At 38.5% G+C, this 281,545-nt stretch overlaps 6 protein-coding genes and 1 long non-coding RNA gene across 13 annotated transcripts; 1 reads left to right on the top strand and 6 right to left on the bottom strand.

The window, feature by feature from the left end:
• Window positions 1-12,451: 12,451 nt before the first annotated feature.
• LOC137008994 (plakophilin-1) lies at window positions 12,452-56,506 on the bottom strand. Of its 3 annotated transcripts, XM_067370836.1 has the most exons (14): window positions 56,260-56,506; window positions 53,209-53,324; window positions 37,869-38,098; window positions 36,034-36,178; window positions 34,853-35,060; window positions 34,491-34,659; window positions 30,955-31,072; window positions 29,674-29,832; window positions 25,538-25,705; window positions 23,093-23,246; window positions 20,199-20,385; window positions 18,698-18,782; window positions 12,845-12,936; window positions 12,452-12,764 (listed from the first exon to the last, which is right to left on the bottom strand). In XM_067370836.1, the coding sequence occupies exons 1-13, from the start codon at window positions 56,435-56,437 to the stop codon at window positions 12,856-12,858; spliced, it is 1,998 nt and encodes a 665-aa protein (XP_067226937.1). In that variant the 5' UTR covers window positions 56,438-56,506; the 3' UTR covers window positions 12,452-12,764; window positions 12,845-12,855. The 3 variants fall into 3 exon arrangements, with proteins under 3 accessions (XP_067226937.1, XP_067226938.1, XP_067226939.1); XM_067370837.1 differs by lacking the exons at window positions 20,199-20,385; window positions 23,093-23,246; XM_067370838.1 differs by lacking the exons at window positions 12,452-12,764; window positions 12,845-12,936; window positions 18,698-18,782; window positions 20,199-20,385 and adding an exon at window positions 20,392-20,668.
• Window positions 56,507-71,112: 14,606 nt separating this feature from the next.
• Window positions 71,113-87,381, bottom strand: smpd2a (sphingomyelin phosphodiesterase 2a). 2 transcript variants are annotated; one of them, XM_067371638.1, is made up of 11 exons: window positions 87,195-87,381; window positions 86,840-86,919; window positions 83,952-84,048; window positions 83,473-83,549; window positions 80,986-81,079; window positions 78,765-78,854; window positions 78,552-78,634; window positions 78,335-78,467; window positions 78,143-78,247; window positions 76,155-76,308; window positions 71,113-72,130 (listed from the first exon to the last, which is right to left on the bottom strand). In XM_067371638.1, the coding sequence occupies exons 1-11, from the start codon at window positions 87,198-87,200 to the stop codon at window positions 71,733-71,735; spliced, it is 1,317 nt and encodes a 438-aa protein (XP_067227739.1). In that variant the 5' UTR covers window positions 87,201-87,381; the 3' UTR covers window positions 71,113-71,732. The 2 variants fall into 2 exon arrangements, with proteins under 2 accessions (XP_067227739.1, XP_067227740.1); XM_067371639.1 differs by having other exon boundaries at window positions 86,840-86,962; window positions 87,195-87,380.
• A 4,633-nt stretch (window positions 87,382-92,014) lies between these two features.
• Window positions 92,015-154,251, bottom strand: tead3a (TEA domain family member 3 a). Of its 4 annotated transcripts, none has more exons than XM_067371807.1 (13): window positions 154,003-154,251; window positions 137,618-137,868; window positions 122,129-122,193; window positions 120,720-120,782; window positions 117,412-117,423; window positions 108,771-108,899; window positions 108,634-108,677; window positions 108,486-108,550; window positions 108,277-108,413; window positions 106,215-106,388; window positions 105,758-105,901; window positions 105,481-105,633; window positions 92,015-95,594 (listed from the first exon to the last, which is right to left on the bottom strand). In XM_067371807.1, exons 2-13 carry the CDS (start codon window positions 137,754-137,756, stop codon window positions 95,481-95,483), a joined length of 1,239 nt encoding a protein of 412 aa, XP_067227908.1. In that variant the 5' UTR covers window positions 137,757-137,868; window positions 154,003-154,251; the 3' UTR covers window positions 92,015-95,480. The 4 variants fall into 4 exon arrangements, with proteins under 4 accessions (XP_067227908.1, XP_067227911.1, XP_067227910.1 ...); XM_067371810.1 differs by lacking the exon at window positions 154,003-154,251 and adding an exon at window positions 120,897-120,959 and having other exon boundaries at window positions 137,618-137,865; XM_067371809.1 differs by lacking the exons at window positions 117,412-117,423; window positions 120,720-120,782 and adding an exon at window positions 120,897-120,959.
• Window positions 154,252-156,782: 2,531 nt separating this feature from the next.
• Window positions 156,783-175,176, bottom strand: tulp1a (TUB like protein 1a). Its single transcript, XM_067370695.1, is given in 11 exon segments — window positions 156,783-157,716; window positions 157,937-158,108; window positions 160,141-160,239; window positions 160,331-160,439; window positions 160,532-160,644; window positions 167,226-167,396; window positions 167,487-167,569; window positions 167,766-167,927; window positions 171,496-171,618; window positions 173,860-173,964; window positions 174,505-175,176. Coding segments are annotated over 11 exon segments (1,413 nt in total). The 5' UTR covers window positions 174,647-175,176; the 3' UTR covers window positions 156,783-157,582.
• Window positions 175,177-209,393: 34,217 nt separating this feature from the next.
• LOC137008912 (uncharacterized) lies at window positions 209,394-230,473 on the top strand. Its single transcript, XR_010892826.1, has 3 exons — window positions 209,394-209,723; window positions 213,358-213,454; window positions 219,812-230,473. It is a non-coding gene; the product is annotated as an uncharacterized lncRNA (long non-coding RNA).
• Window positions 230,474-235,199: 4,726 nt separating this feature from the next.
• Window positions 235,200-240,516, bottom strand: LOC137008744 (adenosine receptor A1-like). The gene is made up of 4 exons (XM_067370464.1): window positions 240,194-240,516; window positions 237,136-237,733; window positions 235,421-235,558; window positions 235,200-235,343 (listed from the first exon to the last, which is right to left on the bottom strand). Exons 1-4 carry the CDS (start codon window positions 240,514-240,516, stop codon window positions 235,200-235,202), a joined length of 1,203 nt encoding a protein of 400 aa, XP_067226565.1.
• A 6,070-nt stretch (window positions 240,517-246,586) lies between these two features.
• On the bottom strand, window positions 246,587-251,134 carry LOC137009775 (transcription factor Spi-B-like). The gene is made up of 6 exons (XM_067372276.1): window positions 251,039-251,134; window positions 250,804-250,821; window positions 249,514-249,664; window positions 248,763-248,890; window positions 248,522-248,666; window positions 246,587-247,270 (listed from the first exon to the last, which is right to left on the bottom strand). The coding sequence occupies exons 2-6, from the start codon at window positions 250,819-250,821 to the stop codon at window positions 246,954-246,956; spliced, it is 759 nt and encodes a 252-aa protein (XP_067228377.1). The 5' UTR covers window positions 251,039-251,134; the 3' UTR covers window positions 246,587-246,953.
• Window positions 251,135-281,545: the final 30,411 nt, after the last annotated feature.

The following is a 281,545-nucleotide window of genomic DNA, read 5'->3' as shown; positions in this document are numbered from 1 at the left end:
ATCATCTCCTAACAAGGCCACATATTAAAAGGATAGTTCACCCAAAAATAAAACCTTTACTCTTTTCCATTGTAGAAAATGTTGCTGCCAATGTCCCAATACGTCAACTGACATCTTGGAACCTGAGTCTGTGAGCTTTAAGTGGAGCTGTGAACACTTGTACTTACATCAGTGTGATAAAAATAACCTAAAATGACAGAAACCATCTTAGAAAAAAAAAAATGTATTTGAAGTGTAATTTGATTGTTTTGTTTGGCTCATGTCCCATTAGATTACATGGAGAGGGTTGGGTTTATTTACTATACTGCATCCAGCCACCTGAGGGCAATTGAAACGTTTTGGCTTCACTTTTCAGGACTTCTGTGGCACACTTGTGTTGAACACAAAAGCAGATATTCTGAAGAATGCTGCTAACAGGCAGATGATTGCACCAATTGACTAACATAATATTTTTTCCTACTATGGAAGTCAATGGCTACCGTCAACTGTTTGGTTACCCTATTCTTCAAAATATCTTCTTTTGTGTTCAACAGAAGAAAGAAACTCATACAGGTTTGGAACAACTTGAAGGTGAGTAGATGATGACAAAAGTTAAATTTTTGGGTGAACTGGTCTGTGTAGATTAGATGACAAGCAAATAATCAGTTCTTGTAATCAACGCGTTTGATGCAGGAGAAATGGGCAGGAATAAAGATCTGAGCGACTTTGACAAGGGCCTAATTGTTATGGCAAGGTGACTGGGTCAGAGTATCTCTAGGGGCTTTCACACCAGAGGAACATTTTCATAGTTCCTAGAACTATTGGCTGAAGTACCCGGATTTTGCCGTGTTCGCACTGCAGGAACTAGGAACGATTTTAGTTCTAGGAACTCCTTTAGGGTAAGGTCTAAACCAGCAGAGTAGGGTCTAATCCAGCACTATAGGAACTATCAGTGATGTGAGTGTACATTGATTGGTCAAACGCATGTCAAACTATCAGTAACCGGCATTTTTAAAAAGTCGTGTAAACATATTTACTCAACAAAAATGAAAAACTGTGAAAACGGCATTTACCTGTTGTCTGCAGGATTGTGTTCTTTCCTCCGCCTCGATACTTTAAGTTTTTGCTCTTTGAGTTGCGTAGATTATGCATTTACCTTCCATCTCCGTTACCACAAAACTCACGACTCACAACAAATACAGCTCCGATCACGGCATCCTCCATCCACCGTTTTTTAACATTTGTAAATGCCGCGCTTAAAGACGCCGCTTCACAGTTCCTATTCCCAGTGCGAATGCAACCAGGAGCATGGCCCGGGGGTGAAATTAGTTCTTGGAGAACTATCCTAGTGGCTAGTTCCTAGAACTAAGTTCCTAGAACTATTCTGTGCAAAAGCCCTTTCTGAAACAGCAAGGCTTGTAGGTTGATCCCAGGCAGCAGTGGTGAGAATTTACTAACAGTGTCCGATGAGGAACAAACACATGCCGGCGACAGGGTGTTGAGCGCCCATGACTCATCAATGCAATGAAGGCTATCCAGTCTGGTCTGAGCCAACAGAAGGTCTGTTGCGGCACAAATCACACAACATTTTAACAATGGTTATGGGAGAAATGTGTCACATCGCACTCAGCTGTGTATGTAACTGCGTAGCCCAGACCAAACAGAGTGCCTATGATGACTGCAGTCCACCGTCGAAAGAGCCTACAATGGGCACACGAGCGTCTGAACTGGACCTTGGAGCACTGGAAGAAGGTTGCCTGGTCCGATGAGTCCTGAAACCTTGGGTCCGGCCATTCATGACGTAAATTTGACACATGCCACCTACCTAAACATTGTTGCAGATCAGGTACACCCATTCATGACGCCCACTTTCAGAAGGATAATGCACCTGCTACACTGCACACATTGTTCAGGAATGGTTTGAGGAACATGATGAAGAGTTGAAGGTGTAGAGGGTGTAAAGGTAAATGTATTTGCCCCAAACCATACCATATGGTACGGACGTCATGGTTCGGTTCACGCAGCTACACAATGAATAGTCAGTCACAGGCGATCTACACTCCAATTTAGAAGGGGGTTCGCGCCATAGTGCAATGCTATTTGCTACCAGTAAAAAGCGCAGACGAAGAACAGACGATCAATTGATATGTTTACATGTAGTCTCTCAACCAGTGTTTCAACTGTGGAAAGATATCAATAAAACAGCTTGAGAATAATACATTGTCATCTACTGTCCACAGCATGTTGAACTCAACTGAAATGAACTCTATATATACTATATAAACTCTATATCTATATAAACTCTAACTATATTAGCCTATATATTTATTATAATTACTTAACCTGTTGTTAATTTTTTGATTATTGACACCATGTGCAGAATTATTAAGGGGGGACGCTACAGGCAAAAACACGTTTTTTTCAGGCACCTGTCAATTTTGAGATTTTGCACTTTTTGGCTTTTCATAAAGTGTTTTTTTCAGATTGGTGGAAAGAAAACATCCAATATACACTTTTATGTGTATATTTTATAGCACTTAATCTATTTGCATCTACAGATTTCAATTCCAGTAAATCTCTTTAAAGGCCATTTTCTCAAAATGAGTTTTTTTCTCATTCTCTGAGTCAGAAATCTCCACTTCAGCAGAACTTACATACACCAAACTTTACAGTTTTATTCCTATCTATATTCTGAAGATTTTTACAGAGGGTTTTGTTGATATATAATTTGTACAACAAATTGATTTTATACAACATTTTATTCCTAAAAAAAATGGTGAAAATAATATTTTTTTCCGGCTGTTGATAGTATTTTCTGATTAGTGATAAAAAGAGATTTTTCAAAATTCCCTCTGTAAAAACCTTTGAATTTATTATGTCCCAAAAATTAAATGAGAACTGTGAACCTGACATCCAATATTCAGATTTTTGTTCTAGAAATTTATGCAAATTAGTGCATATTTAAATAGATAACGCCTCATTTGCATATTTAAACATTACATTTTTAGAAAACTTGTAATACAAAATTTTTTGCAATTTTTAATGTAATCAATCACCTGTGGTAGTATGGTGATATCTATTAGTTAATTATTTTATCCTATTCACCTGGGGTGTCTCGCAAAATCAAGTTGATTTTCTGATCATATTATTTTCCCAGGCACATTTTACCAATTCCAAACCACATCAACCATAATAACTACTATTAATTTTGTATTTAATCATTTATAAGTGATATATGATTGTTCATTAAGGCTGGAAATGAAAAACACCTTATATTCAGGTGTGCAGAATTATTAGGCAGGTTTTCTTTTACAGGCAAAATGAGCCAAAAAAAAAGAGATTTAACCCTCTGGAGTCTGAGGCTGATTTGGGGCTTGAAGTTTTGACATGCCCTGACATTTGTGCTTTTTTCAGTTGTTCATAAACATATCAATGACAAAAGTGTCATTACACTGTATTCAGCACAAACTAGGCTACCATAATATGTGAGGAACATGTATGTACATGTTTGTATTTTTGAAGGAATAATGTTTATGCATGGTTATTGAAAAAACAAACAAAAAAAAATAAGCCACTGAAATAAGGATATATATTAAAATATATATTAAATCTGTGTTTACAAGACTTCTGGGTATTGGAGGATGTAGGCTAGAGTTTTTGCTTCAAAATTATGTAAAAATTATAATGCCTACTTGTTCATATAACACAATATATTGATTTAGTTTTTGTAAGACACTTTTTGTCAAGAAACACAGTATGCGTGGAGGCGTGAATCATCGTGAATAATGGATCATTTACACCTGAGAAGACAAAAGAATTGCATAAAGAACCTCTAATGGTGCTGCATAATAATGAGGCCTTTCAGTCAGGTAGGCTGTGAAAAAAACCCCTGTAATCATGTCTCAGCTAAATTTAAAATAATGGTATTCTATTATATTCTTTAAAATATAATGTACTTCTGTGATGCAAAGAGTCTGACTATAGTTTTTTAGTTTAAAAGCATGCACATTTGGAGAAATATTGATGTATTCTCATATGTTTGTAAATTTTCTATACAGATTTTATTTTATACAGAGTTTATTCTATATTCATTGTTATCACTATGAGCGCTGGTGTTTTCAATTCATACTTGCAGCCGGAGGGCGCTTTGTACACCTTTAGTCCACAAATTATTTTAAAGAAGAAGAGAACATTTCAGGAATGGTGTTTTCAATTCACACTTGCAGCCGGAGGGCACTCTTTGAGCACGTTTAGTCCACAAATTATTCTAAAGAAGAAGAGGACATATCAGGAACTAACGGCATGTCTTCCAGAGGTCATTAACCATGGCTTTTACATACAGATACACACTTTTCAAGACAATAAATATTTTAGCTCTTTTTTAAAATGAGGTAAAAATTATGTTGCCTGCTTGTTCATATAAAACAATAGAGAGATTTAAATTTTCTAAAACATCTTTGGTCAAGAAACACAGTATGCGTGGAGGCGTGAATAATCATGAATAATGGATGATTCTCACCTGAGAAGACAAAAGAATTGCATATAGAGCTCTAATGAGCTGCATAAATAATGAGCTCTTTCAGTCAGGTAGGCTGTGAAAAAACCCTCTGTTGATCATGTCTCAAATCCCATCATGGTGTAAATCAAAATAGCAATACTGTGAAATATTATTACAATTTAAAATAATGGTATTCTATTATATTCTTTAAAATATAATGTCTGAACAATTATGTTACCTCTATGGCATTTCATATAGGCTTTTAGCTTAAAAGCATGCACAATTGGAGAAATACTGATGTATTCTCATATGTTTGTCAATTTTTCTATACAGAGGAGTACATTTATTCAGGATTTATTGTCATCACTTTGAGTGCTGTGTTTTGAATTCATACTCGCAGCCGGAGGGCGCTCTGTGCACCTTTAGTCCACAAATGCCTGCTAAAGAATAGGGAATCCAGGAAATGACTGAACTAACAGAGGCCAGAGATCGCTAACTATGGCTATTCAAAACACTTTTCAAGACAATAAATACACGATTGAGACGATGAATGCATGTATTGACTCAGAATTTGCCTTTGAATAGCGCTGACTCCGTGGGCATGGCCGCATTAGCGGGTAATGAGCTGAATCACGGATTTCTGACATGGTTCTCTTTTCATACAGATTACATAAACACAGAATGTTTGTTTTCAATTTGACTTAAAACCTAAAACCTGACATTTCAACGTTTTTTTTAGACATAAGTCTACTTTTTTTGTCATTAGTATTCACTAAGTTACAGTTCATTTTCTGAAAACTATCAGATTGGACTTCGTTCAGAGGGAGAGGAGAGATCACACATCATGTTAGTTTTCTTTATTTTACAAAAAGCACAACATTTTGTTGTTACTTTGAGTGTACACAAATAAAAGAAGATATTCCACAGATTAAAATGGTGTATAGCTCTTAATTGTATGTGCAACATTGACAGAGTATTTTGAGTCTGTTTCACACTGGTTAGAAAAAAAAAAACACGGTGATCACGCCGGCGTGACCGCCGACCCGAGAGTGTTAAGTCTGTTTTGCTGCAATGTGAAAAATAAACTGCAAAACGCGCCGATGCGTTTTCAGACCTCAGGGAGTGAACTCAAACTGCTCATGAGAAGAAAGCAATACTAATGCAATACTAGAAATTGCAAAGTTAAAGCATGACCACTGGACAGAATGCTCATTGGGTCAGCAGGGTTTGAAAAAAAACAGGTGTAGAAGAAAATACATGTTAACTGCTAAAGAATTAAGAGTTACGGTGAAGAATTAAGTGTGAAACCATCAGGAACCCTTAAGTCTCCAGCGCCACCATTTTCCAGAACTGCAACTTACCTGGAGTCTCCAGAAGTGTGAGGTATCAGGATCTCAGAGACTTCGGTTAGGTGAAGAATCCTGAAATATGACCTCTACTTAATAAGAATCACAAGCTGAAGTGTTTTATAGACAGACAGATAGAGATTGACTCTTGAAGGACCAGCACCACATCCTCTTGTACCACTGTTTGAAGAATTCATCTACCAGAATCTGGCAGTAAGTTTTGGAAGATAATTTTTACTCCATCTCCTATCCTGAAATGTCCGTCTTCCAGATATGGAATAAAACTAATCTTCCAAAAATTATTGCCACTGGAGTGGGGGTCATATTTTAGGATTCTTCACCTAACCTAAGTCTCTAAGATCCTGACACCCTGCACTTCTGGAGACTCCAGGTATGTTGCATTTCTGGAAAATGGTGGCGCTGGAGACTAAAGGGTTCCAGATGGTTTCAAACTTAATTCTTCACCTTAATTCTTAATTCTTTAACATGTTTCTTTTCTTCTCCAGCTGTTTTTGTCTGTCCCTTCTGACCCAATGAGCATTTCACTGTCCAGTGGTCATGCCCTTAATTTCTACTATTGCATTAGCTCATCAGGCCATATCGACTGAAGCGACGACACTGAGCCGCAGCCTCGTGGCACGGCAAGTAACGCAGTACTCGTTCCGTATCTCAGGGAACCGAGGTTACGTTAGTAACCGAGTACATTCCCTTTCGATACTTCACTCGTACTGTGTACGGGGGAACGAATTCAACAGAGCCGTGCTACGGCTGGGGAACGACAGAACTTGACCGGACGCCGCAAGGGGGACCAAAGACAAGTGAAGGCCGAAGCCGCCCTTACCCTGTTACTCTATGAAAGGAGAAAAACTCCTCGGTTGTGCAAAAAGCGGAACACCTTAGGGCTGCGAATTTACACTGAAAGGACCCGAGCTTGTAAGGTCGGAACGTCCAACTGGTAGAATCTGACAAAAGTGGACGGCGAAGACCAGCCGGCCGCCTCACAGATGTCTTTGATCGAGACTCCACTGGACCAGGCCCACGAAGAAGCCATGCCTCTAGTGGAATGGGCTCTAACTCCGATGGGGCAAGTTGCGCCCACAGAGTAGTAAGAGAGAGCTATAGCATCAACAATCCATCGTAAAAGACGCTGTTTTGAGACCAGAGAACCTTTGGTGCGGCCACCAAAACAGACGAATAGCTGATCAGACTGCCGGAAAGGCTGTGATCGCTCGATGTAGACGTGTAAAGCCATGATGGGGCATAATGATTCCAGCTCTAGCCCGTCCGATGAACAAGGAGGCACAGAGAGTGAAATAACTTGTGCTCTGAACGGCGTTGAGAGCACCTTAGGGACATAGCCAGCCCTTGGATTCAGAACGACCATAGAGTCGTTTGGCCCGAATTCAAGGCATGCAGGGCTCACCGAGAGAGGCTGCAAATACCCAACACGCTTAACCGACGCTAATGCAAGTAGCAAGGCGGTTTTGAGCGTTAAGGGCCTGAGGCCCACTAGACGCAGTGGCTCAAAAGGAGGACCTTTAAGAGCTCTGAGGACCAAGGAAAGGTCCCAGGGGGAACGGTGAGGGGTCGAGGAGGATGCAATCACCTGGAGCCCCTCAAAATCTTTATAACCAAATCGTTCTGCCTTATTGATTGTCCAGTGATGGGCGAGTGAAACGCTGCAATGGCCGCTACGTAAACCTTAAGCGTGGAGGGGGCTCGCCCCAATTCCAAACGCTCCTGAAGGAAAGTTAGTATAGAAGATACATTGCATTCTTCGGGGTCTATGTTGCGTGTGGAACATCAGCCAACAAAGACGACCACTTCTGGGCGTAGAGGCGTCTCGTGGATGGGGCTCTCGCCTGGGAAATGGTATCTAGCACGTTCCTAGGGAGGTCAGACGGCTCCCGTCGAGGATCCACAGATGTAGAGCCCAAAGCTCCTGCTGCGGGTGCCAGATTGTTCTGTTCGCCTGAGAGAGGAGGACCCGAACTTTCAACCAATACTGCAGAGGCTGCATGCAAAGCAGGCCAAGCTAGAGAACTGGGGAGGCAGAAGTCATGAGCCCTAGCAACCTCTGGAACAGCTTCAGAGGGAGATAGGCCTTGTTCTTGACAAGTTGCTGAATGGCCAGAGCCCGCTCTGGCGATACTACTGCCGTCATACGGACAGAGTCGAAAATGGCACCCAGGAACAAGATACGTTGAGTGGGAAGCAGTGAGCTCTTGGCTGGGTTGACCCTGAGACCCAGGCACTGTAGGTGGCTGAGAAGCACAGATCTGTGGTGCTCTAGTTCTGTACGCGAGCTGGCCAGGATGAGCCAGTCGTCGAGGTAGTTCAAAACGTGTATTCCCATCTGTTTCAGAGGGGAAAGAGCCGTGTTCATGCACTTCATAAAGGTGCGAGGAGCTAGGGAGAGCCCGAAGGGGAGGACCGTATATTGATAAGCCACACCCTCGAACGCAAATCTCAAGAATCGCCTGGGATGGGGGGCTATCTGGATGTGAAAGTAAGCGTCCTTCAGATCCAGTGAGCAGAACCAGTCCTTGTGGCAAATTTGCGCGAGGATCTGCTTCAGAGTCAGGACGTTGGCGTCCGACTCGCCAACCCACACTTCAGGTTCAGAGGCCGCCATTGACATCGAGTTGAAGAGTGGCTCTTCGTCCGATCCGCCGAAGGAGACGAGGTCGCTCGCTTCTGCTGAGGGACGCTGGTCCGGGTGGGAGAATGAGACGGGGGAATGCTCTCTGTTGGGTGAGGGCGAGGCACGAGGGCGCTGGGCCGACGTGGGCTCGCCCACCTCCATGTGCTGAACCACTCTGCCCCGCGGTCTCTTCCTCGCAGGCGGAGTCGTTCTCCCTGAAGAAGGCGGCCCGCGAGCGCAGAGACACCAAACTCATGCACTCGCAGTGCGGGCATGAGCCGCCGGCAAGTGCGTCTTCCACGTGGGACTTGCCCAGGCATCCAACGCACTCGCCGTGCCCGTCTCCTAAGTGCAGAGGGGCTCTGCACTTACCACAGGAGTGGTGAGGCATTTAAAAATGCCGGGCGCCATGAAAACAGCGATTGGGAGGCTCTTAATGGTGAAGGCCAGGCTCGAAGCGGTGAAAACCGCTGGAAAGTGCTCAGAAAAGCGGCTGTGTAACCGCGGGGAGACGCGCTGGATAGCGGACAGTCACAGGAAGTGGGAGGCAGCGGCTCGTCGACAGCGCGAAGTCGGTGAGGGCGCGGGCACTGGCTGGATCCGGCGAGTCAGCTGGGTCCGCTGCGGGGCCTCTTCAACGGCGGCATAGCGTCTTCTTAGGCGGCGAGCTGCTTTCTTTAAATTTGGCATGAAAAAAGTTATCACAGTCGCTGTGTAAATGATATTTCAAAAATGATTTGGAGTAGAAAATTAACTTTATAATTAAATTTAGAAGTTAATGCAAAACCTGCCTTAGGTGCAATTTACAGGGTTTTTATTTTATTTTTTTAGTGTTGATTATTATATCTAAAAATAAATATCAACTGAATTTAATAATTTGGGCTCTATTAAACTAATAAAGGAGGTGGTCATGGCAAAAATTCAGCAAAAACATTTCATTTCAATATTCAAAAAAACAAATTCAAACAAACACACACTGAAATGCTCACTTTCATGTCTAACAAATGAATTAATAATAAATATTAGACGTGTTAAGTATGACTCATCTGTGTAATAAGACAATACTAAAGCTTTTCTTGAGCTTTCAAAAATACATAATTGCTTTTGCTTATACTGTAAATGATGACAATTACTAAACTACAAATGTCATGATTTCAGTACATTTATGTGTAATATACACAGTTAAAAAAAAAATACTTATAAAGGTAACATACCATAAAACATTTCTTTTTGGATTGTACTTTTATTTCAGAAATAGAGTTTGCACAAGATAAAAATGCACATTTTTGCTCATGCAGGTGCCAAATGTAATTTTATACAGCCATATTTAATATTTAAATACAAAAATATTTTTTTGTTTGTCAATTTTCTGTCTACATTTATTATATTCCAACATAATACAATTATTTAGACATTTTCCCATAAGCAGAGAAGCACTTTAAACACAATCCAGCCAAACTGAATTCAAATAAAAATAATATTCACAAAATACAAAATCACACACATTAACCAAATAGCAAACAGAAAAGGCTGTCCCCTTTGCTATTTGGTTAATGTGTGTGATATATGTATCTGTCCATAAAAAGGGATGGAAATTAAAATATATCTGGAAAACAATTAATTTTGCATTTACTGCTCTCAGCAGCCAGTTGACAAATAATATTATTTCAGATTTCAAAATAGAGCAATAAATCATTATGATGCAAAAAAAAAAAAAAAGTTGATTTCCCATTCAAATTAAATCCATCTAGCATCACCTCTCCTAAAATGAATCAAGGATCAAGGTTGAATCACTCTTGAATTTCGTTTCCTTTTTGCAAATCGAATCAATGCTGATATTGAAATATTTTCTTACTTTTGTACAGATGTTGTTTAAATTTCAGTATTTAAAGTATTTTGTTAACCATTTTACAACATTAATATTACACCGTGTATTGTCTGTCCACACCAGACGCGACAAAATGACAGCCACAAGAGCGTGTAGGCGGAGTCTCTCTGCAAGAGCACTGCACTCGCAACGAAATGGATAGGCTACATAATCAAATTAATCAATATTACACCATTTTAACATTATTAAAAATACATACTGAGTGACTGAAACAATCTTAGTCATAGAATATGCTTCACAATGACTTGACAGTTCTTGTTTCTTTTAATTTATTTTCAAGATCTGAGGTGAACTATCTGTTGTCGCGCAGTATGGCTATAAAGATCACACAAAATGATATTCAAACTCACATTAGATGCTTTTAACATTAAATAAAGCACATAATCAGTACCTGAGATTATCACTGTCAGACTTTATATGTTGTTCCAGCCGCGACAATGAAGAAATAGAAAGCGCTACTAAAGTAGAATCATTGTGTATCGCCATCACGGCTTGTTAGGACAAAAACTCGGATTCAAAAACGCCTTGTATCGTGTCGCGGCATCGCGTTTGGTTAGGACACAGTGCAAAACACAGTTTCAACCACATTTCAATGCTAAAGGTTGGTCGCGTTCTGGTCGGGAAGTGTTTATTTTATTTATTTATTTATTTATTTATTTTATATTATTTATTTTAAACGTGCTCATTCCTAACCCTACCTCTGAACAATTTATGGGATGTCAAGAAGATGGAAACAGTGAATCAACAACTATTCAAGCTTTAACCATTGTGTACTGTATTATGTTGTAAAATATTGCTTAATTTACCAATATGCCCAGAATTTCTGAGTCCAAATATATATTAAGTGGCCTTAACTACTATGTTCTTACATTTAAATTAATAATTTGATACAATGCACTTATTGTGTACATACATGTTTTTACATAGTACTTATATTTTAAAAACACCTGCATGTAATTACATCTGTAATTAATTTCTGTAATTACATTTATAATTACACTGTTGACTCATCCCTTACACCTAACCCCCACCCTTAAACCTACCCATACCACCAAAGCTTTCCCTAACCTTACCCGTATCCCACTTCAATAGCAGCAAAAGTGTTTTGCAATTCAATATGAACCCAATAAGTACATTGTACTTATTTTTTGATGTAAGTACATAGTAGTTAAGGCCACTTAATATAACGTGGGACTAATTTTTGTATATAGCACCGGAGGAGAAGGAAAGCAGCATGAGAAAAAGAGTAGAATTATTACTCTGCAGGACCAGTAGTGCAAGTTTGACAAGCCGAAGTGTAAGAACTGTTTCCCATGATAAACGTGCATATCTGTGTTTTAGGCACTAAACAGGCCTCTACTAGCAGAACATAAAGCAACATTTAGAAGAAACATAATCCAATAATCACAGAGAGACATGGAATGGGAGATCAATTATACAATATGGGAATGTCAAGCTCAAAAATGATAGAAAAGCATTATACAAATATAAAAACAGTCCATATGACTTGTGAGCTAAATTGCAGATCAGTCCAATTTATAAACAAATCAATCTCGGCAGTTTTGTGAACGGCTTCATTGAAAAGATCGGAAAAGGATTTTCAGTGAATAACTCAATTACTCACCACTTTCTTTTTTCTGGGGTTTTGATTCCCATCGTCTTCCATTTTATGGACAAAAATACAATGGAAATCAACGGGAATCAAAACTGTTTGGTTTCTAACATTCTTCAAAATATCTTCTTTTGTTTTCCACAGAGGAAAGTAAGCCATATATGTTTGGAACATTATATGGTTGAGCAAATTATGACAGAATCTAGGGCTGGGCGATATATCGCATGCGATTGTCACGCGCATTTCGTCAGTAAAGCCGGTTCCCTGATTACCGCTAAATCGCCATCACCTGCTTTCAAATGGAGCGGCATTTAATAGACAGAGCTGTAGATCACTGACAAGCTACGCAATATCGCGTTCATTATCAAAGGTGATTCATCTGCGATATGAACGTGATATTGCGTAGCTTATCAGTGATCTACGGCTCTGTCTATTAAATGCCGCTCCATTTGAAAGCAGGTGATGGCAATTTAGCGGTAATCAGGGAACCGGCTTTACTGACGAAATGCGCGTGACAATCGCATGCGATATATCGCCCAGCGCGCTCCTGAAATACAGCACACAAGTCATACAGACACTTTTATGATCATTTTATTGGTCTGTTTGTTATATTGGCACTTGACAGCCATCTAGTTCCATGGAAGAATATAATTTGGGTTAAAGCAACTTTTTGTCAAAAAATCTTTAGGAATTGTTTCCCTTTAAATCTGTACCTAAAATGTAATATATGTACGCAGGAGAGTATTCCCAAATCCAGCTACTCTTTTTGTGTCTTCCAGGAGACCTCGCCTGCATAACTGAAATAGAAATCATATTAAAGAAAGAGTATGAAAGGTGTCAGATTCACTAAAATAAAATGAAATAAAATGAAACTCACCTGCACATCTCTCACTGTCCTTTTGTCCTTGTTACTGCCTGGTATGCTGTAGCAGTGACGGCATTTATAAACATGTCCTTGTTCATCCCTTGCTGCAAAAGAATCCAAGGTCAAAACTATAAATGGAGCACCATTGTCCTTTCAAAATGACACACAAGATCATCACAATTAGCAGTGTGATAGCTCTCAGGACCAAATACATGTCGTGGTTCTCCTGTGAATCACTGCTTCATAATGCACGTGTTCACACATGCCTGTCTGAGCTCCTGAGGTTCATGGCAGGTCAAGTCAGCCGCGGTGGAACTGAACGCATCACTACGGCTTGTCAGTAGGTTAAAAAAAGATTCAAAATTGCATCAACGACATGACATTTTTAACTAATTAATCAATCAATCAAACTTCTCAATATTTGCTGAGAAAATCCCTCCAATGAAGATTGTTCAAAACACCATCTCAAAAGAGTGCAACACTTTTTCAGCAGCACTGTTTCCGTAAGTATTTTCTCCATTCATTTCTCCCATAGGGATTCCAAAATAGTCTTCATTAAAGCGTTATAAGCCATGAAGCGAGCCAATCAGCTACGAGGTGAATCACAACACTACAAAATTTGATTTAAAGCAAAAAATGATTTGAAATTGGACAAAAATACAAAGATACCAGACTGTGTACTTAAAGGGTTAGTTCACCCAAAAATGAAAATTCTGTCATTAATTACTCACCCTCATGTCGTTCCACACCCGTAAGACTTTCGTTAATCTTCAGAACACAAAGTAAGATATTTTAGTTGAAATCCGATGGCTCTGTGAGGCCTCCATAGGGAGCAAAGACATTTCCTATCTCAAGATACATAAAGGTACTAAATCAGTTCATATCGGTTCATATGAGTACAGTGGTTCAATATTAATATTATAAAGCGACGAGAATATTTTGGTGCGCCAAAAAACAAAATAACGACTTATATAGTGATGACCGATTTCAAAACACTGCTTCAGGAAGCATCAGAGCACAAATTAATCAGTGTATCGAATCATGATTCAGATTGCGTGTCAAACTGTCAAAGGCTGAAATCACGTGACTTTGGCGCTCTGAACAGCAGATTCGATACACTGATTCATTACGCTCTGAAGCTTCCTGAAACAGTGTTTTGAAAACGGTTATTTCGTTTTTTTTGCCACATCAAAAATATTCTTGTCACTTTATAATATTAATATTGAACCACTGTACTCACATGAACCGATTTAAATATGTTTTTAGTACATTAATAGATCTTGAGAGAGGAAATGTCATTGCTCCCTATGCAGGTCTCACGGAGCCATCGGATTTCAACTAAAATATCTTAATTTGTGTTCCGAAGATTAACGAAGGTCTGACGGGTGTGGAACGGCATGAGGGTGAGTAATAAATGACAGAATTTTCATTTTAGGGTGAACTAACCTTTTAAACACTTAAATTTTGATTTCAGGAGGACTTCAACGGCTTTAGTGATGGAAAGAACTACAATCCCATGATGCACTGCAAACAGCATAATTGAATTAAAAACTAGGGCCGCCCCCTAATAGTCAACTAAATGTTAGTCAACTAGAAGAAGCTTGTGCTGTGTTCCAGGCAGGTTTTTGAGCCCGTAAGTCATGACTTCAAACCATGACTCACAACTTTGTAGCGTTCCAGACAAGTCACGACAAACAAGACGTTCCAGACAAGTGTAAACAAACAAGCATGGCGGACCGTACGGGGCTTATGCTCATTTACAAAACAAAAGTTGCGTACTCCTTGCTTATTTGAGGGAAATGGAGGAGGAAAAACAGCGCATAAGGCAAGAGAAGCCGTTATACCTTTTATTTTACGTTATTTTACGTGCACTTGCATAAACACCGCATCCGTAGGGGCTGCCATTGTTGTTTTGTGGGATATGTGACGCCAGAGCACGTAACTGGGAGTACATCGATCTAGTATGAATTCACGGGTGGGAAGTCATGGGTTTGACTGCCGTTCCAGTGCACTTTCACGGGTAGAAGGTTGGAAATACACGGGTTACGGGTTGCCTGGAATGTGGCATTAGTGGACCAAGATTTTATGAGTCAGTTAGTCGCAGAAAAAAAAAAAAACTCCACAGGAAGTGACAAAATCACAGTCTGTGAGGAACAGATCATTAACGGCAGGTCCTTGTAGAAATTACAATATGTCGGGAGGGAAATCCAAACTTTCGCCCCTCATCCATCTACCTCAAATATGGCTTATCATTTGAAACATGTAAGTAGTAGCAACTTTCCTTTTACTAACGTTAACCTAGATAAATGTGCGCTATATATCCAAGTGCGGAGTGTGAAACTGATGTATTAGCACGCTTTACTGCACGGCATGGAGGCGATCATTTTTTGTCATACAGATACATCATACCAAACTGTACTTTTATTTGTGTACACTCACAATAACAACAACATGTTGTGCTTTTGTAAAATAATGAAAGTAAACAGGATGTGCTTTCGGCCATCTCCGTCTCCCTGAACAGCAGCGCGTCACATAAATGAACTGAAACTCAGCATATTTGCAACTCACAGACAAAAGTATATCTATAGAAAGCTTGAAACGTATACTTTTAAATGAACCAATTCGAATCGAAATCAAATACTCTTAGATTATGTAATCCATATGAAAGGTGCATTTCTCTCTATAGGCGCATTACTGCGGAGATGGTGAGACAGTGTCATCAACTTCAGCAGACACTGAAATCAAAATCAAAACATTATTTTATAATAGTAAACTGATACAAACTTACTATTTTTTTCAGACACATTAATAATCATTACGTTTGCCAGTGCTTTGTGGCAAGCTTTATTCGTGTGCTTGAGTGCGAGGCATATATTCTGTCCCTCAGTATATTTAAATAATTAAATTAATATAAATGTGTGATTAGTCGTCAAACGGTTTAAATGAGCGTCAACTAGTCGACTAGAAAAATCTTTAGTCAGGGGGCAGCCCAATTAAAACCATGGATAAATATAAAACTACTCATTTAAAAATGCTGATTATATAAAAACAATATATTTGAAGTGTACCGCAAAATATGCTCATATACAGTACAGTCCAAAAGTTTGGAACCACTAAGATTTTTAATGTTTTTAAAAGAAGTTTCATCTGCTCACCAAGGCTACATTTATTTAATTAAAAATACAGTAAAAACAGTAATATTGTGAAATATTATTACAATTTAAAATAACTGTTTTCTTTTTCAATATATTTCACAAAGTAATTTATTCCTGTGATGCAAAGCTGAATTTTCAGCATCATTACTCCAGTCTTCAGGTCACATGATCCTTCAGAAATCATTCTAATATGATGATTAGTTCCTCAAGAAATATTTAATTGTACAAAATATGTGTGTACAATATTTTTTTTCAGGATTATTTGATGAATAGAAAGTTCAAAAGAACAGTGTTTATCTGAAATCTAATCTTTTGTAACATTATAAATGTCTTTTCTGCCACTTTTGATTGATTTAATGCATCCTTGCTGAATAAAAGTATTCATTTCTTTCATTTCTTTTCAAAAAAATTAAAATAAAAATTCTTACTGACCCCAAACTTTTGAACGGTAGTGTATAATGCTACAGAAGCTTTGTATTTCAGATAAATGCCGTTCTTTTGAACTTTCTATTCATCAAGGAATCCTGAAAAAAAAAGTACACAACTGTTTTCAACATCGAAAATAATGATAAATGTTTCTTGAGCAGTAAATCAGCATATTAGAATGATTTCTGAAGGATCATGTGACACTGAAGACTGGAGTAACGATGCTGAAAATTCAGCTTTGCATCACAGGAATAAATTACTTTTTGAAATATATTCAAATAGTACACAGTTATTTTAAATTGTAATAATATGTAGGGAGACTAACTTCATTCGCAGTGATTCATGGTAGTGGGAGGAGCTAAAGAGCTCTTTATGCACGTTTTGCTTGTTTCAGTCCTCATTTTCTGTATAGCATGCACCATTTTACACCATGCTTTTCATGCAGCTGTTAAACATGATTATTTTAAGAAGTTGAACTAATGACGAGTAATGACTAATTATTGACTAATAATCTCTAGCAATCTTCATTTTGTGTCCGTCATTTGGCCTATTTTGAAAAATGCATCAAGTGTATCCTTTGTGTCCTTCAATCATGCAAAAGAAATAACAGAAAATGAACTGAGCCTGTCCAATTTCACTATGTAATGTAAGACTAATATACACACACATATTATAATATATATATATATATATATATATATATATATATATATATATTAGAAAATATGATTTTAGAGATGAAGGAATTATGTTATGTTTTCTTTCATTTTTTTCTTCTGTAGTAAATTAAGCAATTAATGTACATGCATAACTGTCCATAATGTAAACCACTGGAAGAGCACAAATGGTTGTAATTTCATATACTGCATTAATAGAAATCAGTTAATATAAATTGTTTTAATATAAAGTATTTTTCCACAATTAATTCTAATAGTATTTTCATGCTATGGCCACGGGGGCGGAAACTTGCAAGCGATTAATGCTGAGGAGGACGCTAGCCTACAAGATACAGAAACGCTGGTCTTTTTGTATTGTAAACAAAATTATATATTTTTGTGTGTAAATGAGTGGGAGTCAGAGGGGTGACATTGGTAGGAGTGCATTGTGTAATGGTGTTTGCCTCGCCCATGCCCTTCAAAACCAACAGGCAGAGAATTAACTCGTCTCCCTGGATTCCTCTCTTGTCTCTTCCAGGGTTGGGTGGAGTGCAAGTCAGGGCCTGGAAGACTGTGTACGTGTGTGTGTGTGTGTGTGTGTGTGTATGTGGGTGTGTGTGTGTGAGAGAGAGAGTCTTATTTGATGTGTAAACCAGCATGCAGACAGAAAAATGGAGCATAGCCTGGGGATTTTTTTTTGAAGAAAATAAAATAAAGTGCCACATGTGTGTACACACCCTTCCACACCCACCTTTATATGAATCAAGATATTGCTTCTACTTTCTTTGCCTGCACATCTTGTATCCTCTCAGAATGAGGAAATAGTTATGAAAATATGCCATTACTCTTCCTCTGAAATGAACATTAACCAACACAGGTCTCTGTGTTCGTGTCTACAATGAAGTTCCACAGAAGTTCCAAATATTTGTGAAATGCATCATGTAATGATTAGATGTTTGCTTTCCAATTGTTTTACTTAATTGTACAGGTGAATCTCATAAAATCTGTCAAGAAGACGTTTGAGTCATATTTCACTCCAGAATCAGAAGACGTGAGAAATTACATTTTGCATAAATACAATAATAATTAATAACAATAATAATAATTCCTAGACCTATAATTCCTAATTCTTTAGAGGCCAATGGAAAAGAAAGACGAATGAATGCAACAAGTGAAGGGTGACTAAATGTTTTCAGGTTTCTGCTTCATTGGTGTCAATTAATTTTTAGTGCCCACCTGCATCCACTCAAAATAAAATGTCTACTGTAAATATTCTAATAATTCTGTGCGATTACTACAAATATAAAATACAATTTCTACATAGTAAATATTTAAAATATTCATTAATATTAATGTCATAATACTGTACCATTTATATAAATTTCTTTATATACCTACGATTCATTTGTTTGTTTTTAATGACAGTGACGAGAATAACATTTTACACTGAGAATATAATAATTAAATAAATTAGTATATATGCAATATTTATAATACATACATATATATATATAAAAGAATAATTATGTAATTATAATATTTACAATTATAATAAGAAATAAATGTGTGTCATATTGCATATTTATTGCTTTACCTCTTCTGAGTAGTTTGAGGTGGGACAGTCTTACCTTTTTCAGCCCATTCTGTATGTCTTTTTGTCCCCACATACTCCAGAGAAGAACTGCAGCAGCTTTTCTGGCTGTTTCGAATGACCTGCAAGCAAGAGAGAAACTTAGAAGTGTATTCGCTAATACACATCAAATTCTTATAGAGTACCTAGGGATGTCCAGATCCGATCACGTGATCGGAAATCGGGCCCGATCACGTGGTTTCAAACTAGATCGGAATCGGACGTTACCTCCCAATCAGGACTCGGATATGTATTAGGGGTGCAACGGTTCTCTTTAAAAAAAAATAATAATAATAATTGAACCGTACGGTTCTCCACTTACGGTTCGGTACTTGGACAACAGACAGAGTTCAGATAATGTATGTTTCAGTCGATGGATGCGCAAAACGTTACAACAACGATAATCAGATAGCGTGGACAAAACAGTCACTCTTTGTAAACAGTTAACTGCGTGTGCCATCTGCTCTAATGTCCGTTCATTTACGCCGTCATCATCCGGGAATTTGATATTTGAAATCCCCAATGAAATCTAACAACAACTGACTCATAAATTTAGTTTCTAAACGCTCGAATCATGACAAAAAAAAACTATTTTTCAAGCTAATGCACATGCACAGACCTGACTGTTTCTATAGAAACCGGTGATTCTAACGGCCGCTGAAGTGACGCGATGACTTTACCAGTCGGCGATTGGCTCTTGGCTTTAGAAGGCGGGACTTATTCCGCCATATTGCGCGTTACACTTTCTCCCATTCAAAACAATACGAGTGACGCGTCTTGTGTTGTTCTATAGTCTTTGGCAAATACTGAGTTCTCTTTCAAGTCTTGCTTTTCAGTGGACAAATTCATACAAAAATTATGTCAACATGCCCGTCTTAGCGAGTATCCTAGCAAACATAGTCGGTTATGTCTTAAGTGAACGTATATTAGTCGAGAAAGACCGCGCATGGTTAACAGTATATGTACTGGATCATGCATGTCTTAAAGGGGGGAAAAAACTATTCCTGCTGCCTGTTTTTAATGTTAAATCAAACAACAAATAAAGAAATCACTCACTGCTCTTGACTGAATAGTTTTTGTAACTTCAATAATAATTAATCATTATTTATTTTATACAGTAAAGATGATATGCAGTGATATTTTATATTTTATATTACTATTCGGTTACTGTTAGATACCTGAAAAACCTGAAAAGCACGGTTCCTGGATCCTGGATCAGTTTTTTTCGCTCTTCTTTATTCTTTTTTATGTATTATAGAAGTATCGGATCAGGACTCGGTATCGGTAGATACTCAAAATCAAATGACTCGGACTCAAGGGCAAAAAAACGTGATCGGGAGATCCCTAGTACCTGTCATCCATGGGTGAATATCACACAACTTATCATTGTTATAGAGTCATTGGTCATTTCTTTCCTTCTAAATCTCCAACCTTGCTGCTAATGTTTGCCAATGCCATCATTTCACCATCTACATGTATTTTCCTTTGGGAATACTTACATATTTGTACTCAGCATGCTCAGAGAGTCAATGAGTTTTGAGTTCAACACCTTCTTGCCACTCTCAGGATCTGACAGCATGAGTGTGTGCATCACGCGGCACGCTGTAGCGATGGAGCTGTCCGATTTAACCATATTCGGGGTCACAGCCGAGAGCACAGAGCTGACTGTGGGAAGAACTTCCTTGGCTGTGGTTGACAAGAACATCATGAACGTTAGCAATGTAATGCTATTCAAGTGCAGAACAGTGATATTGCAGTCTGTACGTAAGTTTGGTGCTCTGGCTTTTTTCCATTGGAGGAGGAAAACATATATTAAGTAACTGGGCTTGATATGAATTGCCTATATATTACCCAAGAGCATGTCAGGGGAGCCGTGGAGTAGGGCTGAGCAGTATGACAATGTCAATAGGATGAGATTTTTCTATATAGTTTACCTGTAAGTAAATATATCCATGCAGTGCAGGACTGCCTAAATATGATAGAGCAGAAAAGAAACATGGATGAATGAGAAGAAAAAGCGGGGCGTGCTTGATGATGAGTTATTAAAAGCACAATAAACCATGACAAAGAACTAAATTCGGTACTGACAGGCGGCTTTCTGTGGCGCACATCGCGCACGAGTGTTGAATTCAGTTCACTTTCACAACTTATTGTGCTTGAACGGTCAAATACACACATTTATGTGTCAAAATGCCCATCTTGGTGAGTATTCATGAATTCAATTGTCATTATATTGGATCCATGCATAAGGTCTTACAGTGACAGCAACTTTATATAATGTTAATCAAACAACAAAAGAAAAAGAAAATAATTTACTAATCTTGACTGAATATCTTCCATAGCTTTATTAAGAATTTGTGTATATGTACTGTAATTCATACAGCACAGTTCATACATGCAGTTTAATTGGGGCCAATGTGTATTTGACTTTGAAAAACCCTGGTCTAAAAAGATTGAAGTCTGTCAAGTAAAACAAGAGCTTATTGGTGCAGACCAGTCAGTCTGCTATTTTATTTCAACCGTTACTTCTGGTCGGAGGCTTCCGAAAATATTTAGTTTGTACAGTTAAGCTTCAAATACATGTAATGGTGCAACAAAAAAATATTTAGTAGTGTTTAAGTTATAACTGAGTGCCCCATAACGTCAAAACTAGGCTAAGTTGTAACTTGCATGCAGTTGCCCGAGGAGACTAACTTTATCAAGCACACTCTCATTGACTTTCTTCATCCTTTAGTGTTAGGAATTCAGTGACACGGCTAATTGAAAAGAACTATCTAAACAAACTGATTAGCTACAAAAGTATTAATACACACTGAACTTTTCCACATGTTACAACCACAAACAAAAATGTATTTTATTGGGATTTTATGAGATAGACCAACAGAAAGTGGCACATAATTGTGAAGTGGAATGAAAATGATAAATGGTGTCCATTTTTTTTTTTTTTTTTTTTACAAATAAATATCTGAAAACTGTACCCTCAACTAAAATCCAGTGGAACCAATTGCCTTCAGAAGTCACCTAATTAGTAAATATGGTCCACCTGTGTGTAATTTAATCTCAGGATAAATACAGTTGTTCTGTGAAGCCCTCAGTCAGAAGTTTGTTAGCGAACATTAGTGAACAAACAGCATCATGAAGACCAAAGAACACACCAGACAGGTCAGGGATAAAGTTGTGGAGAAGTTTAGAGCAGGGTTAGGTTATAAATCAATATCCCAAGCCTTGAACATCTCACGGAGCACTGTACAATCCATCATCCGGAAATGGAAAGAGTATGGCACAACTGCAAACCTACCAAGACATGGCCATCCACCTAAACTGACAGGCCGTGCAAGGAGAGCATTAATCAGAAGCAGCCAAGAGGCCCATGGTAACTCTGGAGGAACTGCAGAGATCCATAGCTCAGGTGGGAGAATCTGTCCACAGGACAACTATTATTCATGCATTCCACAAATCTGGCCTTTATGGAAGAGTGGCAAGAAGAAAGCCATTGTTGAAAGAAAGCCATAAGAAGTCCTGTTTGCAGTTTGCAACAAGCCATGTGGGGGACACAGCAAGCATGTGGAAGAAGGTGGTCTGGTCAAATGCAAAACGCTATGTGTGGCGAAACCTAACACTGCACATCACCCTCAACGCACCATCCCCACTGTGAAACATGGTGGTGGCAGCATCATGTTGCAGGGATTCTTTTCTTCAGCAGGGACAGAGAAGCTAGTCAGAGTTGATGGGAAGATGGATGGAGCCAAATACAGGGCAATCTTAGATGAAAACCTGTTAGAGTCTGCAAAAGACTTGAGACTGGGGCAGAGGTTCACCTTCCAGCAAGTCAACGACCCTAAGCATACAGCCAGAGCTACAATAAAATGGTTTAGATCAAAGCATATTGATGCATTGGAATGGTCCAGTCAAAGTCCAGACCTAAATCCAATTGAGAATCTGTGGCGAGACTTGAAATTTGCTGTTCACAGACGCTCTCCATCCAATCTGACTGAGCTTGAGCTATTTTGCAAAGAAGAATGGGCAAAAATTTCACTCTCTAGATGTGCAAAGCTGGTAGAGACATACCCCAAATGACTTGCAGCTGTAATTGCAGCGAAAGGTGGTTCTACAAAGTATTGACTCAGGGGGGCTGAATCCAAATGCACGCCACACCACGCCTCTATTACATAAAATCCCAATAAAATACATTTTTGTTTGTGGTTTTAACGTGTCAAAATGTGGAAAAGTCTTAAACGTGTTGTCTAGGTGTGTCGCTGCTGTCAATACAGTCTTTTCTTGTGGTCTGTTGCTCAACCGCTGCACACAAACTGCAGCACAGAAATTATGTCAATGATACTCTGTAATAGTTCATCTTTAGTAGTGGCGCTTAAGTGTTCAAAAAGATTCTTACCCATAGTACTCCGTAGAGATGACACCCGGGACATGTTGCCCACTAAGGACATGGCTGTCTTCTGTAGGCCAGGATTTGCAGAATACAGAAGGGGGGAAATGACAGACAGGCCTTGCAGCTTCTGTATGATGCTTTGGGTCATCACAGTGGACACCTGCGCGGAGGTCCAATCAAAATAAAAGTTGAACAACTTTTCCTCAAGCAGAGCATTTGCAGGGGTTTTAAAATCTAACTTAAAGTGATTTCTGAGAAACACTGCTGAAAGTGGATCGGAAAGAGCAGCACAACACACTTGTAGCCAATCAGCAGTAAGGGGTGTGTCCACTCATGATGGAGGAGGAGAGAGAGCCAATCAGCAGTAGGGGTGTGCCCACTCATGATGGGGGAGGAGAGAGAGACAGTGAGCCAATCAGCAGATGGGGGAGTGTCCACTCATGATGGAGGAGGAGTGAGAGTGAGCCAATCAGCAGTATAGGGCGTATCGAAAACGGAAGCAGAGGTTGCATTGTTTCTTCTCCAGATGTGACTAACATTGGTTTTGAGTGTGTGCTGCTGGCGACTAACAAACTTTTGCTTTTTTGTTTTTCCTCATTGTTCATTCATCATCTTTGCTTTATTTTGCGTGAAGCTTTAAGGCTTGTTCGACTTGATGCAGTGCCATACAGACCGATCGGCGGCTGACTTGAAGCAGAGCATGCCAGTAAGAAATTTTGTCCGACTTGAGACAAGTGCATGGCAACAAAGTTGAGGATTTGAGATCAGCTGCCTGAACCAGCCAGCGCAGTTTCTCAAGAGGAGCTGCACAAGCTCTAATGACAACGATCACGTGTTTTTTGTGTTTATTTTCACGCCTTCACTTCCCCTAATGCTCAAAAATCTGTTTTTATAACAGTTAAAGCTCTTTTCATGTAGTCGTGATGTTATATTGTGTCATGTTTATCAAAATAAAACTGATAAAAAAAAACGTAGACCCCAATACATGTCCAACTGTCCAACTTCACGTCTCCGTTTTCAGCTCCTCCCCGCCTGCACGTGGCTACTCTCACTAATCGGTTACATCCACCCCCAGCCAATATCAAACATACCTTTATTTTAGTTTACTTCTGCTATGATAAAGAGACATCCACTCTTTCATTGCGTGTTCATATAGATTTTGGAGGCGGAGCAATGAAGGGAGGGGCGTGTTTGTTTGGGTTGATTTAAAATATCAACAGTGATCAACAATGATTCTTAGGAATCACTTACTGCACCTTTAAGGCTTTTTAAGACCCTTTTATGACCTGCACAAATAAAATGAATACAATAAGGGTAATGTTTATTGTAAAATAATAAACCTCTGGTGCTCTTTGTTCATTTTTGACTGAAAAAATGTTATTTTAAATTTGTACTTTTTTTTTTTTTGAAGAATTGTTTACTTAGTCAGAAGGGTACGGAACTTGTTAAAGTTTTTGGCACTTGTGAACACACACACACACAAACAAAATCATGGGCGTGATTTGGAAAGGTTAAATGGTCCTGAAGAATATAGTCACACTTGTGCTTCTCGCGGTAAAAAATGAATGCATTGGAATTGAATGGGAGATGAATTTCAAAGCACAAATTTGGCACTGCGCCCAAATAAAATCTTACTGAAAGCTAATTTTTTGAGATATCAAGCTCAAATTTGGAACACAAATTGTTTTTCTTAAAGTTTTAGAGTAAAATGTGTTTTGGAAAATATATAATTTCATATAGAAAATTTGAAAATAGTATTTTTGTACATTTTTTCATATCAATAAATGTAAAAAACAAATTAAGTTCACTTAAAAAAAAAAAAAATCACTTCAGCAATAATATACTAAGTGTCTTCTTTAAAGAGACCAAGCTTAAGTCAAAACTAGGCTTTATGACAGTTTAAGTCGGAAATTTAATTTTCAGGACTATACTCAAAAAGTGAATAAATCAATTATAACTACTGCAAAATCCCCTAAAAATACAAAATATTTAATAAAAACATTATCAAACTAAAATATAGTACATTCATTTCATTAAAATAATGACACAAAAAAATTAAGAGCACTAAAGGGTTAAACAGTAAAATAACTGTAAAAACTATGATTTAAACAACTTTACAGCTTATGAGGTTGACAAAAACAAAAAGTTTCTTAAAATGATAAACCTCACATTTCAGTCTTTAAACCATTTAACAAGAAAATGGATGAAATAAACACTAGTTTGCAGGTATGATATAAACACCATAAAGTAAACATTGTCATAATTCATCAACAGTAAATTATAAGCAAACGTGCTTGGCAAACGTGCAGTACTGATTGTTTGTGAACTGCGCTGCCACTTTACCTGTAGAACCTGCAACAGTGCTGCGTTTTTACTTTGAAATGTGCAGTGCTCATATTTATATCATTAAAACCTTTTGAAATGTAATAATCATTAATTATAAGCACATACAGGGCTCTTTGAAGCAGTGAGGTTCTGCAGAGCTCCACAGCATGCCTCCAGAGTGGCCTCTTTATGACTGGAGCCCAGCAGAGACAGGTACAGCTGCAGGGACTTTCGGTGGAACAAACATTTCACTCCTTCAGGCTGACCCTCCTCCATGGCTGGGAACCTGAACTCCTGATCACAAAAAGTAGTGTGGATGTATTGTATTTTAAACACTTAACAACTTAACTATCTCAACTACTGTGTGATTAGCAATGAAATAAAACTTTTTTTAATGAATGACATGATTTTCTATGTTGGTTCAGGGTATAGTATTGTTTGGTGCAGGTCTACCAGCATATCAATGGCCCTGTTTCCACCTGGTATTAAGATGCATTTTGGTTGATTGGATCACAAGTGTACAAGGCTAAATACAGGTGTAAATGGGGTCTAAACCGCTTTGAGCTTGTCCACTTTCGAGCACTTCCAGAGGTAGTTGAAAACACATTTGACCGGATTGCTTTCGTAGTGTAAACGCTCATGTGACGAATATGTTCAAACAGCAACAAAAGACACCTACTGACCTAATTCGTAAACATTATAGGAAGTGCCCTAGCAAGATGGGATTTAAACATTGTCAGCTGAAGTCTCAAGTTTGTTTTGAAGATGGAAAATGTACCAAGCACAATGTTCTCTCACCATTCCTGATTTCTAACACACACTCACAGCATTCGGCTGATCTTGTGGCTGTCAGAGCAGAAACGAAAACTGATGCTCTCCGTATGTTTTTCTGTCGTCTCCGGTCGCGTTCATATGTAAATTATTTGAGCTTAGTTCGTCCATTAGATCAGAAAATCTGTAAAAATCCTATACATTTACCTGCCCATAGACACTCCCCTCGAAGAAATCAGGACAGAAGTGGTTGAAAGTGGACAAAAGAGACGGATTGAAACACCAGGTGTAAACAGGAATGTGTCTCCCTCATCTACTTGTGATCCAACTGACCAAAATACTTCTTAATACCAGATGTAAACAGGGCAATGACCAGAAGGTATTGCTAGTTGGAGGACTAGTTCCCAGTCAGTCAGTCATGTTCGATGTTAATTTACGTTAATGACGTATTGAGATCCCAACACATCAGTCAGTCAGTTGACCTAACGTCTCTGTTCCCTTCTTCAGGGAACAAGGGTTACATTAGTAACTGAGACATTCACCCAAAACTTAAAATTCTCTGTCATCATTTAAGGCCTGTTCACACCAAGAACAATAAGTGTAAAGATAAATATGACGATAACTATTTTAGCAGGACTGCATTTAACTCCACTTTTAGACATACACTCTTAAACTTCCCTTAGCACTTCATCTCGGGGGGATCCCCACCACCATTTTGAAGTGCATTCAACTTCGTCAAGTGGGCGCTGGAAGTCTATTGGATTCCAGGGGTCTCAGGGCAGCTGTCCTGAAGAGTTTGAAGGCAAGGAAGGCAAGCCTGCAACCTTTAGCCAAAAAAGCATAACGGCTAATGTTAATGCTCCAGAGGCGGTACGCAGGGAAGGATTTTTGAATCAGGAGGCACTGATGTCACTGCCATTACACAATAGGCTGAGAGGTGCCGCATGTGATTAAGGGTGCTTTCACACTTGGTTCGATTGCCTGGACCGAACCAGAGTTCGATTGCTCCCCCCTAACCCTGCCCCCACTGGACTGGGTTCACATTATATTTGGGTCCGTAGCGCGGTTCGTTTGCGTCATAAAACCAGCAGCTGTTTACTCAATTGCTTAGGCGGTGCAGGAAAAGTCAGAAAAATGCATAACGTTGCTCTCCTCACATATATTTTTGTTTTTGAACCGTTGGTTTTGTTCATAGCGACACTTGCTTCTATCTGCCGCGAATGTAGAACGCTGAAGGTGAGCAGAAATGAAAAAGGCTACACTACAGCTCTCTGCTTGCAGCACGTCAGTCACACTCAGCGGGAAAGTGAGTGAAACACACACAAACACACATTTTTATCAAATAATATGGCATTAATAGCGGTTCACTTATGCAATTTGGTACGTTTGCATTCATATCAGAAGCGAATCGTACCGGAGTTTACTTGAACCGCACCCCAGACCACCCTTTTTAAGCAGACTCGGGTACGATTCGCAGGTGCACACCCGAGTTCAGAAGACAGTGTTCACATCATCCAAATGTACCGAAGTCTGACGTCAATCAAACCTGGGTGCGCACCAAAAGTTCTAATGTGAAAGCACCCTAAGTTAGCCGTTATGCTTTCTCCAATAGTAAGAGATATAGACCCTCTCATCTCCCTATAATATACAATCTCTGGTTTAGCTCCATCCACAATTAAACACACCTGACCAGCTAATCAAGGTCTAATTAGGCATACTAGAAACTTCCAGGCAGGTGTGTTGAGACAAGTTGGAGCTAAACTATGCAGGACAGTGGCCCTCCAGGACAGAGTTTGGAGACCCCTGGTCTACACAATATGTACGATTCCAAGTGATCAAGGGCTTAGAGCAGGAATGGGCAAACTTGGTCCTGGAAGGCCACTGTCCTGCAGAGTTTAGCTCCAACCCCGATTAAACTCACCTGCCTGTAGCCTTCTAGCAAACCTGAACAAAGTCAATAGATGAAAACCATTAGCCAAAACGGCGTAATGGATAATGCTAATGCTGCGGCTTCCAGTACACAGGAAAGGATTTTTTTTTTTTTTTTTAGAATGAATGTCAATGGAGAAGAGGCTTCACTACACTGAATAAACCGCTTTTGTAAGGAAAAAAGCTTATTTAATGAATTGACTGGCTGTCTGTTAATCTTCAACATGCAGGCAGAGTAGGGAATGTCACGACAGATAGGGCTCATTTACAGCATTAACATAGTATTTAATAGTAATATAGTGTGATATTGCATACTGTCTAAAGAAAGTAGAAAATACAGATGTTTTCTTTCTTTTGATTTCAGGTTTTACCAGTTATGATAAGACTTGAATGGTAATGACTATTAAAAACGTGATGCTGATATTATGCATATTAATGAATAAAGAGAGAATGAATAATTTATTGTGTTATATTGTATGTTGTATTCTTCCTATCGCTGTCAGGTTAGTCATGTGTTGTAATGATTTATGATTTTGCTGTGTAAAACAATACTTATAATTAATGAATTAAATATGTATTCAAATACTAACAAGTTTTTAGTGTACTCTTAAATGTGGTTTAATTTGCCCTGCAGTGATCTTTTCAGCTAATAGAGGTATTTGCGCTTTTTTTTTTTTTTTTTTTTTTTTTTCGCTCAGTAAAGCATATTACACAAACAAAGCAGTCCTACTGTACGTTTACTACTGATATAACACCAAATATAGAACATTTATTCACAAGACCAACGCACTAATCCACAAGAAACTGATTAATGTTAACTGTAACTGACTGTCATAAAACTTTGAACGGCGGGAACAGACGTCACTGCCATTACACGATAGGCTGAGAGGCGCTGCATGTGATTAAAGTTAGCTGTTACCCTTTCTCCAATGGTAAGAGATAGGGACCCACTCATCTCCCTATAATAAGACAATCTCTGACCTGAAGACATTGATTAGCTGATTCAGGTGTGTTTGATTAGGGTTGGAGCTAAACTCTGCAGGACAGTGGCCCTCCAGGACTAAGTTTGCCCACCCATGGTTTAGAGTGTTCACATTTCAAGGGTGTTATATTGTTGGATACACTTGTGAAAGTGTATCCAACAATATTGTTTCTCTGTACCGTTATAGTTATAATTGTGCTGTGGACTATTATTTTACATTTAGAATGGTTTTTAGAACCATATCTTCGTTCTTGGTGTAGGCGGTCCTTTACTCGCACTCAAAAACATACAATGAGCTTTGTGTGAATAAATGTATTTAAGAATCAGACTGACTCAATAAACCACTTATCCCCTCATTTTCAGTGAACAACATCATAAATTTCGAACATAAGCTTGAAAGGTCCAGGAGCCTAATATTTCTCCTTTTGTTTTACACAGAAAGCCATTTGCATTTGGAATGTACAGTAATAATGAGAGTTTTCATTTTTGGGTGAACTAATCCTTTAAGTTAAGTCAGCATCCCATGACCAGCATTTGAAACTTACTGCATGTTAGTTGTTTTATCAGGAACGGCTTGTACCTTTTGAGCCTTGGAGCTCCTGGGGCTGAAGAGGCTGTTTTTGTTCATGTTCTCATGTGAGCTCCCATCAGGGATAGAGAACTCTGTGAAGTGTTCAGGAGCCTCTTTCTCCAGCTGGTAGCTCAAGTTATGGAGTATGCAGACACAGTTTTCCACTGTCTGCTCCCGCATCACGTAAACAAAGAGAACCAGGACACAAAAGTCACTTTCAGCTTGTTGCGCTACATTTTTTGGCAATATTAAAAAGTTAAAATTCTATGAATATCCTTGACCCTATAAAGCCTGTTGAATTATATTTTATATGCGGAAAAAGGCCTATACATTTTCAACATGATTAACTGCTGAAAAACCTGTTGTGCTTTATTTATTACATTCCTTCTGTCATCTGATAGATAATTTTCTTAGCAAGTAAAATTATAATTTTGTATAAAAATGTCACCCTTCAGATCATGGCTCACATGTATTTTTGCTGTGAAAACTTTACTGATTTTTATTAAATAAACATAAGAATAACTTTTAAATTGTTAGTAATATTTCAAGACAATTACTGGACTGAAACAACTTAGGTTTACTTGATTATCCATACATTTTTTGTTAAAAAATCATGTTAAAATGTATTAGATATGTATCAAATATGATCCACTGTTTATTTGTAAATCAGTGATTTACATTTCAAGCTATCAGAATTTGATCTTATCTTTTTGGCCATAAAAATATCAGAAACTGCACCAAATTGCATAATTTTGCTCAGTTTGGGTCTGAATAAAACAGACCCAAGGTTTTTTTGTCCTTGAATATGTGCTTAATATTCTCCTTTATAATATGATATGAATAATAAAATCCTAAAAGGTATCAAATATTATATGAAGCAAAAAAAAAATAAAAAATTAAATTGTGCCTAAAGTTTCAATAAGCTTATTTAAACATTTTCTGACTATTATTTTATATGTCAGGCTTTACAGGGTTATTAAAAGTAAAACCTATTTAATAAAACAAATTACCTTGGAGCTCTATTAAAATTCAATTTTAATTCAATTAAAATTGGCCAAAAGTTTGTGGACAGCCCCTTTTAATAAACTGTTTTGGTTAAAGCCATTACTTCCCTCTTAATGCTACAGCATACAATATCATTTTGCATGTACATTTATTCATTTTAGATGTTAAATGAATTTTAGAGAACCTTGTGCTTCCAACTTTGGGGCATCGTTTTTGGTGTCCACATATTTTTCCATGTAGTGTAAGAGCTTGCAGATCATGCAGCAAAAATGAAAGGATGATAACCTTATCATCTGGCTCTCCTCTTTCCACCTGAGTCTGAACATAAGTCATGAGAGAGTCGATAAGTTGCGTGCAGTTCCTCATAGATGTCCTCTCATTATCGCTGGCACAGCTGAGGTTTCTGTGAGAGCACAAACAAAACTTATCATTAAAACAGACATTACTTTTGCTAATTATCCTTAGAAAACAACACACTTGAACACAGTGATTATGTGTGTGTGCCAGTCTGTGGTGTCACAGTTCTCGGTTCAACCCAAGTAAGTAAACATCTTGTGATATGCCTCTGATAAGGAACAAGAGACGTAATTATTTATACAATGTTGGAATGCCAACATGCATGACACAAATTGACAGCTCAGAGAAATCTGCTGTTGATGAGCACAGATGAATTATAAGACATCACAGAGACTAAAGCAACTGCAGGTGGTTTAGTGTTTCTAAGCCACTGCCCATGTGAGGAATTATTGGGCCCTATTTTAATGATCTAGACGCAAAGTGTAAAGCATACGGCGCAGGTGCACTCAGGGCGTGTCCAAATCCACTTTTGCTATTTTAACGACGGAAAAACGGTCCGTGCGCCGGGGCGCATTTTTGAAATGGATTGTCCCTATTCTCTTAATGAGTAATGGGCGTAACGTTCAATAAACCAGTCAGAGTGTCATCTCCCATTCCCTTTAAGAGCGAGATGCGCTCGCGCCATGGCGGATTGCTATTTACATGGCGGAGTTTTTTTTGGCGGAAAAGCTGAACGCTTTTCAAGCAAAGAAACCGATCTGCTTGTGCACGAAGTTAAAGCGGACTTGCAAATGCAGGCTTTCAAATAGCTCAGCGCGATGAGTCAGTTAATATATATATGTATGTATTGGCACGACTGTTCAATTAATTAACCAATTTCGGCAAGGCAAGGGGCAAAATATCAGTATGCCAGTCCTATTTATACCCATAAGTGCTGGGTGGGTGTTACTCGGTTTGTAAATCTCACTGGCCAATTTCCACTGGCTCATTTTGTACCACTTGGAGGTGACTGGGCTCCCAGGCGAGATCCCATTACGTCAGTATCGACGTAATGTCTCCATTCCCTCCTTCAGGGAATGGGGGTTACAATAGTAACCTAGACGTTTGTGTTGTCGACAGGTTTTCTGCACTGCGGAAGCAAATCTTCTTTACATGCATTTCCAAAGGACTCATGCCCGAATAAGTAAGGTAAAACCAATGCCATCAGTACTGTTTGTATCACTGTCAATCAATTGCTGAGGAAGATCCGGAGCTGAAATTCAGAGATGGTAATAGGCATTTTGTTTCCGACACACGCTGTAAGCGGTAGACCAATCACAACAGACTGAGACATCATCTGACCAATCAGAACAGAGTAGACCAATTACAACAGACTGGGCCATCTGACCAATCAGAACAAAGTAGATCAATCACAACAGACTGGACCATCTGACCCATCACAGCAGAGTAGACCAATCACGACAGACTGGACAATCTGACCAATCAGAGCAGAGTAGACCAATCACAACAGACTGGGCCATCTGACCAATAAGAGCAGCGCACAAACCTGATTGCAAAAAGGTTGGGACACTGTACAAATTGTGAATAAAAACAGAATGCAATGATGTGGAAGTTTCAAATTTTAATATTTTATTCAGAATACAACACAGCTGACAAATCAAATGTTTGAACTGAGAAAATGTATAATTTTAAGGGAAAAATAAGTTGATAAACTTTTTTTTATGGCATCAACACATCTCAAAAAAGTTGGGACAAGGCCATGTGTGTGCCACTGTGTGGCATCCCCTCTTCTTTTTATAACAATCTGCAAACGTCTGGGGACTGAGGAGACAAGTTGCTCAAGTTTAGGAATAGGAATGTTGTCCCATTCTTGTCTAATACAAGCTTCTAGTTGCTCAACTGTCTTAGGTCTTCTTTGTCGCATCTTCCTCTTTATGATGCGCCAAATGTTTTCTATGGGTGAAAGATCTGAACTGCAGGCTGGCCATTTCAGTACCCAGAGCCACCTTCTACACGGCCATGATGTTGTAATTGATGCAGTATGTGGTCTGGCATTGTCATGTTGGAAAATGCAAGGTCTTCCCTGAAAGAAACGACATCTGGATGGGAGCATATGTCATTCTAGAACTTGGATATACCTTTCAGCATTGATGGTGCCTTTCCAGATGTGTAAGCTGCCCATGCCACGTGCACTCATGCAACCCATATCAACAGAGATGCAGGCTTCTGAACTGAGCGCTGACAACAACTTGGGTTGTCCTTGTCCTCTTTAGTCCAGATGACATGGCATCCCAGTTTTCCAAAAAGAACTTCAAATTTTGATTTGTTTGACCACAGAACAGTTTTCCACTTAGCCACAGTCCATTTTAAATGAGCCTTGGCCCAGAGAAAATGTCTGCACTTTTGGATCATGTTTAGATATGGCTTCTTTTTTGACCTATAGAGTTTTAGCCGGCAACGGTGAATGGCACGGTGGATTGTGTTCACCGACAATGTTTTCTGGTATCCCTGAGCCCATGTTGTGATTTCTATTACAGTAGCATTCCTGTATGTGATGCAGTGCCGTCTAAGGGCCCAAAGATCACGGGCATCCAGTATGGTTTTCCGGCCTTGACCCTTACGCACAGAGATTGTTCCAGATTCTCTGAATCTTTGGATGATATTATGCACTGTAGATGATGATAACTTCAACCTCTTTGCAATTTTTCTCAGAGAAACTCCTTTCTGATATTGCTCCACTATTTTTCACCGCAGCATTGGGGAATTGGTGATCCTCTGCTCATCTTGACTTCTGAGAGACACTGTAACTCTGAGAGGCTGTTTTTATACCCAATCATGTTGCCAATTGACCTAATAAGTTGCAAATTGGTCCTACAGCTGTTCCTTATATGTACATTTAACTTTTCCGGCCTCTTATTGCTACCTGTCCCAACTTTTCTGGAATGTGTAGCTCTCATGAAATCCAAAATGAGCCAATATTTGGCATGACATTTCAAAATGTCTCACTTTCAACATTTGATATGTTATCTATATTCTATGGTGAATAAAATATAAGTTTATGAGATTTGTAAATTATTGCATTCTTTTTTTATTCACAAATTGTACAGTGTCCCAACTTTTTTGGAATTGGGTTTGTAGACCAATCACAACAAACTGGGCCATCTGACCAATCAAAGCAGAGTAGAACAATCATAACAGATTAGGTCATCTGACCAATCAGAGCAGAGCAGGTTTGCAGAAAGGAGGGGTTTAGAGAGACTGAAACCTTTATCGAACCGTTTTAGACACTGTGAGAAAAGAGATTACGCTGGAATGTATATTATGAGAACATTTTTTGAGCTTGTATGCATATTATAAACCTATTGTAGGAGACGTTTAAAACAAAATTAGTAACCTTTAAAATAGCACAATAAGGGCAGTTTAAAACACTTAAAATATTACGCTTTCATCATCCATTCAGATATCACATGCTTTTCGACTCAACAGTCAAGTTCCTCTAGAGGACTCAAAAGGCAAACTCTCACCTTAAACAGCCAGTGGTGTTGTGGAAGACCTCGGCATCAATGTGTTTGTTGATGTTGCTGTCAGTCCAAAAGTTGAATGGCACCACAATGGTTTCTGTAAGCAGGGGCAGGGCATTCCTGATCAGCTCTGGCTTCAGTGCATCAGCCGAGGACAGATTCCACAACAGACCTGAACAGATACCTCACATTGTATTTTCATTCTAAATAGCTTTTTATAAACACTTTAATATCAAAAAACAAAACCAACTCACATAACTTTATTTAAATTTGACAATAAAGGACACCGTTCACATACAATATGATGAGGTCATACAACAAAAAATGACACATGACACGAGTCGAATGAGAGTGGCACGTCTTACCAGTAAGCTGTTTCTGGGTTTCTGTCACATTGGTGTTTCTGAGTAAGGTCAGAATGGCTTCTAGTCCTTCACAACTTTCCACCTCAAGCTTGATTTCATTTTCTTTAAAAACCATGTTGCGCAGTGCAGCAGCGGCTGTCTGTTGCAGCTGTATATTTTCACTTTTCAGCAACTGTACAAGAGCAGGAACCCCTCCCAACCGCCAAACCTTTTAGTGATACCAAACAACACTTGTTATTTAAATTATCTAAAGTCAATTTTTATAATTTATCAGTGCATTATTTAAATATCATTATATAAAGTCATAAGTATATTTAAAACAGAAAGACAGACTGATAGACAGACAGATGTACATTGATCAGCCACAACATTAAAACCGCCTGCCTAATATCGTGTAGCTCTTTACTGAACAATTTTTGCAGTGTAGCAGGGTGCATTATCCTGCAGGCAAGAGGCCATTGACATAAGGGAACACCATTTCCATGAAGGGGTGCACCTGGTCTAAACTTCACATGTTTCAGGTAAAGTAGGTTTATTTGGTAGCATGTATTTAACAAATACTACAGAATTGGAATAATCAAGTGTATAACTAAAACACAGCATAGTTTTCACTGTATGAATCAAATATGAACTGATCCTTATTAAAAGATACATGTGATTGTATTTGTGTACTCCAGCATGCAAATATATCTTTATCTCTCTGATATACAAACAGGCCTTTATCAAGCTGTGCTTTTTTTTTTTTTTTTTGTATTTTGAAGAGCTATTTGGTGGGGGTTTGGGTGCTGGCGTGTCACAGGTCTGCTCTGAAAACTTAGCATAGTGCAAGTTTGCTTTACGGTTTACAAGTGATTCAGTCAAGTGGTTTTCTTCCCACAAGACTTGCCATTTGGGAGATGCTCTGACCGAGTCATCTAGCCATCATTATTTGGCCCTTCTCAAAGTTTTTGCTTACACAAATTTCCTGCTTCCAACACATGAATTTCAAACACTGACTGTTCACTTGCTGCCTACAATGTTGTGGGGGATGGATGGCTCGCTCGCTTGCTCACTGACTCGATGGATATACAGATAGACAAACGGACAAACAAACAAACAGACAGATATATAGATCGATCAACCAGATAGATTAACCAATAATTTAATTCTGACTAAAATGAGACATGAGACGGTTTCCTGACCTCTTGTTTGGCTGTGTCTTCTATGAAGGTTTGATGCTGTATGAATGAAGCTCCACACAGCTGATAGCTCATATCCGAGTGAGTCAGAAACTCCACTGCTTCCTTCAGAGTGATGTCAGGCATTGCTCCCATAGCACCATTTGCACTGAACCATGTTTTTGAAATATGCAAGAGACACAATTGAAGTTAAAATGTTTTGACAAAATTATGACACTTTTTTTTTCTTTTTGACAAATACATTTTTTCTCTCTTTCTCTAGAAGAAAAAGAGACTGTGGAAAAACTGTAAAATTTGAATATGTACATTTGCTAAAAGTTATTTTTAGGCACACACTTGCATACAGAGGATGCGAGATAAGATCCTCACTTTACAGAGCCTGCAGTTTGCAGGTAGGTTGTTGAAAACTTGACCATACAAATATCTCACAGGATTATTACAATATCTGAAAAATGAATGTTTAGAATTTAAAACGGACATTTCATACTGGCACATTAAACAAAACACAAAAAAACATTGGTAACATTTTTCTTAAAGCTTTTATGTATAATGCATTATAAAATAAATTTTAATGCATAAATTGTGTCTTGTAATGCACCTTATAATGGATTGTATGGTCTCATGAATAATTGTAACCACAGTTATAATACATTATAATACAACTTTAGAAAATACCCTACCAGTCAAAAGTTTGGAAACATTACAAATTTATTTTGATGATATTATTTTTTTGATGAAGTCTCTTATGCTCATTATCTTCAGCTCAAATATTATTACAATTTAAAATGATGGTTTTCTATTTTAATATACTTTAAAATATTTATTTTTTGTGATCAAAGCTGAATTTTCATCATTACTGCAGTCTTCAGTGTCACATGATCATTCAGCAATCATTCTAATATGCTGATTTGATACTCAGTTATCATCATGTTGAAAACAGTTGCTTAATATTTTTTTGGAACCTGTGATACTTTTTTTCAGGATTCATTGATGAATAAAAGGTTAAAAAGAACAGCATTTATTCAAAATATAAATATTTTCTAACAACAGAAATCTTTACTATTAGTTTTTATCAATTTAACACATCTGTGCTGAATAAAAGTATTCATTTCTTTAAAAAAAAAAAAATAAAAATACTGACCCTAAACTTTTGAACGGTAGTGTATATTGTTACAAAAGATTTGTATTTAAATAAATGCATTTTTAAACTTTTTATTCATCAAAGAATCACAGATTATAAAATAATATTATTGATAATAAATCAGTATATTAGAATGATTTCTGAAGGATCATGTGATACTGAAGACTGGAGTAATGATGCTGAAAATTCAGCTTTGCATCACAGAAATAAATTATATTTCAAAGTATATTAAAATAGAATACCATCATTTTAAAATGTAATAATATTTTACAATATTATTATTATTTTTTTTCTGTATTTATTATGAAATAAATGCAGCCTTAATGAGCATAAGAGACTTTGCTCAAAAACATTAAAAATGTTTAATGTTTTCAAACTTTTGACTGGTAGTGTATAATGTATTAAAACACAACAAATAACCAGATATAACAGATATAATCTAAATAATCTGTGAATGTTATAATGCATTTTTAACTTTTGTTACAATGATTTATTATAAGATATAATGAATTATAACGTCCATTATGAATATGTTTATAATGCATTATACATAAAGGCTTTAAGTAAAGTGTTCCTAATCATCTTTTTATCTATCAAGCATCTAATGTGATTTTCACAGTACTTTTAGAACATAGCACAAATAAACTCAATTGGGACGCAAATGTTTTCTGCCGAAAGACATTTCCTGCACACTCACGCTGAAGTTTCTGATTTGCTCCTGGTGAATTTCTTCACTGACTGTGATTGGCTAGACAAAGTCTTGAACTGTGATTGGCTGGCGCTGATCAGCGTGCTATTCTCCAGCTTGCTGGCACTGGCCTTCATCCCATTGGATTGAGACTGCACTTTCCAGTTCATCTGAGAGTCCGACTGGCTGTTCTGGGTCTGTCTTCTCACAGTGTTGCGCACAGACAAGCTGCGACCAGTCTAGGCAAATACAAAAAAAATAAATTAAAAAAAAGAATAAAGTGCTAATGGATTAAGAAAAATGAGGAATAAAAAAAAAAAAAAAAGTAATATTCAATATCAATATTTATATTAACTCAGAAAATGATTATGACCTGTCACTAAGTTTCTACAACCAAATATTTTAAATTGTTAAACTTATTTTTTTGGTTTGTTTTTTGGTCACACTTTATATTAGGTCTCTTTAACTACTATGTACTTACATCAGAAAAAAAAATATGTACAATGTATTTATTGTGTTGATGTATTGCATAGCACTTGTGCTGCTATTGAGGTGGATACGAATATGTTTAGGGACAGGTTTGGTGGTATGGGTACGTTTATGGGTGGGTTAAGGTGTAAGGGGAGGGATAACAGTGCAATTGTGTATGTAATGTAATTACTGAAATGAATTACAGCTGTAATTACATGCTGTTAATTTTTAAATACAAGTACAATGTAATGGCATGTATGTACACTATTAAAGACACTTAATATAAAGTTGGTCATTTTAGGGTGTTTTCACACCTATGGATCGCTTGTTTTGTTCCGAAACAGGGACTACATTTGTTACAATGTTGCATTTTCTTCTTGGTTCGGTTCGCTTTCACATGGCAACATTTCAAAGCGTACCAAAATGCATTCAGGCAAGTCACATACGGGTACAACTGTCCTCTTATTGGTCAGAGTTTTCGCTGCGTCATCCATCAAAATAATGATTGACAAGCTAGCTCCATGAGCTTATTGTGGCTTTATTTGTAACTGTCGAGACACACACAAACACTTTATAAATGTAGCCGTCTCTCCCGCAGTTAATTCGCTGCGGCAAATTCAAACCCGCGCTCTTTCTCTCTCTCCATCTCTGGATTTCCCAGCGCTGTCTGGTAGGCGACCTGTTGTCCGTGTGTTTGTCGAGAGAGACCATTTGAATTTTTTATAATGAAGCAGAGCGGGAATTGAGACTTCGTCGGGACAGCATTCTCGCACGGAGAAGTGTAATTACACACCAGAGGCGATCGTTGGCTTTCAGATATTGTAAATAATGTGCTCACTCACAGAATCAGACATTACTGATTTTTATATCATATTTTCCGTTATGAAAATGATATAATTTGGTTCGTTGGTCCGTTAACTGGGTCGATTGCTTTCACATCTCAAGCGAACCGCTCCAGAGTTCGTTTGAAAGCGTACCGAGACCACCTCTTCAAGCAGGTCTCGGTACGCTTGTTTGGTCCGCTTTTGGTGCGCACCCGAGTGCGATTGCTGCTTTCCCACCTGCCCAAACGAACCGCACCAAAGGGGCAAACGAACTCTGGTACGATTCAACCGAACTAAATGAGGCAGGTGTGAAAGCACCCTTAAGCAATCAGATTAATTATTCAGTATAAAAATACAAATTGAATTTTTTTTTGGGGGGGGGGGGGGGGGGGGTTTTGAGGGGTTGGGGGTGGAGTAATGCTCCTTGTAAAATGTGCATTGCTTTCACGAGTCACCTGATAACATGTATGTACTGTAACGTGTTATGGTCAATCCAGTCTTATTAGAAAAACGTACCTGTGGGAATGTTTTCGCGAGTCGCAAAATACATACCAATACGTACATATCACTTCAGTTTCGATGTGAAATGTCCACTAAGTGGTGCTAGAAGCGTGTTCATTTCTTATTTATTTTTTGCCGGAACAGATAAACGTGAATATGGTACGTTTTTATGACGATGGTTTTTATACAAATCACTGCAGTTCTGATTTGAAATTTGCACTCCATTGCGTTTTAAAATAAAGTACCACCAGCACTACACCTAAAACTACCCGACAGTTTTAACAAAAGCAAATGTGACATAAAAAGCGACCATAATCATATTAGAGTTTAGATCTCTTTTTAAGCTCTTTTACCGTGACTCGCCTTTCACGGGATTCGTACCCAGTTCTTAAGTACAACTCCGTATCAGCTGAGCTACCGAGCAAGCTTGTTATGTCAGAAAAGCGAAACATATGGAGCTGGTTAAGCGAAGCAAATTCCAAAATATATTCGTTTACAAATCATGCACTTTGGTAAAAAGCGTTTTGAAGTCATAACATAATATTGTGCGAGGAGATGTGAAAACAAGTCTTTATCAATCCATAATCTAACCCTGTAATCAGAACTGTGTATGAAAAGTGTTCATTTCTGTTGGAAACTGCAGTGATATGTACACATTGGTATGTATTTTGGCAACTCACGAAAACGTTCCCACGTGTACGTCTTTCCTATGAGCCCGGGTTGGTCATGGTTATGCTGTGCTTTCAAAACAGTGTGACAGTTGCGTTAAGCCACGGTCACACTAGACTTTGAGCATGCAAAATTTATACGGATATTGACACTGCAACGGTACCTTTCCCACATCATTCAAGCAGGCTCGGATAACCCTACGGCTTATCCCTTCTTCCATTCATTGCTAAGACACTTGAGCGAGTTCAACCAAGTCTCTACCTTTCCCACACAGAACAACCTCCAGGACAACAACCAATCTGCATCAAAAGAGGCCACTCAACCGAGACTGACCTGCTTTCAGTTATTAAGCCCTGAGACTGGCATGAGCATCTGCCAAATTATTTGTCGTTATCTTGCTGTCTGTTGCCTTTGACACAGTTAACCACCAGATCCTCCTGTCAGCCCCCATGATGAAGGGCATCTCATGAATCACACTTCAGTGGTTCAAGTCTTACCCCTCACGTAGGTCCTTCAGGGTGTCTTGGAGGGGTGAGGTAGCAACTTCTAGCTACTGGAGTGCCTCAGGGCCCAGTGCTTGGACCCGTTTTGTTCTCCATCTACAGGTCACCACTAGGATCTGTCATTCAGAAACATGGCTTTTACTATCACTGCTATGCTGATGACACACATCTCTACCTCTCATTCCAACCAGATGATCCAACAGTAGCTGCTTGCATTTTGGCCTGCCTGACAGACAGACATTTATGACTGGATGAAGGACCACCACCTTCAATTCAACCTTGCAAAGACAAAACTGCTTGTGGTCTCAGCCAGCCCAACACTTCATCACAACTTCTCCATTCAGCTAGGTTCGTCAACCATTACTCCTTCCACGACAGCCAGGAACCTTAGAGTTGTGAATCATGATCAGTTAAACTTCACAGACCACATTGCTAGAACTGTCCGGTCCTACAGATTTGCCTTACACAACATTAGGAAGAAGGCTCTATTTATCAGAGCAGGCTACACAACTCCTTGTTCAAGCATTTGTTCTATCCAGACCTGACTATTGTAAAGCCCTCTTGGCAGGCCTTCCATCATTACTGTCAAACCTCTGCAACTGATCCAGAATGCGGCAGCAAGAGTGATCTTTAACCAGCTGAAGTTATGGTTAGGGTTGAGTATACAGTTATACATGCATTAGAAGGGCTTATGTTTCACATGCCATCAATAAGTTATATTTTATGTTTCAGTGTCTATCCAAATGTGAATGTGTACCCTTTACTTTTGTGTACCGAAATTGAATGAAATTATTCCAATTTATGTGACATTGACAAGGTATTACTGTGTCCAAACTCTTCCCTGGAGTTACACAACTGGCTCTGTTTGATTTAGGTAATATAAAATCAATAATTTACTGGTCATAATATAACCATGCACACAATGTACTGTATCATATCAATGGCATATTGTATTTCTTTGGAAACTGGCAATTAACATCCCTCAGCTACAGAGAAACTTTGTTGTAAATCAACTTTAACCCTAAAATTTATGATCTGTGGATTTGTAATATCAACATTCTGGGAACAGCACATAAAACAAATCATCGAATATACTCTAGATGTAGATGAAACATAAAGGGCACAATAATTGCTCTTCAGTTACTAGCTTGCATGAACATTATTGTTCCATATATACATTTATACTTTTAAAGATCTAAACATTTAATTACATTGTTCCGGTTATTCTGCAAAGCAATTTAACTGAATAATTTGTCTTCATGACACTGACAAAAGCACAAAAAAAGTGCAATTTAGCTTAATGTAGACTTTGTCACTCAATGTTTTCATAAAACAATGACCTAAAAACACTTAACAGCCAACAACACTGGGTATCATATATATATATCTTTTTAAATAAAGACAAGGTAACACTAACTTTACATACAGCACACAGCAAAATTACTTGAATATGGCATAGTGGGCAACTGAATATAGCACAGCATAGTTTGAAATCAAGGGTTTAAAATTTGTCAATCATGCATCTCCAGTGAAGCTGAACTCTCAGCATTCAGTTCACACGTACTGACTGTCACGCACAGAGTAACACGTTCATGCAGGCTACAGATGTGCACTTCAGAATATCTGACAGCTGGATTCAACTAATTCTGCAAGGTTTGTGAAATTACATGTTTAAGATTTGTTTAAATGATATAAACGCATATTTGCTGAATGCTGATGGAAAATGCGAAAGTATTATAGTGTTTGCTAGTTTTGGAGGCGGAGCAATGAAGAGGGAGGTGGGTTTGTTTGGGTTGATTTCACAAAACAAAACAAATTAAAAGCTGCATATAAACTGCCTCTTAATTTGGAAAATATGACACCATTCCTACCGCTCTTATCTGGGAAGAAACAAAAGTGGGTGTGATCAAAGTTAAACTATAAAATGCTATGCAAGTCATAAATAGCCCTGCTGCAGATTTTATCTTATATCTTGCAATAATGAACATACACTATCATCTCTTATTAGAAGTTGCCGTTCAGTGCAGAACAATGGAGTGTAATAAAACACAGTAACCACCTTCCTGTCCAAGGGCAATGTCTACAGAACAAATGCCGAGCACAAAGCGACAGAGCACATCATTACACCGTAATGTTTCAGCATAAACAATATACTGGAAATGAACGGAGGTGCTAAAAGTGTGAATATCACAAATATAATTGAATCATGCTTGTGCCTTATTATAGCCTAAAATTAAAAGAAAACGTATACAAAATTATATTTGCATGAATAAAATATGAAACATTTTATTAGTAAAGTTCATTAATGGATCTTGAGAGAGAAAATGTCATCGCTGGCTATGGAGGCTGAGCCATCTAATTTCAACCAAAATATCTTAATTTGTGTTCTGAAGATTAATGAAGGTCTTACAGGTGCGGAACGGCATAAGGGTGAACAATAAATTACATTATTTTCATTTTTGGGTGAAATAACCCTTTAACCTTTTAGTGACGTCTTTATTATTTAATGTATGTTTATATTAAACTGTCATGAAAATGACAACCACTGTGTCGAAATGATTATATTTCAACAACGAATTGGAGTAAAAACATTTAGAATTTAACATGTTTACATGTTTGCATACAATTTGTTATTTAAATGTTGATTATTTTATCTAAAAAGCAATTGAATTTAGGCTAATAGTTTGGGCTCAGTTGTTAATCTTTAATATTATAGTACCATAATGTTCAAGTAAGGGCTCCCTACATAGTTTATACCATATATACAGTACAGTCCAAAAGTTTGGAACCACTAAGATTTTTAATGTTAAAAGAAGTTTCGTCTGCTCACCAAGGCTACATTTATTTAATTAAAAATACAGTAAAAACAGTAATATTGTGAAATATTATTACAATTTAAAATAACTGTGTACTATTTAAATATATTTGAAAAAGTAATTTATTCCTGTGATGCAAAGCTGAATTTTCAGCATCGTTACTCCAGTCTTCAGTGTTACATGATCCTTCAGAAATCATTCTAATATGCTGATTTGCTGCTCAATAAACATTTGTGATTATTTTCAATGTTGAAAACAGTTGTGTACCTTTTTTTTCAGGATTCCTTGATGAATAGAAAGTTCAAAAGAACAGCATTTATCTGAAATACAAAGCTTCTGTAGCATTATACACTGCCGTTCAAAAGTTTGGGGTCAGTAAGAATTTTTATTTTTATTTTTTTGAAAAGAAATTAAAGAAATTAATACTTTTATTCAGCAAGGATGCATTAAATCAATCAAAAGTGGCAGTAAAGACATTTATAATGTTACAAAAGATTAGATTTCAGATAAACACTGTTCGTTTGCACTGGTGTCAAAAGTAATCACATTCAATACTCAAGTAGAAGTATAGATACTAGGGTTTAAACATACTTCTGTAGAAGTTGAAGTATCAACTCAATCTTTTTACTCAAGTAAAAGTGTAAAAGTACTGGTTTCAAAACTACTTAAAGTATAAAAGTAAAAGTAATGTAAGGAAAAAAATGGCATTAAGGACAAAAGCTTAGGCCGCACCACAGGGGTCTATTGTGCACTCCACCTCCTCAAAATGTCATCAATAACCTTTATTGGAATGTAAATGTACATCCAAACTTAAATGCAGGAATCTGTGAGGGCAGCAGACAAGAAAAATGCGGGTACCCAGAGCAGGCTTAGTAACAATCAGGGCTTGACAGTAACACCCGCCAACCTGCCAAATGCGGGTAGTTTTCAGCTGTTTCAGTTCACACCGCACTCGTCTGTTGGAGTTTGTTGGATAGGTGTGATAACCCTGTTGGCGTTGATCAGAGTCTGTTTTTACCAGACTGAACATGTTTAATCGGCGTTTGTTTGGTTGTCTGAGCATCCAACAAACAGCAACAAACTCTCGGTGCTTTCCAAACGGGATATATCACCCTCTGAAGAGCACTTCGGAGTGAAAACAATCATGGCCGCCATATTGAAGGGTTGTTCCAAACCGAAGTGTTCAAACCACTTTAAAGGGCCCTTCGGAATGAAGGATTTCAAAGGGTACAACTGATGGACACTTCAGGCCCCCATAATCCTTTGCACAGGAAAGTTGTTTGACATTACAGAATAGGTACAGGAGGTTAGGAGTTCGATTTACCTATAAATGTATATATAGTATTTTTCTATACTACTGTAATATTTATACGAGTTAGATTTAGTACATTATTATGGTCAAAATGACATTGTACTTCAACCAAAATATTTTACAGCTCCCTTTATCAGTCCATTCAAATGTTTCAAATACATAGACACAATATACACTATGGTGCGATAAACCAAAAATAAATATATAAACTAACGTTATTAACGTAGTAATTTGACCCCTACACCCTTCGAAGCTCTCACTTCTGAGGGTAAACACTTTTAAGGGATTAGGGCATAGGGATGAGCCCTTCCGAATGGGACGCAGGGCCAGACGTAATCTAACCTAGACAAGAACCATTGCCATGACGATGAGGCAAGTCCCCGGCAAAGACAGCTGTTTGATCGCGCCCGCGCCTCGTGCAACAAAGCACTGGAAACGTGACATCGCAGCTTGTCCGTTATAAAAAATAAAATACAGTTTAAAAGAAAAAAAAACAACAACAACAACATATAAAAAGGTACAATAGTCCGTAGTGCAATCCGTACCATTCAGCAAGAGCACTGCTCCACTTCACCGAAAGTGAGAGGCATAGGCGTAATTGGCAGGTGGGACGGGTGAGTCATGTCCCCACCACCATCACTGACGAACATCTTTGGTTTTAATGAGAGAAAAAAAGAATCATACATGGTTGGATTCGAACCCAGAATCTCTTGCATGCTAAACAAAAATATTGCCTCCAGTCCATCAGTACAACTATTTCCAACAGCGGATCCACGTATTTATTAACTAATATACGTTCGAGACAATGTATTATATCAGATGTAAGGAAGAAATGATCATATTAATTTTAATATCATATTATTATTATTGTAATAAATCTACTTAAGTAAGGTAACAAAGTTTCCCTTTCAGTCGGTCACTTTCGACGTACGTCAGTAGTGACCGACGAATTGGGATATCGCTAGAGAGCCCCTATCAGCTTCGAGAGAACTAAAACAAGCCAATGGAATTGGCGTGCGATATTTGCATAATGCGCACCTCCCCTAACAGGTGGATATAAAAAGGGGGGCAGATGCAATCGCACTCTGTCTTTCGCTTCGGAGCCTACCTGGTGTCCTGCGGCTGTTTGAACTTCAAGCCTCTGAAGAAGTTTCGGCGCTTGTGTTGGTGTGACGACGCCTGCAGCGAGGTCGCGAGTTGGAGTGAGCCGGGTGGAAACATCTACTGTTTTCCCAGCGTTCCGCTGTAATTCCACTGGTTGGTCTGCGATTTGGTCTGGTTCCTCCTGTGTTTTTCTAAACACGTCGTGACGCTCCCTGTGTGTCTCGACACAAAAGAGCTGAAGTTTCCCCTTCTAAAAGAGCTTCACAGACAGACACTGCGTCTTTTTCAAGATGTCATTGAAAATGTGCGTTTCTGGAGGCGGTCGTTTCCTATCCTCTCTGACGGCCACGATCACTTTCTCTCATGTCTGCTTAGCGTGCTGAGACTGTGTTTGTGGGTGGTCATATTTTCTTATGGAAATATGTCCACGTCGGCGCGTTGTTTGCTCGCCTTTCTCGTAAGGGCTTGAGCGCTCAGCGCGCCGTGTGCCGTCGAATTGCCGGCTGACAGCGCGCGTTGCCACGGCAACCCTGCGCGCTGTCTGGCGCTCTAGATGCACGGTCGAGACTCGGCTGCCTTTAATGAGGTGGAGTCCCCTCACTTATTCCCCGATCTAGTTATTTTTTTGAATCAGAAAAGTGCTACTTTGGTTAATAAGCCTGGGTGACCAGAGGATCACAGTGGGGCAATACCCGCCGAGTCATTCTCCGTGGGCCCCCCACTCCTCTAGTGCATCGCAAACATGTTGTGACTATGTTCGTGGGTGGATCATGTTTAGATACATGGCCACGTCGGTGCCCAGGGTGCCGTGTGTCGTCCAGTTGGGCGGCCACGTTCACTGTCCAACATGGCTGGTAGCTTCTGCATGTGTTGCTGGTCCTCCTTAAAATAAATATGGAGGACCTAACATCTTAGTCAGGGCTCCAGCAGAGGATCAGATGTCGACTGCTACATTGGAGAGAGTATTGTTGGGCTCTGAACATGAAGATGAGGCTGAGCGTCCCACGGTTGTGGCGTGCTCATGCCGAATCGGATTCAGACTTGGCAACCATGCTTTCCCGGGCCCCTGGGGGTGTCGTGCGACGCATACTCGCCTTGCCCCGCCCCCTGGCTTAGCCCGGATGTGCATGAAAAAACTTGGTAGTTTGTGGCCTTTTTTGGCGTTAATATGGAACGCCAAGAGGGTCATAATCTGCACTACAAGTTTTTTCTCTCTCTCTACCCCCTAGGGTGGGGTGGCAGTGCTACGGGCACACCACCTCTGCCCTGCATGAGTCTTGGCCCCTGGCAAGTCTGCAGTAGGTCAAAGCACTCATTGCATGTGGGTAGTTCTGAGTCGGGGTTGAGCTACGCAGGATGCAAATCAAAGCGCAGGCCCCTGGCCAGACAATGTCCACCATGGTGGTCCAGAAACACCCCTGGCGAGTCTTGCTGGGATGTGCCGTCGTCAAAGTGTGCTTTCTCGATGCGCTCATCTCACAAACTGGCCTTGAACCCAGCCCGCTCAACCCGCAGTCACCTGACTAGCGGGAGACGGTCCTGGAGATATGGCGACCTGGAGCTGACGTAAACGGTTCTTTCTCCCCGGAGGAGGGCCGGGTGGAGAATTGGTCTGTTCCGCCGCTGGCTCTCCGGAGTCCAGCGGTACCCACTAAGAACTGTTTTCCGATCCTCTACGTCCCAAGAGTGTGGCTGGCGATGTGCAGCGCCCCGCGTTGCTACTCCCAGCCCCCTCTCACCTCGCCAGCAGGTGTCAGTGTGTTGGTGCAGGCCACGCCCCGTGTGCCGTCTCCCATACGCACTGCTACCTCGCAGAGTCTGATCACACTCTGGGCCGCTACCACGCCGCCCGAGTCGGGTCCCCGTACTCTGGTTCGCTGCCCCACCCCCGGTACGTCTGTGGTGCGTTTGGTTCTGCTGGCTCGGTGTCTGGAGGCCTGGTTAGTGCCCCCAGCCCGTTCCGCTGGCTCATGCGTACTATAAGACTCGGCTATGCGATTCATTTCGCCCGGTGTCCTCCGGCGTCCAGGGGTGTCCACTTCACTTAGGTGTCGTTGGACATTGCACCTGTTCTCCGAGTGGAGATTGCTGTCCTCCTGGCGAGGGATACAATCGAGCCGGTCCCTCCAGCCGATTTGAAGTCAGGTTCAGCCCTACTTCATTGTACCCTAAAGGGCGGTGGGCTATGGCCAATCCTGGATCTGCGCGTCTTGAACCGGTACCTTCAGGCTGCCGTTTAAGGTGCTCATGCAGAAGCGCATTTTCGAGTGCGTCCGTCCCGGGGTTTGGTTTGCAGCATTCGACCTGAAGGATGCATACTTTCATGTCTCGATTCTGCGCTCGGGTCGAGCATGTCAGTACAAACTCCTACCCTTCGGGCTGGCCCTGTCGCTCCACGCCTTACACGGTTGCGGAGGTGGCCATTGTTCCCCTCAAGGAACAGGGCGTTCGCATTCTCGACTGCCTCGACGACTGGTTGTTCCTGGCCAGCTCGCGAAGCAGTTGTGCGTACACAGGGAGATGGTTTAGCTCACCTCAGCCTGTTGGGTCTTTGGGTCAGCTGGGACAAGAGCAAACCCGCCCCCGGGCAGAGGATCTCTTTTCTCAGTCTCGAGCTAGACTCGGTCGCCTGGATTGTGCGCCTCTCTGAGGAGCGCGTCCAGTCGGTGTTGAACTGCCTGAGTTCGCTCAAGCGCAGGATGGCGGCCCCACTGAAAGACTTCAGAGGCTCCTGGGGCATGTGGCATCTGCAGCCGCGTTTCGCCGCTCAGGTTGCTCCATATGAGGCCGCTTCAACACCGGCTCCGCGACTGGGTCCCGAGATGGCCATGGCAACGCAGCACGCTCAGTGTCCTCGTGACACGGAGCTGCCGCCCTACCCTCATCCGGTGGTCGGACCCTTTGTTCCTGCGGGCGGGAGTACCCCTTGGACGCTGTGGTCCACACAGATGCCTCTAACACCGGATGGGGGGCCATGTACAACGGGCATGCGGTTCGGGTCTTGGACGGGGCCTCGACTGCATTGGCATATCAATTGCCTCGAGTTGCTAGCAGTATGTCTTGCACTGGGCCGCTTCAAGGAGCTGCTGTCAGACAAGCACGTACTGGTCCGCTCGGACAAGCACGGCGGCCGTTGCGTACATCAACCATCAGGCTGGTCTACGCTCCCGTCGCATATCGCAACTCGCCTGCTATCTCTTGCTATGGAGTCAGAAGCATCTGAGGTCGCTTCAGGCCACTCATGTCCCAGGTGTGCTTAACCGTGCAGCCTACGAGCTCTTACGGCAGCCTCCACTTGCGGGCAGGTGGCGGCTCCATCCCCAGGCGGTCCAGCTGATCTGGCACTACTTCGGCGAGGCCCAGGTAGTCCTGTTGCCTCCCCAGGAACTGCCCTCGGCCAGTGGTTTTCCCTGACCGGCGAGTCGCTCGGCACGGATACCCTGGCACTCAGCTGGCCCCGGGGCCTACGCAATATGCGTTTTCCCCCAGTGAGCCTTCTCGCACAGCTCCTGTGCTAGGTCAGGGAGGATGAGGAGCAGGTCTTGTTAGTGGCTCCATATTGGTCACTCGGACCCGGGTTTCGGACCTAATGCTCCTCACGACAGCCCCTCCTTGGCCGATTCCTCTGAGGAAGGACCTCCTGACTCAGAGATGGGGCTTCCTATGGCACCCGCGTCCCGACCTGTGGAACCTCCACGTGTGGTCCCTGGACGGGATGCGGAGGTTCTGGGTGATCTCCCGCAGGCGGTCGTAGACACCATCACTTCCGCTAGAGCTCCTTCACGAGGAGCCTCTATGCGTTGAAGTCGAACCTATTCGTTGAATGGTGCTCCTCTCGCAAGACGAGAGGACCCCCGATCATGCTCGGTCAGATCTGTGCTTTCCTTCCTGCAAGAGGGCTTGGAGCGAAGGCTGTCTCCCTCCACCCTCAAGGTGTATGTTGCCGCTTCGCTGCACATCTCCATGCAGTTGATGGCAAGCCCTGGGGAAACACGGTCTGATCATCAGGTTCCTGAGGGGGGCGAGGGGACTGATTCCTCCTTGCCCACCCTCCTTACCCTCTAGGGATCTCACCTTAGTTCTTAGCTAACTTCGGCGTCATCCCTTGAGCCTTTGCAATTAATCGAGTTAAAAGTACTGTCTCTTAGACCGTCCTCCTGGTTGTATTGGCCTCATGTTAAGAGGGTAGGGGACCTGCACGCATTTTCGGTCGACGAATCGTGCCTGGAATTTGGGCCTGGGGATTCTCACGTCTTCCTGAGACCCCGGCCTGGATATGTGCCCAAGGTTCCTACCACTCCCTTCAGAGATCAGGTAGTGAACCTGCAAGCGCTGCCTTCGGAGGAGGCAGACCCAGCCCTAGCTTCGCTCTTTCCAGTTCGCGCCCTGCGTGTTTACGTGGATAGAACTTGAAGCTTAGGACCTCAGATCAGCTCTTTGTCTGTTACGGAGACCAGCAGAAGGGAAAGGCTGTCTCCAAGCAGAGGATGGCCCACTGGTTAGTGGATGCCATCGCCCTGGCTTATGTTCCCAGGGCGTGCCTTGCCCGTTCGGGTTGAGAGCCCACTCCACCTGAGTGGCCTCTTCCTGGGCGCTGGCTCATGGCGCCTCGCTGACAGATTGTAGAGCTGTGGGCTGGGCGACACCCAACACGTTTGCTAGGGTTTTTAGCTTACGTGTAAGCTGGTTCTTCCCGTGTACTCGCTTCCACCAGCCGGTAGACGCGTTGAACCTGTGCTCGTGTCGGCTTGCAATGCCACTCCCGCCCCTGGGCAGGATATGTGCATCTGTTGACTCCAGTCGTGTTCCCCGTTCGGTGAACCCTGTCGAGTTCCTCCACCTCCACCTTCGGCTCGGGCATTGCGGAGTGTCTGATGCCAGACCAACATCCATCTTCGATGTTGTCTGTTGGTTGGGTTCCATATGTTGCAATCCCTCTACGTGAGTGATTCCATATGTGTATTGTCCACGGTTACTCCCTACGGTGAGCCCGTGTCTTTCCCTTAGCAGAGCTTCTGCTTTCTCCTGTCAGATGAGTCTCCCCCTACTCAGGTGGAGCCATCCCAGGGACTCATATGCGTCTGCCCTGCGGGCCAGTCCATATGTTTTCCATGTAAATTCCTTCCCCTCTGGGTAGGTAGTGGTTCCGCAGCGTTCCTTACGGGTTCGCTTCCCCAGTGTAGTCTAGTTTACTTAGTGGGTATATCGGAACAGCAGTAGACTTCCCGGCGTAAGCTCGCCCCCTTCTCCGTCCCCTTGGTGCGACGGGCGGCTAGAGCCTGCGCTGGGCACTGGAAGGGGTTTCGTAACTGTGGCGTTTTAGTTGGGATCCCAATTCGTCGGTCACTACTGACGTACGTCGAAAGTGACCGACTGAAAGGGAACGTCTCGGTTACGTATGTAACCCTCGTTCCCTGAAGGAGGGAACGGAGACGTACGTCCCGTCGCCACAGTTTCTGTACCCTCGCTGCAGTGCGGACACCGGTTGTCTCCTCAGCGAAAAACAGAGTGCGATTGCATCTGCCCCCCTTTTTATATCCACCTGTTAGGGGAGGTGCGCATTATGCAAATATCGCACGCCAATTCCATTGGCTTGTTTTAGTTCTCTCGAAGCTGATAGGGGCTCTCTAGCGATATCCCAATTCGTCGGTCACTACTGACGTACGTCTCCGTTCCCTCCTTCAGGGAACGAGGGTTACATACGTAACCGAGACGATTTGTACTTCGTTACATGACACCTCTGTTCTTTTGATCTTTCTATTCATCAAATAATCCTGAAAAAAAAAATATTGTACACAAATATGTTGTACAATTTTACACATTAAATGTTTCTTGAGCAGCAGATCAGCATATTAGAATGATTTCTGAAGGATCATGTGACACTGAGGACTGGAATAACGATGCTGAAAATTCAGCTTTGCATCACAGGAATAAATTACTTTGTCAAATATATTCAAATAGAAAACAGTTATTTTAAATTGTAATAATATTTCACAATATTACTGTTTTTACTGTATTTTTAATTAAATAAATGTAGCCTTGGTGAGCAGACGAAACTTCTTTTAAAAACATTAAAAATCTTAGTGGTTCCAAACTTTTGGACTGTACTGTATATTATAGCTATAATATTATATATATTATAGCTATAATATTATATATATATATATATATATATTATAGCTATAATATTATATATATATATATATATATATAAAAATGTTAAAATTACATTAGGGTAAATTAGTGTGTGTGTGTGGTCCTGGTAAACTCTGTAGTGGTGATGTCTCCACACAAATAGTAGTCCTAATAGCAGTAATGTTTGATCTTGTGGTTTCATTTAATGACTGATAAAAATGTCTCTGTATTCTTTAAACTGAAGTTGCGGCTCTCTTAACCCTGTCACACAAGTGCTTGTCAATGCGACGTCAGTTGTTGTTACAGTCTCTGGTATTTTTATTGTTGTTCCATCTCTTTCATTTCATTTTCTGCTGTGAATCAACGGCCCAGACCGTTCCACAAACAAATTCAATGCACATACGACTTGCGTGTCACAAGGTTACAAAAATCAGACAGTGCATGTACAGTATGCGCATACTACTCTGGTGAGGAAATCTGCATCACTGTACGCTGACCCTCTCGTATGCGTAAAAACTGAAGTACACTTTGGCCTATAGTGTAAATGCAACCTGGACATGTATACAGTACTTGATTCAGTGACATCAACGACTACAAAAAGCTTGAAAGTGTAATGCAAACAAAGCTCTGATAAATTGTTTATTTTTATTAATTTAAATAACTTTAAAGCTAATAATCTACAACACTGTTTAATTAATTCACACTCTATGCATCAAAAACTGTCAACACCACTGCTTTATTAAATATGAAAAAGTCTGTAAAGAAAGGATTTTATTTAATAATAATATACCAGTAGGTCAGTTTGATAATAAGTGCACTTCTTTGCTGAATAAATCTAAGGCTACATGGAGGAGCAGAGTTGTCAGTTGTCAGGTGTGAAAATATGCACAACCTCTCTAACCTATCGGACCTGTCAATGAAACTCTAAATAGATCATAATAAATCACATTGCTGTCCAACAGTACAGTATCTATAGTAAATCATGCTGCTGAGCACACAGTGTTAAGTCTTTACCACTCTGCTCTGGGTTCCCATCATGCTGGAGCCGCTGAATTTAAAGAGCGTGTCGTTCAGCTTTGTAGGTGAGAACTGGAATTTCGGCTCACTGAACTCGGTCGCTGACGCCGGAGCTAAAGAACAAATTATAACACATAAACTTATAGAAATTATAGAACAAAAACATTTATTTGAACATAAAATGTATTTTTTAAAAGTAAAGTGTCACATACTATAATTTGAGAGCTTCATTTTCAAAATTTCTCTAAATATATACATAACCCTTTATTATAACTTTCATTAATAGCATTAGCAAACACTACTTTTTCAAACTATTTTAAACTAACTTTCTAATTCTTTTATAAATATACATTCAGTTTTATGACTACAGATTAACTGAGTAGTATATGTAAATTTGAAAAATTATTTAGTAACAGCAAAGGACTATTAAATATTTATGAAAACATGAAAAGAAGTGGTGAACACATACAGCACTTAAAATGCACACTTTCTCTTAAATATTATTGGTAACACTTTACAATAAGGTTGCGTTAGTTAACATTAGTTAATAAAAATGCAACAGGTCCATTAGGTAAATAATATTAACAGATACAACTTTTAATTTGAATTATGCATTAGTTGAAATTAAGATAGACTATGATTAATAAATGCTTTAGAAGTATATTTCATTGTTAGTTCATTAATGTAGTTAACTAATGAAACCTTATTGTGAAGTATTACCATATTAATACCATTTTATCCAAAAATCTTAAGGTTAATTTTATGGTATGCGTCAGCAAACCGCATTCAAATAGGTTGAAATGTCATTAAACTTCATTTATATTAATGTTTGAGTGCACAAGAAATGACTTGTTAGTGAAAGAAAATACAATATTATCAAAAATACAAAAAACATAGTGTGTAACAGTGTTGAACAAAACACATTACTCTCTTATTAAAATAGCAAAAATCTTTGAGATATTAAAAAGCAATTGAATGCAAATCAGCAAATTTCTAAGCTAGACTGTGCGTCACTTCTAAACACTGGCTGGATCCCAATATTATGTCTGTGCCTCAAAGCCTATGGTGAGCAGACTATTTATTTAGACAGCATTCTGGGCATTATACAGCCAGAAAATGATGTGAAGCTACAGTATGTCTGGTTAATGGTTGCTTTCAGTCTTTTCTGCAATTAACTGGTGTCTGTATACTGTGACCTCACAGAATAATTATAGCTGTCTGAGTTACAGTCCTCTCTTGTATATTTACATATTAACTGCAACAGTACAATGTCCACAGAGTATAGTATACTGGTGCTTAGGTTCCCAGCATGCACTGTGGCAAGAATAAATTATGTGGTTGCAGTTTTAATATGTGAACCCTTGTTAAAAAGTGTTTAATTGTAAATAAAAAGTTTTACTTTAAAGCATATTTTAGTACAAGAACCTGATTATAATTTTAAGCTAGTGTCTATTTGATATTATTTTAAATGTACTAAACGGCAACTTTATCATTACAAATGTGTGATTACAATTATATTTAAATACAGAACATGCAACAGTTACACTTTATTTTAAGGTGTCAGTATTAGTGTAATTATACATTTAAGTACTGAGTAAAAATTATTAACTGTATGTACTTACTTTAGGTTTAGGGTTATTTATAGGGTTATAATTTCTAGTTATTAAATACACGTAACGTGTAACAATGACACTGTAAAATAAAGTGTTGCCTACACTTTAACCATATTTCGATAGAATTCTAAAATTACATTTAATGGTGAACTTAAGTCCTTAAGTGGTCAAAAAAGCACTTCAACTAAGTGCATTTAATATAAATCTGAACTATAATACATTTTCATGTAATTGTAAATGACATGCAATTAAATGTCCAAAAACATTACATCATATTCCTTCTTAAGTATATTCTTTTAACAGACATCTTTTATGTAATAAGCACTCTTTAAGTATGCTAAAGCGTACTAGTTTTTCTCAAGGGAGGTTTCGTTCTGTTACTTTTTGCTGTGACATGTACTTACATTACTATTATTTTGTTTTAGATCACTATTATTGATTTTATTTCTATTAATAATTATGTTTGTTGCATGCCGCTATCGCTGAATTTTATATATTTGTTGTTGCGTGCCGATACCCGGTTTACAATTTAGAGGCTACTAAAAGTTCAACAGAGGTAACTAGTGTTGCATGCCCAAAGGTAATATACACAATTAAACATGTTTAATAAATTGTGAGACGAGTCCTAATTGTTTATTGAAAAATATATATATTTTTTTTTCTACTCTATGATGTACAATATTGCCACATATACAGTAGACTGAATGTTATGCTTATACTTGCTTCCAGTCAAATAGTACATTAATTAATCATGATTTTAAAACAAATAATCCCTACTATCCCACAATACATGATATGGTGATATTTTTACAGTAATTTGTTATGACACAAATTGTTATGACCTGGACGTGATTTCACAGTAAATTTTCCTAATTGTTAGAACTTAAAATTTAATGTTACAGCGCAAAATACTGTATTTTGAGGCATGCAGTATTTTGGGCAAAATGTGCCTATGGGCATCAGGCTCAAAAATGTGGTCTAGGTTCTAGGTTTCCATCTCAAGGTTTTGAGACACACCCCTGTCAGGGACTCTCCTGTTTGTGATATTAATTACAAATGAATGCAGCTTTGCCTCAAAGACCTGCTTCAACTTGCTTATGAAAAAAAAAAATCTCAACTCATATATATATATATATATATATATATATATATATATATATATATATATATATATATATATATATATATATATATATATATATATATATATATATATTTATATATATATTTTTTTTTTTTTTTTTTTTTTTTTAATTTTTTATTTTTTACTTTTTTCCAAAAGTTGAGGTTAGCTTACTAATTAATGTTAGTTTAAGGTTAGGTTGCCATTAAGATTAGTTTAATTATATATATATATATATATATATATATATATATATATATATATATATATATATATTCTATATAATACATGTGTAAATAAGCCCACACTTACTTGTTGGCGACGGAATGGAGTCACTCTTGACCATCTTCGACTTGCCTCTCTTAATGCTTTTCACCTGCTCCAGCACGCGCTGCTGTCCCGTCCGCTGTTTTCCGTCAGACGGCAGGACCAGCGAGGTGTCCTCCTTCGAGACGGTGCCCAGAGCCGAGCGAATCGGTTCGGCAGTCATCGCTGCTCTCAGTGGTTCTGCTCGCACCAAACCCTTCGACAACAGACCTGTACGGCTGCGTAGACCGACTGATAGTTTGTGTAGTGAAGTGTGGAACAACCACGTCTAGGTCACGCCCACTAGAGGTGTCGCGCCGCGGGCCAATCAAAGGTCTGCATTCACTTCATAAACCTGTCAATTACCTGGCGTTTCCTAGTAACCCTGTTAACAGCACAACTGTAGTTCGCACACACGCATCACACATTTGTCTAGGTTCATAAAAGGTGGATTGAAAAACTAAATGAGATGGGAGGAAGCTATAGAAAGACTTGTGTCATATTCTGTAGAATGTGACATGCGGTTAATGTTCACAAGCTCCAGATCTTTTGTGACTGAGTACTGTCTACCATCACACCTCAGTGACAGATCTCGCAGGAGCCCAAACATTCACTCAGCAGAGCATCACAACTGTACATCACCCTCCATGACTCACACTGTTGTGATCACACACAGAAAGCTTTAAAAGCCCTTCTTTTACAGCCACACCCGGATACTGTTTTCTCAAACTGTTTTGTTAAGTAACAAAAAGGATTAAGATTTTAAATAAAACTTATGGCAGTGGTTTCCCAAAGTACTTAAATATTATAAAGACCTGAAGCCACTTTTTTTCTTTTTCTTTTTTTTTTACCCGTGCTAATTGCTTTTGAAGTCTGACTTAGCAGTATGGCATCTTTACAGAAAAAGCGGCATAAAATCACAAACATGTGCATTTACACAGACTGTTTAATGCTCTGAAGCAGCATAAATGCATTTACACATTTACAACATCGCGGGAAACAATGCTTTGAACATAACTATTTTAAAACTACAGTTTTAACAAAATGGATTTAAAAATATTGAAATAATAAACAATGAAATAAAACTCGAAATAAAACAAATACGAAATTTTAAATTGTTTCCTCTGCGTGCTATTAGCTATCTCACGCCTTGATGTTTGTCATAATTCTGTGGTACTGATAGCTATTTTCTATTTCATAATAAAAATTGTTACAGTTTGAACAAATGCTACAAAGAAATTATTCATTATTACACCGGGTAAATCACCACAGGATTAAAAGAGCCAGAAACAACAAATGATGCTAGCGGTTGCGTGTCAGGCAGGACAGCAGATGTCACCAGACCGTCATGTGTGGGTGAAATAGATGATTATTGGAATATAATATAACAAACCAAGTGATGCCGTTTGTGGCAGCGTGTTGATCTGACAGTGGCTGCGTCCGAAAACCTATGACTTGTTAAGGCAGGAATACACCAAGTCGACGGTTGGCCGTCGGGCAGTTTTTGTTTGTCAGCCGACTAAGTTTTCTCAGTGTTCTGCACCGTCGGCTGAAGTTGGTCCGCGTTGGCTTTTTTTCGGCCGATTCGAAATGTTGAATCGGCACTGGAGCTCGTCAGTCCGTCGGGCCATTTGATCAGTCTGATTGGCTGTTCAGCTACTGCCACCTACTGGTTCGGAAAGGCACTTTTTCTCACGCAGGCACAGAACTGACGTGCTACTTGACCGTCGGCTGTCTTGGTTTGGTACGTGTGTCAGGGCAACTTTGGACACAGACGCTGCCGACGTGAGCCAACCCCGCAGGCACCTCAGGAAACGGATTTCAGACAGACTTATAAGGCAGCATAAAGGGAGGAACACACCAAGCCAACGGTCGGCCGGCGGGCAGTTTTTTCCTTCGTCGGCCGACTAAGTTTTCTCAGTGAGTTCTGCACCTTCGGCTGAAGTTGGTCCTCGTCGGCAAGAGATTGTATATAATGGGGAGATAAGAGGGTCTTAAAGGAACACTCCACTTTTTTTTGAAAATAGGTTAATTTTCCAACTCCCTTAGAGTTAAACAGTTGAGTTTTACCGTTTTCGAATCCATTCAGCCGATCTCCGGGTCTGGCAGTACCACTTTTAGCATAGCTTAGCATAGTTCATTGAATCTGATTAAACCGTTAGCATCGCACTTAAAAATGACCAAAGAGTTTTGATATTTTTCCTATTTAAAACTTGACTCTTCTGTAGTTAAATCGTGTACTAAGACCGACGGAAAATAAAAAGTTGTGATTTTCTAGGCTGATATGGCTAGGAACTATACTCTCATTCAGGTGTAATAATCAAGGAACTTTGCTGCCGTTCCATGGCTGCAGAAGTGCAATGATATTACGCAGCGTCTCTCACAAACGTCTCCATGGTTGCAAGGCACGTTCCCTATGCAAGCAGTAAAAGTGGTACCGCCAGAACCGGAGATCGGCTGAATGGATTCGAAAATGGTAAAACTCAACTGTTTAACTCTAGGGGAGTTGGACAATGAGCCTATTTTCAAAAAAAGTGGAGTGTTCCTTTAAGAGTATCTCTTACCATTGGAGAAAGCGTAACGGCTAACTTAATCACGTGCGGCACCCCTCAGCCTATCGTGTAATGGCAGTGACGTCAGTAACAACATTTCCTAGTCTGCTTTCTCTAAAAAATACATTTTTATCAAACTAAAAACTAGCCTACATAGTTCCCAAAGAAAGTATTGTTTAGTGTAAAACATGCTGAAGATTGGCAAACAGGCTGTTGATTAATTAAATGATTAGCTATTTCACCACAAAAGCTGTTTAATCAGCATATGAAGCCTCTCGTCCATTGACTTCCATTCAAAAAACAGCCTCTGGTCTCATTCCCTGCGTATCGCAGGGGGCGGAGTGTTAGCTTTAGCTGTTATGCTTTTTTGGCTAAATGTTGCAGGCATAGACAGTAAAAGAAATGGACACAGCGACCCCATTGGAACTCAATTGAGTCAAGTGAAGCCCATTTTTAGCGATTTTTAGCACTTCCGTTTCTGACGCGCAGACTCACACTAAGCTTGATGACGTCCGCAACCTGTCTGACAGATGTAAATCTTCTAGTAGCTGTGTGTGCAAACTGCCATCGTTAATCTTGCAGAGACGGCGAGCTTGAGCGGGGAGTTCTTTGGCGTGAGTGAGCAGGAGTAAGTATTCTCATTAATTATTTTGTATAGTATTTTAAAATGTAACGCCAGTACGCCATATTAAGATAATCTCCCCGATTGTCTGCGACCTTCTCCTCCTGTCTGTACGGTAATTTCTCTACTATGCGACAGAGAGTCTTTTTCAGCTTTGTGAGTTCCCTGCATTTAGGCTCAAGTCTCTTCAGGGCTGGCATCAAACTGCTGAAACTGCATGTCAGGATCTTCTGATACAGCAGGGGCAGGACAGTTGGAGGTGTCTATTGCCTCAACGATTTTCCGCTCAAAAGAAGACACGGATGCTGCTTCAATTCTTCTCCGACGTTGTTGTGGCTGGGCAAAGTATTTTGCGCTCTGCCTCTTTCCGCTCTCCTCCTCTCCAGTCATGTCCTCTACCACATGGTCCATCCTACTATCTTCTGCACTGATCTCTAAACTGTTTCTTATTTCTGTCATGTCCTTCTCTACCTGCATTTCTTGTCTTTCCTCTGTTATTACTTCTGCGCTGAATTCCTCATTTCTTCTCCCTTCTCCTTTTTCCTCCTCTATGTTCCCAGATGTGGGCCGAGAAGAAACAAATGGAAGAAGGAAAGACATGATGTGATAGTAACGCCAAGGGCGTTTTTGGGTGGCAGCTGCTCCACTTTTTCTTTTCTTCTCCTCTCTCCTTTCCCTGACATAAACGTCACGGAGATCCCTCCACTTCTTCCTGCACTCATCCACTGTTAAGTTTAAAAACAATTGTATAACTTCATAAAATCATATTAACTATACTTTGATATGTCATTTCAGTGTTGGGTAAGTTACTAAACAGTGTAATTAGATTACTGTACTAATTACTCTCACTAAAAAGTATTGCATTACTAATTACTTTTTAAATCCCACATCAACCTCCACCAGTTGAACAATACAAAAATAGACAAGAATCTGCTCTTTCATTCTTTCAAACAAATAATATACAATTGCATACATTTTTACTATTGTTGTATATATAATTGTTATGTAGTCTATACAGTATTAAAATAAGTGACATAAAAATGACTATAAATTACAGAAACATTAAGATTATTCCTTTACTTTACTTACCAGGGAAAAGTATTTAAATTACAGTAGTTAATCACTTAGTGATGAATTAGACCCAACACTGGTCATTTTATAGCTAGTTCATATTACATTAGTGTATGAGCATAAACTTTACATTTGAAATGAAACAAAATTGTATACATTGTGATAGCATTGTTCATTGTTAGTTTATGTTAACCACTGTCTCAATAAATTTGTAAAATGTGGAATAATAAATACATGTGAATACTAGGCTACAGTAGATTGGGCTAGATGCTAATTAAGGCATGACAAGGATTTGCATACATTCAGCACATTTGGCAAACAAAACACACCTGACAACCCGACAACCTCACTAACTTTCTTCCAAGCCTCATTTTTCCTATTAAAGTCTCTGTATGATTCTAGAAAAGTATCATACAGAATGGGTGTAACGGAGCGGGACTCAGAGTAAGATCCAAATACAGCTTTATTAAAAGGTGAGCGTGGTCGTACAGGCATTGGTCAGATAACAGCAAACCGGTACAGCAAGGAACAGGCAGGATCATAGTCAGGAACAAGCAGAGGGTCAGGGCTGGCAGATATCAATCACAGGTCAGTATACAAAGCAAAGGTCAGGACAGGTGGCACAGGATCGTAGACGGGAAACAGACAGGCAGACAAGATATAAACGCTTGGAATTGTACACAGATGCAACAAGACTTCGCGGTGAGGTGGTGTGTGTATGAGTCTTTTATAGTCCAAGTAATGTGTGGGAGCTGGGTGTGGTGATTAGTGTGGAGTGATTGTGAAGTGAGTGCAGGTGATAAGCAATGGAGGATAATGGGAAATGTAGTCCGGGATGTGACAGGAACAGACGTGATCATGACAATGGGGTTTTCTGAGACCGCGAGGATAAGCTTCTCTCCCATGTTGCCTTGTACGATCATGATGAAATTGTGCGACTGCCACTAGGGGGCAAAGTCCAACAGTCGTGTCCGAATGTCGTGTGCAGTGGAAAGATGGCTTAAAACCGCCTTTCCACTGCACATGACAAACGACAGCCGTTGGACCAGAAGTCATTCATTTCCAATGGAGAGTAATACGGGGGCTGCGTGGAGTTCCGATCATATGCAAATGCGGAAATTTAGAATCCAATTTGAGCTTCGGATGCGTTGAAATATTTGAACTTCTGTGGCTAGACCGTATGCGACCGGCCGACCGGATATGATGTATTCTAATCAAAACTGTCAGGTTTGGTGGTGGTGAAAGGAGCGAGGACTCGATGCAGGGAAAGGGCTTTTATTAATAATAAAAAAATAAAACAAAACACAACAAAAACTACCCCGTGGGGGAAAACCGACTTGACAAAAAACAGGACTTGACTAGACTTGGCTTGACTTGGCTTAAGGAAAACACGAGGGAATAAACGACAACGAACCAGCACAGGACTGCAAACAAAAGGAGAATAAATAGGAGAGCAAACAAGGCAGGTAATGAGGGAGGACAAGGTGGGGCAAATCAACCAATAATGATGTAACAAGGTGGGCGGGGTCAAGACAATAGACATGAGAGCACATGGCACAAAGAAACACATGACAAGCCATGTGCTCACATCAAACAAAACAAAGACACAAGCACATGGCCAATGAAGACAAATCACAAGCCATGTGCTTACACAAGACAAGCCATGTGCTTACACAAGACGAGACATGAACACGTGACTATGAAAACTCATAAGCCACGTGTTCACACAAAACAAGACAACATGGAAGCACGCAGCCCGTGAAACACAGACTGCGTGCTAACACAACACAAGACAAAAACACAACATGAAAGCATGCGGCAGGTGGAAATAACCGCGTGCTACACAAAACATGAGACAAGAGCGCACGGCAAGTGAAAGTACACACAACCCGTGCGCTCACAATAAAGACAGGACTGGGAGCGCGAGTGTCCGAATCCCGACACGAAACCGAAACCAAACTAGACACGAGTGCCGGGATCCGAACGCCACGCTCCAAACATGAAACAAGGCACGCAGACGAGAGAGCGCACAGCCCCGAGAACACTCGAGACTGTACGCTCACACAAAAACACGACAAGAACGGGAGTGTCAGAGCTCTGTCACAAAACCAAGAAATAAACTAGACCGAAGTGACAGAACCCTGACACTACCCCCCCTCTAAAGGGACGCCACCTGGCGTCCCCTACGAGGGACACAAGACAAACATGACAACATACACGACACAAGACGAAAACACACCAACAAGACAGATCATCAAAACACAAAGACAAAGAGGGGAGGGAGGGAGGGAGGGGAGCCAAGTCAGCGGGCAAAAAAAAAAAAAAAAAACAGAATGTCTTTAAGGAAACCAGGGAGGGATGGGAGGGTTGAGCCAGGGAGGCTCAGGCAGGTCTGGGGTCCCAGCTGAGGGCCAGGGAGGAGCTGGAGGGACAGACCAGGGCGGGACCGGCGGGACAGACCAGGGCGGCTTCAGCTGGTCTGGGGTGCTGGCTGAGGACCAGGGCGGTACTGGAGGGACCATCCAGGCAGGCTCCAGCAGGGCAGACAGCTTAGCAGGCGCTGGCAGGGCAGACAGCCTGGGTGGCGCCGGCAGGGCAAGGCGCTCGGGTGGCGCTGGCAGGGTAGACAGCTTGGCTGGCGCCGGCAGGGCAGACAGCTGGGGTGGCGCCGGCAGGGCAGACAGCTGGGGGGGCGCCGGCAGGGCAAGGCGCTGGGGAGGCGCCGGCAGGGTATGCGCAGGCGCCGTCAGGGCAAGGCGCTCGGGTGGCGCAGGCAGGGCAAGGCGCTGGGGAGGCGCCGGCAGGGCAAGGCGCTCGGGTGGTGCCGGCAGGGCAAGGCGCTTGGGCGGCACAAGAATGGCCTCTGGGGTTGGAGCGGGCTCACGGGCTGGAGCGGGCTCAGGAGCGGACTCACGGGCTGGAGCGGGCTCTGGAGCGGACTCACGGGCTGGAGCGGGCTCTGGAGTGGGCTCACGGGCTGGAGCGAGCTCTGGAGCGGACTCACGGGCTGGAGCGGGCTCACGGGCTGGAGCGGGCTCTGGGAAGGCCTCCGGGCCTACAGCGGGCTCTGGAAAGGCCTCCGGGCCTGAAGCGGGCTCTGGAAAGGCCTCCGGGCCTGAAGCGGGCTCTGGGAAGGCCTCCGGGCCTGAAGCGGGCTCTGGGAAGGCCTCCGGGCCTGAAGCGGGCTCTGGGAAGGCCTCCGGGCCTACAGCGGGCACTGGGAAGGCCTCCGGGCCTTGAGGGTTGGAGGAAGGCTTCTTCCTCTTCCTCCGTTTATGTGGGCGAGGAGGTGGCACTGTGCCTACCTCCTCTGTGGGCGCTGCAGCTTCCTTGGTCAGCTCTGGGGGTGCTGCAGCGGTCACAGCAACCACTGGAAGGGCTGCAGTGGGTTCAGCCACCTCTGGGCAGGTGGCAGATGAGGCTGACCTGTTCTTCCTCCTCCTCCCTCTCCCCGAAGAGGTCATCGGAGGACTGGGGACTTGGCAGCTTGTGAGGGGAATGGGAGGTGGACCAAGAGGGGGAAGGCCACCCTCCTCTCCGCGGTTGTAAACAAACCCCACAAACTGCCAGAAAGACAAAAGCCCCAGCATTCCCATCTCCCAGGCGCTGACGGGCTCATTAAGGCTGCTGTTAAAAATGTCCTTGAGCACTGCGTCGCTGATGTTGAGCCCCTCCGCTGTGAGCACGAACAGGTGAGAAAACTCCTTAACGCTGGCTCCCCCTTGCCGGAGAGATTGGAGCTTGCTGCGCTGATCCACCATCAGCTGAGCGGAGGGGCTGGGAGATGGAAAAAGGAAGATGCCCATCCTTCTGCTGAGTCCTCAATTGGCTGGTTCGTTCTGTCAGGTTTGGTGGTGGTGAAAGGAGCGAGGACTCAATGATGCAGGGAAAGGGCTTTTATTAATAATAAAAAATAAAACAAAACACAACAAAAACTACCCCGTGGGGGAAAACCGACTTGACAAAAAACAGGACTTGACTTGGCTTGACTTGGCTTGACTTGGCTTGACTTGGCTTGGCTTGGCTTGGCTTGGCTTGGCTTAAGGAAAACACGAGGGAATAAACGACAACGAACCAGCACAGGACTGCAAACACAAGGAGAATAAATAGGAGAGCAAACAAGGCAGGTAATGAGGGAGGACAGGTGGGGCAAATCAACCAATAATGATGTAACAAGGTGGGCGGGGTCAAGACAATAGACATGAGAGCACATGGCACATGGCACAAAGAAACACATGACAAGCCATGACAAGCCATGTGCTCACATCAAACAAAACTTGATGCCTTACTACCTTGAAATGTGTCCTCAGAAGGCAGCATTTTCGGACGCAGCGACTGACTATGGCTCAGGTGTAAATGAACGCGAAATATAGCCGCCCTAAACTACGCCAATGTCATGACAACCAAAGCATTCCAGTCAGCTCAGGCGGCGCAAGATACAAGAAGCAGAAGATGATGGCATACGCAAGTGCATAGTGCACAAGTACATAGTGCATAGTGTATAGTGCGTCATTTGGGACGCAACTATAGAGAGAGAATAGTGTTTTAACTAGAATCAGTTTAGAGTTTCACTGGAACCAAATGAAAGCTAAAAAATGAAACTGCTTGCTAAACACAGCAAACAAACGTCAATTAAAAGCCCACAGAGTACTTATGCTCAGAAACTAAATTGTTATTGTTCACTCGTCAGTTCCTTAAACCAGATATATTCACTTCATTAAATTTGTTATAGCCTATATATGTATACACACAGTGCATCTGCAAAGCATTCACAGCGTTTCACCTTTTCCACATTTTATGTTACAGCCTTATTCCAAAAGGGATTAAATTCATTATTATCCTAAAAATTCTACAAACAATACCCCATAATGACAACGTGAAAGAAGTTTGTTTGGAATTTTTGCAAATTTATTAAAAATAAAAAAAAATCACATGTACATAAGTATTCACAGCCTTTGCCATGACACTCAAAATTGAGCTCAGGCGCATCCTGATTCCACTGATCATCCTTGAGATGTTTCTACAAGTTGATTGGAGTCCACCTGTCAAGTCAGTTGATTGAACATGATTTGGAAAGGCACACACCTGTCTATATAAGGTCCCACAGTCAAAGGTGCAATATGTAATATTTTCTGTCTGCTAGAGGTCGCTAGAGGCCTATTCAAAACAAAGGCGTAGGTTGATGATGGCAAGTTTGAGCGCGGAATCTTGGGACATGTGGTCTTCACTTCACAGCTGGTGCAAAAGAATACGGATAGGACTCGGGAAGAAATCATGTTCATGGATACGTTTATTAATGTTATTGTAGTATGAAGCAGTGCAGGAGTGTTGTAGGAGCTGAACGAGGCCGCTGGAGTGATTGCGCAACACACGCCTCACGAGCAGCGGAATTTTTATTATGCCGCAGTCGCCGACACCACTTCCACTTTTCCGGTCATGAGTATGAGGTAACGACGCTCTGTTTATTATTATGATCTTTGACTTCCGGGGCGCAACGCTGCTCGTGCGACTCGTGACACAGGCTCCTGTTGTTTGTTTGTTTTGTTTGATTAGTTTGAGTTTGTTTGTGTGTTTTGTTCCGTTTCGTTAATTTATAAGCTGTATGTGAGATGGATAATTTTTTGGCAGTTCTGGGCCTTGTGGTGTTTATTTCTCAACCGATAATGGCCTTATGGACAATGCCGACTGGAGTAAGCATATCGCCACCTGTGAAAAATCTGGTGTATCCGCGTGGACTTCTGCTGGATCTGCGATTGCATGCTGTTGCACCATCAACGGATTCACAACTTTTCAAAAGTGTCCCAAAGTGTCTTCTGGTTGACTACAGTTGGAGAAAGACTGGCATGAAGCGACGGAAAAGGGGCTCGAGAGGAGGAATAGTTAAAAGACTGCGAAGAAGAGGTAGTAGATTGCCCTTGCCGGCCATGATCTTATCAAATGTTAGATCCTTGAGGAATAAAATCGACGAGCTCTCTGCATTGATCAAGTATGATGAGGATTATCGACGCACAAGCCTGTTTTGTTTTACGGAGACATGGCTGTCCCAGGAAACAATGGATTTTAATTTAGATGGATTTACTTTTATTCGGTTTGACCGCGACACTATAAAAACTCAGAAAACGATTGGTGGGGGTCTTTGTATGGCAGTGAACAACAGGTGGGCAACGAACTTTACGATGAGAGAAACCGATTGTTCAAAACATTATGAAATGATGGTGGTTTCCTTTCGCCCTCATTATCTCCCCCGCGAATTTACACAAATAACAGTGATATTGGTGTACGTCCCAGGTCCTGATTTTACGTTGGCTGCCGAAAGTATTGCTGACACTTTCAATAATATTGTAAGCAGAGTTGGAGATCAGCCGGTGTTTCTGCTTGGTGATTTTAATCGTTGTGACGTCACTACACTTCTGCCGAACTTGGAGCAGTATGTCACGTCTGTTACCAGGTTGGATAAAACATTGGACTTGTGCTTTGGAAATATACAAGGCGCCTACATCTCCAAGGCACGTCCACCTCTCGGTCGATCTGACCACAATACCGTTCTGCTCTTACCTCGTTATAGACAAAAATTAAAATCTGAAAAAGTGCAAACTAGGACTATTCAGGTATGGGATTTTGAATCTACTGAAACACTAAAGGGTTGTTTTGAAGCTACAAATTGGGATGTATTTTTTAAGGACTGTGAAAGTGATGTAGATATGCTTAATGCTTCAATATCTGGGTATGTTGATTTTTGTGTAGACACTGTAATTCCGGTGAAATGTGTGAGATGTTACCCTAACAATAAGCCCTGGGTTACAAAAGATCTTAAACATTGTTTAAATCTTAAAAAAATAGCTTTCTTAAATGGTGATGAATTTGGCTTTAAACTCTTACAGAAAGAATTAAAACAAAAAATTAAGGTAGCTAAACAGGAATATAAACGCAAGGTTGAGGAAAAGTTTACAATGGGTAATGCACAGATGGCCTGGCATGGCTTAAATATCATGATGGGGAGAAATCAGAAGAAACACAATATCCAGTGCCCTGATCCTGTCTGTTTTGCTAATGAATTAAACCAATTTTATGCTCGTTTTAATAATAGTTTTTTAGATGAGCACTGGACTCCTACAGAGCATCCTGATTTACCACACATGACAATTGAGGAACAAAATGTGGAGAAGGTTTTAATGCAGGTTAAACCAAAAAAGACATCGGGGCCAGATGGAATAAAGGGCAAGGTATTGAGAGAATGTGCAGTTCAGCTAAAGGGGGTGTTGACACAACTCTTTCAGCTGTCTCTTGATTTGAGCATTGTTCCGCAGGCCTGGAAGGAAAGCACCATCATCCCTTTACCAAAAAAGGCACATGCTAAGCAGCTTGTGGACTACAGGCCAGTGGCTTTAACATCTGTGCTCTGTAAATGTATGGAGAGAGTTGTTTGTCAGCAACTCTCACAAATAGTGTCTGGTAAACTTGATCCGTTGCAATTTGCTTATCGAACTGGACGTGGAGTTGAGGATGCCACTCTTACTCTGTTGGACAGGGCAGTAAAGCATCTGGACTCGGCAAATTCATGGGTCAGGATTTTATTTATGGACTTTTCTTCAGCTTTTAGCACAGTGAACATAAACACACTTTTAAGGCGTCTGGAGGAATTACAAGTGCATCAAACCTTGATTTTATGGATTAACAGTTTCTTACAGGATCGCCCCCAACATGTGCTGGTGAATGGTAGAAAGTCTGGAAATGTGGTTTTGAAAACTGGTCTCCCACAGGGATGTGTTTTATCCCCAATTCTTTTCTCAATTTACACAAATGAGATAACCTGTTATGATGAAAATTTGATGCTCTTAAAATATGCAGATGACATGGCACTAGTGGGATGTGTGAAGCATACCCAATCACTGGACAGTTATTTTAACTTTGTTAATGCCTTTGCATTGTGGACTGAGCAGAGTTCCTTGCAGCTTAATATAAATAAAACTAAGGAAATGTGTTGTGGGGTTAGCAATGCATGTACACTTTTTAAACCTTTGATAATTAATGGTGAGGTAGTTGAACAGGTGGGATCTTTTAAATATCTGGGTACAGAGATTGACTCCCAGTTTATGTTTGGGAAACATTCAGATGGTGTCTTTAAGAAGGCTTACCAACGTCTAGGCTTACTGAGGAAACTGAGAAGTTTAAATATTGAAAAAGACATTTTGATAGTTGTGTATAAATCTCTTATTGAGTCTGTGCTCACTTTTAACATGGTGTCCTGGTTTAATTCTCTCTCTGTTAAATGTAAGAACAAACTTTTAAGGATTATAAATATGGCTGGTAAAATTATTGGAGCAAAGCAAGTATCTTTGTCTGACCTTTATACTGTTGCAGTAAAAAGTCATTTCAAAAAAAGTTCATTTCCAGTACTTCCATCAGGTAGACGGTACAAAGTACCCCTGATTAAAAAGGCTAAGTATAAGAAGACCTTTGTACTGACAGCCATCGATATTTTAAATAGGATTGTAAGATGAGTTGTTGTTGTTGTTGTGAAGTTTTTTTTTTTTTTTTTTTTAATTATTGATTGTTTGTTCTGTTGTTGTGTTAATGTTTTTTGTTGTCGAGCCTTGTCTGAAGACAATTTTCTACCCCTGTGGGGCTAGACAATAAAGCTTTTGAATTGAATTGAATTGAATTGAATTGAATTATATACATTTGAGTGTTTTGAAAATTATGTTATGATGTTCGCTCTGCGACTGCTGCGAGACACTTGTTGCACACTGCAGTAGAAATGTTTAGATTTTAGTATTAAATGCTGGATGGCTGGATGTTGATAAATGGCATGCAATTAATTTTAAAATCAAGAAAATTTGATTTAAACAATAAGACTAAACGTGTTGAGCTATATAACAATTCGTTTTCTGTCTACAAATATATCAAAACAGTCGTTCCCTTGTCTATTAAAACATGTAAATATTAAAGCGTCTTTGGCGTTTACATGGTTTCTACAAAATAAAACCGGAAACCGAGGGTAACGGTTGACAGGCGACTCCTCACACGTCCCGGAGCCTTGGTTAAAATTGCACTGTTCTCACGATTTAATAAATTTGCAAAGATTTCAAACAAAAAGTTCTTTCATTTTGTCATTATGGGGTATTTGTTTGTTGAATTTAGAGGAAAATAATTAATTTAATCCCTTTTGGAATAAGGCTGTAACAACAAAATGTGGAAAAAGGGAAACGCTGTGAATACTGTGGCAAGGGGGGCGTGGTTCAGCGGAATCTGCAACGGGAGAGAGAAGGAGGAGACGCGCGGTGACTGAGTGGATTAAGCGCAAATAACAAACAACTGGCTCCTGTTTCTCCTGCCGTTAAATACTCTCTCCTCCACGCCAATTACTGAAACAAGAGCCAGGTTGTTTGTTTGCAGATTCCGCTGAACCACGCCCCCCTTGCCACAAATACTTTCTGGATGCACTATATAGGCCTATAATTAAATATGTAATGTTATATAATTTAATAATTAAATATGAATGTCATTATATAAATATGTTAACCTAAATATGTTATTTGTCAACTAGCCTACTAATTATTACCCAACAAGTAAGAAACTCATTACCTGTTTACTACCTTCAAATTTAGTGAAAGCAGAAGTTGTTGCTGCGGTTTGTGTTTTAACTGGAACCAGTTGAGAGTTTCACTGTAGCCAAATGAAAGCTAAAAATGAAACTGCTTGAAAAATTGTCAGCAGCAAAGACATTGTTTAACAAAGTGAGATTAAATACACAAAATATATTTGTGAAATTAAACATTTAATTATTGCAGGTTTGCGTAATATTATGAGTTTGCATTTTTTTATTAATTTTGAGGAATAATGAATCTGTTTTTGTGCAAGCAAGATGAGTAAATGCTCACATTTAGTCTAGCCCTGCGTTTCATTCGGAAGGGCTCATCCCTATGCCCTAATCAAACAGTTTACCCTCCGGAGTGAGAGCGTCAAAGGAATGAAGGGTGTAGGGCTAAAAAAAAAACTAAAAAAGGTAAAGGTAAATTCGAACTCCGAGCCTCCTGTACCCATTCTGTGATGCCAAACAACTTCCCTGTGCAAAGGATCATGGGGGCCCAAAGTGTCCATCAGTTGTACCCTTCGAAATCTTTCATTCTAAAGGGCCCTTTGAAGTGGCCAGTTTGGAGCACTTCGGTTTGGAACGACCCTTCAATATGGCGGCCATGATTGTTTTCACTCCGAAGTGCCCTTTGGAGGGCGATATATCCTGTTTGGAACGCACCGTAGATCTACAATAACATCATGTTTACCCACAATGCCTCTGCGCTTACTCATGATTTCTCTCAACATGGGGACAGGAGAGCTGTCAGTCAATAAATGTGAAAACACAGTAACTTGCGTTACTTATTTGAAAAAGTAACTCAATATTTTGTAAATTTTCAAGTAATGCATTACTTTACTAGTTACTTTAAAAAGTAACTATGATGTAACTATTATGTGACTCTTATTATGTAACTGGCGTTATCCCCAACACTGCACATAATCAGACTACTAGTTACTTTTTTATTGATTACATTATTACATGTTATTCTCATTTTTTTCTTATTCCGTTGTGGATAAGTCAAATAAACCACTGCTAATATGACTTTTGCAGGTAAAATGTTACATCTACAGCAAATATTCCATCAATAGAGAATCTGGATCTTAAACTTTTTTGGAAATTCATGTGCTGACATCTCTATTGGCCCTTTCACCAGCATTTGTGCTCTTGCATACAAGAGCAAGAGCACTATCTTGTGGAAAGAAAGGGAATTATTTGCAAAACCCTCCAGTAAATATGAAAATACTTTAGAACAGTGATTTATTTATTCATGATTAAGATGAATTGACATTCAAACAGTGTTTATAATACCTAAAATGTGGTGCTACTAATACTTCAACAACAAATCGTTAAAAAAATCGTCTCTTTTGAGTTAAATTAAAATATCAGTAAGCAGTGTCTTGACAAGCATAGACAAGCACAGAACTGAATAACTCATGAACACAAACAGGGCTTTCCATTCAAGCCTTCAAGATTTTGAGTTGTCAAAATGCGAAAGAGCAGCAGCTCCGTAACGATTAATGCCTCCATTCACTGAGGTGAGGTAGGTATAGCCTCAGAGCACTGATCTCGGGTCAGCTCTTCAAGTTATATCCTAACAGCTATTATGTAACATTGAGGTACAGTAACCTGATCCATGACCAGCACTTAGGGGTCAACCTTATTCCTCCCGTTTAAAGGGTCTCGAGGGCTGGAGCTCTGGAGAGCCGTCTGAGGATGAAGATCCAGACACTCTACATCCTGTCAGTTTAGTCTGGAGCTCGTCTGAGGTCAGCAGCATCTGGTCTTCAGTCTCTTTCAGGACTTTGATGTGTGTGGTGAAAAGCAGGTAGAGTAGAGCTCCCGAGAGGAGTGCGCCCATGCACACAGCTCCCAGAAACCCTGCGGTGCTGAAGAAGGAGTGGCATAGGCAGGGCAGGAGCACCAGCAGCAGGAGCAGCAGAGTGCCGCACATCAGATGCACTGCTTTGTCCCGCAGGGCCTCTGTTTGACACAAGCCTTCCTTCACCACCGCACGCGCCTCTGTGGTCACGTCCATCCGCTCTGATACGGGAGGTGCTGGAGGATACAGAATAAAAACATTCAATGTAGAATTTGATTTTATTGAAATTACAATAATTTAATTTCACTCTCTGGTGTTTATTTCTATATGACTGCCGATTAAAGTTTGGGGCTGGTAAGATTTTTTTCAATTTAGTCTGTAGATGGCTGATTTCGAAACACTGCTTTGAATCTTTTGTTTCGAATCAGTGTTTCGGATCACGTGTCAAACCGCCAAACTGCTGAAATCACGTGACTTTGGTGCTCAGAACCACTGATTTGAAACAAACGATTTGAAGCAGTGTTTTGAAATTGGCCATCACTAAATATTGTTGAAAAGTCTTTTTTTTTGCCTTTTTTTTTTTGGCGCACAAAAAGTATTCTTGTCACTTTGTAATATTAAGGTAGAACCACTGTTCTCACATGAACTGTTTTAAATATGTCTTTAGTAGCTTTCTGGGCACTGAAAGTGTAAGTTAACTTCTCAAACTCAAACTCCATTGTTTCCTCTTTATATAAATCTCATTTGTTTAAAAGACCTCAGAAGAATAGGCGAATCTCAACATAACACTGACTGTTATGTAACAGTCGGGCTCATTAATATGTACGCCCCCAATATTTGCATATGCCAGCCCATGTTCAAGGCATTAGATAAGGGCAGCCAGTATTAACTTCTGGATCTTGCTGGTAATAGAGACCACACTGAGCCATTGGATTTCATCAAAAATATATAAATTTGTGTTCTGAAGATGAATGAAGGCCTTACGGGTGTAGAACGACATGAGGATGAGTAATAAATTACATTATTTTCATTTTTGGGTGAACTAACCCTTTAAGATTTTTTGGAGGACTCTCTGAAGCCTTGTTTCTTATTGGACAAAGGAAAGTTGTGTAAATTATCAAAGGAAAGCTACATTATTGTAAATTGTCTTACAATTGTATATATGACTTCCATCACATGGTATCTGACCCAAGGCTATGCAGAAGAATCACACAAATGTATGAAATTCATATTGTAGCTACTGTAATGATGAATATCCTAACATATAATGTCCAACACCATCATTAAAACATGAAGAAGGAAAATAATTTTACCAAAATGCCATTGCTGATTTCAGTCGGGTCTCATAAGAAACCGTAATCATTGGTGAGATGGTAATATCATAAGAAATGTACAAACTAAACTACTGTCCATAAGTTCGGAGACATTAAAGGTGCCCTAGAATTAAAAATTGAATTTACCTTGGCACTTAAATAACACGAGTTCAGTACATGGAAATGACATACAGTGAGTCTCAAACTCTATTGTTTCCTCCTTCTTATATAAATCTCATTTGTTTAAAAGACCTCCGAAGAACAGGCGAATCTCAACATAACACAGACTGTTATGTAACAGTCAGGATCATTAATATGTACGCCCCCAATATTTGCATATGCCAGCTCATGTTCAAGGCATTAGACAACGGCAGTCAGTATTAACGTCTGAATCTGTGCACAGCTGAATCATCAGACTAGGTAAGCAAGCAAGAACAATAGTGAAAAATTGCAGATGGAGCAATAATAACTGACATGATCCATGATATCATGATTTTTTTAGTGATATTTGTAAACTGTCTTTCTAAATGTTTTGTTAGCATGTTGCTAATGTAGGCTACTGTTTAATGTTACCATCGTTTCTTACTGTATTCACGGAGACAAGAGCCTTCGTTATTTTCATTATTAAACACTTGCAGTCTGTATAATTCATAAACACAACTTCATTCTTTATAAATCTCTCCAACAGTGTAGCATTAGCCATTAGCCAAGGAGCATAGCCTCAAACTCATTCAGAATCAAATGTAAACATCCAAATAAATACAATACTCACATAATCCGACGCATGCATGCAGCATGCATGACAAACACTTTGTAAAGATCCATTTTGAGGGTTATATTAGCTGTGTGAGCTTTGTTTATGCAATGATAGAGTCGAGAGCTCGGGAGGGGGCGGAGAGCGCGAGCAATTAAAGGGGAATCGCACAGGGAAATCGCCTGAATCGGCGCATTTCTAATTATGCCCCAAAATAGGCATTTAAAAATTTGTTTTTTTAAAAATCTATGGGGTATTTTGAGCTGAAACTTTACAGACACATTCAGGGGACACCTTAGACTTATATTACATCTTGTAAAAAATGTTCGATGGCACCTTTAAATGTTTTTTGTTTGTTTTTTTTAAAGAAATTAATACTTCATTCTGCAAGGATGGATTAAAATGATCAAAAGTGACAGTAAAGACATTTATAATGTTACAAAAGATTTCTATTTTAAACAAATGCTGCTCCTTTGAACACTGTTTCCTGCATTGGTTCCCTATTAAACAATGCATACAAAAATCTTGCTAATTACTTACAAAGCACTAAATGGTTTAGCTCCCCAGTACCTGAGCGAGCTATTAATGCATTATAGTCCTTCATGTCTATTGCGATCTCAGAATTCAGGCCAGTTGATGATACCTAGAATATCAAAATCAACCGCAGGCGGTAGATCCTTCTCCTATTCGGCAACTAAACTTTGGAACAGCCTTCCTAGCATTGTTCGGGAAGCAGACACACTCTTGTCAGTTTAAATCACATCTCTTTAACCTGGCATACACATAACACATTATCAATTTCTATTATTCAATTCAATTAAATGAGTGTTAGGCTGCAAAAATTAGATCAGCCGGAACCAGGAACACTTCCTATAAAACCAGATGTACTTGTTACATCAGAATAAGAATGACATCTACGCTAATATAAGTCTCTGTTTATCCCGAGGTTTACCGTAGTCAGCCCTGATCCGGGCTGTAGCAAGATCAGATGGTGGACCTGCGCCTAGACACGACCAAAACAAAGCCCTGAATGTCAGCGGAGACCTTGTCTACTAGAACAATCCCCTGTGAAGGCCTCACAGACATGACAGCCATCAGCATCAGCAGAGACCAGAAGAACCACACAAGTCCTCCGCACAGACCCTATGGCCAGTTTCAGCTCCATACCGGTATGATCATAATGACACCGTGTTCATTCTTTCGTTGGCCAGAGGAGAACTGGCCACCCTTACTGAGCCTGTCATCTCCCAAGTTTTTTTTTTTCTCTCCATTCTGTCACCTGATGGAGTTTTGGGTTCTTGCCACTGTCACTTCTGGCTTGTTTAGTTGGGGACACTTGATATTCAGCAGTATTATTGATCTGACTGTACTGACGCTGTTGTATGAGAACTGAGCTAAGCTGGACGATGACATCATTTTTTGCAGAACTGCTTTATAGACGAAATGAACGAATTAAATAATTGATGATCTTTACAACGGAACTGCATCACTGAACTAACTTGAACTGAATAACAGCCGAAAATGCATAATTTTCCTGTTATCACTGTAAAGCTGTTTTGAAACAATATGTATTGTATAAAGTGCTATATAAATAAAGGTGACTTGACTTGATTTTCCATAAAAATAAATATCAGCACAACTCTTTTCATCATTGATAATAATAAAAAAATGTTTCTTGAGCATCAAATCATCATCATACTAGATTGATTTCTGAAGGATCATGTGACACCAAAGACTGGAGTAATGATGCTGAAAATTCAGCTTTGATCACAGGAATAAATTACATATTCAAATAAAAAACAGCTATTTTAATTGTAATAATCTTTCACAATATTACTGTTTTTACTGTTTTTAATCAAGTAAATGCAGCCTTGGTGAGCATAAAAACGTCTTTCCCAAAAAAAAAAAAAAAATCGTACAGACTCCAAAACCTTGAACTCTAACGTAAAAATAATCACAAAGATCAACCCCTAAACACAACTATGATTATAATCAGAGAGAGAGAGAGAAAAAAAAAAAAAAACAATTATAAAAGTTGCATGTTTTCCAACAGTTTAAGCTGTACAATATCATACCTTCTCGGACCAACAATAGAACTGTCATGAGAGTCTGTTGGCGGTATGCACTACAGCTGATCTGATACTGATCTGAAATGATCCCTTGTGCGGTTCCAAGCAGTATGTAAGTACTCACCGTTCCTCCATCCATGCTGTCTGCTGTCTTCTGACCGGAGCAGGGCCAGTTCAGCAGTCAGGGCCTCATGGTCAGAGTATGGGAAGGGTTTATCAGCCACTGAACCCTTGGTAGTGGACAGGGACTCACATTTCATGTTCACTTTCTGGGATCCCTTCACAAGAAGAAGAAACACAAACACTAATGTTAAATATGTTATATGTAAGAGCAGCAAGGATACTTTACCATCACGGTTCAGTGCATACAGTCAGCCACAGGCGATCTACACTCCAATCCACGCACTGTAATGCAATGCTGTTTGCTAACCGCCACAACAGAAAAAAAGAACAGAAGAAGAAGAGACGATCTATGCATAGATATGTTTACGTGTAATCTCTCAATCAGTGTTTTAACCACGAAAAGACATCAATAAATCAGCTTGAGAATAATATCTCACTTAGCATTGGAATGTTCCACTGCAGACCGGGAACACCCCACAAGAGCTGCAGTTTTGGAGATGCTCTGACACAGTCGTCTAGCCATCACAATTGGGTCCTTGTCAAACTCACTCAAACCCTTACGCTTGCTCATTTTTCCTGCTTCTAATACATCAACTTTGAGGACAACATGTTTACTTGCTGCCTAATATATCCCACCCACTAACAGGTGCCGTGATGAAGAGATTATCAGTGTTATTCACTTCACCTGTCAGTGCTCATAATGTTATGCCTGATCGGTGTATATGTATATATATATATATAAATACATACAGTGCACAGCATAAATGAGTACAACCCCTCTGAAACTTCTGAAAGTCATCAATTACTCAACTCAGAGATATAATGTTCCAGCAAGTCTGCTTGATCAATTACCAAAGAAGCATGTCAAAATTATTCAGAAAAAGATTTTCTAATCAAGGTGATAAAATGTTGTGTAGCAAAAATGAGTACACCCTCCTAAAAGTTACTAAATAAATGAAATCAAAATTTTCCGGTGTAAGTTTAAGGCAATGTTTGATCAACATGTAAAGTATGTTGAACCAAAACATTTAAAGAGAAGTAATTTCTTGACAATTAAAAGTGTCATATAGCCCACTGAATCATTCTCAGACTTCTTAGCACAAAAGAGGACAGTGGTACAAGAGGATTACCATATCATTGTTTTAAGTGTGAAAATATAGCAAAAGTAACACAGAAAATACCAAGCGAGTGTCTCAGAGCCAGCAAAAGCTATGAAAAGAGTGACTGTTTATCTCACAGAGTAAGATGCAGCCTGCAGAAATGACATGCATGGTTGTTGTTCTCACTGGAACTACCTACTGTAGCCAAAGCACAAAAGTCAGTTAGCCATTTCCAAAGCCCATATTTACAAAATATAGATTCTGGGAATCAATACTCTGGTCTCATGAGACCAAATCAATCATTTTGGATCTAACAGCATCCAAAATGTTATGGTGTTGTTAGAGGAGGAGTACAGTGAGAAGTGCCTGGTTCCCACAGTAAAGTTCAGTGGTGTGGGGGATTATGGATGGCATACTAAGTACTAGAATATTATACATTTGTTGAATTAAATCTTGGGTGTACTCATTTCTGCAATCCTTCATTTAAACAAAATTGGCTAATTTACTTATTTTATGGCTAGTAATGACATATATTTCTCAGTTTTTATTATGTATATGTGTAATACATTTTAGTTAATTTTAGTGTACTCATTTATGCTGTGCACTATATATATATATATATATATATATATATATATATATATATATATATATATATATATTATGAGTGGTACATGTATTTGTCCCGAATGGTCATGGTTCGGTGCATAAAGTCATACGATGAATACAGTCAGTCACAAAAATATTCTGGGGCCATGAAAGTTTCATGAAAATGACCAAAAATACTGGCAGTTGTTGGCAACTTAAAAAAAAAAAAAAAAACAGGCGGGGGAAAAAAGTTAATTTATCATAAATAATATTATATGATTATTTTTTTAGATTAACTTACCTTGATGAGTATGTAGTCAATCCTGATGCCCTTCTCAAAAGGAATAAGGTCTTGCTTCTTGGTGAAGTGATTGTCTGCTATCAGCGTGTGTCCATCTTCACAGCCCTACCGAGATCAACAGAAAGTGATGCTTCTAATAAAAACAGGACACACAAACAAACTGAATATGCATGTAAAAGGAAGTGAGCTCACATCAAACATGTCTGTTTCAGTAAAGCAGTCTCTGAGCCCAGTGTGGGATCTAAGGAGACGGTTTCCAAGGTCCTGAGGATGCATGTTCAGATCCCCTCCCAGAATCACCAAGTCTGCTCCACAGGACGTGTGGCTAAAGAGGCCATACGGTATGAGTTTCCTAAGGTATGTGACCTCTTTTCTCTAGAACACTCTTACAAAACGCACTTTCTCTTACCGCACAAACTGCAGCAGTTCCCAGGACTGCACTATTCTGTGGGGTAGGTATTCATCTTGAGCCCTGGAGTACTCTGCATGCAACTGAGAGCAAAACAGTATCATTACTAAAGGTGCATCGTCTCCAGTTACTCACAAATAAACCCAGCTGAGCATGAAGAACACACTTCAAAACCTATTAAAGCTAGATCAGACTTCAGAGACAGTGACTTACATGAGTGACATAGACGTGTGCCTTTAACCCAAAAACGTCAACAATGACCAATCCAACTGCTTTGCCTCCAAACCAGTCACCATGGCGCAGCTGAGATGAACACACACACACACACACACACACACACACACACACACACACACACACACACACACACACACACACACACATACACACACACACACACACATCATGTAATTCCATCAGTTTAAACAAACAAAACACATATCAGGTTACTTTACCAAATCTAGTCACATTATGTCCCTTGTGAAAAAGAAGTACACTTTGGCATACTTTTAAAAAGAGTGCTTATTACAGAAATAATATACTTTAAAAGAATTTACATGTAAACTGAATGTAATGTTTTTGGACACCCAGACACTAAACTTAAGAGCGCTTTTTGACCCACTTAAGTACATCTTTATATGTAATTTCATAATTACTTTTATTGAAATATGGTTAAAGTGTACTGATGAATGTAAGAATTTATGGTAAATTAAAATATACTTTAATGTAATTTATATTGAAATTTGTTTGTCATGTATTTAATTATATATATTTGTAATTAAACATTTGTAATGGAGTTACAATGAGTACATTTAAAGTATATTAACTTTAAATGTAATATCAGATAACATAACAGTTAAATTATAATCAAGTACTTTACATGTGCTTTAGAATGTTAGTCAACACATCAAAATAAGTGTACTTCTTTAAAGCATGACAAAAGATTACTAAAACAATGATTTTAAATGTACTTTAATAATTTGACATTATTACAAAGTTAAATTCTTAAAAGTTTACATAAGTGTATTAAGAAACAATCATGAAAGTGTACTTGCCTATTATTTTATTAGTATATTATCTGCAAGTATAGTTTTTTAAAATATACTGGTTACACTTTATTTTAAGGTGTCATTGTTACAGTCTGTGTAGTTAAACATTTAAGTACTGAGTAATAATTAACTACATGTACTTACTATAGGATTATGGTTAAGATTAGGGTTAGTTGCATGTAATTATGCACAATATATAGTTATTACTACAGTAACTACATGTAACACATGTAACACATGTAACAAGGACACTGTAAAATAAAGTGTTACCAAGTATACTTTTAAGATTTGAAATACACTACAAGTGCACATTCAGTACAAATAAGTACACTTCTTTTTCACAAGGGGAATCAGTAACACTTTATTTTGATGGTCCCTACTACAAGTAACTCTGCAACATGTACATGCAACTACAACTTATTCTAACCTTAACCCTACCAGTCTACTTATACTCTATGTTACTTATAGTCATAAGAATGTCTAAAAGGGACCATCAAAATAAAGTGAAACTGAGATATCATTTTACGTCTACTATAATAAGCTTCAGACACATGTATGTTATAAATAAATTCTAAATTCTGATGTTTGGCCAAGGCTTTTCTTAGGGCGCTTTCACACTTGCTTCGACTGCCTGGTTCAAAACTGAATTTGTTTGAATTTTTGAGCAGACTTTTGCTGGCGAGTTACAGTCTGGATAAGCTGACACTAGTTGCCGAAAGTGAGAGCCAGTCTGGATATTTGATTTTGATTTCTTAGAACACATACGCTGCATCCGAATTTGCCTTCTTCCATACTATATAGTAGGCAAAAAACAGTATGTGAGCTGAGTAGTATTTCCGAATTCATAGTATTCATAAAAGAAGGTGAAAAGTACCCAGATGACATACTACTTCCAGCAAGATTCTGAAGTGTGCATCTGATGGACACTTTACTATCCCATGAGGCCACAGGAGAGGATTTATGGAAGTGAAGTGATAATGATGCTGGTAGATCACATGACAATGACAAAATGGTGGATGTAGTATGTCTAAATTTCATTCATACTACACATTCATACTAAGTTTCAAACAAAATATAGTATCTAGATGTACAAAGGCCACACACACACACAGTGATAAGCAAGCAGTAACGTTCAGTCAGCAGCTCACTATCATAAAATTAACCTTGACAGGGTGATCAGAACCCCAACGTGGAGACGTATTACGCAACATTAACCAACTAAATAAATAAATAAATGGACATTAATTATTAATTTTGAGATAATAATGAAACTAACACAGCTACAGTGAAGAAATCACTACCTGGGACAAAAAGTCAATAATAGTTTGGCATTATTATACAAAAAAATCTGATGCAGATTGACCAATCAGATTGAAATAACTTACCATATATGGGTAGCCATTGAGAGAATACTGGTAGAGCAGAGCATCCTGGATCCTGTGTTTGGAGAACACAGCCAGACCACTGCCGATGACTCCACTGTAAAAACAACACTTTATCAGATACTAGAACATCCAGCTACAAAATAACATTGTCCTTTAAGTATCTCTCGTCTACACACATTCAGCTGAATATAGACCAGCAATCAGGCAGCTGCACTCATTTTTTGAGTATTAGTAGGGAGACTAATCAAGTGTCTATGATATTACAGTCATTACTGCTCTCATTCTGTTTTGAGTCTATGAGAGTCTAGTTAAGTCTAGTTTTGTAGCGTTAACTGTAGATACAATAGTACTGCTTCCTAGATAAGTTAGATGATAACAAATTCTGCCAATTCAGCTGTATTAATTGCATGCCTTGAGATCAATGCTTTTTTCTTGTCTCATAATGATAGGGATAAGAGTCGACTGAAGATACTCAGTACATGATGGAATATTCAATCAGATATCTGAAAATAAGACTTTTTTAAAGGTGCAGTAAGTGATTTCTGAGAAACACTGTTGATATCTGAAATCAACCCAAACAAACACACCTCTCCCTTCATTGCTCCACCCCCAAAATGTACAAACAAGCAATGCAAGAGTGGATGTCTCTTTATCATGGCAGAAGCGAAGCAAAATAAACCTTGGCGAAAAATGAAGTGAAGATGGTGAACGAATGACAAAGAAGAACAAAAAATGAAGAAGAGTTTATACAAGCAAGAGTTGGTTGTTAGTCGCAAGAAGCACACACTCAAAACCAATGTTACGTCTGGAGTAGAAACAACTTAACCTCTGCTTCCGTTTTCAGGCATTCCTGCTTCAATCTCTCCAGCAATGGAAAGCTTTTCTAATATTAACACGGGTCCTAAAGCTCTTGCCTGATCATAAATGCTATTCCTCTGAGCTTTTCTCTTTTGTAATGTCTCTCAGCCATCTCTCCTTCTATAGTCTTTCTTCAAATCTCCTTCTTGCTCACTCTCTCTCCTCCCTCATCATGAGTGAACACGCCCCCTAATGCTGATTGGCTCACTCTCTCTCTCTCCTCCCTCATCATGAGTGAACACGCCCCCTAATGCTGATTGGCTCACTCTCTCTCTCTCCTCCCCCATCATGAGTGAACACGCCCCCTACTGCTGATTGGCTTACTCTCTCTCTCCTCACCATCATGAGTGAACACACCCTCTACTGCTGATTGGCTCACTCTCTCTCTATCTCTCCTCCCTCATCATGAGTGAACACGCCCCCTATTGCTGATTGTCTCTCTCTCTCCTCCCCCATCATGAGAGGACACGCCCTCTACTGCTGATTGGCTCACTCTCTCTCTCTCTCCTCCCTCTTCCTGAGTGAATACACCCCCTATTGCTGATTGGCTCACTCCCTCTCTCTCCTCCCTCATCATGAGTGAACACGCCCCCTATTGCTGATTGGCTCACTCTCTCTCCTCCCCATCATGAGTGAACACGACCCCTATTGCTAATTGGCTCACTGTCTGTCTCCTCCCCCATCATGAGTGGACACGCCCCTACTGCCGATTGGCTCACTCTCAGTCTCCTCCCCCGTCATGAGTGGACACACCCATACTGTTGATTGGCTCTTTCCTCCCCCATCATGAGTGGACACGCCTCCTCTGCTGATTGGCTCTCTCCTCTCCCGTCCTGAGTGCACCCCCCCCCCTCCCAACACACACACACACACACACACTGCTCTCTCTCTCTCCTCCCCCATCATGAGTGGATACGCCCCCTATTGCTGATTGGCTCTCTCCTCTCCCATCCTGAGTGGACATGCCCCCCTACTGCTGATTGGCTACAAGTGTGTTGTGCTGCTCGGTCCGATCCACTTTCACCAGCATTTCTCAGAAATCACTTACTAAATCTTTCAATGAACAGTTCATCCAAAAATAATAATTTATTCACTTATTCATGTTGTTCTAAAACTGTCTGGCACCATCTTTTTTCCATGAAACACAAAAGGAGAACTTTTGAAGAATGTCCAACCTGCTGTTTTCCAAACAATGAAAGCAGACAGTGAGAAGAGACACAAAATGTCTTCGGTTCTCGTATCTTGTAATGTGACACACCAATTTGTTAGTTCATTATTAGCGAATTATAACTTAAATGTTTGCCTGTTCCTGACAGAATGCTATCATGGGCTTGTGTTTTTTTCCACAGAAGAAAGAAATACAATCATACAGGCTTGGAACAACATGAGGGTGAGTAAATGATGACAGAATTTTCATTTTTGGGTGAACTGTCCCTTTAAGTGGGGATTTTATTTCCCGCCTTTTGACAAGGATTTTTTTTTCTTCTCTGCATTACTCTGGAATGTGTGAGAGCGTCGAGCCGTTTGATCACCGATCAGAAGGTTTCAAAGTCTCTTTCAAGATCCCAATTACTTTGAAGTACAAAGCAACATTCAAAGTCCCTCCATGTCACGGTGAGGTGAACTGACCTCTTGAAATAGTGAGTATGAGGATGAGAGGAGGACAGCTTTCCCTTCAGGAAAAGGAAATCTTTTTCACTCCATACCTAGAACAATGTCAAAGATACCTAGATCAGTAAAAATGAAGTTTATGTATATGTCTAGGTGGCATTTAATAAGACATTTAATAAAAGTTTTCCATATGTGTGTATTGGACAGGAGACTGGAGTAATAATGCTGAAAATTCAGCTTTGATCACAGGAATAAATTACATTTTAAAATACAATCAAGTAGAAAACTGTTATTTTAAATTGAAATAATATTTTACAATATTACAGTTGTATTTTTGATCAAATTAATGCAGCCTTGGTGAGCACAAGGTTGGTTAGGACACAATGTTATTCGTCCATCAGGGAAATTAAGGCAAAATGAAGTGCTAAAGCCACAAGGGCACTGGGCTGAATCAATCCCTGATGATAAGCGTGTTAAAAGTGCACAGTGCAACCCACTTCTTGTAACAGGGCGATGTCGTGCTGCTCTTTGTCCAGTAACTCCCCAATCATCTCATACCGCTGTGCACAATGTTGACTGAGGAATCGGATTCCCCTGAAAAACACCAAACCACAGTCACTACAGTCTTGTGATCTACCTCGAACCCACATATAAAACCCCAAAAATATGAACTCACATGCAGTCATTTTCCTACACATATAAACACAGCTAACCACATCATTCCATCACATGCACGCTTTAATAAACTGATGTGTCATCTAAATCAGAGGAAGTATTGAAAACCACATTTTCTGTCTCAGCTGTACAGTCACAATCTGCATTAATGCGTCTTTGCTGAATTTCCGGCTGTTGTTCCGGAACATGGTGCTGACAGTGCTGGCATCAGCAGAGCAGGAGGCCCACACTGCACGTCATGTGACCGCTGTCCGCTCATGTGCTTTAACCTTCACACTAACACCTACCAGGAGATGGCTGGTATATATATATATATATATATATGGTCCATTATACAGAATTGGTGCAAAATGCTGTCCCACAACCAAAAACACATTTAAAAAGCATTTAAGTTTTCAAATTTTAGATGTTTACGAAGATCCTTCTATTATCTATTGAATCCCAAAATTATATTTAAGTAAACTTCAGTAAGCTTAATATAAGTAAAATCATCATTTATTGGGTATTAATTAATCAGATATTAATTGGGAAGTGGCGGTCCCGAACCCTAACCCCTATATTTCAATTTGTGAAAATGATATTGAAATATTTTTTGCAATTTTTTCCACTGATTTTTTTTTTTAAAGTGAAGTTAAAAATATATATTTATTGTATATGTCATTTTTAAATCCTGAAACTTTATGTAAAAAAATCTGTCCAGCATTTTCATGTCACTACTGAAACAGTATATGTTTTAGTCCATTGGCTGAGACTGATTTTAACCACACTTCTACATTTTTGATCAGGAAATATTCCTGTCTCTCCCACTCTTAGCCTCTCTTTCATAGTAGATAGGTAGCATCATTTTGAGTTAAATGTGTTAAAAATTCTGAAAATCTGTGTGTAACTTTAAGGAACATCACTAACAAACACTTTTTTTCTTCAATTAAGCAAACTTTTTTGAGTATTATTCCATAAAATTTAGTTTTTATGTGTGTACAACTGTTCAGAACTGTGCAAGCTAACCATGTGCTGATTAGCATCTTTGTGCTAGGCTCAAAAGTATCTAAAACTGTCACTGCCGAAATGGTCACAATTAAAACATGGTGAAGTTTTGATTGTGACATCATTGTTTTTGAGTGTTATTCAATAAAATGTAGTTTTGTCCTGTGTACAACTGTTCAGAACTGTGCTAGCTAACCCTGTGCTGATTAGCATCTTTGTGCTAGGCTCAAAATAATCGAAAATTGTCACTACCGAAACAGTCATGACCGAATCATGTCACTGTTGTTTTGGTAGTGATCAAAGGGAACACAAAATCATTTATTTGGGGGAAATAAACTAAATTTTAATACAGTTATGCAAATCATTAATATTTTAATGTGTTTTTAATATGTGAGTTAAAATTCTGTAATGTTTTATGGTTGCTACCAACCAACACATTACTGTCACTACTGAAAATGTGCAGTCACGGCCGAAACATGGGGTGTTTTGTCAAAAATAAAGTGTATTGAATTATCAACTAAGATGTTATGATTGTGTTTGGTTCCGTGTATATTCAAACTAATGATACTTAACTTTGAAATCAGTGTGATAAACTTTATGCCTTTTAAAAAGACAGATTGGATTCAAAATACAACAAATCTCATAAATTACACTTGAAATATCGTTAAAATTGTAATTGTTATTGATTTACTTGTGAAAACTTTTTTTTTTTTTTTTTTTTTAAATAGCAAAAAATATATTTACAAGGTAGACATAAACAAAATCTTAATAGGTCAATGTAACCATTCTTATTAAATTATTTATTATTGTGTTTCGGTAGTGACACATTTGGGGAGAGGAAAAATATAACTAAACTTTCTGAAAATACAATATGAGAATTAACTGTACAATTACTAAAAATGTGTATCTTGCATATTATACAATTTGCATACATACAAAATTTGAATTTGAAAATTTCAAGACATTTCCAACCAATTCTGTAGAATGGCCCATATTATTCTGAGCTAACATAAATTAACAATGGACAAGTTGTATTTTATTAACCAATGTTAACAAAGATTAAAATACTGTCACAAATATTGTTCATTCTTTGTTCATGTTAGTTAAGGCATTAACTTATGTTAACTAATGGAACATTTAAAAAAAAAAAAGTACATTCAGTATATAAAAAAAAATCCATTACTTTTTAATTTCTGTGACATTTCAAGGCCTGGAAAAACTCTTGAATAAGAAAAAAAATAAATAAATAAATAAATAAAAATAGATTATATTATTTTGCCAAAGCTCAGAAACAACTGTGAATGGATGAAGGACCTAAAACAATCTGATTAAATAAATGTACATCACACTTAAACATGTGCAACAAACTCTTTCAAAAACTCCATTCAAATTCAATACAGAGCACTACAATTTACTTTCCTAGTTAAACAGACTTAGCCTACATCACCAACGACATATTCATGCAGATTGATAAAAGAAAAATTACCAAACAAAATGTTTTATTTCGTTAAAGCTCAAATATGAACGAATAATATTCAATTATCTACACTTGTCGACGTGTGCAACAACTCATAAAATATTCATAAACAAATACATGCATAATTAAATAACTAAATAAATACACCGAGCTACTTTTTTGACCCAGTTAAACAAGTGAATATTGTTCCGCAGCGCTCATAATATAAACGCGCGCGTCGTTTTGACGCGGAAGCATCATTTGACTCACCAGCAGTTGAGAGAGAAGACGCGCAGTTTGGCGGGCCGCTCTGTTGCCATGGTGCCGCGCAGCTCAGGCTTCATCGGATCCTGCAAGCGCGAGTCATTTGAGTGCGCTTTAAAGCCTAAAGTACTGCACACACACACACACACACACACACACACACACACACGTATCTGTGGGCGGAGCTTAAACTAATCCACAAAGCAGCCAAACTCAGTGACATTTGAAACCCTACGGTTTATTCAAGTATTTACAATTATATTTTATTTTGATCTATTTTATCTAACGGGTTATACCTACAATAGCTTCACCAATAGGGTTTAAGCATACTTTATAGGCTACTTTTTAGTCGTGTAATTACCTGCATGGGTCTGACACACAAATCGATGTTCCGCGTGCACTAAAGTCGCCGCGCGCTCGATAGCTCCCTTTCTGAGCGCGTGACAGTATTCTCTCATTGACTGGTCGATAATCATCATCGTCCCGTCAAATGACCTCCACTGTATCCAGTGTTTCACCTAACATTACACAGCACAAAGCAGCCCATGCGCATGGCATACTGTAAACACCCGCATGCATTGTGGGTAATGTAGTCATATCATGAAACGCAACTGGGTAGCCACAAGAGATGGCTTCAACCATCGAACATTAAATGTAAATGATTTTCATCATTTTGACAGACAATAAATATTGTACCTGCTTCTGAAACATTCCAGTCAATACTGCAAATAGGGATTAGAAGTGAAAAGGTAGAAAATTAGGCTACATTTAAGACTACACCATGTGAAAACAAACCTGGAAAGAGATGAGGATTTGGGGAGAAAAAAAAAAAAAAATCTTGTTATACCATGTCACATTAAAAATAACATGCTTTACATTATTATTCTGAAGTCTGTGAACATGAAGGAAATTTTAAAGCTCATTCAGTCAAACTGACGGATAAGGATTATTTGTAGCGCAACTTTATGATTTCAAATGATTTGTTTCAGTGTTTTTGAGACTTCTTTGAAACCGGAAGTGCCTCCCATAATCTGAACACTGTAGGCTTGTCAGAAACAAGGTGGATAGTGAGTTTATGGGCCCTATTTTAACGATCTAAGTGCATGGTCTGAAGTGCAGGTACATTTCCGAATCCACTTTTGCTAGTTTAATGAATGAAAAAATGGTCAGTGCACCAGGCACATGGTGCAAAAGGGTTGTACCTAGTCTCTTAAAGGAACACTCCACTTTTTTTTTGAAAATAGGCTCATTTTCCAACTCCCCTAGAGTTAAACAGTTGAGTTTTACCGTTTTCGAATCCATTCAGCCGATCTCCGGTTCTGTCGGTACCACTTTTAGCATAGCTTAGCATAGTTCATTGAATCTGATTAGACTGTTAGCATCGCGCTTAAAAATGACCAAAGAGTTTTGATATTTTTCCTATTTAAAACTTGACTCTTCTGTAGTTAAATCGTGTACTAAGACCGACAGAAAAAGAAAAGTTGTGATTTTCTAGGCTGATATGGCTAGGAACTATACTCTCATTCAGGCGTAATAATCAAGGAACTTTGCTGCCGTTCCATGGCTGCAGCAGTGCAATGATATTACGCAGCGCCCGTGAGCCCCTGCTTGCACAGGGAACGTGCCTTGCAACCATGGAGACGTATGTGAGAGACGCTGCGTAATATCATTGCACTGCTGCAGCCATAATACGGCAGCAAAGTTCCTTGATTATTACGCCTGAATGAGAGTATAGTTCCTAGCCATATCAGCCTAGAAAATCGCAACTTTTCATTTTCTGTCGGCCTTAGTACACGATTTAACTACAGAAGAGTCAAGTTTTAAATAGGAAAAATATCAAAACTCTTTGGTCATTTTTAAGCTCGATGCTAACGGTCTAATCAGATTCAATGAACTATGCTAAGCTATGCTAAAAGTGGTACCGCCAGAACCGGAGATCGGCTGAATGGATTCGAAAATGGTAAAACTCAACTGTTTAACTCTAGGGGAGTTGGAAAATGAGCCTATTTTCAAAAAAAAGTGGAGTGTTCCTTTAAAGGTGCCCTAGAACTTTTTTTTAAAAGATGTAATATAAGTCTTAGGTGTCCCCTGAATGTGTCTGTGAAGTTTCAGCTCAAAATACCCCATAGATTTTTTTAAATTAATTTTTTTAACTGCCTATTTTGGGGCATAATTAGAAATGAGCCGAGTCAGGGTGTGTGGCCCTTTAAATCTGGTGCTCCATGCCCCAAGAGCTCGCGCTTGCCTTAAACAACATAAAAAAAAGTTCACACAGCTAATATAACCCTCAAAATGGATCTTTACAAAGTGTTCGTCATGCAGCATGTCTAATCGTGTAAGTATTTTGATGTTTACATATGACTCTGAATGAGTTTGATGCTATGCTCCGTGGCTAACGGCTAATGCTACACTGTTGGAGAGATTTATAAAGAATGAAGTTGTGTTTATGAATTATACAGACTGCAAGTGTTTAAAAATGAAAATAGCGACGGCTCTTGTCTCCGTGAATACAGTAAGAAACGATGGTAACATTAACCACATTTAACTGTAAATTAGCAACATGTTAACAAAACATTTAGAAAGACAATTTACAAATATCACTAAAAATATCATGTTATCATGAATCATGTCAGTTATTATTGCTCCATCTGCCATTTTTTGCTATTGTCCTTGCTTGCTGACCTAGTCTGTATAGCTCTGCACAGATCCAGACGTTCTGCCCTTGTCTAATGGCTTTCATAATGTTCGGAACATGGGCTGGCATATGCAAATATTGGGGGTGTTGAAATTCGCCTGTTCTTCTGAGGTCTTTTAAACAAATAAGATTTATATAAGAAGGAGGAAACATTGGAGTTTGAGACTCACTGTATGTCATTTCCATGTACTGAACTATTAAATGTTATTTAATGAACTGTTATTTAACTATGCCGAGGTAAATTGAATTTTTGAATCTAGGGCACCTTTAATGAGTCATGGGTGTGTTTTGGGCGTGACGTGCAATAAACCAGTCAGAGTGTCATCTCCCATTCCCTTTAAAAGCCAGTTGCGCTCGCGCCATGGCGGATTCGCTATTTACATGACAGAATTTGCAAGCGGAAAGACTGAACGCTTCTCCAGAGAGGAATCCTTTTATTTGTAATATTTAAAAAAATATCTGAGTGCTGCTGCGCATCCCTGTGTGTGTAATATTACTAATGCACCCTTTAAATAACAAAAAAGAAAAAAAATATTGCGTCATTGACTTTAGACCAGGTTTTTGTTGGTCAATGGCACAGTTGTTTTCAGTTGCCTCAAAATAGCAATACGCCAACAATGCGCCTGAACACACCTACCAGGTGAACAGATGGGCACAAGTGCATTTGCTATTTAAACAACGTGGCGCTGGACATGAAAATGATAACTGTGTCGGGCTGAAACTAGCAAAAAACGCCTGCGTCGTGCCTGGCGCCGCATTGCGTCGAGTGTATGATAGGGCCACTATGGGTCATTCTGTGTCAACTTCCCTGGCTCAAATTCTTTAATTCAAAATTTAAATATTTTTTTTTTTTTTTTTTTTTTTTTGTTGAAAGACCAATAGACCAATAAATAATGATGAAAGCCAAAATGTTAAATGTAATGGATGTATATTTACTAAGTAATCCACTATAGGATTACTTTTTGTTGAGTATCATATTTATACATCTGCCTTTTATGGCATATATATGCAATTCATTGCAACTCAATGATAATTGAGAGATGGACGAATAAATGTTCCCCAAAGGCCTGCTGTGTCATATCTGACATTTACATTAAAGGGATAGTTCCCCCAAAAATTAAAAATTATATGTTTATCTGCTTACCCCCAGTGCATCCAAGATGTAGGTGACTTTTTTTTTTTAGTCGAACGCAAATTATGATTTTTAACTGCAACTGCTGCCGTCTGTCAGTCAAATAATAGCAGTAGATGCGAACTTCAACTATAACAGTAAATAAAACTTCCATAGACAAATCAAAATTAAAACCTGCGGCTCATGACGACACATTGATGTCCTAAGACACGAAACGATCGGTTTGTGCGAGAAACCGAACATTATTTATATCATTTTTACCTCTAATACACCACTATGTCCAACTTCGTTCAGCTTCCTGTTAGTGAGGTCAAAAAACGCGTTCTGAAGACGGAAGTGATCTATCGCCCATATACTTCAATGAGCGCGAGACATCACTTCCGTTGTCAGAGCGTGATCAGATCTCGCTAACCGGAAGTTGAACGAAGTTGGACATAGTGGTGTATTAGAGGTAAAAAATTATATAAATACTGTTCGGTTTCTCGCACAAACCGATCGTTTCGTGTCTTAGGACATCAATGTGCCGTCACGAGCCGCAGGGTTTCATTTGGATTTTTCTATGGAAGTTTTTTCGACTCTTATTGTTCAAGTTCCCAATCACTGCTATTATTTGACTGACAGACGGCAGCGGTTGCAGTTAAAAATCATAATTTGCGTTCGACTGAAGAAAAAAAGTCCTCTACATCTTGGATGCACTGGGGGTAAGCAGATAAACATCAAATTTTCATTTTTGGGTGAACTATCCCTTTAACATGAACAAAAGTAAAAACAACTTTTCATTTTTAACATTAAAAAATGGTGTATACATAATCAAGTAAACACAAGTTGCTTCAGTACAGTTAATGTTTATCTTGCATTTACTTTATAAAAATCATTAAAGATTTCTGAGCAAAAAAAAAAAAAAAAAAAACATTACACAAGGCGTGAAGTAGATTGTTTTCTACAGGTTTTTCCAGCAAAGTTTGATCATATTGTCCACATTAAATATCATACAGTAGGCTAATATATTCATAAATAGGCATTATACTTATTGTTCAACAGAACTTTAAAAAGAATGTTTAGTTTAAGTTATGAGAGAATAAATGTTTTAAAAAATCTGGCTATAATGTTGTAATGCGCATTGCCAAACAAGCATTCTTTTTTTGAGAATGAATTTATACCCCCAAACTGGTAACTTATCCTGGGAGATACAAACATTTACAGACGTAAATATGTTACAAGCTAATGCTTACCAACTTTTTAAACATATAAGTCCCCTCCAAATATAGTAAATATGTGAAATATATCAACTTTTATCTGAAGGTGAGTAGATTTCCCATATTTTTTATTTGAATAAAACCCGGTAATTTAGATGTTAGAGTTTTTTTTTTTCTCCCAATGTTCTTTAATATCATTAATACATGCAGTTAAATGTGACCTCATTAAGAGTAGTGTAATTATAAAACAGTATTTATTATCCTAATGATATCATTACATTATAGTGTAAAATGTGCTTTTTTGGGTGGATTTACTGTAACAACAACAATAGCAACTTGGAGATTTTAACTTCCAGGGCTCCAATGTCACTTTAATGGGCAAATACATGAAACACTGTTACAACCCTTATTTGATATTAACCAGAACATGATATTGGAACAAAGAAAAGTGAAGACGGAAAAAAAAAAAAAAAAAATAGACATAAAAACCTTTCCTGTTGCATTCTTAAAATATACATAAAACAATTTGTAGAATTTAAAAATTAATTTCTATTTCTCTCTCTCTCTTTCTCTCTCTCTCACACACACACACACACACACACACATATATGCAGCGAAGTACACAAAAACACACACTCTCACACAAAAGTATGATTTTTCTTTTAAAATGTCGTTTTAAAAAGTCCTGAAGCACACAGTAAGGCAAGACTGGGTTTTGTGGCAGATGCTGTTCACATTTGATTCTTTGGTTAAGATATTACAGATTAGTCTTCAATGTACAACTAAATAAACAGTCCTCTTTATGCAACATGTGCTCTTCATAATGCATTGAACAAATGTATATAAATGTACCAAAATATGATGCCATAAATAATCAGATGATTGTCACTGATTACGTCTGACACAGTGTCAAGGCGCTCGTCTTTAAAATCGTGTGTACTAACCACTGAAGGCGATTGTGGGTTAAAATAATAAACCATCATCACCAAGATGGATGCCATGTGTGGATCATAAACAATAAAAAGAGTAATGAATCCACATACTGTATATACTAACATTCCAAACCTAGAGTGTTTCTACATTAATGAAAGAACCTGAGAACACATGGATCGGAATAGCCCGGATCTTATTGCACATTTTGATATGGAATTAAAGGTTAATTTCACTTTGTGCTGTTCATCCTCTTTTGACCAATGACATGCCTTTTCACACTCAAAAACCCCAAAACTGAAATATTACAATTTTACATTAAAATACAATGTTTTCGTTAGGAAAATACTCAAGCACCCAGTTAAGTGTAATTGCTTTGGCGATGATGTGATTAGCATAAAGTTCTTAGATTAGAAACGATGAGAAATTAAAAACACGTGTTACATGCTGAGATTTGTGTTGTCTCGCTGTAACCCCATTATAAAATAGCGAATTTGCCCTCTTTTGTTTTGGACTATGTAACCTGAACTTTCCTGCTTACTCGCCAGTATGGCGAAAGTAGACACAAAAGTGATAAGGCACTCAAAATGAGGGCAATCGAGTAAAACCATGCATTATGTACTGTCTTTCACAATAATCATTATGGCTAAATGGTTTTATATGGAAGTTTGTTTCAACCAGGGGAGAAAAAAAGAGTAACTGCAACTTATCTCACAATTCAGACATTTTCCTTGCAATTGTGAGTTATATCTAAAAATTCTGATTTTTTTTTTTCTCACAATTGTGAGTTTATATCTCACGATTTAGACTTTCCACTTTTTTTTATTGCAATTGTGAGTTTGTATTATGCTATTCAGACTTTTTCCTTGCAATTGTGTTATATCTCACAATTGTGATTTTTTTTTTCTCACAAAAGTGAGTCTATAATGCTGACTTTTTAATTGTGAATTATCACAATTCTATTTTTTCGTACAATTGCAAGTTTATATGCTGCAATTCAGATTTTTTCTCACAAATGTGTTTATATATCGCAATTCAGACTTTTCCACTTTTTTCTCGCAATTGCGAGTTTATATTGCACAGTTCTGATTTTTTCTCGCAATTGCAAATTTATATTGCGCAATTCTGACTTTTTCCTCACAATTGCAAGTTTTTATTGCGCAATTCTCACTTTTTTCTCACAATTGTTATATCTCAAAATTCTGACTTTTTTCTTGCAATTGCGACTTGCAATTTCACAATTTAGACTTTTCTTCTCGCAATTGCAAGTTTTATCACAATTCTGACCTCTTTTCTCACAATTTGCAATTATATCACAATTCTAATTTTTTTTCTCAATCAAGTTTTGATCACAATTCTGACTTTTCTTCTAATTGTGAGTTTTTATCACAATTCAATTTTTTTTTCTCACGATTGTGAGTTTATATGCCAGTATTTAGACTTTTTTCTTACAAATGTGAGTTTATATCTCACAATTCAGATTTTTCCACTTTTTTCTCACAATTGCGAGATTTTATCACAATTCTGACTTTTTTCACGCAATTGGGAGTTTATATTACGTAATTCAGACTTTTCCTCTTAAATCTCACAATTCTAATTTTTTCTCTGGGAATTGCGAGATTTTATCAAAATTCTAATTTTTTTCTCACGATCGTGAGTTTATATGCCAGTATTTAGACTTTTTTTTTTTACAAATGTGAGTTTATATTTCACAATTCAGATTTTTCCACTTTTTTTTCTCGCAATTGTGAGATTTTATCACAATTCTGACTTTTTTTTCTCGCAATTGGGAGTTTATATTACGCAATTCAGACTTTTCCTCTTAAATCTCAGAATTCACATTTTTTCATTTTTTTTTATCACAAATCTGACTTTTTTTCCTCAGAATTGTGAGATATTAATTGGGAGAAAAAAAAGTAAATGTTGCAATTATCTTTTTTTATTTTTATTTTTTTTATTCCGTGGCAGAAACAAGCTTCCATTTATTAAACCAAAACTTTGCAGTAAAAATACTCCAAATGCATTTTGCATATCCATGTAACACCAGGAGGTAGAAATAACTCACACATTTGCACTTTCCAAAACAGAAAATCAAGCCAAATCGAGAGCTAAACTTGCAAAAGTGTGTGACATTCATGTAACCTGCTCTTTCCATCACAACAAACATTCAGTGTCTTTTCCTATACAAAACTGTTTTTATTTACAAGACTTTCACATCCTTCTGTGCACAATCTGAACCCCGATCAAAGGTCAGAGGTAGCAGGCTTCTGTGTCTGAACCAAAGATTGTGACAAAAGGACAGTCAGAACAAACATATGCTATCACAAAGTTCCTGATTAGAGAAAGACTTGTATCAACCAGCATTCCTTTCCTATTCAATACGATCGCTTTTAAAAAGACCTTTGTGCCTTCAGAGTCTAGTACCATAAACATGACAAGGGTCATAATCACAATTAACCCACCACAGATTTTCAAGACCTCTCCTCTCACAAAACAGTAAGCAAGAAATAGAATTATCCCTGAAAGTACATTTCCTTTCCTTTTAAGGAACACGACTAAATATACAACACAACCTAGTGCAGAAGATCCCGGTTTGTGTTTTGTCCATGATTATTTCAGGTTTGTCTAATTTCCTCTTTTTGTTCGTACACATTCGATGACCAGCGTCTGGAGGTGTTTGGGCACAGCGGTCATTCAGTCCTTGACGAGTCTGTAAACGTGATACTGTGCTCCATGGTCACTTGTAGACACCTCAAACACAAATGCAATGCAAAGCAAAGTCTCTTGTGTGTCTCTGTTTGTGACAACCTGGGGAGGAGAAAAACATTTTAGGGCAAAGTGTAATAGAAAATTATACAGTCAGACTAACTCTAATGAAAGCATGACATACGCTTGGAAATACATTTTATTTTGACTACATTACAACCATAATGATGACTTTCATGACTTTCAGAAATGTATCTCTGATTATGTTCGTCTGAAAGAAGACAGTCATATACACCAAGGATGGCTTGAAGGTGAGTAAATCATGGGATAATTTTCATTTTTGGGTGACCTATCCCTTTAAGGGTTACACAAATGTCTTAAGGTTATGTATGTAACTCCAGTTCCCTGAGGAGGGAATGACACACTGCGTCAGTTGCTAACACTTTGGAGACGTGTACCGTGGAACCCGGTGTCTGAAAGCACATGTGAAATCTATTGGCCAACAGAAGACCGACGTTGTCAAATGGAGCCCCTAAGCGTATAAAAGAGTGCCTGCATTACAAGACATCAGATTTGAATTGTCTGAAGGAAAATGCACAGACATACCAGAAGCATGGCAACATGATGTAGCATTTTGTTCCCTTCTCAGGGGAGCAGGGGTTACATACAGGTACAGAACCCTAAAGCCGAGTTCAGACTGCACGATTTTAGGCCCGATTTTGGCTCGCCGACAGGTTTTGAGAAATCGCCGACAAATGCCCGAAATCACAGGCAAATCGGTGCTCGTTCACGCGAGTGACAATCACGCAGTGTGAATGAGCAAAGACGCGATCTGAGAGAATCGCCGACGAGTCGCCGACACCCGTGAGATATTTGGCATGCTAAATATCTGGACCTGTCGGCGATTCAAAATCCTGCTGTGTGAAAAGTGTTCTGACTGAAAACTACATCGGCGATGACTGACAGCCAATGAGAGAGCAAGATACAGAGCAGCGGGGAGTTCGGGGAGGAGTTATAGACCACAATATCAGCAAGCATGGCTTCATTCACATAAACATTACAATTCTATCAAACAGAAACAAAGCACAAACATTTGCTTGACCATCCGCAACAGCAGCACATTGAAAAGTTATGTATTTAGCTCCAACTGTCATTGCAGAACACACAATCCTTGTACTTTGCGTCTCCCCAAACATTTCCTCCATATTCTTCTTTTCTTTGTATTGTTTTCACTGCAAATCAGCGCACAGGCAATTCGTATTTCAAGCTTCATGCGGGCTACTATTTTTAATAATAATCCCACCGTGTGTCTCAATCAGCTCCCTAGTTCAGTAGTCAGGGCACTGATCAGGGTATCAGCCACATTCACTTTCATTATGTACTGATTCACTAGGGAGCTGATTGAGACGCAGGGCCAGTCTCACGTGAGAACTCTGGTCTTGCGCGCGTTATTTCCTTATCAGGTCTCGCGTGTGTTTGGTTGTGAAACGTAGTTTGTGTGCCAGACAGAGTTGTCGGCGATTCTTCCTATTGTAAAGTCATGCAGTGTGAAACCTTCTGTCGCCGATCCATCGTGCAGTATGAACGCAGCAGCGACTGAATGCTGGCCAAGATAGTCATGCAGTGTGAAAAGAACAGTGACCCGACTACTTTGAAAATCGTGCAGTCTGAACTCGGCTTAAGACTGTGTTCACACTGTCAGTCCAAATCTTATTATGTGTATCCTACTGGAATCTGATCTAAATTATTGACTGTCCACACTGTGAATCACAACCGTTCAGATCTGATTTGTGTGTCTCCTGTTGCTCTTTCATTTTCTGGAATATCTGCATTGGTTTCTATGGCAATGATGTGGCATTGTACCCATATCCCAAAAACAACAACAACAACAGCAGCAACATGGAGGGGTTTGCAATACAGATGTTGTCTTCATTACAACATAACAATATGTAGCCACCACGCTGGACTACTACATCTTCTGAGGCAGCAGCAAAATCATAGGAGGCTGGACTGAGCAGCTTTATTCCATGCTGTCATCTCCACTGGCCTCAAAACATGTCTCCATTATATTGTAATTATCTGCTCGAGTGGCGCTTAAAACAACCATCTTGTTTTTGCAGCAACTTTCAGCATGTTTCCTATAACGTCTGATATGTTTACATTTTACGTGGCATGAGAAAGTGACAGAAACCTCGAGAAATCCGATTAGAGATGTCAGACTGAAATGGATTCACATTTCATGTGAATTTTTGCTGTTCACACTTGCTAAATATGATAGGATTCCAATCAGATTTGGACTGACAGTCTGAACCAGGCTTAAGATGTTCCCTTTCAAGGGTATTCGACACTGTGTGAGTTGCTGATGCTATGGGGATGTTAATACCCACTACACCATGCTGACAAATGCCTTCCTGTGAAGGTCAGCAAGCACAATCTTCTCAGGCTAAAGCACTGAAGGACTCGATGGGCCTTGACCTAGAGTAACCTAAATGTGTCAGCAACCAAATAGGACACATCCTGTGACACCACAGTATTGCTCCCTAGAAGGCTCAGTGTTATAGGCGCAAGGAAAAACCTGAATCTTCCATGCTCAACCATTTCTGAGACAGGGACTGTTGCATTAGACCAATCTGAGCCACAGCTACTGGACAGCCCATAGCCACCATGAGCAGAGCTAACAGGGGGACTATAGACATGGCCTCAGCTAAGTTCATAACACTACATCAAACAGCCAAACCAGACAATAGATGGAATATGGAGTTGCTCACAGCAACTCTACATATAATCCTACTAGACCTAAACACAAGTCTAAGGGAGCAGGGTACTGAAGGGAGCATGCGAAGGAAGAGTTCCTCAGTTTTCAAAACTGATGAGCTGGAGAGGCAACAGAGAATGGGTCGCTAACTGCTATAAAAACCATTCCACAAAGCCTAGCTCCGACCTTTGAGTAGCCTGGGGATGGGGATCACAATCCTGCTTCAATACCTACCCAATATGATTATTTGGGGATGACAAATGAGAGAGTGGAAGTCTCAGCTGTCAAGCTCTACTCATCTAAAAGGCAACCTAACCAAATGGAGCATATAATTGAGTATCCCTAGAAGAAACCTCAGGTAAGAGCAGTGCTCTCTCAACTGTCACCCTCAATTATTTCAATAAGGAGAAATAGTACTTTCGGGAGATCTGGCGAAAGAGCATTGAGAATGCAGCACCTACGGCAGCTCTACACCTTCATGCTTTCCATCGCTGATCATCAAAGAAGTGTATACCTGCGTCAGCTGGAGGGAGCCACAGAGAAAGTGGGATGCCCAAGCCGATAACAACCATTTCTTTATCTGAAGTTCCCTATTACCGAAAGACTTTCACCACCGAACCCCTAGGGAAACACTCTACCTGTTAGCCATATCTGACGAATTCCCGTCAAACTACTGTACTACCTCCAGTGTAAACTGGAGGGGGCTACTGAGAGAGTGGGGTACCGTAGCACTTCTCTCAACTACTCTCTTCCAAGTGGTCCTCAACAGCTGATGGTTGCTCATTCCTACAGTTCTAGCAAGGAGGAGGAAACCTCTGGCCAAAGTGCTGTGTCATTTCATTACTCCTTGTGAACAGTTAGGAAACGCACCTCGTTCTGCCTAACAACCCCAGGTAGATGGCCCTGATAAAAGTGAATGGGTCGCATCATCTCATCGTGACCAACAGCTTTAGCAGCCCTCAGCAGACCTTATGTCAGAGGAGCATGCTGAACAACAGTATTACTCTGGACTAGAGGTCTTCTCAGGTCCTAAAATCTGTACCCGACCCGAATTGACTGGAGTCACTTCTTCTCTTAAATATTTTTTTAAAAAGAAAAACCCAACCCGAGAAAGACCAGATAAAAATAGACCCAAGACCGACCCGACGGCATTAAAAATCCCGGTGTCCTGCTGACTGATTTGGCCGCTGCTCCATTATAAATTTCCAAGATGGCCGCACGTATGGGTTTTGTGTTAGTTTGTTAGTCTTTTAAATCGTTTTTGAAGTTGTTTGGAAGATTACTAAAATCGTTTTATGTCATTTGATTTTATTTATATAAACAAATTGGAGACTGGAAACATCCCATGTTTGAAAAATGTGGACTTTTATACCGATATGCCTACTTTGCTCCATGATATGGAAAATGCAATTGGTTGGCGGCGGGCCTTTCGTTGTTGAACGGGAGAGACGCGCACCTGCACCTGTTTCTGCACCTGTGCCATGTCTATGGGTTTCGCGTAATGAAGCCACTATGGAGCGGACTGGGGAGCCGTTTATGGTTGGTGTGGATGAAATGTCGTCTGTTGATCACGAGGGTCACACACCTGGGATGTGTTTGTGGGTATCAAGTGCTGAGACTGCTGGAGAACGAACCAGAGTTTTGGCTGAGTCGCTGAGAGGCCTTGAATTTTCCTCTTTATGGCCCGTTTGGATTGGTGATTCACCACAAAGACTGTTTTGCCTTTTGGTCAGAGGAAATGGAAAACTGACCCATTATGCTACATCTATTTGCGGCGGCAACAGTCCGAGGGTGGTGGCGAAGAGAAAGTGGTTTGTGCTTTTGCTACTGCTTTCAGGTAACATTCATCCCAACCCAGGCCCAGAGTTGGCTCAGCTTCAAACACCAGAGGAGCTAAAATCAAGTAATGGTATACGATTTTTCCATCTCAATGTGAGAAGTTTGGTAAATAAGTTGGACGCAGTTCGAATCTGGGCAGATTCGACCGATGCTGATATCATAATTCTCACGGAGACTTGGCTGAAAAAATCAATTACAGATGATATGGTGCATATTAATGGTTATAATATTTTTAGAGCTGATCGTAGTAAAAAAGGAGGAGGGGTTGCAATTTATATTAAAGTAAATATGAATTGTATTTGTACCGAGTCAGTTAGTATTGTAAAATGTTTTGAACTTTTAGCTATTAAAGTTTCTTTACTTAATGGATCTGACATGATGGTGGTCGGTTGTTACCGCCCGCCTTCAGCTTCAAGTGAGGCAATTTCATTGCTCACAGATATGTTGCACAGTTGGTCTAACTCTGATTTAGTTTTAATGGGAGATTTAAACTGGGACTGGCTGTCTCAGTCATCGGACTCATTTAAGGACATATGTAACTCCTTGTGTTTGGAACAATTGATAAGTTCTCCAACTCGTGTAAATGGAAAGAGTATGAGCAAATCATCCTTGATTGACATTATTTTAACCAATATACCTCATGTTTTCTCTGCGATAGGAGTTTTTTGTAATGACCTTAGCGATCATTGTGCAATATCTTGTGTGAGAAATTTTAAGTTGCCTAAGAGTTCGCCCAGATTTATATTTAAACGACAGTTCAAACATTTTAATGAACAAGCTTTTTTGCATGATGTGTATAATAGTGACTTGCAGTTAGTTTCGTCTATACCTGATGTGGTTGATGCTTGGGATTATTTTAAATCTACCTTTCTTAAAATTTGTGATAAACACGCTCCTTTACGTAGATATCGGGTGAGTGGAAAAAATAATCCTTGGTTCAGTGAATCTGTTTCTAATCTTATTAAACAAAGAAATTTAGCCTGGTCTAAAGCAAAAAAAACAAATAGTGATGAGGACTGGTCCAATTATAGATTTCTACGGAATAAGTGCACAAAATTGATAAAAAGTTCTAAAAGTCAATATTATCTTAATCTAATTAATAATAACATGAATGATCCTTCTAAATTTTGGAAATTAACAAAATCTCTTGTAGGGACAAATAAATCTACTGATTTTCCAAAAGTTTTAAAAGTGGACCAGAGATTAATTACAGACAAGGCTGATATTGTTAATATTTTTAATAATCATTTTGTTTCAGCTAGTTTGATAACTGGTACCAATAATTCGTTGATCACTGATGAACAGGAAATTGATGAGACGACAAATCATAATAAATCAGATTTATTTTCTTTTACCCCTATATTGTCCACCGAAGTCTATAAGTTACTTTCAAATTTAGACTGTAAGAAATCAGGTGGATTTGATAAAATTGAACCAGTTTTTTTAAAGATGTCTGCAGATATTATTGCTGAACCTATTGCATCCATTTTTAATTTGAGTCTATCCACAAATGTAATTCCAACATCTTGGAAATCAGCTATGGTTATGCCATTATTAAAAGGAGGAGATCCCTCTGATTTGAATAATTATCGCCCTATTTCTAAATTACCGGTTTTAGCAAAAGTTTTTGAATCTATAGTAAATGATCAAATGAAAGAATACCTTGCTAGTCGAAATATTTTAAACGCTTTTCAGTCAGGATTTCGAGCGGGCCATAGTACGATAACAGCTACTACACTTGTTACAAATGATTTAATCACCGCTCTCGATGAGAGACAGCATTGTTTGTCGAATTGACAAAAGCGTTTGATTTAGTGGATCATGGCTTACTGTTGCAGAGGCTTAAAAGTATAGGCCTCTGTAACTCGGCCTTGAGTTGGTGTCAAAATTATTTATTTGGTCGAACGCAATGTGTTGCTATAGATAATTATGTTTCATCCGTGTTAACAGTTGAGAAGGGTGTCCCGCAAGGTTCTTTACTGGCACCACTTCTTTTTTCTATTTTTATAAATGAATTAGGGCAGGGAATAAAATCCGCAAAGTTACACTTTTATGCTGACGATACAATAATTTATTCAGCTGCAGCCTCTCTTTCACAAGCTATTGAAATGTTACAGGATTCTTTTAATACTCTTCAGCATAATTTATTGAAATTAAAATTAATTTTAAATGTGAATAAAACTAAGTACATTGTTTTTTCACGTAGTCGTTCCATGATCACCGCTCCGACTATTCTTACTGCTGATGACGTGCAGATAGAGAGAGTAACAACCTACAAATATCTGGGAATATGGATAGACGAGAAGTTGGCATTTGATGTTCATATTGATTACTTAGTAAAAAGATTACAACCAAGATTGGGCTTTCTCTTTCGGCAAAAAAAAAATGTTTCTCCTTTGGAGCTAGAAAGAAAATTATTCACAGTACTTTTTTACCCATTTTAGATTATGGCGATATTATTTATATGCATGCTTCTATATATTTATTAAAAAGATTAGATTGCATTTATCATGCTGCGTTGCGTTTTATAACAAATGCTTGTTCACGTACACATCATTGTTTGTTATATAACCGTGTAGGTTGGACCTCTTTACATCAAAGAAGGAAATCACATATATTAGTATTTACAGTAAAGGCATTGTTGGGTATGCTGCCAAATTACATTACTAGGCTTTTATGCCTGTATAAAAAGAACTATAGCACTAGATCATCGATTGGCATTAAATTAGAAGTACCTAGGATACACTCAGAACATGGAAAATCAGCTTTCTCCTACTTTGCTCCGTGGCTGTGGAATGAATTTCAAATTAATGCTCAACTAGAAAGAATTCCTTCTTTGAATGTGTTTAAGAATATATTGCGATGTAAATTGAATGAAGTGTGTGGCTGTTTTAATTAATTTGGTGATATAGGATTAATGTTATTGTTTTTACCTTATCTGTTTGGAATTTGTTATGTGTTTTGTAATTATGTGAAAATTTTAATACGGCCATCTTGGCCAGGACTCCCTGGAAGAAGAGATTTCTTTTTATCTCAATGGGACCTTCCTGGAAAAATAAAGGTTAAATAAAATAAAATAAAATTAGGCTACTTTAATTTTTTAATTTACTTATTTATTATTACTTTATAATATCGCCTGCCTGATGATACAGGCTATTTCTGAATTCAGTTTTCAATTGTGACTAGTGGATTTGGATTTGCCAGTGTTGTCTGCAATGCTATTTATCTCATCTCTAGAAAAGGGCTTCTGCACACAAAAAAGAAAAGCCCTGCATGAACACGCAGCGTAATAAAGAGAGTGGCTTTTTCTGATGGATCTCATAGCTATAAGATGGATTTCTATGTGCGAGGTTACAAACATTTGTTCATTTTCTATGTGCGTTTCTCAAAAATGCACTTGACATGAACGCGCAAGTAAGTGCTGAAGTGCTGAAATGTCAATCACTCATCAATGTAACCTCATTATGCCCTATAACTTTTGGTGTAATGTTATTTACCTGACCATTAGATGATTAAAGTGAAATTGGGCAAAAATGTAACTGAGCAACTGAGTCTAAATGCGGGAGCAACAGTTTATAATCCATTGCACGTATGAGTGCGGATTCAGAAAGAACTTAGAAAAAGTGAGATAACGTTGTCACAGAATTGTTTTAAATAATACAATTTTGCTAAATGTCCGACATAGTTTAAAAAAATGAGGGTCTTCTTTGATCCATTTGGAAAAAGCTCATTTATTTTAAATTACCCTAGACCCGAGGCCACTAATACTGTACCCAACCCATGTCTGGGACCTTGGGTTTTCGGATCCAAGTGGACCTGTGAAGACCGCTATTCTGGACCAGATAAGAATGATGATCACCTTATCTCATCATGACTTCAAACTCTCACTTATCATTAGTCCATTCTCTGGACCTAAGCCCCAGAGGAGCATGCTGACAACAGCGTTGCTCTGAACCAGATAAGATAGCAGATTGCATTATCTCATCATGACTTCACACTCTTACTCTGTGCCTAAGCCCATACAAAAGCATTAAGCAGAGTCCTCCTAGAGAAGTGAGCAGACACAATCTGTGTCTGCCCTAAACTCCATACCCAGAAACCTAGAGAAGGTGAGGGTGATCCACCTCTTTAACTGCTCCATTGGAAAACTCCTGCAGGTCCATAAAGGCAGACCCCAACATCAGAGTAAGCTGGCAGGGGAGAAAACCTAGAGCAAGAGAGAAATACGTTTCCTCCCTCTCCGGCAAATATTACTCCTACAACCCTCACAAACCCCCAGAGAGGGATATATCTCCTGAAAGCTGCTGACTGAGACTTCTCCTCCATAACTTCTCTATGACCGCATCACCGGCAGTCCGGAGAGGCCAGAATGTGAGATCAGAACATCAAGAAGAAAGGTTTTCTTTTTTTCCTCGTTACGACTCCAGATGTTGTCTAAATCGTGTATTAAACCTCTAATCCAACTAAAAAAACAAAACAAAGGTAATGAAATAAAATATCTTCAGCGCTTCACATGCCCTACCTATCTACACTAACTTCCCGAACACAAAACATAAAGGGGGTTGGCCCTCACTCCTAACCTTGTGAATCTAATACAAAAAGAAAACTCTACGTGCTGCACAATGTATATCGCATGACGTCTTACCTGTCCACTGAACGGCCGAGCACTGGCCATTGTAATGCAGAGGAGGCAGATTCCTTTTTTAACATAACGCCTCAACTCTACCCACCTGCGATCCCACAATCAAAGCCACCGTGCAACTTCAGCAGACACAGGGCCTGGACCGGGAGGTGCAGACACTTGACTCTCATCCCTCAGGAAAAGAGTCAGAGATCCCTCACCACATCCATCATCCCTCAAGAGAGAGAATCAAGCAAGAACAGAGCTTTATACTGCAAATGCATTGCTGAGACCATCCAACCCCCTCGAAAGCCAAATGTGCTCAGACACTCAATTTTTGTTGCTTATTTTTGTCTTACCCTGATTCATTATGGTAAGCCTGTTATAAGTGTTTATATTTTAGACAGAGTGGGATGGGAGTAGCATAGGTTAGTTGTCACAATGAGCGAGAAAGGTTGACATGGAGCAGCTAAATCTCCAACCTCCAGGGAATCACCTGTTTTAAACAAACGCCAGACAGAGGAGAGTCTGCTGGCAAAAAGAGAACGTGACAGAGATCGTAATAAAACAAGAATCAACATTGGCTTGGGGTAAAGCCATAGTGAATGTTTTATGAGCAGCAGGATAATCATATTCATCCGCACAGTCGCACAGGGCCGAAGCACAACTAAAACAGTGTTCGTCTGCAAAATGCAAGCAGTTTTGTTTTTAACCACTAGAGGGAGAAATCTGTACCTTTAAATTCTTTTTAAAATGTTTTCACATTTGCTTACCTGCAGTATAGTGAAGTTCTCCAGGACACTGTTCATCATATATTTCTCTGGCAGGTGCTTGAGTTTATGGATGAAGTTGATCATGTATTCACACATGGGTGAGCGATGGATCCGATAAACGTACCTCCCGCCCTCCACACGAGCATACTCTGTCTAGGGGCCAAAAAGTCAAACTATAGATGCTGATTTTTCTTTGAAACCACTATTGTTAGTACTGACCATCTATAGTATATGACAAAACCACGGCTGCCTAATTATGAATAAATGGTGAACTCACCTCAACTTTCTCTACCACCTGCTTCCCAAAAGAACAGACTTTAGTGGACACAGTTATGGTCATGTTTTCAGCGCTGCTGTACTGACTGCTGACCCCATAGAATGAGCCTGCGCCATCCTGAACATTACTACTGTTCAGATCAGCCTGAAACAGATTACATAAAAATCAGTTATCTTATTATCTCAGCTATATAAAGAGATGAATGTGTGACATAGACCAGCTGCATGTCATTTACAAGTGATCCTGAAGATATTGACTAGCAATAGTAGTTTAGGTTTGTTTGATTGTTTTTGGAACTAAATTCTGCAGGACAATAGATCTGTTGGGACTGATATAAACTTAATGATACATGGGTTAATATTTAAAATGATAAGGTACAAACGCATAACATACTGTACACTTTTCAGTATTTTCAATATTGGCAATTTTGAAAGTACGGATTAACAGAAAATCTCACCCAGAACTTGACTAGAAAGAAGGCGTTCTGAGGGCCTTTCTCATACAGCTCCTTTAGCCCTCCCTTCTTCTCTGGAAACTTGTCATAGATCTGACGGATGTCAACGGCCTCCAGGAGAGGGTCTGTGTATGAGGGGTTTGTCTGGGCAATGTGGACAAACAGGTGTTTGCTGTACTGTGGATTAACAGGTGAAGAAGAAACATTTAATGTGCTTTGAAACAAACGTATGGAACATCTCCATTACTGAAACATATTATGTATGTTTTAGTCTTGTAAGGGCTGGTTCACACAGAATGCGTTTTTGCTGTTAGACGCAGGGCAGTGGAATGGAAAAAAGCACAAGGTCTAAGGCATTTTTTAAGAATTGAACTTCTTTTAACTGAAGCGGTGCATTTTTTAGAACTTCATGTCATGCATGAGATGCTGCAAAAGATTTGAGTGTGATTGTTAAAGACGTCCGTCTAGCGCGTTTTCATTGAAAAACAATGGAAAAGCAGTGCACTGGGATGAAAAATCACGTTTAGTGTGAACGGCCCCTAACGGTGTTATTGAAAATTATTGAAATGAAATAAAATATGAATATAAGATGAAAAACTTAACGCTTATGTTGTGTTCGGGTCATTTTGACCCAGAGAGGATTTTCCCGTACCCGAAAATGCTAGTTAATGTTATTGCAAACCCTAACCCTAACCTAACCCTAACTCACCCAGTGTCTATCAACTAATTTTTAACACTTGTGATATTCCCAGACAAATATGACTGGCCTACAAAAATTGCTTATAAATCTCTCATTATGCTACATCATCACCAAATATTGGATTCAATCTTTTTGTCAATTTATTTTCTTTTGATTTGGACAGGTTTTATATTTCTTTTTAGAACTGATCAATCATAGGCCTTATTTATCTGAGCTTACATGCTTCCGTTTTTGAGTGAAAAAAATCATTATTTGTGGATAATTTTGTACATATTTATAAAATATGAAAGAAACTGCACTGTTTATCACACTAGTGCGCTTTAATGTGAAGGAAATTTGTTTTGAAATGCTTTTATTTTGTACAAAATGGCACAAAGTCACACTTGTGGTGTTCTCAAAAATTACCAGCCTACAAAAATAATAGCTCATAAATCTCTTGTTATGCTATTTTATCACCAAATATTGCATTAAATCTTTTTGCCAACTTGTTTTCTTTAAATTAGGACAGATTTTGTATTTATATTTTAAACTGATTGATCATAAAAATAAAAAAAAATAAAAATGACAAAAGCACATAAAAATATACTAAAACAAACTAAAATTAAACTTAAAAAATTAAAAATATAATAATAAATACTATTATAGTACACTGTAAAAAAATATTGTAATTTACAGTAAGTTCCCTGACTATATACGGAGAAAAACTGCAACAGATTTTAACCTTAAATTTTGTGTAATTCTACAATAAAATACTGTTAAATAAAGCAATATGCCCCAAGAAGCCATGGTTTACAGTGAATTTATAACAGCTAAGGGGCGGTGTTATTCGCGACGCAGAGCAGAGTGTCTAAAACCCCCTTAGCTGTTATAAGTTCACTGTAAACCATGGCTTCACGGGGCTTGTTGCTTTTATAAAACAGTTATTCTATATATACAAATATTAAAGCAAATATATGTATATATCAATGCAACTTTCATGAAGTAAAAAATAGTTCCTGACCGTGAACAGCAACAGAATGCGTCATCTCATGGAGATCAACTAAGACTAAAACAGACTAAGAAAAGTCAGATGGTGGCAAAGACTGTTTGTGAGTCAATCAGACTTTTATTTTGAAAGGACTGATACTGTTGTGAACACTAGCGCTGTCAGTGTCAGGACACAGAAAATCCCTTAACTTTTTCTTATATCATTTACAATGAGAAGTTTCCCAGAGATTCCTTATGCGACACTTCACATTTGATGGTTTTTCATTTTAATAATTATGTTCCCTTTGGAAGTTTCGCTGTGTCGTGGTATTGGCGCTATATGGGAACGGCATCAGCATGACCGGTGTCTCTAATATTCTCTGTAAAATGCTCACTCACAGTGTCAGGGTCTCTCTGGACCTCCATGAAGGCAGAGTACTCCAGCATGCGGAGTTTACCGGAGGCGATGGTCCGGTCCTGCCACACAGGCATGGCAGTGGTGGTCGGGGGGAGGGGGGTTGGCAACTGCTCGTAACCTATTGAGAAACATGCTGGTTTAGGCCACAGGGTCAGTCTGAGTTCAGATACAATCCCAGCACTGCTCTTACTCGATATGGGCGGAGGCAGTGGAGGCTGAAGGCTGGAGTACGGACTCGGTGCAAAGGGCTTGATGCTAGAAAAACACAGAGAAAGATCAGAAAGCTCTCACAACAACACTGTGATTAGATCAGATGTCAGTCTCATAGAAATACTCACTCCTGAGATGGTCCAGGCTGTCCTGGGATGGGGCCAGGCCAAAACTACACAACAAAACAAAACAGAGAACAATGGAAGTTTGTGGGTTAAGTTAGAGAATCGAGGGTGACTGACTGGTGCTTGGATTCTGAACTAACCCTGGCTGGAGGGGGGTAGGGGTGCTGAGGAAGAGGAGGCAACTGACTCTTCATCACACTGGCAGAAACGATCTGAGCGGAGGACAGAGCGGCCATGTTCTGCAGGGCTTTGTCTTTGGAAGCCTGATCCTGAGAAAGATGCAACAAGGGCTCATTAGGAGCAGTTTACTGGGAAGAGGATTGAAAGAAACTTCATAATACCACTTCTAAGATGCATTTTATAATTGGAATTTCTTTAATAGTTATAAATTATTCTCAGACACAAATATTACTAAAATTATTACTCTGTATATTATACTATATTATATTATATTCTAACATATGACATATCTAGTAAATAATTTCTAACTAATCTGCATTTTATAACATAGTATTATAGTTAACACTCTGAGTTCCCATTCAGTCGGTCACGTTCGACGTACGTCGGACAGACCGACGAATAGGAATCTCGCTAGAGAGGCCAATCTACTTCGAGTGTAACTAAACGAGCCAATGCACATTGGCATGCAATCATATGCATCAGCTGCTCGCCTCGCAGCGCGGGTATATAATGAGCAGCAGGTGCGTTGCATCTTCAGCTTTTCGCTTCGGAGCCGAACGGTGTTTGTTCCTGTTCTCTGCAAGCGAGTGTCTGCTAGAAGACGAGTCAAGCTTTTGGTTGAACTTCTCTTTTTTTCCGAGTGCGGGCGAACAGCACAGCAGCGGGGTCGACGTCCTCTCTTTTTCTGTTTCGTTTGCCGTTTTTGAGCAAATAGCTGTTTGACAGCGTCAGAAGGCTGTTCTCACGGCCGGTACGGTGCGCTTTTGAGCGCTGAAAAGCCGTTTTTACGGCTGGTAAGAGTGAGCGCCTTCAAAGAGAGAGAAAGCACATGACAGGCTGCACACAATCCCTGTCTGTGTTGCGGTGGCCGTTCCCCTGCGTGCTTCAGCACTTCTAAAAGAGTAAAGTCCCTGAAAGAGCTTACACAAGTAGATTTGCGTCTTTTTAAAGACGACATCCTACTTGTGTTTCTGGATGCGATCGTTCCTGTCCTCACTGACGGCCACGATCACCGTTTCGCATGTCTGGGCGCGTGCTGAAATGATGTTCGTGGGTGTTCATGTTTTCATATGAGAACATGATCACGTCGACACGCCGGTCGTGACTCTTCTTTCTCCGGGAAGCTTGAGTCCCCTCTGTTGTTGGCCAGCTGCCGCTTGTGTGTAAAAGCACAGCCGCGGCTCTGCCCGACACTCTGGGAGACCGCGGAGATCAGCGAGAGCAAACCTCTCGCTCCTCTGCGTGTCGTGTGCCGTCGAGCTGCCGGGCTGCAGCGCGGGTTGTCACGGCAACCCAGCGCTCGCTCGGCGCTCTAGATGCGTGGTTCCCTTGCGTAATCTCCATTGTAGCGCCCTCTCTGGTGCACCAGAAGAGGTCTACTTTGCTGATATGGCTTGGGTGACATGAGGTTGAGGGGTTCCTTCGGGGAACCAACCCCCTAGAGCCCCTCCCTCTCTAGCGCATTGCAAGCTGTGCAGTTTCTGGATTGGATTGCTGGTCCTTTTCATAGGGGAACCTAGCATTTCATTCAGAGCTCCAGCTGAGGGACAGACGTCGATTGCAGCATCGGAGAGAGTGCTGTTATGCTCTGGAAATGAGGGTGACGCTGCCCACTGTAATGGTGTGTGCTTATGCTGACTCAGATTCAGAGTTTACAGCCATGCTTTCCTGGGTCTTCCAGATGTGCATGGAAAACTTGGCAGTATGGGGGTATATTGGTGCCATAAATATGGAATGCCAAAGGTGCCAATCTGCATAAGTTTTTCCTCTCTCACTACCCTCTTGGATGGGGTGGCTGTACACAGACCACACCCACCCTGCATGTGAGGCCAAGGCACTCTTTTTGCATGAGGGTAGTTCTGTGCTGGGGTTGAGCTGCGCTTGTTGACTAACCGTGATCAAAGTCACGGCGCAGGCCCTCAGCCAGACGATGTCCACCTCCGTGGTCCAGAAGTGCCCCCTGGCTTACCTTGTGAGGTGTGAGAGGTTGTCAAGCTAAATGCTTTCTCAATGCTCCCATCTTACGAGGTGGCCTTTCGGTGACACTGTCGAGGACTGAGCCCAGCGGTTCTCCTCAGTTAGTAGCGGATAGGGGAGCTTCCCATGACAAACCATTGAGTTCCTCTTGGGCCGCCCCTCAGTCTGCTCGTCGCCAAGGGTGTCGTCCCCTGCAAGAAACTCCGGCCCAGCAGGCTCTGCTGTATCCATTGCGGGGAGATGACGCCTCCCGTCTCTGCAGCTGTTTAACTGGTTGGTGAGAATCACCCCTGAGACGGGCGACCCAGAGATGGGTGGGGCTGCTCTTCCACCCCTGGAGGAGGGCCAGGTGGTAAATCCTTTATTGGGTTTGTTTCTGTTCCGCCACTGACCCAAGAGGCAGCGGTACCCAAATTTTAAAGAGCAGTTCCTCCATTTCCAGGTCTGAAGAGGGTTTGGAGAGCAGTGGGAGGAGAAAAACCTCACCACTCTCATCCCCCTCTTCTGTCGCCAGCGGACAGCAGCGAGCAGCGGGCAGCCAAAGCCTCGACTGCTCCCTCTGTCCATCCGTGGAGCCAGGTAAGTGTTGCCTAGCACACTGTGACGCCGCTTCGGGCCGCCTCACAAAGAGAGCCCCCGAGCCGCGTCCCTGTGTTCCACCTCGCTGCCCTGCTGCGGGTACACCGGTGGTCCCTTTGGTCCTGCTTGTACGGTCTGTGCGAGCCGGGTTAGCGCTCCCCAGTCCGTCTCGCTGGCTCCTTCGGACCATCAGGGTCGGCTTTGCGATTCAGTTCGCCCGGCTCCCCCCAAGTTCAGGGACGTCCTCTTCACTACAGTGAAAGATGCCGATGCCCCTGTCCTGCGTGCGGAGATCGCAGTCCTACTGGCGAAGGACGCGATAGAGCCGGTCCCTCCAGCCGATTTGAGGTCGGGGTTCTATAGCCCCTACTTCATTGTACCCAGGAAAAGCGGCGGGTTACGACCGATCTTGGACCTGCGAGTTTTGAATCGGAGCCTCCACAAGCTACCATTCAAAATGCTCACGCAGAAACGCATTTTCGAGTGCATCCGTCCCCGAGATTGGTTTGCAGCGATTGACCTGAAGGACGCGTACTTCCATGTTTCAATTCTTCCACGACACAGGCCATTCCTGAGATTCGCGTTCGAAGGTCGAGCATATCAGTACAGAGTCCTACCCTTCGGGCTGGCCCTGTCTCCCCGCGTCTTCACGAAAGTCGTGGAGGGAGCCCTTGTTCCCATGAGAGAACGGGGTGTTCGCATTCTCAACTATCTCGACGACTGGCTCATTCTAGCACAGTCCCGGGATCAGTTGTGCAAACACAGGGATTTGGTGCTCAGACACCTCAGCCAGTTGGGGCTTCAGGTCAACTGGGAAAAGAGCAAACTCGCCCCGGTGCAGAGGATCTCTTTTCTCGGTATGGAGTTGGATTCGGTCGAGCAGATAGCACGCCTCACAGAGGAACGTGCTCGGTCAGTGTTGAACTGCCTGAATACATTCAATGGCAGGACAGCGGTCCCACTGAAGTTCTTTCAGAGGCTCCTGGGGCATATGGCGGCTGCTGCGGCTGTAACACCGCTCGGTCTGCTTCATATGAGACCGCTTCAGCACTGGCTTCACGGCCGAGTCCCGAGATGGGCGTGGCAGCGCGGCACATTCCGGGTGCCAATCACTCAGGAGTGCCGCCGAACCTTCAGTCCGTGGTCGGACCCCTTGTTTCTTCGGGCAGGAGTGCCCCTAGAACAGGTGTCCCGGCATGCTGTGGTGTTCACAGATGCTTCTGCCACCGGCTGGGGTGCCACGTAATACGGGCATGCAGTCTCAGGGGTTTGGACGGGACCCCATCTGCATTGGCACATCAATTGCCTCGAGTTGCTGGCAGTACGCCTTGCTCTGAGCCGCCTCAAAGGCCTGCTTCAGGGCAAGCATGTACTGGTCCGTATGGACAACACTGCGACCGTTGCGTACATCAACCGTCAAGGTGGTCTACGCTCCCGTCGCATGTCACAACTCGCCCGCCATCTCCTCCTGTGGAGTCGGAAGCATCTGAGGTCGCTTCGCGCTATTCATGTCTCCGGTGTGCTCAACCGTGTGGCCGACGAGCTATCACGAGCTGCGCTGCCAGGAGAGTGGCGACTCCACCCCCAGGTGGTTCAGCTGATCTGGAGAGAATTCGGAAAGGCTCAGGTAGACCTGTTTGCCTCACCAGAAACCTCCCACTGCCAGTTGTTTTACTCTCTGACCGAGGGGACACTCGGGACAGATGCACTGGCTCACAGCTGGCCCCGGGGCCTGCGCAAATATGCGTTTCCCCCAGTGAGCCTACTTGCACAGACCCTGTGCAAAGTCAGGGAGGACGAGGAGCAGGTCTTGTTAGTTGCGCCTTACTGGCCCAACCGGACCTGGTTCCCAGAACTCTCACTCCTCGCGACAGCCCCTCCCTGGCCCATCCCTCTGAGGAAAGACCTTCTTTCTCAGAGACGGGGCACTCTTTGGCACCCGCGTCCAGACCTCTGGAAACTCCATGTCTGGTCCCTTGGACGGGATGCGGAGGTTCTAGGTGACTTACCCCCTGAGGTACTTAACACCATCACTTCGGCACGTGCACTGTCTACGAGACGTGCTTACGCCTCCAAAGTGGAACCTGTTCGTCGAGTGGTGCTCTTCTCGCCGGGAAGACCCCCGAAGATGCTCGATCAGAGTCGTGCTTTCCTTCTTGCAGTAGGGTTGGAGCGTAGGCTGTCCCCCCTCCACCCTCAAAAGTCCATACTGCTGCTATATCCGCTTACCACGACCACTTAGATGGCAAATCTGTTGGTCAGCACGACCTGGTCATCAGGTTCCTTAGGGGGCGAGACGGTTAAATCCTTCTCGTCCCCTCTCCATACCCTCTTGGGACCTCACTCTGGTGCTGAGAGCACTTCAGATTGCTCCCTTTGAGCCTTTGCTGTCAGCAGACTTAAAGATTCTGTCTATGAAGACTTTGCTGCTGGTGGCATTGGCCTCCATCAAGAGGGTAGGGGACCTGCAGTCTTTTTCGGTCGACGAATCGTGCCTGGAGTTCGGGCCGGGTGATAGCCACGTGGTACTAAGACCCCGGCCTGGCTATGTGCCCAAGGTTCCTACCACTCCCTTCAGGGACCAGGTGGTGAGCCTGCAAGCGCTGCCCTCGGAGGAGGCAGACCCAGCCCTGGCTTTACTCTGTCCAGTCCGCGCTTTGCGACTGTACATAGACAGAACCTAAAGCCTCAGGACCTCAGACCAGCTCTTGTCTGTTATGGAGGCCAGCAGAAGGGAAAGGCTGTCTCCAAGCAGAGGATGGCCCACTGGATAGTGGATGCCATCGCCCTGGCTTACCAAGCTCAGGGTGTGCCCTGCCCGCTCAGGTTACATGCTCACTCCACGAGAGGTGTCGCATCCTCCTGGGCGCTGGCTCGTGGCGCCTCGCTGACAGACATTTGTAGAGCTGCGGGCTGGGCGACACCTAACACGTTCGCTAGATACTATAGCCTTCGTGTCGAGCCGGTCTCCTCCCATGTTCTCGCCACAGGTCAGAGGCACGGAGAGGCCCCGGCTTAGTGTCGGCTTGCTGCGCTACATGCGCTTCTTTTCTCCAGAGAGTCCCTACAAGGCAGACCCTGTCGAGTCCTCCGATATCCCTTCGGCAGCCGACGTGGCGGAGCGTCTGGCGCCAGGCCTATACTCCGTTGTATCCTTGAGAACCGGGTTTAGGCTGGGTTCCATATGTGTGACCCTACGGGGATCCCATATGGTTGGTTCCACGGTTGCTCCTAAACGAAGCCCGTGTCTTTCCCTCTGGGAGAACCTACCCTTCATCGGGTTGGAGTCACCCCAGCTCTTCCATATGTAGCACAGCCCTACAGGGTTAGTCCATATGTACTTCTCCACATAACTCCTTCGGGGAAGGATGTGGCTTCCGCAGCGTTCCTTTCCCAGCGAAGGGTACGCTTTCCCAGCGTTATCCAATAGTCTCACTGAATGGGTTTTGGGGAACAGCAGTGATCGACTCTCTCTGTGTTAGCCCTGTCCCACCATCCTCAGGCAAGGGGGTTCAGGTGGCTTGCAACAGAGCGCTGGAAGGGGGCAGCTCCTGTGGCGCTTTGGTAGGGATTCCTATTCGTCGGTCTGTCCGACGTACGCCGAACGTGACCGACTGAATGGGAACGTCTCGGTTACAAAGGTAACCCTCGTTCCCTGAAGGAGGGAACGGAGACGTACGTCCCGTCGCCACAGTCGCTGTACCCCGCTGATGCTGCCGCCTATCCGGTTCGGCTCCTCAGCGAAAACCTGAAGATGCAACGCACCTGCTGCTCATTATATACCCGCGCTGCGAGGCGAGCAGCTGATGCATATGATTGCATGCCAATGTGCATTGGCTCGTTTAGTTACACTCGAAGTAGATTGGCCTCTCTAGCGAGATTCCTATTCGTCGGTCTGTCCGACGTACGTCTCCGTTCCCTCCTTCAGGGAACGAGGGTTACCTTTGTAACCGAGACGGTCTGACGGTATCGCCGGCGATACCACCGTGGTTTTTTCTTATCAGTGTAATAGAGACTCAAAATACTCCGTCAATGTTGCACATACAATTAAGAGTTATACACCATTTTAATCTGTGGAATATCTTCTTTCATTTGTGTACACTCAGAGTAAACTAAGATTCTTAATGAAAGTTCAAGAAAGGTATTTGAAGACATTTTCAAGTTGCAAAATGTATAATAATAATAATAATAATAATAATAATAATGTGTTTTAGTAATACTAAATATTAATAATAGCTTACTTTAGTATATGGCAATATGCAATTTTAAGAAAAACAGACTTCAAGGATATGTAAACTACCACTCAAAAGTTTGGGGCCAGTTAGGTTTTTATTTTTTTTTAAGAAATTAATACTTTTATTCAGCAAGGATGCATTAAATTGATCAAAAGTGAAAGTACAGACTTTTATAATGTTGCAAGATTTCTATTTCAAATAAATGTTGTTCTTTTGGACTTTATATTATCAAATAATCCCGAAAATTGGATCATGTTTCCACAAAAATATTAAGCAGCACAACTGTTTTCAACACTGATGATAATAATAATAATAATAATAATAATAATAATAATAATAATGATAATAAATATCTCAAGCAGCAAATCATCATTAGAATGATTTCTGAAGGATCATGTGACACTGAAGACTGGAGTAATGATGCTGAAAATGCAGCTTTGATCACAGGAATAAATTACATTTTAAAATATATTACAATAGAAAACAGTTATTTCACATTTTTTTTGGACCAAATAATGCAGCCTTGGTGAGCAAAAGAGACTTTTTCAAAAATAAAAATGCAAAAAATCTTCCCAAACCTTAAACCTTTGAATTGTAATTTTAGTACAAGATATACAGTACATACTAAATGGTTTAGACAAACATGCAAAAATCATGCTTCTAAGGGCACGTGTGATGCATGATATTGCGCTTGCATTTGAATCCAGCCACCAAAACAAAATGCATTATTACATACACAGAGCATTTGAACAGCTTAAACATTCAGTCAAGAAAAAGAAGATAAAGGAATAGACAGAATGAAGGAGACAGAAATCTGTCCCAACCAGATAAAGTGTTTTTACATCATCAAAGATGCAATGTAAACCATAAAACAGCATTTTCTTTTTTCCCCCCATTTTCTTTTAAATATCTTTAAAGGGTTAATTTACTCAAAAATGAAAATTCTGTCATTAATTACTCACCCTCGTTCCACTCCCATAAGACCTTTGTTCATCTACCGAAATAGATATTTTTGATAAAATTCGATGGCTTAGTGAGGCCTCCAATTGCCAGCAACATAATTCACTTTCAATGCCAAGAAAGCTACTAAAGACATATTTAAAACAGTTCATGTGACTACACTGGTTCAACCTTAATGTTATGAAGCGACAAGAATACTTTTTGTGTTGTTTTCAAAACACTGCTTCATTAAACTTCGAAGCTTTAAGAATCTTTTGTTTCGAATCAATGGTTCGGGGTGCGCATCAAACTGCCAAAATCACGTGATTTCATTAAACGAGGCTTTGTTATGTCATAATTGTTTCGAAATTTCAATGGTTCACCACTTGGGGGTGTGACTTTGCCAGTTTGATACACGCTCTGAACCACTGATTCGAAACAAAAGATTCGTAAAAGCTTCGAAGCTTCATGAAGATGAACAAAGGTCTTACGGGTGTGGAACGACTTGAGTCGTGTGAGTAATTAATGACAGAATTTTCATTTTTGGGTGAACTAACCCTTTAAGAGTTAAGTCCATGTCTGAGTTTTATACACATTTTTACATAGAAGAGACTAACAAAAAATACCATCGATATAATAAAACCTCACAAGTAATGACACAAGTTTTCAGCAATTAAAAAACAAATATTTAAGCCAAAAATGAAATGGAAAACAGCAATAGTGGTTGCTAAATTCATCCAAACTGTGAGACGGACGACACTGGCAGCCAAAGCACTGAACTGCACAAACTGAAGCTCAAATCAGTGAAAGCTGAGCATCTGCAGGTGATAAAGCTCTGCAGGCAAAGCAGACTACAAAACATTTCACTTACCAAGTTCATGGCCTAAAATTGAAAGGAAGAGAAACTGTTAAAAATCACTGCTGAGACAAATAGATCAGATGACACACTGATCAAATGACTCAGGTATGCCGAGAGGCCTGTGCTTTCTCTTCTGACACTGTATGTTCAGATACCGCAGAATAGTGCTCTTCAACTACTCCATTCATTGCCCTTTTCACCCACTGTTGGAACAAAGTGACTTCCTTAAAGAATAATCACAGTTCTCCATTTCACATCTTTAAGGAGGTCATGTGTTTACATCCTATCTTACCAGACTCAGGCTGAAAAAAAGCTGAATTATTTACCATGCAAAAAAATCTGAATATGCTTGTATATATACACATTTATACAACAGTTCTTTCTGGTTCTCGAATCTGATGGCTGAGAGCCATGAGATATTCATCCAGTATCAGCACTGGAACCGTTTCACAGTTTGTATCACTCCACTTGCAGCGACTGTAATGGCGGTCGAGCAAATCTACCATATTTTTTATAAATACTACAGTTGTTATGTCACGAAATTTAGTTTTAACAGCTTTTTAGGTGAGAATGTAGTTATTTAGACCTCAAATATGTGACTCATATATAAACATAGCGCCGATTTTAAAATTAGTTTTGACGTTTTCACAAATGTGAGCTCCAGGCCGTCAGCAGCCATTCAGTGCTTGTGTACCCGCAGAGAACAGCTTCATCTCAGTCAGTCCTTCGAGTATTTGCCGCTGGCTCTTATGTAGATAGTGATTAAAGGGAAAAGTAAGTTTCATAACTTAGTAACTTTATTTAGGCTATATTTAATTTAAATTATTTTACTAGAGCGCTGCTTTTGTATGTTTGACTTAATTGTTTGCTTGTATTTTTTTATTTATTTGATTGTGTTTATTGTTTACTTGTTTTTAGGTGCACTGTGTAAATTTTAGTGGTATCTAGCAGTGAGGTTGTGAATTGCAACCAATGGTTCAGTCCACTGCTTACCCCTCCCTTTCGAGGCACATAGAGAAGCTATGGTGGCCAACACAGGACAAAGATGTAGCAGAGAGTAGCCAGTCAAGCAATGAGGTTTCTTCTTCTAACAAAGAACGTTCTCTGCTTCTAATAAACCAGACAACTACTACTACTTCTTGTTCTTCTTCTTCTTTGTGTGCATTCAACTGCAAGCTGCCTCTAAAAACACCAATGAAGAAAAAGAACAACAACATACTGACGAAAATGTTGGCGCAAAATGTCGACTTAACAGGTGAGACAACCCGTGGTGTATGAGATAGAAATGACTCATTCTAAGGTAATAAAAACATAATGGTTCATAGTTATGTGTGAACTATAAAAACATAGTTATGTATATTAAATTGCATTTCTGTCAATAGATCCTCAAAAATAGTACACACTAGACCTTTAAATATTGTTGTTCAATAAATATTTTATATAAATAATATGCTATATTTGGTACTGAGAAAGGGTCTGTCAATAGTATCAGTGAAAGTTACATTATTACACCATTAAATGGTGGAAAGACTGTCTTTATGAGTGAGTCAGAACAAGGAAGTTGTTTTAGCACTGTGGGAAATCCCCTTAATTTTTAAAAGGACAAAGATATGGCTTTCCTCAGCAGACATTCAAACAGTTTTTTATAATGGATATACCATTATGGACATCGACCTGCTTTCAGATTCAGGTAATAAATTTGTTTAGTCGATCAATCTCTCAAATAATACCATAATAATCTACAAAATACAATAAGCTTCAATGAAGCGACTCAACGTTCCTTCGTTACTAGTTCTAAAGTGACGTTTTATAATTAGTAACTGAGGCTTGGGCTCAACTGTTAAACTGTCAACTTGAGATTTGAATCTGTGGTGGAAGGAAGTAGTTCCTCACAAAAGAGGGTTTTTAGAGACACTCCGTTGTTATTTCTTATTTATTTACACACTCTGCCATTGAACTGTTGTATAAATGCAATATCACACTCGTAGCCATGCGGCTGATATACATATGGCTGTATATCAGCACGCTGAGATTACCTACAGCACTCGAATCACAGCTGTGCTGATATACAGCCATTTCGCATGGCTACGAGTGTGATATTGCTCACATATTAAATAAAGATGTTTATAGAACAATGTTAAATTAAACAACTACTGTACATTATGAAAAGTGTCAACAAAAAGGATTTCTGCTGAAAAAATGTTTTGGACATTATAGAATGATAGATAAATGAAAGAAAGAATGAATAAATTAATAATAAATTATTTCTGCTGGAAATTACATTGGACAATCAATCAATCAATCAATCAATCAATCAATCAATCAATCAATCAATCAATCAATCAATCAATCAATCAATCAATCAATAAAGGTGTTGGTGGGGCGAAACAAAACAGAACTAAATAAGACAACAACCAGCCTAAGGTGGTTTACTGGTCTATGCTGATTAGTTTTTTTGGTTGACTTGGTTGATTTTTAGTCTGTTTTTTTTTATGCAAATTGACTTACAAATGAGAATATACAAGCAGAAGCGATTAATCAAAACAAAAAAGGTAGTGCTATCTAAACTGGGATAGTATTTGCTTCAATAAATGTAAGTCCTGAAACTAAGTATACATTTAAATCACAGAAGAAACGTAGAGATGAGTAGAGGTTTGGGTTATGGAGGTCAAGATAAGTTAGAGTGGGAGTAAAAAATAAAAAAAATAAATTCTTGGTTCAATCAGGCATTGCCTGCATAGCAGCACATCCTGATTTTGGCAAGTCAGACACAATCCTGGGTAAACATATTTTGTTGATCCTGGAACAACATTCCTGTTTGAAAATGTAGTCCTAACCCCATTCCTCCCCCTAAACCTACCCATAAATTATCCCTATCAGAGGGAAATGATGTAACACTGATGTAGAAGCACCTAACCCTGATTGTAAGCCTACACATAAACTGTAAACTTGTCCCTCAAATCTGATTGGTTGATTGGAATGCTGTTCCAGGATCAAGAAAGATGCTGATCCAGTTGCACTTGGTGAAATCAGGTTCTGATACATAGCAACACAACTAGAAAGTGATGCAATATTCAGTCAGCCACCAGAGGGCGCCATTACTTTGCAAGCATGCTGCTCAATTCCATCACAATGTATTGTGGCATCAATAAATGCCTGTGCACAGCAAAGACTACCTGAATGCTAAACATCACAAGTCATTATAACATTCAGGACGTGTTACAGACAGGAAGGGTTGGTGACTTAAGGAAAAGCCAAGGCATTCTGAACACAGTTAACAGCACAGGTCAGAGCAGAGCAGACTGCAGTGAGGCGCATACCTTCAGCTTAGACTGAATCTCGCGAGATTTTCTCCGCGCAAGAACCTGCAGATGGCTAGACACCTGCAGGAAGGAAGTCAGAGGAGGGAGAAAGGAAGGTAGAGAAAAAAGAAAAGAGAAGAGGGACATTGAACAGAGTGAGTAAAAACAAGCCACCAGGTGGCGCCACAGCCATACCTTAATGCCTGCTTGATATTCCCGCATTTTCTTCCTGGCTAACACCTGTATGTGACTAGACACCTGAGGCAAAACAGGGCCACAGACATTTGATATCATCCAGCAAACATATATCTTAACAACAAAACAACTAACTTTAGACTATACCAATGAAACTTAAGACTGTACATTTTTTATAACAGTAATGTATTGATCACAACCCTCTTTGAAATAAAGGCTCAGTGGGGTTTTATATAGAACCCTAGGGTTCTTGACTCAACACTTTATGCCAAAAAAGGTTCTATTTAAGGAGAAATGTCTTGTTAAACATGGAAATATTTTCCAATCTTTTTTTTTTTTTTACTACAGTGATAGTACAGTTTAATTAAAAACTAAAACTAAATTTGCAATGGTCATTAATCGGCTGTTGGTAAACTAGCCATCAAAGAATTTTGGCTTAGAATCAGAGGAATCTTTTAGGATTCACAAAATTTGTCTCAGACAGTCAAAATCGTACAGTGTGAACCCGGCAAATAGCCTACTCTGTTTATCATACCGATCTGGCATTTGTTACAGTGAGTTTCTATTCATAGTGTTGTATTAAAGTTGCACTATGTAGTTTTTCCAGTTGTATGCTTAAATAGTATTTTAAATAGTTAACTCACGAGTCATATAATTTACCTAGAAAAACTGTTTTATTTTACATAAGGGTTGTTTCCTCTCAGTGCGGATGATATGTTGACATAAATAACATAAATATCAATAATAATAACAACAATAATACATTAATCATGTGTGACAAACACACCTGTGAACAGTGTGATGAGAAAAATCTCACAATGATACAGAGAACTGAAAATGTTTGCTTTTGTGCATTGCAGCATCCACACCAATAGGTGTCAGTATAGAGTTCACTGTTATTTCAATCAGTTAAACAAAAATACTTTACTAAAAATTTAAAAATTATTACTTTTTAATGCAGAAAATCTCAAATTTAAGTATTATAATACACAAACAAGGTGCAGGGAGACACTGTAGTTTAATGAAAACAGAGATAATAGAAATACATGGTCTAGCATAGCTACTGTAATCAAGTTCATGAACAAGCAAATAAAAAAGAAGACTGAATTAATGACTGAATCAATTACAAGTATCTCGAATTATGTAATTAAAGCAGAATATGGCCATAACCTTTGACTTGACCTCTGTTGTATCCATTCAAACAAGTGATACTAGAAAAACTATCACATTACCTGTTTCCTTGTGCGGGTTTTCCCTGTTCTCAGCTTTATGTACCTTGCTATCAACTCATTACGACCTGGAAAAGCATCAATAAGAAACACAACATTAGTAAAAATGTAGTAGAATTAATAATGTAAAAAAAACAAAAAAAAAAAAAACAGATAAATGAACATTTGGAGCATTTTTTTAAATTATAAATCATGTTAAGAAATAGTTTTTGTCTGCAGTAGCTTAACTGGTAGAGCGCTGCACTACCACCACAATGTCATGGGTTCAAATCCCAAGGAAAACATTAAAGGATTAGTTCACTTTAAAATGAAAATTACTCACCCTCAAGCCGTCCTAGGTGTATATGACTTTCTTCTTTCTGATGAACACGTTTGGAGTTATATTAATAAATATGCTGACTCATCCAGGGTTTATGGTGGCAGTGAACGGTATCAACGAGTATGAAACTCAAGAAGGTGCATCCAACCATCATTAACGTACTCCATACGGCTCCGGGGGGATTAGAAGGCCTTCTGAAGCGAAGTGATGCATTTGTGTAAGAAAAATATCCATATTTAACGCCATATACCTTCTGCCAGACCGCCTTCCGTATTCAACTTACGAAGAAAGTGTAACTGAAGGCGTGTCAGTTTAAGTTGAATATGGAAGGCGTAGGATGTACACAGTAAAATCCACAGAGTTAAATCAACTCTGCTCAGAGTACATATGGTCCCTCTCTAAATAGTGTTAAAGTGACACTGAAGCAGAGTTACAGTTAATGAGATAATTAAGCAATTAATAAGGCTGTGACTGAAGTCAGTTGTAGTTCTTGTGTTTCTCTTTTCTTCAGTGATTCTGCTTGTTAACAGCAGGTGTTCATCACTAATGCACAATCATCACTCTGCTTCAGTGTTATTTTAACACTATTTAGAGAGGGGCCAAATGTACTCTGAGCAGAGATGATTTAACTCTGGAGATTTTGCTGTGTAGCATAAACATTTTGAACCGTAAGAGATGTTGCGCTTTCTTTGTAAGCTGAATACGGAAGGTGATATATTTTACTTTATAACGTGTTAAAATTTGTCTTACACTAACACATCGCTTCACTTCAGAAGGCCTTTATTAACCCCCCGGAGCCGTGTGGAGTACGTTTATGATGGATGGATGCACTTTCTTTAGCTTCATACTCGTTGCTCCCATTCACTGCCATTATAAAGCTTGGATGTGTTAGTATATTTATTAACATTACTCTGTTTGAGTTCATCAGAAAGAAGAAAGTCATATATACCTTGTATGGCTTTAAGGTGAGTAAAGCTTGGGGTAATTTTTAATTTTAATGTGAACTAATCCTTTAACTGACAAATTTACTGTGAGTAGATGAATGCAATGGAAGTCACTTTGGATAAAAGTGACTTCAAAAAGATTTTTCTCTTCATGTGTAACTTAACACTTTTAAATAAAGCTGGCAGAAACGAAGCCTCCTGTACACAGAAAAGCACATAGAATGCAGTAATGGCTCCACCAGCAATATCACAGTAGGGTGTAAAGCCTCCTATGAGACCATTAGTTTATTAATAGACCATTGAAAGACAAGGCTTGTGACAGATGAGTCAGGTGATATGGGTGGTGACTTGGCAAAAAAAAAAAAAAAAAGGGTCACCATGTGTCAGGGCCTTGGCCAATCAAGCTGTTCTGAGTGGACAAATGTTTTCATACAAAGAGCTATTTATTAAATGAGTACAATAATAAATCTGTGTTATGGCATTAATATAAGATATGGGAAAAGGGACAGGAAACAAGAAAGATGAGGGAGGAGATAAATTTAGGTGAAGAGATTTCATCACAGTTTATAAAGGGTTGACCTTGTGAACAGCTGTGCAAAGTTTCAACTCTGAATCTGTCTTGACACCCCCACCCTCCTCCCACTGGCATCCCACTCACTGACAGCCGGACCACCTGGACCCAACACAGGAAACCCTGCTCCGTAACCACAAGCCATATAACACCAGGGACTCATATACAAGCATGTCACCAGCAAACAACATGTTTGGACATTGTGAATGTGCAAACAAATGGAGAGATCTTTGATAAGTCAACCCAAATATAAATGAAGTACCATGTTCCTCTACATGGGACAGAAGATATCAGGATTCAGGAAAAATATCCATTCTTTGTGGTGATAGACTGATATATATTAGCCAGGCCCATTAATAGACCAACTTTGGGACGATATGACCACTAGTAGCGCTAAACACAACCACAAGAAGTTTCAAACAATCCCCTCCTTTTTTTATTGATCGTTTAGAATGGATAGTCCCAACCCAAACTCATCCCATTGGTTGGGCCAATATTGTGAGTCTCTCATAAATTGACAAGTAGATCATTTAGGGGGCTTTCACAATGGCAGTTTAGTTCTAAACAGAGCACAATTTGCATGAAAAATTGGTAATGTGAATGTCATATGAACACGTGAGTGCGCTTGGGGCAATGAACCCGACACTACCTGTAAGAGGTGGTCTGAGTTTAGTTGCACTGGAACTTTGGCATGATTCGTAAATGTGAAAGCAACTCAGACGTGGGCGTGCACTGTTCAGGAAGTAAAATAACATGTGCATACGTTTTAGCCGATGACGTGTGGCCTAAACACATGTAGGGGATGACAACGGTGATGAATTAAATACCAATATAGGTTGTACAGCTGTTCTTTGAAAGCTTGAACGGAGTAAGTGCTTGATACCAAGATGATACGAGAGATGTCCAGTGTTTTGTCACACCAACCAGAACAAATTAGAGCCTCTTCAATTTAATTTAATTATCTATTACTGATGAAATGACAACACAAGCGAATGTCAAAGAGGATTAGCCAGTCAGACAGCCGGAGTAAAAGAGAAACATCCAGACAGTGAAAGACAGAACATGTGTAAAAGAGAAGGCAAACAGCTTCAGTTCCAGACACACAGAGGAGACTCTGATAGAAAGAGACTCTGGCGTGTACCCAGCAGCCTTGAACTCCTGATCCAGAGCCAAAAGCTTTCAAAGGGCACCTAACTACCCCCCAGCCCACAAATAGCATGTTTACGACCCTAAACGAAATGCTGCACTTCCTGGGAGGCTTGGAGAGGAAGAAAGACAGATAAGACTGGGAGTCTGTAGAAGGGAGTGAGGACGAAGTCAGCAGATAGACAAAGACATAGAGATGAAAGGAGGACATGACGAGGGACAAGCAGAAGGAGATCAGAAACACAGATGCCTCTAGCTTCACAACTCATGTACATGTATCTATGAAGGTCACTTGATAGGATCAATCATTTTTACAAGTAGTCCTTTACCCAAAGTGTCTTAAAGGATTAGTTCACTTTCAAATGAAAATTAGCCCAAGCTTTGCTCACCCTCAAGCCATTCTAGGTGTATATGACTTTCTTCTTTCTGATGAACACAATCGGAGATATATTAATAAACATCCTGACGCATCCAAGCTTTATAATGGTAGTGAGTGATACCAATGAGGGTGAGCTGAAGAAAGTGCCTCCATCCACATCCATCCATCATAAACGTACACCACACGGCTCCGGAAGGGTTAAAGGGTTAGTTCACCCAAAAATGAAAATAATGCCATTAATTATTCACCCTCATGTCGTTCTCCATCTTTAAGACCTTCGTTCATCTTCGGAACACAAATTAAGATATTTTTGATTAAATCCAATGGCTCATAAAGGTACTAAAAACATATTTAAATCAGTTCATGTGAGTTCAGTGGTTCTACCTTAATATTATAAAGCAATGAGAATATTTTTTGTGCGGCAAAAAAAAAACAACTAAATAATGACTTTTTAACAATATCTAGTGATGGCTGATTTCATAACATTGCTTCTTGAAGCTTCAGAGCTTTACGAATCAAATCAGTGGATCGGAGCACCAAAGTCACATGATTTCAGCAGTTTGGTGGTTTGATACGCGATCCGAATCACTGATTCGACTAAAAAGATTAATAACGCTCTGAAGCAGTGTTCTGAAATCGGCCATCACTAGATACTGTAAAAAGTCCTTTCTTTTTAAACTTTTTTTTGGGGTGCACAGTACTCTCGTCACTTTATAATATTAAGGTAGAACCACTGAACTCACATGAACGGATTTAAATATGTTTTTAGCACCTTTACGGATCTTGAGAGAGGAAGTACCATTGCTGTCTATGCACGCCTCGCTGAGCCATCGGATTTAATCAAAAATATCTTAATTTGTGTTCCGAAGATGAATGAAGGTTATTGTTATGGGTGTAGAACGACAAGAGGGTGAGTAATAAATGACAATATTTTCATTTATGGCCTTTAATAAAGGCCTTCTGAAGTGAAGCGATGTTTTTGTGTAACAAAAAAAAAAAAAATCCATATTTAACAAGTTATGAAGTCAAATACCTAGCTTCCGCCAGACCGCCTTCCATATTTAACTTATGAAGAAAGCACAACGCTTCTCGCATTTCAAAAAGCTTACGCTACGTCCTGCGCTTTCCCTATTGAACTTATGGAAAAAGCTTAACTGACAGTTAAAAGCCAGTTCTGTTTTTTTTTTTTCGTAACTTGATATCGTTTACTGCCATAATAAAGCACGGATGTGTCAGGATATTTATTAATATATCTCCGATTGTGTTCATCAGAAAGAAGAAAGTCATATACACCTAGGATGGCTTGAGAGTGAGTAAAGCTTCGGCTAATTTTCATTTGAAAGTGAACTAATCTTTTAAGGACATGATGTTAATTCCCTTTGTGGGACTCAACCATGCAACCATACAATTACTAGAAAAATTCTTCAATGACCCTGTTCTAAAGCCCCGGGTATACAGTACTTCAGCCGCGTGCAGGCCAAATTTTGAGACCGCGTTGCAACAGCGCATGCGCAAGCAGTATAGAAGAGTCCACTAGGTGGCAATACGCACAATGTTCAGCCATCAAAGGAGAGTGCGAAAAGACCGGTTTAACAACATGCTTGAAAAAAAGAGAAAAACACAGCGAACTTGACCAGCGTTTGTGCGAAGAGATTAAAAGTAACCACATTTGTACAATTCATGTTTGAAAGTGTACAAAGACGTGTTTAGGGTGGCAAATTCATGGAGGGGATAAGTAAAATATGGGAAAGATGCATTTCTTTTCTTCTCCGATTATGTCCAGTGAATGTCCCGTTGATGACACGACTCAGTGCTGCTCTCCGATGTCTGATAGAGCATAGAAAAAACTGTACTGTGCACGTGACGAACGCGATCATCCGCGGTCATCCGTGGTGTAGTATACTTTGAAAGACGCGCGGACGTCCGTGCGTGATGCGTCTGGGCGCGGAAAGTGAAGTATACCCGGGGCTTAAATGGCACACTTAATGTAGACTTGCGGTCTTAAGGTTTTTAAGGCCATAAGTTGTTAATAATACAAGAGTTATTTTGGATTATTGGAGTATATATTTCAGTCTTTCTACTTCAAAATGTCACCTTTAATTCAATGTGTTAGTGTTACTTGCCCTTTCTTTGTTATTGCGTGTGAAATTTACTAGCAATTTCTGAGTGAAATTTGTTCCTACACCTTTTTTTCTAGTGTAGGGGAGGGTTTGCTTCCTACTTTTGGAGCAGTGGCCTAGTGATGAACATACTTCAAGTACTACAGACACACTCAGGCTTCATGTTCATGTGGGAGATTCAGGTATGAATCCAGCCTACACTGTCTACCCCTTTCCCCCTTAACTTCCTGTCCGAAAATAAAAAATTCTTTTAAGACTACCAGGCAATGCTTACAGAAAAGCAAACCCAACCCTCCAACAAGGACCATTTACAACAACTCCCTTCAAGTACAAAAATGCAACTCTTTCAGTCTCATTAAGAGCTAAAATTGACTACCTGCCTCTTTGGTAGGAAAATTAAAGGCTGACCATTCAACTGACAAAGTGCTGAGTATAAAAAGATATAAACTTCCACTTCATATCAATGTCTGCATAAATACTCCCACAGAACTGACTGAGGTTGAGCCAAAGGAAAGTGCTGATTTGCTCCCAGATTCCTCTAAAGTGTGTCCAGGAAAAGCAAGAGAGAAATAAAACCTGCTTCGCACACATTTATCCCAACAAAAAAGCTTTTAATGGCCCTGGCCTATCCTCCTTTCCTGAAATCAGAAAGGACAACTTGCACCCCAGCTGGGATAAGTATGTGATACAGATCGCCATGGCGAGTGAAAGGTGTTTGCATATGTTTTTGTGCCATTTTGTCAAGCATGCGAAGGTGAACCTAGGCTTGAGCTCCGGTCTTAAATTGTGTCAGTCTTGTTAATATGACTATTTAGAAGTGTTAAACTAATTGCAAGATTGCAAGACTTTTTGGACTTGTCCTGTGGGTCACTTGGCAAAAAGCCAGTAAAAAGAAGTTGGTGAGGATGATGATTAGCTCCTTATTTCTTCTGGTTTCCCTCTCTTTCAAGGATAATTTTTCACCTTGACAGTTTCCTCCCGAAGTTCACCCTGGTTAACCCTCCATCCCACCAGATGTGTATGTTTTTTGACGAAAACCACCTGCGTTTTAATAACTCTCCCACCACCCACCTGTTAACTTTGGCCAGCAGTAAAAGACTGGAAACTGCCAATCAGAGGAAAGACCAAACTAATGGCCAATCAAAATCAGGTGCTATGCCATCCAAATTACACTCTCACAGAACTGTTCCCAGTCCTCTAAGTCTACTGGCATCTTATTGTTATCATTTTTCGTCTCATGATTCTTATTATGTCTCTTATTATGTATTATGTTTCAGCAAATATGATAACAATTCAATAATTTGTAGTTTCTTGAATATTTGAATGGGGACACTAGACTGGAAATCTTCTTAATACATGAGCTTCACGTTAATGAAGACTCCAAATTTGTGTACTGGTAGTTCCTCAGGTTCTCACAAACTCCTAAAATCTTTAACTCCCAAACCGTAACCAGTTCTTCTTTAAATGTTACCTTATTTTCAAGTGCACTAAGCTATTTTTCCTAATACCAAAATCTTTTTAAGAAAAGATAAAAAAAAATTTTTTTCAGAAAGTGGACAATAGTTCCTTGATGCACCTTTAAGTAAACAATGGCCTACAGCAAAGTGACAACTAATATAATGTGATTTATTTACATCATACCTTCGGAACGGTAAATGTGTCACATATTTACACTCTTTCTAGATCTGTATATTGTAGAAGATGATAGAACATAAACTTATATTAACTAATACAGAAACAGGTACTTTAGGTGATTTCTTGAGATTCAGGGAAAAACATGCAATCATAAGCTCACTCAGAACCAGAAGAAATATATTTTAATGTGAAGTAAATAGTCATTAAAAATATGACGTAGATAAGGTGTTTACATGCGTACGTAGATAGATCTTTCTGGAAGATCCTGTCTGAACCACTGGAAATCCTGCAGAACATGTTTTGACTTGTTCTGAAACAGATACGAACACACACACCTAAAGTGTCAAAACATGAGAGTTGGTCCATCTCCAGTGTGAGAGATTAAAAGGTCAAAAAACCTTTCAAATGATACCATCTCACAATATCACTTCAGGCTAGCACTTATCTAAAGTGGAGAACTCCTGAAGAACACAGTTCCTGGAGCATTAGGTCTCTCTTACTGAAAAGAAACCATTCGAACCCTGTAAAACACAGAAGGACAGCGTCCACACCCTGACATTTGACAACCCCTGAGGAGCAAACCTCCCCCTACTGACCCTTCAGTTCTCAATCTCTGCTCTTCCCCAGTTTGCTGTAGTCTGTCCCATTACATTCATTGTTTTCCTCAGTACTTTCCTTGTGTTTTCCCTATGTTTTTGCCTATTTTTATCAGACTAATTGAGAGTAACAATTTTTGATAATTAGGTCACACTCAATTCTTTCCCTGCCAGAGTGTTATCCGCTTTTATTAATGTCCTTCCCTCACCAACTTCCCTCTGTCTTATTCACTCTGATGTACGGAGTGCCCACTACTGGAGGAACCCTTGCAATGTGTTTAAATGAAATGCCTTTAGCCCAAGACCAATCTGCTATGCAGTATTTGGTGTTGTGACATCACAATCATGTTGCATTGTGGTCTATGAATCTGCCTGAAGTGAACATATGAGTAGACTCACTCCCAAAACTGAGGGGTCAAGAGTCTGTGCAAATAAATTTCCCTTGTCCACTTGACAAAGTTGAGCTGAAAAAATAGTTTTTTTAATGACTACAACATGCATAAGCAATGCTTTTATTGCTTGTTTCTCTTTTGCCTGTTTTGATGCTGAGAGTTTCTACACTTTCAGAAGTGTAATAGCGCTTATAACAATGAAAACGCACTTGAAAATGGTGACAGGGTTTCCCCTGAGGGGAAGAGCTTAGGGAAGTTCATTTAAACACATTTCAAGAGTTCAGCCAGTAGTGGGTGCTCATGCAACGTAAGCAATGATGTGCATCCGAGTGAACGAGACCGAGGGAAGGTAGCATCAAAAACTGGACTTACGGTGTGTTCCAAATGGGATATATCGCCCTCCAAAGGGCACTTCGGAGTCAAAACAATAATGGCCGCCATATTGAAGGGTTGTTCCAAACCAAAGTGCTCAAAACTACTCACTTCAAAGGGCCCTTTGGAATGAAGGATTTCGAAGGGTACAACTGATGGACAGTGGACACTTCGGCCCCCCATGATCTGTTGCACAGGAAAGTTGTTTGACATCACAGAATAGGTACAGGCGGTTAGGAGTTCGATTTTACCTATAAATGTATATAGTATTTTTCTATACAACTGCAATATTGATACGAGTTAGATTTGGTACATTATTATGAAAAATAACATTGTGCTTCAACAAAAATACGAAGGCGCCTTCTTGATTGTCCGGTTAAGATGACGCAGAAGTGCGTTCCAAAAAAATCTTTTTTTTACACATACACAATTCATCCCTTCGAAGCTCTCACTCCGGAGGGTAAACCCTTAGAAGGGATTAGGGCATAGGGATGAGCCCTTCCGAATGAAACGCAGGGCCAAACGCCATCATAGTTAATCCAGATCTTCTTCTTCACTTGCTTTTGGATCCAGAAATACTGTACTCTTTCTGAAGATCAATAACAGCGCCCCCTACTGTATATCAGTGAAAACATGGATTGCTGGAAAAAATTGATAATGGTGGTGAAGCATTTTGTCATAAATGACGGAAAGTCTCATCAATGGTGGGGAAAGGGTTAAAATGTATAAAGTATAGAGGGAGGAATGTATCAGGTAATGTCACAAGCCAGACTCAAACCTGCATCATACACATGAGCACCACGGCACAATATTCACTAACTGATGCCACATGGTCCAGACATTTACACCCATCTCTAGCAAATTAGCTCATTCATCTCAGCAGCAGCTCTCAGTGAAATTTCCTGAGAAGATCCATCACATCTGGGAAGCTTGTGCAACTGAGATGATGTCATGCGCCCTCTTCTGAGATGGTCCTAATTTGAAACTTCATGTGAAAACACAAATAGTAACTATCAACAAGTTCAATAAATAGCTACTACTAACATAAAAGGATGCATAATGATGAACAGAGCCACAAATTAGTCTAATTCAGAAAAGACCTTGAGATCATTTGCTAAGCGTTAGCATTGATATTTTATTTCTCAAACCCAACAGCTTTGACACACTGGCAATAAACTAAAATGATTGCAGGTTGAGACTTTTAAAAAAGAAACCTGGCAAGACATCACAGGTGCAGGATAACAAATCAAGCTCATTATAGCAGTCAGACACTGGATGGGAACATCAGATTTTTTAACCAGTCTTCCCATGGCGCAATGAGAGTGAACTTTATTAGAAGAGATGTTTTTTGTTAAAAGACAGCAGGAGTTTTGCAGTGAGTAATGAAGCTCTGAGGAACATTAACGGCCGCTAAATGCTAGCCATGAGGATCGGGACCAAATAAAACTCGATCGGTTTCCACAGCATACAGTGTCCTGAGACAAAACATTTCTATTCCAAAATATATCTTACATAGATAACATTTTAAGGTATGAGTGTTCAGTTGAAATTAAAATTTCATTTTAGCTTTGAGCGGCTAGTGTAGTCATAAACAATGGCAATATTAATTTTTTAGCACATTTTATACAGAATTTAAAACAAATCTAAAACTTTCTCCATAGGAAAAATGGACCAAAAATATTGATGACTCATTCTGCACTTTTGTCTAATCAAATGCTCTCTAGAATGAGAATAATCTTCGCTTAACTACAAAAAGCAAAGAGAATGTTTTTAACCAATTCATGACATTTTTTTTTATGTTCCCTCATAATCTTCAAATCAAAATAACTTCCCCTCCCTCTTGCAGCGACATCTCTTCTCTTCTCGGGGCGGGGCAACCTGTCACTCACATGAGATCCACCAATAGCAAACCACAACCATCCAACCATCCAATTCCCCATAGACAAAATTAAGCCCTGCCTTACATTTTCCTTGTTTGAGAAGCTGTTTCACTCGGATATACACCGATCAGGCATAACATTATAAGCACTGACAGGTGAAGTGAATAATACTGATTGTCTCTTCATCACGGCACCTGTTAGTGGGTGGGATATATTAGGCAGCAAGTGAACATTTTGTCCTCAAAGTTGATGTGTAAGAAGCAGGAAAAATAGGCAAGCGTAAGGATTTGAGCGAGTTTGACAAGGGCCAAATTGTGATGGCTAGACGACTGGGTCAGAGCATCTCCAAATCTGCAGCTCTTGTGGGGTGTTCCCAGCCTGCAGTGGTCAGTATCTATCAAAAGTGGTCCAAGGAAGGAACAGTGGTGAACCGGCGACAGGGTCATGGGCGGGCAAGGCTCATTGATGTACATGGGGAGCAAAGGCTGGCCCGTGTGGTCCGATCCAACAGATGAGCTACTGTAGCTCAAATTGCTCAAGAAGTTAATGCTGGTTCTGATAGAAAGGTGTCAGAATACACAGTGCATCACAGTTTGTTGCGTATGAGGCTGCATAGATGCAGACCAGTCAGGGTGCCCATGCTGACCCCTGTCCACTGCTGAAAGCACCAACAGTGGGCACGTGAGCATCAGAACTGGACCACTGAGCAATGGAAGAAGGTGGCCTGGTCTGATGAATCATGTTTTCTTTTACATCACTGGCACCAGGATGCACTATGGGAAGAAAGCAAGGCAGCGGGGGCAGTGTGATGCTTTGGGCAATGATCTGCTGGGAAACCTTGGGTCCTGCCATCCATAGGGTCTTTCACACCGGAGGAACGTTTTCATATGATTCTATCTGTTTGCCCAGTTTATTTAAATAAAATAAGTTGAACCAACACAAATATTTAGTTTTTTTTTTAAATTAATTGTCATTTGCACTCAATTGTATTATGTTAAATGACATTAAATTTGTAAAATATTAAATTAACCTAAACCACTTGTGTTGGGACTACATGAATCTTTTACTGTATGTTGCATTGATTGAAACTTGGCAGTGGGTTTCTAGTTCCCAGCATGTTTTTGCATCGGGATAGATCAGGAGAGTAAATGTTGAAATGAAGTGCTGTTTAATGTGTTTTTTAGTCAAGGGAAATACCTGTTAAATTTTGATGTTCAGTTATATTTGACATTTAAAAGAGTTTACATTATGTTGATTTTTGAGGTTACCATTATGCTGAAGTAGACCTTGTGGTTAGGCTGTGGATGGCTACATGAAATAAATCTGTTGTTCTCAATAAACTATAACTGTGCGAATGCCAGTGATGAGAAATTCATTACTTGATCATTACTTGTGTGCTAGAAATGTTACACTTAGCATGTGAACAAGTTTTGCGTTGGTTATTAGTTTTATAGAACAACAACAACAACAAAAAAAATTTGTTTGAGGGCCAGCACATCATTTCCACTACATATGGTCACCAGTTCTACCCCTCTCAATCAAACAATCATAGAACATGAATGTTTATATGATAGCTAGCTACTCACAACCTGAGCACAATCACCTCTTTACCAAAAAAAAAAAAAAAAAAAAACCTAAACATTAAACACTTTAACTCTATCAAGTCTTTCCATTTTCTTAGAAATGCAGAAAACTCGCTCAGCTCTGCACAAGGGCACCAGTCTGAATAGCAACAGCACTGGTTGGGTCAACAAGAGTGAATTATGTTCAGGAAACATTCACAGAATTTTCATTCACAAATGAAATCAGTTCAACTGTGTGGAAATAGGCGTCATAATTGAATAAAGTTAAGTTAGTTAAGTTTTATATATATATATATATATATATATATATATATATATATATCTATATATATATATATATATATATATATATATATATATATATATATATATATATATATATATATATGTTTGTCTAACTAGGAGCAATTTTAGTTCTAGGAACTCCTTTTGGGGGAACTAAATTAGCTCCTACTTCAGAGTAGAGTCTAAACCAGCACTATAGGAACTATCAGTGATGTGAGTGTATGTTGGTCAAACGCATGTCAAACACCGGCACCAGGCATTTTAAAAAGCTGTGTAAACATATTCACTTCACGAACATAGAAAACAGAGATTCTTTTCTCCGCCTCAATGATATGCAATACTGAAAGTTGCCATAAGAGATTTCGTCTCTTAGCCCTACTTTTTACTCTTTTAGTCGTGTAGATTACGCGTTTACATTCCATCTCTGTTTTCACGAAACACACAACAAACACAGCTCCGATCACGACATCTTCCATCCACCGGTTTTTAGCATTTGTAAATGCCACGCTTAAAGACGCCGCTGTTGGCCGCTTCGGAGTTCCTATTCCCGGTGCGAATGCAACCAGAAACATGGCCCGGGGAAGAAATTAGTTCCCGGGGAACTATCCTAGTGGCTAGTTCCTATAATTGAGTCCCTAGAACTAGAAACCCCCCAATGTGGATGTTACTTTGACACGTACCACCTCTCTAAGTATTGTTGCAGACCATGTACACCCTTTTATGGAAACTGTATAGTCACAATAGCGAAGAAAATACTATCGCAACTTCCGTTTCTTGTCGACGCACGTGAACGCTTCAACTATTTTCTCAATCGTAGTCAAAAATACCTTTGAATTCCTTTGTGCTGTGAAGATTATGTTTACACATTTTACAAATGCTTGTATGTTTATTTACGTCTCACGTCTAACAACGTGTCCTAACTAGACGCAACACACGATAAAAGGCATTTTTTCCATGTTAATTAGTTTTTGTCCTAACCAGCCATGACATCCATCTGGTGTGGAAAAACGAACTGCTTTTCGCTGGAATCTTATCGCCTCATGTCTGGTTAGAACATCTGGTTGAAACTAATCAGAGGAGAAAACTGAACATGTACTAATTATTTGCTAATTAAAGCTCTGACATATGTCAACTTTCTTTATTTTAGATATGTTATCAAGGCAAAAACGAATCAGAAATCAGACTACAGCTTATATGGTGAAATGTTTAGATTTGTTTTACATTTACATTTATCTGGAGACAAATTCTCTGCAACTTTAGTCTATAGCAAACTCTAAGTGCGCAAAAACACAATCCACAAAGTCACTAGGCCAGTTCTCTTCTGCCTGCATCAGATAGCCAGACTATTTTTGTGCTGTCTAGTCATAGTATACATTGCGGCCAATGAACTTTTGTGAACTGAGGGTGGTAGAGAGAGGGGGCATATCAGGAGACATAGTTCGCTTTTGGAGATTGACATCAGGGTCCTGGCAGGAGTACCGTAACTGGTCTGGGATAGGGTTGTTTGTAAAGAGAGTGGAAGGGGATGATCTTGTCATACAGAGAGAGGGCCCAAGGGCCTCTGTGGGGTAACGTAAGTGGACACACAGAGTGAACGGATCCTGACAGCCCATGCTACCACAAAAGGACAAAATGCATGGCTGTTGAAACAAACCTTCCTCATCTGTTGCGAGGGGGATTAGAGCTTGTGTGACACAAGTGGGTGGAGTATTACAGAGGAGGACAAGGCCACAGAGTTGTGGAATGTGTGTCCCCTCCAAGCCAAGGAAAAAAGTAAAGAATGTGGGCCGGTCTCCATAAGCCTTTTCTACAGAGAGGGTCAAAGGTCAAAACACCCCAAAGCCAAATGAGCTCATTTGTGTGAGCAATCATATATTAAATCCTGATGCATACCGCAATCAGTTAACAAAAGGATCAGGGGTAAGTCATAAAGCTTAGTTTATCGATGTTACACAGTCTAATCCTGGCCCAGTCCTTGCTAGTTAATGAGTATTCATGCTAATGTTTTGTAAGATCACAAATGTAGTAAAATAAATCAGTGTGCAGTAATTGATGCACCTCTTGATGGAAATAAATGTTGTGATGTTATATCCATCAAGAAGTGCATCATTTTTTGGTCAAGATCTTGCATTGACAATGCAAGAGGTGAGCACTCTGTAAATTCTCCTCCAGCACATCCCAAAGACTTTCAGTGAATTTAAGGTCTGGACTCAGAGGTGCAAATTCATGCGTGAAAATGATTCTTCATGCTCTCTGAACCATTCTTTCACAGTTTGAGCCTCTTGACATTGTTATCCTGGAATATGGCCATGATGTGGAAGACATGGTTGTTTAAGAAATGAAAAGCTATACACTCCATCAATAAGGGTTAGAAAAACTGTTGCCACACATATAACATGCTAGAAACAGCAATAATGATCCAATCATAGACTCTTAAGCATTTGCCTATTTAAATCCAAACAGCGACTTTTTTTTTTTTTTTTTTTTTTTTTTTTAGCCGGGCAGTGTATTTCACAATATTACTGTTTTTACAGTAAATAAAAGTAAAGTATTTGGGACAAAAAAATCCAGCTTAATATAAATAATGGTTAAATATTAGAGCCTAGAACCATACATGTTTCATTTTTAATTAAAAAAACTGATAATGTTTGGTTTATCTAACTCTACTTGGCCTGTAAACTGTTACAAACTGACCTGCTTTTAGAAAAGCTGTACTTGGCAGAAGCCAGACACGTCTCAGTAATGTATAACACTATAAACTCCAAACAAACACAAATCCACTCCTTTAAAGTATCAAGTATTTTAATAGTTGACGAGACTGAAATGGATCAAGCATGAAGGCAACTCTGTTTATTGTCAAGTCTGAATCATACAGCCAGTAATGGCTATGATAAAGAGAAAAATGTCACACTTGAGTCAGGAGGCTGACTCATGCTTTACTGAGAATGCTGATTTAAATGGGAGACACAGCATTCCAGTTAGTGGATCCCGTGTGGGAATGAGAAAATCTGGAGGTGGGGAGTGTCATAAGTTCACCCTCCGATTCACTTAAGTAAAACCCCCACAACATGACTTGACCCTTTTTGTCCTTACCTTGTTTCACTACATTTTTTCCAACAACAGCACTGCTGCAATAAATAGCTGATCCATTTTAGGGACTTCTAGGAATCTGCCTTATGACTTCTACTCTCTCAAGTTTCTAATGCTTTGCCGGCAAAGTAAATCCATCAAGCAACTCTCACTGGGGCTTTTCAGCTCTCCAAGACTCACCATACATCTTTCCTTCATCTGAAAGGATGATCTTTCTGCGGCCACAGGGTGGATAAATGGCCAGAGCCTCCTGAAAACTTTGTTCGATGTCAGGGCTCCAGACGCCCTCTGCATCCCCGTCCATTCCGGCCTTGTCCATCCCATCCACTCCATCCTCCTGCCCCTCCTCCGGGCTCTCGTTGGCGCTCCACTCGTTGGCTGCAATGGTGGCGGCTCCACCTGGGCCCCTAAGTGAGCCCTCACACCCAGGACTAGGAGAGAGACAGATGTCGTTAAAACAGGAGGTCACAATCAAAGGAATAGTACACCCAAAATGTTCAGATCTGTCATTTACAACACTCTAAAAACTAATTCAGGGGACCTTAAGTCATTACTTAAATATATATATATTCTTGTGAAATAAAAAATCAAGTTCTGAAATGCTGTTAGACTTTTTACTTGTAATTGTTATTTTATTGAGCTTGGATGACACACAAATTATGCCTATTGATTCAACATACTATCATGACTTGTCATAGTTTAACATTTTCAGTTAATCAAAAATGTATTTAATTTTAAGTTATGTTAATGTAAAATACATTCTGATGACGTGTAAATGTGTTTCATTGTTTTGAGTTGCATGAACACTTCTTTTAAAGGTACAATTTGTGATATTTTTTTTCCGCTAGAGGTCGCTAGAAGCCTATTCAAAACAAAGGCGTAGTTTGATGACGCCAAGTTTTAGAGCGGAAACTTGGGACATGTGGTCTCCATCTCAACGGACGGTGCAAAAGAATAGGGATTTGAGTCTGGAAGAACTCATGTTCGTGGATGCGATTATTAACGTTACTGTAGTATGAAGCAGCGCAGGACCGAGTGTTGCGGGACTTGAACGAGGAGCTGGAGCGATTGATCAACACACGCCTCACAAGCAGCGGGACTTTTATTATGACACAGTCGCCTGCGCCGCTTCCGCTTTTCCGGTCATGAGTTTACGGGAGCTGTCCTTGTCGACAGAACCAGCGGCAGATTGTAAACAGTAATTATGTTCCATAAATAAGTAACACAATCCACCATAAAACGTGCAAGAAGTAAATAAGGAACTGCTTGAAGCAAGCTAGTGGTTTGCTGGACGCTAGACACTAGACACTACTTCTGCATTTGTCCACGGCACTGTTGTCATGTGGTTTCTACGTCAGTAAAGGCGGTAACAAAGGTAACTGACGCTATTGACAGGCGACTGCACTGCCCTGTGTCACTGTTTAGAATGGGAATTTTCTCATGATTTACAAGTAGTTGAAAACATTGCAGATATTGTTAGTCATCAGTTGGACAAAATATATAACATTAGCCTAGTGGTTTTTGGATATTTTACTGCAAAAATTTTACATATTGTACCTTTAACTGGGCTGGAATTTATATTTCCCATCATGCTTTGCCCATGGCACTTGAAAGGGAGAGTAAATGCTAAAATTAAGTGTTATATAATGTTTTTTGCACAAGATTAATGGTAAGGGTGATTTAGCAGTAATAAGGGTTTTGTTATGCTAATTTAGAAGAGTTAATGTGTTAATGTGGGTTTTTGGAGAGTTACCATCTTGGTGACAAGCGGTGCTTGGTAAGATCATGTTACTTAGAAATGTAGTTTTATTGTGTCATAAAAGTGTTTTCACCTTACTTAATATGTTGGATCAACTTAAATAGTTGCATTCATGTTGACAATTATTAAGTTCATGCTACTTAGAAATGTGTTTTTATTGTGGCAAAAACATCTTCACCTTACTTAAAACATTATGTTGGATCAACTCAAAATATTGCTTTGAATTAATATAATTCTCCCAATTGGCTTAAGTTAAAAATTCTAGTGGAAAATGTTAACATATTTTTTTTGTTGTTGTTGTTGAACCAATGTTTTATGTTTTAGAGTGAAATGAAAATTGTTTAAAAACACTGTAAAATACACAAAAATACATTGTTGAAGAATTTTCACACAGCTTTTTTTCTACAATGAGCTCATAGTGACCACATTGGGCATGAAATTGGAAATCGAAAATTGACTATTTTCTAAATGCATGTTATTTATCTCATTGTGAACAATTGAACAAGTTGAGAATAAACTCATTAAATTACAAGAAAAAACTCGTTAAATTTTAAGAAATTAGTCGAAATAAAATGTTGAGAATAAACTCGTTAAATTACGAGAAAAAAACTTGTTAAATTTCGAGAAAAAAGTCGAGATAAAATGTTGAGAATAAAGTCATTAAATTACGAGAAAAAAAGTCATTCACAAATTTCAATTTAAAATAAATTTTGATAACATTCAAATTTGATTGATCATGGACACCTATGTAAACGCATGGCCTTGGAGGGTATATTTAAAAAAGTTATAGTAACTGTAACAGTTTTACAGTACCACATTGACATTTTTGCAATCATCCCCCAAATATTCTCTCAAAATGAATTAAAATCAGACTTTTTCGACTTTGTCCTCAAAAAAGAGAATGTATACAAGTAATTTGCAAATGTAATTCAAAATTTTAACCATTTTAAATTTAACTAAACCATATGGACACAAAAGAATAATGTGACGTCATTGCCCCATTTATGAACTGTTGTTGTATGGAAACAACTACATTAAGATTCTTCAATATATCTCATTTTGTGTTCTGTGGAAGAAGGTACACAGGTTTGGAAAGACATGAGGTCAGTGAATAAAAGCAAAAAGTCTTCTAGCTGACTTTAGAGGAGCATCAGCTGCCCCTTCCAGACTGTCTTACAATAATTGGTTAATTGAGATGGCTCAAGAAGACCAATAGGAGGGTTGACAGTTACTATCACTCCAGATGGCGTGGTCATGAATCTCCCTTTGGAGCTGGAGCTTTTCCCACCCCTACTTTAAATAAAGAATCTTTCAGGATCATATAATCATTTGCATATGCCCTGTCAATCAGTTTATCCCATTATGCGACGGCGGAAAGAGGAGAATTGGACAGGAAAGACAAAATGGTTGTCGGAGCAGAGGACACACTGAGCTGCCGAGCAAGGCGCCAGATTTTTCAGACTCCTGATGTCAAGTGAAGTTCAGGTGACGAGATATCAGATTTTCAAGGACGTGCTTTTACAGCTTTCGTGAGCTGAGAGTATTAATAGCACTGGTATTGAAAATCAAGAGAACTTACTGAAGGCACTGATACATTTCCTTGGTGTCAACAAGACTGGACAATATTGTGGTAAAAGTAGACTGTGGAAGTTCACAAATCTTCTCAATGCAGTAGGGTTGAGTGCATATCAACATACTGTTACATTCTTTTCAGCCTTTTTTATGACTGTATTTATGACAAAATAATATAATATCACTGATTCAATTAACTGAAGAAGAAAGAACTGATTCACAAAAAATGAATCAAACCTGGCCAAATTCAAAGCACCTTAAAAACAATACAACATTTATAATATTTTTTTAATATAATGTTTCTTAATTTTTTGCCGTTAACAAAATCATATTGAATATTTTGCGATTACAACCCCACTAGTAACTTTTCAATGCACTGCACAAACAAAATCATAAGCCTACTGTATATACTGACGCTCAAATAGTAAGTCTATTATTCTCACCAAAGATCAAAAATACAGTAAAAACTATAATATTGTGAAATATTATTAAAATTCAATTGTTTTGTAATATATTGTAAAATGTAATTTATTCCAGTGATCAAAGCTGATTTTTCAGCATCATTACTCCAGTCTTCAGAGTCACATGATCCTTCAGCAATCACTGTAATATGCGGATTTGATGCTCAAGAAACATTTCTGATTATTATCAATGTTGAAAACAGCCGTGCTGCTTCATATTTCTGTGGAAATCGTGATACATTTTTAATTTCAGGATTCTTTGATGAATAGAAAGTTCAAAAGAACCACATTTATTTGAAATAGAAATCTTGTGTAACATTATTAATGTCTTTAGTGCCACTTTTGATCAATTTAATGTGTTCTTGCTGAATAAAAGTATTATTTTTTTAAAAATCTTATTGATCCCAAACTTCTGAACTGTCGTGTCCAGTATATATAATTATGTGATCTATAATAACAGCCCCTGACTTCTCTAAAAACAAACAGTCTGGCATTCATCTTAAGGAAATTACCATTTGGGCCTTCATTCTTTACCAAAGTCACTGAGGCCATATGCAAAATGAATCTGAAAAACAGAGTAAACTAATAAGAACTGCCCACAAAGCATTTTTGTGGCCAAGGATTTGGTGAGCGCTCTGCTCTCCTCATTCAATAATACTGCAACATTCTCCAAGACGAAAAAAAAAAGATTTTCAATAGATTTGTCACTGCTAACTGCTACTTTTAAAGGATTAGTTCACTTTCAAATAAAAATTTCCTGATAATTTACTCACCCCCATGTCATCCAAGATGTTCATGTCTTTCTTTCTTCAGTCAAAAAGAAATGAAGGTTTTTGATGAAAACATTCCAGGATTATTCTCCTTATAGTGGACTTCAATGGCCTCCAGACGGTTGAAGGTCAAAATTACAGTTTCAGTGCAGCTTCAAAGGGCTTTAAACAATACTAGATGAGGAGTAAGGGTCTTATCTAGTGAAACAATCGGTCATTTTCGAAAAAAATGTAAATGTACAGTACAGTCCAAAAGTTTGGAACCACTAAGATTTTTAATGTTTTTAAAAGAAGTTTCGTCTGCTCACCAAGGGTACATTTATTTAATTAAAAATACAGTAAAAACAGTAATATTGTGAAATATTATTACAATTTAAAATAACTGTGTACTATTTAAATATATTTGACAAAGTAATTTATTCCTGTGATGCAAAGCTGAATTTTCAGCATCATTACTCCAGTCTTCAGTGTCACATGATCCTTCAGAAATCATTCTAATATGCTGATTTACTGCTCAAGAAACATTTATCATTATTTTCAATGTTGAAAACAGTTGTGTACCTTTTTTTTCAGGATTCCTTGATGAATAGAAAGTTCAAAAGAACAGAATTTATCTGAAATACAAAGCTTCTGTAGCATTATACACTACCATTCAAAAGTTTGGGGTCAGTAAGAATTTTTATTTTTATTTTTTTTTAAAGAAATTAAAGAAATTAATACTTTTATTCAGCAAGGATGCATTAAATCAATCAAAAGTGGCAGTAAAGACATTTATAATGTTACAAAAGATTAGATTTCAGATAAACACTGTTTTTTTTTCTTTCTATTCATCAAATAATCCTGAAAAAAAAATATTGTACACAAATATTGTGTACAATTGTACACATTAAATGTTTCTTGAGCAGCAGATCAGCATATTAGAATGATTTCTGAAGGATCATGTGACACTGAAGACTGGAGTAATGATGCTGAAAATTCAGCTTTGCATAACAGGAATAAATTACTTTGTCAAATATATTCAAATAGAAATCAGTTATTTTAAATTGTAATAATATTTCACAATATTACTGTTTTTACTGTATTTTTAATTAAATAAATGTAGCCTTGGTGAGCAGACGAAACTTTAAAAACATTAAAAATCTTAGTGGTTCCAAACTTTTGGACTGTACTGTATATGCTTTATATAAATAAATGATCGCCTTCCAAGTGATTCCGCCAAAACCGCACTTTCGTATTCTTCAAAAAGCTTACGCTGTATGTCCTACGCATTCCCTATTCTACTTACGGAAAAAATGGAACTGCGCTGCTTTCGTTCCATAAGTTGAATAGGGAATGCGTAGGACATACAGCGTAAGCTTTTTGAAGAATACGAAAGTGCGGTTTTGGAGGAACCACTTGGAAGGCAATCATTTGTTTATATGAAAATGTCCGATTGTTTCTTTAGATAAGACCCTTACTCCTCGTCTGGTATTGTTTAAAGCCCTTTGAAGCTGCACTGAAACTGTAATTTTGACCTTCAACAGTGGTGTCCATTGAAGTCCACTATAAGGAGAATAATCCTGGAATGTTTTCATCAAAAATCTTAATTTCTTTTCGACTGAAGAAAGAAGGACATGAACATCTTGGATGATGTGGGGGTGAGTAAATTATCAAGAAAATTTTATTTGAAAGTGAACTAATCCTTTAACTATATTTTGGGTTATTAAATAGTGAAAAAAGCATCAATACAATTTTCCCAGTTATACTTTTCTAGCTCAGTTCCATGTCTGCCGAAATTCAAAGATGTGCCAGCTCTGAATTTTTTACAAAAAGATTAAGGGTTTTAAGGACCCATCCCAACTAGTGACTCTAATATGGCATAGTATAATATGGCAAATATGTCACAACTGGACTTCAGAAACAGCCAAAGCGGTCATCATAAAGAGGTACTAGAGGAGACCACTGGTATGGACCTACAGAGAGAGAAGGGCTGACATTCCAGACATGCCCTTATTAAGAAAGCTACAGTGTCGCTAACACACTCTCTGTCCATCTCTCTCTCTCCCTCAGGAGATCTGTTGTGTCACCCACACCTCCGTCCATCCCCTCCCGCCCTCTTCTCTCCTTCCCTCTCGCTTACGAGCACCCCAGTCCAAAAAAGGTCTGAAGAACAGGGAAATCATAGGGGGTGGGAGTGGGAGTGAGGGTTGCCTGACCAATTTAGGCATCCACTAAGGCTCAGGAAACACACAGAGCTCCCCAAGGACAATACTGCTGTTTTAGGTGTACTGGGTTCATAACACAGCACTCCTGCAAGCCAGTGCTATCAAGACAATGGTTACTAGGCCTGAAACAATTCAGAACCTGACCGTGGAATCCAGGAGCGTATTAAAAATAATACAAAACAATAGCAAGTTGGTCATTCTGCAGTCTTGAATTGGGCATTTTCTTGCTTGTGTTTGGTGTGTATTGCTGATGAGTAAATATTGACCTTGGTTTCAGACATGTTGCCTTATCTGTGAGCTGACATCATGAAAAGGTCACCCACCGACACCAGCAGCGCCTGGCCTCTGAACAGACATCGGGTTACAGAATCAAGTGACAAACCAAAAGCATCCAACACTCTTGATGGATAACCAGTGTTCATTAAAGAAGCATCTTGTCTAAACCTTTAACCATCACATTGTGCTACTATAAACACTTTGAGGGTGGGTATATTTGTTTGAGCAAACTGTTCGCTGGGTGAATCTCATGAAAGCTCTAGAATATGTTGGCTTCGCTTTTCACCCCAAAATTACACTGACGTCATCTTGGTCACCGTGATTTTGCCAAGTTAAACATGTTCCTGGATCAACATTCCTGTCCGAAAATGTAGTCTTAACCATATCCCTACCACTAAACCTAAGCCTACCCATAAGTTATCCTTAAAATCAGATGTAAATGATGGGTGAGTAACACTGAAACTCTGGTTGTACACTGTAAAAAAATCAAAAGTTGAGAAAACGGCAGATTTTGATTTTTTATAGTGTAAGCCTAAAATTGACATAAACTTGTATCTCAAATCTGATTGGTTGACTGAAATGTTGATGTTGATCAAAGATGATAAAGATGTTCCAGGAACATGCTGTACTTGGTGAAATCAGGTTCACCTCGATTAAAATTCAATTAAAAAAAAAAATAAATAAATATTTTTCTCATTATTGTTATGCAAAAAATATGATTTTAATAAATAACTACTGTTATAGACATACACTATGACTCAAAAGTTTAGGATTTTTTTTATTTGTATTTTTTTTTATTCATTTTTATTAAATTTATCGAACATGACAATAAAGACATTTTAATTTTATAAAAGACTTCTATTTCAATTTTTTTATTTTTTTATTTTTATATTTGCTGTTCAGTTTAGTGAACGAGCCAATGCACGAGAATACATCAAAAGTGATGAAAACGAGCAAAGAAGTCAAGACATGAGCACTGTTATAATTTTACGTCATCTTACCTGAGCATTCCAATATTTAACATAACAACATGAGCCAACTGGAACGAAGAAAGTGATCAGTGTGATTGATATTCAAAACAGTAAGCAAGCACCACTTTGTTTATGGTTTGTATATCTGCAGTCGTAGTTTCGTTTTCCTTTTTTGAATGATGAATCTCGATACCTGCTGCTATAGACAGTTATTTGCTTACACGCAGACATCGCAGTGTAACAGGCCCCGCCCACGACTGGTGACACAATCTGCCCTGTTAGCTTAGCTCCTCCCCTGAGTCAGCTGTTTATCTCCTTGCCAGAGCCTTGTGGAAACACAAGAATGTTTATCACGTAGCTTAGACAATCTAAATGTTCTGTTGTTGTCTGTATCAATGAACACAGAATGTATTTTTCCATTCCACTGCTCTACTAGATGGACGTGTTTGACCATTGCGCTCGCATCTCACATCTTTTGCAGCGTCTTATGCAGGAAACAGCGTTCTAAAAATGCAGTGCTCAAGTTAAAAGAAGTTAAATTTTTTAAAAAACTCATCTCGACATCTAGCATTTTCCACTGGGAGAAAAAAAAATGCAGGGTCTGTCTAACGCATGTTTACATATAAAATAATGGAAAAACATTGCAAAAAAAGCGTTCTGTTGAAATAGCCCCATATTTTTTGGTTACTAAAAGTAGCTTGATGATTCAAAAGTAGCCTATTGGGCTCCATTGGGCAGCTGAATTCTCAATTGAATTTAGGGCTGTCAAACGATTAATCGCGATTAATCGCATAAAAAATAAAAGTTTGAGTTTGCCTAATATATGTGGGTGTACTGTGTGTAATTATTATGTATATATAAATACAAACACATTCATGTATATATTTGAGAAATATTTACAAGTATATGTATTTATATTTTTATATTATATATAAATAAAAATATTTTGTGCATAAATAACATATTTCTCTTAAGTATATACATTAATTTGTGTGTATTTATATATACATAATAATTACACACAGTACACACAGATATATTATGCAAACTCAAACTTTTATTTTGTATACGATTAATCGCGATTAATCATTTGACAGCCCTAATTGAATTTGTACGTCTGGGGGGTATTTTAGGGGTGTTGGAGCGCAGAAATCGTATGTACGGGGGTGGAAATCAACCTGCGGGAAAAAAAATGTACCTGCAGGAACAGCTTAAAAGTAGCCCAACTTGACAATACTCCTAGAGGAACGAGCCGAGGCACGAGCTGTAAAAAGGCACAGCCCACTTCTGGAAAGGGGGGTGGGGATCAGAAGCTCATTTGTATTTAAGGATACACAAACAAAAACATTATGACCCTTTAAAATATATTGTAATAGAAAACAGTTATTTTAAATTTTAATCATATTTCACAATACTGTTACTGTTTTGATCGTTCTGTCACTGTATTATTTATCAAGAAATATTTGGTGATCGTAAGAGACTTATTTCAAAAACATTTAAAATAGCTTCCTGAACGAAAAAAGTTTACACATCATAGTAACTGTTTTAACCTTAAACTATGCTGTGTTTTATATATATATTTAAATTATTTTATATAATAATATAATATATAACTGATTGATTGAGCTATTGGTATTCTGAGTTGTTTTTATGAATCAGAGCAAGACCTAACAGAGGCAAGATATTCTGAGCTATACTGCATCTCATGGTGCTAGATGGATAAAATTAATTTAGGGTCTGTTTACATGACATCGTTTTCAAATAAAAAAGCAAAACGTTTTATGCGTTTTGGCCGTTCATTTACACGACAATGGCATTTTAGGGTCCTGAAAACACAAATTTTGAAAACAGTACAGTGCAAGTGTACACTACAAAAATGCAATTTTGCATGTGTGTGTTACATATTCAGTCCATTGATCGCCATCTATAGACCTGGCATGAATAATACAGCGTTTTTAGTCATTTTCATGGTTTTGTGTGAATGGGGATCATTTTGACAACTTTGTCGGTTGTATGCGAAAAATGCAACGGAAAAAACCTTTCCATTTTTTTATTGTCGTGTAAACGTACCCTTCATGCAATTCACAAATTCAGTCTTGGTTTATCTGACAGGGGTTAAGCAGCACAGACAAGAGACTGTTCTCTTTGGAGACTTGGAAAAACAGCTGCAATGCTTGTCAACAGGGAAAAGGCCTTTGCTCATCAACAACTCTCCTCTTGCACGCTCCTCACCAACACACACACCCTTTCAGAAAGAACAACAGGGCAACAAGTAGACGAGCAGCTGCTGCCCTAGATCAGATTACAGATAAGGACGGCATTTTAAGGCATGGCCAAGTAATGCTGAACTCTCTGATGGTTTAAAATAATATATGAATCTAAATGCTGTTTCAACATGCGTTTAAGTGTTTTATTTCATCAGGCAACTTGACAAGATCCTACTAACACTGCCCTACATGGAGAATTGCTTTGCCTATTTTAGAGTATGATCTTCATAACTGTATAAACCAAAAGGCTTTGAGAAATACCTTACAAAACATCTCCAAAACTCTTTCAGGAACACATTTGTATCTAATCTGCACAACGTTCAAATATATTCATCACATCTTCTTGGATAATACAGTAAGCGGGACAGCTACTCCACTGACATGTCCAGAAAGCTGGCAGCCACTGTAAAGTACTTAACACACGCTAGGTCAAAGACTCTACATCGGACACAAAAAAGAGGATACAGACATGTTAAAAAGAGGGAAGATTGAAGTGCCACTCTCTTTCTTCCGTGGACCCAACCCATGTCAGACCTGTACAACCTGCTACTGCAGTTTTCTCAGAGCTTAAGGCAATCTCACCCCCCCCCCCCCCCATACACACACACACACACACACACACACACACACACACACACACACACACACGATGAGGAAATTAAGAAAAAAGTGGGTTGAATCCAAGGAACTAAAAGAATTTTCGAATTGTCATCTGTCAACTGAATGCACACGGCCTTCGCTTATCTGTCACTAAAAATCTTAAATGCAAAAATAAAACAGCATTTGTCTATGAAAAGAAAAAAAAAAACAGAAGCGATTTATAACAATGAACATAAAAATAACATTATTAACATTATTAATCTTTTATTTCACTCAAAATGGTAATCTTTTGGAAAGTATGGAAGTACAAGTTCTGTACGGAATTCATAAAATTTTTTAAGAATTCATATGATTTCACATGATTCGCTACCTTGTATGAATTCATACAAACTCTGTATAAAAAAATACAAAATCACCACCTCGTATACGTTTTCTCATGAGATCGAGTTGGACATATTTTCATTCTGCAGAGCAAAGGAAAGGGACTAAATTGAAAGAAACTGAGGTCTTTATTTTTAACGTTTTTGCCACTTTTACTGATATGGATAATAGAGAGAAGACAAGACATTATATGGCAAAGAAGAGGTGAATAGGAATGTTGCAAGCTGAATTTGAACTCCCATTTCCCACTTGAGCACCAAGGTTCAATATATCAGGGAACTAACCACTATGTAACCATTTTAATAAAGGTGCAAACACACTAAAGAAAGCTTCATTTTGAGGGAGTGGAAAGAGCAAAGGGACTACAGAAATGTAAATTCTAAAATCACAACTCTCTGGAATTATCATTGGTTTTCCTGTATGGAACATCAAATGTTACCATTTTTCTCAGCTTTTGGACGTATGACAGAACATCACAAATCCTTGCTTCTAAGTAGTGTTTTCTGCTGTAAACCCTAGCGTGCAGCCACCCTAAACCATCAATTATATTGCATGTTTACATATGAATTATAATGATCTCCAACGGGGCTTCCTCTCAGAGTCCCAGATGCTCTCTGTCCATCACCCAATTTCCTCTCCAGACATTCATACACCCTAGATCCTGACCAACATGCTTGTGGTTGCTAACATGTGGCCCATAGCATATGTAGCCATTCCATAGCATATCAACTCACGTGGCAACAGTTGCGGAAAGCCAATGAAACCAGACTTAAGTGAAATCACCATTGAGGAGAACCATCACAGATCTCATAAATAACTGAATAACATAACATAAATCAACTCACCTGATTTTAATAGAGTTTAATGCTAGCGTTGCTAAGCTAATTTGTACTAAACATACCTGAGAATAATAATAAATGTTTATTGTTTAATTATTATCTATTAAACTTATTAATAAATCTTTTTTTGGGTTCATTTTAAGCAAGCAATACAGTAACTTTTTAACAATAGTTGATTTAAATAAAACTACTTAGGCAAATGTTTAACCCAACTGCTGGGTTAAAGCAACCCATTCACTGGGTTTGTCCATTTTCAACCTAACTTGGGTTGTTTTTGACCCAGCATTTTTTAGAGTGTACATGCCTATGCTCACCTATAAACCTACAGCTCACCAAAAAAAAAATGAAAGTTAAGTCTTCATTTATTTCCTTATGTCATTCCAAACCCATAAGACTTCATCTAGGAAATACAAATGAAAAGATTTGGAATATTTTCAATGCACATACATAGAGCTCATGAAATAGTGGCTGTTTCATAATTCTAAGAATGCAAGGAACAGACTTGCATTCTCATGGAGACCGGTCTTGCCAGGCTAGTTGGAAAAACGAACTGTACGTCGTCCACTCGCAATGACTTCTGGGTATTCTGACGGTTCGATTCTCTCTCAAGTCTACACTTGATACATCTTCACTATCAAGAACACATCCGGGTACTTTCATGCATTCGCTGTACTTGCGTTCTTGAGTATTGGAATTGAACTTCGGCATTCGCATACTAAGAAATGGCCATATTAAACACAGAAACTCAACCGAACTTGCTGGATGTTTGAGAACCAATGAGCTTTGTTCTCGCAATGAGCTTTCGTGTTTATAAGATGAGCTCTCTATATGTGCATTGATCAATTGTAATGCAATATATGATTAAAAACCTACATTTCTCCATCATATAGATCATGTCTCTACAGAAGACTTGGATTAAACTGCTCAATTCATTAAAAATTATGAGAAAATACCTTCATTTGTTATTCTGAAGATGCGAGGGATTGTTTGGAATAACTCGAGGGTGAGTAAACAATGACACACTTTTATCCCTCTTAAACGCTGTCAAACGAGACACCTCACTAGATTTTAGTACAAAGCATCAGTCTTCTGTGGGAACCTCGAAAAACGCCGTCCAAATAGACCTTTACTCAGAAAACTGAACTTGAATTCTTCCATGATATGGCTAAGAAAACAATGCAGTTGTACACCGCATGAGGAAAGAATCCGTCACACATGTCTAAGTTCAGACTAAATCGACCAACACCAGATGATCAACAGGAAATTGAACCAAAGAGTGACAATTTTGAAGTCTGGATTTACAGACGAACCACACCTGACCTCCACGCCCCGGGTGCCGAGAGACACAAAAAAGGGTCAACCCTAAAATCTAGCCCTAAAGGAGGACAGCATTACTTGTGTTGATCAGTAGGTATACCGGTCTGAAGCACAAAGAACACACTGCAAGGCTATTTACAGCAGTGTGCTCACCAAACACACTTGTCATGTTTTGCAGGCCCTCTTGAAGCTCCACAGCAAGTGTTAAAGGGATAGTTCACTCAAAAATGTTGTCATCATTTACTCATGTTGTTCCAAACTTGTATGAGTTACTTCCTTCTGTTGAACACAAAAGAAGATATTTTTAAGAATGTTGGTACAGTTGACGGTAGCCATTATTTTCTTTCCTACTATGGAAGTCAATGGCTACCATCAACTTTCTGGTTAGCAACATTCTTAAAAATGTCTACTTTTGTGTTTGGGTGAACTATCCAGCTGGGTCATTCCATGTCAGCTCAACCAGAGGTCCCTGGCTCAATTTTTTTGATTTTGTTACTATTTTTTCTGTTGAAAGACAAACATAAATAGTGATGAAAACCAAAGTATTAAATGTCACAGATGTATATATACTGAGTAATCCACTATTTTGTAGAGGGGGTCAAAATGACAATTTTCACCTACGATTTAGAGCCAAATTAGAGGGGTGTAAAATGACTTTAGAAAGATGGCAGCATCATTATTTTATTTTTACACAGAGAATGGTAGGTCTATTAGTAAAATCTGTTGACTTTAGCAATCTTTGTTTCATTATATGCCAACAGTGACCGTTCAAAAATGGCAAAAAGCACTCCTTTTGTTTTTTTGTGTCAAGTTTGCATGCCTATAACTCAAGAAGTGTTATAGATATCTTAATATACTTTAGTATTCTGGTTCTTAACAAACTTTTATTGTGATATCTTCATTTTAAAGGCCCCCGATGTTACAATTCCAGTGATATGGAGATCTTAATGTGGCTCCATGAGTAAATTGTTAAATTGTTCACATTTTCAGTGGTCAAAAACCAAATGTGGGTTACTTTACATACAGCTGATACTTTTTATCTTTTAAACAGGAATATCTGAAGAACATATAATGTTGAAATTAGAAATATATCTCATGTTTTTCTATCAACCCAGTTGCATAGAACATGCCTGTCTGAGTGCCATAAATATTCCTTTTCCAAAGTTTGCATGCCTGTAACTCTAAAAGTATTCAAGATATCTTAATATCCTTCTAGATTCTCATTCTTCATAAACTTTCCTTTTCAAGGCCCTATATAGTTCGGTCCCATAGATATGAGGATCACAAAGCATGTTCAAATTGTTGAATTTAACCAATTTTCAGTGATCGAAAACAAAATGTAGTTCACTTTGCAAACAGCTGATACTTATTGCATTTTAAGAAGAAAATAAGTGCTTTTTGCAATTTTTGAACTGTCATCGTTGGCATATAATGAAACAAAGTTTGCTAAAATCAACAGATTTTACTAAAAGATCTACCAATCTCTGTGTGAAAATAAAATATTGATGCTTCCATCTTTCTAAAGTCATTTTACACCCTTGAAAATTGGCTCCAAATCTCAGGTGAAAATTTGCATTTAACCCCCTTCAACAAAATAGTGGATTACTCAGTAAACATTCATCTGTGATATTTAATATTTTGGCTATTTATACTTGTCTTTCAACAGAAAAAAAATATGAATAAAAATCAAAAATTTGAGCTGTGGAATTTTCCAAAATTTGTTTAGTTTGACATGGAATGACCCTGCTCTCATTGGGTTATATATTCAGAAAAATCCATAATATCATAATAATACTGTTCAGTGTTCTTGCTCAACAGATGTCAGAAGTAAAAAAAAAAATGACAAGACAATCATGAATATGTTATTTTTGTAATAATAATGATGAATATAATTGAATAAACCTGAAGGCAATTGTAAGGAATTTGGTAGCCGATCAATGAACGTCCATTAAAGTGCGAGAAGAGTTCATAATTCAACAAGGAAACTTCTGGATTTTTTTTCTTGGCACCACTGTTATAGTCTGTCACATTTGTTTCAAGAAATTCCCCTCTGATTGCTCACTGTAACCTTACTCGACCTGAAAAACCTGTTCAATCTCTGCACGGTAGAAACTGAGGGGGCGCGTTGAACTGACACGTGTGATGACTGGACCAAGATGCAAGGTATCTTAAAAGATTATTTCTGATGAATGGGATTATTACACTCCCTCTAACAGCTGAAACTGAATCATCGTAGAGACTGATCATTTTATGCACACAATGCCGAGCATAAGGCTTCAAGAGAGAGAGAGAAAAAAAACACTAAGCAGGAAGATTTTCATTTCGTCATGAACAGGCTGGGTTTTCTGAGTAATTCTTACAGGCTTAAAGCTCATTAACCTACATGAAACACAAAGACGCTGCCATATTACATGAATTATTTGACATACTACAACCATTTTTTTCTTGACACACATTTACGCATGTTCACTTTTGTAGTGAACATCTGCAATCAACACCTAAAAACAATGATTTAAACTTCTAGTTTATTGTTGAATCATAAACAGTCTTTTTCTGATGTACAGCTTCCCTCTATTAATAACTAAACTAAATTATGCATTTAAAGACAACATGGTTTTGGACACACAGCTTAGAACAGGTCATGTGGACAATTAGGCTACTAGACATTTTTTTTTTTACAAATATAAATGTGTATTTTGACATTTGTGTATTCATATATAAACAAATACATAAGAACTTAAAAATGTATTAAAATGAAGAGAAGATGATTGACACCATGGATAAAACACACATATTAGTCAGTTTAGTTAAAAAAACGAAAGCTGTATGAGCTCTATTGTCCTTTAGTTAATATTTAGAGATACAAACCATGAAACCATAAATATATGTGATTAAAATCATTTGCTCCACTGAATTAGAAGGCTACAAACTTTCTCATACTCATACCGTGCTCATATTCTACTGCTGCGTGTGTGTATTGAAATACCATTAATAAGTTTACATGTGTAAACCCACGTGTGTGAGCTTGCAATGCAACATCACTGAAGCTGCTCCGAAAAAATGCCAAAAATGAGAATGATGTAAAAACTGCAGCGCGAGCGCAATGACCGCATGAAACAAAGGAGCGCAATAAGAGTTTTGCACTTACCTTAAACTCAAACCTCTGCTCTGCTTGGCGCAAAAAAATGGGATTTCAAGCTCTATCTCATGAGCTCATTTACAAATACAAACCACGCTGATGTTTTTGAAGAATTATTTCTCCTGATTTGACAGTAAAGCTGGAATGTGAAGTATGACTTCGGTATGAAATCACGGCGAATCCGAGCGGAGCGCTGGAGGAGGAGTCATGGAGGAGGAGGGAGGCAAATCTCCACCCCACTCAAACTTCACGAGCAAATCTCACGCGTTGACATCCACCGTGTATGTGTGTGCGTGTGTCTCAAAACCTAGAATGCTACTTATCTAGACTGCATTTTCTGGGCATGACTGGCACTTTACTATACTGACTCAGCTAACTAATAATAATATTAATAATTCATTCTATTTTATTCTTGTTTACCAATTATTTGGGGCATTATAGGCGCATTACGGACATATAAATAGCGCAGTTTATTTGGTTTTATTTATTTTAGACTAACTAACTTGATAACAAACAGTATTTTGACCATGAACGACTTAAAGGAACAGTTCACCCGAAAATGAAAATTCTGTCATTATTTACTCACCCTTATATTTTTCCGAGCCTGTATGAGTTTCTTTCTTCTGTTGAAGACAAAAGAAGATATTTTGAAGAATGTTGGTAACGATAGCCATTGACGTCCATAATACTGTGGAAGTCAATGGCTACTGTCAACGGTCTGGTTCAACTGTCTTCAAAATATCTTCTTTTGTGTTCTCATAGATTCGGAACAACGTAAGGGTGAGAAAATGATAACAGAATATTATTTTTGGGTGAACTATCCTGTTAAGGAATGTTAAACTTTCTATGAATTTCATATTTATTAAATTTCAGGTAACACTTTACTGTAGGTCCCATCAGTTAATAATCTAACATGAGGAAAACATTTGTTACAGTATATATTTGTTAACATTAATAGATAAAAATACAACTGTTCATTGTTAGTTCATGTAGGTCAGTATTGTACAGTAAAGTATGTAAAGTTGTTTTTATTTACAATCACTTTCATGACACTGTATCATATCAAATTTAACCACACCTAATTTAAAGGTTTAGTTCACTTTAAAATGAAAATTACTCATCGTCAAGCCATCATATATGACTTTCTTCTTTCTGATGAACACAGTCAGTTATATTAAAGGTGCCCTAGAATTAAAAATTTAATTTACCTTGGCATAGTTAAATAAAAAGAGTTCAGTACATGGAAATGACATACAGTGAGTCTCAAACACCATTGTTTCCTCCTTCTTATATAAATCTCATTTGTTTAAAAGACCTCAGAATAACAGGCGAATCTCAACATAACACCGACTGTTATGTAACAGTCGGGATCATTAATATGTATGCCCCCAATATTTGCATATGCCAGCTCATGTTCAAGGCATTAGACAAGGGAATCATCAGACTAGGTAAGCAAGCAAGGACAATAGCAAAAAATGGCAGATGGAGCAATAATAACGGACATGATCCATGATATCATGATATTTTAAGTGATATTTGTAAATTGTCTTTCTAAATGTTTCTTTAGCATGTTGCTAATGTACTGTTTAATGTGGTTAAAGTTGCCATCGTTTCTTACTGTATTCACAGAGACTGTCCTTATTTTCATTTTTTAAACACTTGCAGTCTGTATAACTCATAAACACAACTTCATTCTTTATAAATCTCTCCAACAGTGTGTAATGTTAGCTTTAGCCACGGAGCACCATCAAACTCATTCAGAATCAAATGTAAACATCCAAATAAATACCATACTTACTTACTTAGACATGCTGCATGACGAACACTCTGTAAAGATCCATTTTGAGGGTTATATTAGCTGTGTGAACTTTTTTTATGCTGTTTAAAGCAAGCACGAACTCCGGGGGAGGGGAACACGAGAATTTAAAGGGGCCGCAGCCTGAATCGGCGCATATTTAATGATGCCCCAAAATAGGCAATTAAAAAAATGAATAAAAAAAATCTATGGGGTATTTGAGCTGAAACTTCACAGACACATTCAGGAGACACCTTAGACTTATATTACATCTTTAAAAAAGACGTTCTCAACACCTTTAATAAATATCCTGATGCATCCAAGCTTTATAATGGCAGTGAATGGGATTAACGAGTATGAAGCTCAAGAAAGTGCATCAATCCATCATAAACATACTTCACACGGCTCCAGGGGGTTAATAAAGGCCTTCTGAAGCGAAGCGATGCGTTTGTGTAAAAAAAATATCCATATTTTGACAAGTTCTAGCTTCCACCAGACCGACTTCTGTATTTAACTCACAAAAAAAAGCATAACTGATGTCATGTCAGTTAAACTTTTTTTCGTAAGATGAATATGGAAGGCATAGGAAGTAAATGTTTTGAACTGCAAGGGGCATTACACTTTCTTCGTAAGATGAATTTTACTTTATAACTTGTTAAATATGGATATTTTTCTTACACAAACGCATCGCTTCGCTACAGAAGGCCTTGTTGAGAACATTTTTGATGGATGGATGCACTTTCTTGAGCTTCAAACTCTTTGGCCCCGTTCATTGCTATTTTAAGCTCGGATGTGTCAGGATATTTATTAATATAACTCAGACTGTATTCATCAGAAAGAAGAAAGTCATATACACCTAAGATGGCTTGAGGGCGAGTAAATCTTGGGGTATATTTCTTTTGAAAGTGAACTAACTTAAGCTGCTGTAAGCAATTTCTAAAGCCACTAGCCATCAAAAGGAATTGCATGTTTCCAAACATGTTTCTCAGACACTCCCCCTCATTTGCTATTGTTCAGTCTCATCCCAGAATCAGGCCATTGGTTAATATCGACAGGGAGTTTTCTGATAGGCCATGTGTTACGGTTCTCAGTTGCTGTGTTTACATGCCTAAGACTGCCACTGCCACATAGACAAGTATATCTCAGGACATGTATTTCAATGATATCTGACAGGTTGTATGAACATTTTATTTTTCATACAGCTAATTTAAAGTGCATAATACTCAAAGGGGTGGATTTGGGTGGAAAAAAGTAAATTTTCCCTTTTTATTACAGTGCTGAGGACTGAACATATTCAAACAGATGATAAGAGCTTGGAAACCTGTGAATTCATAGCAGTCTGGTGTATTGAGACCATAAAGCCTTGTTGAAACAGCACCACCCTAAGGACGACTTCTCCAGTTCATCATAAGGTACTCATAGTGATCAATCAAAATTCATGTTTGTGTGGATAATTGTGTTGTAGTTTACATATTATATATATATATATATAAATATATAATCAACACATTCACAATTCTCAGTACAATACAAAATATAATCAAATAGTATTTCAGTCATTTTATGTTGCCTGCATTCATCCCATGCATCTATAATGCCTAGCTTTGACTGTCAGTTCATGTTCTGTTTCTAGGAAAGCTAAATGTATCTCAATTGCATTCAGGCACAGTGAAAATCATAAAAATGTCCTGCGTTATCAGATAGCACATCTTTCTTCATCTTGCATCCTGGTGATGAACTAATTGTGTTGATTGCAAAGATGTGACTCATGGTCATAAATTTTGTGCCTTGTGTTCATTCGCAGGCCAATTTGCCATCAAAGCTGGACAGAGAGATAGCAAAGGCTTGTACTGCACACATGGGGTAATTATAGTCCAGAGTGAACATATCATCTGCCACCCTTCCAAACTGCATCACAATGTAGCTATCTGAAAAAGAGAGCATTTAGTTTTTACATTCAGGCTAATGTAACAATACCAAAACAAGTACAATTCCTGCATAACATAGAATTATCAACACAACATACTGTATGCAAAAACGTTCAATTTGTAACATTTTGGCCTATTGAAAAGTTGTAACCTTTGTGTAAGTCCAGTGGAAGAGGTAAAGGACATTGACAGAATTGGCAATATCAGCAGTATCACTCACTGTCTTTGCTGTGGACGATCTGGAAGTTCTTGATAGAGGCTTGTGTGACCCGTCCAGAGAAGTTGAGGACATAGGAAGCAGTGTCATCATTCCAAACTGGAGTTTTGTTGTGGAGTTCAATCAGGTTGTCCATCTGTCTGTTCTGGTAGCGCGCAAGTATACCGTCGTTGTCCTTCAGGTAAAATAACAGAATTGTTGTTCATGAACCAAATGGTAATTGTACACTAAAAACATTTTAAAAACCGTGTCATTTATTTAAAGTTCATTTTTATATCAGTCTAATCGAAAATCGTGGTTTCTTTTGTTCAGTTTGACTAAAATCAAATAACACTCTTGTGACTTGAAAATACGCCCAATGGGAAAAACGTAAATTTCGCAAAAAACACCCTTATATCGCAAAAATGTTTCATGCTCAAAGAAGGTGTTTTTTCAGATAATTTGAAAAAGGAATATTTTGCAAAACTGCAATTGAAACTTTTTTTTTTTTTTTTTTTTTTTTTTCGCATTTACAGGTCATCTGGGGTACGTAAAAGTCGATAAATCTTTAAAGATGGCATGGTATGTTTGGACAGAAGATGAGACAGTGTTCTTTATTAAACTCATTAAAGACAAATTAATTATGGGAATATTGTATTCTAAACACCAAAGAAATGCCACAATTTATCAAGACCTTGAAGCAGATATGAGGGAGAAACACCCAGAAACACCTCATACACAGCCGCTCCCAAGTATAAGGAGCTTTCCTTGCCATTAATGCTTGGATAACACACCTATGTCTCCTTCTATTAAAAATAATTGCTATTGCAGTGGCTGTGAGATACTTAAACCTACTAACATCCATTGCCATGATATTTGGAATGACTGATCGCGAGAGGATAAAATTACGTTTTAGTCGCTTAACATCAGCTAATGGAAATGTCGTCATTTCGCAATAGTTTTTTTAATGACATTTAGAAAATGCAAACCTGTAATGGAAACCCAGCTAGTGTTGATGCACGGAACACATACTGGCTAGCTTCAATGACGGCAGAAATTATTGTGGGTTTTATTCATTTTTATGGCATTTGTTAGTACATAACAGAAAATATGATGCATGTACGCATTTCAAGTTCTTTATTTGTGGCAAGTAAACTAAATTAAACACTGACTAACAAAATTCTTCAAAAGTGAAAGTTCTACTATCATATTATAGCTAAAAACAAATAAGCTTTTTTGTTAGAATCAGGGACCAGTTGTATGTATAGTAGGGGTGTAACGGTGCACAAACATGACGGTTCGGTAATGGGTTCGGTACAGCAGGGGGAGAAAACTAAACATAAAATTGCTTATTTTTTCTTATTTTGTATTAAACAGTGGTTTATTGAACCAATTGTGTCTCTCTCTTTAAATAAATTCAATTATAATTCACATATTCTTAAGGATAAAAAACCCCAACTCAACTAAAGGAAGGGAGCCCTTCTTACACATTACTATAATATTAAATGTTACAATTAACAACAGAGCCCAAACTATTAAATTCAGTTGCTAGTTATTTATTTTTTAAACATAATAATCATCACTCAATTTTATTTTTTTATTTTTTTTAAATATAATCATTTACACAGTTACTGTCATAACTTTTTTCATGACAAATTTATTTAAAAATATATTAAATAAGATATTACTAACAGGTAAAGTAAATATAATGAATATATAAGCTAATATAGTGCATATATTTAATGAAATGCTCCCCTCTAGAGTTCATTTCTCCAGTGAAGTAACATGCTGTGGACACAAAATGACTTGCCTGAGGTAAATGTAATGCTACACGAGATATTATTTTCAAGCTGTTTTAGTGATGCATTTCCGTGCTTGAAACAGGTTGAGAGAATACATGTAAACATGTCTATGCATAGATCATCTCTTCTTTTTCTTCTGCTCTTTTTCTTATTGTAGCGGGTAGCATTACAGCACGCGCCCCCTTCTGGGCTGGAGTGTGAATTTCCTGTGACTGACTGTATTCGTCGTCTGACTGTATGCACTGAACCGTGAAATCCGTACCATATGGTTCAGGATGAATATATGTAATGTTACACCCCTAATGTATAGGAATTTTGCAAAAAATTAGGTTAAAGCACATTTTTCCCGTGAGCCTTTATTGTGAATTTATTTGCTTGCGTTTGTTGTTATACATCAGAGTCAGATATAGCAGTAACTGAACTCACTGTTCGTGGACATATCGGCACTCGCTCGTTGTCGTCATCCATGCCTGGGATGATCACAGTCATTTTTCTGGGCCCTTTAAACCCCAACACATTTGTCTCCTGGACAGAAACACCAATATCTACTTTGAAACTTCTAAAAGATTTTCCAATCTTCGTGATGACTGTTGAGGAACTGAAAGTGAGCACTCACATAAATGATAGCCGCTAGCTCTTGCCGGGCATTAGACATGTCCCTAAGGGCACGGTCAGGGTTGAGACCGTTGTCAAACACTGTGAACTTGGTACCCATGAGATTAGACCTAAAAAGAACAGAAGCCACAAAGCAAAAAAGTGCAGTAGTGCAGAAATCACACTTATTTTTGTTGCGTATATTTTATATCAGACAAGTTACCTCAGTTTTCCGATAAAATGATCTCCACCCCGTGAAAGGTCAGTGGCATCTATGGATATCAAATAATTTGACGTTGCACTCTTTTTTCTTTTTCGACCAGCCAGTAGGAAGACCTGCAGGATGAAGTGAAATAGCAAAAGAGGGTCCCAGTTAGTCATCAATAGAGCTTTTCACACTGAGCTTAACCCTGTTTTATTGTTGTTCTAAACACCGCTTTTAAACCTGGGTAAAGAAACGTTTCACACCTCATAATTAGGGGCGGGCAATATGACCAAAATCTTTTATCACGGTATGAGTAATTTCATGATAGTGATATTTCTCACAATATATATTTTTGCTTCAAACAATGTTTTTATATCAATATTTTTGAATAGAATATTTCATAGAAATTGTCACCAATGTCAGTATCACCAAGTAATCAAATGTATAAGAACACTGCACAGTCTTCACTGTGTAAATTAAATATATATTTCTTCTTATTAAAGTTAGAAAAGTGATTTAGTCAAAAGTAGTGAGATTTTCTCTCTTTTGTTGTTTGATTAACATGAATGACAGACAGCAGGGATATTAGGCAGCTGTCACTTTAAGACTGAATACCAGGACCTAATATACTGTTATGCGAGTCATTCTATGAAACGGGTGCCATTTCCACTTTGCATTTTTCAAAATTTTTATTATGAACAAATTTTTTTTCAAACAAAACCTACAAATTGAAAGATATATTAATCCTCCAAAAAACATATTTTCCCACCTCAGGCATAACATTTTTATTAATATTATCCTGTTTATTCAGGCAAGGAAGCCATTCTTGTACCACCCCGTCACGGGCAATATGTATGCCATTGGAGTAGTAAAACAAGAAATAGATTTTTAAAATCTAATGTTTTCCTAATAAAAAAATTTCCCTTTTTTGGAAACCATCAATTGAAAGTCTGTAATTTAATATATATTTTTTTTATTTTTACATTTTTAATCTTGATACATGAATTTGACCTTTCAATGGCCTCATTGTTTGTACTGAAAAAAAATATTTACTTAAAAAATACAAATAAAGTTACATTTATCTGATCAGTCCACACAACAAGAACATCATTCAACATTAATTTATGTAATATTTCATTTTCTTTCCATAAACCTTTAACAAAATGACCCTGTGACGGGGTGGTAAATGATGTGACGGGGTGGTATGGACAAAGTGTTTCTCTATATGATCTGCTGGTTTTAAACTTTAAAAACTGGGGGAGGGGAGACCTTCAAATTGAGTAAAAAGTGAGTGAGTGAGTGAGTGAGTGAGTGAGTGAGTGAGTGAGTGAGTGAGTGAGTGAGTGAGTGAGTGAGTGAGTGAGTGAATTAATGAACAAAACAGTGTTGCCAAGTCTGCGTTTTTCCTGTGAAATTGGGCTAGGCTACTTTTGCACTGTTGCCGCGGGTTGTTTTTCATGTAAACGGGTTGAAGCGAGCCCAAATAACATGATATTTAGCCTTTGGAATGTACATTTTACCAAGGGAACCCTGCCAAATAAAAAGTTTTACCCCCTCAGAATGTGATTTTTATCAGGGGACATTTTGGGATGAAATTTACAATGTGTGTGACGGGGTGGTAAATTTCATCCCAAAATGTCCGCAAATCTCCCATGTGGTCAAGTTTCTTAACTAGCATACATGCATTCAATCTGAAATTTAATTTTCTTTGTATTAATAATGTAAAAAAAAAACAAAAACGCTTTCACCTATCTATTTTGCGTGACGGGGTGGTAAGTTTAAGCTTGACGGACCCTGCCTAACATGAAAAAGCAACAAATAAACAATGTAAAAAAGGCTCAAATGATGTCACTTAGGCTTTGTGATGTCATTTAAAGGAACAGTGCATTATTTATAGATAAAACAAGTTAGCATGACGGGGTGGTAAGTCAAACTGAGGGACGCACACAAATCATAAAATATTTACAAAAAAAAAATAAGGTTTATTGTGAATACATATATCTTGTGTAAACAGGGACACACATATAATCCTGAAAATAGTATATGTTTGAACTTACTTGGTGATATTTAAGATGCAAATGTCATGTTGGTTAACACGGACATGTGAAATTGGCTATGTAATAATGAAAAATTATTAAAAATAGTATGCTAATCTTCAAAAAAAAAACATGTGATCATATATCATGTTAAAAAGAACACTTGAATTAATAACTTTAAGCTTTGGAAACAGACTTTGGGACATTTTTTGTGCTTTATGCATCTGATCAAATGTTGCGGACCCAAATGGCACCCGTTTCGTAGAATGACTCATGCATGTTTTCTTTCTTACCTTTATAGTCCAAAAAATCCATTCAGGATAAACTTGATTGTACAGTTAGCAATATGATACGAGGATGCGCAATACTAGAGCCTTTATGTAATTATACTATCTTGTGTGGTGTTCGTCCAATCAGTGATACTGACACCACAGACATGCAAATAAGGATCTTAACCCTGGATTTAGCAATATATAGTGTGAAAGGACTGCTTATGAATACCCAGGATTAATTGTTAACCGCAAATTATGAGCAACGTGAAATGTGAAGTGAAAAAATGTCTCAGGTTACACATTTAACCATGGTTCCCTGAGAATAGGAAACAAGACGCTGCGTCCCCTAGGGGTCTCTATAGGGGGGAATGCCTCCGGCATGACAGGTGTCTGAAGCATGAGTCTAAACATGACAATGAACTTGACATTGGCAGGCAGCAGCCTTTGACATCACCACTGTTGCGACCAAAAGTATAAAAGGGCCCCTGTGCAAAATGCATAGACTGTAAAAAAATATTGACGTAGTGTCCGTGACGTCACCCATAGATAGGGCCGTAGTTCACTGACAAGCCACGCAATATCACGTTCAATATCGACGGCGATTCATATCGATATTGAACGTGATATTGCGTGGCTTGTCAGTGAACTACGGCTCTGTCTATTAAATGCCGCTCCATTTGAAAGCAGGTGATGGCGATTTAGCGGTAATCAGGGAACCGGCTTTACTGACGAAATGCGCGTGACAAAAGCCCAGCCCTACCCATAGAGTTCTGAACAGCAGTTTTGACGCGAAAATGAGGCAGCGGCCATCTTAGCTGCACGTGACCGCACGTCACTCATGGATAACTGAAAATGGGCAAAGAGGTGGTACGTAGTTGGAGCCCATGCGACTTGTTGCTGAAACCACGGCCACCTAGCATATCTATCTTAGATACTATCTAAAATATTAATAAAGATAACAATACCATTAGAAAGTACTAAAGGTTTACTGTCAATCTACGGTGATTTTTAAGGTAACATTATAGATGCTCTAACACCAGTAGGCTAATTAATTTGTGTGGAGTGTGCAAATAACAAAAAAATCAACTGGCACTTCATACCTTTAATGAAATAGAGATCGATAGATGAGTCCAATCTGTTTCGCTTGGGTAAAATGTCCATTTCAAAACATAAAAAAAAACTACTTTTTGTTCATGAAAGCGTTAAATCCATGAAATCTTTATATATTATCCATGTTTTGCATTACATATCTTCGGAATGATTTGCTCTCCATCATTCAATCTGAGCATCGGTTTATAATGTAAAACTCTATACATACATATATAGGTACCAGATATCTGTATAACTCTCAAATGTTCTCTCAAACTAATGAGCACGTGTCCAAAGTATAATTTTTCAAAATAGTGCAGCAGTTTTAGTTATATCCAAGCAGTGCTGTCGGAGTTGTATATCCTCCTGGTATTGTCATAGTAGTAAATCTCAGGAACAAACCCTTTAGCCAATGCCTTGACGAATTTATAATTTGATGAGTTATAAAAAAATTCACCCCCCTCAGAGTTGTCATGAAGGACAATAAAGACCAAAACACAATTTGAACCAGAGTGTAAACATGTTTTTTTCCGCTGTAAACTTGGCTGTTTTAACATGATGGTCAATGAGATTCTGCTCCCTTTTGCAAGCCTGTCCCTAGCGGCCAGTCGATGAATCACAGTTTAAGTTACTTCCGTATTGGCTTCATGAGAAACTGGGGGAGGTTGCCGCTTGGCAAAATGTCATCCACTTCTTGTCTGAAGGAGATGTGTGCAGGGATACTGAAAGCATGGCAAAGGGACACAGCATCTTGTTACCCATGCTGCCATGCTGAAGGGATGAGTGCCCTATGACTGCCCACAGAGAGGACTTCACAGAGAGGACACTCAGGACTTCTGTTCAGGCAGTCCTGAAGAGTGGAGGCCTCAAACAAGAGGCCTAGGCAACACTCTAACCCATGGGCAATACCGAGAAACTCAGAAAGAACTAAAACTCAGTTTAACTGGCCTGCAAAGCTCCGCAGAGTGGAGACTTCAATACAGAGACTTTCATAATGAGAGGAGGCCTAGCAACACTCCACACTGAGGTCAGTAGCCAAGGAGGCTCCCAAGAGCCTAATGACCTAGCAGTAGCCAAGAAGGCTCACAGAGAGCCTGCAACTCGCAATTGCTATCCTAGCAGAGCTCTGGGGAGCGAAGACCACAATATAGACAACTCTCTCTAGTGAGAGGAGGCCTAACAACACTCGCAGTAGCCAAGAAGGCTCACAGAGAGCCTAACCACTTAGCCTATGGCTGAGCACATATACAGTACGTCCTGTGCCTGTCAAAGTTCTAAATAACAGGGCTAGCAGCCTACCACAGTAATAGGAGGAGCTCAGAGGAGCAGTGGCCTACAGCCCAAATCTGGCTCAGAGACAGAACAGCTTACCACGGAGGCTTCTCAAAGTCTAACAACTCAAAAATGCTAACAACTCAACACGGCTTGAAAAGGCAGTAGCCAAGGAGGCTTACAGAGAGCCTGACAACCTAGCATGCTGCCTAAGTGAGCTCTGAGGACTGAGGCCTCAGCATAACTCTCTAAAGCAAGAAGTGGCCTAACAACATCCTACTCTCAGAACAGCTTACAAAGGAAGCTTACAGAAAGATTAACAACTTGATACTGCTATCCAGGTGAAGCTCAGTTATCCATAGGAGTGTTTAGGCAGTTTTGTCCAGATAGAAATGTTTTCCATAAAGTCTGTCTTCCACAACCCCTAATTGTTATAACAATAACAATTACTACACTCCTCTGCCTCTAATTCCTCAGAATTAGATATATGCATAGCAGCAATAGTATAAATTGAGCCAACAAGAGGAGCCAAAAAAAGCAAACTTCTAGTTCAACTCGTCCCTGCTCTGCCTACAACCCCCAAGCTTAACAGGTTGGTTCACCCAAAAAGGAAATTTCTGTCATTAATCACTCACCCTCATGTTGTCCCAAACCCGTAAGGCCTTAGTTTTTCTTCAGAACACAAATTAAGATGTTTTTGATGAAATACGAGGGTATCTGATCCACACATAGGCAGCAAGAACATTGCACCTTTTGAGGTCCAAAAAGATACTAAAGACATTGTTAAAACCATCATTATTGGTCAATACTGAGCCGCTGTTTGGGCGTAAACACTGAAGCTCTGCAAAGAATATAGTTCCTCACCAGTGGCGTAACTTTGTTTTAAAAAGTGGGTGGGACAAGAATGTGTATGTGTGTGTGTGTGTGTGTGTGTGCGTGTGTGTGCGTGTGTGTGGGGGGGGATATTGTAATTGTATTATTACAATAATAATAAAATTAATTAAAATTATAAATGTGTTAAAATATGATAGTTTCCCTGCATCTGCTATAATACAAAATGTCGTTAGTCTCGAGAGTATGTACATTAGTTAATAAATACGACGATCCGCCTTTGATAATCGAATGTCCTGATGGACTAGTGGCAGTAAATCCATTTAGGGTGCAAGAGGTTCTCGGTTCTAATCCAACCATGAATGATTTTTTTTTTTTCTCATTAAAACCAAAGATGTTCATCAGTGATTGTATATCAAGAGCAGGGACACGTTTATGTGTATTTTGTTTTGTGATTTCAACGTAACGAATAGAGAGTCTCCGCAACAGCGATTCACATCGGTGTGAAGACTGCACAGTGTGCACGAGTGCCGAGAACCCTGTTGCACGCGCCTCTAATAACAGTGACAACGAACACTCAACATGATTTCAAAAACAACACATCCCAGTGCCAAATCGCCTATTATTAACACAAATTAATAATCAACTAGAGGTGTTTATTTTGTATTAGATATCCGCAAGATGTTTCAAAAAGTGGTGGGGACAATATCGACCCTTTCAAAAAGTGGTGGGGACATGTCCCACCCACAAATTACACCTATGTTCCTCACTATACATGCATTTATTCCCTAGGAACTAAACGTGCATGCTCCTCACTCACGCAACGAACAAACATACTCCTGAAGACAAGAAAGAGGATGACGTTTTGCACAGGTGACCTCTTATACTCTCGGTCGCACCTGTGGTGACATCATAGGCTGCCTCCTGCCAATGTCAAGTTTATTGTCGTGTTTAGAATCATGCTTCAGACACCTGTCATGCCAGAGGCATTCCCCCCATAGTGACCCCTTATGAAAGGGAACCCAGGATTCTGTTTACCTGGGTTTTACACTGACCTAGGGTTAACAAGTTCAAGTGGGAAAAGCCCTAATTTTCAATTGCACGCCCTTTGTAGAGCCATGCATTTCAAAATATTGATACACTATCCTCTCATACTATAAAACATTGTCAGTAGTTCTGCATGAATTTGAGCTACAATTGTGAGCAAGTCACCTTCTTGTCATTGTCTAAATGGAGGTAATAGGTGGGGTAGAAGCCTCTGTCCATGCCGCGCTTATCTCGTGTCACTTTACACTTGATGGTGGTTCCCTGTGGCGCAGGCTGAAGAACAAACTCCTCAAGGTCATCAAACTCAATCTCTGGTGATGGAGGCCTCTCCTCCTCCTGTCACAAGAGAGATATTACTATTCAGATTATACAGATTATATATTCTTTCCCTCAGGCTGACATTGCCTCACTTCACAGGAGTCTTACCTTTTTACTTTTCCTTCCTTTGCCTTTCTTCTTTTTGGGCACTTCTGTTTCCTCGTCATCACTTTCATCAGATTTAGCAGCTTCTAAAATGAGAAACATTTATATGGATATTAGAAGCTTTTGTCAGATTGAAAGTTATTTTAGGTTGTTGTCATTATCATTTAAGAAATTTGAAATTATAGGGATTGTATGAAAAACAGCATATGTGGCTACAGTAGTCACAAAAAATGTTACAAACAAACAGTCTGGATAGAAGATACATGCATAGCGGACACTTACTCTTTTTCTTGTTATTTTTCTCTTTGTCCTTATTACTCTTTTCTTTTTTCTTGTCTTTTTCTCCTCCAGCTTGAAACATGGAGGTGGAGTTGGCAGTGGATTTCTTTTTGCTCTTGCTGGGTTTAGTCTCTGGCTCACTCTCATCGCTGTCGGACTTAGTGACTGGAGCAGACGTTTAAGATCCAGTCAACAAATGTGACCATGACAGTTTTTAATAATAAATATCTATCAAAACACTATAGTCACATTATGTACAAGCATTGCATTGTATCTGTAAGCTAACTGTATTACAACTTGTATTATTATGCATTGTATTACACTACATTTTTTAAAATTGTATTACTATTTAGTTAGTAAATTTTGAACACTTTTAGATATATATTTGCATTTTAACATGATTTTCTGTACTAGTTTTAAAACTATATATATTATTTTTATTACATTTTCTTCTAAATACATTTTTTTTTTCCAGACAAGCATTTTTATTATTATTATTTTGTGTGTGTGTGTGTATGTATTAAATCACAATAAAAAAATTATGTATAATATTTCTTTGTTTCACTTTACAGAAAAGAGAATTCGTAATTTTGTACTGAAAATTTTGTAATAATACAAACAATCGCAATGGTCCTTAAAAATGTTTAATATTTTATACATTAATTTTTATTATTATTATTATTATTATTCTTTTTTTTTTTTTTAAGGTGAAATATTAACCAGACATATTCTTGATGAATGTGTGTGCATTTTAACAACACAATGAATAATGTACAGTGTTTTAAGAAAAGTGAAATTACCTTTCTTTTTTGCGATAAAATCTGGTTTATTTCCATTTATCTGAAACATAGAAGCTGGCTCCTTTTTTGCCTTAGATGTCTTTCCTTTGCTTTCTGATTCACCTTTATTCTCTGAAGAGATAATATAATAGGGGGAACAAATTAGATAACTCTTTTCTACAATGATGGCTCGCCTACAGCAATTTCAGAGTCACTGAAGCCAATATAGAGTTCTTTCACAGGGTATTTAGCTGAGAGCCCTTAAGTGACAAATTAGGACCAGTTCCTAGAATTCCCCTGGGGTTATTAAGGTGTGCCAGCTTCAAATAATCAGCTCAGCTTCTAGTTGAAGAACAGTTTCTTTCAATATGCAAATGAAGGCATTAATGCCTCAACAGGTTCCATCACAACCAGAGACCTAGATAACAAAAATATATTCTAAGAAAGTTTTTCTAACATTCCCATTAAGTGCATGTTCTCTGAATGTTTAAAATGCCCAGGTTTTTTTTCTTTTTCTTTTTTTTTATTTTTTTTTTATGTTTTTCTTGGTTGTGAATGTTAAGGAAACATTCCATTTATGGTAAAGTTACATTTGAATGTTCTTTTTTGGAAAAAAAAAAAAAAAAAAAAAAAAAATGACTGTCCAACTAAACGTTTCTAAAGAAACCTTTAAAGAGATAGTTCACCCAAAAAGGAAAATTTGATGTTTATCTGCTTACTCCCAGGGCATCCAAGATGTAAGTTACTTTGTTTCTTCAGTAGAACACAAAAGATGATTTTTAACTCCAACCGTTACGGTCTAGCAGCCATATAATGTGGGTCAATGGGAATTTCTTTTATAAGAGTAAATAAAACTTGCTTAGACAAATCCAAATTAAATCCTGCAGCTCATGACGACACATTGATGTCCTAAGAAACGAAACGATTGGTTTGTGCGAGAAACCGAACTACGGAAGATGATTAGGGCCAAGCAATAATAAAAAAATATAACCATCTTGAGATTAAAGTTGTTAAATTTCGAGAAAAAAGTCAAAATAAAATGTTTAGAATAAACTCATTAAATTACAAGAAAAAACGTGTTAAATTTCAAGAAAAAAGTCGAGATAAAATGTTGAGAATAAACTCATTACATTACAAGAAAAAACGTGTTAAATTTCAAGAAAAAAGTCAAGATAAAATGTTGAGAATAAACTCATTAAATTACGAGAATAAACTTGTTACATTTTGAGAAAAAAGTCGAGATAAAATGTTGAGAATAAACTCATTAAATAAGAAAAAAGTAATTAAATTACGAGAAAAAAGTCGTTAAATTATGAGAACAAATTCGTAATTTAACGAATTTGTTCTCGTAATTTAACGACTTTTTCTCATAATTTAATGAGTTTATTCTCAACATTTTATCTCGACTTTTTTCTCAAAATTTAACAACATTTTTCTCATAATTTAACAAATTTGTTCTCGTAATTTAATGACTTTTTTCTCATAATTTAATGATTTTATTCTCAACATTTCATTTCGACTTTTTTCTCGAAATTTAACAACTTTAATCTCAAGATGGTTTTATTTTTTTATTATTGCTTGGCCCTAATCCTCTTCCGTACTGAACTGTATTTATATAATTTTTTACCTCTAAAACACCACTATGTCCAACTGCGTTTAGCATTCGCTTAGTGTGGTCGGATTGCGCTCTGACAGCGGAAGTGATGTCTCGCGCATATACTTCAATGAGAGCGAGACATCACTGCTGTTGTTAGAGCGTGATCAGACCTCACTAAACGAGTGCTGAACGCAGTTGGAAATAGTGGTGTATTAGAGGTAAAAAATGATATAAATACTGTTCGGTTTCTCGCACAAACCGATCGTTTCGTGTCTTAGGACATCAATGTGCCGTCACGAGCCGCAGGGTTTAATTTGGATTTGTCTATGGAAGTTTTTTCGACTCTTATTGTTCAAGTTCCCAATCACTGCTATTATTTGACTGACAGACGGCAGCGGTTGCAGTTAAAAATCATCATTTGTGTTCGACTGAAGAAAAAAAGTCATCTACATCATGGATGCCCTGGGGGTAAGCAGATAAACATCAAATTTTCATTTTTGGGTGAACTATCCCTTTAATGAACGATGAATAACTGTCAAAACAGCAATAGCTCAGTATCATAGAGCCATTAGTTCTAATGTCCCTGCACTTTCATCAGCAAACATTATTGAATTTTTCTGCATCACCATACATTACACTTTAAACTAAAATGTTTCTCAAATGTAATAGGAGCCCCAGAGGAGGTCATCTGTGTAGGTTTTCAATCAACTAGGTCATTGCAGACTGTCTGGTAAAACTTATTAGTCAGCAGCTGGACTTTGTTTTCCATTTGTTGAAGTCGTTTCTCCACTTATTCGAGTGGCTTGATCAGACGCCCCCTGAGGAGCTCACCATCTGTCTTTTAACAACAGGGAAAATGAGGCCAAGCCTTTAAGATGAGCAAACGAATCCCTAAACCATACCTAAAAACAAGAGTTAAATTCACTTGAAAGTGCCCCACTTCAGCTCATAGACAAACCAGAGTGGCGATCTTTAAGACAGCTCTGCCGTATTGTTCTGGCTAATCTTCTTAGCTCACGAGATCCAGGGCTAATCCTCTTCCTGAGCAGCAAACCCCCATGCATGTGTACATAACGACATTAAGAGTTACACACACTGAAGCCATTGTCTAAGTTTCCTCTGATTCGATATTTAAAGTGTTTTGCTCTGAGGGGGAAATAAACTTAAAAAGCTCAAACTGTTTTAAGGGACCAAAAATACTCTCTATATAGCCAACCCCCAACAAAGTGCAAAGTTCAAAGTGGCTCTTATAATAACATAAATGCTACTTGACCGTTGAAACTAATGGAACAAAGCTCAAAGTGAACCTTGGCCTCGCTTATTAGCATGCATTCAAGTGTGAATACGCTCAACTGACCTTTGGCCTTTGATTTCTTTTCTTTGGTGTCAGCAGGGGAGCTTTCTTTGGTGGTTTTTTTCTTTGTCTTCTTCTGTGAGGTCTCCTCTTCTTCATCATCCTCATCATCTTCATCATCAGAATCTGATCAAAATGACAGTTAGAAATATCAGTTTTAAAGGACAAATCCTATAAATGATTAAGACAATTATTTTTATTAAAGACATTTGGAGATTATTTTAAGCAAAATATTTGAAAGCCCATTAATACAATTACTTGCAATGTGACACAATTGCTTATTACTTATGACCCATAGCTGGTGCTGACAATTACACAGACAAATTTCGGTGTCAATATGTCAAATCTTTCCAGAGATACAGCTTTAGATACAGATATTAAATCCATAACTTTTTGCCCACATGGGCTGAAGATGATCTAATTTGATCTCATCAGATATGTCTGTGATTGGCTACAATAATCCACGCTTCAAAAACATGTTGTAAATAGACACCAATGACGCTCTTCACTGAGTGCTTACACAGATACACACAGGAGCGCTTGAAAGCAGGTGTCTATCAGTGGACCAGTCCGCTCCCCCTTTCAAAACGCTTTCAAATTCAAACACTTCCGTGTGCTTTCAGATGTTCCCATGCGTTGATCATTGTAGCCAATCACAGACATATCTGATGAGTGTGTGAACACAATGGCCAATCAGAGGTGTTTACGAATCCGCTCAACAGTGCTCAAAGTGTCACATTTTTTTACATTTCAGTACCGACTTGGTATTGCGGTTAGTACTTTTTGATATCGAGTTTTGTAACGATACGCCAATACACTCGTAAAATATAGCATTTTACAACATAATTTAAAATGGCAGACAGCTACAAATAAAAAAAAAATTGGAGCGATATCTTGTTTTTATGTTAGTGTAAAAAAAAAAAAAAAACACTGAGGGTCTTTTGGGTCTCCAGAAAGACCCCAGGCAACAAAATGTAATTTTGTAACAAAATAATTGTTTTTTTAAAAACAAATGTAATTTTACTCTGTTTATTAATGTTATTATTTCATATTTGTGCAGTTTTTGGAGGATTTATCATATCTTTTAAATTTATATAAATAAATAAAACAATATTTTGTTGAATAGGTTTTTATACAAAAACAGCTTTTTATGTAAAATTCACTTTATAAAAGACCCACATTTCTAACTTTCCTTCATGGGGATAACATGGATAATTTGACATGGTTTAGTGTAAGATTTTTGCCCATCTTTTGGAAAATGCAGTTTTAAAAGTAAAAAAAAAAAAAAAAAAAAAAAAAAAAGATCACTTTTACCAGTAGATGGCTGCAGAGCTCCACTATTTGTTATGTGCTATTTGACTAATGGAAAGACATCTTTTCACAAGTATTTTTCAGTTGGATTTATATCTACATATAATGAAATCACAATTATGACAATAAAAATTACTTTTTGTCAATTTTTATTTATTTTTTTTTTTAACTGAAAAAAAAAAAAGTTTTTCAATAATGTTAATTTTGAGGATGAATTTTGTCCATTTTCTAAGCGGGGTCTCATCATAATGTAACAATATTCAGTAAAAAAAATACTGAACTTTGACAATAAGTAACTGTAACAATCAGTTGTTGTTATGATTGTGATTTCATAATATTTAGATTATCCAACTGAAAAATACTTGTGAAAAGATGTCTCAGTTAGTCAAATAACACATAGCAAATAGAGGAGCTCTGCAGCCATCTACTGTTAAAAGTGATCTTTTTTTCTTTTCTTTTCTTTTTTTTTACTTTTAAAACGGCATTTTCCAAAAGATGGGCAAAAATCTTACACTAAACCATGTTAAATTATCCATGTTATCCCCATGAATGAAAGTTAGAAATATGGGTGTTTTATAAAATTTAATTTATTTTGTATAAAAAATATGATAAATCCTCCAAAAACTGCACAAATGTGAAGCAAAAACATTAATAAACAGAGTAAAATTACATGTGTTAAAAACAAACAAAAAAAAACAATTATTTTGTTACAAATTTTCATTTTGTTGTCTGGGGTCTCTGGAGACCCCAAAGACCCTGAGTGTACACCCCAAACGAAGACTGCACAAGGGTTAAGTAGTATCCGGGATTTATAGTTTCATTTTTATCAGCTTTTTCAGACACGCCTACAAATGATTTGTGTGTGAATCATAATTGTTTCTATGAAATATTCTGTATAAAGTATTTCATACAGTACTAAGGAAAAATGTGTCACTTCATTCCCTGCCAACAGCTCGAAGGACAAGTTGCCCACATACTGTTGGACAAGTGGTTTAGAAAATGGATGTTTAATAAATATCTATTTGAACTAATTGATGGATTAAAAATCACTTATACCTTTCTTCTTCTTAGGAGTACTCTTGTGCTTCTTTTTTGTGTTCTTCTCCGTTATGTCTTCTTTGTCCTTCTCGGTTTTCTTTTTCTTTACTGTTTTTCTCTCTGCTGAGAAGTGAAAAGAAGTTGTTTTAGCAACCATGGATTATTCCACTAGTGCAAAATGACAGTGCTCAAAAAAAAAAAAAAAAAGTGTTCTTACACAAAGCACTTAAAAATATCTGAATGCCATTTAATAATCAACTGGCCCCTGTAATGATCATTTCCTGTTTAGTTTTGTTGTTCCATCACTGTTGCCCGAGTTCTCGTTTGTTGCCATTGTTTCTGATTGAGTTACTAATGATAATAAAGTATATCATTTTAAAACTGACAAACTTCTTTTTGTGAAATGTTTTGATAAAAACAACATTTTTTTTTTTTTTTTTTTGTTATCTACTGCAATGATATTCATTTTTTTTTTTTTTTAGTAGGAACTGTACAGTATTTCTCTCAGAACAGAAGCACATGTGGCAATTCAATGTCCATGTAACCATTATTTGGTGATTATTTTACTTCCTAAGGGGCATCCAAATAATCCAAATCCAGTAAGATGAACAGTTTGAGTTTGTACTGTATGTCTATGTGAGATGTGTAATGTATCAGACTGACTCTTTGAAGGCGTACTCTCCTCCTCGCCTGACAGCTCTTCAGTCTTTTTAGCTTTGCTCTTCTTCGGTTTGTCTTCGGCTCCATTGGCCTTTCCAGAATCTGCCTCCGGCTTCTTCTTCTTTGTCTTCTACATAGCTGTCATAAGGTCAATTAATCACATTTACAGTTTTTCTTTTGCATGCTTGTACATTTCTGTGCATAGTTGTGTAAATTTAAGCAGTAGTTTTGAACTTACCCATTGCCAGACATCAATGAAAGCAAGCAAAAGGATGCACATAATACTTTAGAAATTTACATTACCTAAAGATGTCATGAAATCAAATTGCCAATTCTTATTTTTATGAAATATAGCAGTATTTATTACATGTTCCCTCATAATCTTTCATCAAAAATAACTTCCCCACCCTCTTGCAGCATCTCTTCTCTGATGACATGTTTACTGATGTGAGGGCGGGGCAACCTGTCACTCACATGAGATCCACCAATAGCAAACCACAACCATCCAATCAATTCCTCATGGACAAAATCAAGTCCCACCCTACATTTTTCTTGTCTGAAAGGCTGTTTTACTCAGATGTATGTCATAATAAAGAAGAAAAGACCATCGAGTCGGAACCGATAGCCTTGTGGGCAGAACCGACATATAGCGGTGTTGCGCTTCGGCAACCCGAGTTCGAGTCCTGGCTTGCTGACCTTTACTGTCCCCCTCTCTCTCTCCCATTTATCATAATGAAGGCAAAAATGAAAAAAATAAATCTTAAAAAAAAAAAGACCATTAAATGCCAACTTATTAATATTAAACACTTAAATACTTATTCTATTTATTAAGCTAAGAGTTCATTGCTCAAACAAAGGACATTAAATATGTGACCTCTTACGTACAGAATGCAGCAGGAGGGGAAAGTCTAATTCTTACACAATGTAGGCCGGACGTCACAGCCTGCTTCCGTACTCCACGGAGTGGGGAGCACATAATCTGATTAGTTCCAATCTTATATGAGTATTTATAGACCTCTCTTTAACAAAGAGCAAAAACAGTGGGATCCTTGATTTCTGTCGGCATGGGGATTTTACTCATACATTATGGAAAACCCCTCCGTAGACAGTTAGCCACAGTAGATTCAGTTTTGTACGTAAGTGGGGTTCTGTTTGACAGAAACATCCAAAAGCATTTGCTTGGTTGGCTGAGAAATATTGATTGGATAATTGTTAATTAGAGTTAATGTTTAAGTACATTTCATAATTTCAGCCATTAAATTCAGTGAACCTGAACTCTTTCAGGTCAGTGAGTTTCAGTGCCATCATGCACCAGTGTCCTTGATCAACCCCTCTCTGACATATTCTCTCTCATTTTCTCCTCCCTTTATGGTTAAAAATGTAACAGGATACTCAGGAAAAGGGAAACACATGTATAAAATATTTCCTGTTTTTGAAAAACAAAAAAACATTAAACATGTAAAACCTGTTCTGTACTATTTTCAGTGCTAAAAATATTCTAGAAAAAGGGTCACACTTTATATTAGCTCTTTTTAACCAATAAGTACTTATTATAATTGTTAGTTCCACCATACTTATTGTGTTGATATTGTATTGTAAAACACTTGCGCCACTATTGAGGTGGATACGGGTAAGTTTAGGACAGGTTTGGTGGTATGGGTAGGTTTAAGGGTGGAGTAAGATGTAAGGGATGGGTTAACTGTGTAATCAAACATGTAATTACAGAAGTTATTTACAGCTGTAATTACATGCAGGTATTTTATGTAAAAACATGTACACAGTAAATGCACTTTATCAAATAATGAATTAAATGTTAGTACATAGTAGTTAAAGAAATAATTTTAAAATTGATAGATTACTTTAGCCTGAGATTTTGACCAATACACAGATCCAAAGACCCATCTAGAACAATGACAAGAACACACTGAATCCATTTGCTGCTAATTTTATGAAAGTCAACCTGGTTAGCATTGCTTTCCTTTTCTAAAGCCTTTCTAAATCTCGCCACTAAGAAAACACAATCAGGCCGATGATCAAAGAGTCACTTTAGTCAATCAAGATATTACACAATTCCCAGACTATGAACTATACGTAACCTAAACACAAAAGGCTCCCTTGGCTTACCTAATCAAGAGTCTAAAAGTATTGCGTATAAGAACCTCAGGTATTTTATTCAAAAAGAAAAAGATAAGTCTCAAACAGCCCTTAAAGGATTAGTTCACTTTGAAATGAAAAATACGGTTTACACACCCTCGAGCCATCCGCGGTGTATATGACTTTCTTCTTTCTGATGAACACAATCAGAGTTATATTAATAAATATCCTGACACATTCAAGCTTTATAATGTCAGCGAACAGGTCCAACGAGTATGAAGTTGAAGAAAGTGCATCCATCCATCATAAAATTACTCCACACGACTCTGGGGGGTTAATAAAGGCCTTCTGAAGCCGCGTGGAGTACATCTATGATGGATGGATGCACTTTTTTGAGCTTCGAACTCGTAGGTCTCGTTCACTGCCATTTTAAAGCCTGGACACATCAGGATATTTATTAATATAATTCTGATTGTGTTCATCAGAAAGAAGTAGTAGTCAAATAGGATGGCTTGAGGGTGAGTAAATCTTCATTTCAAAATCTTTTCATTTCAAAGTGAACTAATCCTTTAAGGAAACCTTTAATAGAATCTAATAGCAGATTTAGCATTCTTGACACTGTCTGACATAGAATATTGGCAAATTAAAATTTAAAATGACATTTACTATAAGAAAAGATGTTAGATTACAGATTATTGGAATATAGAGTAATGGATGACAATCTGGACCTGTAAACAGGATCATGGCAGAATGAGTCTTTGAGGTGGGTTGTGGCACTGCCATTTTAAGATTACATAATTTCTGTTGAAAAGGCTCTTGAAAAGCATGAAAATCTGTTTTACACATTTATTTTAGTTTGCAATTCTCACTTTTAACTAGATGCTTATTAGCATGCATATTACTTGAGTACTGGCCGTTTATAAGTAGTAATAAAGCACATATTAAAGGGTTAGTTCACCCAAAAATGAAATTTCTGTCATTAATTACTCACCCTCATGACGTTCCACACCCGTAATACCTTCGTTCATCTTCGGAACACAAATTAAAGGGATAGTTCACCCAAAAATGAAAATTTGATGTTTATCTGCTTACCCCCAGGGCATCCAAGATGTAGATGACTTTTTTTCTTCAGTCGAACGCAAATTATGATTTATAACTGCAACCGCTGCCGTCTGTCAGTCAAATAATAGCAGTGATTGGGAAATTGAACAATAAGAGTCGAAAAAACTTCCATAGACTAATCCAAATTAAACCCTGCGGCTCGTGACGGCACATTGATGTCCTAAGACACGAAACGATCGGTTTGTGCGAGAAACCGAACAGTATTTATATCATTTTTTACCTCTAATACACCACTATGTCCAACTCCGTTCAGCTTCCGGTTAGTGAGGTCTGATCGCGCTCTGACAACGGAAGTGATGTCTCGCGCTCATTGAAGTATATGGGCGAGACATCACTTCCGTCTTCAGAACGCGTTTTTTGACCTCACTAACAGGAAGCTGAACGAAGTTGGACATAGTGGTGTATTAGAGGTAAAAATGATATAAATAATGTTCGGTTTCTCGCACAAACCGATCGTTTCGTGTCTTAGGACATTAATGTGTCGTCACGAGCCGCAGGTTTTAATTTTGATTTGTCTAAGCAAGTTTTATTTACTGTTATAGTTGAAGTTCCCATCTACTGCTATTATTTGACTGACAGACAGCAGCGGTTGCAGTTAAAAATCATAATTTGCGTTCGACTGAAGAAAAAAAGTCACCTACATCTTGGATGCACTGGGGGTAAGCAGATAAACATAAAATTTTCATTTTTGGGTGAACTATCCCTTTAAGATATTTTTGATGAAATCCAAGGGTATCTGAACCACACATAGGCAGCAACATCATTGCACCTTTTGACGTCCAGAAAGGTAGTTAAAAACATGGTTAAAATAGTCAACCTGACTGCAGTGGTTCAAACTTAATGTTATGAACTGATGAGAATACTTAAGCCGCTTATCCACAGTCTTAGAATGGCAAGATTACAAACCGTTCTCGGCCCGGAATTCTTGGTAGGGTTGTCTAACTGTGCTGGTAGAATCCGTGAAGTGACGTTGATTGGTTACTTGTCTGTTGCATGGCTACCAGTTTCTCCCTAGCTGGCTAAGCGCTCTATTTGAGCGACGTAAACACAAATTAATAATCAAATTAAAAGTTACGCAATGAGAACCGTTCTGTCAGACAGTGGAAAAGCGGCTTTTTTGTGCGCAAAAGCAAAACAAAAATAACGACTTTATTAAACAATTTGAACCATTGTCATACGTAGTGAACTCAGTACAGGCTTCCATGTTTACGTCAACTCAGTATTGGCCGAAGCTGAACACGTGAGCAGCACAACGCATGTATGTGATGCTGACACAGGATCCAGCCAATAATGAGCCAGCATTCTGATGTAAACAAGGAAGCCTGCACTGAGTTCACTGCATATGACAACAGTTCAAATTGTTGAATAAAGTCGTTATTTTTGTTTTGTTTTTGCGCACAAAAAGTATTCTTGTCACTTCACAACATTAAGGTTGAACCACTGCAGTCACGTTGACTATTTTAACAATGTTTTTAACTACCTTTCTGGAAGTCAAAAGGTGCAATGACGTTGCTGTGATTCAGAAACCCTCGGATTTCATCAAAAATATCTTAATTTGTGTTCTGAAGATGAACGAAGGAGTTATTAATGACAGAAATTTCATTTTTGGGTAAACTAACCCTTTAATAACCTTATTTTGACTCATGACCATATTCTACATCCCTTAATCCTACCTAATACCTAAACTTACATGCTACAAAAACTTGATAACTATTAATAAGCAGTAAATTAGGAGTTTATTGAGGCAAAAGTTGCAGATAATAGTGAATATGTGTTCCCCATACTAAAGTGTTACGGAAAATCACAACCTACTGCATTTTATGTCTCGCAAAAGATCAATGACATGTGTATGCTGACAGAAAACACTAACTAAATCAATCAATCAAACAGACTTGTATTAACTAATTTAGGCGCGTTTAGTGCCTTCTATTTCATAGAGCTACACTGTTTATGCCTGGCACAAAATTAACAAACATTTTCTTAGTATTAGTTCTATTACTGCTTAAAACACACAGACTCTTAGTACATTGAATCTAAGACATCTTTAACTGCATTTAGAAACTAGAAGCTCTTTTCCGCTATAAGACGCCACAGTTAAGATGTACCTTCTCTGCAGACATGGTTATTGAGATGACATCGGTTCAAGAGTAAAAGTCCAGGCAAGAGAGCAGATGAAGCGGTCATGTGTGTGTATATGAGTGTGTGCTGAGGGCATCAGTGTGGCTGATTATGAAAGCTAGTTTAGTCCGGAGAAGTTGATAATAGGATTCAGTGTAAAGCCCATCTGCCTCAGGAGCAACCAAAACAACGCCAGAGGAGTATACCATCTGAAGATCTGACTACCGCAGATTGAAACTTATTCATTACAGATTACATTATCAGCAGAACCGTTTAAGTGAAAAAGTAGTACTATTAACATATATTTGAGATACTATTATATTTTTATTATTATTTGGAATGTTTTTATTTTTATATTTTGTTTTAATTTTAAATTTTAGTTTTTAAGTTTTGGTAATGTTTTTTATCATTTTTAAACGTCACACTGAAAAAAGGTGGTGTTGGATTTACATGAACTTGTTTATATAATGTCAACATAATGGAATTAAGTTATTTTTAAATAACCCAATTAAGGGGTCTCAAAGTGATTTTAATTTGTGTCACATGACTGAATTATAAGATTGTATTAGCTAGCTATTAGCTAGCAGCACATATAAGTATACTAAATGCTAAGTAATGAAATGCTCTTAGGGAAAAGCAATAATGTATCAGACCACTGCCTAAGCAAATGAAACACTATAAAGTCTCCCCCCTTTTCTCATCTTGCTCAAAAACACATAAAACATTAAGTCCCAAGCAAAGCATGCTGTGAACTACAGTTTCAGCAAAAATCATTTTCGAGTACTTGACTGGTTTGATACATTCGCCCTAAATAACTAAATCTAGTAGATTGCACATTTTAGAGAATTACATTAATCGAAAGTAAAGAAATCTAGTTTTTGAAGAGAAACACAATTTTGTCTTGTAGATCGCAAATAATATGATTTTCCCATTTTTCAGTGCAATTTAGTTTGTATTATTTTTTATTTCAGTTTTAGTTTTAGTAATTTTAGTACATCAAGTTAAATTCAAAGAAAATAAGAAATGTTGCCTTGGCAACTAGATGAAATAAAATACATTTGTATGCTTTATTTTATTTCAGTTAATACCTATTTATTTCAAGCAACAAAAAAAAAAGTTTTTTATGGTTTTAGTTTTAGTTTCAGTTAACAATCATGACAACTCTCTGAATAGCTTTAGCATGTTTTTGAATATGTCATTGTTAATGTATTTGGTCTTGGTGGACTAGATCTGCTACGCTTTTAAAACTAACTTTTTGCCACACCTGCCAATGGCCAGTAACCATTTACTGACCATAAATATTTTTTTACCAGCCATGAAACATGGATTAATCCTTATTAAAGTTACAAAAGTTATCCAATGTAGAGCAGTGAGTGATTTTTCTTTGTCTTTTGTTGTTTAATTAACATTAAACATACAGACAGCAGCAGGAATATTAGGCTGCTGTCACTTTAAGAGCTAATGCACAGATCAAATATACTGATAAATGTGTGTTTTCATGTTTTTCTTGAACTGTTTGTTCACTTAAAGGATTAGTTCACTTTCAAATAAAATTTCCTGATAATTTACTCACCCCCATGTCATCAAAGATGTCATGTCCTTCTTTCTTCAGTCGAAAAGAAATTAATGAAAACATTCCAGGATTATTCTCTTTATAATGGACTTCAATGGCCTCCAAACAGTTGAAGGTCAAAATTACAGTTTCAGTGCAGCTTCAAAGGGATTTAAAAGATACCAGATGAGGAATAAGGGTATTATCTAGTGAAATGATTGGTCATTTTCTAAACAAATGTAAATGTATATGCTTTATAAACAAATGATCGCCTTCCAAGTGCTTCTGCCAAAACCGCACTATCGTATTCTTCAAAGATCTAATGCTGTATGTCCTACGCCTTCCCTATTCTACTTACGGAACGAACGCAGCACCAGTTCCATTTTTTCCATAAGTAGAATAGGGAAGGCGTAGGACATACAGCGTAAGCTTTTTGAAGAATACAAAAGTGCGGTTTTGGCGGAACCACTTGGAAGGCAATCGGTGGTTTATATAAAGCATATACATTTTCATTTTTTTTTTTTTTTTTTTCGAAAATGGCAGATCGTTTCGCTAGATAAGACCCTTATTCCTCGTCTGGTATCATTTAAAGCCCTTTGAAACTGTAATTTTGACCTTCGATGTTTGGAGGCCATTGAAGTCCACTATAAGGAGAATAATCCTGGAATGTTTTCATCAAAAACCTTAATTTCTTTTCGACTGAAGAAAGAAGGACATGGACATCTTGGATGACATGGGGGTGAGTAAATTATCAGGAAAATTGTATTTTAAAGTGAACTTATCCTTTAAAACATTATGTTAAACTATGACTATGTGTACTTTTATGAGGACACTGGCATTTTGACAAAATTTTGTTTTCATATGTCCGTTCAAGTGCAAGAAGATGTGAAAAAGAGCTCAGTTCAGTATTCGCTAGCTATCTGAGATGCAGATTTCCAAAGTGCGCACATAAAATTTCCCACACAGTGCATGAGTAACGAATTGAGTTGTGTCTTTTTGCACTTTAATATTTCAATTGGCAAGGATTAAACTTGTGCAATGTTGGACTAGCATCAAATGTGCAGAGAGTCATTCACATTTGTTCACGTTCATGTTCTCACAATATACTCGCCAATGCCAATTTTTATTCACATTTGACGCTTGGTGAGTGTTTATTGTAGACCCTGACTACAATGCTGCAGAGCAAGTGAACTTGCTATTGCCTTTAGATACACAGACATGCTGTTGTGAGTCTTTAAGATATGCTGCTGCTGCATGAATAGATAAATCCCATAGCAGATCTAGACAGGTGGAGCTGGGGAAGTGGAGGGGTTCAGAGCACTACAGCAAACAATGAACCAGACTATTTAAATGTAGAGCATGAAACCTCACTGGCTGCAGGATCAGCAGAGGCTCATCATCTTGTGCCATGCAGTAAATGATGCAGACTGCATTTAAAGGATCAGCTTGTGCCATCTAGAGTTTCATAACTGAACTAATTGAATTAAAATTATAACATGAATTTCATAATATATTCGTATTTAGTTTGTCGTCCTTTTCTTTATTAACAGCAGCACATCTTGAGCTTCAGTGGAAGAACTGAAATATATGATCTCTGCAATGATTAATTTCATATAACTTTTCTTTTACAATTGTTTTAACTTTTGAAGTTTAAATGAAAAAATAAGGTTTTCAATGTGTTCTCAGACTTCTAGACCAACATTAAAGTATGTTTGCACTTGAATATGAATGTGTAGACATAGATTGAAACATACAAAAACACAAACACACTGATGTAGAACTCACCTGTCCTGACTTTTTGGAGTCGTCATTAGGGAGACTAAGATATAAATCAAAATTATTAGCAAAGCACACACACTATTGACATTATTTATAATGGAGCAGAAATCACTACTCACCTGTCTTCTGTCCAAACCTCCTTCAAGATCTCTTTCTGCAGAGGCATCAAGAGAAGATAACTGAAGATCAGCAAAACCTCAGAATTCTTCTCAAGTAAAATATCCAAGGCTCAATCAATGAGTAATAATTAACAGTATTCCATTAAAACTCATAACTATATTTTTTATGCAATTTTTTCTCCATCCAATCTTGTCCAATCAAGTCCTGACACGTATTGCAGAAACGTTGCCTATGCCTCTTTGCACTTGAAAACATAGATGTTGGGCTTTACTGGTCATCTTAAAAGGCCAATAAGATGAGAGTGCTGTTTCCCAGCATGCAATTATCTTTAAATGTATGCCATCTGTCATTGAGAGACAAACCAGCATCTACCCATTACAAAACCAGTCAGTGGAGGTCTTACCCATCCACCTGCAAAGATTTAATAGGATTGTCATCAGAATTAGAGGGCTGCCACATGTCTCTGTGGGGGATTTGCTACATAAAGCTCATGCATACTAATCATAGAAATAATGCTGTATTAATAATAATAAAAAAAGATGACTATAGCAAAATCTGTTAACCTGTGCTCCATAAAAGCCATTGATTTATGCCATCTTATAGCATGACAGTGATGCATTTTTATTATACAATAATGGTAGCACTTTATAATAAGTTTTCATTTGTTAAAGGTACAATATGTAAAATTTTTGCAGTAAAATATCCAAAAACCACTAGGCTAGTGTTATATATTTTGTCCAGCTGATTACAAACAATATCTCTAATGTTTTCAACTACTTGTAAATCATGAGAAAATTCCCATTCTAAACAGTGACACGGGGCAGTGCAGTCGCCTGTCAATGACGTCAGTTACCTTTGTTACCGCCTTTACTGACGTGGAAACCACATGACAACAGTGCCTTGGACAAATGCGGAAGTAGTGTCTAGCGTCCAGCAAACCACTAGCTTGCTTCAAGCAGTTCCTTATTTACTTCTTGCACGTTTTATGGTGGATTGTGTTACTTATTTATGGAACATAATTACTGTTTACCATCTGCCGCTGGTTCTGTCGACAAGGACAGCTCCTGTAAACTCATGACCGGAAAAGCGGAAGCGACGCCGGCGACTGAGTCATAATAAAAGTCCCGCTGCTCGTGAGGCGTGTGTTGATCAATCGCTCCAGCTCCTCGTTCAAGTCCCGCAACACTCGGTCCTGCTCTGCTTCATACTACAGTAACGTTAATAATCGCATCCACGAACATGAGTTCTTCCAGACTCAAATCCATATTCTTTTGCACCGTTCGTTGAAATGGAGACCACATGTCCCAAGTTTCCGCTCTAAAACTTGGCGTCATCAAACTACGCCTTTGTTTTGAATAGGCTTCTAGCGACCTCTAGCGGAAAAAAATATCACAAATTGTACCTTTAATATTAGTTAACTACAAAATTAACGTGAAATAACAATGACCAATACTTCTACAATATGTATTAATCTTAATATTAATTTCAACATTTGCTAATACATTTTTATGCATCTGTTAACATTAGTTAATGCACTGTGAATGTACAAGAGTCAATGACGTGACGGGTCATTTTTTGGCCAAAGGCCTTAATAATAATAAAAAACAAAGATATGACATCCAAAGCATGTAAGGTAGTACAACTAGATCTCTTTTATTGAATCCAAAAAGTTTTAATTATATTTTGCTACATATAAAAGGTATTTTAAAGATTTTAAAGTGTCAAAAGGTAATTTGGTTTAACCGTCCAAAGGTCAATACAGCCATTTAATTTGTGATTAAAATATCTAAAAAACTTTAATACATGTATATATTTTTTTATTCTGGCATGATTTTATAACATCATATATCAACATACTGCAAAATGGCATTACAATTATGTGTAGAAGTCATTGCTTTGTTATGAGAAAGAATGCTTGGAAAAAATGAATTTCATTGATGTCATTCGGAGTTACTAATATAAATGAACCATTTTGGATCAAGTCATGCGGTCAATATCATGTGACAGGATGTGAGATTATTCAGACACCTGCAAAGGACCACATAGTTGTGAAGCAAAGTAACTAACTCTCTCTTAAAGGTGCCGTGGAACGTCTTTTTAAAAGATGTAATATAAGTCTAAGGTGTCCCCTGAATGTGTCTGTGAAGTTTCAGCTCAAAATACCCCATAGATCTTTTATATTAATTTTATTAACTGCCTATTTTGGGGCATCATTAAACATGAGCCGATTTAGGCTGTGGCCCCTTTAAATGCTCACGCTCCTCGCCCACGGAGCTCGCGCTTGCCTTAAACAGCATTAACAAAGTTCACACAGCTAATATAACCCTCAAAATGGATCTTTACAATGTGTTCGTCATGCAGCATGTCTAATCGCTTAAGTATGGTATTTATTTGGATGTTTACATTTGATTCTGAATGAGTTTGATGGTGCTCCGTGGCTAAAGCTAACATTACACACTGTTGGAGAGATTTATAAAGAATGAAGTTGTGTTTATGAATTATACAGACTGCAAGTGTTTAAAAAGTGAAAATAACGACGGCTCTCTTGTCTCCGTGAATACAGTAAGAAACGATGGTAACTTTAACCACATTTAACAGTACATTAGCAACATGTTAACAAAACATTTAGAAAGACAATTTACAAATATCACTAAAAATATCATGATATCATGGATCATGTCAGTTATTATTGCTCCATCTGCTATTTTTCGCTATTGTTTTTGCTTGCTTACCTAGTCTGATGTGCACAGATCCAGACGTTAATACTGGCTATCCTTGTCTAATGCCTTGAACATGAGCTGGCATATGCAAATTTTGGGGGTGTACATATTAATGATCCCGGCTGTTACGTAACAGTTGGTGTTATGTTGAGATTCGCCTGTTTTTCGGAGGCCTTTTAAACAAATGAGATTTATATAAGGAGGAGTAAACAATGGAGTTTGAGACTCACTGTATGTCATTTCCATGTACTGAACTCTTGTTATTTAACTATGCCAAGATAAATTCAATTTTTGATTCTAGGGCACCTTTAACTATTTGAAAAATTCATGTTTTCACTCATACACATATCCTGAAACATCAGGTCATTTGATACAACCACTATAAAACATGGAAAATGTTGTAATATTTTAAAAATTGTACTAAATATAACATTTTTGATTGTCCTTTTGTTAGCTACGTATCAAGCTAACTAGCTAGCCAGCTAGATATCAGCCTGTTAGCATTGTTTGAAAATATCGTCATTCGGTATAACCAAAATTTTGTTTAAACCGAATGACTTTTTTAGTGACAGATTTTGTTGATCTTAAAAAAAATTATAAATATCACATTATCTCATTGTTAACACTTAATAAAACGTATTCCTCAATGACCCCCAAACAATGAACGACTATTTAAATTAATAATAGATTAATGAACAAAGATTAAAAATGCTATAAATTAATAAAATACATTAAAAAAAAATGTTAGTTGTTAGTTCATGTTAGCTAATGCCTTAACAAATAAGACCTTATTGTATTTGTAAAAATAATAATTATAATTTTTATTATAATTGTTAGCACTTTTTTAGGATTCAATATTTCTTTTATATGTTTATGAATTTAAAAATGCAATGTGCATTTCAGGAAACTTTTTGAAAAAAAAAAGTATCAAAGTTCCATTATAGCTTTGCAATAGTAAGAAATAATCTTTCTGTACTGATCAACTCATATATATATATATATATATATATATATATATATATATATATATATATATATATATATATATATATATATATATATATATATATATATATATATATATCCTCCTGGGACCCAGGAATAGACTTCTGTCCTCTGTAGTGGACATTATATTTTAGTGATTTTCTCTGAAATCATACATGTCACAGTTTTAAGTCTGGATGTCCTGTAAAGAGCACATTCAGGGCTTTGCAGAGATACCAGATTTTAGAGGTTTCCCCATGACAACAACAACTTCTTGGTCTTTAATTATGACTGAAAATGAAAATAAGAGTGCTAATGGAAATATGATAATATTTTGAGATTAAATTTAAAATTTATTTAAATTGGATTAATTTTCAAATTGTTTATTATAAATCAACATCTCAGGAAAATGTTATGGGGTTTCAAATCACAATATGACTTTCTGTTATGAAACAGAACATTGATTTCATACATGTCCACTGTAGAGGACACCAGGACTTAAATCATGTTTATCAGGCATTTTAGGAGACACAACAAGTGAATAGGGAAAGAAATTATATGTCAATATTCCTATTAATTATTAGATATTATTATGAAAATGTTGCCAATTATTGCTCCCATTATTACACTTCTTTTTTCATTGCATGTTGCTCCAAGAACAGATTAATATGCAAATTAGATACAGTGTATAGATACATTGTATTGAATGGGAAAACCGATGTATTGCCATTTTACCCTCATATTGCATAAAGTAAAATGGTATATCAATTAATTCCATTATATGTTTCATAACATAGTTGAGAATCATCTTTATACATAGTTTGGTTAAAAACAATATTGAAGCCTAAAAATTGATTGGTGATTAAAAAAAAAATCCCATTGTTTTTGCCTATAAATGTCATTTCATGTCATTTTATTTTTTAAACAACTTAGTCCTGGTGTCCACTACAGAGGACATATCATAACATATGAATAAAATATAATTTTTAAAAAATGTTAATTTTTCATTTGTTTCTTATGCTCTAAACAATATAATGATGTGAAAAAAATGCTAAATTAAAAAAAAAAAAAATGTTGGGTCTTAGGAGGATATATATATATATATTCTATCATAATTCCTGCATAAAACACCCTGAGCATATGCACCTTTCCATGGTGAACAGTATAAGGTTTATAAACATAATTTTGGTATGATTATAATCTTCAAATTAATCAATCAATTAACTATTTATATTTATTTATTATTTTATATTATTGCTGTGTGTAGTTACCAATACATGCCACAAGAGGGAGAAGTATTGCAGCTTATGCTTATGTTGTGATGCTGAGAATGCCAGTTAATTCAAGCAAATTCGAATATATTTTAAATATGACACAATATTATAGCACAACCTGAAGCACCTTTCTATTACTGACTAGAGTAATGCATGCATTATGAAATGTATATTATGCATGTTAATGAATAAAGTGCATTTACCCTTTTTTTCTCACTTTTTTATTGAACACTACTTTTGAATATGTAATTTTAAATGTATGTGTGCCTTTTAAAGCCCTCCCGTAGCTTGGACTTTTGACTAATTGAACATTTCCATTTCTTGTCACTATACTCAAACGTATGTAGGCAGGATGCCAAGTGTTGAAAACAGGGACTGCATCTTTAACCTGTAGCTTTAATTATGAGCCTCGAGTAGAGTGTTAGAGTTCAGTGGCCTGACATACATCTCCTCCTGACCCGAGGGGTCCAGCTCTGTCCTCTATAGCCTTTTCCCCTTCGTGATTAGGGCAGTCTAGACTAATGGATCTGTTGGCTGGCCTGCTCTCTCTGACAGCCTTCCCAACAACTGGCATCACGCCCAAGAGAAGCTAGTGAATTGACCCACTGTGGCGAAACTCCTCGGGCCTTAAAGGGACAGTCCCGCTACAATCTGCCACTGAACGAGGGTAAGTTCCTGTGTGCTTTTAGTTTTTCAGAGGGAAAAATATACTGTTTAGATTTTGATTTTAACACTTGACAAAAACAAAGTACATGTTCTTAACAGAATCAAATACATATTAGTATATTAACTGCCAAGAGGGTAAAAAAATCCACAGTAGTTTATATTTTCCTGCTACTTATTTGAAGACTTAAATGAGACAGAAGCAAAAGCGTATATTCTTACCTTAGCCTGATTCACAATGGTAAGCTTGTAATAATGTTTTCTAATTAGACTGGTGGGTTTCCACGGGAAATTCGAGCATGTCGTTGTTTGTCTTTGCGTCATTACGTCATTTCTGTTTACATAAAGAACAAAGAGCTAACTACTCTATATTGCATGTGAGGTGGATCATTTATAGACCTTTTTCACAGCAGCTGGAATAATTAAATTTATTTTGATGGTATCACAAATTAATGTTAAAGATTAGACTGTACAGAAATTGAAATCTACAGGTAACGCTAATAAACACTAAATACACAGTCAGACAACGCTGATATTGTTAACATTAACAATTTGAGAACAAAGTATAACAATAATTTGCAAGGTTTAACGTAATCGAGTTAATCGATCGTTAGATTTAATCACCACTGGCAGCGCGATTTATTGTAACGCTTTTTTTCTCAGATTGGTCAGAACAAAATTGGCAGATTTGTGAAAATTTGTATTTTAGTCATACTTCCAATACGTAGAATCTGTGATTCCGAAGTACAGTATCCACACCGGTGCGGTGACTGACAGCAAACATTAGATTCATCCACGCTGAGGAGCCATGCTGATGCACAACCCACGTAAAGATGATTATTCCACGAATAACTGCAATTGCAGGTTTCAAACAGAGATGGCGACAAAGAGGCAAAACGTACAGACTGCAGCTTTAACTAAATATGTCTTTTACCAGCGTTTGCTTAAGTAAACCCTTAAATGTTTCGCCAATCATTATTACATATTCGGGTCTTTATCGACCCGGATCTAACACAGAAGGCTATAATATAAAACTCCTCTGATATTAGAGTAACAATTACAGAAGAATAAAATAAATCATATTTTGTTACCTTTTGGAGCTTGAAAGGGCTCAGTTTGAGCAGATGTTTTATGCCATCATCACTGTCCTCGTCAGAGCTCATTTCCCAGTAAATTCAGCAAATAATAGACTAGTTTTATGTTTGAGGTCAAGAATATAAGCCAATTCATGATCTCAAACATATTCTCAAAACTATAGAATTTTCAACCTCTTCAAAATCAATATTTCAATCGCTAACAGCTTCACCAGATCCATCCAGTGACAGTTACAGTCATATTTGATTGCGTTCAGTACTTGCTCTGCAGTAAATCGCTGAGCCATATCATGTTTTTCTTATTTTGTTTTCTGTCTGAATGAGTCGTCACTTCAGCATTGTGTATCAGGCATTGCCACCTTGTGGAATAAAGGTGAATTGCACTTATTCCGTCACCTAAGATTTAATTATTGTTGTGCAGAAAAAATATACGTACACTCATACACACCTCGGGTCGTTAGCGACCCTATACAATTTTTACAAAAAATGAATAAAAAAATAGGCATTCTTTTATAATTTAATGATTTTTTATTCTTGTTATATTCTTTATAATGAATTGATTGAGGAATACCAAGAAGGTTGATGTCTAACTTTAAAAAAATGAACAAGGAGGAGGGTAGTGAATGACGTCCCGGGTCACTAAAGACCCGAGGTATGCATTTAAGGGTTAAAGATCATGTTGAAGTGGTGTTTATTACTAGCAGTAAACTACTTGCTTATGTGAACTCTCTGAAAAGAGCCAGCACCTGCTGTTTATTTCTCTCAGTTTGCGCACTTTTATAGCATTAAAATGTTTATAGTTTCGTTTTGTTAACTAAATGTGTATTACCAGAGATGGTGACAAAAAGGCAAAACTTATGGACCGCAGCTTTAAGTATCAATTTTGTTTCAGATGTTTCTCCAAAACTGCCTATGGAGGCTTAACAGAAATAAGACAACCCTTTGATAAAAAGGAGGCACTGCATTTTTTTTTAAGTGCAATTAGTTGAACTTGAAGGGTGTTTTTTTGTCCAATTAAGTACAATCTCAAAAAATAAAGTGCAAAAAATTGTACCTTTAGGACTAGCAACAGCTTGTCACTGGGGCAGTACCCTTAAAAGTACATCTTTGTGGCTTATTTACCGCTAAAATTTTCATAGTAGTACCTTAAGATACATATTGCTACTTTTCCACCGCAGGGACTTTCTCCAGGAACTAGGGACTCGGTGTGTTGTGATTGCAGGAACCAGGGTCTAAATGAAGTTCTGGGTAAAAATTTCCCCTCAGAAAGTCCCTGTTTGCGAGGTAGTACTTTTTCTCAGTTCAGGAACTTTCGGGGGTGGGACTTGGCCACTGAACATGCCGATTGGTTGACTCCATGCAGCTTTTATTTTTAGCCACCATTTTTCAAAGTCTATTGCGGTGCGTGCAGCAAGAGTTTTTTGCTATACGATTCAACAGTATAGTTTAAAAAATACGACCCATGAACCAACAACGAGGTTCAGGCTTTATTAAGCTTATATGGCGGAGGATGAAATCCAGCGAGAACTGGAAAGTCGTGCACAGTCTTGCGTCACCAGACTAATTTGCCTAATATTCACTGTATTTTTTAGACTGTGATGGGAATGAGAAGCTCAGCAAAAAATGTTGATATAAACAAATGTTTAATTTAATATAGAACATTTTCAATTAAAATAGAGAATTTTTACACAATATTTGTGCATGATGCATGATTTATGCTTATGTGAATTGTTAGTTAACATGCTAACATCAAAATGATGCAGCTCACTAGGTTTTGGAACAGAGCCCAAGACTGATCTTTCTCAGTCTATAGTGTTGGCATGAATGTCATGTGCAGGGTTATGCACACCGTTTTTCAGGGTACAGGATGCTCTGCATCGAAGGAAATCAAACAAAAGTAAATGAGAAACAACAAATAATATGATACTGTCCTTAGGGGACTGAAGTACAGGGCAGTATGTGCCTTATTCTGCACACACACACACACACACACATACAAAAAAGGGAGGGTGTTAAACAAAGAGGAGAGCAGGCGTTATAATGAAAAGGAACAAAAGGCACACGGGAGGTGTTCTCCTTTCTAATAAAGGGCTGTCAGATGATTTGTCATGAGTTACAGTACAACAGGCTCCTCACGCTTGAAAGATGGCATATTCTGTCATGCTGACGTCCTCATAGAGAGCAGATGGAGGGCAGTGTGAACAAGTGCACATTTCTCCCTCGGGGCGTTCTCAAATGCTCCTGCCCTCTCGCTATATCCACACACACGTGAGTTGTGTATCCACAAATACATTCAAATTGTGGGGCTATTGTTTCTAACTTCTGAACTGAGTCACTTTCTCCTCGACACTCTACTTTGCCCTTGTGAAAAAGAATTTAGCATACTTTTTAAAAAAGTGTAATTATTATGGAAATAAAATACTATATGAAGAATATATTTAATGTATACTGAATGTAATGTTTTCAATTAAATGAAAATATATTATAGTTTAAATTTATATTAAATGCAATTGGATCAACCTTTTGACATTTAAGTAGGACTTAAGCACATCTCTTTCTTGTGCATAACATAAAATATGATTTTTTTGTTTGTTTGTTTTTTCCCCATTTGTTTCTTAAACAATGTAATGACATTTAAAACAAAAAAAAAACAAAAATAAAAACTAAAACTGTTTATTTTTTTCTGGGTCTTGGGAGAATATGTAATTTCATAATTACTTCTGTTGTCTTTGAAATATGGTTCAAGTGTACTGCCGAATGTATAGATGAGTATTTATGGTAAACTAAAGTATACTTTAATGGCATTTCTATTGAAATTTGTACGCCATTTGCAATTACACATTTGTGTATTTATTGATGAAGTTGCAATTTAGCAAAATTAAAATATATTAACTTTAAATGTAATATGAAATAGCACCACAGTTAAAATTATAATCAAGCACTTTAAGCTGTAGTCCGTAACTTTTTTTGGTTAAAAATGATCCAAAATCATTTTTTGAGCAAGTACATATCCAGCAAGTGTTCAAAACTATCTCCTTATCTTAGCTTGATTCACAACGGTAAGCTTGTAATAATGTTTTATAATAAGAGCGAACTGGTGGATTTCTGCGGGAAATTCGAGCATGCAGCAGAGTCCAGGCTAGTTTGCTTTATCATGTGAGGATGCTGCTTTTAGCGGATCATTTATAGTCTGTTCTCACAGCATCTGAAATAATTAAACATCATTTTGATGGCGGATTATAATCCAGAAAGGTCCAAATGACAATCATCAGTGACACCTGGAGATTCACCCGTAGTCAAAATGTAAAAGTAAAAGAGAGACTTTGGACTGTGGAGTGGATGCAGAAATTGAAATCTACAGGTAACGCTAATACGCACTAAATACACACAGTCACGCAATGCTTATGTTGTTAACATTAACAATTTGAGAACAAAGTATAACAATAATAATTTGCAATCATTATTACATATTCAGGTCTTTATCGACCCGGATCTAACACAGAAGGCTATAATATCAAACTCCTCTGATATTAGAGTAACAATTACAGAAGAATAAAATAAATCATATTTTGTTACCTTTTGGAGCTTGAAAGGGCTCAGTTTGAGCAGATGTTTTATGCCATCATCACTGTCCTCGTCAGAGCTCATTTCCCAGTAAATTCAGCAAATAATAGACTAGTTTTATGTTTGAGGTCAAGAATATAAGCCAATTCATGATCTCAAACATATTCTCAAAACTATTTCATTTTCAACATCTTCAAAATCAATATTTCAATCGCTAACAGCTTCACCAGATCCATCCAATGACAGTTACAGTCATATTTGATTGCGTTCAGTACTTGCTCTGCAGTAAATCGCTGAGCCATATCATGTTTTTCTTATTTTGTTTTCTGTCTGAATGAGTCGTCACTTCAGCATTGTGTATCAGGCATTGCCACCTTGTGGAATAAAGGTGAATTGCACTTATTCCGTCACCTAAGATTTAATTATTGTTGTGCAGAAAAAATATACGTACACTCATACACACCTCGGGTCGTTAGCGACCCTATACAATTTTTACAAAAAATGAATAAAAAAATAGGCATTCTTTTATAATTTAATGATTTTTTATTCTTGTTATATTCTTTATAATGAATTGATTGAGGAATACCAAGAAGGTTGATGTCTAACTTTAAAAAAATGAACGAGGAGGAGGGTAGTGAATGACGTCCCGGGTCACTAAAGACCCGAGGTATGCATTTAAGGGTTAAAGATCATGTTGAAGTGGTGTTAATTCGAGCATGCAGCAGAGTCCAGGCTAGTTTGCTTTATCATGTGAGGATGCTGCTTTTAGCGGATCATTTATAGTCTGTTCTCACAGCATCTGAAATAATTAAACATCATTTTGATGGCGGATTATAATCCAGAAAGGTCCAAATGACAATCATCAGTGACACCTGGAGATTCACCCGTAGTCAAAATGTAAAAGTAAAAGAGAGACTTTGGACTGTGGAGTGGATACAGAAATTGAAATCTACAGGTAACGCTAATACGCACTAAATACACACAGTCACGCAATGCTTATGTTGTTAACATTAACAATTTGAGAACAAAGTATAACAATAATAATTTGCAATCATTATTACATATTCGGGTCTTTATCGACCCGGATCTAACACAGAAGGCTATAATATCAAACTCCTCTGATATTAGAGTAACAATTACAGAAGAATAAAATAAATCATATTTTGTTACCTTTTGGAGCTTGAAAGGGCTCAGTTTGAGCAGATGTTTTATGCCATCATCACTGTCCTCGTCAGAGCTCATTTCCCAGTAAATTCAGCAAATAATAGATTAGTTTTATGTTTGAGGTCAAGAATATAAGCCAATTCATGATCTCAAACATATTCTCAAAACTATTTCATTTTCAACATCTTCAAAATCAATATTTCAATCGCTAACAGCTTCACCAGATCCATCCAATGACAGTTACAGTCATATTTGATTGCGTTCAGTACTTGCTCTGCAGTAAATCGCTGAGCCATATCATGTTTTTCTTATTTTGTTTTCTGTCTGAATGAGTCGTCACTTCAGCATTGTGTATCAGGCATTGCCACCTTGTGGAATAAAGGTGAATTGCACTTATTCCGTCACCTAAGATTTAATTATTGTTGTGCAGAAAAAATATACGTACACTCATACACACCTCGGGTCGTTAGCGACCCTATACAATTTTTACAAAAAATGAATAAAAAAATAGGCATTCTTTTATAATTTAATGATTTTTTATTCTTGTTATATTCTTTATAATGAATTGATTGAGGAATACCAAGAAGGTTGATGTCTAACTTTAAAAAAATGAACGAGGAGGAGGGTAGTGAATGACGTCCCGGGTCACTAAAGACCCGAGGTATGCATTTAAGGGTTAAAGATCATGTTGAAGTGGTGTTAATTCGAGCATGCAGCAGAGTCCAGGCTAGTTTGCTTTATCATGTGAGGATGCTGCTTTTAGCGGATCATTTATAGTCTGTTCTCACAGCATCTGAAATAATTAAACATCATTTTGATGGCGGATTATAATCCAGAAAGGCCCAAATGACAATCATCAGTGACACCTGGAGATTCACCCGTAGTCAAAATGTAAAAGTAAAAGAGAGACTTTGGACTGTGGAGTGGATACAGAAATTGAAATCTACAGGTAACGCTAATACGCACTAAATACACACAGTCACGCAATGCTTATGTTGTTAACATTAACAATTTGAGAACAAAGTATAACAATAATAATTTGCATGGTTTGATGCGATATGAGCTAAGCGATCGTTAGATTTTATCATCATTGGCAGCACAATTTATTGTAGGCTAATGCTTTCCCCCTCAGATTGTCAGGGAAAAAAAGTGGCATACATGTTACTTGTTCAGATGACATTTTCCAGTGAAAATTCCTACTTTGGTCATACTTCAAGAATACAATCTGTGATTCCGAAGTACAGTATCCACACCGGTGCGGTGACTGACAGCAAAGATTAGATTCATCCGCACTGACGAGCTGTGCCGATGCACAACGCATGTACAGATAATAATTCCACATATGACTGCAAGACTGCAATCGCAGGTTTCAAACAGAGATGGTGACAAAGAGGAAAAATGCCGGACTGCAGCTTTAAAAACAAAACAAAACAAAAAACATCAAAATTAGTGTACTTCTTTAAAACATGACAAAAGATTATTAAAACATGATTTAAATTAAGCTTTAAATTAGAACTTTTAATTTGAAATTATTAAAAAGAGCACTTTTTAAAATTGTATTTAAGTGTGTTAAGAAACAGTCATAAAAGTGTACAGGCCTTTTATTTAGTTAATATTATATTATCTGCAAGTACAGTTTTTCTTTTTTTTTTTCCTTTTTTTTTTTAAATGGTCATACTTTAGTTTATAGTTTAATTCTCAATATGAACTGACTAGTAACTATGACTTTACCAAAATAAACCCCTAGTTACTGCTTAATAATAGTTTAGGTATTGGGTAGGATTAAGGGATGGAGAATATTGTCATGCAGAAGAAGAGGTCTCCAAACTTGGTCCTAGAAGGCCACTGTCCTGCAAAGTTCAGCTATAACCCCAGTTAAACACACCTGAACCAGGTAAGATCTCACTAGGCATACAAGAAACTTTCAAGCAGTTGTGTTGGAGCTGGTTGGAGTTAAACTCTGCAGGACAGCGGCCCTCCAGGGTGGAGTTTGGAGACCTCTGCATTAATATGTGCTTTATAAGTACTATAAAAAGCCAATATCCTAGTAATATGCATGCTAGTAAGCTACTAGTTAATAGTGAAAATTGGACCCTAAACAAAAGTGTTACCCAAAATATACTCAAGATTTGAAGTACACTACAAGTGCACATTCAGTACAATTAAGAAAACTTCTTTTTTTAACAAGGGTCTTCAAATATTTTATTTCTCATGGTTAAAACTTACAGAACATATTTATCACTTAAAAAGGTGAAATACATCATGGGTACCGTGTGTAACCCTGCTTCCCTGAGTGAGGAATGAGACGTTGTATCAGTCGCTGAGTATGGAGTCTCTCACAGCAACTCAATATATTATGATACCAGACCTTAACACAAGTCTTATGGGAGCAGCGTACCAAAGGGAACGTTTGAGGGGAAAATTTATGTTTCTATGATTGTCGAGTCTAATGAGCTGGAGAGGAAACCGAGAATGGATTGCTAACCTCGATACAGACCATTCTGCCCTGTCAAAGGCCCGCTCTGACCTTCGAGTTGCCTGGGAATAGGGATCAACCCATTCACAAGGAGCATAATCCTGCTTCAATACCCGATATGAAAATTTGGCGAGGATGACAAGTGAGAGAATGGAAAAAGTTTCCATACTCGATCTCAACTGTCAAGCTCTACTCATAATCTTCTCCTGCCAGGGAGCCCAACCCTAATTTAACCCATAGTCAAAGAACTGGGAAGGGCGACAGCTTTCATATGTCAAGCTAAACCTTACAGATATTCACAAAGGAGCATAGCCCTGCTTTAACACCCAATATAATAAATCGGGGAGGACGACAAATGAGAGAGCCTACTTAGCCTCATACAATTCACCAGTCTAGTTCTACTCTTAAAAGATACCTGCCAGGGAGTGCAACCCTTCTTTAAACAGGGCAACAGACTATCTGTCAAGCTCAACCTTCAAGATTCATAAGGAGCATCCGATAGTTTGGGGAGGGTGACAGATGAGAGAGTTGGCCATTTATTGTGACTTAGTCCACCTCAGCTCTCATCTGTCCAGCTCTACAATGCGTATACCAACCAACCCTTGAAAGGGGAGCCTACAACCCTGTTTTCAGCCCCAATTTGAAAAATTGGGTGACAAGTGAGAGAGTGGACATAGTCCACATTTGACCTCACCTGTCTAGCTCTATACTTGTAAGGATACCTGTCACGGGGCACAACCCTACTTTAATCCCAGCTGATGAACTGGGGAGGGCTAAAGATTTTATATGTCAAGCTAAACCTTGCCCATATTCATAAAGAGCATAGCCCTGTTTTAATACCCAACATGATAGATTGGGGAGGGCAACAGATGAGAGAATGGGCCACTTCCGGTGACTTGGATCACTTCCGATATCACACTGCCAATTGCTACACTTGTAAAGATGTTCGCAACCCTTCAAAAGGGGAGCCTATAACCCTGCTTACTCTCAATCTAATAAATTAGGAAGTTCGAAATGTGAGAGAGTGGATCATTCATGCGACCCTGGCCACCTCATCTCACAGGCTCTGTACCCTAAATAATAATAAATACACTGAAAAGGAGAGCAAGGCACTTTCCGGAGATCCACCAGGGAAATAACCTTTATCTCCATGGAGCAGGTGAAGGTGTAATAATGTTCTCATCTCGTGGACCAGGAGAGGATGCTGACATAATCACATCTACAGCATTGCCGCCATCTTTTTACTATGTTAGAGGGGCAACCAGAAAGACAGCAGGATGCCTGTGGGCTTTCTACTCTGTTATCAGTCCATCCCTGTCTTGCATCAGCTTCAAACAGACCCCACCTTAAATGCTGGAGAGAGCGCCAACGAGAGAGTGGGACACTGAATTATATCCCTCTTTATATCCCTGCCCCCCCACCTTCAGTTCAAGGGAACTGGAAAGTGAGAAGTAATCCACTTCGATTAGTGAGAAGTGGAATTCCTAAGCGATAATATGCCATGTTCCCCTCAGCTAATTACCCATTCCTAGTAACACATCTAAATATGACTGTGTTCTCACCTCCAGCTGTACTGGAGGGAGGGCATCCAAAAGAAAGGAGTCGTATCATCTCACCACGACTTGTCACCTTTCTATCAGAACGATTACTCAACACTCCTTCACATCAGGGAAGCATAGTACCAATGCTTTACTACTATGAAGGGGTGTGTGTATTATTGGGGGGGGGGGAGGTTCACATAGGAGAGTAGGTCGTAACCATAGACTGTAAAAAAAGATGGACGACACGACGCCACTTCCTTCCATTGTATTGAACTGAAGCCAAAATGGGCCTATGAATGGGCACTGACACCTTATGCAATACGTCAAAAAAAAAAGAAAAAAGTTTGGAGCCTGGGTATGCGCAGAAGGAATCGTAAGTGGAGCCCGGAGGCGGAGTCGCGATATCAAACTTCCGCCCAGATGACTGCGTCATCATTCATGTGTTTTAAATAGACTATAAAAATTATACACAATTTAAAATTCTACCTATAAAATAATAAGCTATTCTGTTTCTAGAGCAATAATATTTTTGAAACAGCAAATTCAGTAGATAAAATCAATATAATATGCCACTAGAAACAACTCGGTCCTGCCATTTTAAATCAAGTTCAACTAACATTACAGGAGATCGATTGCTGTAATTAGAGTAAGCTATCATTAGTTTTGTCCTGCTAATTATTATTTTATACCCATAAAAATAATAAGTAACTGCCAGATAACGATCACCTGCTTTTTCCCGACATGGTTAACATTAGGTGTGTTATCTTAACTAATAACATTTATTAATTAGCTTATAGCGCCCACATTTAATGTTACAGAAAAAAAGTTCAGTGATCCGTCAGATCCTGTAGGTCGGTTAGTACAGTTTACTGCTGAACAATTCATTTTGTTGGTGTTAAATAACAAAGAAATAGAAAATTAACAGTTTTTGTGTGTGTACCTTTAAATGCAAATGAGCTGCTGCTCCTTGCCCCCTTTCCAGAAGAGGGCGGAGCTTTAACAGCTCACATTTCAGTTGCTCAATAACAACAAAGCTGGAGAATCTCACACAGCCAAAATGACAATTGTCAGTAATGTGTTCAGCCTTACATTGTTCAAACCGGACACTGATGGAGAGACTTAAGAAGAACTTCTTCCTGAATGGTTAGTGGGTAAATGTGTTGGCCTTTGAAAATAATCATAGTGTTTTTAATGTCTTGTCTTTACAGAAAATGTACACAGTTTTTCAAGACAATCACATTTTGCACTGCTCTTTACATACGTGTAGTTATAAAGTATATAAACAAGGTTTAAAATAGACGACAGACATATGGTCTCTAAGACAACAATAGCTTTGGCCACATTTGGTGTGGAACTGGCTAACAGACACATCGACTGAAATGGTGATTTACTCAAAAATCCTAAAAAATAAACAGTGTGACATTTACTTCTTCTGGATGATCACAAACAGTTGGTACAAATCCATCCTTGAGTAACAACTTTTTAGCAAAGCCTGCGTTGTATTGCCCCTCATTCACAAAGCAGTCTGGAGTGAAATGATTTGCACAGACATAAACAAATTTAGGTATATTTTGGTGTGCATTATCTTCAGAAATATAGCTAATCCCCTGCATCCTCAGTGGCTCGGACGTTGGGAGAAAATTAAGAGTTTTATGTTCATTCTTACATCCAAAAACAGAACACCAGGATTGCTTACGAGACATTGTTGACACTACAGTTGCTCGAGCTCAGAGAAAATGGCGGACACCGTACAACTCACTGAGGGCAGAAACTATGTAGGACTGTCAGCCAGCCGTCGTGGACGGGGCCTGAGCATTGTGACGTCACACTGCTCAGAGAATCAAAACTGGGCTGGATGCAGTACAGGTCATAAACCCCGCCCTCTCAATGCAGTCGAATGAGACTTCAGTGAAAACTTAAAAATAAATTCTGCTTCAAATAAAACTTTCTGAAAGATGGTTTTGGTCATTTAAGGTAGTTATCACGCTGATATATATTAAATTGTTCGTTTTTGTGATGATTTAGATTTTAGCTAGCATTTGATGCTATAAAAAACGGGGCGTGTCGTCATGATTCGAAGTTGATTGACAGCTCGTCTGAAGACTGTCGGAGCTTCGAGGGGAGATTGAAGATGTATTAACTAATGGCGTGTTTTTGCTCATACCCAAATAGGGGCAAATTTGACAAGTTATAATAAATGATCTGTGGGGTATATTGAGATTAAACTTCACAGACACATTCTGGGGACACCAGAGACTTATATTACATCTTGTGAAAAGGGGCATAATAGATGCCCTTTAAAACTGCATTTTTGGAAATCTGTTTTAGTCTGACAGCTCTAATAGGATTTTGTGTGGTTTATAACGTTCTCATGCACGTAAAACATGTAAACGTCAGACGTTGTTATAGGAAAGTGCTGAAAGTTGCTGCAGAAACAAGGTTGTACTGTTGCAAGTGCTGGTCGAGCATAAAATTATAATAGCCTATAAACAGAGACATCACGGAATAAAGCCGCTAATACCAGCCTCCTATGTTTCTGCCGCTGCCTCAGAAGATATAGTAGTCCAGAGTGACGGCTACATATTGGCATGTTGTAAATAAGACAACATCTCTATTGCAAACCCCTTCACATTGCTGCTGTTGTTGCTTTTGTTTTTGGCATATGCCAGAAAACGCAACGTCATTGCCCTAGAAACCAATGCAGATATTCTGGAAAACCAATGAGCCCTATGGGACACATAAAACAGATCTGAACAGTTGCGATACACAGTGTGGACAGTCAATAATTAAGATCAGATTCCAATCAGATACACAAATAATCAGATATGGACTGACAGTGTGAACAGAGCCACAATTTGTAGTGACTCAACACTGTCAAAGTCACTTCCTCAAGTACATGCATGTGTACATCAGGAAGGCTTTCAGGAGAGGACGCTAATGACACAGGCAAAAACTGCTTGTTAGCGCCGACTAGGTAACTAGGCCTGGCTGAGGTGTGGATCATAGCCTCCACACTCCTATATTTTTTTTATCTTTTTTAATATAGATCTCCATTTGAATCAGAAGAACTTGCAGAGCAGGCTTCCAAAAATAGGAACATCCATCTCAAGCTCTGCCCACTCAGACCAATAACATGCTCAACAAGATCAGAAGAGGCCACTCCTCAAAGCAGTGCTTTCTGACTCAGCATGAGAGCAATGGAGCTAACAGGAGAAGCTCAAAGATGGGAAACACCCTTGTCAGACTCCTCCACACACTTTGCCTACAATCCCCATGATCTATGGTGCAGATGCTTGATACTCATCCCTCGAAAGTCAAGCAAGAGGGGAGCTTCCCACTGCGAATGCCTCACAATGAGTGCATTTAGCTCCCTCAAGAGCCGAACGTGTTCCGACAGATACTTATCTTTTGCCCAAAACATCACACTGCCTCCGCCAGCTTCTTCCCATAGTGCATCCTGGCACCATGTGTTCCCCAGGTAAGCGACACACGCACCCTGCCATCCACGTGATGTAAAAGAAAATGTGATTCATCAGACCAGGCCACCTTCTTCCATTGCTCGTGGTCCAGTTCTGATGCTCACATGCCCATTGTTGGAGCTTTCGGCGGTGGACAGGGGTCAGCTTGGGCACCCTGACTGGGAACACCCCACAAGAGCTGTAGTTGTTATGACCAGGTAAAGTGAATGGTCAGTGGTCATAATGTTATGCCTGATCATTGCATTTAATACAATTACAAACAATTCACATTTTTTCTGTTCGTTTTATGAATGAGATCCATTGATGTGTGTGTTTGCGATCATGTTGTGTAAAATGCATTTTGAATATATCAGTTGTTGCTATGAAACAGTCTTATAGTACAGGTCTCACAAATGAGTGGATAGGTTTGTGATGCACTTTGTAGTTCAGATATATAGCAAGGGTTACTCATTAACTAAAGACATTTATAGTTAAGGCGACTGTACGGCTCTGAACTTAGCTGAATAAACACACCTGTTTCTCTAATGCAAAATCTATGCAAAAATAAACTGCATATGCAAGGCTTTTTTTAAATGTTTCCCGAGTAAAACGATACAACACTAGGCCCCTATGCTACACTTATCAGTTCATTTGGTGGCAAGTATATTATGTCAGTCAGTTTGAAGAACATGATGGTACTACTTTGGAGTAGGGGTATTGTGGGAAGTAGTTTATTCAAAGCATAACATAAGCACAAAGATATAAGGATACTGCAGGTTTAGAACATTAGTAATTGCTTGTCACTGAATATTGGGACTTGCCAACATAGATAATAATTCATCTAATAATTCATCTTGATATTTTTCTGACTTTAAAAACATAGTATATATTTCGATATTTATACTTATGCTCTGAAAAAAAAAAAACTAAAAAAGTTTTGTTTTTTAATCAAATGAACCATTAGTTTAACCAAACTATCATATCATTAAATGGATTGAATGAAATTAATGCAAGGAATATAATAGTTGAGTTTAAAATAATCATGTTTTCCACACTAAATGATATTCAATGATTTTTAGGCACATGCTTCAACACGATAAAACATAGGATAGTAATTAACAGCATTGTAATGTGTAATCAGGTTACTTTTTTCCAAGTAACTACTAGTAAAGTAAAGCATTAAATTGACAGTGTTTTCAAGAAACTAGTAAAGTAACGCATTCAATTTACAGCAAAATATCTGAACATGTTGAACATGGTTACTGTAGTTCTAAACTAAATGTGAGCATGCATTTATCTTCTGCAATCCAGAATGGCAGCGCAGCTGAAAGGTCTGTTTGAGTTGCGCCCTCTATTGTACAGGAGTGAATTTACATTTTCTTATTCATTTCACGTTTGATGTAAAAGGGCCTTTACATTTGCCCAAAAAATAGAACTAAAAAAAAAAAATAATAATAATAATAATAATAAAATAAGCAACCTAAGCCCAGGTGAGAAAAAGTATGCGAGGATGCAAAAGTAGCGTAATGCATTACTTTCCATAAAATTAAGTAACACAATTAGTTACTTTTTAGGGAGTAACGCATTACTTTTAAAAGTAACTTTCCCCAACACTGATTAACAGCAATATTTGCTTGTTTAAAAATGTTTTAGTATAAATAATAATACAACTTATCAAGTATAAATTTAGTATAAATTACCAAGTTAGAAAGTCCATGTTTGAGTAATGACACAAACAGATTATTTAATTGATGTTCCATAGTTAAGCAGGACACCAACAATACCAAGGTCAATACCTTTGGGATGCATGAACTAAAAACATATTCCTGGAATGCACTGGAAACCAGTTTGAATAGAAACATCTGTTAAATGTAAACAAATCAGCATTTTTTTTTTTTTTTTTTTTTATTTTCATTGAAATGGAGAGCAGATTCACAGAAATTAATCAAACTTCAGAATTCAATTGTCTTTTTACTATTAGGTCTGAAGTGGTCTTGCATAATTTTAAGGGAACTTAATGGAAAAATTAAAAGCATGCTAATATATGGAAATATTTACGATGTTGATTCATTTTATGCAGCCAAAAAATCCTATAGAAAATATTCCATATATTCGCATGTGCTGTGGCTGTAGCATTTTGGAAAATGTCTGCCTGTAAGTGTCCTGATTTGCACTGAAGACACAAACATACTACAGTGACTCATTTCAGTAAACACAGACAGTCTATACTGACCACAGCATTATAGAGCATATAAAGATGCCATACTAAAATATAAATATGCCATATTAAAACATTAAATGTCAGTATATTTTACTTTTATAGATCATCACCTGCACCCTTTCCACATTTTTAGGGTGTGTTTAGCAGGTTTCACAGCAACATCATGACACCATTTAAAAGTTGCAACAACATGAAGGCCTCAGGGCTCGGGGTGGTGTGTTGTGATGAAGCTATTTCTCCAAGCCCCGTCTCTCCCTCTGAGAATCTGGGTTAGAGAGAGAGAGAGACATGTGTCCTGACTTGACCGCGTTTTACAGGCGGGGCCATTGTTGATGAGTAACTGGCAATAACCAGGACAATCAGCTGCTCTGTTGTTTGTACAGAGACACTATTGAGCCTGTCTCAAACACATACTCAACTATGTATTTATCTTGCTCTTGAATGACAGGGCATTTTATTATGCTTTACTTTGACCAGAGTGCCAACAGAAAATCAGTGTCCTGAGCTGAACCTGCTAGGCTTGTGTCAGTCACCTCATGCTATGAAAGCTGAACATGTCCGCACAGGTTAGCTGCAATGTTAACAAGTCATTCTTATCTCGACTTCATGTGTGTTTGAATGTGGATAATAGTAGCTTGCCTCTCTAAAGGATTAGCTCACTTTAAAATTAAATGTCTTTCTTTCTTCAGTTGAAAAGAAACCATAATCTCCTTTGGACTGAAGAAAGAAAGACATAAACATCTTGGATGACATGAGGGTGAGTAAATTATCAGGAAATCTGAATTATTTAATCACAAATAGGATTGCGAAAATTGGACAGTCTGATAAAATCAAACAATTTTAATGCTAGCGTTGGGTGGCTGATGATGCAAGATGTCTCAAAACTAGGCCTCAAAATCAACCCCCATATATTATGTAGTCTGGGTTGTATTTTATTTTACTTAGAATAGTTTTCTTTATGTATTTTGAAGATGAGGATATGTCACACTTGTCCATCTGTCAAAGTACTATTGAGTTTGATTGGACTGGCAGTCTTGACATCATCAACTATAAATACGGGAAGCCTATTTCTCCAGTTTAACCCTGTTTGCTTTTCTATCTTTGTATGATTATATGGTTATTTGCGGTTTATTATTAGCATTTAGCATTATTTTTTCCCCAAACACCTGCAACCCTATCAGAATAGCACCTGGCTGTCACCATTTACATTTCAAATAATATGTTTATAGAGGTTATAGTAGATTAGAGATTCATCAAACTGCTACAGTCTGTTTTTCTCCACCAACGATAATACACTTCCACCACACTCGCTGAAAAGAGCGAGGACCACTTCAGTCTCTTAAGCACTCCAGCGGAGCTTTCAGCGTGGCACTTAGGACTACTTAGCAGCTTCATATTTCAAAAATATGTCAGGTGGACCTGAACAGGAGGAGGCTCGTCCCTTGATGAAGTGGGCAATGAAAGAATTCATGGGGGACGTCTCTTGAGGCAGAGCTATGGTCCATTTGGAGAGTCATGTTCGAGCTTTCCGTAAAATGTGAGACTAAACTGTTTGTCTATGTACTGTACAAATTAATAGTATATATTAAATATCATTCATAATTTTAGTATTTTACCACATATTAAACTTTCAATTTAAACAAATCATTTTGGGACTGGATTCAGACGTGCCTTGATAATGCCTTTTTACCTCCAAAAAATTTCGACAAAGCATGATGGACCAGCAACTCTACTGTATGACTGAGCTCTCAAATGGGCAAAAGGTTTGTTCAAACCAACATGGATGTTTGTCACAAAAATTTGGGCAGATTTTCGCATCCATTAGTAAAACTTGCAAATTCACTCTCTGACAGTAGGTGGCACTTTTAGAAGAAATACCGCAGCTTTCGGTTTCTGACACTTGACTGTCATAGAGAATAAAGGTAAGTAAAATATATTATATTATATATATACGGATTTTTGTGTTCGTTATTTTTGTGAATCAAACACAACGGTAAAGAGATTTTATATAAATAAATAAATAAATAAACGGTAAAGAGACAAGACAGCCAGTTCTGAATTCTTCCTCTCCTACTGAGTGCCACTTGAGCGCCACCAAGTTGTACTTTTATATAACAGCAGTGGTTCTAGGTTCTTTTGTGACCAAAAGCATACATTTCATTGGTTGGCTAACTTTATTCACAATGCCATAGAAAAGAGATTAGAACACAAATTTAAAAAATAAAATCTATTGCATTGATGCCATGTGAATGTTATGGTCTGAACAGATAACAGCCACTCATTCAAATTAAAATGTTTATCACACCAAATTTTCGCACTGAACATTCATCTTGGTGTGAAAAGTCCAAGACAGTCATTTAAGACATTGTTTAACTCATTTAAGACTGCTCTTATGACATAATGGGCATTTCGGCATAATTCTGTGTGTTATTGTTTGTTAAAGCATGAGAGAGAGCTTGATAGCGGCGCGCGTTTTTCTGTGCACACAAGTCGTGTGTGTGTCACATGACACAGACTGTGCATTCTCGTTTGTCTTGTGGCGCTTGAATAGTTTAAAAGCATTTGCGTGAACACGTGATCGTATAAATGTAACGCAAGCCAAATTATGACGGGAAAAAAAGCTGTGTTAATTTTGTTAAATATTTTTTAAATTGTGTTAAACTTTAACAATATTACTGGATGAGAGGAGGAGCTGGGGATGGAGGAGGGTAATTAGCTCCTGAGCAATGTGATAAGCTGCTGATAATACTGATGACCTTATATGAATGCTATGATAGGGCTTGTATTCCTATAGGTAGATAATGGATCAGCTGAGAATCAGCTGATGTGAGCTTGACTGACTGACATGACCTGCCAGAACTAACGCTACGCTTATTTGAATACACCGACACATTTTATCATTATTAACTAATATCTGTACTTCCTTCTTGAAAAGCATCAGTGCCACTGATAGTAACATGCACAATGTGGAAAAAGGGAACTACTGTAGGTAGGTGTGACGGGAACTTGCCCTAAACAAGCTTTGCAGGTGGAGACAAACATAGATGTGACAGTCAGCTGCTCAGACCTGCCATCAGTCATTTTGAGCAGTACGCTGTGTTTTTTATGCAATGTGAACACCTGTGGAGTGCACCAAACCAAAGTCAACAGTTCAGGTTGGAAAGTTAGACGATTACGGGGCCACAGACCCAAAACAAACTTGCAGAAAAACAATCAGGCATCACAGCCCATCCTATACGTGCGTTTCCGGGCACATGAATTCAGGATCACAGACACTTCTTTGAAAGCGCTTAGGCGCAGGTGGGCTTTGAAAGGTAGGCTTTACTGTACTAAAGTAACCAGACCCGGTCAGGATCCTGCATTTAGTTGGCTAGATGGCATGTGCAGGAAATGGTAAGTGCCGAGGGAGGAGTACACCTCACACACATGAAAAGGTGCTCTGATCTGTCCCACAACAGGCACACACGGTCTGACCTAGATTCCCCCTATCCTGAAAAAAGCTGCTCTGCCAAGTAAGGCAGGGTGGGAAGGGCTGAGCCGTGGCGCGTAGCTTTGCCCCATCTCTCTCTCTCACTCTCTCTCTCTTGCTCTCCCAAACATGGGCGGAGTGTAGTGTGGCCTTTTCAAACTCACCCGGCTGGCAAGCAGACTGGCTTTTGGAAGCAAGCAATGCTGTTTTGAACTGCTGCCAAATGAGACAGGCGCAGCTGAAACTTTTTACAGCCTCCCCTCACTTCGACAGGAAGAGACACGGGGAGCAAATTTGTAGTAGAAGGCGGGGGGGAAAGCGCGAAATAAATCTTTGTAGCGTCTGCAACTAAGGCACTGCATCAAGGATTTCCTTCTGAGCTTTCACGCTCCCCTAATTTGGCAAGGCGCCACTCGAAAAGGTGTTTAAAAGTGATGTTTTTTTCTCTCTGGGAGGACTGAACGGGGAACGGATGTGCTAGGAAGTGAAGAGTTCAGCGAGTTCAGTAAATGAGAAATATGTAAATGCATCAATAACAAAGGAGCTGTGACGTCACGCACTGTGCTGCCCCGGACACTGCCTGTGAGCAGACGGGACAAGCGTGCAGACATCTGACAAGATGCCATCTGCGGACCATAAAGAGAATGCCTGTTTTACATCACAACTCAGGAAGATGACCATGTGAAGTCTGCTGCTGCAAGGACTGACACGTTGTAGTCACTTCCTCTTTCATGGTAAGGACTTGAGCACCTGACAAACTTCTAGTGATATGACTCCACTGCGATAACTTCCCCAGTGCTTATTTGCATACCGTTTTGCTACTCTTAAATAAATGACTGCATGCAAAGTGCAAATGTCAAACACAAGGCGAGTCATAAAACCAAGTGGGATCAGCCAACTGTGGTGTCTTTCAAGGCTCTTTGAGGAAGTACTGCAGACCGCTCATGCCATGTTTCCCTGATAAAGAAATCCAAAACGCAGGCGGTGGTAGAACAGCCTCTAGATGTGTGTAATGATTAGTGAGGACTATAACTGGAAGGCTCAAACTACCTGGGACGGATGCCAAATGCTGACAAAGGCAATCATTGCATTCTCAGGGGCGAGCAAAATCAACTCTTCGTCCACTCACACTTCTTTTGGGAGGGTTATTTATATCCCTCGAGAAGCCACCGAAAGCATTGACTAATTGCTAAAGGAGTCGGTCACATGCTTTGGCTAAAGGGCACGAAAAATCCTGTAAGTAATAAACTGTTCTGAATATGGTGTTACTCAGTTTCTCGCCTCTTGATCACCCGCTGATCAAGTTTTTCCTTTAAATGATCAATTCTGACTGCTTATTGTCCAGACGTCTGCTTGGAGAAACTGTGACTGGGGCAGAGGGGTACAAGCTGACCCTCTTGCATTCCCATAAATACGAGTTTGTCATGTTTTGCGTGCAGACGGAAGCAAAAACTGTACCTTTATACATTTCCTGCATGGCAAATCCTCTCCTCTTGATCTCTGCTTTCTTTTATGTTTCTCAGTCCCTTTCTTTCTCCACCTCCTCTCTCCCTCTCTCTCAGCTTCTGTCTTTCACTTCGCATCCTGTGCCAAAGTGGGCAGGGAGAAAGAGCTTGTGGTGAGGAGGGTGAAGCGGAGGCCGCTGTACGTGCTCTTTCTTCAGCCACAACCCCATGGAAGAGCATGTTTGGTGGTAGCACGTTTCTAGGTCTCTCTCCTCGAGATAGGCGTACTATGTGCATGAGTCTACTCTTCTCGCCGCCATGACCCTGCCTTGTGTTCTTTGCCGTTGAAGCCTCTAGTCTGCAGGTATTCTGTTTTTATTTCCCCCCCTGCTTTCATACTTTGTAATATTCCACAGATTATTTTGTCCCTTTCTAAGCAATTCTCTTTAAGCATCATTGTCTGTGATTTTACCCAGCTGCTCTGGCTCTCTTGTTCACTGTTGTCTTCCTCTTGTAAACGTGTCTTCTTCACTCCTGAGCCCATGCCTCAGATTCCGCCATTTCTACTACGCTAAACGACTTTCGGTCAAATTAATTGTTGATGTACTTTTGATAAATGTTTTTTGTCTTGATGCTATTTTTTTTTTAAAAAAAGTGTTTTGTTAAGAATCTTTTTTTCGCGATTTGGTTCACATTCCTTTGGATAGCATGTATGTTCCCTTAGTTTTGGGTCGTTTTGGGCAGTTCATTTTGGGGTTTGAGTTTGTTCAAGGATTTTGATGATTTGAATGTCCAAATGGTGTTTGGCTGCTGCCTTAATGCTTTTGGAAGGAAAATAAGAGCGATGTTTTTGGATACGATGGCAGTGATTAGGCCTATAAAATGCCCCTTAAGTCAAATATGTACTGTACAAAAATGACCATCTTTGTCGACTATATACCTGCTATATATATATATATATATTTTTTTATCTCTCTATAAAAAACCTGAGGGCTTAGATGTGGCATGTAATTTGCATTTAAGAAAGCATAAGTAAAGTTTACTTTGCATGTACAGTATGAGAGCATTCGGTTACTGTTTGGCATTTGTAGATATAATCAAATTACTTTTTTATATTTAACTGGTATTCTTTCAAAAGGTAGGCTTGTTCTGTTTGTATTCAACTGCTTTTTTTCCTGTTGCATTTGCAGTGCAAATTAGATGAATGTCAAAATAAATCGAGTGGTGCTAGTTTGGGAAAGAAAACAATGAAAGGCAACAGTTCAGGAACTATATTGTATGTGTTATTGACCAAATGACATTTGCAGAAGTAACTGATCGAATTGACAGAAATACTGATCATATTTTACATACAGAAAACAACAAACAGGGGTGTTTAAGACGAATTTAATATTTGTTATAGTAAACTGATTAAAGACTAAATTTTAGTAATTGAATGTAACATTAGAGGGTGGTTACGATCCATCGATATGATGCATTTTATCAAATATCTAGTTTTTGTGAAGTTCACATTAAATTCCTTTAAAACAGGCTGAACAATCGATGTTATCTGCTTTCTTTAGAGTAGTTTTTTTCTTTCTTCTTTTCTGTTAAAAGGCCATTATAACTTGGACGAAATTATACCAGTTGACCACCAAAATTCAGAATGCATCGATGCATCAATGAATATGATTTAAATCTGAATCACATTTTTTTTTAAATTACAAAGAAAAGATCTCAAGATGGCGTCGACATGCCACGTGTTTGTGTACTACTGTATTATGTGCATTTTACTGAGCGACTTTTTAATGCAGTCTCCTTCAAATAACAAACATTTTGAACAAATCCTTATCTAGCAGAAGACCGGCTCTCCACATGCAAACAAACATGGAGAAGCTGTTAAAAATAGTGGTGTTAGGATGAAATAACATATGATGAAGCTTTATTACTCGTCAGCACAAGGAACGAGGGTAATTTGCTACTTTGTACAGTAAAACTGAGGCACAAAAGTTTGCGTATACATGTTTATTTTGCTCAGAGACAGAGAGAGATGGCAACAGGAAAAAAGTGGAGCGAGGGAGGGAGGAAAGGAGAGCATTTCCTCCACCCCTGTTCTCCTCAGATGAACTTATCATGTAGCTTCATATTTTCTCTCCCTCCCTCTCTTTTTTTCCCCCGTTCCCATACAGCCTCGCTCCCTCCTACATTTACTGTAGCTGACGATCTGATGCACCATGGGCTCCGACCCCACATTAGCAAACAGGAAGTTTCAAAACAAACCCAGTTTAACCCTCAAAATACTTACATTTCCATGCACACACAATCAAATCGACAACTTCATGCTGGAATAGACAGAATACAACACCAGCTTTGTAATCTCCAAGTATTTTGACTTCATATTTAAAGTTTTATTTGGAAGAAGTGTTTATTACCAAAAGTGTTCACAGCGGAAAATTCACTGCAGGTGAGAAAACACTGCTGCTCGCCTCCAAATGCACAGACATGCAGCATATGCTCGGAGCCTATTAGTTACACGGCCCCAGACGGGGGCAGAGATCTAAGTCTAATCTGCAAGGTCTTTGTATAAACAAGGCAAAGCAGAATCCTTATCGTTGAGTTTCGATGAGTAACAGCAGGCTCTCCGGAGACCGCGTGACAGAGTCAAACAAGGTCAAGCCAAGCCCAACTTCCTGTTTTTTGGGGACCGCTATTTTTGCAATAAGGGCGTTTCTCTCTGGTGTAGGTTGATGACAGGGGATCATAAGCTGAATGATTAATGACAGTTTCGAGGAGTTACAACTTTCAATGGCTTAACTCGTTTGAGCAATGGCAAAAGCTGTGTGCAAGGAGTGACGGAGGAATAATGTCACAGGTTCTAGAACAAGACTAGAACAAGAAGAAGTGCAGTTCCACGCTTTTTATTTTGTACAATGATTCATACAAACACACAATAGAGCATGTTTTGTGCAACAGTTGTACTAGGTATGGACTCACCAATGCTGAGAATGCTAATCTGCAGCTGTACAAACAGAAGATTACAGATGAGAAGATAGCGACAGTTAGCCTACTATTAATAGTAAAAAAATGAAAAACATCTTGTTTGTTCATACCCTCTCTCATATTTTCTTCTTTCCTTCTTTCTCTTTTGTTTTTTCTTAAAGAAGCAAATTTTCGGTTATGAAGGGATTTTTTAATGGGGAAGCTCCCCTCCTACGTTAAATTAATGCTGCACAAAGGCATTGTCTCAAGTTCCGTATTTTTTTTCTTGTAATTGTGGCCTCTTAGTCTTCCTCTGCCAACATCCCCCACCCTTCAATGCTCTACCCACCACCCTCTTCTCCGTTCATTGAAATTCAGCCTGGCATACAGGCACTGCCCCTTTCTTGGCACCAGACTCAGGGACTCAGCGACAGAAAGGAGGGGAGAAAATTAAAATGAAAACAAGAATAGGTACCAATTTCTCAATCGCTAAGCTTGTGCCAAACATTTATCCGGTTTCATTGGACCTAACGCAAGATTATCGATAGCCATTTTCGGTATACGATTTCAGCAAAAATCGTAACCGCATATGGTCTTGGCAACCATAACGCAGTGGGAGGCGTTCAGAAGGCTAATTGATTTGCCTGTTTACCTCCTGCGATTGGACGGCCACAAGAGCATACGGCTGTGTCCTTTGATCGCTAGGTAAGATAGAAGGCCTTTTGTTGATCTGATTCGGTTTGTTTACCTCTTTTCTGATTTGCAAAATCCTCAGACAGGGAAGCAAGATGTTCCTTTGTGACTATAAAATGCTTGGTATATGATTATGCCAAGAGGTGGCATAGCTGATGCGTAAACAAATACAGGCAATTAAAAATGGCAGCCATTTATCGAGAGAAGCAGAGAGGGCTTTAGCTGTTGCAGGGTGTCTTTTTAATAGCTACTTTGTCATGTATCGCAGAGTGTGATATGCAGTATTAAGCAGAGATTATTTCAATAACTGCAATAATAATGCCTTTGTGATGTTTTTCATATATTAGAGACACAGGCTCTGTTCCAAAACCTAGTGAGCTGCCTACGTAGGGAGCATTTTAAGGCATCGTAGGTGCACTTCTGACATGAAGGCGGTCGCAAAAGGTAAGATACTTCGCTTTAGCCAAATCTCAGCATTGTAAGGCATTGCATGTGTCCTTCACAGAGAAAGCAAAAACTGAAACATCAAACCAAGATGGCGAGAGAAATATTGATTAGAAATAAATGCCATTATAAAACACAATGTCTAAAAAAGTATTTTACTCAGTATTTTAGCATGTTCTATGTATTTTAATGCATATTGAGAGTAGTCTAGCATTAGCTTAGCAACATGCTAATAACAAACTCGACTGAAATCAACTGCATTCGAGTCTTACTCCTCCATATTTATATGATCTACAGAGTTGCTGCCTTCCACAGTCTTCCAAGTCAGTCACTTAAGTGGTCCATAACAATTATGATGCTGCCTATGTAGGATGTAGACTGCAAGGCAGTTCACTAGGTTTTGAAAAACACAATTTAATTTGTAAATGGCAACTGCACATTCTCTTAATTCAGATAAAGATGCTTCTCTCACACAAAAAACGCTTTTAGCGCTTTCACATGATGCCACAACAGTTATTAACTTAATTTTCATTGCTAATCTGGATTCTCATACTGTATGTAGGCTATAGGGTAAAGCTGATTTAAAATGAATAAACATGTTGAATTAATAACATAACACACTAATGCCTGCAGTGCTATGAAGTATTACAGATTTGTTAGTGCTAAGTTGCTTGTCCTAACACTATGACTTTGTGCTTTCTGTTTAAGAGGCTTGCTGTTTAAAAGTCAAGCATACGGAAACACTTTGTCTCTCTAAAACTAATCAATAACCTCATTTGAATGCCATTATATAATCTAGTTTTGTAAGAGACTTACAGGAAAATTGTTAGCATTAAGCTCTGACGTAATCCAGCATCATTTTTTGGCATGTCATTTTAGTAACAGTGTTACTTTAGTATTATTTATATAATATTATAGTATTTATTATTATTTGAATTTGCTTTTATTTTTATATTTCTCCATTTCATTTTAGTTTTAGTAATTCTAGCACTTCAACTTCAATTTATTTTCAGTTGAAGTTGAAGTGAATTTTCAGTTTGCCAAGGCAACATTTCCTTTTTTCCTTTATTTTTTCTTAAGTTTAGGTTTACATCTAATATTTATATTTATTAATATCTATGCTTTTAAATAGTTTTAATTAACAGTAATATTGTTTAGAAGACGTGGGCCAAACCTTGTATAGTACTGATAAACTACTTTGACGTTGTTTCTATACTGATGAAATTAATTACATTATCATATATGAAATTAGGATACTATGTTCCATTCACTCTGAAATTAAAGGGTTATTTCACCCAAAAATGTAAATTCTGTCATCATTTACTCCCTGTTGTTTTAAACCCATAAGATATTCATTTATCTTCAGAACACAAATTAGGATATTTTTGATAAAATCTGAGCAGTTTCTGTCCCTCCATTGACAGCTATGCAACTACCACTTTGTCACTTCAAAAAGTTCATAAAAAGATTGTAAAACTAATCCATATGAACTGAGCAGTTTAGTCCAAATTTTCTAAAGAGACACAATTGCTTTATATGATGAACAGATTGAATGTATTCACATAGGCTATAAGCATATATCAGTGAACATAAACAGAAGCTCAACCGTACATGCTTGACAAGAACCTCCCTCAAATGTGCTGTGTAACACGAGAATGAACCTCACTGGTTCTTGCGGAAGCCCACATGTGCTGTGTAACATGAGAATGAACGTCATCGGTTCTTGTGGAAGTTCAAATGTGCTGCGTAATACGAGAATGAACCTCAGTTCTTGCAGAAGCTCAAATGTACTGCGTAACACAAGAATGAACCACATTGGTTCTTGTGGAAGCTCAAATGTGCTGTGTAACATGAGAATGAACCTCATTGGTTCTTGAAGAAGCTCAAACGAACTGCGTAACACACAAGAATGAATCTCATTGGCTCTTGCAGAAGCTCAAATGTGCTGCGCAACACAAAAATGAACCTCAGTGGTTCTTGCAGAAGCTCAAATGTGCTGCGTAACACAAGAATGAACCTCATTGGTTCTTGTGGAAGCTCAAACGTGTTGCGTAACACGAGAATTAACCTCAATGGTTCTTGTGGAAGCTCAAACATGCTGCATAACACGTAACACAAGAATGAACCTCATTGGTTCTTGTGGAAGCTCAAACGTGTTGCGTAACACGAGAATGAGGTTCATAACACAAGAATGAATCTCAATGGTTCTTGTGGAAGCTCAAACAAGCTGCATAACACGTAACACATGAATGAACCTCATTGGTTCTTGCGGAAGCTCAAACGTGTAGCGTAACATGAGAATGAACCTCACTGGTTCTCATACATCAAGCAAGCATGCTTGAGTTTCCATTTACCACAACTGAAGTATGAGTTGATTAATGTTTATATGTGAATAAAAGCATAAAATCAATCTATTCACCACGCAATTCATATGGATTAGAGTTATGGTCTCTTTATGAATGATATGAAGCGTGAAAGTTTTAGATGCGTAGCTGTCAAAGGAGATTTTATTAAAAAGATATTAATTTGTGTTCCAAAGATGAACGAAGGTCTTATCAGTAATTCTTTTTCGAGAATAACATGTTGTCATCCACTTAAGTGTAACTTTAGCAGGCAATTAAAGTCACATTTTTGTCACTTAGTGGAAATTCCCTTAGAGTATAATACTGTATGGTTGGAAAAATATGGTGATAATCATTACATTTTGTCATTAGAATTTAGATTTTGAACATTATTTTTGTCCTAAGGCACCATGCAGTTTTAAAAAAAAATATGATTTTATGACTCTTTCATGCAAACTCTTTCCTAAAGTCATTAAATAAAAGTGTTGATAAAAACAAAAATGTTAAATATTTCTGCAATATCTATTTAATGGCATCTTATGATTCTCTTTTCAGTTCCACCCACACTGTCTGCACTGAAAGCAACAGATAATCTCTAATACTCTCTTAAATACCCATGTCATAAAAATCAGGGCAGTTGTGTCTAATTTGCATTAGCATTAGCATTACATATTTTAAAAACTGACTAAAGAGGTCATTTACATATGAAAAAAAAAAATCTAAGCGGCACTAAAATGGACTTAAATATCTGGCAAAGCACCAAAAGCACTGGTTAGTCCCCATCAAGGCGATTACCGCACATTGGGGAACAGAAGGGCAGACTAGTTCCCCGTGTAATCTAAAAATCCAAACACCACATCTGTCAGACCATATTAGCATACTTCCTCTCCACGAGTGAGGCATCATACGCTGTCCTAAAGAAGCAACTCTACTACAGAATAGCTGACATAACATCCGCTTCATGGTAAAAGCTTGATTGCCAAAGCTGATGATGTTTGTGAACATTATAACTACTTTATGTAAAATGAATAATGCAGATTGTTTAGTTGCACATCTTGACTGACCTGACCTTTACCGAAAGTTGGCACAGCAGAGTCATGACATGCCATCTCTCAGCTTCTGCCTCTTCTTTGTGTTCCAGCAGACTGCGTCTTGTGCCAAAACTTTTCAAATGTTTTCCCCCCAAATGGGCCAAAAAAAAGAGCATGTGTATGCTAATTAGCTAAGAAGACTTTTGTATGTTAACAAATTGCTGAAAGTCAGTTCACTGGAAGAGATTTGCATGTCTATTTATGCAAAACAGACATGCTCTACCTCTTACTGCCGCACAATAACTGCATTTATTGACATTTTGCAAATGTTTTTGCATGTCCCACTTGTTTTATCAAAGTTGGAAGGTTCAAGAATGAGTGGATACTGGGAAAAAAATATTGCTTTTAACAACAAAACTTTAACACTCACAAATTAGGAGCTGATTTAGTTGGATGCTCAAATGTTAGATGCTGATGTTTGGGTTCGTCACACATGCTAATGGACATGAGTGGATGACTTTCACAGTATATCTTTTATTTTTTGTGTGTATGAAAGAACGCTATCGACTCGAGGAGGAATCTTGGCTTTCTAGTGGTTGTACAGATGCCAGACGTCCCCCAGTGCATCAAGAGGGAGACCCTTACTCTTCCAAACAGCCTCTGAGAACAGTGAACGCGTGAATGGGTTTTTCAGGCACACCTCACAGAGGTTGTAAGAAATGCACTGCACTCGTACCCTAAAATGGCCGAAACGCCGCCATTTTGTTTTCCCACTATTTTGCTGTGCGGAATAGCAGAATCAGCTTTGTTAAAGCTACAGGAGACAGCTGGGGAAGCCATGTTTTACATCGTCTGTTTACTTCAAAAGCGTAGCTTACGCAATGTTGTCTTGTTGGAATGAGCTCAGTTTTTGGCAAAACGGGCGCAAATTCCTGGCGAAGGATCAAGACTTTTTTTCTTCATGATCCAATGCCAGCCTCGCTAGAATGAGTGAGTAATTTTGCTTTGGCTTTCAAAATTAGCACTTCCCTTTTAGCCTGCATCCTGGTTCAACTCCTCACAGTTCCCTGGTCTTTTTCACGTTTGATCGTTTTTCCGACTCAAATAAGCACCGCTGACTCGAATCTGGAGAACACACACATGCTGAGCTTTTAACTACTGTTTTCGGCAACTACATAGAAATAAGTAGCTCTGTGATCTATGAAAGAACCATTCGGGTTATGCGACTGAATGACTGAAGTCAGACCGGTGAAGTCTTAACATAGATTGAACTTTTTTTGACACCTTGCATTAGATAATAAAATATTACACCATGTGGCATCTGCAAAGAAATGCTGCACAACCTTTACTCAGAACTAACTTCACTTTTCTGAGCCATTTTTGCAATGACATTTAACCAGCTGGTGTCAAGATGACTTGTAGTGGATGTATGAAATCAGTTCTGTTAAAGTTCACACAGGGGTCGTAGCAGAATCACAACCAGAAAGTGTCAACCAGATATTTCTTGTCTTCCTTTTGAATAGTGTTTATCATTTATTATATTAAGATCTGGTGCCTTCCTAAAACATTAAAATAAAAGAAACGCTTTTTTTTTACCACATATAAAAATAAAATAATGCCATTTACAATTGCAGTAAGACTTAAGTACATATTTATATGTAATTTAATTATTCTATTCTCTTTGAAATATGGTTGAAGTGTACTGCTGAATGTACTGACAAGCATTTATGGTAAACTAAAATATAATTTAATGTCACTTCTATTGAAACTTATTTGTCATGTATTTAAATATTTGTAATTACATATTTGTAATGATGAAGCTGCTATTTAAATTATATTAACTTTAAATGTAATACTGAATAACACACTACAGTTAAAATTATAATCAAGTGCTTTACATGTGCTTTAGTATACATAAAAATGTGTACTTCTTTAAAGCATGACAAAAGATTATTAAAATATAATGATTTAAAATGTTCATTAAATAAAACTTCTTAATTAGTGTATTTAACCCTTTTAAGCCATTCTGGGTCTTTTTGGCCTCAAATGATGTTTGCTGAAGTTAAAAAATAATAATAATAATAATAATAATGTTCCCTTGATCCAAATGGCATGAGACTTTGTAAAGCTGTCAACACTTTCTAGATCTACAAAATATATATACACATTAATAAATTGGAATGATATCTAGATTTATGTTAGTATGAAAAAAAAACTCAGGCTGTTCAGGGTCTCTGGGGACCCCGCTTAAAAATGAATAAAATTCATCCTAAAAATCAGAAACAACACAGAACACACATAGACAGAAATGAAGTGGCAACACTTTAAAACATCCACAATGCAAAATGATCATGCTCACACACACGCAATACAAAAGTTATTTTTATTGATATAATTGTGATTTCGTAATATATAGATATGAATCCAACTGGAAAAGCTTATGAAAAGATGTCCAGTTAGTTAAATACCATAGCAAATAGTGAAGCTCTGCAGTCATCTACTATTTAGTGATAATTTTTTTACTTTTAAAACTATATTTTCCAACAGATTGTAACAATCTTAATGCTAAACCATGGCAAATTGTCCATGTTATCTCCATGAAGAAAGTTAGAAATGTGTTTTTTTTTATTAAATTACATTTTACATAAATGGTTACATAAAATCAAATTTATTTTATGGGGTCTCCGGAGACCCCAACAGCCTGAGTGCACATCCTAAATCAATACTTACAAGGGTTAAGTGTGTTAAGAAACAGTCATGATAGTGTACTCTCTCTAAGTAAACTTAAGTGGAGCTTTTTCCCCATTGATATATTATCTACAAGTACTGTTTTTAAAAATAAACTTTTAAGATTTGAAGTACACTACAAGTGTGCATTCAGTACAATTAAGCACAGTTCTTTTTTTCTTTTTTTTTTATAAGGGTAAATCGTACTTGACCGTATGGCTATGCTAACCAGCTTCTCTTTCTCTCTCCTTCCGCAGGAATCCAGCATTGTGCTGTCTGACTGGTTGACATCTGTTTTGCTGTCCTTGGGGCTGAGGTAGTAGATTGAATAGTTGTGGAGCACGGTGCTCTCTCACTGAGATAACTATACAATCTACTGTCTTTCCTAAGGCGACAGCCAAATCACCCACAAACAACATGGACTCGTTTGAAATAACCACCTCACACACGTCTACAGCCGGATAGGATATTCAATCACATTACAGAAGTAAAATTGGTTGCGATTTATGTTTCATGTTGACTTCGTAAATACGCTAGTGTGTCAGCGGATGTGTGTCACGGGACTGCACTTTGGTGTCTTGACAGGGTGAGGTAGTAGGTTGTATAGTTTGGTGGGAGGGATCAAACCCTGTTCAGGTGATAACTATACAGTCTATTGCCTTCCTTGTGGTACCAACTATCTGCCCACTAGGGGAAACTCCCTTTAAATATTGTTAAACCCTATGGTCACACTATATGAACTATTTATGTAAAAGAAGGAGTGTTTCAGTTACAGTATTCACACTGCCCACCTAATCAATGCAGCATGTGTAATACACAAATATGTTGAAAATGCCCTATATCAACGCAATCTTTTGCAGGATAGACTTTTGTGAAGAAGCCAAGTAATGAAGCAAACTCCCAACACTGTAAAAAAATTCTAATCTTCCCAACTCAAAATTTTCTAGTGACTGGTCACATCTAAAATTTTCAATTGGCCCAAGTGAAATTCTGTAAATGTAGTTTTATCAATTGTAGCAATAGTCTGTTAACATTGGCTCAATGAGAAATAATTTGTTAAAACAATTGAAAAGAAATTAGTTTACCAACCCATGTTATTGGCCCAATTATACATTTTAAATTGTAGTAGCATTCCTTTTTAGTTTTACCTAAACTAAAAATGTATTTTGGTAAATTTATATTAGTAAAGCAACTTCACTGTATTGTTTATTCCCAGTTGCCCCAAAAGAAAAAAAAATATATACATATATTAAACACTCAAGCCATACTGCCACATTGTATTTAATACATTTTATTAAAATACCTTAAATGGTAAATACATTGAACATTTCTGCACAGTAGACCTTAGTAGATAGAAATCATGCATTTCAATTCAGGATTCCAAGATACACAAAACTCATTAGACCTTAGATCTTACATTAACAAAACCACAATTATTTTAAAAAACATGTATTATCAGTGTTTAGAGAAATTTCACTGACATTTTGGTATTTAGGTACTACATTTATGGAACTGCACTAACAATATTAAACATTTAAATAATTTAAAATATTATGTAAAAAACTGCATCTTACTCAAATATTAAGCATGTAAACACATTTACAGATATATAGAAAGCAGGCTGATACAGACTTCTAAAAAATATAATTGACAGAATGTACAAAAAAACTTGCAAAATTTCATTTTCATAAAAAAGTCAATAATAAGATGAGAACTAAGAAATACTACATAAATCAAAGTAATCAGATGCAAAATAACACTGGTTAGTCTTCATTGTAAAAATTAAATACAGATGAATGCTTACACTTACAAAATTTATTCAGTCAAGAGTAGAGTGATTTGATTTGTCTTTTTCTCTTTGATTAACATGACAGACAGCAGCAGGCTTATTAGACTGAAAATATAGTTCTGTAGTGCTTAAAAATTAGGTCTTGGTGAGGTGATGAAAACTTGCAGAAGCGGCACTGCATGGACTTCTTCTAAACCTGCAAAATAAATAAATGACAAAGCTGAAAGATGATACTTTTGCATAAAAAAAGCTTTCTAAAGATAGAGCTAAATGGGGAAAAGTTGTCAGGCAGTCTGTACAGCAACTAATGGAAAATATAGCAAACTGTGGACTGTGTGACCAGCATGCTGGTGATAGTCAAGTCAACACTGCTGAAAGGGCAAAAGACCCAGAGTAATATTGATCAATTTCTGTTACATCTTTAAAAAAAAAAAAAGAGTTAGAAATCTTTAGAAAAAATTAATTAGATGTAAAATTATATAAAATAAAATTTGTTCAAGTTCAAGATTTTCTGAGGGAGGGGTTTGGCAAAACTTGTTCCCAGACTAATGCCCGTTTCACACATACTCCATTTGCAGTGCGTATGTTAACCCAACAGTATTAAATTATTAATTAACAGATTGCTATTAATAAATAGTGATTTAATTAAATTCTGAGCCTTATAGCTTGCCATACATGTACTGCAACACGCACATAAGCACTGCAGACGGAGTATGTGTGTCAAACGGGTGTAACACAAAATGGCCAACCACTTTGTAAATTATGCAGCCTGAATTACAGTGTCACAAATTTTAGAAGCGTCTCATGGCGGCTCTCAATAAAGCAATTTAACACAATTTAAATATCATAAGAGCTAAGGGTATTTGACACGAATATGGTATGAACAAATATGCAATAAAAACTTTTAAATACTCACTGTGAAAGTCGTAACATTAGTCGTTCCGTTGAGTCAGACCTACGATGTTTGGCTACATTGAGAGAAAAAAAAGTTATAACAGAAACATATAACTATATAACATATAACATACCTAGTGTCTCATACATTTAACATAATCACAATGTAGTTTGACAAATTTATTTAGTTCAATAAATAGTATTAGAAATTATATCGGGCTAAATTAGTTTACCCATATACTTCAATGAGCGCGAGACATCACTTCCGTTGTCAGAGCGCGATCAGACCTCACTAGCCGGAAGCTGAACGAAGTTGGACATAGTGGTGTATTAGAGGTAAAAAATTATATAAATACTGTTCGGTTTCTCGCACAAACCGATCGTTTCGTGTCTTAGGACATCAATGTGCCATCACGAGCCGCAGGGTTTAATTTGGATTTGTCTATGGAAGTTTTTTCGACTCTTATTGTTCAAGTTCCCAATCACTGCTATTATTTGACTGACAGACGGCAGCGGCTGCAGTTAAAAATCATAATTTGCGTTCGACTGAAGAAAAAAAGTCCTCTACATCTTGGATGCCCTGGGGGTAAGCAGATAAACATCAAACTTTCATTTTTGGGTGAACTATCCCTTTAAGTTCGGAGCATAGTTCGGAGGGCCGGGACAGTGTTCATCTCATAGACTGTCTTCGTTCTGATTAAAAGTTCGGAAATAGAGCTTCCCTTGTCTGTCATTTTTCAGACATTACAATTTACTATGTCCTCAAGTAAAAACATCCAGAGAGTCGTAAATTCGTTTAACCATACCCAATGCTAGTGTAATGGCCGCGGTAGTGTAACATTAATGCCCATGTTTTTACGGTTTTATGCTGAAACATTGAGACCTGCACTCGGTTTAACATAAACAAGACTTAATAAATACATATTTCAGTACTCACCATAACTTAAATGAAGAAAAATCTGTTTGGAAATGATGTCTGAACTTCTGTCGTCGTACTTCAGTATCGACTCCTCTGTCTCCTCTCCTCACTCTCCCGCGCAGATAAATTTGAATCCAACGGTTTCTCTCGGGTGCATGCGCCTGTCTGGCATGCGCATGCGTTTTTTTTTTCTCCGCAAGGCTTGTTCGGCAAACACAGATATTTCACTTTTACTTGATGAATTGGCTGAACACAATTTAATATGTTCAGTGAATCTATTATTTTAATTTTACCTTTAGACCATAAGCTAAAATTACCCCAATGCATCTTTTTGTTTGGGGATAATTATTTGAAAGCAATTTGTTGAGTCAATATTTAATTGTCAGTTTCCAAAATTTTTCAAAAAAAATTTTTTTTACAGTGAACAAGACAAACACTTTTTTTTCAGTATCTCTGACTGTGTAGATTAATAAACATTTAGATGCAGAACCTCATGTAAATTGCACTGCTGTTTGGAGACAGTAAGATTTTTGAAAATAAATTTCAAGGATGCTTAAAAGCGACAGTACAGACATTAAGACCATTACTATTCATTAAAAAATTCTGAAAAAAAAAAAAAAAAATGGTTTCCAAAAAAATATAAAGCAGCACAACTGTTTTCAACATTGATAATAATCAGTTTCTTGAGCATCAAATCATCATATTAGAATGATTTCTGAAGGATCATGTGATTCTGAAGACTGGAGTAATGATGCTGAAAATTCAGCTTTGATCACAGGAATAAATTACATTTAACAATATATTTACATAGAAAACAGCTATTTTAAATTGTAATAATATTTTGCAATATTACAGCTTTTACTGTATTTTTTTGATCAAATAAATAGTGAGCAGAAGATTAAAATAAAAAAAATAAATTAAAACATCTTACCGACCCCAAACTTTTGAAGGGTTAGTGTTGATTTAATGACGATCAAGATTGAAACAGTTCTCAGTGGCCCACTCAACAAATCATTTTAAAACTTAAGGGCATTATTAAATTCAGAACTCACTTTATTTTCTGTAGCCTAGTGTATACAGCAGCAGAAGCACCTTGAGTTTGAAAGCACAACACAACTCTTGAGGACTGTTCAGACCAAGGGCAACAACTATAACATAACGATAAAGATATAGTTCTAAATGTCATTCTAAATATAAAAGGTTTTTCGTGTTGATAAACAATAAAAACACTGACAGCCAATCATAGTCCATCCTGACTTTAAAAAAACTCGAGAATTTAAAGTGACAGATGACAAAACTGCAGAACAATATTGTCTGCTGGTGTGGACATTTATCTAGTTATCGATCTTGGTGTGAACGGGCCTGTGTGTGTGTGTGTGTGTGTGTGTGTGTGTGTGTGGTGAAACAGGCCTAACATTTTACCTAACAAGCCTGAACAACATCTGTCTCTGCCAGCTTAACATGCTGATCTAGCATTACATATGAAGAGAAAAAACATATTAAATGTGATTTACTGAGCTCAGATTTATGGCTTAATCAATCATTTAGCTGTTCTGTTGGCTTGTGATCAAACAGGATTTTCACACATCATAACAGGAAATCCAGTTTCAATCATACAATGCATCATATGGCCTTGTTCTGTGAATGCAAAAATATATTTAACTGCACATATGCATCATGTTTTTGTTCTATGAATAAAGTAATTTTGTTCAACACATTTTTTGATTTTCTTTTCATTTAAAGTTGATGTTTTGCAGTTTATATATAACACAGTTATTTTGTATAAAGGCAAACCTTATAAAAGGTATAAAAAAAAATGTAGAACCATGGGTAGTATTTTGTAGGCATGTAGTTTCAGGAGCCTTCACTTGCATAAAGTATCAGAGCTTTAGAAATACTCATAATCACAGTCTGTAAATCATGCCATTAATTCTTGAACAATTTATAAAATATGGTTTTATGAGTGAAAATTATATTTAAAGGTACACTGTAACTTTTGGCCCTCTATCGGTTAAAAAACAAAACTGCATGCATTTTTGCAGAAGAACATTGTTTTGGTTGTGCTTTGACTCTGTGTGACTCTGCAGATGAATATGATTATCCCACTGCTCATAAAACATTCACTGTTAGGATTAACAGATAAAACCAGTTTAGATGGAAAGGATCTCAAGAATCTCTAAAGATGTTACTGTAACTTTACACAGTAATAGACACGGTACTTCCTCGAAAAAATTCCAGCAACAATCATAATGAAAAGACCCTTTAAAATAGATCATGCTTTACAATGAACTCTTATTACAGAGCGGCATATGATAATTTATCTGTTCAATAAAACACCTTTCTCACCTGTTGCATAATAAAACACCCTTTGTGTCGCTTTTACAACAATTCTAATCACTCAGTTCATGCCATCCCCAAAAAGCCAAAACAATGTTGATTCTTGTTTTATTACAAGCTCTGTTGCATTCTCTTTTTGTCAGCAGACTCTCCTCTTTTCGGTGTTTGTTTTAAACGTGCGATTCTCCGGAGGTTGTAGATTTAGCTTCTCCATGTCAATATCTCTCACTCGTTGGGAAAACTAACCTCTGCCACTCCAACATCAGACACGCGTCAATGTAGCCAGAGCAACTTTACTCCATTTATGGATATGATGAGACACACACAAGCGAGTGATGCATGTACGCCAAGACAAAAACACGTTTTGGAAGAAGAATTGATGATGTATTGACTTTGTGTTAATTTTGAACAAATAATTGACATAGTTTACCTTTACCTTGTGAAAGGATACATTGATGTTTAGTCTGGAAACAGTCAGTGACATCCCACACAGCAAAAGGTATCGCAGCTTCCGGAACGTATCCGCGAACGGACCCTTAACGGTGTCCACTTGCGCGCAGTGACGGATCCACAACAAAGACGGATCGCGGAGCCACCGCTCCGCATCCTCGATTAAAACCTTACCTCCGCGGCAGGTCCGTTTGGGACCCGCAAATTGATACAACCGTTACAGTAAAGGTACGTGCACGTCCGCGGATCCGACATGGGTCCGCTCAGGATCCGCTGATTGACAGTAGAATTTACGGCACTGCCCGAAGGCGGAGCTGATCCTCTGGGCGGCGCCAAAACTAATGTGACAGTCATGCGGGTTTGGTGACTTGAATGCGGATCCGCCTAGGAGTCTCCTGCTGTGTGGGTTCCCACTGAATATGATTATAAAAAATGTACTTATACAATACAGTACATCTTAATATACAATATATTTCTTAGAACACAGTATATTACTTGACACACGTTATACAACAACGGCACACCAATACTATGAAGCTAACTGATGCAAAACTCTTCAGTCAACATCCTCTAATAAGGTTAGTCATATTCTTCATTTGATAGACTACCATCATAAACAGTATTTTTCTCTCAAAGTCGGTTGGCAACAAATGAAACGTGATATTTCACGTGCACAAACATTACCATATATCTTCGGTCTAATGCTGCCTTCATGTGCTATCGGCAATTTTTACCTAGGAAACTCGTATTTACGATAATTCCGAGAGCACGTGAAGGCAGCATTAAGCCCCGCATGTTACAACCGTTAACCGAATGCATGAACCACGTCATTATTATTATTATTTATTTTATTTTTTTTGTACAACGGTAGCAACGACACTAACCACACAATCATTAAACAAACATGTATTTAAAGAATATATAAACATATAGGCTATATATAAAGTTCAGAGACAAACTTGCAGGTCCTAAAATTAACACTCGCCAAGCGCCAAATGCAAGTAAAATAGGTGATAAATCAGATGTCTGGTAACATTTTTATGAATTCTAACAATGCAATGTTGTGAGAACATGAGATTAAACAAACGTGACCGAGGCTCTGTACAGTTGACGGTCAGTGCTGCATTATCACGAAAGTTTAACCCATTCCACTGTAAATATTCAAGCTCTAGAACCATAGACTGTAAAAAAAGATGGACGACGCGACGCCACTTCCTACCATTGTATTGAACTGAAGCCAAAATGGGCTGATGAATGGGCGCTGACACGTTACGCAATACGTCAAAAAAAAAAAAAAAAGTTTGGAGCCTGGGCATGTGCAGAAGGAATCGTCAGTTGAGCCGGAGGCGGAGTCGCGATATCAAACTTCCGCCCAGACGACTGCGTCATCATTCATGTATTTTAAATAGACTATAAAAATTATACACAATTTAAAAGTCTACCTATAAAATAATAGGCTATTCTGTTTCTAGAGCAATAATATTTTTGAAACAGCAAATTCAGTAGATAAAATCAATATAATATGCCACTAGAAACAACTCTAAATCGTCAGAAACGGTCCTGCCATTTTAAATCAAGTTCAACTAACGTTACAGGAGATCGATTGCTGTAATTAGAGTAAGCTATCATTAGTTTTGTCCTGCTAATTATTATTTTATATCTATAAAAATAATAAGTAACTGCCAGATAACGATCACCTGCTTTTCCCCGACATGGTTAACATTAGGTGTGTTATCTTAACTAATAACATTTATTAATTAGCTTATAACGCCCATATTTGATGTTACAGAAAAAAAGTTCAGTGATCCGTCAGATCCTGTAGGTCGGTTAGTACAGTTTACCGCTGAACAACTCATTTTGTTGGTGTTAATGACAAATAAATCGAAAATTAACAGTTAGGTACATCTTCAATCTCCCCTCGAAGCTCCGACAGTCCTCAGACAACCTGTCAATCAACTTCGAATCATGACGACACGCCCCGTTTTTATAGAATCAAATTGCTAGCTAAAATCTAAATCATCAAAAAAACGAACAATTGAATATATATCAGTGTGATAACAACTACCTTAAATGACCAAAACCATCTTTCAGGAAGTTTTATTTGAAGCAGAATTTATTTTTAAGTTTTCACTGAAGTCTCATTCGACTGCATTGAGAGGGCAGGGTTTATGACCTGTACTGCATCCAGCCTCCAGGGGGCGATCAAAGAGCCCGTGGCTTCACTTTTCAGAACGTATGAGACACACCCGTCTAGAACACACTAGTGATGGGCATTCCGGCTCTTTTTCGTGAGCCGGCTCGTTTGACTCAGCTCCCTGAAAAGAGCCGGCTCTTTTGGCTCACAAACGGCTCTTTAAATAATACATGTTTTAACTATGACTTTGATTATGATAGGTGTGAAAACAGTTCTAATTAAATTATTAAATGAACTCATACTCACAATGTCTCACAATTTCTTTAAAAATGCATTGATTTATTATAAAAAAAAATACTATTAAACATTTGTATTTAAATTACAACTTTTTAATGTATAACCAACATTCAAAACAAATAAAATCTGAACAACATAATAGAACCCATATTAAATATTAAAGAAAAATAAATAACTGAAAGGATTAAACTGGTCCCTCTTTTTCTCTTTTTTTATTGCCATATGAGCTCTCACTAGTTAGGATATATTATTCATAATGAACACACACACACACACTGCTGGCCATATTTTTATTTTATGAGAGATTTGCATTCAGAAATGCTGTTTTTCCTCTCCTCCGAGTTTCGACTACAGACCGTGAGGCTGATCAGACAGTCGAAACGAAAGAGTGTGTGTGCTTATATAGCCTAATTATAATTTTTTGTGTTGTTCTTTGAATTATTAGTCTATTGTTTTAAATAAAATTAAAACCATTCATTACATAATGATTTAATCTCTATAGGCTATATTTTGAAAAATAGAGTCGGCTCTTCAGATATGTGAGCCGGCTCCCGACGTTCACATAAAAGAGCCGGCTCTTAGAGTCGGCTCGTTCGCGAACGACCCATCACTAGAACACACGAAAGGGAATTCAATACTCACGCGCCATGTGGGAAGTTCAACATCATCCAAAGCGCGCCCTGAAACCATAGACTGTAAAAAATATTCGCCTGAAACCCGCTGAGACAGCGAGTTGAACTCTCTTTCATGACTTTATGTGCTTGAACTGACAAATTCACATAAAAATATGTCAAAAAATGCCCGTCTCAGCGAGTATCCTAAATATAGTCCGATAGATGGTTATGTCTTAAAGCTGAGAAAGAAGCCCCATGATCCGTGCGTGCATTCGCTCTTAAAGTGACCGCATCCTAGTAATCCTGCTGCTGTCTGCATTTTTATTTTTAACCACACAACAAAGGGGGAAAAAAACTTTGAACTTTAAAAAGGATATTAAGACTACGCAGTGTTATTTATTTGATTAGACTACTTTATTCAATTTCTGTACCTGCAAACTAGTGTTAGACCTGCCTGAAAAGCAGTTTATTTCATTTGTATATTTGTTTTATTATATTTTATTGTATTATATTTATTTGTTCTATTGCTTGTAATTTTATCTTATTATTTATTTATTTATTTATTTATTTATTTATTTTTACTTGTCTTTAAAATATAGGCTATTAAAATTATATTAGTTAAGCTAGTAGTTTTAGTGGAAACTACTGGAATTGAAATTGAAATAGAGAATTGTGAACAACTAGCATGTAAAAAAAAAAAAAATGGTGGTCACATTGGCAGGTGTGGTAAAAAGTTAGTTTTAGGCCCAAACTATAGGCTACTCTTAATATGTATAATATATGTTTAATATCTGAATATGTACACTTCTAAAAAAATAAATTAAAGGAACATTTTTCAGTTAGAGAAAAGAATCAGTTAAACTCCACTTGGGTAAAGTTGGTTTTATATTCGCACATTCGGACATCCGTATTCAATAGCCTTGTTAGTCACACTACATTGGACATTCAGTGGACATTCACAAGTAAATATGCCATTAAAACAATACTTGCCTATTTTGATCGACTGTGAAAAATGTTGTAAGTTGACAATCGTTGGTTGTCAATATCATGTCACTGCTTAAAATTCGCAAACATTAATTTATTGCACATTTATTGGAAAGTCTGAATTTATCAGAAGTCCGAATGTGCGAATATAAAACCAACTTTACCCAAGTTTAAACTCCTGGGATATTGATCTGGTCAGTTAAAGGGATACTCCACCGTTTTTTTCATATTAAACTATGTTATTCCCTTAACTAAGACGAGTTGATGCACTAAATCGCTCTGTCTTGCGTCGAAACTTTGTTAGCACTTAGCTTAGCCCAGTTCATTCAATAGGGGCCAAGCTACCAAACACCTCCACGTTTTCCCTATTTAAATACAGTTACTCGAGTAGTGTAACTCGACCTAGGACAGTGACACAAAACAAAACGTTGCGCTTTTCTAAGCGTGTAAAATGGATAACTATATGGCGGAATACCATAGCAAGTGCTCGGGAGCACTTTGACTTGGCGCAGTAATATCTTCACTCGTGAAAAGTCCCCCGCTCCGGTGAGAGGACTTTTCACGAGTGAAGATATTACTGCGCCAAGTCAAAGTGCTCCCGAGCACTTGAGACGAGAGAGGTAACGTTATGCATCAACTCGTCTTAGTTAAGGGAATAACATAGCGTCGCTGCCCAATGAAAATCACGTATGTATGTCCAAAACGGTTACTTTTCAGGAAGTGAAAAAAACACCGTAGCTGCGTCCGAAATCGCATACTTCCCTACTATATAGTATGCGAAAAACAGTATGCGAAGCGAGTAGTATGTCCGAATTCATAGTATTCGAAAAACAGTAGGCGAGAAGTACCCGGATGACCTACTGCTTCCGCCCGAATTCTGTAGTAGGCATACGATGGACGCTGCGCTATCCCGTGATGCCACAGGAGAGGATTCTTCAAATTCGAAAATGGCGGAAAGCGGCGATATGCAGCTCATTCAAGTCCTTAAGTACCTCAGGGAAAAACGGTGTTTGTGGTTAAATTGCACTTGTTTAACATAATGTAAGTAAACGGCTGACTTATTGAAAGTTTAAACAATGTAATGAGAAGATTAAGAGTCGGCTGTAAAAAGATGTTTAATCATTATTACTGACAGCACATCAAGCTAACGAACAGGTTGAGATAACGTTACAGCCGCTTGTTAACACTGTTTTATTTAACGGAGACGTTCGTTGTTAAGCAGTTTAATGAGATTAGAAAACTTAACGGACATTCAGGCGGCAGTAGATTGTAGAGCTCAGTTTGTAGTGTTTTTTTTTTTTGTATATTATTATGTATATTATGTATGTTGTGTATTTCTCTCTCCCTCTCTGTCTATCTACACATTATTTATTTATATATAATGTATTCAAGTTTGTTTATTGATTTCATGTGTTTTGTTTCTCATGTATTTTTATATGCAATCATTTTTAACAATAAATTACTTAATTTCGTTGCTTCAAATCAGCCTCTGTCGTGATATTCACAGATGTATTTTTATTCTGAGGTAAAATTTCATAGCTAAATACGTTAGGTGATTATACTTTGACATATTTAACAAGCTGTTGAAGAAAGCGTGATCTGCGAGCAGCTGACCGACGCCTCCTTTGAGCTGTTGATTGAATCGACATTAAAACACAGATGGAAGCGGTAAGCATAAAAACATTGCTGATGAAAGCGGAGTAGAGCAGGCCCTTTAAATTTTCGCGCTGTTGTAACGACGCATGACACGTGACAATATTAACATGGCGGATGTAGTACGTCCGAATTCCATTCATACTACCCATATTCATACTATATAGAACGCACTGTTTTAACGGTCGGGAAGTACGTTCAAATTCAAATGTAGCTACTCATGTAGTATGCGATTTCGGACGCACCGCGTATTTCAAAAGCATTTGAATGTAGCATTGTCATACTTGGTACGGCATCTTTACGTAACCATATTCTTGCCAGTGTAATGATATAATCCACATTTGACCAAAATTGAGTTTAAATGGACATATATTTTACAATAACAGTGGTCGATACGCGTTCTTCCGATCATTAATTAAAATGGCCAAGTCGCGTTTCATATTGACAGATGAATACGCTCAGTTTATTAAATAGCCTACGTCTTAGTTTATTCAATACACTTATGTGGCGACGCGAGTGATAATGAGCATCACCTGGGAGGCGCACCGGCCTTGAGTCCCTCACGGAGCTCCGGGAACATAAAAGGAGGAGCGACTACAGTGAAGGACGAGAGAGGACCAGGCCTGGACTTTATTTTATGTTTTATTATGTTTGTGTGGCCGGCAGACGTCCGCGAGGGTCTGCCGGCATTACTTTCGTTTTGTTCTTTGTTTATTTTGACTTAAAGTCTTGTTTGAATGATCGCTGGTTCCTGCCTCCTTCTTCCCGTATATACGAACTACGTTACAGCTTAGTTTATTTAATATTAATTATACATTTATTAAATGTATCTTGCAAACTATGAAGGGACAATGAATCAATACACTGACATGGTAATGCTAGACAGATACTTTGTTTGCACAGTCCTACCGTAATTTTGTCACTCCTAGACGTACGTCTGGCGTCAGGGGGAAACGTTTACCTCGATAAAGGAAAGTCATTTGCTGCGTTCCAATTCGCCTACTTATACTACGCCCTAAAAGTATGTACTCTTTCTGTGAACAAAAAGTACTTACTTTTGAGTGTGTAGTAAAAGAGTAGACAAGCTTTGGGACATACTAACACGTCATACAATCGCGTCTTTTCTCTCTGTCGCATCCTGTTACCGTAAACTAGCCTGTCAATCATCTTACATCCTCCACATTTCATTTAGCTAATTTCCTACCGTATCGGAGTGAAATGCAGCACGTTGATCTGCAGTCGCGGGTCTTTCATGTGGAGAACTCTCCTCATATTAATGCATAATGATGCATTTAAAAGTTAATGGCCAATCAGATCTTCATAAAAGTCCACATTGGTATTTGCAGATGAAAAATAACACGGGTAACATTAAATATATATTTTCTATCAGGTTAAACTGATTATTAGTCACTCAAATCGCTCAGCGTCGATTGCATATATCCGCCATGTTTTGTAGTTTTTTAACACTTTTTACTCGTGTTTGTAGTTCTGAACTGAATCCTCGTCCAATGCGCAATGGGTTGTGGGCAATATTAGCCTCTATAGTGTGCACGGATCCACACTTCGAAAATCTACCGGAAATAGTAGACCATCCTGGGACTTTTGGCATACTCTTTTCAACATACTATGCTTTGGGACACACTTATTTTAATCTCACATACTATTTAGGATGGATAGTATGGACATTGGAACGCAGGGATTGTCTCACCAGGCTATGTTTATTTGGCGATGTAACCTCACAGTGTTATTCGGCTATCCAGTGCTGAGCTTCGATGAAAACTTCAGGAGACCGGCAAGATGCTTCCACAGGGCGGGAGATACGCGGCGTGATTGACAGCTTTGACACCAAATGGATATACGCGAAAATCAGATGACATGATTTCACAACTTTTCATTGGCCATTTAGATATGTGAAGCACACTGTATACGGAAATGAACCCGGACATTCAATCCGTCGAAAAATCTCAAAATCGTCAAAATGGACATACGCAGTTTACATCGGACAGCGACGATAGTTTAATATGAAAAAACATTGGAGTATCCCTTTAAAGGGTTAGTTCACCCAAAAATGAAAACAATGTCATTTATTACTCACCCTCATGTCGTTCCACACCCGTAAGACCTTCCTTCATCTTCGGAACACAAATTAAGATATTTTTGATTAAATCCGATGGCTCAGCGAGGCCTGCATAGCCAGCAATGACATTTCCTCTCTAAATATCCATAAAGGTACTAAAAAAACATATTTAAATCAGTTCATGTGAGTATGGTTCAATATTAATATTATAAAGTGACAAGAATATTTTTGTGCACCAAATAAACAAAATAACGACTAGTGATGGCTGATTTCAAAACACTGCTTCGGAGCGTTATGAATCTTTTGAGTCGAATCAGTGATTCGGATCGCGTATCAAATCACCAAACTGCTGAAATCATGTGACTTTGGTGCTCCGAACCACTGATTTGATTCGTAAAGCTCCGAAACTTCATAAAGCAGTTTTTTTTTAAATCTGCCATTACTAGATATTGTTAAAAGGTCGTTATTTTATTATTATTATTATTATTTTTTAATAATATTAAGGTACAACCACTGTACTCACATGAACTGTGTTATGTTTTTAGTACCTTTATGGGTCTTGAGAGAGGAAGTACCATTGCTGTCTATGCAGGCCTCGCTCAGCCATTGGATTTAAACAAAAATATCTTAATTTGTGTTCCAAAGATAAACAAAGGTCTTGGGGTGGAGAACGGCAAGAGGGTGAGTAATAAATTACATTATTTTTTGGGTGAACTAACCCTTTAAGTAGCAGTGGGGGTTGTTAATCAGTTTCAGCTGCTTTGGTGTTAATGAAATTAACAACAGGTGCACTAGAGCACTAGATGGGCAACAGTGAGACGACCCCCAAAACAGGAATGGTTTTACAGGTGAAGGCCACTGACATTTTTTTTTCCTACTCATCTTTTCTGACTGTTTTGCGCTAGTTTTGCATTTGGCAATACCTGGACCCTACAGAGGTTGTACAGGCAGCCCAACTCCTCCAGGATGGCACATCCTGTGTATCCCAGCACAGTCTCAAGAGCATGGAGGAAATTCCAGGATACAGGCAGTTACTCTAGGAGAGCTGGTCAGGGCCGTAGAAGGTCCTCAACCCATCAGCAGGACTGGTATCTGCTCCTTTGTGCAAGGAGGAACAGGATGAGCACTGCCAGAGCCCTACAAAATGACTTCCAACAGGCCACTGGTGTGAATGTCTCTAACCAAACAATCAGAAACAGACTTCATGAGGGTGGCCTGAGGGCCCAACGTCCTCTAGTGGGCTCAGTGCTCACTGCCCGGCACCATGGAGCCAAATTGGCATTTGCCATTGATGACCAGAATTGGCAAGTCCGCTACTGGTGCCCTGTGCTTTTCATATGAGAGCAGGTTCACCCTGAGCACATGTGACAGACGTGAAGGGGTCTGGAGAAGCCCTGGAGAACGTTATGCTGCCTGTAACATCGTTCAGCATGACCAGTTTGGTGGTGGGACAGTAATGGTCTGGGAAGGCATATCCATGTAGGGACGCACAGACCTCTACAGGCTAGACTGACTGCCATTAGGTATCAGGATGAAATCCTTGGACCCATTGTCAGACCCTACGCTGGTGCAGTGGGTCCTGCGTTCCTCCTGGTGCATGACAATGCCCGGTCTCATATGGCGAGAGTATGCAGGCAGTTCCTGGAGGATGAATGAATTGACAGCATTTAATGGCCCCAAGCTCACCTGACCTAAATCCAACAGAACACTTCTGTGACAATATGTTTCTGTCCATCCGACACCGCCAGGTTGCACCTCAAACTGTCCAGGAGCTCAGTGATCCCCTGGTCCAGAACTGGAAGGAAATACTCCAGGACACCATCCGTCGTCTCATTAGGAGAATGCCCCGACATTGTCTAGATTGCATACAAGCACGTGTGGACCATACAAACTACTGAGTACCATTTTGAGATGCTGCAATGAAATGTCAGCAAAATGGACTAGCATGATATTTTTCCCCATTGAGATCTGAGATGTTTTCAAAGTGTTCCTTTAATTTTTTTGAGCAGTGTATAATGAATTCTTCATATGTATAATAAAAAATTCTTAATATATAACAAATATGTGAGAACAGTATAATAGTCATTTCTAGAGGTAGCTCAACTGTAATTGCTCCCTTTTTTGTCCATAACAAGGTTGTCAGCCTTATTTGAGTTTTCATATCAACTGAGAGTCTATCCTGTTAAATTTATGACAAAAAAAATTAAAATAAATAAATAAACAAATGTTTTATAAATGTTTTTTACATTATTCATTTCAGGGTTCGTACAACCATTTGAGGGAGAAATTCAAGCACTTTTCAAGGACTTTCACAACTTTTTCCCAGCACTCCAAAGCTCTAAATGTGAATAATTGTGTTGCAGGTCGATTTAAGCCTGAAGTATCCTTCATTAGAGCAGTTCTTAATGGGTCCTTCATGGAAAAATTTGGAAAAACACTCAATTTATGCATTTATTTTGTGATTTTTAATCATTTATTTTGTATTTTTGAGCTTATTTAACTCTAAAATGATAATTATTCGATTGACCTTCATGTAAAATATGCTTATGTTTATGTTATTTTATTTATTTATTTTACTTTACTTTAGTAAAAATATTAATTCCAGTAAGTTGAGACAGCCAAAACCTCAAAATTTGGCATATGTTGGCGACATCTGGTGAGATATGTTGGTATAAAAATAGCAATTACATGAATAAATGTCATATATCAATGGCCACTAGATGGCTGTAGTATTCACTGGTTTCACATAGGCTGAAATCAATAAACCAATGTTTACATTAACAAACTTAACCTCCTAAGTTTTAGATTTTATCACAAGTTAAAATTGTAGAATATAAAAAAAAAAAAAAAAAAAAAAAAACACTTATGTTGGGCGAGACTATACAAAAATACCAAAATATGCTTACAGACAAATATGACCATGCTATAAGGAAAAGACAAAGTAGGAGACAGAGTATTCATTTATTTCTAACTAAAGCCATCAAATGTCAGTAACTCAAAAAAATAAATGCTACCAAACAGGTAAGAATAAACCAATGTACAATAAACCTAACAATATACCTAAGAAAACTAACCTGACTTTGATTCCATTGTGTTGGAATTATTGTTTTTTTTTTATTGGACAAATAAAAAATAAAAATATTGATCTGAATTATAGTTTCACCCATTCATTTCCTATGGGTGCCCTCTAGTGTCCACGAAGGACCGATTAAAGATTTGCCCATAAATCTTCTGCTTGTGCTCTTAAAGTAAGGGGCTACAGTGCTCCTAGTAAGAAAAGTTAGCCCGGATCCCTGCCGTCATTCAGAGATCCATTCAGAAATGTATTACACAGTGAAATTTAGTTGCCTGATTCATGACCCAATGGATTCGATTTAGTTTGATGCCCAGCATTCTGTTCTCCAGGCTGGGATCTCCACAAGGAACTTGATACGTTTCTTTGTCTTCTCCAGCAGAGAACATACCGTCTCCAGATCTCCAGGTAGGCCTCCCTGATCTTTGTGATCCGAAAGGCGTAGACCACAGGGTTCACCGCCGAGTTGGCATGAGAGAGGAGTATTCCTGCGTAGAAAGCGATCTGTGGGACGCCTTGTGGGCCTGTTGAAAGCAGCACACAATTCATGAGATGCAGAGGCATCCAACATGCTGCAAACAGCAGGAGAACCAGAGCCAGAGAACGTGCCAGCCTCTTCTCCTTGATTAGAAAAGCCCTTAGTTTAGATCCACCGACCGCCGAAGTCTCGTCTTCCCTCCGGAGGCGTTTCCGGAGACTGTAGAAGACCAGAGCGTAAAGAAGAGTCATGGCTGCCAAGGGGAGCAGGATGCAGCCCAGGTAGTTGAAGTAGACCATATAGGGCAGCGAGATGACCGCTAAGAAGGTGCAGTTGATATGGGAAGAGTTAAGGACAGGGGAGGATAGGGAATGGCCGTTGTGCCAACCAAAGAGCGGGGTGAAACCCAACAGACAGGATATCAACCAGCACAGGACTACCGCAGCCCATGAACGCTTCTCGCTGGCGATCTCTTTGTACCTGCAATCACAGAGCATTTGTTCAATTGACAGTGGGACACACACTTAACCTCAATCTACCAATCTTGTGGAAAAGAAGTTCACTTCGCATTTGCAAACTAGTTGCGAACTGCATGCAGTGTTTTCGGACACTTAAATGTATATTTACAATTAAATGGAAATCTATTATTGTTTAAATTTCTATTCAATGCAATTAGTGCTTTTGACCCACTTAAACAGGACTTAAGTACATATTTACATGTAATTTCATAATTACTTCTATTGTTTTTGATATACTGTAGGATTAAAGTTTACTGCTGAATGTACTGACAAGCATTTATGGTAAACTAAAATATATACTTTAATGTCATTTCTAGTGAAACTTGTATGTCATGTATTTAAATATATTTGTAATTTCACATTTGCAATGATGAAGTTGCAATTAAGTGCATATAAAATATATGAACTAAAATGTAATATCAAATAATACACAACAGTTAAAATTATCAAGTTCTTTACATGTGCTTTAGTATGTTAGTCAACGCATCAAAATAGCTAAGTGTACTACTTTAAAACACGACAAAAGCTTATTAAAACAATGATTTAAAATGTACTTAAATGTGTTAAGAAACCTTCATTAAAGTGTACAGTATTATATTATCTGCAAATATAGTTTTTAAAAATACACTTTTAAGATTATAAAGACAAAGTGTACTTATTTTTCGCAAGGGTAACTTAAGCATTCTGATATAGTACTTCTTGTACTCTAAAATGCTAAACCACAAACAATATTTAATGAATGTTATAAAAACTAGAAACTGAGAAATTAAAAGCTTTTTGTAGTATTTGTAGGGTTTTTCCATTAGTGAGTGTAACAAGTGCAAACTTCAGTTGTATCTCTTGCTAACTGAGATGTTTTCTAAATAAATAGCCAGTTCACCCAAAAATGAAAACTCTTTTATTTATTAAATGTTAATGTTGTTATTTTCCATAAAAAGAAAAAGGCTATGAAGCTCCTAACAAGGAAGAAAAAGGAAGAACAAAAGAATGTAGTAGCCTATAACATATAAGTAGTGCAGATAACTTATTTTCTAGATTATATTGACTTATTATTATTTTACAGTATACTGAGTATTTCTCAATCCACCGTCTTTCCAAATTAAAACAACAACAACAAACAAACAAAACAGTAGGTTACAATAGATTTGACACTATAGCTACCTAACATTAGCTGGTTAGTTTCTGGATTGTTTATTTAGTCATCATATGTATTAAACTGTGAACGAAGTTGGTAAATGACAGTTTTCATTTTGGACTGAATAACTAGCCTAATAATTAAATGACTCGCAGGCATGTTGCAAATGTGACGCGTTTAAACTTAATGACACATTCAGTGTTTCAAATATTCACAAGCCAACCCGCCAAATGCGGATGAAAATCAACCGTGACGGATATGAACTCACTACTAGCCAATTTGGCGGGTTATGACTATGTTCTTTCACTTTCCATCGCCATCAGGGTTTCATTCCGTAGGCGACGTCGTCCGATAAATGGACTTGGAGAAATGCAGCATTTTCAACACTTTTGCGCCCTCTAGTGTGTATTGCGACGCTGCTGAGTGCTATTGCTTTCAATAAGAAACATCTGCAGTAAAAAAAAAACTAAATAAACAAATAAAAAAAAAAAACATCTGCCGTCAATATATTGACGCGAAGAAGGCCATGGTAAGCCTTGGGAGTGAAAACGAGTTCAATGGCCAATGGAGTCAAGGGTCCTGAACCTCCAATGGAGGAGAAGAAGCTTCAATGCAATAGACTTTATTTCAATACAATAAAAATATATTTAATATAATAGTTGTGATTTTGTTAATCCTATTTCTGTTTGGCTAGTAGAATGACCGGTACTTAAAGTGTGAAATCAAAATTGACATTTTTAAAAAATATTTATTATAAATGATTTATACGTGCACATCGTTCTTTTTTAAAATTCATGTGCCTTCATTATTCTTAATCAAAATAATTTCCCCTCCCTCTTGCAGCGCCATCTCTTTGGAGTGTTTACTGATACGAGGGCAATCTTTTCTTATTTGAGAAGCCGTTTTATACAGATATACATTAAAATAGGGAAGAAAAGACTACTGCAACTTCTGTTTCATGTTGACTTTAAAATTGTAGTAGCCAAATTGGCTGGTGGGTGAAAAAGTTAATTTCCAAAACCCTGGACACATTATATGATACAATATAAACACAGGTGTAAGATGATCTCAGACTAACTAGAAACTCTAGGTGCCTTCACGCCATGTTGTAATTATGAGATTTCAACTTGTAAAAAGCGTTCACTTCCTTATAAAGCTCGTAATTACAGCTTGTAAGATGGAAATCACGTGTTGTCATCTCGAGACTATGGTTATTATGACATGGCGTGAAGGCATAATGTGTTTTCTGGTTCTCACTGTTAACATAATATTGCCAAAATTTCTTACCTGAGAGGTATTGATACCCGCAGGTACCGGTCCACAGCAATAGCCAAAAGAGACAACACAGACGCTTGGGTCAGCACCAACACCACACAACTGACCGCCAGACAGGCCTGGAATGGGATCTCCACCCACCCGTCCACCAGCACAGCCAGTGGCACTGCCACCGACCCCACCAGGAAATCTGCCACGGCCAGAGATGCCACAAAACAGAAGGTAGGCTGACGGAAAGTCCGTGTCAAACACACGGCCCAAACCACCAGCACGTTCCCCAGGCAGCAAGCCACGGCGATGACTAGCTCCAGAGAGGTGTAGATCAGCCAGGCCATGAGGAAAGCAACCAATACAAGGAAAATGAGAAAACAGAACAGAGTCTCAGTCGAGATGGAAAAATCTGAAGATGGATCTGAAGAAGACTGTGACCATCTGGTCTGCTCTCCTCCACACGCAAACACACACACCCCTGATCTTCAGTAGCTATGCATCTCTGGGGGTCTCATTTATATGTCTTCTGAATAGACAATATTATTCACAGTCACATCTGTATTTCATCAACTTATTCCATTTGCAGGCGGACAAAAATAATGATGTGAAATTTAGTCACAGTCAAAATGATGGAAAACGTGCTGTTCATATTAATTCTACCATACTTACAACCACAGCTTCAAAGTCATCTTCAGCCTACTGGCGAGATACTGTTTGTGCAGCAATAAACATTTAATACAGCAGTATGCTACATTTGTCACATGGCCATATCACATGCATGTTTAATTCTAAGGGTGGTGTCTTCACCTGGGAAATAATGTGTTTGTAATGCAATTTATGAAGAACGAACCATATAATGAGTCACAAAAAAGTAATAGTTGATATTTTTCTTCCAGTTCATTTGTGTAAGGTGGTGTGGTAGCCAAAGTGCACAAAGAAGACTAGTGACACTGATGTACAGTGTTTTCAATTCATTCTTGCAGCCGGAGGGCGCTCTGTGCACATTTAGTCCACAAATTACTCAGTGAAGAACAGGCATACCATGTGACATTCCAGGAACTAACAGAGGCTTCCAGAGATCGCTATAATCATGGCTATAACATGCAGATAAACACTTTTTAAGATAATAAATACACTATTGCGATGATGTAAACATGTATTGCTTCAGAATTTGCGTCTGAATAGCGCTCCCTCCATGGGCGTGGACGCATTAGCAGATAATGAGCTGACTCATGGATGTCTGACATGGCTCTCTTTTCATTCAGATTACATAAACAGAGAATATTTGTTTTCAATTTGACTTACACGATTTAAAACCTGACATTTGATGACTATGATCCTCAACTGGATGGAACTGAAATAAATACTTTGAATGTTGCGATCTTATCGGACTCATGATAGCAACCTGAATCGTAACAAAGCACTGTTCGCCAGAGGAGAACTGGTCTCCCGACAAAGCCTGGTTTCTCCCAAGTTTTTTTTCTCCATTTTAACACCTATTTGCCACTTGTTTGCCACCTGATGTCACCTGTTGGACTTTGGGTTCCTTGCCGCTGTCATCTTTGGCATGCTTAGTTGGGGGCACTTGACATTTGACTTGACATTTGATAATCAACAGTGCTTTGATCTGCCTGCATTGACACTATTCTTTAAGAGCTGCTGTGCAGCCAAAATTATGTACCAGTTATCAATGTAAGGCTACTTTGACACAATCTACATTGTAAAAAGTGCTATATAAATAAAGGTGACTTGACTTGACATTTCAACATTTCTTTAGACTTAAGTCTCATTTTTGTGTCATTAGTATTCACTAAGTTACAGTTCATTTTCTGAGAACTATCAGATTGGACTTCGTTCAGGGTGAGGACAGATCATCATGTAAAAATCTTGCAAAAAGCATAACATTTTGTTTTTACTCTGAGTGTACACAAATAAAAGAAGACATTCTATAGTTTCAATTGATATACTACTTATGTCTCTAGGACAAAAAATGATGGAGTATTAATAATAATAATAATATATATATATATATATATATATATATATATATATATATATATATATATATATATATATATATATATATATATGCAGCATACAAGTCTGTTTTGCTCTAAAGTGAAAAAAAAAATCCTGCAAAAACGCGCTGGCACGTGTTAAATACACAGAGCAAACAAAGGAAACTAGATGAGACACAGGTGAAAATAATGAGTAACTAATGCAACTAACTAAGGAGTAATCAGAGACTAAACTGAAATGGAATACAAGAAACAGAAACAGAAGCACAAGAACAAAATGACTACTAAATGAACATAACTTACATTACTCCCCCCTCCCGGAAGGTGCTGTGCCAGAAAGTCCAACAGTGGAGGGAGGGAGGTGGTTTAGGAGGTGGGTGAGCAGCTGGTAACAGATCTGAAGGAGCCAGTAGAGGGAGACACTAAGGCGAAGTCAATGGAGGGATGAACCAGGGTGGAGCCTTGGCGATGGGTCCAGGCAGCACCAGGGGACTGACTGATGGAGGCGGAGCTGTAAGAAATGGAGACCCAGGCAGAGCTGAGAGGATGATGATCTAGGGAGACACCATAGGTTTGGTAGACCAAGGTGAGGCCTCAGGTCTGCAGGACCAAGGTGGAGATGGTGGCGACACCGGAGTGAGCGAGGACAAAGAAGGAGCCGGAGGGGAGCTAAAGGGGAGGAGAGCTGCCGGAGGCCCGGAAGTCCACGGCAGAAACAGAATGATGATGGACCAAGTTTGAGCCAGAGGATTGAGGGAGTCCGAGTAATGACGGACCACAGTGGAGCCGAGGGACTAACAGACCGAGGTGGAGTCATGTGCCCAGAGGTCGGAGGTGCAGCCAGTGAATCTGCCCCACAAGGCCAGGATGGTGTTAGAGATGCCTGAGATGGAGCTGAAGACCAGGAGGGAGCAAGCAGGGAGGTTGGAGCTGAGGAGCTAAACGGCACCAGCAGAGAAGGTGGATCCAGGGAAGTGAACGGAGCCAGTGGAGGGGGTAGCAATGGGGAAGGGAGGATGCCAGATGGGACCAGTTCTTCCAAGAAGCCCAATGGGACAGGCTGAGGGGGAGAGAGTTCGGGGTGGGGACTTTGGTTGGGAACTAGCTTTGTCCACAAATCAATAAGCCATAGCACCTCTTCTGGCTCCGGGAGTTGTTTAAGCCTCTGTCAGAAGCTCTGGACTCTTCTGGTCTGGAGCGGGCAGGGAGAATGCTGCTAGAAGTGATACTGGCTCAGGGGAGTCAGAGTTGATGTTGTCTTCCTCACATCTTCCATGGTGAAGGAGAATCCACACACCCATAAGGTGTAATCTATTACACCTATCGATTAGGGGACCCTTCTACAATTGCAGCATCTGTCCCAAGATGCCATCCAACCTGCTCCAGAAGAGGTAATTGAGTGCCTCATCATCCCACCATGCCTCATGGTACAACTCCAAGAACTCTTCAACATACTCCTCCAGTGAGCATCCGTTTTGTGGCACAGTCCATTTTTGTTTTGTTTTTTTCTCTTATCACTTTTAGATCAGTTATTCTGTAAGGTTGTGTGGTAGCCAAAGCGCACAAAGAAGACTTGGTGCTCAAAAAACTTTCTTATTGAAAACAGTTTTTGGGTAATATTTTACAATAAGGTAAACAATACAATAAGTTTCTTTCCTCCAGGCATGGGACTGTACTGCGCTCATACTACGAGTCAAGGCAGGTACTATGCAGTGTGGCACCTGAGGGTGCTTTTGTTTACAGTGGTGTGCAGACATTTTCCTACCACAGGAAACTTGTACTTGACCCATAAGAAGGTCACAAGGTGAGATCTTCATCAATGACCAAATAAAGCCAAATTGAATTCTAAATCGTACAATAAAGAACAGGGAACTAAAACATGTTTTTTTTTTTTGTTTTGTTTTTTACCAATCAGAAAATGAGTTACACACAGACTAATGCAATCGGTTACTGGTTGTGATCCCTGTTATGATTATATATTTCTCAAATCAGGAGTAAGTCCCACTGTAAGGTCCTCCTGGGTCAGAAGAAAATTGGGTTAAGACATCAAAAGGACATATTGTTAGTGTAGTTGTCAAACCCATGAGTCACCATGCAAGACAACCTTCTTTTATTCTCTATTATTAGGACCTGGCTGACATGCCACTCCCTCCTTCTGCTGGTCAGTCTTCATTAATCCATCAATCCGTTCATTTATTTAAAAGAAGTGACTGTTTTGTATTCCTAAGGACAACAGGGGGCAGTGCAGTGTTTGAGTCTTCATCAGGCAAAGCCTCCGATTGACAGACAGTTGTGGTCAGAGAATAAATCAGTGAAATCTGTCAGAAGGAGATGAATGACTGGGAGAATTGAAAACTAACTGAAAACTCTTCAAGATCAGGTTTTAGAAAAATATATAAGAAATGCCAAAATGACCACATAAGTTTAGTAAGATATTTTGCACAATGACGAAAGACTGTAGGCTATAACAAACCTAAATAAAATTTTCAACGTTTTTAAAAATGTATTCCTGTATAAACAAAATGTATGTGAAAACTGTGCTCTTTTTTGAAATTTATATTGAAATAAAAACAGCATTCCTCTATATGATGTATTTTCTACATGTTAGAGCATCAGGGTTGTACAGCATGCAATAGCTGATGTCTATTGAGAGAACAAAACCTTTTTAGTATTTAGTATTTTTTTTTAACTTATAACAAATACAAACCACAAAACATCGGTCGGAGCACACACTTTTTATAACTTTCAACTGGGATATTTATCATCAGAACTTTATATAAGAAGTTTAAAGAGTATCACTATGACCTACACAGTTTGTCTCTAATATTCAAGGAATATGCAAGAAGGATCAAAATAATGCAAAATACAGCTTCTCATTTCAAAATGTTCATTTTGGATCTCAGATGAACATCATAATTAGTTCTTCAACATGATTGAAAATCTAATATTGATTTTACACAACAGTACTGTGAACACTAATTTGGCAACTTATGTTTCAAACAAAACTGTATGCCTTCTTTTATAATTCAAGGTCTAATTAATTAGACTATATTTGTAACAGTTTGTGTGTTTTTTAACAGAAAGCCACTGGCATGAGACAAACAACATCTTTCCCTTCTCGACAATCATTAACAGTTCTGTTGTAGTGGCGGTTTTCCAGAGTACACATGCTTTGCATATGTGACCATATGCACGTGAATATGTACATGGTGGGCTTGTGGTAAACTGCCATCAGATGGAGCGCAGGGCTTTGTCAGAGATATTGTCATCTGTGTGTGATCCTCATGGTGAGGCTTATCAGTGTGAGAATTTAACAGGTTGAAAAAAATTAAAAATAAATAAAAATCATGCAAAAAGAGTTCAATTTTCACAGAATATAAACTGTTGATGCCACTGAAATGTTTACCTTACAGCACACTAGCAAAAATGTACAATTTTATTGTTAACATGTACTATGGTAATACCATGTTGTTTGAGCATAAATCACTGTTATACAACATATTCTTTAAAATAAAGGATTCTTTTTTTGTTGAACCATATACATACCATCCAACTTATGGTAATCTCTCATTACCATGGAAAATGTGCATGTAATTCACTGTAACATTTAAACATTTACTACCTGATCGAACTAAAAGTGGTTGACTCTGACACTTGAACGTTGTTGGTGTAACCTCATTTTAATCAGGAAAACTCTCTGAATAGCTCTAGCATGTTAACCTGTTAGCTAGCACCCCCCCTTTTGAAAAAATCCCAAGAAATGACATACCCAAACTAAAAGACTTTGCACTAAAAGCATAAGTATAGTCTCATTTGAAAGCAGACACTTGCAGTTTATTGTAAAGTCATAATTAATTATTGTCATAGTGAAAATATATATATATATATATATATATATATATATATATATATATATATATATATATATATATATATATATATATATATATATCGACAATGTTAATGTATTTGGTCTTGGTGGACTAGATCTGCTATGCTGTTGTGAGCCTGAAAGATATGCTGCTGCATTAATAAACATAAATAACTCCCATAGCAGATCAAGACAGGTGGAGCTGGGGAGGTGGAGGGGTTCAGAGCACTACAGCAAACAATGAACCAGACTATTTAAATGCTGAGCAAGAAATCTCATTGGCTGCAGGATCAGCAGAGGCCAGTCAGCTTGTGTCATGTAGTAAATGATGCAGATCGCATGTAAAGGATCAGCTTGCGCCATCTAGAGTTTCATGACTGAACTACATATGTAGTCTGGTCCACTCAGTCATATTAATACTTAATAAAAACACTTGAATATGAACAAAACATTTTACAATGGAATTGTATAAATTAAACAGTATGACATGACTGCATTGACAAAAATACAACTTTGCAAGTTAAGATTAATTTATTTAGGCACATCAGAACATTTAATGGCATTAACAAGTAATTGAAAGTAGCACAAAAATTGGCAAATATTTTATCAAAAACAATGGATTCATAACTACATATAACGTAGTGTAATGGTTAACAATCCTCAGATTTACATATTTCAAAGATCACCTTCAGCTTCATAGAATTCCATGTTATTCCTTGTTAGATTACATAAAAATTGAGCCTCAATTAAGCCAAATAATATTAGAAAAAAATCTGTGTTTTAAGTCCACATTACATTATGAACATTAAAAAGGCAAAACCATCCTCTGTAAAATACTCAGTATTTATTTACACTTTCCCAGCTAGGAGAAAGTATTGGTGAAAGGACCACATTAACTACCCATGAATCTTTGCGAATTGTTCTGAAGGCCTCTCAGTGTTCTCTCAGTGAACTGATAGGTAAGTTTACGCTTCACTTTGCAGATCTCTCCAGTTCGCGAATAGTTTCGCAGGGCACGAGCCATTTTCTGGTACGTCATGGTTTTCCGGTTGCCCTTGCGTCTGCCCCACATCTCTGCCAGCTTTTCCTTGTTCTGGGAGGAGAACTGGAACGTTCCGTTGTTCGACTGAACCCACCAGATGCAGCTCCGCATGTCTGGTGTCTGAAGCATCTCATATAAGAACTGAAACAGTCGCTCTTTCCTTTTACCTGAGAAATGTCAACGTTTTTAGTGACTTTTAAAGTGCAGAATGTAACATTTGGCATCTGTCTATTTGTCTGCCTTTTTGTGTGTCTATCTAATCACTTATTGGTCAAGTAATTGAAAGACCAGCGCACAATGAAGCAGTCTAAGACCTATTACACCCTTCAAATGTCAGATTAAAAATTAGACTATATAATCATGATCGAACCAAAGCCTGTGTCAAGTCACTTGACTGTAAGGATAAGTCTATTCGGAAGTAAAAATACAAGGGGGGTGACATGTAGGAAACCTAAACAACACACACTCTAAAAAATGCTGGGTTAAAAACAACCCAAGTTGGTTTTTATGGACAAACCCAGCAATTGGGTTGTTTTAACCCAGCTGTTGGGTTAAATGTTTGCCCAACCTGGGTAGTTTTATTTAACTCAACTATTGTATAAAAATTAGGTAACACTTTAGTATAGGGAACATGTATTCACTATTAACCATGACTTTTCCCTCAATAAACCCCTAATTTACTGCTTATTAGTAATTAGTAAGGTAATTGTTAAGTTTAGGTATTGGGTAGGATTAAGAATGCAGAATATGTGGCATTAATATGTGCTTAATAATTACTAATAAACAGCCAATATTCTAGTAATATGCATAACTAGTTAAAAGACCCTTAAATAAAGTGTTACCAAAAATTACTGTATTGCTTGCTTAAAATGAACCATGCTGGAAATGAAAATTTTTTAATGTTTAATAAATGAACATTTATTTATAAGTTTAATGAATAATAATTCAACAATAAACATTTATTAAATTGCTTATTAATAAATGTTCACCTTTTGATTATTATTGTTGCCTCTAGTAATTATGTGTCTGATTTTGGGTTCATTTTAAGCTAGACATATAGTAATTTTTAAACTATAGTTGGTTTAAATAATACTGTCCAGCACTTTGGGCAAACATTTAACCCAACCGCTGGGTTTGTCCATTTTCAACCCAACTTGTGATTTTAGGCCCATTTTAATTGAACCATGCTGTTTTGGACCCCACTTACTTTAAACATTCTTTAAAATCTTTTGTGGTCCACAGAAATTAGAAATTCATTCAGGTTTGAAATGATATAAGGGTGAGTAAATGATGACAGAATTTGTCGCTTTAATTATTTCTATCCAGTCCATAATAAACTGACTCACTAAAATGAATCGACTGGCCCAAAACCAAAATGAAAGCACGACAACCGATGGCCTAGCAATGCTGTGTTTTACCTGAGAGTGGCGCTAGTGCCATAGAGTCATACGCAATCGGTCCCTTCCTGTCAGAGGTCGGGGATGGTGGAAATTCTTGGCATCCGGAGCTGGTGGACAGCGAATCTGAATCACTGCATTGGTTTCTGTCATACTGGCAGTGCCCCTAAAACATAGAATGTTATTAGCATCCATGCAAAGGTCAAACAGATCTACATATGACAGTAATATTATTACAGTGTTTATGTCTGGTCAGACCTACCCACTCATTGTGACTGAACTGACAGAGCCACGTCTGCTGCTGCTGCTGCTGAGGCTGTTCATGAGTCTCATCTGTTCCTAGTACTCCACTATAATGCCATTCATATGCACGTCCTGACCAGCTGTTCTCTATGGAAACACATCAATCATTATCATTATCACATATGCTGCTCGCTACAATCAACAACACATGCAGGGTGTAAGAAATTGTGGTTATTTTTGATGTTAAAGTGCTTTCTCCTATCCAAATTTACTGGAACAGCAAGAAATATATACCATTTGTTGATTGATTCCAATGAAAAGTGTAATGTAGCACTTTCAAAACATTGCTGTTTATTTGAGCATCTGACCAGCCTGATACAGCAACAGCTCAACCAATGGTGTGAGTTTGAGGCGGGGCTAGCTGTCTGACTGACCAATGGAGGATGAGGAGAAGGTAGACGTGTTTAAAAACTGTGTGACTGTTTAAACAGGTTTTGTGTGTGTGTGTGTGTGGCAAAAAGATTACACACTTCACAAGTAAGTACTTTTTATTACTAAATTTCCACTGTTTTTACAGTTTCTTCTAAACTGTCATCACATGTGGCATGGAATCCACGTTTTGAGACGCAAATAATAACAAAGCTTCGTCAAAGTGGAAATTACTAACCTTACGAAACTGAAGGTGCACTTCCATTAAATTCAAAAAGCAGAAGTGACCTTTCCCTCAGTGGTCTCCTATGGTGTTTTAGTTCTGAGTGTAAAACACTAACCTGCCATACTGTGCTCCTCTTGACCTCTCCTCTGGACACATGGTGCTGACATCACCTCCACCGAGTGCTCCTGCAGGTATTCCTCAATCATGTCAAGGTCCAGGTTCCCTGACAACGGCTCTCTAGGGCCCAGCTCTTGGAAGTATTGAATCTGTTGGTAAATGAAATAACAATTTATTTCCTTTTTATAGATTCAAAGAACAGAAAATCTGAAAATTATACATTTGTGCTCAAACATTTTAACAAAATAAGAGGGTTCATAAAAAATACACTCAAGTACTGCTACAGAAGATACTTGCATGCTTTCCAGAACACAAAACAAGTATTTTTGTTTTAAATTCACCCTGATCATCCAATTCAACAAGTTTACCCCACCCCTTTTGTAACAGTTGTGTACGAGTCCCTCAAATGTCGTCAGTGTGAATAGATGAATCATGCAGTCAAAACAATACAGTCACTGTAAAAGTTTGAAATATGCAAAAGATGCTGGAAAACCAAAGAATGTGTGGGACCTGGAGGATTTTTCTGAAGAACAGAAACCATGGGACTCATAAACAACCATCACAAACCATAAAAACAGCCATGCATCATCCAGCTAACGAAACAGACATGTAAAATTTGACGATTTTATAAATTCAGCTATTATTTTGACTATATGTAAACATCTGTTATGTGAAATATCTTATTCAGAACAGTACTAAATAAAAAAAATAACATGCAATTTTTCTTATTTTGTTAAAATTATTAACATTGGTATGCAAATATACTGTTACATTATACAGTATTTACAACTGTTTAATTGGAAGGAAGTTGGAAAAATTTGCATGACTAGAACATTCAAGAGAATCTCCCTCTTGTCAGTAAAAAAAATAAAAAATTTGCATTGTGAGTGTGTAAACATTTTAGTGGTAATAATATGCATATACAGTATTTTGACTGCATAAAAATATACTGCCTACAGCATTGTTATATTTAAGATTGTAACTGTCTGAATGTCATTGCATTAAGCAACAAAATATCAAATCAACATATTTTCCATACAGATTATATATATATATATATATATATATATATATATATATATATATATATATATATATATATATATATATATATATATATATATATATAGCATATGTCCATTCATTCATTTATTTTACTATCATAGAACATCTATGTAAATGTTTCTGCAAAGCTTTAAAATCATCTGTCTTGCATTTTCCCCAAACATACAAACAAATAAACTAACTAACTAATTAACAATAAATAAATAAATAAATAAATACTCACGGTTTCAAGGGCCAACATCTGAAAACAAAATAAAAAATGTCAGATGAGTACAAACATGAGTACAAACACCCTAAAGTGACTCTGCACAGAATGAAGGGAATGCTGTTAGAATGCAGTTTGATCACTTCAAATATTTCTGAAACATATGTCAGAATAAACAATGAAACTGAAACAAACAAAAAACCGACTGTAAAATAAATAAGTACAAATTGAAGCATCATGAATGATCAGTTACCTCAATGTAGTTCCAGTCAAATTAATCTGTCACAATAGAAAAGTGGATAAGCCTATGACTGCTGAACAAGATGTTGGAAGTGAGGGTGGAGCTGTGCATCACCTGTAATACGCACCTGTTGCCTGATCTGATCCTTTTATATCCTCCTCTCTCTCTTTCTCTGCTTTCCCCTCCTCCTACTGTAAACTCATAAGGTTGGGCCAACCTTCCATTATCAACATGCAAATCTCTATTAATCAAACATTCATCTGGGTTTAACGGTATGACCACTCCCCTTTGCTCTGTCTGTATCAAAGCCTTCTGGGCATTTGGTCTGCATGCATTGTTACTTTGTGTACTAAAAGTGGGCTTTTATTTGTAACTGCCACAGAGATCATTGAGGTAATTAGCGTTTTACATGGATCCAGATAAACTCTTGTTTTTCCTGTCTGAAATCCTACAGTTGATATGATTATGCTGTTATGTCATACCCATCATTACCCATGTATTGATCTGAAATGGATGAACTACTTGAAATCTACTGAAGCAGATGTTCATTTATTGTTCGTTTGTATAAAATGAAAACAACTAACACAGTCATGAACGGTTTTGCTAATGCTTGTGAATCATGACCTTCCTGTTCTGTGGTCAGTAAAGTTTAATGACGGAACAGTAACTCGCATTCAAGTCTGAGGTGGAAGCTATTAAACTTTTTTCCTTTTTTTTTTTTACTGTATTTTTGATTTTATTAAAAATGCATCCTTGGTGAGCAAAAGAGACAAGACTAAGAATTTTGTTGTACAGTGACAGAAGAGAGTTTGAATACAAATTAATTGCATTGAATGATAGATTTCCTTGAGTACATATCAGATTGACACCATGTTGCAGTATGTAGTACATGTGACACAATGAGTCCACTATTATATCCTGATCCGATTCCTCCTTCACTCTTTCCCTAAAAAGTCCTTCTTTCCTGTTCAATAAAACCATTGGTCATCCTTTATATTAGGGGTCTTAAACGCAGTTGTGGCAAAATAAGTGTATAGAGTCAGACAGGTAACCCAAAGGTTGTGGGTTCGATTCTCAACACCGGCAGGATATGACCCCCCAAATCACTCCCCGGGCGCCACAGTAAAATGGCTGCCCACTGCTCCAGGTGTGTGTTCACTACTCACTACTTCTAATTTGTGTGCATGGATGGGTTTGTCACAGACACGTCAGGTTCCAACGTCACCCAATCACAGCGCGCACCTTCTCCAGAGTACTGATCACCGCCACCGCAAGGAAAAGGACAGTAACTATCCTACGTATTATCTGCTCAAGTCAAACTATTACCAGTTCTCTTACCTGTTTCATTCTCCCTGCCCTCCTGTGGTCCCATAAAGCTACTGTGTTACGTTACATCTGTGTCTGTCCTCAGTCTACTGTAACAGAAGACCGGACCAACACCGCTGACCCAGGATGAGCCAACCCGACCCCTTTCAGGATTTGGTGGATGCGCTCCGGCGCACACTGACCATCCATCCATCGCCACCATCTCCAGTTCCTCATCCTTCACCTGCACCAGCACCAGCTAACCCCACAACTCACGTCAACACTCCTCCTTCACTGCCGCCGTACGCCAGTCCCATGGCCAAACCGGCGCCCTACTCAGGATCGGCGGAGGATTGCAGCGGGTTCCTGCTGCAATGCACACTGGTCCTGGAGATGCAGCCGCACCTGTACCCGAGTGACACCTCCAAAATAGCGTTCATCATCTCTCAGCTCAGCGGCAAAGCATTGAAGTGGGCCGATTCCATCTCGTCCCAGCAGTGCGCGGTAACCCAATCCTACTCGTCGTTTATTTCCCACTTCCGGGAGGTGTTCGGGAAACCCATCACAGACTCTTCAGCTGGTGAGAAACTCTATAATTTGAGACAACGCTTGCAGCACTCAGCGGATGGAATGAACAAGCCCTGATAACGAACTACCGGCAAGGATTGGAACCTCGGGTGCGGCTGCAACTCGCTGCATGCGAGGACAACATCGGCTTAGAAAAGTTCATCCAGCTCTCCATCCGCTGCGCCACTCGCATGCAGGCGTGCCTCCAAGAGCACCAGGACCAGTTCTTCTCCACCGTGCCACTCTGCCGATCCGAACCCGTCAGCACTCCAGAACCAGCTCAAGAACCCATGGATGTGGAAAACTCTCGTCTGTCCTATGAAGAACGCCGCCGCCGTCTTACCCTTCGTCTCTGTCTCTACTGTGGTGAACCGGGGCATGTGATTGCAGCATGCCCCACACGACCGCCGCGACCCCTGGTGAGTGCCATTATTCCTGCTACTCGCAAAATGAAACCACTCACTACTGCCGTCAATCTTACTGCCGCCAATGTCTCCCTTACAGTGGTCGCGCTCATCGACTCGGGGTCCGCCGGCAACTTCATCTCTGGTGCCCTCTGTCGCCAACTACGTATCAAGACCTCTCCGACCATCTACAAGATCTGCTCCATAACCGGCCGACCCCTGAGCCGTAAGCACGTCCGCACCGTGGCGGGTCCAGTTACCATCCAAGTAGGACTTCTACATCAAGAGGAGGCTCATCTGCTGGTTCTGGAGGACTCCACCGCTGACGTGGTTCTGGGGTGCCCCTGGTTGGAGCAGCACAATCCCACCATCTCCAGGAAGACGGGCGAAGTCCTGAAGTGGGGCGACACTTGCTTCAATCACTGTTTGACGGATCTGCCAGTTCCACCAACCTCCTCACCTGATCTCTCTCTCTGCGCCACGTCCATCAAAAGTCCTGTTGAACAACGTTCTGTTGAGATCCCCAAGTGTTACGCCCCCTTCAGCGACGTCTTTTGCCCTCAACGGGCTTCCAAGCTGCCTCCACACCGGCCATGGGATTGTGCCATCGACCTGCTTCCGGGTGAACCAGTGCCTAAGGGAAAAATCTACCCTCTTTCCATCCCGGAGGAGAAGGCCATGGAGGATTACATCAAGGAAGCCCTTGCCCAAGGTTACATCAGGCCGTCTACTTCCCCTGCTGCTTCTAGTTTCTTCTTTGTGGCTAAAAAGGACGGAGGCTTGCGGCCCTGTATTGACTACCATGCACTCAACAAGATAACTGTTAAATTCCGTTATCCCCTTCCTCTCGTCCCAGCGGCCCTAGAACATCTCCGTGGTGCCACTGTGTTCACGAAGTTGGACCTCCGCAGCGCGTACAACCTCATCCGGATACGTGAGGGGGATGAGTGGAAGACCGCCTTCATCACCCCTACTGGCCACTACGAGTACTTGGTCATGCCGTATGGATTAGTCAACGCCCCCTCCGTATTCCAGGCCTTCATTCATGAGGTGCTCCGGGAGTTTCTCCTTTCTCCACCGGTTTGTCCTGGTCTACATTGACGACATTCTCATCTACTCCCGGAGCCAGGCCGAACATCGCCAACACGTTGCGGAGGTCCTCACCCGCCTCCACCAATACCATCTGTTCCTCAAGGCCGAAAAGTGCACTTTCCATCAACCTTCCGTTTCATTCCTGGGATATAACATCGACCACAGTGGCATCCGGATAGACGAGAGGAAGGTGGAATCCATAACCAACTGGCCAGAACCCACCACCATAAAGGAACTCCAGCGTTTCCTCGGTTTCTCAAATTTCTATAGACGTTTCATCAAAGGTTACAGCTCTATCGCCCATCCACTCACCAGTTTACTCCGCAACCAGCCCAAGTCTCTGTCCTGGACCCCGGCAGCCACCAACGCCTTCAACCAGCTCAAAGAAGCCTTTACCACCGCTCCCTTACTCGTACATCCTGACCCAGAGAAGCAATTCATCGTTGAAGTGGACGCGTCTACCACTGGAATGGGAGCGGTGTTATCGCAGCAGCAGGGGACACCAAGTAGACTCCATCCATGCGCCTTCTCCCGCAAGCTCAGCCCGGCGGAAGTCAACTATTTCATCGGAGACAGGGAACTTCTAGCGGTCAAGCTTGCTTTGGAAGAGTGGAGGCATTGGCTGGAGGGAGCCAAACATGCATTTCTAGTACTAACGGACCACAAAAACTTGGAGTACCTTCGCTCTGCAAAAAGATTGAACCCTAGACAAGCTCGCTGGGCCATGTTTTTCTCCCGCTTTAACTATACAATCTCCTTTCGCCCTGGTACGAAGAATGTAAAGGCGGATGCTCTCTCCCGTCTACATGCTCCTGAGGAAAAGACCGAGGAACCAGAACCCATCATCCCTAGCTCCCTCATCGTGAGTCCCATAACATGGTCAGAAGAGACCATTCCCTCCTCCAATGCCTCCACTAACCCTCCGCCGGGCTGTCCACCCGGCTTGCTCTATCTTCCACGGACACGACGCACTCCCACCATTCACTCAGCTCACACGTCACTTGGCACTGGTCACCCGGGGGCCAATGAGACCCTCTCGTTGCTGAAAGAACGCTTCTGGTGGCCAGGGATGGCTGCCGATGTCAGAAGGTACGTGCAGGGCTGTAGGGAGTGTGCCATCTCCAAGTCTCCTCGTCATCTGCCAGCTGGGAAACTCCTTCCGCTGCCCGTTCCAGATCGCCCATGGTCACACCTAGGAGTGGACTTCATATCTGATCTCTCTGTCTCAGATGGATACACCACCATCCTAGTTGTTGTGGACCGGTTCTCAAAGTCATGTCGTTTAATTCCACTTCCTGGATTACCCACTGCAATGGAGACCGCCGAAATACTCTTCAACCAAGTCTTCAGATACTTCGGAATCCCAGAGGATATCGTCTCCGACCGAGGGCCCCAATTCATATCCCGAGTATGGAAGCCCTTCTACTCACTTCTAGGTGTGGCCGTCAGCCTGACTTCTGACTTCTACCACCCCCAGTCGGAAAGGAAGGTACAGGAGATTGGCCGCTTCCACCGTACCTTCTGTCATGACCACCAGGACTTTTGGAACCAGTTCCTGGGTTGGCCGAGTACGCCCAAAACTCTCTCTGACAGTCAACTACTGGGCTTACACCGTTTCAGTGCGTGCTCGGTTACCAACCCCCACAGTTCCCCTGGGATGGGGAACCCTCCAACGTTCCAGCAGTGGATTACTGGTTCTGAGAGAGCGAGAGGGTCTGGGACTCAGCACACCACCAACTGCAACGAGCCCTGCGCAGACACAGAATGGTAGCCGACCTCCGACGTTCCAACAACCCGGTCTTCCAGCCTGGTCAGATGGTCTGGCTATCCACCCGTGACATCAGACTGCGTCTGCCCTGCAGAAAGCTGAGTCCCAGGTTCACTGGCCCATTCCCCATCGTCAAGCAGGTCAACCCAGTCACCTACCAACTCCGTCTTCCACAAGGGTAACGTATACATCCAACTTTCCATGTGTCACTCCTCAAAGCTCACCATCCCTCTGTTCTTCCCACAGGACCTGACGTGGCTCCCGCCGAACCCCCCTTCCACTCATCCTGGAGGACGGAGCTGCGTACGAGGTTCGAGAAATCTTGAACTCCCGGCGTCGTGGTGGTCAGCTTGAATACTTGGTGGATTGGGAAGGATACGGCCCTGAAGAACACTCCTGGGTCCCAAGGAACGACATCTTAGACCCCAGTTTACTCCAAACCTTCCACGACAGTCACCCTGAGAAACCGGCACCGCGGGGAAGAGGACGACCACCACGGCGTCGGGGTTCTCGGACCTCTGGAGCCGGCCGTGGATGGGGGGGTACTGTCACAGACACGTCAGGTTCCAACGTCACCCAATCACAGCGCGCACCTTCTCCAGAGTACTGATCACCGCCACCTGCACCTCATCACTCTCTTCATCAACAGCACTATAAAGCACTCACGCACACAGCACTCCACGTCCGGTCTCGTTTGCATACCCTTCATGTTTATGCTTACCTCAAGGACTCCTCTTCGCATACCTACCTGTCTCCATCGTGTCTTTACCCATTGTGTGCTTCGTCTGCTCTGTGAGTGTGTTCCCGTCAGCTCCTAAGTGCTCCAACGATCTCCAGTCTCCAGCGTTTATCTCCCTGCAAGGAAAAGGACAGTAACTATCCCACGTATTATCTGCTCAATTCAAACTATTACCAGTTCTCTTACCTGTTTCATTCTCCCTGCTCTCCTGTGGTCAAATAAAGCTACTGTGTTACGTTACATCTGTGTCTGTCCTCAGTCTACTGTAACAGGGTTGAATGCAGAGGACAAATTTCACTTTCACTATGTCTTTACATAATAATAATGTACTTACTGTGTTCATGTTGTGCTGCAAAACACTTGTGCTGCTATTGAGGTGGGATAAGGGTAAAGGTAACACTTTATTTTACAGTGTCCTTGTTATACATGTTACATGACATGTATAATAACAGGAAATTATGCATAATTACAAGAAACTAACCATAAACCAAACTCTAATCCTAACTCTATAGTAAATATATTGTTTTTTTGTTGTTGTTGTTTTTTTATATTACCTAGTACTTAAATGTATATTGCACTGTAACAAGGACACCATGCTAATAAGCAGTTAATAGTGAGAATTGGATGCTAATCTAAAGTGTTACCAGGAAAGAATTAACAGTGTACTTATTAATGTAATTACAGAAATCAAATATAGCTCCAAGCAGCAATTATCAGGGTTCAAATGCTTTAAGGCCTTTAAGCACATGCGTAAAAAGAAAATGGGCCCTATTTTAACGATCTAAACGCAAAGTGTAAAGCGCACGGCGCAGGTGCACTCAGGGCGTGTCCAAATCCACTTTTGCTATTTTAACGATGGAAAAACGGTCCGTGCTCCGGGGCACATTTTTGAAATGGGTTGTCCCTATTCTCTTAATGAGTAATGGGCGTAACGTTCAATAAACCAATCAGAGTGTCATCTCCCATTCGCTTTAAGAGCAAGATGTGCTCGCGCCATGGCGGATTGCTATTTACATGGCGGAATTTGTTGACGGAAAAGCTGAACACTTTTCAAGTGAAGAAACCGTCCTGCTCGTGCGCGAAGTTAAAGCGTGCGATCATCTACGGGACAATCCACCAAAGCTTCCCGAGGTGAAGAAGGCGTGGAATGAATTAGCAGTGAGTGTGTCTGTTATCAGTAGTAATAGGCTGAATTGAAAATAGGTAGCCTAATTCTAATACACACAATGACTATTCATCATTACATTTTTATATTTATGTAGCCTACACAATAATATTCTTTTACACTGTAATCCTTTTGTTTTTAATATTTGGCATGTTTGTGTGATGCGCATCCCTGTGTGTAATAAGCAAAGTCAACGCGCATTGTGGACGCGCCCAGAGGCGCAGTTTCTACCAACGCGCTCTAGCAAAAAAATATTGCGCCATTGACTTTAGACTTTAGACCAGGTTTGAGTTGGTCTATGGCGCAGTCTATTTTCAGCTCCTTAAAATAGCAATGCGCCGGGAATGCGCCTGAACACACCTCTTTTTTAGACCAGCACGCCCATGGGCGCACTAACCGGCGCAAATGCATTTACTAATTTAAGGACGTGGTGCTAAACGGGAAAAACGCGAATGGCGGCGGACGCAAACTAGCAAACACACTTGCGCTGCACCTTGCGTCGCATTGCGCCGGGTGTATTATAGGGCTCATAATGTTTTAATTGACCCTTTGCAAAGACCTGCCCCCCTTAGTTACTGTTTCTTTGTCCGACAAGCCGTGGTGCTGTCACGCCACACGCAGTGAAAAATACATTGCGGAGCAAAGAGGATACTGACAACACATCAACAGTCAAGACAGAACAGGTTACTTATGATATTAAACAAAGTCCCAGCTTTCAAATTGTGTAGTTTTTTTTAAGAAATTCAAACAATAAAAAACGTTTTGTGGCTCTTTAATGTGTCGTGATTGCTGTACCGCCTCAGCTCAAACGGTTTGTAAACTGATCATCTCTTCCTACTAGTTCATTTATAGAATCAAATAAACATGAATGAACATGAGAAGGAATGTTGTTTCAAATGCAGAAAGCTGTCAGTAAACACCATTTTTCAAGTTTAAGTCCACCGAGGTTAAACTCCTGACTGCTTTGTCGGACAAAATGGCGGATTTGGCATTCTGATTGGTTAGATCACTTGTCAATCAAACTCCCGGCGAAGGGTCAATTAGCAAGCCCGTAACCATCTCAGACATAGACAGAAAAGACCAGTTACAGCGAATACAGGCAATTTACCATAGGAAATTTATGGTTGATAAAGCTTTTTAACGGTTATCGAGGTTGAGCCAAAAACCTAGGACTAGTTCACCAAAGTTGGTTTTTGAAATAATTTCCAATATTTAACAAACAATTAAATGGACAGCGGCAGTCCTAGGAGGCAAGAGTTCTACTATGTGGTATGAATGTTGTGGGCCCTCTATAGGGCCGTGAGTCAAACAGGCCCAGCGAGTTTCATTCCGATCGGCCTCCATTAACCTTGTCTGATAGCTGCTCAAACTTCATTGGCTGATGGCGGACATGTTTTTTGAGATACGTAAATGTTCTCAAAGACAGTCATAGCACCTTGGACAAAGACACTGCATACAAATTTCCAATTCAGTTGGACTAACGGTGAAGTAGTTATAGCCATTTTCAGTTTTTTTTTATGTTATACCGCAACCAAGTGCCAGTCGCCACGTCCTTTTTCACACGACCACAGAATAAACTCTTACATAGGTGTTCTGAGTTTGGTGAAAATATCTCATTCTGAGACCGTGAATCAAAATTTCAACTTTATTTTGATAATTATTGACAATCAGACAGAGAATCTTGCTGCACTGGTTTGGTTTCAATCGGGCCAAAAACCTAGGACTAGTTCGCAAAAGTAGGTTTTTCAAAAAATCTTGAGCACAAAATTCCAACAATATAAGACACTTGAGTCTACGCCCGCTGTAGCGCCCCCGTCAGGCTGATTGGGGTGAGCCTTGGTGACGTTGTAGGAGGTGTGAGTACTAAGTTTCAAGTCTCTATATAATGTACTGTATGGTCTGCCTGATTACTTTTAGGGGAGAATGCTTATCCTTGTAAATTTTTACAATAACAATATGGTTTCAACGCTACGCTCTTGAACCTCTAATTACAGCTATGATTACATGCAGGTGTTCTAAAATATAAGTACAATGTAATGACACATATGTACACAATAAGTGAATTGTAAATTGTATCAAATGATTAATTAAAATGTTAGTACCTACTAGTTAAAGACATGTAATATAAAGTGGGACCAAGAATCACACCCAAAAATGAAAAGAAAACTTATATAACACAGTTATATGGACCACTTTTATGTTGCAAAAAATATTTCTAATATTTTTTTCCCCCCATGTTATTATTATAAAACCAATTCTTTAATAAAAATGTCTTTGGGTCTGATTTCTTATAGGATGTCTTCACTGTCCCATATGCAGATGAGTTACTGATGCATGTATTCTTTGGATCAAAGTATTACATATTTTATTAGGATCTTTGTCGTCAGATAGAACATGAAAAACTGCATACTGCACACATGAGGCAGTCAGATAGCCTGTGGTGTAATAGTTCTCTCGTGACATAAAGCTTTGTTACTGCACTGGTTTAAAGATGGGGAAGTCCCTATCCAAAACATAGTGTACAAGGAATGTACATCTCAGAGGAACAGAGAAATGGCTTGGAAAGTGATATGAGGAACAGCTTTACAGCAAACTCACGTTCACAAACCTTTTTCTGGTAAATCCAGTTGAATTCACTTTTTGAACAGTGAATCATTTTTTATTCAAACACACCATCTGTAAAGGCTAATTTAGCATGTTTGTTATCTTATACCATTCTGTCCATCTCCAAGTCTCTATGATACCATTCTGATCTCTAGATATGGCTCCTTACTCTTTCCAAAAGTGATTTTGTCAGCAATAAAATTATACTTGGGCACTAAACACTTTGTAAACAGCACTATCAAGCTGCATGATTTAAACGCATGTCTTAGCATAGAAAATAAATTAAGAGAGCCTGTAAAACTTGACAGTCAATTGTTGGTTCAACCTCTAATTTAGAAACAAGGTAATAAATGTCAAAAAGAAAAAAAAAGAAAAAATTCAAGGCCACAGCGATTTTAAATTCCAAGTACAATCAAAGGTCTACATGAATATGTGATTTATTGGAAATAGAAGTCAAGCAAAGTATAAGTCTGTGTGTGTGTGTGTGTGTGTGTGTGTGTGTGTGTGTGTGTGTGTGTGTGTGTGTGTGTGTGTGTGTATATATATATATATATATATATTCTCCAAATATTTTCTCATAGACAAATAGTCATACAAGTTTGGGTAAATGATGACAGAAATTTTTGAATGAACTGTCCCTTTAAGTGTCAAAGTTTATCTGTGGAATTATAAATGTATCATTTATCATTGGTGTAAACAAAGATCCACATATGATTGTCTCTTACAAAGTGCTCTATACACTTCAAAATCATCACTGACTTTAAAAAGAAAAAACTATCCACTCATATTTTAATTTCTGTTAAAATAAAACAATATATCATCATGTGAGAGGGCATATATCTGGACAAAACTGTTCATAGACTGTTGCCTTTTGCGAGGTGAAAGGTCAACGATCAAACCTCATTCTAACTGGCATCTGCTAATATCAGTAGAGGGGGAATTTCTGTGTTGTTGGGCTTTATGAAATCACAGACATAACAATGACAAGCCTTGAACTGTTATTCATGAGAAGTGATTAGTAATGAAATCGCTGGCTTCTGTGACAGCTGGGAAAATATATCTGGCTCACTGGCTCTGCCTTGTCAGATAAAGTCCACCATCTGGAATATGGCACTTTTTATGAACTAACTCACCTCATCCTAACCTCCATTGAGTTATCAAACTGTCCCGAGCAAGTGTTTACTTTGTAAACATGCTTCTGAAATCCCTTTGCAACATTCGTCCTGTCAGAATCCCACAACAATTGAATCTGTTTGTGGACATTTTATTCAAAACCCGCTCTGCGAAACTTCAAAACCTTTGCAAATCCAATGATTTGAAGCGCGTATCAAACTGCCAAAGTCATGTGATTTAAGTAAATGAAGCTGTGTTACATAACTGTCAAAACGTTTCAAAATTTCAAAGTCAAGCTTTTTTTAAATAATGATTCGTTTTGTGAAGAAATTAGTTCAACTGATTTGAAAAGTTTTATTTCTCCCATCAATAATTTTAGTGGTTCTGAGTTCGTTTCATGTTTATTGCCTCTTTAAAGATGATTCACTTACTGTATTCATCATTTGTATGCTGATAAATGAATAAATGTAAATGTTCTGAATCAGTTAGAATCTGACCGAATGTGAACCCTTACAAGAATTTACTGTGTGAATTTCCAGATTTTGCCTGCCAGAAAATTCAGTTTCATTTTTGTTATGCAAAGAAATGTCGACTATGCAGCACACTTGAAGACTTTGAGCTGTCAAGTGAAGTATGACCTCGGGTTATAACCAGCATTTGTATTGCATAATTTACACATAATTGTTTTATGTGTTTGCCAAGGTTTTGCTTTGTTTTGACTCCTAGCAACCACTGAGGTGTGAAACTGGATTTTTGGAATGTTGATGTGTTGAAATGGACCTTAAAACCCAGGTGCCTTATAACCCCTATACTGACGCAATGCACTACTTCTTAGAGACGAGCCAAGAAAAAAACAAGACATAAACAATAATACCAACAATGACACAACTAGTTCTACAAGGGGGAGTTGTAAACCAGACGAGCTTGTTTGGAAAACCCCTGGCTCGAGAAATATCTGGCCGTTGTGTTTAGTTGCACCTGTTGCTGATTGGTTATGGTAAAAGACCAAAAAAAAAAAAAAAAAAAAAAAAAGATAGCTGCAGGTGCAGTTTTCAGAAACATGAGAGAGCAGATTCTTATCATATTAATATTTCATCATTTTATTTGTACTACATGCATAATTAAGGGCAAATGTGACAGGCTTGATATTGGTAATAGTCAACAACAAACAGGGTGAAACATGGAGGGTCTTTAGATCAATTTATGTTTTATCTATGCATTTTTATGGGGGAGGGGGAGGCCATAAAATCTGTTTGCCAGTTCTCTAAATAAAGCAATCTCTATATCTTTATGAATCTTAGTTGGTTTGCTGTGTATTTACACATTATTACGATACTGATATTACAATAATGATGCCTTTCAAAGACAGTAATACATGGTTAAACGACTCACTGAGTGATAATGCAAATAATTGTTAGGAGTTGATTAGATATGCAATATGTTGAGAAATGATTTCTGTAAATCCAGTGATCAAATGTTGTGTTGCTCTCAGTTTTCAGTGGCTGGTCTGTGTGTGCGATTCCACAAACCTGGAGGACCTTTTGAAGAAGCACAAAGTTTTCTTGCTTTTTTTTTTAATATATAATATATATATATATATATATATATGTAAATTTAAAAGATAATTAAAGCGATGAAAGGGCCCTTGCACCCGGGCTCACCATCACCCGTTGGCCTTAGGAAAACATTGAACAGTGGGCTACATGCATGTAAGTGAGTAAATACAAGGGAAATATGGCAAAGTTATTTCAAAGTGCCACACTTCCTGCTGCCAAAATGTGGCTGAATATTGCCCAGTAGATGTCTTCAGGCCCGGACTCTTATCACACATGTGAAGTTTGGAGCAGATCAGACATTGTATGCCTGACTTACAACAGCTTCTTGTTTTGTGGCGTTAATCACATACATTAGCACATAGCTAAGTGTTGCATGATTTAACGTGTTTCTAATATGTTTGTGGCATATTGAAATGTGTTTATGGGAGTGAATTACGGTGTAAAGCATGCCATTTCCTGTTCCCTGCAGGAGTCGCTATGACTAACTGGATATTGGCATATAGATGTCTTTAGGCCAGAACTCTTATCACACATGTGAAGTTTGGGGCAGATCGGACATTGAATGCGTGACTTACAACAGCTTCCTCTTTCATGGCGAAACATCAAATTTTATCCAGCTGCCACGGACACGCCCTTGAACGAAAACTCAAGATCTTCGCAATTTAACGTCTCAAAGGCCTTTAGATTAAACTGACCAAATATGATGTCGATCTGATTAAAGCTCTAGGAGGAGTTTGTTAAAGTACGTCTGGAAATGGCAAAAACTGCCAAAATTTTGCTGAGAAAATTAAAAATCTCTCACTTCCTGTTGGGTTTACAGATTTTGCACCCACTGGCTTTTTTGTAGGTATTAGGCTGTTACATGTGTCTACCGAATTTCATACCTGTACATGAAACATAGCACGAAGGGTGCTTAATTGAAATTTTGTAGGTGGCACTTTCGAGCCATTAATTCTGAAACCCATATCAGATGTAAATTTTCACCACATATGACGCATGTGCAAAGTTTCATGAGTTTGAGCATGTTTAGGGCCTCAAAAATGTAATTTATTTCTGAGAAGAAGAAGAAGAATTGGCTGAGCAATTACAATAGGGTCCTAACACCATAGGTGCTCGGGCCCTAAAGAAGTAGTAGTAGGGAGAATCAATAAAATGTAATCTTGTAATCAATATTAAAGTAACTGTAATCTAATTGCAAGTACTTTAAAATGTAATATAATCCAATTAGTACTTAATTTTTTGAATCTGATTACGTAATCCAGATTATGTGTAATCAGTTACCCAGCACTGGTTGGAGGAGCATCAAAATAAAGTGTTAGCAGATATTAAAGGGTTAGTTCACCCCAAAATGATAATGATCCCATGATTTACTCACCCTCAAACCATAGGTGTATATGACTTTCTTCTTTCAGACAAACACAATCTGAGATATATTTAAAAGTAGCCTTGTTCCTCCAAGCTTTTATAATGGTAGTGAAGGGGGGACCAGATTTTGAAGCCCCCCGCATCCATCCATTGTAAATATAATCCATACGGCTCCAGGGGGTTAATAAAGGCCTTCTGAAGTGACTCAAGGGTTTTTGTAAGAAGAATATCCATATTTAAAACTTTATGAAGTAAAATAACTAGCTTCCACCAGATGACCGTACGCATACTGCGCAAGTTGTATTTCATTTTTGCTATGCAAGACTCTGATACAGTAGCTGTCAGATGAAGTATGGCCTCAGGTTATAAGCAGCGTTTGGATTGCAAAATAAGTTGACTTGAGCCAAATAAGTAACTTCTAATGCGATGTATGATTCAGGATGTAGGAGTATTGTAAGCTTAGACGCCTCTAGCGGTTCAAACTAATAGAGCTGTGCAACAAACTCAAGCTCCTCTTCTCTTAAATCGAAATCCTCCTACATTTCTCTTTAAAATTTCTCGTTTTAGACTTATAATTCGTGACTGGGGTTTTGTTTTATTTTGCTCTATCCTCTACGCATCATGGGATAATTTTCATTTTTGGGTGAACTATTCCTTTAAGCAGACAGTCTACTAATACTGTAATGAGAGCTAGTTGACACCTGTAGTTACAAAATTACTTACTGTTAGAATGCCTAAAGTGGACCATTGAAATAAAGTGTTACTGAGTAAATCATTACTGACTGATTGAATAATCAATAAATCAATCAAATCAAGTTGTCTGTTGTGTTCAGTCTTCTGAGGTGTGTTGTTGTTGTTGGATAGATAGAGAAGTGCTTTTAGAGTTCAAATAACCTTGACAGGAATGAGGAAAGTGTTGTCTAAAAATAACTGCAGACTTCTATTAATAGTCAGGCCTACTGTAAAGAAATACTGGCAAAAAGGCAAAGAAATACTGCATACTGTAGGAATTAACTAATGACGTAATGTGTAATAAGGGAAGGATTTGCAGTAAAAAAGCAGAAGTTAATATATTTGATATGGGTTGTTTTTTATTCATCATTTGTGGTAGACTTTTAGTCTTACACAACTGATTATTGTAAAATGATTGAAATAAAATAAGTACATTATTACTGTTAATTGCATTAACAAATCTGCAGTTATTTGTATTAAGTGCAATTAGAATATTGAATGGGTTATATATTTTATTGTATTATTATTATTATTATTATGTTCTTTTTTATTTTTGTTTTATTGTCTGTAATGAAGCCCAAAGTAATGAATTAAACAAAAGTTTTATGAAACGTGTTACAGTTTTTGTTTAAAAAATAGGGTTTTTAAATTGTTATCGTGTTACATTTGTAGTGTATTTTTTTCTGAGCAAGATAAACATCTTTTTTTCATCTCGTTTTTCAGAAGTGGTGTCTGTTTGAATGTATTTGTGTACTCCAACATGCAAATATATCTTTATCTCTCTGATATACAAACAGGCCTTTATCAAGCTGTGCTGTATTTGGTGTATTTTGAAGAGCCATTTGGTGGGGGTTTGGGTGCTGGCGTGTCACAGGTCTTAGGCTGCTCGGAAAACTTAAGGGTAACTGAGTCATTGTCAGCATAGTGCAGGTGTACTTTACGGTTTAAAATGAATCCCCAACCGAATTTCACACATATCAAACTATAAGCAAATCAGCTACATGGAGATAGAGGTTTGCTGGGAATTTCCCCCAAAGCCCCACAGGCATGGTGCTATGGACAGTTTCAATCACTGAACAAATAGAGCTGAGCATAAACAAACCCAAATTTATGCTTCATTGGGGGATGATTTTTAAAATATATAAGATATAAAATATTTGTATAAAGATTAACCTTTCCATTTACACAGGAATTAACAGTTTATGGCCATAGACTGAGTTCAAATTGGCATACCTGCGGACTAGTCAATATGTATATAAATAAAATAATATTTAATAACACACATCAGTGTATCAGTTCTTGGTTTGGAACACAGACACTCGTGTGTCTGCCACAATATCACGAAGAAAGAGCTTACAGCAGCTGATGATTGTACCTGCATCAATCAATCAATCAATCAATCAATCAATCAATCAATCAATCAATCAATCAATCAATCAATCAATCAATCAATCAATCAATCAATCAATCAATCAATCAATCCACAAAATTTACAAATCAGACTCTACCCCCCAGAAAACACATTAAATTAAAGGTTATTTTTAAATTATACAGAACAATATGAAATATTACATACAACATTTAGTATGCACACTACCATTCATAAGTTTGGGTTCGGTATAATATTTTAAAGTTTTTAAAAGAGGTCTTTTATACAATGTAAAAAAATTATATGATAAGTAAGTCATGTCAACTTATGTTTTACATTACTTTAACTCAACAAAAATAATTGAAGCAATTTCAACGTTTCTATTTTTAAAAGTTATATGACATTCAGCTCTATATTTCTGAGTCAGTTTAGTATCATTTAATGCTGATTTTACTTAAAAATTTAAGTTTTTAAGTTGAAGTAGGTGTAAATGTTTTACAGTGTGCTCACCATTGCTGCATTTATTTGATCAAAAACACAGTAAAAACAGTAATACTGTGAAATATTATTACAATTAAAAATAGCTGTTTTCTATTTGAATATGTTGTAAAATGTAATTTATTCCTGTGATCAAAGTTGAATTTTCAGCATCATTACTCCAGTCGTCAGTGTCACATGATCCTTTCGAAATCCTTCTAATATGCTGATTTGCTGCTCAAGAAACATTTATTACCATCAATGTTGAAAACAGTTGTGCGGCTTCATGTTGTTGTGGAAACCATAATTTGTATTGATTCTCTTATGAATTACAAAAGAACATATTTGAAAAAAAAAAAAAAAAATCTTTTGTAACATTATAAATGTGTTTACTCTCACTTTTGATCAATTTAATACATCCCTGCTCAATAAAAGTATTAAGAAAAAACAACAGCCTCTAAACTGATGTCCGATGACGGCTTTGGGATGTTTGCATTAACTGTACGATTAAATTTAAGTAGTTATATAGTCAAATATATAATTTTGTGCTGCGCCTAACCATAACTGCTAATGAATCATAATCTGCACATGCAGCAAAACAGTTTCACAAATGTCCACAATAAAGCTGGGAAAACCCTTCCCTACAAAAGCCCAATTCAGCTGAGGGCTATTGATTATAACACTTGTGCTGACACATAAAAGACAATAACTCTAGTGTATCTGACATCTCACACCTCTCATAAAAGTTAATGATCCAAGACAAATTAGAGAAAATGTAGATTTAATTTGAAACAGAGCTTTCTCAATGTTTGTCCCTTGCGATCTATGAGGTTACAGTGTAGAATCTTACATATTATCCCTTATCCAAAAATGATTTAGGACTAGGAATGTTGGTGATCAAACATCAAACCCTACGGATCCAGTACGGTTATCCCACGGGACACAACTTTCCCAGCAAGTATCCAAAGGCAATAAACTTCTCTAGACAAACAAAACCCATTTTATCTGTAGCTCAATAGAACATACATGAATGTAAATCATGTTTTCTCAAGTGGGAAAGATAAGATACGGGAGAAAGCCTTTCAGCGTCTCATGCAGGACTAGCCTGAAACCACAGACATCAGAACAGAGGTGTGAAGCAACACACACACGCACACCCAAACACACACACACAGACTTTGTTATGAAACTCTAGCGTAGTCCCTCTGGTTATTCATACTCTCATTCTCCATCTGGTGTTAGTTCATTATTTGCCATCAGCCTTGTGATGAACAGCAAACCCCTTCTAGGAGAGTAAAGGCATATGGGCTATAATATATTTCCAGTGAACGTTCATATATATTTATGCAGTTTCCTTCAAGGTCTTCCACAATTTTCATGGATTTTCTAAATTAAATGATCTTTTTAAAAAAAAAAACAGTATGAATAAATAAACTGCATTTATTAAAGCTGCTGTAAGTGGGTTGTGCTCCATAAGCAAAACAATGACTGTATCCAAACAGGTTTTAAAAACATGTCTTGCTTCAAATTCATGCTATTGGCAAGTATTACTGCAAGCATTTGCCTTCAAAATGGTGTAGTTATGCCATTTACCAATGCTAACCAAACCAATTACTGAAATGCAACGCCCAATAGGTCAAGGTTTGTCAGGTTAGCATGGTCAAGTTATCTTGTGATCTTCATTGACAGCCATTAAAGGCACACTATGTAGCTTTTCGCCACTAGAGGTCGCCTTTTCCAAACAAAGGTATAGCTTGATGACGCCGAGATTGTATACTAGGCATAATAAAACATGGCAATTGCTGTAAATCAAGAAAACAAGACTCAAACAATAAGAATGACTGACTACGATTCATTTTCCATCTATAAATGTAACCAAACAGATGCTCACCTGTCTGATAAAACACATAATATATTAAAGTGTCTTTGGTGTTTCCATGGTTTCTACAAAAACCAGGTGTTTCCTGGTTTTGGAATATTTTAAGCTAAAAATCTTACATATTAAAAGTAATGAGGTATTCTGAATGAATGCATTTCATTTCAGTATTGTGATGTTTTACCAGTGGCAGATTATTTCTAAAGTGGAGCTACCATTGATATGAACGGGAATAATAATGGGTAGCTTTCTCCAGGCATTTCACCTCCTTGGGTGAGATCCACGTTACCAAAATGCAGTCTTTTCGCCTGCCACAAGAGGGAGCCATTGATAAGAAACATTGAATGTATCTGCACCTGCACAATATGTATAGCAAGCTCGGGTGTGAATACATGTTATAGTGAACAGAGATCTGATGTTTTAAAAGTGGTAATTAACCTAAAAATGAAGATTTAGCCATCATGTACTCATCCACATGTCACCCCACGCCTGACTTTCTTTCCTCAGTGGAAAACAAAATGAGATGTTAGGATTCAAATGATGCATTTTAAGGACTGACGGTCTCAGTTACCATACTACAGAGTCCCAAAAGGGACATGGTGATGGAGGTGGGGTGAATGGGAGGACAAATTATGTAACATTTGCGAGACAACCCAAACCCACGTGATTTCATATTTTTCCCCATCACCATGTCCCTTTAGGGGCTTTGTACTATTCACTTTCATCGCAACTGTTTTCTTCGGAGAGGTCCATCACAAAGGTTTTGCGTTCCCCAAAAAACTTTACATTTTGAAAGCAAATGCAAAACTGGTGATGGAAATAATATGAGGATGCAAAGATTCTCAGGGGCAAACAAAACTTCTGCAAGAGAAAATGTACTTTGTTGTTTGTTTGTTTATTTTTGTTTAAGTGTGAACAAAGCCACTTTGCAAGCCCGACAGCCTATCAGCTAATCTTCAACATGTTTGCTCTTAAACATTAGTTTTGAATTGGTCTATTTTTAGGGTTTAAAAAAAAATGCTGTTTTATAAGAGAATTCACGAACAATTGTGTGACAGGTGTGAATCAGTTTGCAGCACTTCTCTTTAAAGGTGCTCTAAGCAATGTCACACTTTTTAGGCCAAAACATTTTTTGTCATACACAGCAAACATCTCCTCACTATCCGCTAGCTGCCTGTCCCCTGAACACACTGTAAAAAAATGCGGTCTCTGTAGTCGCCACAAGCTCTGAAAACGGCAATAAAAACAAACTGGTGCAGTCTGGACCACGAAACATAATAAACACGCTCCAGCCAATAACCGACAAGAATGATTTTAAATGCGCGTTCATGACTGTTTCAGGAAGCACAGAGGGGAGGGGGAGGAGGAGGGAGGGTCTAGCTAGCCTCTGTTTTGTTTGACAACACTTCGAATGTCAACAGGAAGTTACTCTGCCCAGGATCACTTAGAGCACCTTTAATTTCTAAGGTATCCGCACAACAAAATTCAATGACGTCAAGGCTGTAATGTGATTGGTTATCAAGGCACATGTGATCCAAGTTAGCTGTTACACTTTCTCCAATGGTAAAGCCACAGACCCTCATATCTCCCAATAATGAAACCATCTCTGGTGTGAACCACAAATCCTGAAAAGTGAAGCCAAAGCATTTCGATCACCCCCGGTGGCTGGCTGTACTACAAGTCATAAACCCTGTCCTCTTTATGTAATCAAATGGGATGCAACCAAACTAAAGAAAAATCCAATTACACTTCAAATAAAAGATGTTTTCTGTCATTGTAGGTAGTTCTGATCATGCACACATATGTTCAAGTGTTCGTCTTTCCAATAAGTTTGGATTTAGTCAGTTATTTGATGCTATAATTGTAAGATACGTAATATGTTATCTATTTCTGATGCAGAAATGTTAGTTCATGCTTTCATGCCGTCTCGACTAGATTACTGATATGCATTATTAGCCGGTTGTCCTGCTTCCTCAATAAATAAGCTACAATTAGTACAAAATGCAGCTGCTAGAGTTCTTACCGGGTCAAGAAAATATGATCATATATCACCAATTTCATCTCTACACTGGTTACCCATTAAGTTCCGTAACGATTATAAAGTATTGCTAATGACATATAAGGCTCTAAATGGTTTAGCTCCTGTGTACTTAACGGATCTTCTATCACCCTACAATCCTTCACGCTCTTTAAGATCACAAAACTCTGGACTTCTGGTTGTACCTAGGATACTAAGTCCACTTAAGGAGGGAGAGCGTTTTCACATTTGGCTCCGAAACTCTGGAATAGCCTTCCTAATAATGTTAGGGGCTCAGACTCGCTCACCCGGTTTAAATCTACAGTAGATTAAAGACACATCTCTTTAGCCAAGCATTCACATAATGCAGCTGTGCTTGTGTTTGAGTCTACGGGAGTGGGAGTGTGGGTGGGACCTTGATGCTGCGGCTCCACCTCAAGATTATTACTGAATCAGGCTCCAAATGACGTAATCGCTAACAACTGTTTCTGTGATATTTTGACTTCAATTTTCTACAGTGGAAGGAAGCAGAGACATGTCGTCCATCTTTTTTTACAGTCTGTTCCAAACCTGTAGTCTATGACTTTTTTTCGCTGCAGAACATAAAAGAAGATCATTTGAGAAATGTATCAGTGTTCTTTTATCCATACAATGAACGTCAATGGTATAACAATACTGTTTGGTTATACCAACATTCTTCAAAATATCATCTTTTGTGTTCGGTAGAAGAAAGAAAGTCATACAGGTTTGGAACAACATGAGGATGAGAATGATTTTCATTTTTTGGTGAACTATCCATTTAAGTACACTTCAAGGTGCTTATTAAGAAAGCAAATTTAATACTGATAACTCTATACATAATTCTTCAATTATGAATTGTGTACTAAACAAAATAACAGTCATGATGTTAATGGGGGTGATTTACCATCCCCCTCAAGTCTTCATACAGCAATTTACTGAATTTATCGGCAATATTTTCATAAAGTACGACCGCTTTTTATTAGTGGCCGATTTTAACATCCATGTATACTCTCAGTCAAACCTGTTATAGAAGGAGTTTCTCAATCTTATTGACTCTTTTAGTTTGGTTCAATCGATAAAGGACTCCACTCATGTTCAGAGCCATATTTTAGATCTTGTACTCTCTCATGGGTTTGCAGTTTCTGATATTGAGATATATCTGGTTCCCTGCTCTCTGACCATAAGCCGATTTTATTTTCTCCGTCTCTTCGTAATCTTTCTCACTTTACAAAGAAAGCTGTAACACTGTCTTGGTCCTATTCTTCTAAGTTTGGGTCAAATTTGAATCAGTGTTTGTTCTCATCCATCTCTGGATCTACCGCTACCTGACCTGGATGCTGACCAACATCTAAGTCTTCTAAATTCTGCCTAGCTGGATGTTTTAGATGTCACTGCTTTGCTCAAGCCTTATAAGCAAATCTAAATCTGTTCTGTGGCAAAATTCTGATACTCGACTCTTAGGACAAGCTTGTAGAAAGACTTGTTGTTTAAACATTCTGCTCATAAAGTTGTTAATCCTTCTGTTAACACAGTTCCTTTTGCCTCCGATGCTCTGTGTGAAAGCTTCTTGAACACTTAATTGATAAAATCTCTAATTTGAGACCGAAAGTCTGTTGTCTCCATATTGAACCACCTCCTTTTTTTGCTGTGTTCCTGCTACTCTCAAAGTGGCTACTGTCACTACACTTCTCAAGAAGCCCTCACTAGATCCTTCTATTCTGAATAACTGCCGTGCCATTCCTGTTTTACTATTTATTTCAAAGGTTTTAGAAAAAATTGTGTTTGACCAATTGCAGTTCTTTCTAAATCTTAACTGTATTACTGAAATTTTTCAATCTGGTTTTAAATCTGCGCATAGTACTGAAACGGCCCTTCTCAGAGTGTTAAACAAAGTCCTTTTAGCTACCAATTCTGGTGATTCTGTGGTCCTGGTTCTCTTATATTTATCAGCAGTGTGGACCACTCTATTTTGTTATCTAGACTTGAGTCAGATGTGGGTCTAAAGGCAGGAACACACCAAGCCGACGTTCGGCCGTCGGGCAGTTTTTGTTCATCGGCCGACTAAGTTTTCTCAGTGTGTTCCACACCGTCGGCTGAAGTTGGTCCTCATTGGCCATTTTTCAGTCGATTCGACATGTTGTATCAGCGTCTGAGCTCATCGGCCTGTCTGGCCATCTGATCATTCTGATTGGCTGTTCAGCTACTGCTACCTGCTGTTACAGAAAGGCATTTCATCTTACGCAAGCACAGAACAGATGTGCTACTTGGCCGTCAGCTGTCGGCCGTCGGTTTGGTGTGTCAGGGCAACTTTGGACACAGACGCTGCTGATGTGAGCCAACCACGCAGTCTGCTTTTGTCGCCACTAGTTCGACGGTGTCAGCTTGGTGAGTTCCTGCCTTAAAAGGTACTGTCCTTAAGTGGTTTCTGTCATTTTTATCTGACAGAAATGTTTTTGTCAGACTAAGTAACTTCTCTTCCTCTGTTGCTCCTTTCACCTGTGGCCTCCCTCAAGGCTCGGTATTGGCGCTCTCCCTTTTTTCCTTGTACATGCTTCCTCTGGGTTCCATTCTAAGAAGGCATGTCTTTTAATTTCTACACTGACGATACCCAGATTTATTTACCTATTAAGAGAAATGATCCTTCAGCACTTAGTACCCTACTAAGGTGCTTAGACAAGGTCAAAATATGGCTAGCTTAAAAAAATTTAACATTAAATGAAGATAAAACAGAGGCTACCAGCCTAGATCTGGGCAGCTTATTGGCCTTCAGATCTTCTCGTGAGCGAAATCTGGGTGTCCTTCTTGATGAGTCTTTAAAATTGGACAAACATATCTCTTCTGTAATTGGTTCCAGTTTTTACCAACTCCGCCTGCTGTCTAAATCAAACACTTTTTAAATGCTACGAGGTTAGGGATGGCTGTCCATTGCCTTTATTACGTCACGTTTAGATTACTGCAACTCACTATATTGCGGTATTTCAAAGTCACACATTTCTCACCTACAATTGGTCCAAAACGCTGCTGCTAGATTTCTCCAAAATAGTCGCAAATGTGACCACATGACTGCCATACTGAGGGACCTCCATTGGCTGCCTATACAATTTAGAATCAATATTAAAGTTCTCTTACTGGTATATAAATCTTTACATAACCAAGCCCCTAGTTATCTCTCAGAGCTGTTGCATTTTTATACTCCCACTAGAAGTCTTAGATCCAGTGATCAGAATATCCTGTAGGGTTCCTCAGTCCAGACTAAAACGTAGAGGGGATCAAGCTTTTTCTGTGGTTGGGCCTCGATTATGGAACAATCTACCACTTGAGATTAGAGTGGCACCTTCCCTATCCTTTTAAAAACACACTTGTTTGATCTGGCCTACTAATATCCCATTCTTATTACACTGTATCATGGTCTTGTTTATCTGTCATTTCTTTGGTTTTAAAATCATATGTTTTATTCTTTATGTTTTATGTGGTTACGGTTTGATTTTAATGTACAGCACTTTGGTCAGTCTTGTGGCTGTTTTTAAATGTGCTTTATAAATAAATGAACATGACTTGAACTTAATGACATTATTTTATTTATTTTTAATGAATTTATTTTTAATAATGGATAGTTGTAATTATGTTTCACTAATTAGAATGTATTTGCTATTAATTGTATTTCAGTGTCATGCTTTACCTTTTGCTCTAGGGGGCGCTCTAGGATATTATTTTAAATAAAAATTATGTGAGGTTGTACAAGAACACAAGAAAGCTACCATACTACAGTACCAGCACATTCACACATATTTTACTCACTTTTAATATACAAATATGCAACAGTGATGTTATGTATTAAACAAGCATTGAGGGAAGGAACGTATACTGGCTTTGTCATTGAAATGATAAAGACAAAAAAAGTGAGAAAAAAATGACTGTTAGTTCTGATCTGCTTGTCTTGTTGTTGAGAGTCCTCTTTCTCGCACACACCTTTATGAACACAAACACCTTCTGCTTTTCAGGTCAATCATTTTTCTCTGGTTCTGGTTGGCTGAACTCAAATGGAGACAGTAAAATATTATCAGGCAGTGATAACATTCCACCTGAGCTGTAATCGCAGCTTGCATGCCAGATACAATCATCACTTACTGTACATGTGTTTCTCTCTCTCTCTCCCTCTGTTGGTGTACATATCTGTTGCGTGAATCCAAACACAGCTCCACACACCCTAACGAGTGCCATCTCATCTCTGTCCTCTTTCCACTGTGCTGTTGTGAAAAGACTAAATTTCCATCACAGAAAAGCCTATTAGGCTATGTTCAGAATGGAATACTAGAGTACTCTTGACTATTTTTTAAAGTGCAACAGTATATACTATGCAACATTTCAAACAGTATACTACAGTTTTGTCACGAGACCTCTTTGTCACAACTGATGTCTGGTTATCAACTTGGAAAACTGTCATATTTTATGACTTAATATATGTCAAATGATAGCAGCCATGAATTTTAACCATTCACTCATCATACTGGAAATGGTCAAGTTGAGTGTATACAGCAGAAATAACATGAGTACTATGGTACTCAGCTTTCACCTAAGATTATTTATTTGTCTAGTTACCTGATTTGCTTCTATACACTGATCAGGCCACCTTCTTAATATTGTGTTGGTCCCCCTTTTGCTGCCAAAACAGCCCTGACCTTTCGAGGCATGGACTCCACTAGACCCCTTAAGGTGTGCTGTGGTCTGGCACCAAGATGTTAGCAGCAGATCCTTTAAGTCCTCTAAGTTGCGAGGTGGAGCCTCCATGGATCAGACTTGTTTGTTCAGCACATCCCACAGATGCTCGATTGGATTGAGGACCCATGGCAGGACCCAATATTTCCCAGCATAACATTGCTCAAAGCATCACACTGCCTCCACCGGCTTACCTTCTTCCCATAGTGCATCCTGGTGCCATGTGTTCCCCAGGTAAGCGACACACACGTACCAGGCCATCCACGTGATGTAAAAGAAAACATGATTCATCAGACCACCTTCTTCCATTGCTATGTGGTCCAGTTCTGATGCTCACGTCCCCACTGTTGGCACACAGGGGTCAGCATGGGCACCCTGACTGGTCTGCGGCTATGCAGCCCCATACACAACAAACTGCGATGAACTAGGTATTCTGTTACCTTTCTATCAGAATCAGCATTAACTTCTTGAGCAATTTCAGCTACAGTAGCTCGTCTGTTGGATCGGACCACATGGGCCAGCCTTCGCTCCCCATGTGAATCAATGAGCCTTGGCCACCCATGACCCTGTCGCCGGTTCACCACTGTTCCTTCCGTGGACCACTTTTGATTGATACTGACCACTGCAGGCTGGGAACACACCACAAGAGCTGCAGTTTTGGAGATGCTCTAACCCTTTTGCTTGCCCATTTTTCCTGCTTCTAACACATCAACTTTGAGGACAAAATGTTCACTTGCTGCCTAATATATCCCACCCACTAACAGGTGCCATGATGAAGAGATAATCAGTGTTATTCACTTCACCTGTCAGTGGTCATAATGTTATGCCTGGTCATGTATATGAACAACAGCAACATATGAATTTATGAGTTTGATTTCCATCACAAAGTAGTCCTTACTACCACTGTTTATTTAATAAAATTTCAAAAATCGATTGATTTTTTAATATTTACCTCCACACGTTGAATGTGATGCAGAGATGTTTGAAGAGTTTAGATTCTAACCCCATAACCTGTCTGACTTGTCCCAAAGCAACATGTGCAACAAGTCTTTGCCTGGAAATAATTGAAGCAATCAAATTTGAGACAATCGATAATTTATCATCCTTATTTATTGCCATTTAATTCATGTCCCCCTCCTTACCTTTGCTTCTATAATTGGAGTGCCAATGGCAAGACTTAAAATAGAATCCAAAAAAAGATCCTTTTCTTTCCTCTGTTCTCCATGGCAGGCTCTGACTCGTGTATGTTTATCATGTATACTAGCTGAATGTATTTTTTACTGTCAATGTGATTCTCACGAGTGAGCCAACATGAATTCAGCTCGCTGGGACAAGATCCCTTGTGCAGGTTCACAGGTTAATTTCTCCAGCAGCATTCCAAATCTAATAGAGAGAAAGATAAATAAGTGTCTAGAATAAAACTTTAGAACTTTTATATTTTATAGTCTTCAAATCAGGGGGCTTGTTTGATCCACTTTTCAGTGGTGGACAATAAAACAGGTGAAAACATGTGGAAAAAAATTGTACAAACTTGAAAGTTGGCTATTCACTTTATTTTTCAATACGGAAGTAAGCTATTCCTGTGAATGTGCAAGACTTTTTATTCTTATTTATCAGAGAAACAAGCGCGCCACCATCTTTAGAATATTGTCTTTGAACTTCCGTTTTTGTTGTACCCATATATATTTCTATGGCATCGCTGTTGAAGAATAATTAGCTGGTGAAGTGGATTTACCTGTTGTAGAGTTAATTAAAGTTATCATGAGCATTGTCATGTTTAAAGCAGATGTCTTAACAAATGGCAGGAGACCGGGAATATTTTAAAATGAGCAGTTCATTCATAAATACATAAGATCGCTGTGGAAATACAAACCGGAAGTCAAAAGTCAACGAACGCAGCGCTGAAAAACGGGCGGGGCTATATATGCACGTGACGTCACCGTCGAATTACGACTGCGGTCACGCCCGCTAAGTGGCAAAAGACTGAGCGGCAGCATTGGTTTTCAGTGTGAATGTCGCGAAAAACACACAAAACACATCCAAAACGGGAAAGAGCTTTTTGATTGACTGTACAAATAGCTTTGACACAAAACCTGAGGTATATAGGCTATTTAAAAACTGCAGAAAGCAACAGAAAAAGAAGCAAATGGATCACTGCAATTCACAGAAACAGATATTTATGCCATATGAGATTACATGCTATATATTTTTAAAACATATTAAACTCACGACAATATTATGTATCTCGATTTTATATCCCCCATTAAAGTGTATATTAGGAGTTATTTTTTTAATTAATAAATTATATAAATAATGTTCATCGTAGGTAATACGATTGGGGGAATTGCTGAATGAGTAGCTGCATAGCCTTTACTGTATGACAGCTCGTAATAAATCCACCTGCCGGTAAATTCGAGCAACGGTCTTAGCGGCCGTACAAGCTACAAACCAGTAGAAAATAATTTCTTTGTAGATTAAACAAAAGCGACTTGGAAAACAGGCAAAACAGAAAAGGTAAGAAGCGATATTTGAGAAAAGAGCATATCAATCTAATAGCCGTAGACGCATAACGGAACTAACTTTACCCTGCGTCACGTGATTTCCGATTCTTGTGAAAAAGGCCTATGAGGAATGGCCTGACAACAACTCAGAATTCCTTAGAAACACCCTAGCAACCACCCAGAACACCTTTGCAATGCTGGGAAATATTGTTCAGGAACAGGAAGAATTTATTTATTTTTTTCATCTGGGAAGGAAGCCCATTAAATGCCCATTGATAGATTGTAGCATTTTGATCACTGTTGCAGCATTTTAACCAGAATGTTGCACGGCAAGGTAAAGGTTTAGAAATATTGAGAGTTGTTTTGCTAGCTGTGTGCTTTTATTCTGAGACGTTCCCTCAAGTGAACCAAGCAGGTGGTCATAGCAGCCAGATATGACTGCGTTCACCCGTAATTGTCTGTTCCCAGCCTCGGTAAGTGGGTAGAACCAGGTCTCCAGTTTCTCCCTCTCATCAGGCAGCCGCTGAATGGACTTCCGTGCTTGACGGAGCTCGAATAACCTGTGGCAGATTCAGACAGGTGAGGGCCAGGTAACTGCTTCCCTTTTGTGCCTTAAAAGATTGCCGATGCTTGGATAGAGTGTGTGTGGGTGGATATGAGATTGAGAGGGGAGTGTAGGCCTTTGATCTTCAGGGGCAGGGAATGGGGCAAATCTTCCAGCGGTCCCTGTAGCTCCAGCCGTGTAGGTAACCCAACCCTATTTTGGCCTCCGACTCAGCGAGCAGGTGCCCAGAGGTGGGAACTGTTTGCAGAGCTGTGTTTGGTGACAGCACGTCTAACTTTCAACTTCTCCTTTACTGCCGCCACATTGTTCACAAATCCCTGCTTTTCAGCGTCTGAGCTTTTCAGAATTGCTTGTTCTTTCTGTTTTGCTCTTCAGGAGAAATACAGAGAGCAGATTTAATTCATGCTGCATGGACAAACACAAACCTCAGTCTCGCGGCAAAAAAAATCTTAGTATGTTTTTTTTTTTTTTTTTGCTAGTTTTCCAGTAAAAGAAAAAAAATCCAAATGTTACATTTTTAATATAACAAGATTTACTTGACTACAGTTGTATAACTACATAAATGTCAGAAATGCAGTGAGGTTTATTTACTTGTATATAAATATATAATTTGTACGGTGATGGAGAGAGCTCAACGGGCTGCAACTGAAGAAAACACATGCAAATAGAAAAACAACAGTGCATTAAGAATAAACATTCATCAGTTTGACAACATATGCTGCAAAAAATCACAATGCAACCAAATACAGAAACGTATTGCAAATACTCTCAACACAACCAGATACAGAGATGCGGTGCAAATACACACATTTACATTTTACATTTACATTTATGCATTTGGCAGACGCTTTTATCCAAAGCGACTTACATTGCATTATACTATACATTATGTATCTGAGTATGTGCAATCCCCTGGGATCGAACCCATGATCTTGGCATTGCTAGTGCCATGCTCTAACCACTGAGCTACAGGAAAGCATGCAGCCCACACAATGCAGCCAAATACAGAAACGTGCTGCAAAAACTCACAGCGCAACCAAATACAGAAAATTGCTGCGAATACTCACAATGCAATCAAATAAAGAAACATACTGCAAATACTCACAATGCAACCAAATACAGAAACACGTTGAAAATACTCACAACACAACCAAATACAGAAACACGCTGCATATACCCACAATGCAACCAAATACAGAAATGTGCTGCAAAAACTCACAGCACAACCAAATACAGAACATGCTGCAAATACTAACAACACAATCAAATACAGACATGTACTGCAAATACTCACAATGCAACCAAATATAGAAACGTGTTGCAAATACGCACAATGCAACCAAATACATAAACGTGGTGCAAATACTCACTATGCAGCCAAGTGCAGAAACACACTGCAAATACTTACAATGCAACCAAATACAGAAACGCACCACAAATACTCAGTGCAACCAAATGCAGAAACGTACTGCAAATACTCACATTGCAACCAAATACAGAAACACACTGCAAATACTCGCAATGCAACCAAATATAGAAACATGTTGTAAATACGCATAATGCAACCAAATACAGAAACATGTTGCAAATACTCACAACGCAACCAAATACAGAAACACGCTGCATATACTCACAACGCAACCAAATACAGAAATGTGCTGCAAATACTCACAATGCAACCAAATACAGACATGTGCTGCAAATACTCACAATGCAACCAAATACAGAAACGCACTGCAAATACTCACAACACAACCAAATACAGAAACATGTTGCAAATACTCACAATGCAACCAAATACAGAAATGTGCTGCAAATACTCACAATGCAACCAAATACAGAAATGTGCTGCAAATACTCACAATGCAACCAAATACAGAAACGCACTGCAAATACTCACAACGCAACCAAATACAGAAACATGTTGCAAATACTCACAATGCAACCAAATACAGAAATGTGCTGCAAATACTCACAATGCAACCAAATACAGAAATGTGCTGCAAATACTCACATTGCAACCAAATACAGAAACACACTGCAAATACTCGCAATGCAACCAAATATAGAAACATGTTGTAAATACGCATAATGCAACCAAATACAGAAATGTGCTGCAAATACTCACAATGCAACCAAATACAGAAACACACTGCATATACTCACAACGCAACCAAATACAGAAACATGTTGCAAATACACACAACGCAACCAAATACAGAAACACGCTGCATATACTCACAACGCAACCAAATACAGAAATATGCTGCAAATACTCACAATGCAACCAAATACAGAAACGCACTGCAAATACTCACAACGCAACCAAATACAGAAATGTGCTGCATATACTCACAACGCAACCAAATACAGAAACATGTTGCAAATACTCACAACACAACCAATTACAGAAATGCACGGCAAATACTCACAACACAACCAAATACAGAAACACGCTGCATATACCCACAATGCAACCAAATACAGAAATGTGCTGCAAATACTCACAATGCAACCAAATACAGAAACACACTGCATATACTCACAACGCAACCAAATACAGAAAC

This window comes from Chanodichthys erythropterus, chromosome 20 (genome assembly GCF_024489055.1).
Source record: "Chanodichthys erythropterus isolate Z2021 chromosome 20, ASM2448905v1, whole genome shotgun sequence".
Classification (NCBI taxonomy): domain Eukaryota; kingdom Metazoa; phylum Chordata; class Actinopteri; order Cypriniformes; family Xenocyprididae; genus Chanodichthys; species Chanodichthys erythropterus.
Note: the sequence above shows the minus strand (reverse complement) of the source record. Positions and strands in the feature narration are given on the sequence as shown.

Excerpts from the sequence above, each read along its gene's own strand:
- tead3a (XM_067371810.1), bottom strand. The coding sequence starts at position 137,756 with ATGGACAAGGCCGGAATGGACGGGGATGCAGAGGGCGTCTGGAGCCCT. Across the intron at positions 108,414-108,485 it reads ACTGCCTCCGCCCATATCGA|GTTACGAGCAGTTGCCAACC; the intron begins GTAAGAGCAGTG and ends GTTTCTCAATAG. Across the intron at positions 95,595-105,480 it reads AGAACTTCACTATACTGCAG|GTTGTCACAAACAGAGACAC; the intron begins GTAAGCAAATGT and ends TCTCCTCCCCAG.
- smpd2a (XM_067371638.1), bottom strand. Across the intron at positions 78,635-78,764 it reads CACACGTCTATGTCACTCAT|TTGCATGCAGAGTACTCCAG; the intron begins GTAAGTCACTGT and ends TTTTGCTCTCAG. Across the intron at positions 76,309-78,142 it reads TTGACTACATACTCATCAAG|GGATCCCAGAAAGTGAACAT; the intron begins GTAAGTTAATCT and ends CTTCTTGTGAAG.
- LOC137008744 (XM_067370464.1), bottom strand. The coding sequence starts at position 240,516 with ATGGCCTGGCTGATCTACACCTCTCTGGAGCTAGTCATCGCCGTGGCT. Across the intron at positions 237,734-240,193 it reads CGGGTATCAATACCTCTCAG|GTACAAAGAGATCGCCAGCG; the intron begins GTAAGAAATTTT and ends CTGTGATTGCAG. Across the intron at positions 235,344-235,420 it reads CGGATGGACAGAAACATATT|GAACTGCCTGCATACTCTCG; the intron begins GTCACAGAAGTG and ends TTCATCCTCCAG.
- LOC137009775 (XM_067372276.1), bottom strand. Across the intron at positions 248,891-249,513 it reads AGAGGAGCACAGTATGGCAG|AGAACAGCTGGTCAGGACGT; the intron begins GTTAGTGTTTTA and ends GTGTTTCCATAG. Across the intron at positions 248,667-248,762 it reads AGTTCAGTCACAATGAGTGG|GGGCACTGCCAGTATGACAG; the intron begins GTAGGTCTGACC and ends TCTATGTTTTAG.
- LOC137008994 (XM_067370836.1), bottom strand. The coding sequence starts at position 56,437 with ATGACTGCCGAACCGATTCGCTCGGCTCTGGGCACCGTCTCGAAGGAG. Across the intron at positions 38,099-53,208 it reads TGGGAACCCAGAGCAGAGTG|ACTGGTCGCAGCTTGTCTGT; the intron begins GTAAAGACTTAA and ends GTATTTGCCTAG. Across the intron at positions 23,247-25,537 it reads TCACTGCTTCAAAGAGCCCT|GTGTCCACTGTGATGACCCA; the intron begins GTATGTGCTTAT and ends ACCTCCGCGCAG.